The sequence below is a fragment of the Oreochromis niloticus genome, linkage group LG14 (genome assembly GCF_001858045.2).
Source record: "Oreochromis niloticus isolate F11D_XX linkage group LG14, O_niloticus_UMD_NMBU, whole genome shotgun sequence".
Taxonomy (NCBI): domain Eukaryota; kingdom Metazoa; phylum Chordata; class Actinopteri; order Cichliformes; family Cichlidae; genus Oreochromis; species Oreochromis niloticus.
This window is the reverse complement of record NC_031979.2, coordinates 36,355,209-36,639,672: the sequence shown is the minus strand read 5'-3', so window position 1 is coordinate 36,639,672 and position 284,464 is coordinate 36,355,209. Positions and strand designations below refer to the sequence as shown.

The window sequence follows — 284,464 nt, the reverse complement described above, 5'->3', positions numbered from 1 at the left end:
TTCTGTCCATAAAAATTATGAACAGAATCAGTGACAAAGGGCAGCCCTGGTGGAGCCTATCCCCCACCAGGAACGAGTCCGACTTATTGCCCACTGCTATGTGGACCAAGCTCTTGCAACGGTTTTATAAGGACTGAATGGCCCATAGCAATGGGTCAGACACCCCATATTCCCGGAGGACCCCCACAGGAGCCCCCGAGGGACATGGTCGAATGCCTTCTCCAAGTCCACAAAACACATGTAGACTGGTTGGGCAAACTCCCATGCACCCTCAGTATCCTTGAGAGGATAAAGAGCTGAGCCAGTGTTCCACGACCAGGACGAAAACCGCATTGTTCCTCCCTCCCAGGGAGGCTGAGGAGTTCTCCTGCAGTTGGAACACACCCACATGCGAATGCGAAGACATAGCTTCATCACATGAATTATTTATTTTGTATTATTTATAACTTAATTTATTTTTAGTGTTCTTCCTAGATTATGCATTGCATTCTTCTGGTCCCCTTTTTTAAAGATGGGAACCACCACCCCGGTCTGCCAATCAAGGGGTACTGCCCCTGATCTCCACGCAACATTGTAGAGGCGTGTCAACAAAGACAGCCCTACAAGATCCAGAGCCTTCAAGAACTCAGGGCGGACCTCATCCACCCCACGGGCTCTGCCACCAAGGAGTTGTTTAACCCTCTGGGGTCCAGGATATAATTGGCTGTTTTTGACTACTTTTAATTTTACCTCTATATTTCACCTTTAAAAACTGTTTATCTTGCCTTGTTTGGTATCATTATTTTCAGCACAACCTCAAATATCTGAAATTTGAGTTCTTTTTTCATTTTGACATACTATATTAGTACAATTGATCTAAATTCAGAAAAAAAATTCAAAATCCAACTAGAAAAAAGTTATATTTTTTACTGTAAAACCCACAAACATGTTTAACAAATCATTTTCACAACTTGAAATGCAAATAGAAATTGTACATTTTAAAAAAATTATGCACAAGTTTTGCAAACAACAAAGTTATATGGTACTATTTACCTAAAAATGCAGCCAAGGCCTCAGGCGTTTTTTATATAACCATTTAAAACTATTTACAGAACAATCAGGTGTTCTGCATCAAATAAGAAGGCACACAAATTATTTGTGCCAGTCTAAAAAAATAGTTTGTGTTCAGTATAAGACAGAGGAGAACACCACAGGCCTAAACCCTGCAGGTCTGACAACTGGAGGTGTATCAGTCCTGTTTTCCATGTGGAGACAGCGTTTACACTGGAATCTGCCTTTGGTGGCTTTTTTGGAGCAAATGTGACATTCAGCAGTAACTGAATGAGAAATGCATCTTAAAGCTGTTATATTAGCACTCGCTGTATTACTAACATAACCACATTAACATTATTGACACTCGCTGACTTTTAATAGTCATTCTATAAATGCTGTCCGTTTAAATGGTCTTACCTGTAACACTGGTGTATCCACCGGATTCCACCCAGAGTGGATTCTGGAGTCTTCCCACGCTCCTGTTAGTGATCCTCCGTCTGGATGGATGATAACAACCTTCTGAACAATCTAGCAGGTGGAGATGGCCCACATCTATGGGACTGATTTCTGCTTATAACGCCCATTGTATGCACTGATAACATCCGAAGCGGGTGAATAAAGTCACCCAGTGGCTACCTGTGACATTACCCAGCATACACCTCTCCCTCCATAAATGCAATAAACGATACAAAAGTAATAGCCTATAATTAATGTATCTGCTGTATCTGCTGTTTCTCAGGTAGTTGCTTACATTATATAATATATTGTGTTCAGTACACGTCACTACAATGTGATTTCGGAAATGTATAAATATACGGACAACAGGCTCTTCCGCGGAAATCTCTTGTCGTCAATAAACAACGTTTAGGGAGCGCTATAGTATTCAATAGGAGGACCCTGCACGTCAATTCTCGACGCGAGGGGGGTACCCTGCGCGTCGATAAGTGAAGCAGAGGGAGCCTGACCATGCGTCACACATTTGACGAGTTGGGAGTGAGAACGTGTTGGAGAGACTGAAGAAGTCACTTGGATGAGTGACGAAACGTTTCTCCCACAAAACGCTACGTCCAGATGAACAGAATCAACTTTTGGAGATTTACTTTCCTGGATGATTGAGAATGCATCAAGACATATCTAGCTTATAATTAAAATTGTGTGGAAAAAAACAACAGCCAGTTTCATAACAAAAACATTTCTGCTCTGAACTGGAAGAAAAAACCCTGAGTAGAAAGCTCACATCAAGACTCCTCAGTTCACAGTAGCATCACTCTGCTAACATGCTAACAGCACATTTCAGTTACTCACCCCCTCCCTTCCTGTGCTGAATCGTTGCGTAAGCGAATCACTCAATACTCACTCACCCCCTCCCTTCCTGTGCTGAATCACTCAGGACTCACTCACCCTGTCACTACCCGATCTGTCCCGGAAACCCGATCGGTACCCCGCTGCTCACAGCTTCTTCTTCTTCTTGGTTGGCAACCAATGTTGCAACCAAATGAGCATTACCGCCCCCTGGCACACAGCTCAGTGGACATTTAGATGAGAAAATATATATTTGACACATTTGAGGAAAATACTAATAAAATAAAATAAAAATAAATGTTCCCTTTAGAAATCTATTTTTTGCTCTATAAAAATAGTTGTTTTTCTTTTTCAATCACTCATCTTAGCAGTAGGATTTACATGAAAAGAGAAACAAATTAAGTTTGAGTCAAAATGTACATTTTTTGCACTCTCTGGTCAACTGACTCAGTGACTCAAATGACTCAAAAAAACTCGATTCACTTTGGTGAGTGACTCATTCAAACTTGATTCAGTAAAAAGAATCGAATTTACCATCACTACTCCAAATCAACACTAGCAAGACGAAGGAGATGGTCATAGTCTTCGGGAGGAAGTCACCCCCTACAACACTGGTGAATATCCAGGAAAAAGACATTGAGACAGTGGACTCCTACAAATAGCTGTGTGGTCGCAAATTTTGAAGCCATTCTGATAACCTTCTTCCACCAACGATGTGGAGACCCAAATCCAATTAAAACCAAGACACTAAAAAAGATGCTCTGGAAAAGAGTAGAATTCTTGGAACAGAGTTTAATACACTGAATCGTATGAACAGCAGGAAAAATACATACAGACATTTAGCAAGAGAGTTACATAGCAGAAAGCAAGCAAAGCAAAACCCCGGGGTGTACAGCCTTAAGCACAGACAGCAGAGCAACACGGAGACGGACAGGTAGCAGCAGCAGGAGGAAAAGAGCCCTGGGGGCGTCCTCTGGTCCCCTAATATAGGGACCAGTGTCGCCGCCCCCTGCTGCTGGGTAACTTTCCCACACGCCCAGCACAGCTGCTGGGGTCAGATAGCGGCCAGAGTTCACACCTGGCGCTGGCTGAGGGCCCGGTCCAAAGTGACACCAATAGGTTAACCCTTTGCTTTACCCTCTGACAATAGGTCACAACATGGTCAAAGGTCACACATTAATCCTAATTATTAAATCTTATACAGCAAGTGGCACAATCTTATAACATATAATACACAGGTTACATGCTTAAAAACACTTCAGTGTGGGTTCAGAGTGTGTGTGTGTGTGTGTGTGTGTGTGTGTGTGTGTATTTTGTATGATATTTTATCGTGATGTGTTCAGGATCTCTATTACAATGTTACTGTTTTGGTTGTGCTGCATTAAAGATGTTAAATTAATTAATTATTAAGTAGATTATTCAAGAGAACTCTCCCCCTACATTAACTGCCCTGTTACTGTACCAACTTAATAAACCTCGGTGAAGCAAAATGTCTTGTGCTTAAGACTCTACATGAAAGTTAAAATATATATGTTCAGTGCGCACAGATATATAGTGTATATAGTTACATAGTTATACATATCAAACAAAAATCCACCACAGCTGGGTGTTCACCTCAACAGCAAACTGGACTTTACTACAAACACAGACATCCTGTATAAGAAGGGCCAGAGTCTTTTTTTTCATAATCATAGCAAAACTGTGTGCTAATCCATAGTTTTTAGTCACGTGACCAACTCACTTCCCTGGTGGGCAAAACATCACTCTATCGTGACAGTCAATAGTGGATAGTTGGTAGTACTGCAAGACAAATCTGCTGGTTTTTTTCACCTCTCGAGTCAAGGTTACTTGGAAACGACATTTTAATCTCTAAAAGTGGCAACATCTCTCCAAGAGCTCCAGATTGGTCACACTACATGTCATAGAAAATCCCTCACCTTACCCTGCTGTCAGGGTGAGAGCTTTCAAAGTACGCACAGTTACATTTATTTTTAATTCTGAATGGGTAAATAATGCTATCGTATGAGATGAAAAACAAGAAATTCTGCATTGTGAAAGCAAAGGTAAGTACTATATAGCTATAGGGTTGCTGTGGAGGTGGGTTTGGGTGTGTCCCAGGACTCTGACATAGAATATAAATGGGCAGCAGTTTGACTGGAAACGAGTCTCTGAATGTGACATGTTTACTTTTACTTTTGACAAGTAAGAACAACAAGATTTTGGCATCTGGTTTTAAATAATTACACAAATAATTGCACTACAAAAGTAAGTAACGTCTTCATTCTTTGCTGATGAATATTATTTGCTCATTATTATTATTGCTCATATTTGCATGTAGCTTTCAGTATACTCTTTAGAATAATTTGGGGAATAAAAATCTGATTAAAAATGCAGCTTCAGAGTTATGGTTGCAATGGAGGATTATATTTTACATATACTTTTTTTGTGTATATATACAGTTGTACTCATAAGTTTACATACATAGGCAGAATTTATGATTTTTCATTTCTTTTCAGAGAATATGAATAATAACTTTACTTTCACTCATGGTCAGTGGTTTCGCCAAGCCATTTGTTGTCAAACAACTGTGTTCACTCTTTTTTAAATCCTAATCACTACACAAATTTTACGAAGGACCCTGATCAAAAGTTTACATACCCTGGTGATTTGGCCTGATAACATGCACACAACTTGACACAAAAGAGTTAGAATGGCTATTAAAGGTAACCATCTTCACCTATGATCTGTTTGCTTGTAATTAGTGGGTGTGAATAAAAGGTCAATAACTTTCTGGACTCCTGACAGACCCTTGCGTCTTTCATTCAGTGCTGCACTGATGTTTTTTGGATTCTACGTCATGGGGAAAGCAAAAGAATTATCAAAGGTTCAAAAGAAAAGGTACTTGAATGCTACAAAACAGGAAAGGGTTATAAGGTATTGAGAATGCCAAACAGCAGTGTTCAAACTGGAAAGAAGTGGAAATTAGGGGTTCTGTTGAAACCAAACCACAGTCAGGTAGACCAACTAAAAGACAGAACTAGGATCTGTAAACTTTTGATCAGGGTCTTTTGGGTAGTGATGTGTATGATTTAAAAAGAGTAAACACAGATTTTGTCATCGGGTTTTAAATAATTACAAAAATAATTGCACTACAAAAGTAAGTAACGTCTTCATTCTTTTATTGGTGAATATTATTTGCTCATTATTATTATTGCTCATATTTCCATGTACCTTTCACTCTTTAGAGTAATTCTGGTAATAACAACCTGGTTTTCTGGTTCCATAAAAATTGCCTGAGGATGAAATTACATTACAGGTTTTTCTAGTCATTCCTGCTTTTGCTGGCAATCATTGTGCTTTCATCCAAAGTGAAAATATTTACCACTGTCATGGTCTTGCATATGGTCCAGTGTTTTGAGTTTGTTTGGGTTCATGAAGCATTTTGTAGCCTGTTTTGTATTGTTTGGTCGTGCTCTTTCTTTATGGAGTTATTGTTATTCTTATGTTCAGTGTGATAGCTAGGTGCTAGTTCTTAGTGCACAGAGGGTTTTTTTCCCTTTTGTGGCATATTTTTCTTAGTCTGGTCTGTTTGTCTAAGGCTTCCTTAAATCGCCTCCAAGCGGTCCAAAATGCTGCAGCAAGGCTTTTAACCCACAGTAATAAATTCTCCTATATCACTCCCGTGTTAAAATCCTTGCACTGGTTTCTGGTTGGGTACAGATATAAGTTTAAAATCCTCACTTTTACATTTCTGTCTCTACGAGGTGAGGCCCCCACCTATATCAATGAGCTTCTCTAACCTTACTCTCCAAAGTGGATTCTTAGATCCACTGATAGTGGTCTTCTATCTAATCCACAGACCGGTTTGAAAACAAAAGGGGATCGCGCTTTTCAAACTCTAGCTCCAATACTGTGGAACATTTTGCCTCCCCTGCTATGCACCATCGACTCTGTGGCTTCTTTTAAAAAACAGCTTAAAACACATCTGTTTAGACAGGCATTTGGGTAATGTTCGTGTGTAATATGTCATTTTATTTGATATGCTTTTAAATTCTCATGTGAAGCACTTTGTAATAGCTTCTTGTCTTAAAAAGCGCTATAAAAATCAATTTTACTTACTTATTTACTTTTACTGGTCTCTGTCTCCTCCCTCTGTTCTCTGTATTAAGTCAGTCTGGCTCTCAGTGTGTGTTTCTCATTTCTTCTGCATTTATTTTGATAGTCACTGATTCTGTGTGCATTACATTCAGTTTTGCTTTTTCTCATCAGTTAGATTTTTTTCCAGCCATGTTCCCTACTTGTTTCCTCTCTGCCCTGATTCCCTCTCGTGTATATTTTGTCTGCAGCTCCCTTGTTGCTATCTCCCTCATCGTACGGCTGTGTGTTCCATCTGATTAGTGTTTCCCAGTTTTAGTTTTGTAGCCTGTAGATTCAGCAATAAAAGTGTGTTTTAAACTCAGTTCCGTCTCTGAGAGTCTTGTACTTTGGGTTCAGTCTTGCCTGCCTCACACAGTTTCATGATAGAATACTGCGGCCACACAATGGACCCAGCGGATCACATTAGAGATCGGAAATGAGCAATCATCTCCTACCTGAGTGAGTTAAAGAGGTACGAGTCTCGTCATGTGAGAGAACATGAGACTCATCTGGCCCGAAGAGGCCCGAAGAGCAGCTGACTCTCATCATCTGCTGCTAATGCCCCGCCTGATCCTCCACTGATGAGAGTGGGTGGTCTATATTTCACACCAGCCGCTCACTTTCCATCGTCTTTAAATTCCTCATCCATCTACTCATCTCCTCCATCACCAGCATCGTCGCTGCCAGCATCCCAGCCATATAGAAAGGGCTCCAGGCGACGAAAAAATTATTTTAATCCAGAGTACTCCAGCCTCACGCCACCGCAGGCATTCTACCGGATACTGGGAATTAATATCACATTTCTGCCAAATTATTACACCTAGACAACCCCCTCGTAGTTCTGCCTCAACAATGCCGCTCCGCTCACCAGAGGTTTCGGAGGTCACCTTGTAGGCGGCTCCTCAGCCATGTCACAGTCATCAGCTGCTACAGCCTCACCAGAGACAACATTTGCTATCTTTGCAACTCACTTGCGTCATAATCTAAGGCCCTGCTGAAGGTTGCTAGCACAGTGAGTAAAATGGACCCAAAGTCTAGTTATCTATTTAAAACTACAAAGTCAATTTCTAACGAACCATGTTGCACTTTTGAATCGTCAAGCAATGAACTCCTTTGTCATGTCTCCGAGCTGACAAATTTAAGAACTGATGTTCCTGTTCCTGAGCTGGACTGTAAAGAGACTATTTGTGTTCCTGGTTCTAAGACTGTTGTTGAAGCACAGAGAGAGTGGTCAATTCTAGTCTTTTGGGGGATGGCAATGATTGTGGAGGCCTTCAGACATGTGGGAATGATGGCATGAGTCAGGGAGAAGTTGAACAACCTAGTGAGGATCCCTGCCAGTTGGTCCATACAGGGTTGACCACAACTCCTGGGATGCCATCAGGGCTGGCCCCTCTCCTCCAGTTCATCCCTCTCAGACTCATTCTGACTGTCAACTGTGGGTCTGGAGGTCAGTATGAGACATGGACCCAAACACAGAGACAGACACGCCAAACTCAAGGGGGTTTGGCGTGTCTGCAGGAGGTAATCGAACTGCAAGCAGTAAGTATAAAAGATCCACTGGAAATACTAGGAGCACAAGGAGAACACAGGTAAGCAAGGCATGAAACTGCAAACATCGATAACCGAGGTGTCCTGTACTAACAGAGGTTAGCAGACGAACTGTGAAGGGCAGTTGACAACGCTGGTCTTACATACCACTGGCTGATTGCTTCAGATCGCAGACAGGTGAGGATGTCAGGTGAGCTGATGAGGAAACCACCCAGAGGTGGTGCCATAAAAAAGATGGAGAGACTCAGCTGGCCCATGACACTGACCTTGGGTTCATGGAGGGAGAGGGGGGTTGTGCTGGGTGAGGGGCAGGGGTGCAGGGTAGGAGTAGTCTCAAACTGAGCAAAGGAGTTGTTGAGGTCCTCTGTTACTGAGAGGCTGCTGTCAGGCATGAGGCTGGGGGGCTCTGGCCTTTGATATTGGTGAGGGCTTGGTTGCCTGTTCACACCCAGCGGGGGTTGTTGTCAGTGACGCAGCCCTCTATCCTCTATCCTGTAGACCTCCTTGGCCTGTTAGATCTCCCCCCTCAGGTTTGCTCTGGCAGTGCTGTAAGGAGCACTCATAACTCGCGCGAAGGCTGATGAAAGCCTGTACTTCATTCATCATCCAACGTTTTCTGTTAGCAAAAACATGGATGGTTTTGTTCACTGTCACATTCTCTACAGAGCACTTAGAAAAGGGCAGTCAAGGTCTCCAGGTCCAGCTGTTGAAAGATGTTGGCAGAATTTGAGGAGTACAGATTTCAAATGTGCCTTATTAAAGTGCCCAGCAACAACATGGACGCTCTCTGGGTGTTCTCTCTGCTGTTTGCTGATGACAAGTTGGAGGCGCTGAGCTAACGTTAGCATCGGAGGGCATGTAGACAATGGTAACTATGGGTACCTGTAGCTCGTGAGGTAGATAAAAGGTGAGGGATCTGGCATTGGTGAGAAAGATGGATGGAAGCGGGGATTTGTGTTGTTATCACAGCTCTGCATCTGTTTTTGTTCCCTTTCCCAGTAAAGTCTGAGTTCAGACTGAGGCCAATGTCTATCAGTTCCTGACCAACGAAAGTGATCAGTGCATTGCAGGCAGACGCAATGAAAAGGCATAAAAAACACAAAAACACTAAAAGGTGCACAGTAGTTGGAAGCGCTGTGCCACAGCATACATTCACACAAGCTGCTATCTTGAAGCCAAAAGTGTGTGAGTGTGGTTGTGTGCGTGTTATTCTATTTTAAATGTTTAATCCTTAATCCAAAAAAGTAGACCATTCTTTAACTTGGTAAGAAATTTTGATGTAATTTTTTTTGTTTTTCTTCAGCTATGTCACAGTCTTATTCTTTCAACATTGTTTTCTACAGATGCTCTTATTTGCTCAGTCTTCCTTTGCTCAGGATGTGCAGCAGCTTCTTGTATGAGTTAGACGAGTGAAAGCAAAAGTATCACAGATGCTGTTGACAAAAGATAAAAATCATTCACTTTCTTTTGCTTGTTCAGGTTTCACCATCTGGACTGAAAAGAAGCATCTGCGCTAAAACAAGCAATATCTCTGCGATGGGCCACAATCAGAAGATCAAATGGTTAATGTGCATCGCTTCTGTCATTACCTTCATCTATCTATTATATTGCACCTACGAGTGAGTGAAATTACCTGAAATTACAGGAGTTAGCAGGAGCATTAGCAGTGTGTGGGTCTTACTGGATCTACAGTATGTTGGTCGATTTAAAAAGTACTAACAGCAGCAATGAAAAAACAATGTCACCTAAATGTGTAGAAGCACACAAAACATATTAAAACCCTGTTAAGTTTTTGATTTAAGTGGTTTCCTTGTGTAAAAGCGTTATGAAAAATACACTCCTTACAGAAACCTCTGTCCAGAAACCCTAGAATCTGCTACAGCCACTCCTCCAGTTTCAGGATTTCAAATGTGATTGCTCTCATTACAATTGGGGAACACTTCTGGTCTTATCCTGTTCAGGATTGCAGAGGGGCTGGAGCCTCTGTCTTGTCTATGTATACACACACTGTGGATATCCTTCAACCACTTTAGACATGAGACAAAACGTGTGAATATATTCCACTTAACACTAATTCTTAACTTAGCACTTATAGTTATTTAGCTTTGGAGGTCTTTCTAAATCATTTTAATGCACCTGAGCAATGGGGGAAAAAAACACCTTCTATGTAGAAAAACAGGTTTCATAATCAGCCTCCTCCTTTGTTTTCTCTGGAATTTAAACTTGATGTCAACTACATGCCTGTTTCATGAGTGTATGTTACAGTCCAAACAAAATTGGTCCAGACCTGATCTAACAGACATTATAAAGTACTATAAAAGATCAAAACAACATTGTTGTAGCTGCTGTTACTCTGGGTGTCTCCATCAACACTGTCATTTTTGACCTCTGTAGGACAGGCAAAACCTTCCACCATTGGATCAAATACAATGAAGCAATAGCAAGTCCACCAATCGTATATGAACTACATGTGACTCCCAACAGTAGTCCAGAACATGCTGGTAAGCTAACTGTTACTGAATGCTATTACTGTTACTATGGAGAAAGCCCAATGTTCAGTTTAAGTCTACAGCTTTGCAGCTGCCGTTGAGAATACTCCCAATAACACTGTTAGGAAGATGACTTTGGTTGTGAAGCATCTTGACCTCAGTGTCGATATGTGTCAAAGTTGGGAGTGAGACCAGGCTGTGATATCATTTCAGACGAAGTTGTAACAGCCTTCTTTTTTTCACCAATGCAGTTCCTCTGGGACCATACACATCTCTGGCAGCAGTTAAAGGGACAAAGACTCTACTGATATCAGCATATCTCGAACATCGCACAGACGAAAAGCAGGTCAGTGAAGAGAGAAATGTTTTAATGTTGCAATATTTAAACTGCTGTGTCTATTTATTTGCCAGATGATCTGTCCCAAATGTTGAGGGGTGCGGGTGATTTTATATAAGATGTCCCCGTATGTTTAGGAAGGATGACAGTTCACTCTTGTAGTTTCTTTTTTAAATCTGTGAATAGATGGTAAATAGTTTTTTTTTTCTCCCTGTGGGTTTTTTTTCCTTCTCTCTGCTTTTCCCCATATGTGTAATTGTAATTGTATATAATGACTTTAAATGTGATTCCCTGTTTTCTTATTGTTTTATTATGTTTTCATGTTTGTGCTGATAATTAATAAAAACTTTTGAATCTGTAAAATTGAAAAAGAAACTGCTGTGTCTGTTGCAATAATACATGTAGAATAGTTCAGAAAATGCTAAAAGAGAATCTGACAGAAAAACTGCCAATAAAGCACTTTTTAAAGGGCTTATTAATATATTTTTAAATAAATAAATTTTTATTTGTGCAAATATTTAAAAAAAAATTGTAGACCTTATATAAATACATGTCAAGGAGAATTATATGATTCTTTATTTTGGAAAAACAGACAGAGGAACACAGGACACACAAGAAAAGGAAAACACTTTGATTTAAGCTAAGTGGACTGTAGGACAATTTAACAGACCAAAAGTGTTCTTGTCTTTATAACATCAATGGTTCCTGCTATTATGGAATTCACTGATTGTCCCACTAAAACTGTCATAATGTGTGACTGACTAGACTCACAAAGTAGACGCAACAAAGTAGATCATGAGAATGAATTGAATTTAGCAGTTTGATGTGTTAACTATGGCAGATTGAATCTTACTTGAAGGCAGAGCACGTGAGGAAAACTGAATTCAGCAGGTGAGTATCCTTGAGTAAAAAAAGCAGGAAAGGAAAGCAGGCAGTCAGGCTGTAAGTGGGTCACAGACATTTTGAGATCCAGGTGGTGACAAAGAGAAAAAAAAATTGTTACCACACTGCAAGTAATTTGATTCTTAGGCCAGCGAATTTCAAACACGGCTCTGAGGTGAGCAGCATAATGACGTTCTGGCTCAACCACTCTTGCTGGGGTGAGAGGACTAATGGTCCTGTTGCCCATTCCAGCCTCTACAATCTTGTCCCTGACATCCTTTGACAGGTCTTTGGGCTTGGTCATGGTGCTAGAGAGGTTTTAAAGGACTCGTGTTCTTTATACAAATAACAAATTGAGATCAGGGATATTTATTTTACTCAGTGGCATATAACGTTTATATAATGTGCTTTTGTTTTTGAATTTTTGTTTGATATTCTGCCACTCACCATTTAAATGGAACTACTATATAAATTACATTCCCTTTATTTGTTTGTAAGTGAGCAAAATTTCAAATTTAGCAGGGATCAGAACTACACTTACCCATCTTCACTTATGGGAACAAAGAGATTTTCTTGTTAATGCAAAGTTGAAACTTTTATGCACCTCAGCTATGTGAATGAATAAAACAACATGAGTGGCTTGTTCGAGACCAATACAGCTGTTGATTGGCACTTTGGTAGCAGCAGTTGAACTTCTGACATCTTTAGCATTTCAGGATACTCCCTAAGATTTATATTCACACTTTTGTGAGTAACATGGTTTCCTCTTGTAATTTCTTTGATGTTAAAACTTCCATTAACATCATGCTCCTTCTTGCCTCTTTCTTGTGCCAGGTTCGTGTCATTGCAGTGGTGCTGCGGCGTGAGAACGTAGCCTATCGCTGTCTCTTTCGTTGCCAGGAGAAGCAGCTTCTCTCTAATGGTTCTGCCAGCATCCACAGGGATCACTTCGGTTTTGCCTATGGGACAGCAGACATCATGTGCCCCCTCCCCTCAGGCTGTGAGACACCATCTTCGATTGCTGTGACCTCTGCTGCTGCCAATACTACAGGTACACGGCAGAATTCTAAGCTTGCTGTGGGGCATGTTATGCAGATGCCAGTCTGTTGGTCAGTTGGACCTTAGCTTTAATTTGAAATATTTCAGCAAATATTGAATCAGGAGATGTCCAAGAGATGAATCCAATGCCAAAATATAGATACAAAAAGTAAATACATATAAGGTCAAGAATTACTGACTTCATTTATTAATTTCAAGTAATAAACTTAAAATAAGTATTCTTGTTCAATACTTTAAAGTACTTCAGTAGTTTCTAAGTGAACTATTTGTTTACAGTGTTTACAGGTTTACAGTGTGTTGACATTCGTGATTTTCAAATTTTGCCTCAAATGCCTCCAACAAGTTCTGGTTCTCACTGGGAATCTCACTCCTTCTCACTGATGACTATCAATATCCAGTGGCGGTCCTAGCCTGTTTGGCGCCCCGGGCGAACTCTCCCTCTTGGTTATTAGATGCTGCTCCAGCCAGCCAGAGAATCCCCCGCCGCCCCGCCCTCTCCTCCCTGTGCCGCAAGCAGGCGCACCTCGCAAACGGAGGGCTCCCTTACTCCCAGCAAATGGGCGATAGAAAACCGATCGGTGCCTATGCCATTCCCAATATGCGCTGGCTGATGTCGGGGCAGCATGAGCACGAGCAACTTTTTTTTTTGCCAATGCCCGTGATGCTGCCCCCCACCACGATGCCGCCCCGGGCAACCGCCTGTGTCGCCCGTATCAAAAACCGCTACTGTCAATATCAATATCTAGTCAACAGCCAGTCAACAAATAGGATTCAGGCAGTAACTTTAGTGATGTCTGAAAAATGTCAGCATTTTTAAAAGTCAGTTTATCATGAACATAATCTAAACCAAAAATTATTACTAATTGGAGTTCAGTTACAAAAATAAGATGGTAAAAGTGTATGTTTGTGTGCTCGCTTAAGATGATCCCAACCAAGAGTTTTTAGAGGTGAAGAACCAGCAGGAGAAGACAGAATCTTTTCCTTACAACTTCACCGTCTGCATCTCCACCATGTTTGATTTTACCAACGTGCTCCAGGTACAGTCACATTTGCTTTCTTGCTTTCAGAAGACAGAAAAAATACATTTTAGAAACTTGTTTTCTAAAGTATGCAGACCTAGACAGGAAGAAATAAAAACAGAAAGTGTATATTTTTCCCAGTATTCCTTGCAGTAATAATACTACAGAAACAAGACTTTTCTGCCTGCCTTGCATATTAATACTTACAGTTTTCTGAAGCTTGTTGTTCAAATATCTGTGTTGGATTGTAGTTGGTACAGAGTCTTGAGATGCTGCAGTTACTGGGAGTGAACAGAGTGGTTGTCTATAAAACCAGCTGCAGTCCTGAAACACAAAGAATACTGGACTACTACACACACAAAGGTGGAGTATGGTATCATTTTATGTCTGAGTCTTTCCTTATGACCTCTGTGAGTTTTTTTATGAGAGAGAAGACAAATATGCTCCAAACATAGGTTTTCACAATTTATTATCAAAACAGTTAGAATTTTGAACTAGTTTTACGTGGCGCCATGGACCTCCTCTCTCTGGCTCAGAGACAAAAGGCTGCCGCACCCAGGAAGCAACAACACGTTCCGATCCCAACACGTAACATACAGATGCACATGACAAATCATTGGTATGTTACGCATTCAGAAGCACGAGAGCCGGTTGGAATGAATCTATACATGTAAATATGTTTTACGTTCTGATCATGAATCACTTTGGAAAACACTATGTGATAGAGTTAAGGTTAGGCCCATCTCCTTATTTGGAGACAGCACTTCATCCATCACCATGGCAATCACCTCTTACCCTCCATTCAGACCTGCATAAAGACATAAGCAGAAAGAGAGCTTCTCCATTCCCAGAAATTTACCTACAGGTACCTTCACTAGTGAGACAGACCCTCCCCCTCAAAATTCTTAGAGAAGGGGGCTTCTCTCTGTTTATGTCTGTTATCTGAGTATAGCAATCTACTTCTAATACTACTTTACAATGCTTAGCTGTGTGCAATAAAGTATAAAACACAAATATGCCATGCTAATTATGAGATATTAGCCTTACAGATAAAAATAAATCCCAACAGTCCTTCCTTCTACACCTTTCAAGGTCTAAATTAATAATCCAGCTGAAAGGCTCATGTCCCTCCTTGGTATCCTTCACAGGTGTGATATGCAATCAGAACGGTCTCTCTCTCTTAAATCTGTTTCCAGGGTGCCAAGAAAGCGAGAATACTCTGTCACTCTTCTAATAAAAGTTACTGGACCTATACAGGCCATTAGCCTAGCTCACCAAAGGAGTGCAACATGAGGCAGGGCTCTAGAGTGCGACCAATTTGGTCACAAATGTGACCTAATTTCTCAATGGTGCGACTAAAAAAATCCTAGGTCACACCGGTGCGACCAGCCATTTGAGTAAAAAAAAAAACAAAGTCTCCGCAACTCTGAAAGTCTCTGTGTGGCCAACAGCAGAAAACATTATGCCCATATCGTGGCCTAAACCAATCATGAAGGTGCTGCTTAGAGCAGCTGAACGCGCCGCTGAAGTGCCGCAGCACCGACTCCTTGCTACCTTAAAAATAAATCCCAACACCTCACATTACCAGCTAAAGGGATTTTCCCACAGTGAACACTGAGTGAAGCTGCCAAACACCCTGAACGTCCTTCCATTTAGCTCCTCATAATGATTTTTAAATGTTTCTAAAGTTATGTGATCAGGACAAAGCATACACTATTTTCCAATAATTTCCCCAAAAACTCACTCAGGTCTGTACTATGAATACTATACGCCAAAGTCTCAATTTTCATGTCACCACAAAGTGATATGAAGAAGAGAAGATTTTTTCTTCCCAGCTTTTAGTGCAGCCAAAACCTTAGAATGTTTTGATAAGGAGGTAAGTAAGTTTTTGCATGGGGTTGTTTTTCAGTCATGTCACTGTGGCTGGTCAACGTTGTTTATTACTCTGGTCTTATTCACTGAGACAAAAAAAAAACAAAAAAGCAAACAAAAAAAAAACAGGTCATGTTTTGTTTTCATGCGTCTGCTTCACCATAAAGTTCCAGAATGCATTTCACTGATTACAATTACTGCAACTCCGACCTCAAACTGTAATGTGCAGCTTTAATTACTGACATTCAACTGCTTCCAATGTTTTTTCTCAGGTTTAGTGGAGGTGATTCCTTGGTCTCTGTCCAGATATGTGAACGTGTCTCGTAGCTGGCTGCCTGAACATGGTCCTGGTGAACTCCACTACTTTGGTCAGATTCCTGCTCTCAATGACTGCCTTTACAGATACATGTACCAGTCCAGATATGTGGCTCTACATGATATAGATGAGCTCATACTGCCCCAGAAAGTCACCAGGTATGTGTGTGTATTTTGTTTTATTTTCAAGATGGAAAATATGTGCCATGATATACTAAAACATATGCTGCAAAGATATATTGAAATGGAAAATATAAGACAAAACAAGAACAGTTTGTACAATTTGAGGTTGGAAGGAATCATTCTCCAGGCTTGTTGAATGATATTCAAAGCGCTTCTTTGGATGTTGCCTGCCTTTCATTCTGTCCTCTGTCAAGATCGTCCTACAGTGCTTCAATGATCTTGAGGTCAAGGTCTCTGGAGGCCAATTAATGATAGCATTGTGAGTTTTCTACCCAGCAATGCTTTTACTACATTGGCCTAATTCGTTGGCCTAGTCTAGGACTTCTGGTATGATGATCTTTTTGTTTTGAGGTTAGTGGCTGCTGTAGTGCTTTTGTTTCTCCGGTGTGCTGTTTCGCTCTTCATGAGTGATGCATTAGTTCAAAGGTTTCCAAAGTGTGGGGCGCAGAGCCATTGCAGAGGGGTGCGGTATGAATTTGTTTTTTGTTTAAAAAAAAAAAAAAACACGCTTGGACATTGCTAGCATAATGGACAGGTGCGAAGATGTTCTTGTAAAACGAAGGGGGACCTAGCAAAAAAAGTTTGGGAACCACTGCATTAGTTTATGATCGACTGACAATGTTATCTATCAAAGCCTCAATGATGGGTCACACTACCTCATCCTCCTGTTTTGGCATTTCCATCTTGCTGCATCTTCGTCCTCAGCACTCCCCTCCTTGGTCCATGTAGACCACAGATATCATGAAGGAGAAGACAAGGTGTCCAGGTGAAACTTACTGTTTTAACTAGCTGTAAACAACATCCTTACCCCAGTAGAGTGCATTAAAGCTCTGGTTGTTTGGCCTTCAATTGATTAGTTGAATTTGTGAGGGTCATGGCTCAAATCCTCAGTTTTTATATCCTCTAACTTGCCCATTGCTGCTAATATTTGGACTTCTACTATGGCACCATTTAATCCCTTATTGCTGATTAATAAAATATATCATTGAATGATTTTGTACCAGTTAAAGAGCTGATTTTTTTCCATTTCTAACTGAAACCTGGCAGTGGGACTCTGCCTATTCATCCCTCATTAAGCTTTGCCTGGATGGTTATTCTTTCATCAGTCAACATTGAATGTCAAGTAGAGGCAGATATCTCCCTACTATGAGATCTGGTTATCATGACGTTCAGTGGAAGCTCCTTCTTTGAGGTTTGCTCTCTCTGTGGTAGAGTATCACTTCCTATTCCTGTCACAGTGTGCCAAAGCAGACCATGAATTGTGATTCGAAAATGCGTCTCATTAGAGAATTCCAGTGGTGATTTCAAGCAAAGTCTCCATTGAGAGTTTTCAGACTCTGTGTTGCTCTGAGAAGATTTGCCAAAACCCTGTAGGTCCCACAAAAATGATAGTGACTTTTTTTGAGAAAAAAAAAAAAAAAACAGCAAAAATACCTACGTTTTGATGTCTAATTTGTGGAGGTTAAGTGAAAATTGAGCATGTAACAAGAAGTTGTTTGGACATGAAGAAAAGATTGCGAAAGGTCCAGTGGCCCACTCTAAGTCAACTGCATAGCAACCATAACAGCGCATGCATTTTCTAAAGAATTTTTTTATTTTTTTATTTTTTCATTTTTTTTTTAAACCACAATGGTGCAACTTAAAACTTAAAGAGGGATAAGATTAAAACAGTAACAGATATTAAAAAAAGCTAAAGCATACATGAATAGCAAATTGAATTGTGGAAGTTTCCCATTAATTTCAGTTGGACAAAAGAAAAGGAGAAAAACTTTTAAAAATATTAAGCTTAATAGTTATAAGTAGCAAAAGATATAGCTGGAGTGAACAGAAATAGCAGAATATTGTGAAATTTGAATGGTGAAAATCGGACAAAAATTGTGGAAGTAGTTAAAGTCCAAAAAACGTTCGGAAGCAACCAGAATAATAAAGTTTAAAGAGTAAAGAGAAACAGGAACTCCGTGTGGATGCAAATTTAGATTATTTGCAGCTCTGGAGGCCAGGATCACTGAATTTGAGACTCGGATTTGCACCCTTGATGAACCCATAACTAGCCAGGCCCCACTTTAATCACATTCTAGATCTTGTTTTAACATAGAAACTGAACATTTAGCAGTGTTTCTTAAAAACCCTCTTTTGTCTCATCATCTCCTGATAACATTTAAATTTACAATAATTGATTACAAATGTGACCAAGTGGTCGGCGGGGTGGATAAAAACGACAACGCCACCTGGGGGAATTTCACCCCCAGGAAATATACATTTAAGAAAAATGGATAAAAGCAAATAAAAGAGGCTGCACAGATTCAAGGATGCACACCGAGGTAGGTTGGTTCCAATATTAATACAGTTTTATTTATAGTTAACAAAAATAAAGAGTAAAATATTAGAAAACGAAATGTAGCGTCGTTGGTGACAGTGTCCTAAAAGTACAATAAAACAATCATGGAACTTTGACTTCCCAGCAGCTGCGGACCCAAAAGAAAATCACACAAAAAGAAGATCACTACAGCCGGCACCCAGTGCTGTACAAAGGAAAGTGTGAAAACGACCCACCACCTGAGGTCCCAGGGCCACTGGCACGTCCTCTGTTCACTGAAATAAAACAAAGAATACGTTAAAAGAATAAAAGGACACTGAGCGTCAGGCTCGCTACATATCATAAAAACTAAAACTTCAATCTTTAATAAAAGAAATCAGACATGCACACACACCAAACTGGAAGGCTTACACCCCACGAGTCAAACTACAGCTTGTGCTGGTGGTAATTGTCCAGGCCTCGATCACAGACCGGTCTGGCTCCCCACAGACTGGGACCGACAACTGAATAATAATAATGGATTGGATTTATATAGCACTTTTCAAGGCACCCAAAGCGCTTTACAATGCCATTATTCATTCACGCACACACTCACACACTGGTGGAGGCAAGCTACAGTTGTAGCCACAGCTGCCCTGGGGCAGACTGACAGAAGCGAGGCTGCCATATCGCGCCATCGGCCCCTCTGGCCAACACCAGTAGGCGGTAGGGTAAAGTGTCTTGCCCAAGGACACAACGACCAGGACAGAAAGGCCGGGGATCGAACCGGCGACCTTCCGGTTACAGGTGCGCTGCTGCTTTTCGCCAAACGCACGGGAGGAATAATCCAGGAGAACACCGGCTTAACTTTATACGGACTGACGCCACCCTGCAATCAATATGCAGGTGGGTTCCCAATTAACCTAGTTGCATAGCCGAGAGCGAGTGCAGGAGAGAGCGAGCGAGGGAGAGAGAGAGAAAAAGAGAAAGAGTAGCCCATCCGGCTACACAAAGCAGTGGGGAATAGATTTTATGACAGCAGATGTCATGCTGAAAGTGCTGTAACTAAGTTTAAGAATATAATTCAACCGCTGTTATCATCTTTCCTCATCATGCCCTGTACCAATACAGAGCAGAGCAGGTACCTGAACGCTACTCCAACAGAGGTCGATTATCTTGTTAATAATTTTACCTCCTCACTACGTACGACTCTGGATACTGTAGGTCCTGTGAAAAATAAGGCCTGAAATTTAGAAGTATGCTGGAGGTTTCTTCCTGTTAAAAGGGAGTTTTTCCTTCCCACTGTTGCCAAAGTGCTTGCTCATACTTGGTCATATGATTGTTGGGTTTTTCTCTGTATTATTGTAGGGTCTACCTTACAATATAGAGCGCCTTGTTGTGATTTGGCACTGTAAAGACATGTTTTTGTAATCCATCCATCCATCCATCTTGATCCGCTTTATCCGAGGCCGGGTCGCGGGGGCAGCAGCCTAAGCAGAGAAGCCCAGACCTCCCTCTCCCCAGCCACCTCCTCCAGCTTATCCGGGGGAATACCAAGGCGTTCCCAGGCCAGCCGAGAGATATAATCTCTCCAGCGTGTCCTGGGTCTGCCCCGGGGCCTCCTCCCGGTGGGACATGCCCGGAACACCTCACCCAGGAGGCGCCCAGGAGGCGCCCAGGAGGCATCCTTGTCAGATGCCCGAACCACCTCAACTGGCTCCTTTCGATGCGGAGGAGCAGCGGCTCTACTCTGAGCCCCTCCCGGATGGCCGAACCTCTCACCCTATCTCTAAGGGAGAGGCCAGCCACCCTTCGGAGGAAGCTCATTTCTGCCGCTTGTATCCGCGATCTCGTTCTTTCGGTCACTACCCACAGCTCGTGGCCATAGGTGAGGGTAGGGACGTAGATCGACCGGTAAATTGAGAGCTTCGCTTTTACACTCAGCTCCCTCTTCAACACGACGGACCGGTGCAGCGTCCGCATCACTGCAGCCGCAGCACCAATCTGTCTGTCGATCTCCGGCTCCCTTCTCCCATCACTCGCGAACAAGACCCCGAGATACTTGAACTCCTCCACTTGGGGCAGGAACTCATCCCCGACCCGGAGTGGGCACTCCACCCTTTTCCGGCTGAGAACCATGGCCTCAGATTTGAAAGTGCTGATCCTCATTCCTGTTGCTTCACACTCGGCTGCGAACCGCTCCAGTGCGAGCTGGAGGCCTTCACCTGATGAAGCCAACAGAACCACATCATCCGCAAAAAGCAGAGATGAGATTCTGAGGCCACCGAAGTGAAAGCCCTCCGCCACTTGGCTGCGCCTAGAAATCCTGTCCATAAAAATTATGAACAGAACCGGTGACAAAGGGCAGCCCTGGCGGAGCCCATCACCCACCGGGAACGAGTCCGACTTATTGCCGGCAATGCGAACCAAACTCTTGCAACGGTTGTATAGGGATCGAATGGCCCGTAGCAATGGGCCAGACACCCCATACTCCCGCAACACCTCCCACAGGACACCCCGAGGGACACGGTCGAATGCCTTCTCCAAGTCCACAAAACACATGTAGACTGGTTGGGCAAACTCCCATGCACCCTCAAGTATCCTTGAGAGGATAAAGAGCTGGTCCAGTGTTCCGCGACCAGGACGAAAACCGCATTGTTCCTCCTGTATCCGAGGTTCGACTAACGGACGAACTCTCCTTTCCAGCACCCTGGCATAGACTTTCCCAGGGAGGCTGAGGAGTGTGATCCCCCTGTAGTTGGAACACACCCTCCGGTCTCCCTTCTTAAAGATGGGGACCACCACCCCGGTCTGCCAGTCCAGGGGTACTGCCCCTGATCTCCACGCAACATTGCAGAGGCGTGTCAACCAGGACAGCCCTACAACATCCAGAGCCTTCAGGAACTCGGGGCGGACCTCATCAACACCAGGGGCTCTGCCACCAAGGAGTTGTTTAACTGCCTCAGTGACCTCGCCCCCGGAAATTGGCGGGTCATTCCCCTCATCCCCAGACTCTGCTTCCTCCTCGGAAGACGTGTCAGTGGGATTAAGGAGGTCCTCGAAGTATTCCTTCCACCGCCTGACAATTTTCTCAGTCGACGTCAGTAGTGCTCCGCCAGCACTATACACAGTGCAGGTAGAGCACCGCTTTCCCCTCCCGAGACGCCTGACGGTTTGCCAGAATCTCTTCGAGGCAGTCCGAAAGTCTTTTTCCATGGCCTCTCCGAACTCCTCCCACACCCGAGTTTTTGCTTCAGCCACTGCCCGAGCCGCATTCCGCTTGGCCTGTCGATACCTGTCGGCTGCCTCCGGAGTCCCACAGGCTAACCAAGCCCGATAGGACTCCTTCTTCAGCTTGGTGGCTCCCTTCACCTCTGGTGTCCACCATTTGGTTCGGGGATTACCACCACGGCAGGCACCAACCACCTTGCGGCCGCAGCTCAATGCAGCAGCTTCGGCGATGGAGACGCTGAACATGGTCCATTCGGACTCAATGTCCCCAGTCTCCCTCGGAATGCTGTTGAAGCTCTGCCGGAGGTGTGAGTTGAAGATCTCGCAGACTGGGGCCTCTGCTAGACGTTCCCAGCACACCCTCACTACGCGTTTAGGTGCACCAGGTCTGTCCAGCGTCCTCCCCCGCCACCTGATCCAACTCACCACCAGGTGGTGATCAGTTGACAGCTCAGCCCCTCTCTTTACCCGAGTGTCCAGAACATATGGTCGCAGGTCTGGTGATACGATTACAAAATCGATCATCGACCTGCGGCCTAGAGCGTCCTGGTGCCACGTGCACTTATGGACACTCTTATGTTCGAACAAGGTGTTCGTTATTGCCAAACTGTGATTTGCACAGAAGTCCAATAACAAAACACCGCTCGGATTCAGATCAGGGAGGCCGTTCCTCCCAATCACGCCCCTCCAGGTCTCGCTGTTGTTACCCACGTGAGCATTGAAGTCTCCCAGCAGGACAACAGAGTCTCCCGGTGGGGCACCTTCCAGCACCCCCCCGAGGGACTCTAAGAAGGCTGGGTACTCTGAACTGCCACTCGGCGCATAAGCGCAGATGACAGTCAGGACCCTTTCCCCGACCCTAAGGCGCAGGGAACAAACCCTCTCATCCATCGGGAAAAACCCCAACGTACCGGCAGCAAGCCGAGGGGATATTAGAATACCCACCCCAGCCCGCCGCCTCTCACCAGGGGCAACTCCAGACTGAGACAGAGTCCAGCCCCTCTCTAGGAGACTGGTTCCAGAGCCCAAGCCATGCGTAGAGGTGAGCCCGACTATATCTAGCCGGTACCTCTCAACCTCACGCACTAACTCAGGCTCCTTCCCCACCAGAGAGGTGACATTCCATGTCCCTATTGCCAGTCTTGGCAGCCGGCGATCAGTCCGCCAGGGCCTCTGCTCCTGGCCGCCGCCCAGCACACAATGCACCCGACCCCTATGGCGCCTCCTGCAGGTGGTGGGCCTGCGGGAGGATGGGCCCATGTCAGATGTCAGATAATTTCAAATTCAATGTTTATATCAGCTCAACAAACAAAACAGACTGCTAATATTTCAAACAACCAACAAAGGTACAAAGATTGGACTGAAAATGAATCAGAATCCAGCCAGTGTCCAAACAAGAACTTTGCAAGTGCACTATTGGTCAAGAAAAAATAAAATTTTAAAAAATAAAAGAAACTCTGGCTCCTTGGAAGAAAAATACAGAAGATAAGTTATTGTTCAAACCCTTAAATCACATTCTTGAAAGTGTTTTTCAACTTTCCTCCCGTGATTAATCATCATTTGACTGCTTGTGTGCTGCTCAAGTGGTTTTACATGATATAACTGTCTTCTTATTCTGTTGCCAGCTGGGTAGAGTTGTTGCCGCTGTTGGAGAAGAAATATGGTGCCAACAAGTGCTACAGGTTTGAGAATCACGTGTTCCCCATCAATTTCACATTGTCTCCTCCGGCCTCCCAAAGTCTGCCACCACAAGCAGACTGGAAGAATGTTCCTGGTGTGAACATCTTGGCTCACCTCTACAAAGAGCCAGTTTTTATAGAGACTCGCAGTAACTTCAAGGTCATTGTCAATCCCCGAGTTGTGTTTTCCACATCTGTTCATGGGGTGCTGAAGTCACAGCATGGCTGCACCTGGATTGGCTGGAACATAGCACGGATGTACCACACAAGGTAAACTTGTGAAAGTAATGAAGCAATTCCTCCACATTAGTAGCTACAAAAAGAATAAAAATTGTGCCCAATCCCATGGCACTCTGTTTCCCTGTAATTCCTCTGTGCCTAACTGCATCAACTCATTATTAAATCTGTATGTTGATCCCACTAATATCTCTTTCACAACAGATTCATGTTTTTTGTTTCTGAGCAGTGACTTTTATTTTATTTGGGGAATTTCATGATTTAATGAAAATTTGCATGTATTTCCAGTCAAATTGCATTACAACTTGCAAAGTTTGCTGTATTTAACCAAATTGTAAAAAATAATAATAATTAATTCATCAATGTGCTTTTACCTGTAAGATATACAAATTCTCAAAAAATTTAATTCAGAAGTTTTTGTCTCTCTCTTATAATGTATCAAACAGGTACACCAGGCACTGTATGCACACTGTAACAGTTACTTTTATGTTTCTACTTTCCCTCTTTGTAGATCTCCTAGACAAATACACCTGACAAAAGAAAAGTTAATTTATGATGGGAGACTGCTGAACTACAGCACCCACTTCACACCAGCTGTGAACAAAGTGCTGAGAGAGACTGGACTCCTACCAAGCACAGACTCGCTGTGAGAAACTTTCTGCTTGAACAAATGTCAAGACTTTTCTGCCCAATACCTCTTTCAAGCTTTATCTCTGGAGTATGACTTTATTTTTGTGTCAAGAAAACAGAAAAATACATGAACGCTTCCATGTAAGCACTGGACAAGATGATGGGCCAAAGACAAGCCAATAATAATAAAAAAAAATCAACAGTTCACATACTGAGGAAGGCAATATTATATTTTTACTAGCCATTGAAACCTCAGATGAAGAAAATAGTAAATAATAAATTAAAGAAATAAAAACAATATAATAATACATATAATATATAATAATACCTGTTTTCAATGCTCAAAAAAGGTAGATTTTACTAATAATTAAAGTAAAGTAAAAGTTTTGGGGTTTTTTACTCAGGGAGAGCACCGACAGTCATCCCATTAGGATAGGTCCCATAATTATTTTATCAAATCATTATCTAAAAATTATATTATCAAATAATTTTTTGATCCCTTGCTGAATTTATAATTCTATTTACTGAGAAACTAACAGTCTCTAATTTTTAATGGTAGTTTAATTTTAATGGAGAGAAATAATTATCATCACTAAAGATAGAACTTTATTTAGAACATGCAAATATAACTGAAATAAGTGAAAAGAAGAAGAAAAAACAAATCTTAAAAAACATCAAGTTTTTATGTATATCTCTGTGTCTACATAATGTGTGTGCTCGAAAAGGAGTAGGATGAAGTTTACACCTTTCCTCTTCCTACCCCCTTATTTCAAATGTCATTACTTACAAATCAATATTCAGAATTCGACATTGTATGAAACATACGTATTTAATAGGGGTGCAACAATACTCGTATCGATATTGAACCGTTCGATACAGTGCTTTCGGTTCGGTACGCATATGTATCGAACAATACAAAATTTTTAATTTATTTTATCAACTTTTCTTCTGACGATGCTGTCTGTGTTGAGCGCTCAGTGGATCTGCGTTCGACTACTCCGCCTAGGCTGCACTGTCGAGTGCAGATCCACTGAGCGCAGCGCAAGCTAGCAAGACATAAGCTGTGTCCAAATTCATGGGCTGCATCCTCCTGAGGCCGCATTTGTAGGCCGATTACGTCACAGCGATGCGCCGAAGGCTGTCCAAATTTGTAGACTCCTCCGAATGCAGCCGACAAATGCGTCCTCCTTTTCCCCGAATATGAAGGATGGGTCGGGTGTGTAAACTTCAAATATCTGCTCGGTTTATCAAGATATCGCATATTTGCAAAAGTGCTTCGACGTTTTCAGAGACGTCTGTTACCCACCAGCTCGATAGCTAGCTGAGAGCTCGAGGGTCACTGAAGCCGCCGAGAACGGCACAACTCCCGGCACATCATGTTCAGATCACTGCGGACTTTCGCTACTCGGGTTAAACGTAATATATAAGTCACTTAGACAACCTAAAAATGTTATTGTTTGTCTTTTTTCAGTGTTTTATTTGTTCGTGAGTAAATCGGTTTGGCTGAAATTAAAGTTATTAGATTAGATTAGATAAAATAAAACTTTATTAATCCTCCGGGAGGGTTCCTCCTTGGTTTTCACACAGCTGAATAAACGTCAAACAGAAAACTGATTAAACAGAAGTGTGAGATGGTCGAGAATTTACACCAGTGTCCTGTTATATTTTAGATAGCAAGGAGCAGACGGCCGAGTTTATTAAACTCCACTGAGACAGCGGTAACGCTAATCTGAAGGCTAGACCATCCAATTTCACTGCCGTTTACTTCCGGCCTACCCGACCTCCTGAGGACCCGGCCCACGTAGACCGCGAAGGCCGGGTCCTCAGGAGGATACAGCCCATGAATTTGGACACAGCTATAAATTAAGCTCGTTGCAACATGGCAACTGCCTCAACGCTACCCGAAATTGAACCTCCCCCACCCTCATTCAGATCCGGCGTTTGGAACTATTTTGGCTTTCATGTGAAGCATGACCCTGATGGTAAGCGCTTCATGGACAAAAGTAAAACAGTATGTCGGATGTGCCACGCAATGCTCAATTACATTGGTGGGAACTAGTGCGTTAGCGCAGTTAGCTCGTTAACGTGTGCCGTCCAGCCTCACGCACGGGGCGATCCGCTGTAACTCGTTAACGGAGATTTGCCGCGTTATGGCGTTAGTGTCATTTTAAAGAGATTAACACTGACAGCACTAGTGGGAACACAACGAATATGCTGCTGAGAATATAGCCCAGAAGAAGCGTATAGTATAGCTTTTATTTTGGAAAGAGCCATTTCTCTGTAATAAACTCTTTTTTCCAAAGATGAGTGATTTCTCGATCTGATAGATTTATTTATTTTTTTATTATTTTGTTGTTTCAGCAACATTAAATTTAAAAACTGTACTTTTGAATTAAAATATATATTTATAATTTTAATAAATGACAAATTAAAAAGGCATGAACATTTTTTTGTATCGAAAAAATATCGAACCGTGACACCAAAGTATCGAACCAAACCGTGAATTTTCTGTATCGTTGCACCCCTAATATTTAACTATATACAAGTCTACACTCACACACAACAAATAAACATACACACATAAAACAATTTCAGCACGTAAACCAAAACAACAACAAACTACATTTTTACATAAACTAAGCACCCTGTGGTTAACACCTGCTTAATCTCTGAGCTTATTTTATATCTATGTGACAAAATACCTTAATGAACACTTTAAGCTTGGGTTTCTCTGGCCTTGATCTATAAGCTCAATCACTGAGAGGAAGATTTTCTATGTTCGTGCCATTTATTATTTTTAAACAATTGTGTGAATTTTTGTATTGATGTACTTTTCTTGATTTGATCTGTTCAGGTGTTCCACACACTAACTCCTCTGACTGTAATGCTGTGATATTCGACATTTGTCCTCACTACTGGCTTGCTGTACATAAAGATTCCTCTCAGGTCATGAGTATTTGGTCTTATTTGGAACAAGTTCTGAATGTTGTGAGGCAAAGATTTATTTGCTGCTTTGTACATTGCTTGTGCAGTTCTGAGGTCAACCAAGGATACTCTGTCTAAATCATTGTTATTTATTGTCAGTGTAGGGTAATTTCCAATAAACTAAGTTCAAAAAAGGGAGTCTATGGCTGACGCGTGTTCCTGGTTTCCAAAAGAAATGCTTCCAGTTGCATTTTGATTTGAAGACTGTTTATTTATTACAAACTGAGGATGTAACAATGAACTCCTTCCTAAAAAAGCATGAAAGTTCCAAAATATAGCAGTTATCCAGAAGTACCTGTGCACACGGACAGAAAACCGTGAGACTCCTAACCTCTCTGTCCATGCTCCTCCCCTTCCCTCTCACACAGGGTTTCATGCTACTATTGCACTTACATACTTAAAGTGAGAGGTACCCCCTTTTAGGTTCCAATCCCAAAACAGTAACTTAAAATTACTTTATGCAAACACATATATTTTCACATTTATTAATCCTGAAAAGATGACTTATGTAGTGAATCTATGAATTATAAAACAAACATGAACTCAATCATAAATAAAAATATAAAGCAGACGTCTGGCGCTTACAGTCAGTTTATAAATGGTAGAATATGTGCGATTTCCAAATATTATGAATTTTGTTTTACTCAGGTTCAATGTTAATTTATTATAGTCAAACCGGGTCTTCACATCATTTAATTCATTTCCTAGTTCATTCATTCATCATCTGCAAATAATATTATTTTCAAAGACTTTGAAATTTCACATATCTCATTAATGTACAATATTCAATTCAATTCAATTTTATTTACAGTCGCCTCAAGGCACTTTCTATTGTAAGGTAGGCCCTAAAATAATACATTCAGAGAAAAAAAAACAACAATCATATGACCCACTATGAGCAAGCACTTTGGCGACAGTGGGAAGGAAAAACTCCCTTTTAACAAGAAGAAACATCCAGCAGAACCAGTATGGGCAGAACTTTGTGCCATCATTGAATAAGTTAAATTCAAATTTGAATTGCTCGGATTGAATCTGAATTATAACTTGAATAAATGCTTTTTTAAAAGTGAATTTGAACTAGCCTAATTTAAAATTCAATTTATTGGTTTGAAAATGATCGTCACTAAATTGAAATTGAATTTTATATTTCGAAAATGAATTCATTTGCTTTGAAACTGTATTTTATCCTTTAAAAATGTAGCTCTCGAATAATTTCAGTTTCACTTGTCACCATTCAGTTTTAGTTCTACAATTCAATTTCAGTTCCAAAATCCAGTTTGTTGGGACTTACATCCAGTTCCGGTTCCAGAGTAATCGAGCACAGATTAATAGAACTGCGTTTTACAAGCGGACTGAAAGTGTTTCTGACAGGAATCTACAGCATCTTGAGCTGGATTAAGACTTCAGAAGTCATTCGTCATGGTGAATGACCAGCGGATAAATGCTCAGGTTGATAATAAATACATGTATAAGAACAAGCGTCATGTTACCAATTGATAGCCGTACAGTAACTTTTATGCTTATTGCAGCTGTTAGCTAAAAACGCTAATTTAGCATAGTTTGCACTGGGTTCAGCTTTGACAAACAGATATGATCGACTGTTTCTAGTAGAATTCCAAAGTTGTAATCTTGTACGCTCTCAGAGCCCTGTATGCTTGCAGAGACCCCTACAGTAGGGAAACATCCAAATGAATGTCCAAACCTTTGTATTTTAGGGCTATTTATGTCTTACACAGCATTCCAACTCTTTAGCTAACTTAATGACTTTAGCTAAAGTGAATGGTTAGTCTAATTCATTAGTGCAGCATTACTGGATCACCTCTGTTTGAAGTGATATGATATGTGACTATCACTGAAACAGCAAACTTTTTATGGCACAAAGTTCTGCCCATAAACCAGGCTCAGGGAGGGGCGGCTATCTGCTGCGACCGATTGGGGTGAGAGAAGGAAGACAGGATAAAGACATGCTGTGGAAGAGAGACAGAGATTAATAACAAGTACAATTCAATGCAGAGAGGTCTACTAACACATAGTGAGTGAGAAAGGTGACTGAAAAGGAAATACTCAGTGCATCATGGGAGTCACCCAGCAGTCTACACCTACTGCAGCATAACTAAGGGAGGATTCAGGGTCACCTGTTCCAGCCCTAACTATATACTTTAGCAAAAAGGAAAGTTTGAAGCCTAATCTTGAAAGTAGAGATAGTGTCTGTCTCCCGAATCCCTGAAAACTGAACGCTCTCCCTCCCATTCTACTTTTAAAGACTCTAGGAACAACAAGTAAGTCTGCAGTGCGAGAGCGAAGTGCTCTAATAGGGTATATGAAAAGAAGTGGCCCCAAAACTAATCCTTGGGAACACCACACATAACAGGTTTTAATTTTGATTTTATGACATTTATTTGAATAAATTGTTTACGGATTTAAGGTAACTGTTAACCCATGACCCCATATGTACATAGTTTGTTAAGTAAAAGGTTGTGATCGACTGATCAAATGCTTTTTTTAACTCTAAAAAAAACTCCAACAGCATATTCTTTGTTTTTAATCGCAGTTGTTACTGTATCAATAAACTCCAAAAAAATAGAGTTGCCTTACTCGAAGTGAGAATCTCCAGTATTTGAGTTTGTGCAGAATCAAAATGTCTCTCAAATGACATTATGTAAACACTGCAGTAACATTTTGTTTGTATCACGTGACCAACATTTGTTTACTTGTCTGTTATTATCATTTTTTTTCTGTATGCATCAATTTCATGGAGGGTTGATGAGTCCTGAATTTAAATGGGAGATAAAGAAAGTTCACAGTTTTTGGAAATTAGAGTAAATAATTAACCGAATTCTCGAGGAGTAGGTCTTCTACTTGGTCTTCTATTACATAAAGTGTGAGGATGAGCTACCACTGTGGTTTAGACCACTGAAACAACAATGTGTGAAGCTTTATCAGGAATATATGGATTAAATTTTAAAGAAGCATAAATATGTAAAGATTAGACTTTATTTTTATATAATTTTTAGATTTATTAAAATTATTATTATTTGAATTCACTGTCTGATCATGTTGCTGTAAATTATCAATACTAATTTTTAGATCATTTTTTTAGATAATTTTTTTTCTTAAACATAAAACCATACTGTATTAGATGTACATACTTGTACAGATTTTCAAGAACAAGGGTGATACAGTAACTACAGAGGGATAAAGGTGATGAAAATGTGGCAAAGAGTTGTTAAAGCTAGATTAAGTATAGTGCTGATGATTAGTGAAGAAGGGAAGTGTGGCTTCATGCTGAGAGAACACTCCACATGTAATCGAAGTATCGAAGTATCGAGAAAATCAAAAGCTGTTTCAGACACTGGTTCGCTATCTATCGCACAAAATCATCAAAACACAGCACAAATCCTGACAATGATTCAATTACTTATAAACCATTGAATATGGTACTGAAGCAGTGACATGCCGAATGAGGCTTCGGGTGTCATGGATCACGTGACTCTGTTCAGAAGAACCAAGCCTCTGCACAGTGTTTCTGAAGCAGTGTGTTGATTTTTTTGACGCATGCGCCGCAGTTTCATCTTCAAACGGGCCATCACTAGTAGATGGTGAGTTTCTTAAGATGTTTATGTATTCACTGATGAGAGGGTGAGGAGTTTGTGTTGATGTTTTATTTGGAAATATCTGCTGCAATTTTCAGATAAGTTCCCGCATGTTAACAGAGTAAAGAGACGAAGCATTAGCTCTTCAGCTACGGTTTGCTAGTAGTCTTTTCATATTAATTTTGTTCTATACGTACCTTGACCCAGGGATTGTGTAAAAGTGCCTTAATTACATGATTGCTTTTTAAACAATTTGTTTTCTTTGCTGCACTTCAGTATATTTCAATGTTTCAGCAACATGTTTATTGTAATTGCTTTCCACGGGCTTCCGGTTTCCTTGATCATATCCTCACTTTCCAGGTCCTCCAGAATACTCCAACTATGGTGTCGGAAGCTGTGTATTTAAGAATGAAATAGCAGAACACAATACCAAACACTGTACACTCACATCCCCTCTCCACCCGGAGCATGTCTAAGAGCTCCCTGCTCCATATTCAATTCAATTCAATTCAATTTTATTTATATAGCGCCAAATCACAACAAAAGTCGCCTCAAGGCGCTTTATATTGTACAGTAGATAGCACAATAATAAATACAGAGAAAAACCCAACAATCATATGACCCATACCACTCTCAGTGACGTGAAAACAAATTGTTCAAACAAACCTGCAATGGTATTTTCAGATCAAAATTATCAAATTTGACAGTAGATTTAATTGATGCTGTCCACCTTTTATTAAAAGTTACCCAACAGTATGAATTTAAACACATTTTAAATTTCATTAGGTAACACATGTTCATTAGACACACCTCTTAGTACTTCAATAACACCAATTTATACCAAAATCTTTATTGAATCAAGATCATAAATGAAAAAATAATCTTAACCACACATGTAACTGAGTTAGGCTTGACCAGTGTCCTATTAAATTCACTGGTAAAATTAATATTACCGGTTAATCATACAGGTTTCTGACCACGTCTGAGGCATGAAATCCAAGAGTCTTTTCCTTCAGAGAACCAAAATCGGTCAGCCCTGAAAATGCAGGATGCACATCACCTACCTCTGTGGAATTATATGAATTAGACATTAGGCTCCTTTGGTGTATAGACAGGTGGTGTGGTCATGCTGGATGCCACTGAGAACGAAGAACATAACAGTTAATACAGGTAAGGTTTATATGCAAAGTAATCATAGAGTTTAGAGTTTTGATTCTTTAGACATTGGAGTAGTGTTCAATTACAAATGCAAAGAAACAGCAAAAAAAACAAAAAACAAATACCAACCTTGAACTGCAATTATTCCAAATGAAAAACTGAAAAAGAAAATCTGAAACTGCTTTTCCATTGAGTCTTATTTTGTATATTAACTCTTCTTAGAATAATGAAAGACCATGTATTGTTGTGGGTTTTTTGTTTTAAGTTGACTATCATTGAAGTCCATCATTTTAATTCACTTGTGTTTTTCACAGTTTCTGTTACTAATGATCAAGGCTTTAAAATAAGGTATTAAATATTTAAATATGCGATCAAAATTAGGCTACAATTTTTATTCATTTATTTTTATAATTTCTTTCTATATCTCGATACTCTTGGACGTATTTCTTTTTAACCTTTACTTCTTGGTATAATTCAGATGAAGATCTGGCAAGTTTCTTCTCTTTGGCCTGAAAGGTTACATTTGCTCTCCTGCCAGAGTCTCTGTCCCAGTCAGGTTTCCTTTACGGCCACGTCAGCACAGTCATGCAGCTCATGTTTTTTGAAGGTTGTTCCAGCTGCCAAGTTGATCCTTTCTGTCCCATTGATGATGTATGGCTGCATCAAAATGCTGTTTTTTTCTTGAACATCGCAGTTTTTTCCATGTTGTCCCGTCTTTAAGTGTAGTTCATCGGTACATGTTGTCCTCCCTCCTTTTTGTGAAAAAGGACAGCAATTACAACACCTTTGTCAGAAACATCCAACCAAGATAATTCAGCATTACCAGGAGGAGCAAGAGCTGCAACTTGAGTTGGGGCTTGCTTTGTGGTTGTGAAGCGATCTTCTTCCTTTCAGGGAATTGTTTCCTCCCGTTGTGGTCCCACTCTAGGTTGTCCCATCCAGCGCTGGGTGCCTCTTTGTCCTCTTGGACACTCTCTCCACCAATGTCCTCTTCTTGGCATGCATTACAATTAATATACATCTTCTTTAAGGCTGAAGAGCTCCTTGATTTCTTTTTGGTCCGTATTCCTCACCATGATATTTGCTGTTGAGGCATGATGCGGTTGTTTAGAGGCTTTCCCCACATTGCTGGAGCTGCTGGGTTTGGCTGCTGTTGTGCTGCTAATGCTTCTGCTACTGCTTGTTGTATCTCTCTCTTCAAATCCATAGGTGTTGCCACCATTTGTCTGGCCTTCACCTGTGTTTTGTTGGCTTCCCTATCCTTTTCTGCCACCTGGTGTTTCAGCATTTTCTCTGTCAATTTTTCCATATTTTGACAATGTTGATCCTGTCTATGACACATCTGCAGTCTTTGGGTTGCTTCTTCTTCCAACTGTTCTTTCAATTGGTCAGTTTCCCTCTGTTTCACTACTAAAAACTCCTGGAATTGCTTCAATGTAGTTTCTTCATCTTTTCTCCTTGACTGGGGTGAGTTCATTAATACGAAGGAACCATAGGTGTGGCCTCTACAGCTGCTGGTCCAGTCTCAGTTGCTTTAACACTCATAATTCTGTCTCTTCCCTTTATCCATTGTCTCACACATCGTTGTTATTGTCACCAGGAGCTCTCTCCTTTTATCTGTGTCAGCTTTTTTCAGACTCCAAGCTTTTCTTCCTCTTTCTTCCCATGCTGCACGTGTCTTGTCATGTTCCTCTTTTGCTTTTTGATGAAGGACTTTTATTGTGTCATTGTTTGGGAGTTGTGCTCCTGGATATGTGGAGGCACATCTTTCTTTTCCCCACATCTTCCAGACGTAATCCAAATGTTTTTCCAATTTTGCCCTTTTCTTCTTCTCTGTTTCTCCTTCCAACATCTGGTTCTTTACAAAGTCCTTGAGCTGTCTCATATTACTGGGAGGCGCTGGTTATTCTTCTTTGAGTGTTAGACGGATATAGTTGCCATTGTAATTTCTTACTTATGTTTCACTCTTGTAGTTCAAATTTTCAACTTTTACGCTTATTTTCTTTTGTCTTGATGTTAAATCTAATTGCACATTGTTTGTTTTGTGACCTATTCATTTATTTCCTTCTTTTAATTGGTTGTTACTTATTTCAACTTCATCTGTTATTTTGTTATTATCATAATTTTCAGAAAGAGAAACTCAAATGAGAAGTACTTGACTCCCTGGTATAACTCTCAAACGTGCACTTTAAAATAGATAACTCGTAAGCTGGAGAGGAAATGGCGTGTCGCAAATTTAGAAGATCGTCATTTAGCCTGGAGAAATGGTTTTCTGCTTTATAAGAAGGCGCTCCGTAAAGCTAGAACATCTTACTATTCATCATTGAATGAAGAAAATAAAAACAACCCTTCAGCACTGTAGCCAGGTTGGCAAACAGTCAGAGTACTGCTGAGCCAACCATTCCTTTAATGTTAACTAGTAATGACTTCATAACTTCTTCAGTCACTTTTCTCACTCACTATGTGTTAATAGACCTCTCTGTATTGAATCGTACTTGTTATTAATCTCTGTCTCTCTTCCACAGCATGTCTTTATCCTGTCTTCCTTCTCTCACCCCAACCAATCACAGCAGATGGCCCCGCCCCTCCCTGAGCCTGGTTCTGCTGGAGTTTTCTTCCCGTTAAACGGGAGTTTTTCCTTCCCACTGTCGCCAAAGTGATTGCTCATAGGGGGGTCATATGATTGTTGGTTATGGTTTTCTGTTTTCTTTGTATTATAGTAGGGTCTTTAACTTACAATATAAAGTGCCTTGAGGAAACTGTTGTGATTTGGTGTTATATAAATAAAATTTAATTCAGTGATAATAAAGGCTTTCTATTCTATTCTGTTTTATTGTATTCTATTGCTACAGGGCTGAATAGACGTACACAGGAAATTGACCAGTTGTGTGCATGTGACACCACACAGTGTTCAGTCACAGTTCTGGTTAAGCTACAATGCTTTTGGCACCTTGCACTTTCTCTTTAGAAAGTTTTCCAGATATCTCCACACTCCACTGTCACTGAAAAGAAAAAAGAGTTCATCAGGCTGACTGCCTTCACCTGGACCTGAGCCTCACTGGCACTGCCCGCTGCACCACCCCTCCTCTGCAGTGGAGCCAAAGACCATGCCTTCCACCACAGTGCATTGTAACTCATCCCATGATGCTACTCAGCCAATCAAATTGTTTATTCAGGGCATGTGTGAAAACAGGAAACTGCAAGGACATGAGATGCAAGAAGAAAAGAAGGATAGAATCTGTGATGGTTTATGTGTGAAATGTAGTTAAGGAAAAAAGAAATGCTTAATCTCACACTATGCTTTTTTCACCTCATTTTATTTGAAACAATAAAAAACATTTTTATAATTATTATAAGAGAATCCTAGCCTCCAGTTCAGTTTGAAAATTAACAATAAACGTGAAAATATTGTTAAATTGTACTTTCTTTTTTTTTATTTGAAAGCCAGTTGTTGACTACACACAGCTATTACCACTTCAGAATACACTGCATTGAATTATAATGAATGTGGAAGTTTACGATATTCCTAAACTTTGGTTGAGAAAATGTTCTGACTGGACCTCCTTTGTTTTTAATTGAATACCCCTGCACTATATCACTAAAGGAAGAATGTTATCAGTGAGTGTATTTTGTCTTTTTGTCAAATGAAATAGAGTGTATCCACAGATCTCTTAAAGAATATTGCAGTTTTGTTTAAGATATTAAACGAGTTATTTAAAATATCCAAATTAGAAATGCTGAAATTTAAAACTAACTCAGTTAAAGTCTGCAAAGGTTAAATGTAGACCCTCAAAAACTCTACACCAGTCACACATGGACATACAAAACCAGAGTGACAGCGTGAGCTCGGACGTTCAAATGTCTCTTTTGATTCATCAAATCAAATATTTCATGATTTAACCTCGGCCAAGGTGTGTATTGTATACTAAATTTGGAATAATAAATAAAACTGAAAGAAAAATGAATCAAATTTTGCCCAGCAACATGACAAACTATACTAGTGGCGGGAAGGCTGCATGGCTTGGAATGCTGTCAGACCCTACAGTAAGTATTCTGTCGCTTGGTTTATTTCTGCAGTATGCTATAAGTTTGTTATAGGACGGGTCATAGTCATTCGTGCTGTAAGTAATTGAAGTGATATGTCAACAAACATGCTTACTCCTGGCCTGTTCATGGCAAAAGCCTGCCATCTAGTGGGTCAACAGCAGAAGCTCCTAGTAAGGGGAGAGGAGGAGTTTTTGCTCCTAGCACTCAGCAGGGAAGGGCCTGTGTTTCATGTCTCTGAAGATTCCTGCTTCTGTTACCCGTGAGACGGCATGAATTGATGACCTTTTTGTCATGTTTATGGAGTTTGCTATATTACTAGTGTAAGCTAGCTGTTCATTCTTTGTTTTGCCTGCATTGAAAAAACACACCAGTGTAAGGCATTCTATGTCCGTTTATTGTTAATGTTGTGATCTTGTATTGGCTGTTTACATATGGTAACAATATTGAATGTACCATTTATGTATCTACATGGAGACCAGATGCACCTTACTCTGGCTACCATGACCTGGATGACTGAGAATCTTCACAGACTTACTCTGTTTCTATTATTACAGTTTTACAAGAATGAAAGTATTATAAATGGCAGAATCAGTAAAAGCTCTAAGGAATGCGACACGATCTCCTGAGTGGTCACTGAAGCCATTTATGTTTAGCTTGCTGCATAAGCTGAATAGAAGCATTCATCTGAGGGAAGAAGAGTAAGCATCCCCTACTAGTTTAGTTTAATGTAATAACAGTATGTCAGCTTTCTGGGGGCATGTGAAGCTCGTTATATAAAGGGTTTTGAGTTAGAGCACACTTAAGTATTGCTAACTAGAAACCATTTGGCATCTTTGTGAAATACACTGCTTATCAAATGGAGAAAAAAATGAAAATTATATGCAGTCAATATGGCTGCCCAAGGACTTATCATAATTTTCATTAATTAATTTAAAAGCACCTATAGATATAGATACACCATTATCAACAGGCACTGTCTCAGTTCAGCCTGTTTACCAGAGAGACTAAACATCCCATTTCTGCTGTTTTGGAGATGCCCACTGATGCTGCACACTAGTAAAATTTTTCTTTCCCTCACTGTATGTCCAGAACTATAGAACTGGTAAGAGACCTTAGAAAGAGCCTTTTATATCCTGCTAGAGTCAATTAATGAGTTTACCTTCATGTTTGTAAGGATTCTGAAAGTCAAGTATTTTGAGGACCATTTTTATGCCTTTGCAGGACAAAGAACAAAAGAATGTGAACTAATTTCAATGGCTCAATCTTTTGACTTTCAGCATTTGGATATTATTACAAACTTTGAAACTAGTGAACTATATTTAAACCAAAGATACAAAGTTAGATAATATCAACAGTCAGAAAGTTAACCAGATATGAATTTTTGTGATTTGATGAGTCCCTCAAACAAATTGTTTTGACGTATGACCTGGTTAAAATTGAATTTAATACATTTTAATTTAGAAGATCTTGAAAAATGTTGTGTATTCAGGTGATACTAGTTGATGATATGCCGAGTCTAAATGTAATTTAATAAACTTACATTGACAAATTACATGTTTTTCTATTTTTTTTTCCTCAAAGATTTAAATTTACTTGTTTGCTCCGCTAGCTGTTCCCCGGCAGACTGTCCCAAGCAGCTGGGGAAACAGGATGGCTGGGTGATGGTGAGGCGGAAGCATAGTCCTAAACAGAAGCCCCAGGTACACCACCAACCTGTTCATGTGTCTAATCGTTTTTCCCCACTCGGCGACACACCCGCCGGTGGTCAAACTCTGGTAATTGGTGATTCTGTTCTCAGACATGTGAAGCTAGAGACACCGGCAACCATAGTCAATTGTCTTCCAGGGGCCAGAGCAGGCGGCGTTGAGGGAAATTTAAAACTGCTGGCTAAGGGTAAACGTAAATACAGTAAGATCATAATTCATGTCGGCAGTAATGACACCCGGTTACGCCAATCAGAGGTCACTAAAGTCAATATTGAATCGGTGTGTAACTTTGCCAAAACAATGTTGGACTCTGTAGTTTTCTCTGGTCCCCTCCCCAATCAGACCAGGAGTGACATGTTTAGCCGCATGTTCTCCGTAAAATTGCTGGCTGTCTGAGTGGTGTCCCAGAAACGATGTGGGCTTCATAGATAATTGGCAAACCTTCTGGAGGAAACCCGGTCTTGTTAGGAGAGACGGCATCCATCCCACTTTGGATGGAGCAGCTCTCATTTCTAGAAATATGGACCAATTTATTAACCCCCCAAAATATGACTATCCAGAGTGGGACCAGGAAGCAGAGTTGCAGTCTTACACGCCTCTCTGCAGCTTCCCTCCTCCCATTATCCCCCCAAACCCCATCACCTTACAGACTGTGTCAGCTCCCAAACAGACTAAAAACTGTCAAAAAAACATTTTAAACATAAAAAATCACAAAGAAAGAAAAATACAGTATCCACATTGTCAAAGGAGTTTGCGAAGAAAAGCGTCTGGACTTCTTTAAGTTGCTTGAAGACGTTTCACCTCTCATCCGAGAAGCTTCTTCAGTTCTAAGGGTCAAATGGTGGAGAGTCCCAGATTTAAACCCAGTGGGAGTTTCCCCCCAAAGAGGGACAAAGGACCCCCTGGTGATCCTCTAATCACATGAGCCAAGGTGTGAAAGCGGGTGTGGGACCTAATCAGCCAGGGTTTCGGGTGAGCTCATTGTGAAACCTGGCCCCACCTTGTTATGTGAATTCCTGAGGTCAGATGGCCCAGGATGTGAGTGGGCGTTAAGGCGTCTGGGGAGGGAACTCAAAACTGGATTATAGATGGCAGAAAGTTGGTGTCGTAAACCACCGCCTCTGTTCAAAGATGGTCGCTCACAGTGGACATAGATGGCCTCACAGACCTTCACAGACAATACAGTATCCACATCTGCACAAAGGAGTAAAACTGTGAAATGTGGATTATTAAATATTAGGTCTCTCTCCTCCAAGTCTCTGTTAGTACATGACTTAATAATTGATCAACAAATCGATTTGCTCTGCCTTACAGAAACCTGGTTGCAGCAGGATGATTATGTTAGTTTAAATGAATCAACACCCCCGAGTCATTCTAACTACCAGAAACCTCGAAGCACAGGCCGAGGGGGCGGTGTGGCAGCAATTTTTCACACCAGCCTATTAATCAACCAAAGACCAAGACAGACTTTTAATTCATTTGAAAGCCTGATGCTTAGCCTCGTCCACCCCAGCTGTAAAACTCAGAAACCAGTCTTACTTGTTATCATCTATCGTCCACCTGGGCCTTACACAGAGTTTCTCTCTGATTTCTCAGACTTTTTATCTGATTTAGTGCTCAGCTCAGATAAAATAATTATTATGGGTGATTTTAACATCCATGTAGATGCTAAAAATGACAGCCTTAACATTGCATTTAATCTGTTATTAGACTCAAGTGGCTTCTCTCAAAATGTAAAAGAACCCACCCACCACTTTAATCACACTCTAGATCTTGTTTTAACATATGGCATAGAAACTGAACATTTAACAGTGTTTCCTGAAAACCCTCTGCTGTCTGATCATTTCCTGATAACATTTACATTTACAATAATTGATTACACAGCAGTGGAGAGTAGACTTTATCACAGTAGATGTCTTTCTGAAAGTGCTGTAACTAAGTTTAAGAATATAATCCACCCACTGTTATCATCTTCAATGCCCTGTACCAACATAGAGCAGAGCAGCTATCTGAACGCTACTCCAACAGAGGTCGATTATCTTGTTAATAATTTTACCTCCTCACTACGTACGACTCTGGATACTGTAGCTCCTGTGAAAACTAAGGCCTCAAATCAGAAGTACCTGACTCCGTGGTATAATTCTCAAACACGTAGCCTAAAGCAGATAACCCGTAAGCTGGAGAGGAAATGGCGTGTCACAAATCTAGAAGATGATGATTTCGCCTGGAGAAATAGTTTGTTGCTTTATAAGAAAGCCCTCCGCAAAGCCAGAACATCTTACTATTTGTCAGATGTTGGAGAAAATAAGAACAACCCCAGGTTTCTCTTCAGCACTGTAGCCAGGGTGACAAACAGTCAGAGCTCTACTCAGCCAACAATCCCTTTAACGTTAACTAGTAATGACTTCATGAACTTCTTCACAAATAAAATTTTAATTTTTAGAGAAAAAATTACCCATAACCATCTCACAGATGTAATATTATCTACAGCTACTTTCAGTACCATTGATATTCAGTTAGACTCTTTTTCTCCAATTGATCTTTCTGAGTTAACTTCAATAATTAATTCCTCCAAACCATCAACGTGTCTTTTAGACCCCATTCCTACAAAACTGCTCAAAGAAGTCCTGCCATTAATTAATTCTTCAATCTTAAATCTGATCAACCTATCTCTAATAATCGGCTATGTACCACAGGCCTTCAAGCTGGCTGTAGTTAAACCTTTACTTAAAAAGCATCTCTAGACCCAGCTGTCTTAGCTAATTATAGGCCAATCTCCAACCTTCCTTTCATATCAAACATCCTTGAAAGAGTAGTTGTCAAACAGCTAACAGATCATCTGCAGAGGAATGGCTTATTTGAAGAGTTTCAGTCAGGTTTCAGAGCTCATCACAGCACAGAAACAGCTTTAGTGAAGGTTACAAATGATCTTCTTATGGCCTCTGACAGTGGACTCATCTCTGTGCTTGTCCTGCTAGACCTCAGTGCTGCGTTCGATACTGTTGACCATAATATCCTATTAGAGCGATTAGAACATGCTGTAGGTATTACAGGTACTGCACTGCAGTGGTTTGTATCATATCTATCTAATAGACTCCAATTTGTACATGTAAATGGAGAGTCCTCTTCACACACTAAGGTCAATTATGGTGTTCCACAGGGTTCAGTGCTGGGACCAATTCTGTTTACATTATACATGCTTCCCTTAGGTCAGGGGTGTCAAACTTAATTGCACAGGGGGCCAAAACTTAAGGGACACTTTAGGTCGCGGGCCAAACAAGATAAACATTTATTGAACACACTAAAACAATGTTTTTTAAATATGAAAAAAAACAGATGGGAATATTATTTCAGAATAAATAAACTTAGAAAAAATAAACTTTAACTTCAACTTTAAATATTTTGCTCTCCATAAAAATATATCCTGTCAAAATTATACTAGTTAGAAATATGAACATGCTGCCAAAAACCCCAGTAAAAATAAATGAAAATTATGCTTTTTTCCTTTTTTTTTAGCAACAAGTTCATTTAAGTTTGGTGTGAGGTCTTGTGTTGTAGAGATTCTCAGGATGGACTGCAGGTGTTCATCAGTGAGACGACTCCTGTGTGCTGTTTTGTTAATTGTTCTACCTTATTATTCTAGTTGCTCAGACCTTTGCTGGTTAACTACTCCCTCAGTTTTCAGCCGATTTTCACCAAACTTTAAACTGTTCTGCTCCTTCTGCTGATGCATGCTATATCTTTTGGTGCTCATAACTTTTATACTTTTTCAGATATTAAGCTTTTTATGCCATTTTTTGGCCCATTTTGCTGAATGGGACCACATTATCAGTGTGATCACCATTTTAGCTTGCCTGGCTGGGCCATGTTTTAGTTCAGTAAGATGAGCAGCCGTTCTCAGAGCGGGAGGCCGGGGTTCGAATCCCGCTTATGGCAATGTTTTTTTCAGTAAACAGTTCAACTTTTTTAACTCTTTTCAACACAAATTTCAGCTTCTTCACCTTTTTTCAGCAGAATTTTCAGTTTTTCAGCTCTTTTCAGCAGAAAGTCGAGCTTTTTCACTACTTTTCAATCCAAATTTCAGCTTCTTCACCCCTTTTCGGCACATAGTTCAAGTTTTTTACCTCTTTTTAGCACAAATTCCAGATTCTTCAGCTCTTTTCAGCAGAAAGTTTAGATTTTCACCTCTTTTCAGCACAATTTTCAGTTTCTTCATCTCTTTTTTGCTGAACATTCAGCTTTTTCACCTCTTTTCAGCAAATTTCAGCTTCTTCTCCACAGTGCACATTTTTTTTCTCATCATATCTCATCATGTCTTTGTTTGCTTCAGGAATGGAACAAAATACACATTCTCAAACACATTTCATACAGATTTTCAAAATACACAAAATACTTCTAAATTCAGAAAAAAACCCTGAAAATCTTAAAAAAAATATGGTATCTAAGCAGATTCTTACTCTGGATGGCTTTACCATGGCCTCCAGTAACACTGTGAGCCTTGGAGTCATTTCTAACCAGGATATGTCCTTCAGTGCACATATTAAACAAATATGTAGGACTGCTTTTTCTATTCTCTAAAATTAGAAATAGAAACTAGTTCATTTATAACTTCTAGGCTGAACTACTGTAATTTACTACTGTTCTGTGGTTTATCGTCCGTTAGGCCTAAATGGCTTATTTTTAAAGAAATTCAATGACTTATTATCTCTCTGCCAATTACCTGTTCAGACCAGAGGTGACAAGTAATGAAGTATAAATACTGTAACTCTATTATAAATATAAATATTGTGTCTCAGGGTTATGCTGAAAAACTAGTTCATGCATTTATTACTTCCAGGCTGGACGACTGTAATTCATTATTATCAGGATGTCCTAAAAACTCCCTGAAAAGCCTTCAGTTAATCCAAAATGCTGCAGCAAGAGTCCTGACAGGGACTAGAAAGAGAGAGCAGATTTCTCCTGTTTTGGCTTCCCTTCATTGGCTTCCTGTTAAATCCAGAATTCAAAATCCTGCTCCTCACATACAAGGTCTTAAATAATCAGGCCCCATCTTATCTTAATGACCTTGTAGTACCATATCACCCTATTAGAGCACTTCGCTCTCACACTGCAGGCCTACTTGTTGTTCCTAGAGTATTTAAAAGTAGAATTGGAGATAACATCCAAAACTGGTGTTTTACAACACTGGCCAACTCTTCCACATTTGTGTGGGGATTTTTTTTTTTCCTTCTGACCAAATAGCATCTTTTCAGTGTCCTTATAATTATCACTGCACTGTTTTTGTGCTGAAACAGAAATAATGTCCTTGTCACTAAAACCGACTCTGGAGTACAATTTCTCTAACTCAGATACACCAGGCGTTTTACAGACAGTATTGTAGCTGTGGCAGTTTGTCATGAAACAACAGCTGTAATCTCCACATTTCAACTTCTCAAACTGATCAATACTATGTTTTTCTTAATGTGACCCTAATACTCCGTGTAATGGAAAATTTCTGTTTGTCACAGTCCTGGTTCGGTGACCCAGTGTTTTGTGTTATTTATTATTAATAGTTTTTGCTTGTGTCTTATTTAGGCTACGTCTACACTAATCGCGATAAATTTGAAAATGGCATTTTCGTCTAAAAACGCTCTGTGTCCACACTATCATTTTCAATTGTTTCTGAAGAATTGTTCATCCACACTGAAAATGCTTACGTTCCTGTACTGCGCATGCGTGAAACGTAAGACGATTCGACATTTCCATCCGCCGTTTATTTACTTTCCGGCTCTTTGAAACGTTGCCGCAAAATGTCGAGGAAAAGTACCGAGTTTTTTAAATGGACTGACAGTGAGGTGGAGTTGTTGCTGCGAGTAACACAAGAGTACAAAGTTGCAAACGCAAGCGAGAATATGGACTGGGAGACGTGGCAAAATAAATATGCCGAAATATTGGACTCATAATTACAGCAAAATTAAAGGCTATAAGGTTTAAGTACAGACACGCGATAGACTCCGGAAAGAGAAGCGAGCATGGAAGAGTAGTACTCTGTACTTTGAACTCTGCGAAGAGATCTTGGGTGGTTGTTCAGCCGTCACCACCATTAACTGTGGCATCGAAACAAGCAACATAAACAACCACAGCAGCACCACCGATGACAGTTATCCACCGTCAGTCTGTCACGATAGCACTTCTCCTTCGCCCTTTAGTTCTGCTCCATCTCCTGCTACAGCCAGTCAGGACTCTGACACAGATGGTATGTCTACAGAGACTCAACAGAGACATGACAGGCTGAATGCAACACTATCATCATTAAAAAGAACCTTTTTTTGTTATTGTCGGTTTAACTCTAATGGTTTCATTCTTTCCTGTAGCCATGGCTACAACATTAGCCCTGTATTAAAGTTGTTTTATGGACTTTCATGGTAATGCTCTTTTTTTTATGTTGTTTTCTGACAGACACTTTAAGTTCACATAAAAGTGAAAAGCTACTTTTTGGACATTTTTAGTTTCAGCCGGTTCTGGTAAATTCATGCTGACAACGCCTAAAAGGGCGTGATTTCATTTTCACTCTTCTGTTTGACAGAGTGGATTTTTCAGCAGTAACACGTCAACAATTAGCATTTTTTTTCCTCTGCTGCATATGTTGATGTTCACAAAAACTTAATTACACAATAAATGATGAATGTTTATGAACAAAATACAGTTGATTTATTTATTCAGTGTATTGCTTTATACAGTCCTGATATGTTTGTTTAAATGCTGAATTAACACTTTCCAGTAGCATAACACTTTAGATATTGTTTCATGTTCACAGAAAAGTGTACATAAAACAATCTGAAAGTAAAGTTCATTCACACAAGCTCAATGTCATCCAAACTGGATTTTGCTAATTATTTGTTGACTTGACTACAGTGACTGTCACAATGTTTTTGCGTTAACACTTTACAGCCTAAGCACTTCAGACAATACATAACATTCACAATCTGAGACAAGCTTAGTCAAACAAGATTATTGTTAACTAAATTGAATTTTATCTCATTCATTAAGTCAAATCACATGACAATGGCAAACAACAGTAGGTGGCAAAATCTTCCAAAGTCTTCAAACAACGTAAGAGCATCAGTCAGGGGTCAAGAAAGTTGGTAAGCACATTTCTTACTCGTCTTCCCTCAGTTTCATTGCATTCTGTTCAGAAATGATGGTGCTGTGTTGATGCCTGGAAGTCTCTGTCATACTGGACAGCTGCAGCAACAGTTCGGTCTGGAATGAATTCTCTGCTAGCTTCACAAAAGTTATGCAAAACAAAACAGGCACTGATGGCGATCATCTGATCACTGATGGAAGATCATCCAGATTTATGTCCATTGCCCTCCAAATCGCGCTTTTAAATGTCCAAAGGAGCACTCGATCACCATTCTGCATTTTCACAATGACAACCCAAAGTACTGTCCCTGAGGAGTAGTACCTCCACTACCATACTCTTTCATAAAATAGAGCAGCAGGGGGAATGCCAGGTCCCTGAGGAGAAATACAGGAACAGGATCTTAACCCTCCATGATTACTTTTGGACAAGAAGAAATCTTTCCATCTCTCAAGTAGGCACTGTTGTTTGAATTAGCAAATATGCGGGCATCGTGAACACTACCAGGCCACTTAATAACAACGTCCATGATTGTGTATGTGTAATCACAGGTAGCCTGCACATTTAGCAAGAATTAGCTTTTCCTGTTAATGTAGTCAGTGGAGTTTGCTGAAACCTGTTTTATTTCGATATGTGTGCAGTCATTAGCTCCTAGACACTGCAGGATGCCGTGTTGCATAGAAGTTTGTGACAAGCGTCTGTACCTCTTGTTCTGTAAATGGAAGTGAAACATACTTGGGTCCCAGGTGAATTGTGATAGCCCTGCACACTTCTCTGATTATTTTAGACACAGTTTGTCGGGCTAATCCAAACACGTTCGCCATTTTCCGCAGTCTGCCTTTGTTACTTAAATAGTACAGCGTGCAGGTAACCTTTGTAACAGCGTCCACCGGTGATCTTAATCGTGTTGTCTGGCCTTGAATATAAGGTTGTAACAGTTCACTCAGATGATACAGAGAGTCTCTAAACATTCTAACGTTCTCGCGCCACTCCTCGGGCGCAACAGTTCCACACACAAAGTTATCCCACTACGCACAGCAGCTTCCAGATCTCACCCTAAAATCGCCGCTCCATATACGGTCTGAAACACAACTGTCGTCTAGTTCCGCTGCTGAACAACAGCTCTGAGTAAACATTTCGTCTTCTTTGAAGAAAAGCTATCTGGAGCATGTACAAACTGATATTAATGTTTAACAGGGCTGTCAAAATTGAGAGCAAACAAAACAACTGCTGTATAATGCCGTCCGCCATCTCAGTTGAACTGGTCACATGACTGCATCATATGACTAACATGCATCATCGTTTTAGAAAGACTCCATTTTCGCAGTCCACACTGCGATGCAAAAACAGCATTTTCAAATGTATCCACTTTGGAGAGCGTTTTCAAAAATCTCAGTTTTCCTTGACCAAAAACGCCATCTCAGTGTGGACGGAAGGCGAGAAGGAGAGAAAAAGATGCATTTTCAAAAGAAAACGTATTAGTGTTGACATGGCCTTAGAATCTCTAGTCTTTGGTTCCAGTGTTACTTAGAGCTCTGTCTCCCCTGTCACCTGTATCCCCTTGTCAAGTCCATGTCTCTGTGTTAGTCTCCCATTTTACTTTGACAGTGTGTGTCAAGAGATTTATTCTAAAGACACTTCTTCAGCTAAGAGTCTAAGGGTAGAAACACACAGATGCTGCAGCATTTACTTGTATACAAGGGCGGTCACAGAACGCTCACACCAGAGTGGGGGCCCTGTGATGCGCGCCCTGTTACCGCTCTGGTCTTTATTTATATACAAAGCAATACAACAGTGAATACTTCTATTCATAGGCAGAGGAATGTTAGTGCGTAGGGAGTGAAGATAAGAGTGGTTCAGGTGTATGTGTGTGTGTGGACGCGGCCCCTCTTCTTGTTAGAGAGCGCAGATAAAAGTGTCCAGCTCTCCTCTTCCTGCTTGTTCAGCTATTATCGCTGTGAGAAAGAATTTATAAAACCGTCTTGTAGTGGACAACAGTCTAAGTCATCAAAAGGTCAACATACAGTATTCTATCATATGCAAACTTATATCATTAAAAGCTTATACTGACTGCTAAGTACAATTTTCCATTGACAGTGTGTGTACTGTGTCAATGCTTCCTCCCTGTCTAATTATTCAGAGCTGTGTATCCCTCCTGTTTGCCATTTCCTCATTACCCTCTGTGTGTATGTAAATATATATATATATATATATATATATATATAGATATATATATATATCACTCCTGGTTTTCTACGTTCCTCATGTTCCTCAGGTTAGCTTCTCCCAGTTTAGGTTTTGTTAGTGTTTCCAGTTCATCCCTTCGTTCCTGTACACGTAGTGTTTTGTACAGCCACCTGTCATGGTCCCTGTGCCTCTTCGGCTGGCTCACTCCAGGCCACATGTTGTTTTTGTTTATGTTCCCTCGCTCTCTCCTTATTCTCCTCTCTGCCTGGGCAGAGCTCATTTTGGGCTCCCGCCTTTGGCCCACGCACCTGGCCTGATTACCAGCAGCTGCTGCTCATTGACCTGGTTTCCTGCCACTACTTGAGGTGATGGCTGTGAGCTTCTCGTCGCTGAATCATTGAACTGAGTTCGTGTTCCCGGCAAAATCCTACAGTTTGTTCTCAAGTCTCCGTTCGCTAGTGTTCCTGACCTGTTTTCTCTTTGTACATAGATATCCTGGACCTGTCCCTGAACCCGTTTGGAGTGTCTGGATGATGGAGTAGCATGGAGTGTGGAGAAGTGTCAGCATGAGTGGCAGATGAGGAGTGAGTGTGCGAGCAAGAAGAGGAGAAAGGAGAGCATGTGGATTTCCTTCCTTCCCCCCCTGGAGCCCAGAGATCCCCCTTTCCCTGCACCTGCACATATATTGCACCATGGACTTTATTCCCTTCCCCACCTACCCATCCTTGGAGCCTTTGCCCCTTTACCTTGTCTATATTCTGAAAATTGCTTATTTTAGATAAACTTTTGAACTCTCTTTCCGTGAAGCTTGGGTCTGCACCTAACTCCGTTCCATACGTCTTGACACCACCCAAAATAAAGTTTAAACCTCCATTTTGTCTGCGCTTGGGTCTGCTCTCTCTCATCTCCACATCATGACACCGTTATTCTCATTTTAGAATAGAATAGAATAGAATTCAACTTTATTGTTATTCCACATGCCACAAGTACAAGGCAACAAAATGCAGTTTGCATCCATCCAGAAAGTGCTTTAGCAATAATATAGATATATTACAGAATATGGAGCTATTATAGGTATGTTACAATGTACACGGTATGAAGGTATGTTATGAATATACTATAACTATAAGCATTTACAGGCTATAGCTGTTGTGAGTGTAAAAGCTATGTACAGGGTATGAACAGGTTATGCATATGGTTAAAAATATGAAAAGTCTACAGAAATATGAAATATGAAAAACTATAAAGATTGTAGATATACAGTTGTGAGTAATAATAAACAGTTGTAAAACTATAATTATTTAAGTGCTTATGCACATGCTCAGTTGTGGCACCATAATGGAAAATTCCACTGAACAATATAGAACTAGCTAAACTTCTTTTGACCTTGACAGTTGAAGAAAACTTTGTGTATGTTATGATATGCTTTGCTATAAAAAGTTTCAGACTCAGCTTAAATCAGGAACTGTGCTCTGCATGTGGGAGTGCAAGACAGTGTACAAGCTAAAATAGTTGATGAGGTTGTGCCTTAGATCTGTGTGTCCGAAGGTGAAGGAATTGCACTTGACCTAAAGAATGATACACTGCGACATCATGGTAATCCCCCAGTATCATGCTGGGGTGAAGACTGCAGAGCCTGAAAAGAGGAAGTAGCTCTTGTTAAGGGGAGATAAACAGGCGTGTTCACACCTCAAGACCTCAGAGCTCACATGAATGTGTTAACTGTATGTTTGCTCTCCCATGTGCATGGTAATAAGGTGCTGATTACAGCTAACCATGTCTGCAGACTTTGTTGAATCAAAATCCACATTTACATCCATCAAGACTGTATCGTCAGGACATGTTCTGTATACAAGAATACATCTTGCTTTACATGCAGACTGTTCATTTTTACAGTGAACAGAGCAGTTTATTTTTAAGTTTTTCATGTCAACACATATCAGTACACAAACCGATCAGATCTCTTTTGCTTGCTTTTTTCAGCAGTCCTCAAAAATCAACCTTTTTGCTTTTACAACCCAATGTAAAGTAGGCTAACAGCAGCAGTAAACTAGACTCAGCTATGTTTATATTTCAAAATATGAAATATTGACTGTACCTACAACCTGCTGAAAAAAAGTTAGTTTTTTTTGCTGGCGACGCACCTCTGCAGCCTGCTCCTGCTGGATAGCCGCCGTGTCAGCCATCTTCTGGGACAGCTCCTCCCTTCGCTGGCTCTGTTGTGGGCCCGTCGTGCCGCATTCTGGGTTTCGACACCAGTGTGGTGTGAATAAGGCACGGCGGGACCACAGATCTGTGTTTTGAGCCATCTTTATTCATTCTACATGCATCACACCACAACAACAATCTCAACCCTGCTTCCCTGTGATTTAACACCGCGGGCGTGATCTGCAGATGCCGTGCAGGTGAGTCCACACGGCACAACAGACCACGCCCCACCACAGTGCCATATGTCTTCAGCAGCTCAGTCATGTTGGGGAAAATCAGATGTGCATTGTTTTCTTTGACCACTGAAAGAATGGATGTCACACTGATTGATGAGTATGAAGCATGAAAGACCTTAAGTTCTGTCTGTAATTTGTCTTTCTCCTCAATGTTATAGAATTGGCAGAGTTTCTTCACAGCTTGGTGTGCCTCTGTTGAGATTATTGTTGTTTTCCAGTTCTCTGGGACATCCAGAAAAGATTTCACACTCTTGCATTTCTGTTAGGATGACACGTCTTACTGATGTCGCTAAAGCTTTGATTATGTCTTTCTGACTTCTGTTGTGAGAGGAGTGAGACAAGAGGTCTTTTTCCAGGTCCTTGTCTCTCTTTTATGGCATTAAGTGTAATTTAATTACACTCTCATACTTGGTGAACAACTAACTAAGAAATTTCCTCGATTTTTGGCTTGACAAGGTCTCATGATCTCCCCTTAAATGCATACTATGTCTTGCTTGGTAAAGAGTGATGGCTATCAAGCGAGACAAAATTTCTCTGTTTCTCTCTCTCTCTTTGTGTTTTGCAGCTTGTGACGCTTGGTCAGCTACTTCAGCTGTCTGTAACCCTTCCGTTTTCCAGGTTTTGTGACTTGTGTACTTTTCATCATTTAAGAAAAGACGGCAGCTGAAACAAAACATAGCATCAGCACTTGGAGAATACTCTAGCCATGGATTATTCTCATACCACTTCTTTTGAAATGATCGTCCCTCTTCATTCTTTGGATATAATGGCAGTTCCAATATTATCACACATTTGAATAAATGCTTCATCATACTCCAGCCATCCATCCATCTTCATCTGCTTTATCCGAGGCCGGGTCGCGGGGGCAGCAGCCTAAGCAGAGAAGCCCAGACCTCCCTCTCCCCAGCCACCTCCTCCAGCTTATCCGGGGGAACACCAAGGCGTTCCCAGGCCAGCCAAGAGATATAATCTCTCCAGCGTGTCCTGGGTCTGCCCCGGAGCCTCCTCCCGGTGGGACATGCCCGGAACACCTCACCCAGGACGCGCCCAGGAGGCATCCTTGTCAGATGCCCGAACCACCTCAACTGGCTCCTGAAGCGAGATCGATCAACTGCAGACCAGACAACAAACGACGGAGGCACCAGACAAGTGCAATCAAACGATGAGTTTATTAACACAGGAGAACAACCATCAGCATATGGCCTGTTTTGCTCTGACAAAAATACACTGGGTTCTGGTTTTATAGCATAGAGGATCACACCCCCACGTACACGTCAAATACAAGTCAAAAATACATTATGTCCAATCATTGTTTACAGACAAGGGTACATCTTGTACATCTCTAATAACTATAAACAGACATGTAACTTCTCTTTTCTATATCACGTGCCTTTTAAGGTAATAAACTTCAAGCTTCAGGGTCTCTGAGAGCTAATAATGGATCCTCGTCATCAATCACTAAGTAGACTAAATTGCAGCAGGTCTCAAAAAGAAGCAGAAGACACTGGGGCCTTCGCTCAGGCCTGCTACTAGATTAATATATGTATTGTAAGCATGCATGCAATTAACCTGCTATGTTCTCATCTTCCCTCAACATGTATCACCTGGACACTCTCACCAGTGAAGCTTAAAACCCTCTTGGATGGAACATCAACTCCAAATCAACATAGATATGCAATGTGTATAAAATGAACTAAACCTGTGAATAGAATGAATGTGATGACAAACATATTCAATGCAATATGAACCCTGTAAGAAATATTACTGATAAAATAATGCTGTAAAACATGTTCTTAATGCATTTATCATAAGGCAGGTTATATGGTAGCAATAAAAGAATCTCTAAATCCCAACACTCCTTTCGATGTGGAGGAGCAGCGGCTCTACTCTGAGCCCCTCCCGGATGGCCAAACTTCTCACCCTATCTCTAATGGAGAGGCCAGCCACCCTTCGGAGGAAGCTCATTTCTGCCGCTTGTATCCGCGATCTTGTTCTTTCGGTCACTACCCACAGCTCGTGGTCATAGGTGAGGGTAGGGACGTAGATCGACCGGTAAATTGAGAGCTTCGCTTTTACACTCAGCTCCCTCTTCACCACGACGGACCTGTCTGTCGATCTCCGGCTCCCTTCTCCCATCACTCGCGAACAAGACCCCGAGATACTTGAACTCCTCCACTTGGGGCAGGAACTCATCCCCGACCCGGAGTGGGCACTCCACCCTTTTCCAGCTGAGAACCATGGCCTCAGATTTGGAAGTGCTGATCCTCATTCCCGCTGCTTCACACTCGGCTGCGAACCGTTCCAGTGCGAGCTAGAGGCCTTCACCTGATGAAGCCAACAGAACCACATCATCCACAAAAAGCAGAGATGAGATTCTGAGGCCACCGAAGTGAAGGCCCTCCGCCACTTGGCTGCACCTAGAAATCCTGTCCATAAAAATTATGAACAGAACAGGTGACAAAGGGCAGCCCTGGCGGAGCCCATCACCCACCGGGAACGAGTCCCACTTATTGCCGGCAATGCGAACCAAACTCTTGCAACGGTTGTATAGGGATCGAATGGCCCGTAGCAATGGGCCAGACACCCCATACTCCCGCAACACCTCCCACAGGACACCCCGAGGGACACGGTCGAATGCCTTCTCCGCCGGAGTCCCACAGGCTAACCAAGCCCGATAGGACTCCTTCTTCAGCCTGGTGGCTCCCTTCACCTCTGGTGTCCACCATTTGGTTTGGGGATTACCACCACGGCAGGCACCAACCACCTTGCGGCCGCAGCTCAATGCAGCAGCTTCGGCGATGGAGACGCTGAACATGGTCCATTCAACTCAATGTCCCCAGTCTCCCTCGGAATGCTGTTGAAGCTCTGCCGGAGGTGTGCGTTAAAGATCTCGCGGACTGGGGCCTCTGCTAGACGTTCCCAGCACACCCTCACTACGCGTTTAGGTGCACCGGGTCTGTCCAACGTCCTCCCCCGCCACCTGATCCAACTCACCACCAGGTGGTGATCAGTTGACAGCTCAGCCTCTCTCTTTACCCGAGTGTCCAGAACATATGGTCGCAGGTCTGGTGATACGATTACAAAATCGATCATCGACCTGCGGCCTAGAGCGTCCTGGCGCCACGTGCACTTATGGATACTCTTATGTTTGAACAAGGTGTTCATTATGGCCAAACTGTGATTTGCACAGAAGTCCAATAACAAAACACCGCTCGGATTCAGATCAGGGAGGCCGTTCCTCCCAATCACGCCCCTCCAGGTCTCGCTGTTGTTACCCACCTGAGCATTGAAGTCTCCCAGCAGGACAACAGAGTCTCCAGGTGGGGCACCTTCCAGCACCCCACCCAGGGACTCTAAGAAGGCTGGGTACTCTGAACTGCCACTCGGCGCATAAGCGCAGATGACAGTCAGGACCCGTTCCCCGACCCCGAGGCGCAGGGAACAAACCCTCTCATCCACCGGGAAAAACCCCAACGTACCGGCAGCAAGCCGAGGGGATATTAGAATACCCACCCCAGCCCGCCGCCTCTCACCAGGGGCAACTCCAGACTGAGACAGAGTCCAGCCCCTCTCTAGGAGACTGGTTCCAGAGCCCAAGCCATGCGTAGAGGTGAGCCCAACTATATCTAGCCGGTACCTCTCAACCTCACGCACTAACTCAGGCTCCTTCCCCACCAGAGAGGTGACATTCCATGCTTCATCATACTGTATGTGGAATTGCATGAGATGGGCAGGATCAGTTGGGTGTGCAAGCCCAAGTAGGTTTGAGAATGTCCTCTCTATGGCTTCACTGGCTTCACTCTCCTCCTCTCTGGGCTCTGACTCACTCTCTGACTCTCTCACTCCAGTCTCTTTCTCCTGGCTTGGCTTTCCTCTACATTCTCTCTAGGCTCTGCCTGTGACTCAGTCTTTGCCTCACTTCCTCCTTCCATTTCCTCATCTGAGCTATCACGCTCCACTTGCTGTTCATCTGAGAACATGGCACAGTTTGCTATTGCATTAATCTATTATTTAATTATCCACACTTAACAACTTTTGCACCTAGTCCATGATAAAGTAATGATAGAAAATGTTATAGAACCCAAACATTGCAATTGTGTTTATTATTATTTTTATCCTTGAATACCTCGGCAATGCAACAACTGGTACATGTGTTATTGTTACCTGTGCTCTTTTTAATCCAGCTGGTGAGGGATCCACTGCCTCACACACCTCCTTTTGTAGCCGTTTCTTCCTCCTCTCCTTATGAGGCATTTCTGCACAATGTTATATCATGAGTAATAATTTTTAAAAATCTATACACATAAAACACACACACACGTAACGTGGTATGTTATACCTTCTCCAGAATACTGTATATACTATGGCCACAAGTGTGCATCATGGTGGTGATCCAGAACCCTTCCCTTATTATTTATTCCTAGTGCTATAAGAATAAAGTAATGAGAATTTTAAAAATGTAATATATGTAAAATAACATATTTATGAGGGTTCAATTTGTTTGACTATCCATTCTGTGCAGGCAAAAAGCTTTTTAAATGTTTAAACTGGACATAGACTAGAGATACAATAACTGTGCTGCTGTAAAATCAGCATTTTATCCATTTTATCGTATTTGAAATATAAATCTAATATAATCTGTTTATTAATATATTTTCTTTGAAATACGGTGTTTGTTTTTTTTGAATATCATAATTATAAAAATCCATAACTATGTGGATATGCATATAAGATCGATTTTAGAGAGAGAAAAGCCCTCCATAAATGCAGAGAAAAGCCCTGTAACTTAGTACTATATATGTTCCCTAAAACGGTGGACAGAGCAACAGACACCCTTGTGACACCCTTACCCAGTCAGCTAGCAGCTAATGACGACCACTACTTGTGCAGTTAATAAAAGGACAGGTAATTGTCATGGTTCTCAAGATCTGGAGAGGTCGTGGTGTGTGTTTTTGTCTTCACCTCTCCCACCAGGGTGGAACTGGACCTTGATTCCTCGCCTCTGAACCGGCCCTGAACACACACCTGTGGCTCATTCACACTGATGCTGGCAGACTACTTAAGATGGCAAGAGAGGCTGCTTCCTCGCTGGATCGTCACACTACCTAGCGTCAGTGTAGCCTAGCCTAGCCTTTTGAAGTATTCCTAGTGATCCCCTAGAGTTTCCTCCTAACATTGTTTTTCTCTGTGTACAGACCTTTTAGATTCCCCACCCGTCTTCCCTGCCGTCTGGATTTCTGTGGATGTGTGTGAGTGAGCGTGAGCATTTTGGAGTGGACTTTCTGAGTGAGTTGTGGATTAAGTTGAAGATGAGCGTGTGTATACCTGCCTTGGACCTTCCCTCCCCTTTGGACCCCCCCTTCCACTCCCTGGAGCCCCGTGCTAGCTGTCTCACTGTATATATGTATGTATCCTCACTTGGTGCCACATTGTAAATAAACCCTCACCTTCTCTCTAAACTTCAGAGTCCTGCAAGTGAGTCCTCTGCCTAATCATCTGTGACAGTAATGTTTGTCGCGCTGTTGCACACACAGCACCCTCATTTGTTTCAGTTCATCAGTTGTTATAGACTATAGCAGGGGTGGGTAACTCCAGGCCTCGAGTGCCGGTGTCCTGCAGGTTTTAGATCTCACCCTGGGTCAACACACCTGAATCAAATGATTAGTTCATTACCAGGCCTCTGGAGAACTTCAAGGCATGTTGAGGAGGTCATTTAGCCATTTAAATAAGCTGTGATGAATCAAAGACACATCTAAAACCTGCAGGACACTGGTCACTGTAGTGTGCGCTGTACACCCCACTTACTGGTTTTTGTTGCAGTCTGCACCTCCCAGTTAATTTGCCTGCTTCGCGTCAAGCTCAGCACCACCCAGCCTGCAGAAAATGTGCGTGCTCTTTGCACGCTCATTCCCAGCTCGTAACCAGCATTAACCAATGCTCAAGGGCGAGCATTGGTTAATGGTAGCCATGTGACTGATGCAAGCCAGATCCTTTTATTTAGCAAAATTGAGATTAATAGTTACATTTTATTGTTGAGGGGCACAGGCAGGACTCCATACGCACACACACATTTAAACATAAAAATAAAAAATTTTAAGTCCCTCAAGAAAAGGGCACTTGGGGCCCCAAGCCCCCTCTACTCCCCCCTTGCACGTGCCTACTCCTCACTACATATGAGACTGGATACTGTAGCTCCTGTGAAAAACAGAGCCTCAAATCAAAAGTACTTGACTCCATGGGCCCCATGGTAAATAAAGGGTTCAGAACAGTCTATTTGCACACATTTTGTGTTTTTTTAACCACTATAAAATAAATGTGTAAAAAAATCTATAAAAATAAGAGCAGAGCAGTTCTGTGTTACTGGTGGCTTCCGTTACGATAAGTAGCCTGTGTTACTTTTGTAAGGGATTACGTGTAATGGCCCTTTAGTAATCAGCCCTTAGTAAACAGTAAATGACAGACAATAAACCAGGAAACAATACACAACATAAGATGTACTGGCTGGTTTCCCAAAACATTTCTTGTAACTTTAACTGAAACCAGCTAATTGTTTTCTATTATTTTTCTGATGGAACAAAACGGTTACGCAGTCTAATGCAGGAGACTAACATCACAAACCCACAGATAACCTGAATCAACTCTCTTATTTGGTCACATTAAACGCCTTATAAACAAGAATTACACTCTAAACATGTTACTTTAACTAAGTATCAGCTTTACATAAATGTATGTAGTGCTCGTACAGCCTACTGCTCTCACCTGAAACACAGCACAACAGCAGTTCTGTGTCACTGACAGCTTACTAACTGGCCTGCATTACTTTTCACCCGTTTGTCTGAGCCGCCACTGCCACCTACTAACGAAACTAAATATCGCCATAACATCACATCAGGTGGGCGCAGATGAGCTTTTCGCTCTGTGCTATGATATAAACTATTGTCACTACAAAAGCTAAAAGAAGAAGTCAAACTAGAATTCTGAGATTTCTTTTTACCCTTAAAAGACTCAGTGTGTCACACCCCTCCTCCTTCCTTCCTGTATGCAGACTAAAATAACGAGCTAACGGACACGCACCCAACGGGAAGATAATGAAGCGAATTTTCTTCCATTTAAGAAAAAAACCCTAAAAAACGCATGTGCTGCGGCGGCAGCAGCTCTGTAGCAATCTGAGTGTGATCCGTTTACTTCTGATAAATGTCTCATGCTTAACCTGCTCAACAGGAAGATTTTTTTCATCGGATTTTAAATTATCGGCACTACAAAGGTAAGTAAGGTCTTCATTATTTCATTAATGATTAAGGAATATCATTTGTTTATTATGATTGCCCATATTTGCATGTTCAATATACTCTTTTGAATAATTCATGTATTAACCTGATTAATCCGATTAAACGATTGTAATGTAGGATCATTAATTTAAAAACATAATCGAACATATTGAAATAATCAAATAAATAAAATATACATGAAATATAATAAAGAAATGATCGTGAATAATGTTCACAACTGGGCTTGTGAATAATGAAAGTGAATAACTGATGTGGGGGTTTTTAGTAGCTTTTGGTTGGGCGGAAATAGCATTGTATGGTTAGAATGAGGATGTAGTTACGCCGGCACATATTTTTCTATCCATTCTTTTGCTGAATGCTAGACAAGTTCAGTACGACACTTTTTGAGTAACCTCACAAACTAATGAGAACTAAAGAGCACAAAAGATTGCCTTTCCTTCTGTTCTTAGGTCAATTAACTTTGCCGTTTTCGGTTCCTTTAATTTTCGCTTTATGGTTTTATGGGCTTCTCGTCTTTATCAGAAACTGAGAGATAAAGCCGCTGGTGGCAGTTGTAGCTGCACCTGTACTTATAGAAAGTGCACGGGCATTTGTAGACTTTTTAAAAGTACTTTGTTTTTATACAGCGCTTAAAAAAATGATTAGAGCACCATTCAAAGAAAATCTTTGCCACAGCTACCCTACATTAACACTTATAGTAATTGCCTACCATTACTGTTAACTGTGTTTGTATGCATATAAACCTAGCCTGAGAGTTTGCCCCCTTATTATAGTAGGTTAAAGCATTCTCTGCTCTGTCTTTAAGCTAGAGCTGTGTGATACACCAAAACGAAGTAATAATGTGACATATGCACACATATAGTGACATATATACACAGCACAATGGAAGATATTAGGAGCCTTCGGTCTATGGTTGAAATTACTGTAGCATGACACAGCTGCTTCACTCTCAAAATAAAACTAGTGTTTTATTTATCATAAGTTTCAGTTCTGAAGTTCAGCTAAATGTGGACCAGAACAAGGATTAAAACATGAATTAAACTTGGAGGTGCTGGTATAGCTCACTGAGATGAGCAGGAGACCCACATTCTGAAAGAAGATATTTTTTTTTGTTCCTCTGCTCAGGTCATACAGCAGAAGAGTTAGACAGACAGTTAGAGCAAAAGTATTAAAGAAGCAGTTGCTCAAGGACAAGATACAAATTGTTCACTCTCTTTTGCTTGTCCAGATTTCACGACCTGGACCAAAACGAATTTGAGCTAAAATGAAAAATGATGGGCCAAAATCATCAGAGGCCTTGTGTTCTGAAAATTAGACAGTTGATGTACATCACTTGTGTCATCATCATCATCTATCTACTGTTTTGGACCTACAGGTGAGTGAAATTACCTGAAATTACAGGACCCAACAGGAACTATAGCAGTATGCTGTTCTTACTGTATCATTTTGTGTTGTTTTGTAAAAACAGTTAACAGCAGAAATTAAAAAGCAAAGTCACCTAAATGTGTAGCTGCACACAAAACATTAAAACCCTGTGAAGTTTAAAGTACTTACCTGTTTTTGATTTGACTGGTTTCTACTGTCAAGAGCCCGAGATGATGGTGGATACAAAGTTTAGGACTCAAAAACGGACTATGAATCTGGTGCCTAGGGCCCATTCTTGTGCTGCCATTATCAAAACTTCTGTGCTGGGATTTAAGGAAGCTTTTTGTAGCCACTGATGACACTTTCTGATGTCAGCAAACTTTTCTTTCTGTCAGTGGCATGTCTCATGCAAGGGCTTGATAACCCATGATTGTTTCTCTTCCTGTTTCTCAGTGATGTTTATTATTACTGATTCTCACACACACACACACACACACACACACACATATATGTATATATGTATATATGTATGTGTATGTGTGTATCTCTGTAGGACTGACAAAACGTTCGCCCACTGGATCCTGTACTACAGAGGAGTCTCAAGTTCACCAATCTTAGATCAACTAAATGTGACTCAGAAGAGTAGTCAAGGACATGTTGGTAAGCTAAATTTTACTGAATACTGCTCAATGTTAAACTTGTTAGTTCATTTTCATTGTTATTTCAAATGGGGTTTACTGTTTCAATTTTGAAATGCCGCCAAGATTTTTTGCAGCCATGGTCAGCTGAGGGGAGGGAAAAAAGACAAAAGATCCAACAGCCAGGGATCAATAATAAATATTGGTGTACTGCAAAATGGTTTATAAACACACAGATCATGAAAACTGGTGAGTGAAGAAGTGCCTAGTGCATCATGGGAAACCCTAACAGCCTAGGCCTACTGTAGCATGATTAAGGGAAGAGGATCTAGCCCTTCTCCTACCTGAATGAGCAATTAAAGGCAATTCTCTTCTTCCCATTGTGGTTCACCATGTGATGTGGGATGAACCAGGACTCCACAGCTTTGTTCAGTTCTTCTTCAGACACTTTAACTGCATAACTATGCAGCTGCTCTTTGAGGGTCCCGCATCAGAAGGCGCTCTGTGTTGAGAAGATTGGTTAAAAATGCTTCTTTCGATGCCTGAAGCTCTGGCATGTTCTCCACACTAAGCAGGGGAGTTGCGTAGCGCACCATAGCGGTGTCACCACATGCAGTGTTAGGGGCTTCCATGAGATCCGCAATCTTCTGAGAGCTAGCTGGTGAGGTTGCCCATAGTGCTCTGTAACCCTCGCCATTGTATCAGTATAGGGTTGTGAGGAATTAGTGTATGAATCTGCAATAAGAAGCGTTTCCTCATATTGCAGATAATCTACTAAAATCTCGTAGTTGAAGCGCTCTGTAGCATCTTCAGGTAGCAAATTTTCCAGGGGACCTGAAGTCTGGCAAACTCTCTGGGGTCCCCTTTAGTGAATGCCAGGAGTGTGTGGGGTTTGGCCCACAGTACACAGTCTCATGGTGATGGGAGTGTAGAGGTCTGCTGGGCAGTGATTCACTGTGTTGTGAGAGGTAAGGGGCACAGTACTCTGGAATTTGTACTGGGAAGCAATATAAGGGGGCTGTCATTGGTCTGGTGTCAATCCTTTGCCTTTCAGCAAGGTTGTGAGCTCTGCCACTGATCCCTGCCAAGGGGGCAGCTGCCAGTCATTATCTCCTCCATAAGTCAGAGCGGGTTCACTATTTTGCATAAGTGTGGGGAATGATAGAGGTCAATGCACACTGTCATATTGCTTTGGAGGTTCCTGCTGTCTCAGATGTCGCTGATGAATAGGTGTTTGACCACAGGCACACTGTTGTTTCATTAAGTGGAGTGTGAGCATCAAACCTTCTGTGCATATCCATCACCTGTCACTGCAACCTACTATTATCCTCCATCGATTGATGGAGTACCTATTGGGAGACAGGCTGAGGTGAATATTTAGCTCCCGCTTCTTGTGGTGCATTCCAGTCTGCAACCCTGAGTGAAGGAGTGAGAGGAGTCATCCTGGACGTCTCCTGGGCTCTTACGCTGATCTCTTAAACATTTCCAGGCAATCCCACAGTAACTATGCTAATCTGACTCGAAGGACTAATGTTATTGTTGATTTAAGGTGTAGTGCTGCCAATTCATCAGAAAATGTGGCCACCAGGGGACATCAGGTAGAATGCAGATCCTTTATTGAATTAAGTGCAAATAACAATTTAGTTCTTGTTTCTCACTAGAAGGGTGTGGTTGGTTGTCTGTACGCATACATTCTTTACAAAGCAAGAAAAACACACTGCCAGCTCTGCGTATTAACTTTACCCCCCAGTCCTTTCACTCCAGTCCCTTTCCACACCCCTTTCACACCAACTACCAGCAGTCTCCTGATGTGTTTTGTGTTTTGATTGGCTGTCGCTTAACAGCCACTTTAGGCTATCGGAGAAGGCCGTCCTTCGTCACAGTGGTAGTATGAGGTGTGTGATGAGAAGTGTGTGATGAGAAGGATTTTAAATTTGATTCTGGATTTAACAGCTATTTACATTCTCATCACTGGCTCCAAGTGATGAGAATGTAAATAGAATTGGTCCTGGTGCAAAATCCTGTGGAACTCCATAATTAACCTTAGGGTATGAAGAAGACTCCCCATTTACATGTACAAATTGGAGTCTGTTAAATAGATATATTCCAATCACTGCAGCATGCTCTAATTTCTCCAATCAAATATTATGACCGTGACCCTGAAAAGGATAAGCCAAAGAGGATGGATGGAGTATTAAGGCCAGTCTGTGAAAATATTGTCTGACATTAAACCGGTCCGTGACACAAAAAAGGTTGGGGACCGATGGTCTACATGACCTTTACTGAGGTCTAGTAGGACACTGAGAGCAATCTACTCTCAGGAGCCATAAGAAAATTATTTGTAACTTTCACTAGTGGTAGTTTATGTACTATGATTAATTCTGAGTTGTATCAACATGAATTCTGAAACATATAAACATTTTGTAACTACTCATTCAAGACTTTTTTAAATGAAAGGAAGCATGCAGATTGTTGAGACTGCTTCACTCGTCTGCCTTCACTCGCATATGAACTTGAGTAATATCCCATTCTTAATCCCTGGGCTTTAATATGATATCCCCCAACACTTTGCAGTTATAACAGCATCAACACTTCTGGAAAGCTTTTCCACAAAGCTTATGAGTTTATTGGCATTTTTGACCATTCTTCCAGAATCACATTTGTGAGGTCAGGGACTAATGTTGGACGAGAAGGCCTGGCTCGAACTAATCCCAAAGATGTTCTATTGGGTTGAGGTCTGACCTGTCAAGTTCTTCCACACCAATCTCAGACCTATCCAGTGGATTGCCAGACTAAGAAATGTGATAATAAAAGCATCAAACATTTTGCATTACACTTGGTGATGTAAGGCTTGGACGCTGTTGCTTGGTTATGGAAACCCATTCCATGAAGATCTCTACGCACTTTCTTTGAGCTAATCTGAAGACCACATGAAGTTTGGAGGTCTGTAGTGACTGACTCTGAAGAAAGTTTGTGACATCTGCATACTATGCACTTCAGCATCCTCTAATCCCACTAGGTGATTTTATATGGCCCACAACGTGACTGTGTTGCTCTTGTTCCCCCGTTGTTTTAAACCACTAACTGACTGTGGAATATTTAGTAGTGAGGAAATTTCATGATTGCACTAGTGGCATTTTATCGCACCACCACACTGGAAGTCACTGAGCTCCTGAGAGCAACCCATTCCTTCACAATTGTTTGCAGAAGCAGTCTGCATGCATAGGTGCTAGATTTTATACACCTGTGGACAACAAAGTGATTGGAATTCAATTATTTGGATGGGTGAATGAATACTTTTGTTAATATCGTGTATTTTGGTAAAATTCTTATGAAAACAACTTTCTCTAATGGTTAAATTCTTTGTGATTAAATTCACAAAGTCATTACAATTTAAAGTTAAAGAAATTATTTCTTCAAAAGAGCTCTGGCTTTTGGTCAGCCTGGTTACAGCGCTGAAAAGAAACCTGGGGTTAATCTTGGTTTCCTCAGTCAGTGATAAATAGTAAAAATGTCCCAGCCTTATGGAGGGTTCTTGATGATGTTGCATCTGTGAAGGTTAAAACTATCTCTGGAAAACAAAAAGGATTCTGAAGAAGTGTAACAATAGTTAGAATTTAAAAGAGAACCTGTAGGAATGCTGACAATAAACGGAGAAAAGGAAGCTTCAGAGTAATTAATATTTTCTAAAACAGCAAGAAAAATGTTAAGATGTTTTTTGGAATGGCAAAAATAAATTGGTGAAATTAGGTTTGGTCAGCTACTTCTTCTTTTCTGTTCTTGTAATACAGTATCTGCATTTATTAACTGAAACCACATTGCATCAAACAAATTTTCACTACTGGTCACACTGGGATTATATAAAGAGCCAGATATTTATGATTTATTGAAATATTATCATAAAAGTAATAATAATCATAAAAGTATGGCCGATTCCTTTGTTTAAAAACATATAAATGCATTGTCTTTTAAAAAACTGGTGCACATGAAGGTCTCACATATTTAAGAAAAATGATTTGCCAGCTCTTACACAAGTTTTTTTTTAATACGTACATGTATATTAATTTGTTATTTAACTTTTATTTGATAAGGTTGATGTTTTTATACAGTAATTTAAATACAGAGCATGACACTGGTGTGCAGCAGAGCGAGATTATAGCTACTTCAAATTTCCAACAGTCCCTCATTCAGGTTTCAGATCCACAGTACACGAATAAAATAAATATAATAAAACTATTGTGATAAAGGCTACAGTAAATACAGATTAGCTGGAGTGGAATACAGAACTTAAATGAAATACACATAAGACTACATAAATTATCATAATCATTACCATGATTACCAAAAGTTATAGATTTATAGTGTAATTATAATTAAGTGTCTTTAGCTTTGCTTTGAGCTGGTCTGACATTTACTGTGAAATATTTAACATCTGTAATTTAAGTTGTTAGGGTGATCATTATGGAGAATGCCAAATGTTTGGTTTCACATTCACACTCCCATGATGCATTGCGTGTTTATTCTTCACTCACCTTTTTAGTCACTATGTTTATAAACCACTCTGCATTTATTCATTGCTTATTACTAATCCCTGGCTCTCTTCCTTAGTGTGTCTTTTGTCCTGTCTACCTCCCATCACCCCCAACTGGTCTGTCCTGATGTAGTGATTTAGCACTAGATAAATAAAACTGAATTAAATATCTACAGCTTTGCAACTGCCAAGCAGAATGGAGCATCAGAGACAACAATCCACCCAGAGCATTATGAAGGTTAAAGGCACAAAGACACTGCTGGTATCGGCTTATCTGGAACACCGCACAGACGAAAAACAGGTCAGTAAAGAGATAAAGGTTGTAGTGTTGCATTATTAAAACCTCTATATTGGTCCCAATAATACATGTCTGTTTGGTCACTAAACATTCTGACAATGCCAGACAAGGATTTGACAAGAAATTGAAAATAAAGACAGTGTTATGGTCTAAGTAATATTTTTTAAATAAATTAATTTTGAGTGGCAAATATAAATGGAATTTTCTTGTAGACATTATACAAATACATATTAAGGAGAATTTTATTGTAACTTCTTTTTGAGACACAGAGGGGAGCATAGGAAGCAAAAGAAGGGGAAAAATATGAAGTTATGCTATAATACAACAGGACATAGGCAATGAAGTGAGCAGCTTTGGAAAGGCAGAATTAATCATAGGTAGGATCACTGTGTTAACTTCAGAGGAGGGTAAGCCACTGATGAAATCTAGTGAAATGAGGGAACAGGGTTTGTTTGAAATGGGTTTTAACTGATGTAAACACTGGATTTCTGTGCAAGTGGTGGGACTGGTACATCATGAACCAACACCTGGAAAACTGCCGGAGCATTAGTCAGAATTTGAAGTCTTATATTTGTGTTTATGACTAAACACTAGATTAATTGCAAACACATCAGCTAAATATCAGTATGTTAATATGAGCATGACAAATGTTTTGAGCAGTTTTTCCAGCAAGTATTAATCCTGATGAAGTTCCTTTATTCATATGCTGAAAGTGTTGCTGGAAGAGGGGAGTTATGTAGAAACCGAAAAGCTGAGGGTGCTGATGTTGAGAATGGACTTGTATGACCTCAGATTTTACTGCAGCAAATCAATAATTACGTAAACATACGATGAGAGAAATTATTATTCTCATTATTATTATTATTATTATTGAATTCGAAAGATTGCCCCTTCACAAAGAAATGAACAGTCTCTATGTTTATGGTACTTTTGTGTTAAGGGGGAGCGACAGAATATCTACCAAAAATTGAGAGAAAACACAATAAATAAAAGTGATAAATTAATTGACATGTCATTGAGCAAAATAAGTATTTGATCCCCAAATAACACATTACTTAGTACTTAGTGGAGAAAACCTTGTTAGTAAGCACAGATATTTCTTGTTTTTGGTCACAAGGTTTGCACAAATCTCAAGAAAGATTTGGCCAGTTTGGCAACTTGAAGCTTCAGCTCCCTCCACAGATTTTCTGTAGGATTGAGATCTGGAGATTAAAGCTCTTTAGCCACTTCTTTGTTGCCTTACCTTCACTGTTCTGGCTGAGGGAAGGAAGTTCCCTTCCAATTGTACGGTACATGGCACTGTCCATTGGCTCATCAATGCGGTGAAGTCATCCCGTACTTAAGAAAAACAGCCCCAGAGCATATTGTTTCTATCTCTCTGCTTGAAAGTGGGGATAATATTATTTGGCTCTAAGGAACTTGAAAAGAAAGCAACTGGACTACTAAGTTTTTTGAAGATTTTTCACCTCTCAGCCGAAAGACTTCTTTTGCTCTAAAACCAAAAGGTGTAGAGGTACAAGTACTTAAACCTTAGTTGTCGCTTAGAAGTGTCATTGACCCACTATTAATCACCTCTGTGAGACCCTGCCTCATCCTATAATGCGAAGTACTGAGGTCACCTGACGCAAGATGCGAGTGACGGTTGAGTGAATAGAATAGAATAGAATAGAATAGAATAGAACAGAATAGAATAGAACAGAATAGAATAGAATAATCCTTTAATTGTCCCACAAGGGGAAATTTGGTTGTAACAGCAGCCAAAAAGACACATATACAAACAAACAGTACACAGGACACAGAACAGAAACATACACAATTTTTCTTACATATTTACATGAAGGACAATGGTTACTATATACAGAGAGTACTGTACAGTTATTAAATTAAATATAAATAACTACAGATAAGAGGCAAACCAGGTTGTAGTGCGAATCGGTTAATTAACTTATTGCAGTTACAGCGCAGATGTAAACATCTATGATTGTTGGGAGCAGTTCTGATTGTACAGTCTGTGAACACTGTGAACACTGGCATCCTCCAAAGAGACGCCTTTATCGTTTGTTGCAGATATACAGTGTTGTGGAAGTTTTCCACTTAAATAAAGCCTGCAGATGAGTGGTGAGCTGTAGCTAACATTCTTTAATCAAAGCACACAAAGAACAGACAACCAAGCTTGATGGAGAGCCTACATGACCGTGGGACAGACGGTCAGCAGAGTCTCCCTGAGCCTAGCATGGCTCTCAGTTAAATACCTTCTCCAGGAACAAAAGGCAGTACACAGCTGTTTCACACCTTAAGGTTCACACTCCCTTGCTACCTCCCAGAGTCCTCGAAGAGACAAAAGACTCTTCCTGTGGAGTGGTCTGCTTCCCCCCAACTTCCTTCTTACAGTATGGGTGTCAGACATGTTAAAATCCAGTGGCACCAAGGCATTATACAATAAAATAATGTGATTAGTACATAAGTAAAAGAAATTCCTTTACAACAGTTGAGTCTATGAGAGGTAAAATATCTACAAAACAATTACAGAAGTTCAGACACTTTCCTTCAAAGCTCCTTAGACTACCATGACCTGGATCACTGAGAACCTACACAGATGTTGTCACGGGGTGCCGAGGCAGGCCGTGTGTGGATTAGTAATGGACCCAAGATGCAGACTGCGTAGTAGTGAGCGAGCTTTATTAACAAAAGGGTGAAGTACAACACGAACGAAATGGGGGCCAGGAACAGAACTGAAAATACTCTAAATTGGGAAAACTAAAACTTAAACAACAAAACCAGAACATGAAAGAGGGTACCTTGCAGGGAGAATGACCAGGAAGACAGAGGAAAATAAACAGAGTGACGAAGGGAAATAACACAGCGTGACGAAGGGAAATAACACAGACGAACCAGCAACGAGGACAGGTGAACACACACTATAAATACACACTCCAGTAATCAGGGGATGGGAAACAGGAGGGAAACACACCTGGGAGACATAACAGCTGACGAGGCAGGGGAAACGTAAACAGAACACACTGACATAAGACAGAGACCTTCAATGTAAAACAGGAAACACATACAAGGACACAGAATAAGAAATGCAGACTAGACACAGGAAATACACGGGCAGAAAAGAATAAACACTAAACTGATGAAGAACAGAACCAAAATCACAATAATAGAAAACATAAAACGCTGGGTCAAAAGGACCCAGGATCATGACAGATGTATTATATGGCTCATATTAGGATTTCTCTTCCTGCAAACATGTTAGGTCTATGTCAAATCATCTAAACACAGTACTTTCTCCCACGTTTTGGTTGAATCTAAATGTATAGTTTGCCACTGAACATTTCCTTAGGGCAAAATTAAGACGAACCTGCTGGTCATGTCAAATTATTGTGCCATAGAGACCCAAGAGCAGTTGAGCTTTTGCCCTTATGGAAAAAAGGAGTTTGGGTTTGAGGAGAAGCTAAATGTTGAAAAATGTAAAGAGTTAGTGGGAAAAATAGAGGATAAAGCAGGCAAAGTAAGCACCAGTTAGAGTAATTTAGACATACACATGCAGTTGCTTGGTTGAAAGAAGCTGCAGCACCCCTGTTAACAACGGAGGAACACACAGCTCCTCCCCCATTGCATTTATTTCTTTCACGACAATCTCTATTGCTAGCAGTAAGCTGCTGCAGATCACGCGAAAACTACCCCTCAGTGTACATTACTTAATAATACAACTCTGGTTGATATTCTGTCTCTCTCCATTAAAATACTACTACCACAAAAATTAGATGCTCCTCATTTTTCTGTAAGTGTTGCAAATATCTTTAGCATTTCAGGATACTCTTGTAGACTTTAACTGCTGATTTTTTGATCATCGTGCTTGTCCTGTAATTTCTTGTATATTAAACCTTCCATTAACATCGTGCTCCTTCTTGCCTCTTTCTTGTGCCAGGTTTGTGTCATTGCAGTGGTGCTGCGGAGTGAGAACGTGGCCTATCGCTGTCTCTTTCGTTGCCAGGACAAGCAGCTCCTCTCTAATGGTGTGGCCAACATCCACAGGGATCACTTCGGTTTTGCCTATGGGACAGCAGACATCATGTGCCCCCTCCCCTCAGGCTGTGAGACACCATCTTCTATTGCCGTGACCTCCGCTGATACCAGCTCTACAAGTACAGTACATGGCAGAATTTTAACCTTGCTATGGGGCATGGTAACAGCAATGCCAGTCTGTGTGTCAATTGGGCGTTTGCTTTGAGTTGAAATATCTCAGCAAATAGTCTAAGGAGCTTGGAAAGAAAAGTGTCTGGACTTCTTTGAGTTTCTTGAAGACGTTTCACCTCTCATCCGAGGAGCTTCTTCAGTTCTAAGGGTCAATGGTGGGGAGTCCCAGATTTAAACCCAGTGGGAGTTTCCCCCCAAAGAGGGACAAAAGGACCCCCTGATGATCCTCTACCTAATCACATGAGTCAAGGTGTGAAAGCGGGTGTGGGTCCCAATCAGCCAGGGTTTCGGGTGAGCTCATTGTGAAACCTGGCCCCACCCTATCATGTGATTTCCTGAGGTCAGATGGCCCAGGATGTGAGTGGGCGTTAAACTCTGTTAAAATCTCCCAATTCTTTTAATCTTTGGGCTGAAGGAAGGACAATACTCGGTGTATAAATGCTCAATCAACAATTATTTATTCCATACAATTCAACACTTTATGAGCATAAACCATCATGATGGGGAGACCTGCATGCAGAGGGTCACAGCAAATCTCAAAATGGTGACGGGTTACTCAGCTTCTTATAGCCCCTAGTGGCCCCCACCTAGTCGTAAAAGCCTAAACATTCACATTCTTTCTCTCTTACGGCGCCTAAGTTATGACCTCGGCTCCTTGTTTTTCTGCTCTCTGTAAAGGTGGGGGTATGGAATGTGGTCTGTCTCTTCTATTATCGGCACAAGGCCTTCTGCACCCAACATTCTCTTCATGATTCAGCAGTATGAAATGTCAAGAAACAGTGTAACACATTCAACAGTGTCGAGTAATACAGGTCAATCCAATAGATCTAATGATTTTCACACTCTTTTAAGTCAGAAGTATAATGCAAACTAAAACTACATACTGATCACACACTCTATATTAAGGGGTATAATATGCTCTACAGCAGTATATTAATTCAACTACTTTGATTACAGATATAAGGTAACATATGATAACAGAATAATCTCACAATTCCCCCTTTTGATCTCTTAAAAAAGAGATCACTTATAACATACACTCCATCATTGCAAGGTCCAGTTCTTCTTGGTCCTGAGGCCCTCTGTCCCCCTTTATGGGTGGACCATGTGTAGAATGACCTCTGTGTTTGCACAGTTCAAATGCAAGAAAAACTATGATTACAACAACCAAGTACAGATGACACTCCCATCACTCTCCAGTTCTCCCACAGCTTTATTTTGGTGCTCCAGTTTCCCACCCCCATTTTGGTGCCACCTTATACCTTTCAAATGTACTCAGACTAGAACCTCTGTCTAAGGGACTTTTAACCTTTATTTTATTGCTGCAGCTACCAGTATCTTCCAGTTGGGTGATTCTCAGCTTCTTTCTTCGACCTCTGGGGTTAGACCACCCTTTAGTCGTTGCACAGATCAGGGGATTATTCTGCCCCGATTCCAAACAAAGATCTGTGTATCTGTGAAAACCAAAACACCTCTCTCCCTAGCCTTGATACTCTAATGTTGTTATCCATTGTCCTTCCGGTGATGCAAATTTGGTTTAAAATATCATGTTCAGGACTCTCTGACCAAGGAACTTATTCTAATCATAATCTATGTGTGTGTAAGAGAAATCAAAAATTAATGAACCATTTCTAAGTCTAACATATCATAAGTTTAAGTTTTACCATACCTAAATTATTAAACACACAAATAAAGTCATAAAGTGTTCATAAAACCATTGTTCGCTTTTCAGACTCAACTTCCCCCTTTTTGACACACTCCCATGTGTCGATCCATCGGAGCTAGAAAATTAAAAGAGAAGGTTAGTGACATCATATCTCAGAACTCAAAATTAGCATTAGCAACCAACGGGTTAAATCTGCAGTTCCACACTCTCATGTGAAGCTACCGTCTCCTCCTCCGGTCTCTCTTATACTCCTGCTCCTGCAAAAACAAAACAAAACAAAGCGAAGCATCCACCCTTCTCTTGCCGGCTGGGTGAATTGTTTGTTGGCATTTACTAATCCTAAAGTTGGTGCAGTCATTGTCTCAGTATTAAGTCAGTCAAAACTTTTAGTCCGTCCATCACAGTCCAGTCACATGCATTCATTCACACACATTCATACCGAATATTGCTGATATTAGAGTCTCACGCGCAACCTATTCGAGCATCCATCACCAGCAAGATGACATCATCATTTTAAAAGGAAAACAATTCCTTGGGTTTTTTTTGGAGTGGATTGACTCGCTGCAATCCTGTTAGACTCAGGACTTACCACGCAATCAGTGTCCCATATAAGTGAATTTCTCCCAAGCCAATTACAATCATGGAGAAGCACACTCTGCGACTGTTTACAGTAATAATATTTTATAGCGCTTTAAATTTCAATCTTTCAGGCCTGGTTTAAAGAGCTGATTGTTAAATCGTGAACTCACAAAATATCACCACCAGTGGATCACACCTCTCCGATTTTCTTATCTCAGTGCACTGTAACAAAAACGAAAACAGACGTAACCAACATAATACTAAAAATAACACATACTAGGGCCCGTTGCAGACATGTCCAAGCATAAAACCATCCCTCTCTCGCTTAGAGAAAGAACACAAGCCAAAGCTCACTGATAAAATCAAGCTAGCACTAAGCAAAACCCAAAAGTCAACCAGAAATTCACAGGAAAGTTTTGCTTCCTGCCGGGACAATATTGTGAAGGAATGAGAACCTCAGGTACCGTAGCACCTTTGTTCCTCCTTAAATTAAATGTCAATCACAGAAAATGCGGTACTCCGACCTAAAACTTACACTATTAGTTCATCATTTTCACTCTGTGCCACTGCTCCTCATCAGGGCTGTGTGAAGCACAGCAAAGGATTCAGTCAAGGCCTTGAGCCATAAACAGACATCACGCACAGACATTGTTTTCATAACCAAACCGTTTCAGACCTTACCCCTAAAATCTACATAAATGTCCTCTGGGTGACATAAAACACATTTTAAGTAATCAATGGTAATCAATGGCTCCTCATAAAAATTATGTATTGGATATTTGTGTGCAGCATTTTGCATATCAGCATAAGCATTTGTTAGCAAAGCATTCTTCATTGCATCAGCATGTGTGTGTGCATCACTCTTCACTGCACAAGCGTGTGCATGTGTATGTGTGTGGATCACTTCTCAGTGAATCAGCGTTTCAATGTGTGTGTGTGTGTGTGTGTGTGTGTGTGTGTGTGTGTGTGTTCATCACCTTCCTGTTCTGGTGTTCTGGGTAAACCACGGCCTGAAGCGTGCCCTGGGGTCCTGCCCTCCTCCTTTTCAGTCTGTTTGCGACCATTGCTGCTGCTGCTGCTCAAAGTTCTGTCCATCCTGGTTCTGACTCCAATTGGGGCAGTCCTTTCTCTAATGTCCATGCTCACCGTAGGTGAAACCTGCATCTTCTTCTGTGTTTTTGTCCATTCTGAGGTGCCTTTTGACCTCAGTTGGTCCTTCAATCTCGGTCACGCCTTTTCTCTGCTGCCCGATCATGCATGTTGGTCCATCGCTGTCCTGTACAGTGTTAATGCAGAGTTGTTAAGGTCAGCATTCCTTTGCTCGGCCTCACTTTTCATTCGGGCTTGGCGAGCGTCTCGTCACAGCTCTGTCAGCTGACGCAGTCTGGGAATTTTCCCCCGTGTAGTGAAACGAGCCTTAGGTTTAGTGCTCTCCACCTCTGCTGCATGAGATCGCATTCCTGCAGCACTGTTGACATTTTCAGGTTGTTGTTGTGGGTCCAGCTGTTGCAGCATTTGGTCAGGGTCACGTAGAGGGGAGAGCAGGAGTCCAGGTCAGCCTCGGCTTTCAGGGCCGGCAAAGCAGCCTGTAATTAATAAACATAAAGAGAAAAAACAAAAAACAAAACAAACCAAAAACAAACAAAAGTGTACGAACAGGAAAATGATGTTGTTTTGGCTGTGTTACAAAGAGAGGGGAGAAACACCGGGCCAGGCCCTGTGTCAGCCTTCTCTCCCCCTTTTTTTTTTTTTTTTTTGTCTCACGATATAATCAACTCATAACCCACCAAGTTGACAGGACAACATGCACATGTTCAAATTCTTAAGATCATGTTTAAACTCACAAAAGAGAAATTTTCTTTCCGTCAGTAATCACTTGTGTTGTTCAATCAGCAGAAAACATCTCATAATTTGACTCTTAACCACTAAATTTGTTGTTTCATCACTGGTTGGTCATACCAGTCTCTTTATTTTCTTTTTTCTTTGAAGCTAAATTGTTGTCCTGCAACCCAGAGGGTTTATTTGTTAGTAATGGATAAACTTCATCATTAAAAAAACAAAAAAAAACCAGGTGTATGTTAATTTTTGCTGCTTTAACCTTGCTGGAAAATCTTCACATGTTCATGAGTGTAAGCTGTTTTTTTCATTGCATGTGTGTGCATTTGTAGGCAGGTTAATTTTAACTTTTTCTCAAACTAGGCGTTACCTTAAAAGGAGCCTTTCTCTCACACTTCTCTGCCTGTGTTTGTTTTTGTTTCACCTTTTGTTGTGATGCTCCGGACGCCTTCCCAACCTCCACAAGTCTGTTGGCCCCAAATTTCAACCCAATTTTGTGTACTCTTACAGATTTAGTTTCTCCTCTAATTCTCTCCTCGCTGCTGTCTTTTCCACAGCGGTGTCCACACGGTGTGGTTCCCATTACTATCATTTTGCTTCGGCCGCTGTGCTTGTGGGGGCAGTTGGTCCAGGTCCATAACTTCCTGTATTAACACACTAAGAGATTTATTTAATATCATTGTCATCATTGTTAAACAGATAAGCAGGAAACACGCCCACCTTGACAGCGCAAACTGCACGCCAGTCTCCCAACACATTCCTCTCTCTGCTTCTCAATAATTCTCCACTACGCACCTCTTACTCTCTCTCTCTCCTTTTTTTATTATTTTTTATTACACCACAGAGTAATACACCCAATTATGCCCGTCTATCTCTATGTGGCTCCAAATTCCCTCTTTATTTAATTTCACACTCGTCAGGAGACAGGCACACAACAATTTCAACCACTGAATCGAGGAATTCAACCTTTTTCTTTTACTAATATAGAACTCAACCTTAGATGTCAAAGCATTTTCTTGTTCTATTCCAGAATAAATGTAAACCCGTGATTACACGGCCGTTCCAGTGTTATTCTGTAGCTATGCGGGAGTCCTCAGTTCCCAAGTCGCCACCTCGGCACCCAGACGACGCTGGACCGGCCTGTGCGTCCACAGACAGGGGGGTTGCCACACCTTGAACAAACTTAATTTCCACAGGTACACTAGGCGTCAACCTTTGATCTTAAAGCATTTTCTTCGCACTAATGTCCTCCTATTCACACATCAACCGTCACTGTCACTGTGTTCATGCTTCACACACAGAAACACACACACCGCGCGTTTCACCAGCAGTAAGACACACAGAAAGCGCCTTTCACCAGCGGAAGCTTGCACAGAAACCTCTGAGCTCAACTGTTAGAACTATTCCGAAGCACAACCGCACCATACATCAGGTACCCCTTTCACTGCGCTTATGGGTGCCACAACGGGGCAAAATCGCATCGTAAAACAGAAGTGATGCACACGTCCCCGAGGCTCAAAACTGCACCATAAACCAGCGTCTGCTTTACATTTATTTCATACTAAGTAAAAATTTTACTTGTTAACTTTATGACCGCATCCCTCGAGGCACAACCGCACCATAAACCACCGTCAAGCCTCTATTCAATGTGCTGAAACCAGCTACCACTCATACTGCACTTGTGGCCGCATCACCAGAACACGGCCGCATCATAAACCAAAACCTACGGAACGCGTTACTGGCGCTCAACCGCACCACAAGCCAGTATCTGCTTTACCTTAATTCTATACTAATTTTATGGCCGCATCAACGAGGGCTCAACCGACACCATAAACCAACTTCAAAACCTCTATTCAATGTACTGGACTTATGGCCGCATCTCCAAAAGAGATTCTAATGTATTATTGCTACAGAAGCCAGTCTTAGACAAAGTTAAATGTGGAAGGTAAAGTGGGCTGCAACTAAGCTCAACGTAGTGTATTATTAGTATCTTGGTAGAAGCAGTTTATCTGACACACTGGAATTCAGCCTCAACTTATGTTGTTAGTATCTTGCGCCAAAAACCAGACACCGACAAATTTAATGTGAGAATACGTGTAACTCAGCGAACAGATTAATTTGGAAAGCCCAATATGCACATTTGGTATTTATAATACAACAGGCTGTGCTTACCTTTCTGTTTAGGCCGGCCCTCTGTTCGCCTCGCCCCACGATCTCACCACAGGCCAAATCTGCACCTCCTCAGCACACCAAAGATCCGGGTCACCAGGCACCAAGTTGTTAAAATCTCCCAATTCTTTTAATCTTTGGGCTGAAGGAAGGACAATACTCGGTGTATAAATGCTCAATCAACAATTATTTATTCCATACAATTCAACACTTTATGAGCATAAGAACCATCATGATGGGGAGACCTGCCTGCAGAGGGTCACAGCAAATCTCAAAATGGTGACGGGTTACTCAGCTTCTTATAGCCTCTAGTGGCCCCCACCTAGTCGTAAAAGCCTAAACATTCACATTCTTTCTCTCTTACGGCGCCTAAGTTATGACCTCGGCTCCTTGTTTTTCTGCTCTCTGTAAAGGTGGGGGTATGGAATGTGGTCGTCTCTTCTATTATCGGCACAAGGTCTTCTGCACCCAACATTCTCTTCATGGTTCAGCAGTATGAAATGTCAAGAAACAGTGTAACACATTCAACAGTGTCGAGTAATACAGGTCAATCCAATAGATCTAATGATTTTCACACTCTTTTAAATCAGAAGTATAATGCAAACTAAAACTACATACTGATCACACACTCTATATTATGGGGTATAATATGATCTACAGCAGTATATTAATTCAACTACTTTGATTACAGATATAAGGTAACATATGATAACAGAATATTCTCACAACTCAAAGAAGTCCAGACGCTTTTCTTTCCAAGCTCCTTAGACTACAATGACCTGGATGACTGAGAACCTTCACAGACATTACTAATTGAGTTCAGTTACAAAAATAAGATGGTAAAAGTGTATGTTTGTGTGGTCTCTTAAGATGATCCCAACCAAGAGTTTTTAGAGGTGAAGAACCAGCAGGAGAAGACAGAATCTTTTCCTTACGACTTCACCGTCTGCATCTCCACCATGTTTGATTTTACCAACGTGTTGCAGGTACAGTAACATTTGCTTTCTTGCTTTCAGAAGACAGATATTTGAAACTCGTTCTCTAAAGTATGCAGACTAAGACAGGAAGAAATAAAACCAGAAAATTTATATTTTTCCCAGTATTCCTTACAGAAACAAGACTTTTTTGCCTGCTTTGCATATTAATACTTACAGTTTTCTGAAGCTTGTGGGCCATAAACAACCAGAGGAGTCTGTTCCTTGACTTTCTCCCAAAGTCAAGGACCAACAGACTTAAAAACTCCTTTGTCCCACACGCCATCAAACTGTTTAACTCCTCGCTGGAGGGGAGATGGAGGGGAAACAGGGGGACAAAGGAGGGCGGGAACAACTAATCTGTAGTGCCTTTTTCACTGTGCAATATTTCTCTATTTTTTCTTTTCTTTTTTTTCTTTTTAAAAAAAATGTCCAACGGTGCAATAGACTCGCAATAGTTGAAATGTGCAATTCCCTGGTATTCTTATTCCTATTTATTCTTATTTATCTCTGTTGTATACTCTGTATTTATATGTGTCTCTGTATTTATATATGTGTATATATGGTATATTTCTGCTTACTTTCTGCAACTTCTGTCGGTGCTGTGCTACTGAAAACAGAATTTCCCAGAGGAACCCACCCAAGGGATAAATAAAGTTTCATCTAATCTAATCTAAATTTAATCTAAATATCTGTGTTGGATTGTAGCTGGTACAGAGTTTTGAGATGCTGCAGTTACTGGGAGTGAACAGAGTGGTTGTCTATAAGACCAGCTGCAGTCCTGAAACACAACGAATACTGGACTACTACACACACAAAGGTGAAGTATGGTATAATTTTATGTTTGAGTGTGTCTTTCCTTATGACCTCATGCAAGTGAGTCTAGACAAGAAAAAGTTATTATCCTGTGTCTTTTGAATTTGCTATGTAGTACAGAGACCAGGTCACACGGAGCTATTTTGTGGCTTCAGTATTAAGACTTCATGAGTTCTCACAGGAAATCTTCAATGGTAAATGCTTATAAACTGAATTTATATTTGTGTGTAATGTGTTTCTCTGAACGTTTTGAAAGAAATCGGCACTTATTAAGACTGAGCAAAACCAAGTACTTAAAAGAACTGATACTTCTCTGTGGATTTATGTACAACAGAGCCTTTCACTTAGGCCTGCAGTTCAGTTCTAATAATGAAAACCTTTATGAAAAATAGCATTCATTCTTCGATTATGTTCCAGTCCATTTTTAAGTGAAGCCAAAAGATCAGAAATTGTTTTAATAAGGATGTTTTTCAGTCATGTCACTGTTGCTGCTTATGTTACTCTCTTCCTCTTAACTGAGACAAAAGAAACCAGGTCATGTTTGGTTTTCATGCGTCTGCTTCACCATAAAGATCCAGAATGTGTTTCATCGGTTCACTGATTTCAGTTTGAGGTCAGAGTTGCAGTAATTGTAATGTGCAGCTTTAATTACTGACATTCAACTGCTTCCAATGTTTTTTCTCAGGTTTAGTGGAGGTGATTCCTTGGTCTCTGTCCAGATATGTGAACGTGTCTCGTAGCTGGCTGCCTGAACATGGTCCCGGTGAACTCCACTACTTTGGTCAGATTCCTGCTCTCAATGACTGCCTTTACAGATACATGTACCAGTCCAGATATGTGGCTCTACATGATATAGATGAGCTCATACTGCCCCAGACTGTCACCAGGTATGTGTGTGTATTTTCATGCTTTATTTTGAAGATGGAAAATATGTGCAGTGACATACTAAAACATATGCTGCAAACATACATGTAAATATAAAATATAAGACATAACTAGAAAAGCTTGTATAATTTTAGTGAGGTTGAAAGTCAATATTTATCTTTTTTTAAGTAGTCTCAATGAATAATTCTTCAGGCTTCTTGAAAGATATTCCAAAGCTCTAATTTGGATGTTTTCTGCCTTTCATTCTGTTCTCTGTAAAGATGATCCCACAGTGCTTCAATGATCTTGAGGTCCAGGACTCGGGAGTCCAATTAGTGACTGGTAGCATTGTGTTTTTCTAGCTCGGTATGGTTTTACGACATTGGCCTAGTCTAGGACTTCTGGTATGATGGTCCTTGTTTTGGAAACCCCAGCGTTAGTGACTGCAGTTTGTTCTGTAGTGCTGTAGTGCTTTTGTATCTCTGGTCTGCTGTTTTTGCTCGTTATGAGTGATGTCTTAGCTGCATTAGTTTATTGTCAACTGGATACACGCAGACCACAGATGTCATGAAGGAGAAGACAAGGTGTTCAGGTGAAACTTAAGACTGTTTGAACTGGCTGGTAAGCAACATCAAGCGTTTCTGTGGAATTTTTCTTCCACATCTCCGCTTGGAAATGCAGGCCTTACCTCAGAAGGGTGCATCCAGGCTCTGGTTGTTTGGCCTTGAATACATTAGTGGGATATGTGAGGGTCATGGCTCAAACTTTCAGTTTTTATGTCCTCTAACTTGGCCCATTGCTGCTAATATTTGGACTTGGCAGTGTTTAATGCCTGATCAGTGAGTAATAAAAGATATCTCTTAGTGATTTTATACTCTCCAAAGAGCTGAATTTTTTTAGTTCTCACTGAAACCTGGCAGTGGGACTGACTATTCATCCCTCATTAAGCTTTGCCTCGATGGTGATTCTTTCATCAGTCATCATCGGCTGTCATACGAGAGGGATATCTCCACTGTGTCAGAACTGGTTCTACAAATTCAAATTTTATTTGTCACACACACAATTATACACAGTACGCCATGTACTGAAATGCTTATTGCTGTGCAATGCCCGACCATTAAACTACAGTAAAGAAATTTATAAAATTTACAAAATTTACACATTTTACATTTTAGAAGTTTACAGTAAAAAAAATACAGTTAGAAAAATTTACAAAGAAAAAGGTAATAAGAGTTCCATAATTTTTAAAAAAAAAAACCTCTAACAGATGTTAAGAATAAATTAAGAAATTAAGCTAAGAAGTAAAGACTAACTAAGGTAAATTATAAGATTAAAAAAGTAGAATGTGCGAATAAACAATTTAAGAAATAAATTATAAGAAGTGTGCAAATAAACAGAGTGCGTGCGGTGATGTGATATATGAGTGATGTATGAGAGTCCAGACTACCCCGAGTTCAGGGCCTGAATAGCCTGGGGGAAGAAGCTCCTCCTCATTCTCTCTGTTTTGACCTTAAGGGAGCAGAAGCGCTTCCCAGACCTCAACAGTGAGAAGAGTCCATTGTTGGGATGGGAGAGGTCCATCATAATCTTCCTGGCTTTGGTTTTACACGCTTAGTGTAGATGGACAGCAGGTCCGGAAGCTCAGAGCATATGATGTGTTCGGCTGAGGGCACCACTCTTTGATGATCTCGTCTGTCCTACTTGGTGCTGTTCCCATACCAGGTGCAGATGTTTCCCGTCAGGATGCTCTCACTGGTGCAGGAGTAGAAGTTCTTAAGCACCCTCAGCTGCAGATGGAAGTCTCTGTATCTTCTTTCTTCACCAGGGTGTTGATGTGACATTACCATGACATGTCCTGAGTGATGTGGACACCCAGGTATGGGAAGCTGTCCACTCTCTCCACTGGCGCGCCACTGATGATCAGGGGCTTGTAATTCCTCGCCTGCTTTGTAGTGAAGTCCACAATCAGCTCCTTAGTCTTGCTGGCGTTTAGGAGGTTGTTCTCCTGACACCAGTTCTCCAGGTTCATAATCTCCTCCAGGTAGGGCTTCTCGATGTTGTCAGAGATCAGGCCCAACACAACAGTGTCGTCGGCAAACTTGACAATAGAAGTGTTGTCTGATGTGGCTACACATTCGTAAGTATACTTCTTTTTCTTCCCGGACTGTCAAATAGACACAAGATTAGTTTCGCCCAGCTTGCCCTTCAGTTTGTCAGTTCACTTATTTGCCCCCGGGCTCACCACCTCCTAAACTCAGTTTGACTTGACACCTCCCACTCAATCTTCCCCTGGAAACACTGGGGAGATCGGCAACTTCAAAAGCAAACCGCAGTTTAATTCATCCCATTGAAGCATGACGCTGATGGCTTAGTTCCATTTTGCTCCCCCACAGGTAATAAAACAACTAGACGCCGGACGTCTCTATGAAGGATGGTAGCTCGAGTCACTGGAGTTGCTCCCTTTAAACCAGAGGCCGAATCCTTCGCTCTCAAGGTCTTAACCATAGAACCGTCGTAACTTGGGCATACGCGGATGTTGACGTCATTCACAATTCCTTTTTTGTCTGGATTAGTGCTGACAACTCTGCCCCGCTTGTAGTGTCCTCTTAGTGCATTCTGATCACTTAACCAGATGACATCTCCAACAGCGACATTTCTATGTGCAGTGTGCCACTTGCTCCTTACAAACAAATTAGGGCCAGCAAGTTGGCCCCAGGACCTCCAAAACTGGTTAACTTCTGCCTGAATTGCCTGGAGTCTCTTATAGGGGTTACTGAAAAAGTCAAAATTCTTGAAGTCCCCATTTTGAGATGCTCGAGTGTTGGGTATGATGTAATAAATACAGCCTTCCTGACTCTTCACTCTGGCATCAATTGGGCACTCATTTGCAAGGTTGGCTGCCACATGAAGAGCTGTCTGGAACTCACTATAACTAAGCCCAGACTCCCTTCCAAGATTCTGGAGTGCTCTCCTCACAATGCACACAGCAGCCTCAGCAGCCCCATTCCTATGTGGAGAATCAGCTGGATTAACTTTCCACATCCACTCAGTTCGATTCTTCGCTGCAGTCTCCTCCAAGACCAACTTGTTCTGACTTTCCAAGAATCTGTAAAGTTCCTCCAAGACAGACTTTGCTCCTATAAAATTGGGGTCTGACCAGAGCTTTCTTGGATGCCCTCTGATTGCTGTAAATCTCTGGTAAGCCAGAGATTTAGCCTGGCTTACCAGCCTTCAGCTGACAAGGAGTTTACTAATTCTGTGTGAATATCCCTGCTGGCCATACAACAGAACACCACTCCCCAAGCCTTTATCATGACTCTTTTATTAATGTCATCCTTCACTTGGTAGGGTCCAAAGAGATCTACTGTTGTGAATTCAAATGGTGAAGCAGGTTGAGTTCTTTCCGGAGGCAAGTTCCCCATTATTTGCTGGCGTCCCTTTTGCTTTTGCTTTACAGCAAACCACACTACCATCAAAAACCTTTTGGGCAATCCTTCTCACTCTTATGGCTCATGCTTTCCTCCTCATTCTGAGCAGAGTCACAGCAACTCCCTCATGACTCTCCGTGTGGACCTCCCGGGCTAACAGTGTAGACACCTGTTGGGTTTAAGTCAACCCTGCTGGTAAACAGAACCTGTTACTGAAAGCAATCACACAGGCACTAGTGTACATTTTACTTGCAAGGGGAGCGTTGGAGAGCATTGCTGCGACTCGCCTGTCCAAGCAACTCCAACTCCTCTGCGTCCGCCTCACTCTTTTATTGACAACAGAGGTTACACATAATTCAGTTAACCACGTGACAGCTTTAAGGCAAGCATGTGTGTGTGAGCAATGTATACGCCTGTCCCTGTGTGTGTGTGTGTGTGTGTGTGTGTGTGTGTGTGTGTGTGTGTGTGTGTGTGTTTCCAGCTATAACATACAGTGGGGCAAAAAAGTATTTAGTCAGCCACCGATTGTGCAAGTGCCCCCACCTAAAATGATGACAGAGGCCAGTAATTTGCACCAGAGGTACACGTCAACTGTGAGAGACAGAATGTGAAAAAAAAATCCATGAATACACATGGTAGGATTTGTAAAGAATTTATTCGTAAATCAGGGTGGCAAATAAGTATTTGGTCACCTCAAACATGGAAAATCTCTGGCTCCCACAGACCTGTAACGTCTTCTGTAAGACGCTTTTCTGTCCCCCACTCGTTACCTGTATGAATGGCACCTGTTCAAACTCATCATCTGTATAAAAGACACCTGTCCACAGCCTCAAACAGTCAGACTCCAAACTCCGCCATGGCCAAGACCAAAGAGCTCTCGAAGGACACCAGGAAAAGTATTGTAGACCTGCACCAGGCTGGGAAGAGTGAATCTACAATAGGCAAGCAGCTTGGTGTGAAAAAATCAACTGTGGGAGCAATCATCAGAAAATGGAAGACATACAAGACCACTGATAATCTCCCACGATCTGGGGCTCCACGCAAGATCTCATCCCGTGGGGTCAAAATGATCATGAGAACGGTGAGCAAAGATCCCAGAACCACACGGGGGGACCTGGTGAATGACCTGCAGAGAGCTGGGACCAAAGTAACAAAGGTCACCATCAGTAACACACTAAAACGGCAGGGAATCAGATCCCGCAGTGCCAGACGTGTTCCGCTGCTGAAGCCAGTGCATGTCCAGGCCCGTCTGAAGTTTGCCAGAGAGCACATGGATGATACAGCAGAGGATTGGGAGAATGTCATGTGGTCAGATGAAACCAAAGTAGAACTTTTTGGTATAAACTCAACTCGTCGTGTTTGGAGGACGAAGAATACTGAGTTGCATCCCAAGAACACCATACCTACTGTGAAGCATGGGGGTGGAAACATCATGCTATGGGGCTGTTTTTCTGCCAAGGGGACAGGACGACTGATCCGTGTTAAGGACAGAATGAATGGGGCCATGTATCGTGAGATTTTGAGCCAAAACCTCCTTCCATCAGTGAGAACTTTGAAGATGAAACGCGGCTGGGTCTTCCAACATGACAATGATCCAAAACACACCGCCCGGGCAACAAAGGAGTGGCTCCGTAAGAAGCATTTGAAAGTCCTGGAGTGGCCTAGCCAGTCTCCAGACCTCAACCCCATAGAAAATCTGTGGCGGGAGTTGAAAGTCCGTGTTGCTCGGCGACAGCCCCAAAACATCACTGCTCTGGAGAAGATCTGCATGGAGGAATGGGCCAAAATACCAGCTACTGTGTGTGCAAACCTGGTAAAGACCTATAGTAAACGTTTGACCTCTGTTATTGCCAACAAAGGTTATGTTACAAAGTATTGAGTTGTATTTTTGTTATTGACCAAATACTTATTTGCCACCCTGATTTACGAATAAATTCTTTACAAATCCTACCATGTGTATTCATGGATTTTTTTTTCACATTCTGTCTCTCACAGTTGACGTGTACCTCTGGTGCAAATTACTGGCCTCTGTCATCATTTTAGGTGGGGGCACTTGCACAATCGGTGGCTGACTATATACTTTTTTGCCCCACTGTACATAGACATACGACCTTTCAATGAACTTAAACTGTGTATATGAGGTATGCAGAAAAGCAGAAGTAAGCGTCTTGCTAAACTATACAAACAGGAACTTGCAATGGTCATATCTCAAATGAACATTTAAAGGTGTAAAGTCTTGCATCTGTAACACCTGCTTAGTATAGTAAGGTTAAGCTTATCGACTAGATTCGAGAGGAGTAAAATAAATTTGAGAGAATTGAGTGTTGAACAGCCGGCAGGTTTATTACAATGTTACAATGGTGCAATAAACCAATGTAAACAACAAGAAAATTATACTGAAGATCGACAGAGAAGAGCGCTCTTTTGAAAATAACAACAAAATAAAATAAAATAAAATAAGTAGTCTCTTTAGACCTGACTCCTGATGAACAGGATATTGTGAGTTCAATAGTTTCCAGAGAAACGATCCGTATGAAGTAAGCAGTTTTTGCTCTTGCTTATCTGAAATCCTGTGATCCGAAGTAAGTCAGGCTGTAGCTCTGCCCCTGCATCCAGAACAGCTGGCCACACTGCTTTTGGATTCGCCAAGAGTTTTCACAGGGTCTGGCTCGCCATCCATATCCAGAACCACTTCAGATCCAGGATCACAAAAAACCAGTCTGCACATACAGTACAGAGCAATAAACAAAATAGTTCTTAACAGTTTTTCTAAATAAAATGAGATCTCATAACGTTTTCAAAATCAAGTACACTGTTGTTTTAACATTGTTCTGTCTCTATGAATTCAATCTGTACTGCTTTACAGCACTACAATCAATTGTATTTATATACCCCTTTTTAAGGCATACTTAATCACATTTTTTATTTTATTTAACCTTTATTTAACCAGGAATGTCCCATTGAGATTAAAAACCTCTTTTTCAAGGGAGTCCTGGCCAAGAGGCAGCACATTTCCAAACAAATACATACAAACAAACAAGATTAAAAATTACACAAAACAATTACACATTATTGAGGCAGTCTGTAGGCCTTTGAGTTTAGTTTTAAAAACATTTAAAGACAACAATTCAGTCAGTTTCCAGTCTTTCTGTAACAGGTTCCATGAAAAAGGCGCAGAGTGGACAAAGGCTTTCTTACCCAACTCTGTGCGGACAAGGGGAACAGACAGCAGCAGCTGATCATTTGAACGCAAGGAGTAAGAACCACTATTTGTCCTTGTGACCAAAGTACAAATATAAGGAGGCAACAATCCAAGAATAGCTTTGTAAATAAAAGTGTACCAATGCCCCTGTCTTCTAATGGCCAAAGAAGGCCAATTTACTCTTAAGTACAAGTCACAATGATGGGTCAGATATCTACAATTGGTGATAAACCTCAAGGAAGCATGATACATCGTGTCCAACATTAGAAGACATGAAGAAGAAGCATTCATATACAGAATGTCACCATAATCTAACACAGATAAAAAGGTTGCAGTGACAAGACGTTTTTTTACTGCAAAAGAAAAACACTGTTTATTACGGGAAAAAAAACAAAGTTTTTTTTGTTTGCAACGTAACTAGTTTTAAATAACTTATTTACATGAATCAACCCATAACTGAAATGACAAAGTGCAGAAAAAGCACTGAACAACATTCATGGCTAAAAGAAAAGTGCATCCTGCATTAGTTTTGCGCATTTGTGAAGATGCCCAATCAAATAGGCAATAAAATAAAATACGACACCCCATTTCACACACAATTCAAGTACTCCGACTGGTTTTAGCTTTCTTAGACAAGACAGAATTCACACTGTTGCAGTATTTACCACATGTAAAATTAACATAGGTTTTCCTGCTAACTTATCACTTTTAGTAACTCACCGGAGTTCCCAAGAAACAAACACACGCTCTGCCTGGTTTTGGTCGAGAGTAAAACACATAAAGGCCTCTGAAAAGTACATAACTTGAAGTTAGAGACTGTTAAAAATACTTTATAACACTTATTTTATATCGAAAGACTCACTGTGTAGCTTCTTAATTGCTCTCGGGTGTCTTGCTCCGTTTTGCCTAATGCAGCAGCGTGCTTTTGTTGCATTCACTGAACTATGGAAAATCAAAGTGTGTTCAAAGGGTGTCGGAAATAATAATACAAGGTAAAAACAAAAAATATTAGTAACTAGAGCTGGGCGATATAAGATTTTTTCATATCACGATATGTTTTTTTCATTTCAGGCGATAACGATATATATCACGATATAAGCCAAATAACTAGATTTGTAAGATTTAAATGTGCCGTTGCTCACAAGTAAAATGTGAAATAATTAGCAGCTTGTTTTAATTAAAATATTTATTTCCCATAATAAGTTCAACAGGGCAGATGTACTTAAGGAACATGAGACTTCAGTTTCAGATAAATAAAGGCAAATATTGCAAACTACACAAAAGGCAGCCGCTAAAGCGTTTAAGTTTCAAAATAGAACAAACAAAACAGACAAAACTAAATTGTCAATTCCACTTAGAAACAAAATATTAATTCTAAAAACAAATCTTAGGTCGTTTTACAGAAGAACAGACAAAATTGACTAACTTTTGTCAATATCAAATAAACTGAGAACTAAAAGGAAATTCTCAATCTCTCCTTGTTGTATAGCTTAGCTTTTCAAACAGTTTTAACAGTTACTTTAGTCTGACAAAAGCCGAATGACGAATTAGCGCTTTCAGTCAGAGATTGAGCATGCACCGCTTTATTGTATTTCCAGACTTGCTTTCGGCACAATTTACAGTGCGCGCTACTCTGTTTTTTGTCAGACTTGAAATAGCCGAAATACCTTCACACTACGGAACTTCTGTGGCCCTTCCGTTCGACAGTCTCTCCGGCATTGGAACCATCATCTGTTTTTTCTTCGGTAACCTTCGCTCACGCTCTCGGTTGATTTTTCTCTAGTCGGCAAACTCCTTTCCTTCATTATCTGGGCTGCACGGCTGCAAAAACAAATACACATGTGCGCCTTGGCACTTGTGCTGTACGTAACAAGTCACGTGACGTGACGCTGCGGCTGTCACGTCAGAACAGCCAATCCAAATTAAGTAGCGCAGAGCCGAACCAATGTTCGGCTCTGCGCTACTTAATTTGGATTGGCTGTTCTTTTTTTTAAGAGGACAAGAGAGATGAGGCCTATCGCAATAGTTTAATTTTTCTATCGAGAAAAAGTTATTTCGCAATACATATCGTTATCGTTCTATCGCCCAGCTCTACTAGTAACCATGTCTATAGGGGTTACACACCTGTTACAAGTTCAAAATATTGGGGATGGATACAAGAGGAAAACCAAAATAACAACACTGGTCCGGCCGGGTCAAGTCAAACGATGATTTTAATGAACACACGTGTGGGAGATGAACACTGCACGCAGCATAAGATCTCTCACCAAAAACCACACAACAATAGTTTTTATGAAAATCAGGGTATTAGAACGCCCCCTCATGCGTAAAGTAGGTACAATACAATCAATGTTGACAACTTTTATCACATTAAAAGAACATCTTCTTCTTCCCGAGGCCAGATCCTTCCCAGTAATCTTCTAACTCTGCTTATCCCCTGGAACAAACCATCTCTCCTGCAAGCATAATCAAACAGCTACAAGGCCTTGCAAACTATTATTTAAATATTTGAACTCTCACCTACACATGAGTTTAACTACTGCTTGTGTGTGTGCGTGTGTGTGTGCCTCGACCTCAGCATTCGCTCTGTCTATAAGGACAGAGGCCAACTCTTCATGTGTGCAATAACCTAACTGAAACCATACATGTAAGATGTTGAATAAATGTTCTAATCAAATGCCACTACTCAAAGCTTAATAAAAAGAATATAAATGAATAAAGGATAATGATAACTGACATAGTATGTGTTTTGTAAGCGTGTTCCTTCCATAGCTCAAGATCTTTAACACAATAGATTGTCCGGCGCGAAGTTCGGACAAAGCTCCGACCCTCCACTAGTTGACCGAGCCCCCTCATTGGCAAGCACAAAAATACAATGCATGTATATCAAAATGATTATCACTGCACCTGTAATAGAAAATGTTAGTATGGGATCATGACAATACCTGTAATACAAGTTGTAACATAAGGCCGACAGCCTAAAGAAATTCTTCACTGAAACAATGATTAATGATGATATGACTAAATAAAATAATGATTAACTATTGCAAATGCACACTCCTTAAAGTGTAACAAAAGATACAATTGAATAAAAGATCATAAAGAATAACATGCCATAAGTGTTTCGTAAGCGTGTGCGGCCTTTTATGCTCTGAGCCACTTCACTCAATAGATCAGCCAGACATCCCGCTGACTGTAGCTTTTAACCCTTACTGACTTGAGCACAACTCCATAATAAGCACCAAGCGGCAATATGTATAAAGATGATCATGGTTACACCTACAATGAAAGATTATATGATTATACCAACACCTGTAAATAGAAGATTAACATGAGGTTATAACAATCACTATAATACAAACATTAATGTAATGTCAATAGCTTCAATAAATGCTTTAATGCAATGCTTATTATATGATTCTGATGCAATGATAAAATAACAGTAAAATATCTCTTCTCACACCTTAAAAGAACATGGTGCTTTCTAAATGTATAACATAGCTCTCTGCACTAAGCTGCATTCTAAATAAAGATAGCACATTTTGTCAGCACAGACGCAGATACTGGAAATGTTAGAAGGTTGAAAATAAATCCTCTGACTGTCTGGCTTTTTCTTCATAATGATAGCCATATTAGGACACATAAAGGCAGTGATTATATATCTACAGTTAAGCCCATAATTATTCATACCCCTGCCGAATTTTGACTTAAAGTTACTTTTGTTCAACCAGCAAGTTCTTTTTTGAGCAGAAATGACACAGGTGTCTCCCCAAAGATAATAAGACGATGTACAAGAGGCATCATTGTGGAAAAAAATATTTCTCAGGTTTTATTTATATTTTAGCAAAAAGTATCATGTCCAGAATTATTCATACCCTTCTCAATAATCAATAGAAAAAAGCCTTTATTGGCTATTACAGCAATCAAATGTTTCCTATAATTGCAGACCAGCTTTTTGCATGTCTCCACAGGCATTTTTGCCCATTCATCTTTAGCAATGAGCTCCAAATCTTTCAGGTTGGAGGGTCTTCTTGCCATCACCCTGATCTTTAGCTCCCTCCACAGATTCTCAATTGGATTCAAGTCAGGACTCTGGCTAGGCCACTGCAAAACATTAATGTTGTTGTCTGCTAACCATTTCTTCACCACGTTTGCTGTATGTTTTGGGTCATTGTCGTGCTGAAATGTCCACTGGTTCCCAAGGCCAAGTTTTTCTGCAGACTGCCTGATGTTGTTGTTGAGAATTTTCATGTATTGCTCTTTTTTCATGGTGCCGTTTACTGTGATTAGGTTCCCTGGTCCATTGGCTAAAAAACACCCCCAAAGCATTAGGTTCCCACCACCATGTTTGACAGTGGGGATGGTGTTCTTTGGGTTGAAGGCTTCTCCATTTTTATGCCAAATGAAGGCAACATCATTATGACCAAATAATTCAATTTTTGTTTCATCTGACCATAACACTGAAGACCAGAAACCTTCTTCTTTGTCCAGATGAGCATTTGCAAAGGCCAAATGAGCTTTGGCATGCCTTAGAAGTGCCTGGAGAAGGGGCGTTTTCCTTGGTCTGCATCCGTGGAACCCAACAGTGTCCGTTGGACTGTCTGCCTTGAGACATTGCCACCAGCAGAGCCCAGATTCACCAGAATGGCCTTGGTGGTGATCCTTGGATTCTTTTTCACCTCTCTCACTATTCTCCTGGCCAGCACAGGTTTCACTTTTGGCTTCCGACAACGTCCTCTGAGATTTTCCACAGTGCGGAACATCTTGTATTTTTTAATAATACTTTGCACTGTAGCCACTGGAACTTGAAAACATTTGGATATGGCCTTGCAGCCCATTCCTCACTTGTGAGCAGCCACAATGCACAGCTGCAGGTCCTCACTGAGTTCCTTTGTCTTAGCCATGAATGTCCACAGACCACCTGCAGAGAGCTGCTGTTTTTCACCTGTTGAGTTGATCAAAACAGCTATTTCCAATTAATCAGGGTAATTAGGATGCTTTAGAACAGCTTTGACTATTTGGAATGGTATGGAACTTTGGATTTTCCCAGAGACTGTGACAGTTTGTAAAGGGTATGAATAATTCTGGACATGATACTTTTTGCTCAAATGTAAATAAAAGCTGAGAAATATTTTTTTCCACAATGATGCGTCTTGTACATCATCTTATTATCTTTTGTGAGACGCCTGTGTCATTTCCAGTCAAAAAATAACTTGCTAGTTGAATAAAAGTAACTTTAAGTCAAAATTTGCCAGGGGTATGAATAATTATGGGCTTAACTGTATATATTTTAGCACAAATGACAATATAAAAAATATCATTTCCAACAACACCCAGGCATCATAACTCAAGATCGGAACACCAATTTAAAAGCTTGCACTTGACCACCACAAACAAAGAGCCCAGAGCCTGGGTCTCTGTATACTACCAGTCTATCTGTAGTAGTGCTTGGGGAGACTGTGCCTTCTTGTGCTGCATGGAAAATGTCTCTTAGGGCATCCTCACGTTCCTTCACTGAAATGACTCCTGTCAATGGGACTGCCATTGGGTCATTAGCAGCTTTATTTTCCCCAAGAAACTTTTTTGCTGCTCTCCAGGTCCAAGCAACTGATCTGACCAATCAAGCTAGGACACTGAACCGCTTGACATCTACAAGGTTCTTGGTGACTAACCCTGCAAGTGGTCTCCTCTGCTCTCTTTGGGCCTCAGCCTGACTTTGCTTTCCTTCTTGTCCTCTTATCTGGGCCTTTGTCAGGGCAGCGACAAATGGCTTTCTTTTCAGCTTTGCCAACTCTTCAGCTAACCTAACTGGCCACTCGCTCACAGGCAGACTCAAGAACTTTGGACAATTTTGTCATTCTGAGTTTTCATCTAGATCTCAGGACTAGCTCCTCTTGTGACTACATCAGCAATGTTCTGAGGGCTAGGGATCCCTGGCAAACGTTATCTACTAATTGGTCATGCTTATGTAATTGTAACTGATGCTGTAGGAGAGAGAAATAACATCGTGGAAGAGACATAAAGTGAGTAAAAAACATCCTAAACACATTTAGAACATATTTAGAACTACAAGTTAAATTACTTTTAGCAATTATTGTGTTTTTTTTAATGTCACAATTCCAACCCTGCTCCATTATCCGGGTTTGGGACCAGCAAAAGTGACCCGAAATGCGTGAGGACTATCCGCCACCTGTGAGTGCTTTGGCACGGCCGAGGTGCCCACGGCAGCACCCACTGCTTGTTGAGAGTAAGAGCGATACGTGCTTTCATGTCAAACAGTTGTCATAAGTCTCCAATAACATCAGCAAAAGTCACCAGATTTGTTGTTTGGCTTTTTTTTAGAAAAAAAGTTGCTAAGGGGTCTGAAAACTCACTAAATATAGCGACAAACTCGCTAAGTTGGCAACACTGATCCCGCGGCACAACGCTAATGCTACCTAAGCTAGAGGCAGCTGCAGTTCTTTAGCAACCTGTTTTAACCTGTCTTTTAGCTTAGCCAGCAACCACTTCTTTACTGGCTGCTTCCCTGGATTTTATAGACATATCAGTTCCACACAATCTCCCTGCAGGTGACCATTTATCGAAGGCATTATACTGTGGGGTTTTTCCCATAATGGAATGACAAGATTAGTTCAGCCCGGCTTGCCCTTCAGTCTGTCAATTAACTTATTTGCTTCAGGGCTCATCACCTCCTACACTCGGTTTGACTTGACAACTATACAACAGGAAAAATCATAAAAATCCATATAGAGTAAGTTTTATAAAAATATTTGTCCTCTCACTCCCAAAGTTTTTAAACAAATACCTGCACTTTCTACTCCTTACATTTTCAAAACAGACTTCTTGCTATAGGTTTAGCAGTATCAGTAGTAGAGTTTATACTCCCTGGAAGGCAGGTGTCCCGTTGTGTTTCCAGTCCTTCAGAATCTGGCTAGCTCTACAGAAGATAAGGAAGGATAAAGGGAGAGACGTTTTTGTAAGTGTCAGGTAATTTTTTTTATTCAATGGTTCTACCAGCTCAACAAACAAACAGACTGCTAATATTTCAAACAACCAATAAGGGTATAAGGACTGAACTGAAAATGTCCAAAGAAAAACTATTTAAGATCTTCAGCCTGGAGCACTATTGGTCAAGACTACTTTAAAAATAAAATAAAGTTTTACTCCTTGGAAGAAAAATACAGAAGAGAAGTTACTGTTCCAACGCACTCTTGAAAGTGTTTTAACCTTTCCTGCTATGATTAATCATTCAATTCAATTCAATTCAATTTTATTTATATAGCGCCAAATCACAACAAAAGTCGCCTCAAGGCGCTTTATATTGTACAGTAGATAGCACAATAATAAATACAGAGAAAAACCCAACAATCATATGACCCCTCTATGAGCAAGCACTTTGGCGACAGTGGGAAGGAAAAACTCCCTTTTAACAGGAAGAAACCTCCGGCAGAACCAGGCTCAGGGAGGGGCGGGGCCATCTGCTGTGACCGGTTGGGGTGAAAGAAGGAAAACAGGATAAAGACATGCTGTGGAAGAGAGACAGAGATTAATAACAGATATGATTCGATGCAGAGAGGTCTATTAACACATAGTGAGTGAGAAAGGTGCCTGGAAAGGAAAAACTCAATGCATCATGGGAATCCTCGGCAGCCTACGTCTATTGCAGCATAACTAAGGGAGGATTCAGGGTCACCTGGTCCAGCCCTAACTATATGCTTTAGCAAAAAGGAAAGTTTGAAGCCTAATCTTGAAAGTAGAGATAGTGTCTGTCTCCTGAATCCAAACTGGAAGCTGGTTCCACAGAAGAGGGGCCTGAAAACTGAAGGCTCTGCCTCCCATTCTACTTTTAAATACTCTAGGAACAACAAGTAAGCCTGCAGTGTGAGAGCGAAGTGCTCTAATGGGGTGATATGGTACTACAAGGTCATTAAGATAAGATGGGGCCTGATTATTTAAGACCTTGTATGTGAGGAGCAGGATTTTGAATTCAATTCTGGATTTAACAGGAAGCCAATGAAGGGAAGCCAAAACAGGAGAAATCTGCTCTCTCTTTCTAGTCCCTGTCAGTACCCTTGCTGCAGCATTTTGGATCAGCTGAAGGCTTCTCAGCGAGTTTTTAGGACATCCTGATAATAAAGAATTACAGTCGTCCAGCCTGGAAGTAATGAATGCATGAACTAGTTTTTCAGCATCACTCTGAGACAGGATATTTCTAATTTTAGAGATGTTGCGCAAATGGAAGAAAGCAGTCTTACATATTTGTTTAATATGTGCATTGAAGGACATGTCCTGGTCAAAAATGACTCCAAGGTTCCTCACAGCATTACTGGAGGCCAAGGTAATGCCATCCAGAGTAAGAATCTGCTTAGATACCATATTTCTAAGATTTTCAGGGCCGAGTACAATAACCTCAGTTTTATCTGAATTAAGAAGCAGAAAGTTAGCGGCCATCCAGGTCTTTATGTCTTTAAGACATTCCTGTAGTTTAACTAATTGGTGTGTGTTACCTGGCTTCATGGATAGATAGAGCTGCGTGTCATCTGCATAGCAGTGAAAATTTATGCTATGCCTTCTAATGATGCTGCCTAAGGGAAGCATGTATAATGTAAACAGAATTGGTCCCAGCACTGAACCCTGTGGAACACCATAATTGACCTTAGTGTCTGAAGAGGACTCTCCATTTACATGTACAAATTGGAGTCTATTAGATAGATATGATACAAACCACTGCAGTACAGTACCTGTAATACCTACAGCATGTTCTAATCGCTCTAATAGGATATTATGGTCAACAGTATCGAACGCAGCACTGAGGTCTAGCAGGACAAGCACAGAGATGAGTCCACTGTCAGAGGCCATAAGAAGATCATTTGTAACCTTCACTAAAGCTGTTTCTGTGCTGTGCTGAGCTCTGAAACCTGACTGAAACTCTTCAAATAAGCCATTCCTCTGCAGATGATCAGTTAGCTGTTTGACAACTACTCTTTCAAGGATGTTTGATATGAAAGGAAGGTTGGAGATTGGCCTATAATTAGCTAAGACAGCTGGGTCTAGAGATGGCTTTTTAAGTAAAGGTTTAACTACAGCCAGCTTGAAGGCCTGTGGTACATAGCCGATTATTAGAGATAGGTTGATCATATTTAAGATCGAAGAATTAATTAATGGCAGGACTTCTTTGAGCAGTTTTGTAGGAATGGGGTCTAAAAGACACGTTGATGGTTTGGAGGAATTAATTATTGAAGTTAACTCAGAAAGATCAATTGGAGAAAAAGAGTCTGAATATCAATGGTACTGAAAGTAGCTGTAGATAATATTACATCTGTGGGATGATTATTGGTAATTTTTTCTCTAATGATAAAAATTTTATTTATGAAGAAGTTCATGAAGTCATTACTAGTTAACGTTAAAGGGATTGTTGGCTCAGTAGAGCTCTGACTGTTTGTCAGCCTGGCTACAGTGCTGAAGAGAAACCTGGGGTTGTTCTTATTTTCTTCAATCAGTGACGAATAGTAAGATGTTCTGGCTTTGCGGAGGGCTTTCTTATAAAGCAGCAAACTATTTCTCCAGGCTAAATGATGATCCTCTAAATTTGTGACACGCCATTTCCTCTCCAGCTTACGAGTTATCTGCTTTAGGCTACGTGTTTGAGAATTATACCACGGAGTCAGGTACTTCTGATTTGAGGCCTTAGTTTTCACAGGAGCTACAGTATCCAGAGTCGTACGTAGTGAGGAGGTAAAATTATTAACAAGATAATCGACCTCTGTTGGAGTAGTGTTCAGATAGCTGCTCTGCTCTATGTTGGTACAGGGCATTGAAGATGATAACAGTGGGTGGATTATATTCTTAAACTTAGTTACAGCACTTTCAGAAAGACATCTACTGTGATAAAGTCTACTCTCCACTGCTGTGTAATCAATTATTGTAAATGTAAATGTTATCAGGAAATGATCAGACAGCAGAGGGTTTTCAGGAAACACTGTTAAATGTTCAGTTTCTATGCCATATGTTAAAACAAGATCTAGAGTGTGATTAAAGTGGTGGGTGGGTTCTTTTACATTTTGAGAGAAGCCAATTGAGTCTAATAACAGATTAAATGCCATGTTGAGGCTGTCATTTTTAGCATCTACATGGATGTTAAAATCACCCACAATAATTATTTTATCTGAGCTGAGCACTAAATCAGATAAAAAGTCTGAGAAATCAGAGAGAAACTCTGTGTAAGGCCCAGGTGGACGATAGATGATAACAAGTAAGACTGGTTTCTGAGTTTTACAGCTGGGGTGGACGAGGCTAAGCATCAGGCTTTCAAATGAATTAAAAGTCTGTCTTGGTCTTTCGTTAATTAATAGGCTGGTGTGAAAAATTGCTGCCACACCGCCCCCTCGGCCTGTGCTTCGAGGTTTCTGGTAGTTAGAATGACTCGGGGGTGTTGATTCATTTAAACTAACATAATCATCCTGCTGCAACCAGGTTTCTGTAAGGCAGAGTAAATCGATTTGTTGATCAATTATTAAGTCATGTACTAACAGAGACTTGGAGGAGAGAGACCTAATATTTAATAATCCACATTTCACTGTTTTACTCTTTGGTTCAGATGTGGATACTGTATTGTTCTTTCTTTGTGATTTTTTATGTTTAAGTTGTTTATTGCTGGTTTTTAGTTTGTTTTTTGTCTGTTTGGGAGCTGACACAGTCTCAATGGAGATGGGTTTTTGGGGGGGTAGCAGGAGGAGAGAAGCTGCAGAGAGGCGTGTAAGACTGCAACTCTGCTTCCTGGTCCCAACTCTGGATAGTCATATTTTGGGGGGTTTAATAAATTGGTCCATATTTCTAGAAATGAGAGCTGCTCCATCCAAAGTGGGATGGATGCCGTCTCTCCTAACAAGACCAGGTTTCCTCCAGAAGGTTTGCCAATTATCTATGAAGCCCACATCGTTTCTGGGACACCACTCAGACAGCCAGCAATTTAAGGAGAACATGCGGCTAAACATGTCACTCCTGGTCTGATTGGGGAGGGGACCAGAGAAAACTACAGAGTCCAACATTGTTTTGGCAAAGTTACACACCGATTCAATATTGATTTTAGTGACCTCCGATTGGCGTAACCGGGTGTCATTACTGCCGACGTGAATTATGATCTTACTGTATTTACGTTTACCCTTAGCCAGCAGTTTTAAATTTCCTTCAGTGTCACTGTGTGATGCTTAAGTGGTTTTACATGATGTAACTGTCTTCTTAATCTGTTGCCAGCTGGGTAGAGTTGTTGCCGCTGCTGGAGAAGAAATATGGTGCCAACAAGTGCTACAGGTTTGAGAATGACGTGTTCCCCATCAATTTCATGTCACCTCCTCCAGCCTCCCAAAGTCTGCCACCACAAGCAGACTGGAAGAATGTTCCTGGTGTGAACATCTTGGCTCACCTCTACAAAGAGCCAATCTTTTCTGAGACTTACAGTAACTTCAAGATCATTGTCAACCCTCGAGCAGTGTTTTCCACATCTGTTCACGGGGCGCTGAACGCACAGGATGGCTGGTCCTGGATTGACCGGAGCATAGCACGGATGTACCACACAAGGTAATTTAATGAAGCAATTCCTCCACATTAGTAGCTACAAAAACAAATAAAATTGTTCCCAATCCCATCATACTCTGTTTCTCACTTAATGCTATTTTATTCCTCCATGTCTCACTGTATCCACCCATGATTAAATCTAAACACTGATCACACTAAGGCTACGTTCACACTGCAGGTCTTAATGCTCAATTCCGATTTTTTGATCAAATCCGATTTTTTTGTCTGCTTGTTCACACTACAAATAAAATGCGACAGCAAACGCGCTCTAGTGTGAACGCTCAAAGCGGCCCGCATGCGCAAACACAACACGCTCTGTTTAGACCCAGACCAAACAATATTGTTTGACTGATGGTCCTTAATATAAAGACTTCAGACTTTACGTTTCCCAATTTTTGCTTTAAGTTATTTTGTTATTTACATAATAATGTAAATAACCTAATAATTATCCTTATTGCTGTTTTAGAGGAGCGGTGATTCAAAGGATAGTTGCAGATTTCTGTCAGAATCTGCAGATTATACAGTACAAATAAAATGTTCACGTTGTCTTCCCAACAGTTTCACTAACATCTACACTGGATGGCCAGGAAGCGTTCGCGATGTCTTCTCCGGCGCTGATAATTGGTGTCTGTCTTGTGTCAGTGACGTCAAAGACGGATTTAATGCGACATGACCGTTCAAACAGCAGTTGCTTTCTAAAACATCGGATATGTATCGGATTCAGTACCACATACGAAAGTGACCCAGATCGGATTTGAAAATATCGGATTTGTGCCGTTCACACTGTCATACCATGATCAGATATGGGTCGCAGGTCAAAAAAATCGGATTTGATGCGCTTTCGCCTGCAGTGTGAACGTAGCCTAATACGTCTTTTTCACTGTCTTTAACAACAGATTTATGTGTCTATTCCTGAGCAGTGACTTTTAATTTATTTATGGACTTTCATGTCCATAAATAAATAATTTGTATGAAAATTGTATATTATGTGTTTACAATCAAATCACATTACAACTTGGAAGGTTTGCTGTATTTAACCAAATTGTAAAAATATAATTATTATTTCATCAGTGTGCTTTTATCTGTAAGGTAAACTTCTACCACCATGTTTGCTGGTGCAAAATTCTCATTTTTATTTAGAAGTTTTTGTCTCTCTCTTTTAATGTAGGCACACTACAAACTCTATGCACACTTTAAGAGCTGCTTTTATGTTTCTGCTTTCTGTCTTTGCAGAAGTCCCATACAAAAAAGCCTGACAAAAGACAAGTTGATTTATGATGGGAGACTGCTGAGCTACAGCGCCCACTTCATACCAGCTGTGAACAAAGTGCTGAGAGAGACTGGATTCCTACCAAGCACACACTAGACTCACTGTGAAAAACCTGCTTGCAAGTTTTGAGACTTGTCTGCTCAATACCTCTTTTAAGCTTTATCTGAAGAGTATGACTTTATTTTTGTTTCAAGGATTCCCTTGTAAAAAAACAGAAAAATACATGAACGCTTCCACATGAGAACTGGAAAAGATATTGGGCCAAAGACAAGTCAACAATAAAATAAAAAACCAACAGTTCACACACTGACCAATCATATATTACTTAGCCATATTACTGTGCCAAGGAAACCTAAGATGAAGATAATAACAAATAATAAATTAAACAAATAAACACAATAAGACATAATGGAAGTTTTCAGTATACAAAAAACTCAGGTTTTACTAGTTGACTGACAAAAGTTTTGCCTTTTTTACTCAGGGAGAGGACCAACAGTCAACCAATTAGAATAAGTTCTATAATTATTTGATCAAATGATTATTTTATCTGTTGCTGAATTTATAAGTCTAGTTACAAAGAAATGTCAGTCTCTAACTTTTAATAGTGGTTTCATTTTAATAGAGAGAAATAAGTATCATGACTAAAGCTAACTAAGCAGTGTATGAAGTCTAAGGGGCTAGTCATTGAACAGACCAGCATCCTTAAAACACTATCTGGAGACTAAACTTTAGGAAGTGAGAGAAGTGACCTTGTTGCATGAATATGCATTACTATAAGTGAGAATCTCTGGTATTTGGCTTCATGTAGAATCAAAATGTCTCTCAAATGACAGTATATAAACACTGCAGTAACATTTAATGTTTGTGTCATGTAACCAACATTTGTTTACTTGTCTGTGTTATTATCATTTTTTGTAAAATGGGAGGTTTTTTAAGCCGAGACTTGAATTTAAATGGAAGATATTTAAGACATGATGAAGAAAGTTTACAGTTCTGGGAAAATGGGCGATTGTGGCTCAAAGAGTTGGCAGTTCATCTTGTAGTCGGAAGGTTGCCGGCTTGGACAGTCTCGGTCATTGTGTCCTTGGGCAAGACACTTCACCTACCGCCTACTGTTGATGGCCAGAGGGGCCGATGGTGCGATATGGCAGCCTCGCTTCTGTCAGTCTGCCTCAGGGCAGCTGTGGCTACAATGTAGCTTGCCTCCACCAGTGTGTGAATGTGAGAGTGAATGAATAGTGGAATTGTAAAGCGCTTTGAGGGTCTCGAAAAGCGTTATATAAATGCAATCCATTATTAAAATGGAGTAAATTAATGGATTCTAGAGGAGTAGGTCTTCTACTATATCTACTAATATATAAAGTGTGAGGATGAGCTACCACTTTGGTTTTGACTGAAACAATAATGTGTGACGTTTGATCACAGGCACATTAAAACACTTTCTTTTGAATTTCGGTCTGAAGTGAGCTCCATTTACTTTGATTCCTGCTCTCATTGATTGCCTTTACAGATACACACTGTTTAACAAAGTGTAGCACCTGCTGCTGATACAGAAAATGTGCACATTAACTGGTGACAGTCAATTTAACGTGGGCAGCTGCATGCATGGGATTATATTTATGTCATCCTTGTGGCTGTTCAACTTGTAGCCAAGCATGTCACTGATCAGTGCTGCCAACACACACTAAACATCACAGTTCAGAGTCATGCCAGCTCTGCCCTCGGGATGTCTCAGCTCCTCTTCTATCTTTTCTTCCTGATGGTGCTGTTATTCAGTATCATTATGTCTTTCACTACAAAAGTCTTCCTCTGCTTTTCCACCACTACCATGTCTGGTTGGTTAGCCATCACCAGCTTGTCAGTCTGTGTCTGGAAGTCCAACAGGATCTTAGCTCAGTCATTCTCAACCACCCAAGTAACAATAAAATAAATAAATGAAAAAAAAGATAAAAATTAATCAGTAAATATTAAAACACGAATAAAATAGACAATAAATAAAATGAACAAAGTACAGAAGATTAAGAGGAACCAAAAACTGACTACAAGCTGACTCTGGTACTACTCCTAAAACACCTTGGGGAAAAAGGGTTGTTTTTGTGTTTTTTAAGTGATTTGAAGATTTCAAGTGTTGGGACCAGCCTAATATGGAGAGGCAACTTATTCCATAATTTGGGGGCCACAACAGCAAAAGCTGCCTTGGGTGGTTGAGAATGACTGAGCTAAGATCCTGTTGGGCTTCCAGACACAGACTACACTGGAATGGTATTGAGGTGAAAAGGAAGGTGATTTGTCCCGTACTTCAGCTAGAATGAAAATAAGACTCAAAGCTGGAGTTATTCTGTCTTTACTCTTCTTCTCTCATTCTCTCCCCTCTCTCTCCTGTTGCTACTTCAATCATGAAACTGATCAATGATCAGCTGATTGGCTTTTCTCTCTTGTTTGTTTATCGCCCACTTTGCACCAGAAGCTCAATCAGCTGTTGTTAGAAATGATTTAATAGTCTCTCCTGTTGAAAAATTATTATTTTTAACAGACAAAGAGGTACCTGTGAAGATATTTTATAAGGCTTTATATTCTGTACCTTCAGTGATGTCACAGAGGCTTAAAGGCACATGGGAAAAGGAGTTAGGTATAGCAATTGATGATGAAGAGTGGAAAGATGTCTGGAGTTATGCCAAATCAATCTCAGTTTGTAATCTTACCAAAGCAATACAGTTAAAAATCATACACAGAATGCATATATCCATATTTCGCAGACATCAGTATAATTCTACCCTTTCACCCATGTGCCTCAAATGCAAGACAGAAATTGGTACCCTAACTCACAGCTTCTGGTCATGTTTGAAATTGAAAGAATATTGGTCTAATGTGTTATCTGAAATGGAGAAGATTTTCTGTTGTGAATTGAAGATGGACCCTATGTCTCTCATACTGGGCCTCCCCAGCCGGCGGTTAATATCCAAGAATAATAGGAGATTGTACTGTGTTCTCACCTATGTGGCGAGGAAGAATATACTACTCCAATGGATTAATGAAAAAGCACCAACTATTAAAGGTTGGCAAAGAGTAGTGTTGGATCTAGTCCCATTGGAATACCTTACATGTGTACTGCACTCAAAAACAGATCAATTCTTTAAGGTGTGGGAACCATACTTGAATTATGTGGAACCTGATGTTTCTAATATTATGTTACAAGGATTCTCTTGAGTGTTCAAACTGCAACGTATTGGGACTAATATTGTACTGTATTGTATTCTTTATTTATTTATTTTTTATTTTTTTAGATGGACCTGAGCTGGTGTTTTGTGCTTAGTTATCAGTCTGTTTATTTGTTTGTTTTTGTTCTGTTTTGTTTTAAAAAAGAAAAAAAAGAAATGATTTAATATTACTTTCTAGTATCAGCTGATGTTTGCTGGCGCCACAGCTGTAAAAGCTGCTGGTCATGATATCTGTTTGGATATGTGGTGAGAGGGAAACATGAAGATGAAACCAGGAGATGTCCTTACTGAATCATCAGAGCTGAACAGGTGATGGAGAAACAGGTTTACCTTTTAGGTGACATGAATGAGTTGAAGGGAAGTTATGAACTGTTTCTGAGAGACAAATAACACCAGCATCCTTTTCTACGTAGCTGACAGCTGGTAACTGTGCAGGGGCGGGTCTAGAAAAAAAGTTTTGCCAAGGGGGGCAGGTAGGGCATTAACAGGGAAAGGGGGGCACAAAGAAAAACTTTTCTTTCTTACTCTCATTTCAAAGCTTTTTAATAAATAATTATCTGAATCTTATAACCAAAGTGATCATCTGATGTAAAATGTATAGAAATCATACATATATACCAACAAGACAGTGTACATCACAGCATTTGTTTTCATTCAAAGGCTTTATGGCTTCTCCTATAATATCTGGTGGGCCAGTCTCTAGTCAAGATGCCCGGGCCGATTTTTTGTACCAGTCCAGCCCTGCCAAAACGCACTGGGAAACTGCTCCGTTACTCCCAGTTGACAGAGCCAAATATGATTTCAGTTTCACTAACAGCCCGCTGTGCTTACCCCGAAGTTTAAAGCACTTCTTCTTGTGAGGTGGGGTAGGGGTGTAGCCCAAGTAAGCCGGTGCTCCAGATAGTAGCGGAGGTGGAAAAAGGTCCTGTCCACCTGTCCTACTCCTAACCAGATTCTGTCTGTGGCAAGTCGAATATTTAAGAGAATTTCACGATCGTGGGTCAGTGGAGAGTCAGCAAAGTTCAATAAAAGTGACAAAAACAATATAAACAGAGTATAAATTGATCTGATAGCTGTGGGTGACGAGCCAAGCACGCTGCCGCCATCTTGGGCAATCAGTTCACATGTACAGCCATGTACAAGTACACCACGTAACTAATTGTTTCTCCGTAAGAGCGTCACACACATATCAGTTCCCAAGATAAAGTTGGAAGAAGTGTATAAATGAAACTCGCGGGATTGCCCCAGCAAGCACTCACACAGATGTTTATTGTGTATTCTTTTCCTTAATTTCTTTTCCTCCTCTGGACAGAGATGCCGGATGTTGTTCCTGGGATCTGCTGGACCCACTCGCTTAGCTTGGGGGTCACTGCACTCAGTGAATTTATCACTTTGCAAGATAAATTCATGAAACTTCATAGGTGGGTAGAAGATATCAAGTTTAGGTTTCAGAGATAACAAAGGGGTCGGCTGATTATGGAATCTATTCTACAGCTATAGAAGAACAGCTTTAAAAAAGCATGCGTTCAAACAAATTGCATAACTTCCCCCAAACTAAATGCTACATGATACTAAAATATTGTCTAAAGATTTAATTCAGTATCCTTGATGTCAAAACATTTTTTAATTAAGAAAATATAAATGCAAATGTGGAAAAAACAACCGGTCTATGTTTAAAGAAGATGCAGTGCATCACTGCAGTCACTGCATTTTGTATCAGATGAAGATGTAGGTGAAAGAAAAAAAATAAGGTCAAACCAAATGTTTTACTCTGTAATGTGCTGGTGGGCAAATGTGTTTCAAAGAAAGCAAAGGAATACAAACCACTTTCATGCTGCAGTTAACATGAATGATAAAACTTCTCAATGTACTTGAGTGTATTCAAGTTATTTACATCTGAAACTGAACATGCACTTTGCATACTCTTGCTGCCAGTTGCATTTCTTCATTGTTAAATCACCATTTTATCTGTTATCATCTTGTCATTTGCTTGTCTGTCACTGAAAGTGCACCACTACATTAAAAAGTCTCACACACCTTATAGTGGTTGTATTTTTTTAAAGAGAGCACATGAACCCCAGAAAACCACATACATGAACATAGAGATAAAATCTGCTCAGCAGCAAACAAAACCACTTCACTGGCGATGTGTTGATAAGATGCACTGAATGTCACAAAGTAGTTTACTAGGAAAGCATGATATAAATCTACAACCACAAAAAAATCCCCTGTATGTGACACTAATGTCAGTCTCTCATCCAACAGAAACACCTGATTTTACATGGTTCACCTCTCTGCTGTATCTAATAATACTGTCCATTATCTACTCTCCAGTGCAAAGTAAAGACACTACAGTCTTAGAGAGAGGAGGTTATCTTCCCCAGATCACTTGGAAGACTTTTTAAAATCCTAAAATCTATCTTGAGGCATAATAAAAGCCAAATCACACAATCCTTTAGTATGCTATTCTACAAAAAAGTAACAGAACAAGAACGGGTTCTGATATATATGTGACTGAAGTCACTGGTGTTGATTTTCATCCTTGCTGTTATTGTGACAAAAATTATTTCCAGTATGGTTTGCATCCTCCATCTCTGAGCCTCATCTTTACAAACCTGCTGTTCGTTTAATGGGTTTCAGGATATTTGAATCGGTGTCCTGTTGAAGGGGATCATAATGAAGTCATTTCAGTAATTTCACCCACCTGTGGATCGAGAGAAGCGAGACGATGGCAATGACAAAAGTGTGATACTTCTATCATCTGAAGTTCTTCAGAGCATGAGGCGTGTGATTGTGGCCCTGCACCAGTTCTACTGGTTTGGAGCTCAGACGTGTCTTGTTGACCCTGGACGAGGAACAAGAAAAAGTGGTGAGTGGTTTTTTTTTTCTGTCAGCTGCAGCCCCTATATTATTTCTTGAACTTTTACCTTGAAGCTGCTCAGTTTTGACTTTCTCTGAGCAGAAAAGTAATGAGGACCACCTTCAATAAAATGATGCTGAAAGAACAAGACTGAAACATCTGATTGTAACCGTGATTGTAGCTGGAAAATGAGAGTAAATGTTTTCTACAAACTTGTAAATTTTTCAGAAATACTTTGTACCTTTACTTTTTGTTTGATGTTAAAAGGTCCTTTAATTTAGAGTTGAAGTTTGACGACTCTATTTAATCTATCATAGAGAATTGAGTGTGAAGAAAAGGGCTCAACATCCAGTCTTACATTTGAGTTATAGGATTAAAGATAGAATCATAGTCTGATGAAAATATTGAGTTCTAATGTCTAGATTCTGTGTCGCTAGACATAATCCAGCTTCAATCTTTCATATTCATGCCTGGGTGTGACTGGAAAGATAAGAACTGTTTCACCGACCCATTATCATCATCATCATTGTGTTGCCACGATTAAACACAGAATTGTAGTTCATTAGAGATTGAGCTGACAGTTAATTATGTTTAATATTGATCAGAATATAATCCGGAAAATGTAATTATGTGTAAGTTTAATTAATAAGGATGGGAGTTAGACAACATAATGGTGATTCTAACAACTGGCCTTTCAGTGAAGTGTAGAAACGGTGTGTGTGCACTCTGATCTCTGAAAGTCTGACTTTAAAAATTTATGATTTTCTATATTATATTATAAATTCTATATTATAGATCACAGTAAAAAGGTTAAGCGGTGTAAGAATAGATTATCGTAGTATTAGGGATTTAGTTGTATTAACGATAGTAAAGCATTATATCCATTATTCATTTAAGTAGGTCATAGGTCAAGCTGCTAAACATTCACACATAGAGCACATAGAACTGGGAGAATAGGTCAGAGGTGTATGTGAGAAGCAGAGACGACAGAGCTGCCGTTAGTGGGATGAGGAGTTGGTAAGCTAAAGCAAGGAGAACATAGTGTGTGGAGAAGTGGGCAGCAAGGACACGAGATAGGGAGGCAGGAGAAAGAGGGGGACCAGCAGGCACTTAGATTGGAGAGACAAAGGTTGTTGATTTCTGTGTGTTAATGTGTGCTGCTGGAACTGCCCCAGGGGATTTTGATGTTGGATGCCGAGCTATGAAAATCCCCAAGCACATGTAATAAAATTAACTGATTGCTTATTTTGAGAAAAACAGGAATCGGATATTACACTGTTTGATGATGCATGCTGATTTATAAGAAATACTGTTTGCAGAGAATCATGGCCTTATTTCTCTGACCAGGGAGAACAAAACATACTGCACAGGAAGCCAAGATCATAACTGGCTCACTGAGAGAGAGAAAGAATTTGAATGTTTAGTTTGGAGGGGGGCCAAAGCTGTAAGAATGTGAGAAACGGTCAGACACTTCGAGATTTTGTAATGCTCTGAGTGTTGTATGGTATAAAGAGAATTGTATTGATTAAAGTGATTGTTGATTGAGCATTAAACACCGAGTGTTGTTCTTCCTTCAGCCCAAAGATCAAAGAATTGAGAGTATTTAACAGTAGATAAGTATAATTGATGTGATTTGATTATTATTGAGTGACTTGTTTAATTCTGCTTTTGTTTTTGTCCTGCTTAATTGCTTTAATAAAATTTGCTGCAATTAAAGCCTAAATTGTGGACATTCGCTTTTTGATCCTTTTTTGTGTGGAAAATTAAATTGTTTAACATCAGAGAAAGACTAGCAGGATAGTAGGAGACTGTCAGAACACTGACAATTTTTAATTATCTCTCCAAAAAGAAGCATCACTTTTGATAAGCAATTTAAAATGGTTGTGAATCTAAACCACTTACTATACTTGCAATGACAATCAGTTTCCCCACATGCAATGGATCTAGATCTCAGCAGATTTATTCACAAATATTATCCAAGAATGCATCTTTTAATATACATTATTTAAATTATATAATTATAGCATTTTTGTCATATGTCTTTTGTGGTAACCCAAGCTGCTATCATCTGGCTCTCTGCTCTGGTTTCCTTCTTAAAAACAAAGTTTCTAAGTTAATAAGTTAACCATTCTTGATGTGAACTGACAGGCATCACTTATTGTGCTTGTCCTATTTTTATATTAACAGCTAATGTAAATTCTTTGGGGAAACCGTCGAATGAAAGCACTTAAGTCACTTTTCATTACTCATTTCTCACATAAAAACGGCATAATATATAAAACAAGGTCAGAAATCCCTAAACATAAATAAAATAATTTACCACAGTCTTTGGGAGCAGGTCTTCTATTTCCCAGCTGTGACAGAACTACCTGACCATGATGGATCCAACAGCATTTCCTTTGACAATTTTTTAAAATTTAGCATTCGTGTCATCCACCTCCACAGACACAGGATTAACTCCTTGGGAAGAAAGCAGGAGAGGGAGTCTGTTTGCGCCACCTGCCTGGATTGCTTTGGCCAACGGAAAAAAAAATATCCTCCACTTCACATATTCCCCAACAGCTGGGGGCTCATGCGAGCCCAACATATCACCTCCTGTGTCAGCTAGGGGCTCAGGAAAGTCGTCCCAGCCTCCTTCCTTGTCAGTTGGGGACTCAGAGGAGCCCAACCCAAAATCCTCCACTGTCAGCTGGGGTCAGGGATGCCGGCTAAGGTAAACCTGACCGACGCTTGGAGAGAAGGGTCATCGGATCAGACAGGTGATTGCTGAGGTCGAGAAGACCTGTACAGAGATATATGTACATGTAATGATAAATGGTCTGAATTATAATATTTCTGACTGAGTCACAATTGGATTTAATCTAATCAGGGATTGAATCGCATTAGGACCATGTAAATCGGAATCAAATCGGTTACAGAAATCAGTGACGATCCTTAGCCCTATTCAGTGTGTTTAGTTCTGATTTATATATCCATGTTTAAAACTAAATCAACAAACACATCTGGTTTGTGGGAAATTGCTTTGGTAATAAACGTGCAAAATCATGCTCATCGCATCTGCTCAAAGAACTAAATTTCCATAAGCATGCCAAGGACCTGACGTCACTGAAGACAGCCTTTTGCTATAAATGAATTTCAGCGTACTCATGGGTCCTTTCCTGTCTACGGCCCATTGGAAGATGAGCAGTGTTTTAGCATCGAGTTAGCCCACTAAAAGTGTCAAACTCATTCATTAATTTTCTTTAGCTGTATTTTATAATCTGTGTGGTTTCTGAGCCACTACAACAAGTACTACACACATTCAGTGTGTAGTACTTGTTGCAGCATTTGGAGGATGCATTGGCAGTTAGTGTCTGAGTCAGTGCAGCCTGTGGATGCTGACAGAGTGTCTGCTTGGTGCTGGATGTTTGAGCGTGTGACATAAACATAAAGCTGACCTGTTCTCTCTCCACAGTTCGTCGCAGACGGTATCAAAAGGGCTGAGCTGAAAGAGTTCCTGACTCATGAGCTTTCTGTGGATGGTCGTGCCGGTTTGGAGGTGTGTGTGACTTTAATCAGGACTGAGATCATCATTCTGGCCACAAAGTGAGCAGTTGGCTAGGTTACCAAAAAAGTAACAAACAACTCAGAATTCAAGAAGTTGTTACATCTCCAGAAGATCTGATTGAGTGTTTAGAACCTAAACAAATATGGAAGCTTAAAATGATGCTCTGCTGTAAAGTGGATATGGCATTACTTGTCAGACACAGAGTGTGTGTTAACAGTGGTCTGTGCATTTGTTATTTTTGGCCATTTTTTAAAGACAAACATATTTTAAGCTTAACAAAATAAAAGCTTACATTAAAAGACATCCTAGAAATCAGTCCTGATCATTTCCCTTTGGTAGAAATGTTAGATGTTAGTTTTTAAACATGCCATTACATCTCCCTCCATGTAAACTCAGTGTGCTTATCAAAAGAAAAACTTCAACTGTGTAGCTCTATGTTGTCTCAGCTTTGTGTCTGTGTGGAAAAATCAATTTTTTGTCGGTTTTTTTTTTTTTTTTTTAACCCTAACCGTCTCACCATCTTTAGGATCAAGACTGTTCTTGAAAACAAGGGTCGTCGGATCAGACAGCTGATCGCTGAGGTCAACTGGAGGTTCCCCGAAGACAGCGTGGTGGTGGGAAACAGACAGATACAAATGATTCGTATTTTAAGCTCACGTGGCCGCACTTGCCAAGCCAAACCGCCCTCGCTGGCCTCGCGGTCGGCCCTTATAAGTGTTCCACCAGTACCGTCGACCTGATTTATATCGCCGTGTAAATTCCTTTGGTAATAAACATAAGAAACACGCAAACTTATGCTCATCGCATCTGCTCAAAGAACTACATTTCCCTGAGCATGCCAGGGACGGACCGTCACCGGAAGCCAGCCTTTAGCTATAAATCCATTTCCGCATCCTGTGCGGGTCCTTTCCTGTCTACGGCCCATTGGAAGATGGCGGTGCAAATCTCCAAGAAGAGGAAGGTTAGCCCCCGTTTTACTCACAAACACGTTGCATTTCTTTAAAAATGGACTCACGCTAGATTTGGTATGGTCATTTGGTGGCCGTCCTGGTATCAGATGTGCCCGCCCGGGTTCAGTCCTGAGCGGATGAATCCAGATGCTGTCTGCGCTGTGACCTCCTCATTTGGCTAGCTAACATGGCTCTGAGCACCGAGGCCGGGCACAGTTACAGACCGGTTGAAGTGTCTGGCTTAAGCGCGACTCTAATGCCCGCTTTAAATCCTAATATGCGAAAAGACTTAGCTGAACTCTCATTTAAAGGTTGTGTGTGAGTCCCTGTTTTCGGAGGCGTTAGCCTCACACCCGCCTTAATATAGAGCCAGAGACACAAACTGCCTCCTTAATGTTACTAATTCACTGAGAAATGTGGTTAATGAGACGTATGTACAGTTAGAACTGTTCGGGTTAAATGCGGAATCAGCACTGGGTTCATTTTAGTGAATGGTTAAAGGAAATATTAATTTCGAGTTGGGAGGAATTTCACAGTAAAGCATGAGACATGTGGCATCAAGCAGCCTGCGTTTAAGCACTCACTCTGAATGTGACGGTGCTCTCTGTGCAAGTGAATCCTGCTGTGGTTTGAATGCCACTCTTCACGGGTAGTTAAGAACTTTAAATTTTCCTTTACATGTTTTAAATAAGCGTGAGGAGTGTTTTATCTTCAAGTTACCCTTTAAAAGGGTCAAACCCAGTCATTCATTTTCTGTAGCTGTATTTTTTTTTTTTTTTATCTGTGTGGTTTCGGGGCCACAGCAGATGCATCAGTGTGTCGTACCTGTTGCAGCACTTGAAGGATGCATTGGCAGTTGGTGTGTGAGTCTGTGCAGCCTGTAGATGCTGGCAGAAAGTCTGCTTGGTGCTGGATGTTTGAAAGTGTCATAAACCTAAAGCTGACCTGTTCTCTCTCCACAGTTCGTCGCAGACGGTATCTTCAAGGCCGAGCTGAATGAGTTCCTGACTCGTGAGCTTGCTGAGGATGGTTACTCCGGTGTGGAGGTGCGCGTGACTCCAACCAGGACTGAGATCATCATCCTGGCCACAAGGTGAGCCGTTGGCTAGGTCGCTTGTCCATCGCCCCTTTTTCATGAGTACCTACTTGGGTCGACTCGCCACGGATCGACTGTTTGTTTGTTGGTTTTTAGTACCTTGTTTGTGTGCTTGCTGTCACAGCAATGCCTCTCAATGTACTGCAACGCAAATGTAACATGAACGCTACAGCAAAGGTGGATGTCGACGCGAATATATACCTGCTGCTCGGTTTGTTGCGTTTCGGCGTTGTTTTTGTAGCCATTTCTTTCGTTCCCAAGTTTTAAAAATGGCGGCTTTGATTTTCGTGAACAAGACGCTCTGATGCATCAGTTGATGCTGTTGATTAGCCAATTGGTGGCACACAGTCTGAGGACGTCACATTTTAGTTCCTGTTTGGAACCCCGGCCGAGCAGGTACTAAAAAAGTACCAGGTAGTATGAACCTAATGGAAAACCCTGCAAACTGCTAATGGAAAAGGGGCTGATGAGTCCCAATCCAAGAAGTTGTTACCGCTCCAGAAGATTTTGATTGTTTAGAAACTAAACAAGTATGGAAGCTTAAAATGAGTCTCTACTGTAAAGTGGATATGGCATTACTTTGGCAGTGCGCATTTGCATGTAAACGTTGTTGGTCCATTTGTAAGACACAGAGTGTTAACAGTGGTCTGTGCATTTGTTATTTTTGGCCATTTTTTAAAGACAAGCTTATTTTAAGCTTGAGAAAATAAAAGCTCACATTAAAAGACATCCTAGAAGTCAATCCTTAACATTTCGCTTGGGTAATGCAAATGTTAGTTTTTAAATATGTATTAAGATCCCTGCCATTACATTGGTAACATTACATCCAGTGTTAGGTTTGTTTATATAGCTCATCTTCCTTCCATGTAAACTCAGTGTGCTTAACAAAAGAGATAAAAACTTGAGCTGTGTAGCTCTATGTTGTCTCAGCTTTGTGCCGGTGTTTGTAAAGATCTAGATGTTTTGTTATTTTTACCCATGTAGTTTAACCCTAATCATCTCACCATCTTTAGGACCCAGAATGTTCTTGGAGAGAAGGGTCGTCGGATCAGAGAGCTGACCGCTGTGGTCCAGAAGAGGTTTGGCTTCCCCGAGGGCAGCGTGGAGGTAGGAAACCAAAAAATAAGACTAATAAGTGTTTTAAGCTCACTGTCGGATGTATTTTAGTTGGGAAATAATCCCTCAGTGGACACGTATCGGAACAAATATATAAAGGTTTTGAGTTTGGAAAAAATAATTGCTTGTTTGCCACAAAAATGTAAACATTTGGAATTTGAAAATGTTTTTTTTAAAGTCCTGTTTTTTTGTTTAAAATATTAATACTTTGCCAACATCACTTTACAATAATATCATCCTGGTAGGAACCCAGTGAGTAAAGTGCAAAGGCTTGTGATTTTAAACGGTTAGGTATTCCTCCAGTGATGATACGGTGATGAGACCCAGCAGCATTTCCTTTGACAGTATTTTTGAATTTGGCTTTCGACCAAGGATTCTTGGACTATTAACTGAAGGAGACAAAGTACTTTGTTATGGCCACGATCTCCACTTCCCCGCCAGCTGGGGACTCAGTCAAGAGCTCCCTGCGACTTCCACGCCGCTAGCTCCAGCCACGTGTCAGCCAGAGGACTTTGCGACATCTGGCCCTGCCAAGCCACGCCACCATCGCTGGCCTTGTGGTTGTCCCCCAGATTGTTTTGCCAGTTGCATCGACCTCCCCGTTGACCCCCTGAATTGTAGTTATTTTGCACTCTTGTGCTTATTTTTTGAAAATGAATATCTGCTCAGAGAACTACATTTCCATGAGCATGCCAGGGACGGTCCGTCACCGGAAGCCAGACTTTCACTATAAATGCGTAAGACTAATCGGTGTTTTAAGCTCATTGTTGGATGGTTTTTATTTTGGAAAGTAATTCCTCACTGGTGAGGTGTATCTGAACAAGTGTTTGAAGGTTTCAGAGTTAGAAAAATAAATACATTTGGCTGCAAAAATGTACAAATTTGGAATTTAAAACTGTTTTTTTGTTTGTTTGTTTACAATATTAACACTTTGCCAACAGCAGTTTACAGTAATATCATCCTGGTAGGAAACCCAGTGAGTAAAGTGCAAAGGCTTCTGATGTTAGACAGTCAGATTTCCCTTCAGTGATGATACGATGACGAGGCGGAGCAGGACTCAGTCTGGCTCTGCTGGTCGCTGGTTCAGATCCACGTTCTGTGGTTCTGCTCCAGCACCTCAGAGCAGGAAGTCCTTTCCATGTGAAGACACAGAGGCATTTGTCTGAGAAGGGTCAAGGCATCAGGACTGTGCTGTAGGCGGTGCAGGAAACCTGCAGTCCATTGTTACATGTGCTGGTTTTAGGTTTGATCCCGGTGTTTGTCTGTAAAACTGAAATGTCCTTCCTCTTTCTTTTAGCTGTATGCTGAGAAAGTTGCCACTCGTGGTCTGTGTGCCATCGCTCAGGCTGAGTCTCTGCGCTACAAACTGCTGGGAGGCCTGGCTGTGCGTAGGTAAGCATGTCTGGATTTCTATTTTCGGGAAAACTGTGAAATATTTATACATTTCAGGATTGGGTCATGTACAAAAATAAAATCTGACTGTCCAGTTTGTCCTTTAACTAAATTATTTTTATGTTACAAATTTCATCAGACATGTGTGATTTTAAACAGTCATTAATGGCTCTACAGGGTTAACTTCCACCTTATTAAATATTACACAATGGCAGAAAATATTTCTGTTTACACACATAGGCTCTTTACATCAACACAAACAAATCTTGTTCTTAATTAATGAATATTAACTTTAGTTTCAGCATCAATAATCGTCTTTGTGTATTGTGTTGTCCTTTAACACAAAAATATTTTATTAAACGTTTCTTAACGTTATGCGTCCTAACATGACATCTTAAGCTCTAAATACATCTCTGCACACAGTTTAATGTTTGGATGTTTTTCTCAAGTCAGTTATTTATCAGCGTATTCTGCTCATGGCACAGGTGGCGCATGATGGACCCAACCCAAAGTATGAAATTTGATCGTAATCTAGAAGAGTAAACATTAAAAATGCTGACAGAGGTTAAATTGTCAGTAGGAAACACCCTGTCATAAAAAGCCTCGTGTACTTTGAGGGTGAAGCGTGTGCTCTGTGTGTCGGTTTCTGTCCCTTCGGTGATGATACGATGACGAGTCGGAACAGGACTCATTCTGCTTCTGCTGGTCGCCGGTTCAGAATCACGTTCTGTGGTTCTGCTCTGGTTCCTCAGAGCAGGGGGTCCTTTCCAGGTGAAGACATTGAGGCATTTGTCTGAGAAGGGTCAAAGCACGCTTTAATGACGCTCACTGATGCAGGGGGCGTCTCCTCCTCATGGCATGTTTTACCGATTTAAAACCTGAATAAATTCACTCACACTTCCAACTGAACCCACCATGTAGGAAATGAGATGTTTTTTTTTTTATGAAGTCGACCAACCAGAATCATTTCAATCGCAGTGAAAGTTTCCTGAGAGAGAAGCTTGCAGTACTTTGGATCCACTGATCGATTAGCTGCTAACGCTGTTTTATCACTCTGCTTTTTCAGAGCTTGCTATGGTGTTCTGAGGTTCATCATGGAGAGTGGCGCCAAGGGCTGCGAAGTCGTCGTGTCCGGCAAGCTGAGGGGTCAGAGGGCCAAGTCCATGAAGTTTGTGGACGGTCTGATGATCCACAGCGGAGACCCCGTCAACTACTACGTCGACACAGCCGTCCGCCACGTCCTGCTGAGGCAGGGTGAGTGCAGCTCGACCAAATGCAACCAAATCAAACTGCCATCGCGTTGTTTTGGTGGCGCTGATGTGTGTTTATTTAATGCTCTCAGGTGTGCTGGGCATCAAGGTGAAGATCATGCTGCCCTGGGACCCCAGCGGTAAGATCGGCCCCAAGAAGCCCCTGCCCGACCATGTCAGCATTGTGGAGCCCAAGGAGGAGACCCTGCCCACCACACCAATGTCTGAGCAGAAGGGGGCCAAGCCAGAGGTGCCCGCCATGCCCCAGGGAGCACCTGTACCCACCGCATAAGAGGGTAAGAGACAGGAGGGTTTTACTTGACTGCTACCAACGATATATCCTGCCCTGCCGCTAACGTAAGAGAGAATATCAGGCAAAAATACAAAAAATAAATTTGTTTTTTTAGTTCTCCTGCAGTAAAATTAGAGGTTCCTGTGAATTCTGATAAGTAGATCAAACTGGTTCTGTTTTAGAACTCCATTAAAGTCTTGCAGGTGGAGCTTCGACGGGTTTCAATTATGACATTTTAGCCATTCGAGTCCGTTTGGGTGACACTGTTGCTGTCCCGATAATATATCGCAAAATAATCTGGAACCAGTGATTTAACACAGACTGTGGTGTTGTACAGTTTCACACGGCTCCCTTCGGTGATGATACGATGACGAGTCGGAACAGGACTCATTCTGGTTCTGCTGGTCGCCGGTTCAGAATCACGTTCTGTGGTTCTGCTCCGGTTCCTCAGAGCAGGGGGTCCTTTTCGGTTGAAGACATCGAGGCATTTGTCTGAGAAGGGTTTCAGCTCACAAACACAAACCGTGACGCTTTCGCAGGACACCAAAAACAGTCTTTTAGGAACTCGCTGAAACTGAGGTCAACAATTTGAGCTCAGGATTCAGTTTGCTAATTTCTGAAACTGAGTTTAATTCGTGTTTTTTGTCTCTTTGCAGGTTTTCAATCGTCACACCAGATGGAAGCAAGGCCCTTTGATTTTTGTGTACAAAAACAATAAAATTTGGAAAATACACTTAAAACAATGAGTGGATTTATTTAACTGCCTGTAGGTTTCACACTGAGTGGGAAAACTGAGGGAAAAGTTTACAAGTTTCTCAACCAGCTCATCTTCAAACCATGTCAAAGTGCTCAGAAGATTATGAGCCGATCTCTTAAACACAATGTAATTTTTTTTCCTTGTGTGTGGGATCAGTTGAGCCTGAACATCTTCGCCTTCATGTGGGAGCAGCAGGTTTGTTTCACAGCAGAATGCAGAGTCACTGCTAAAGTATAAAACCAGTGTTGGGCAAAAAATGAAGTATATCGTAGAGAAAAGTCAAAGTAATGTCCCCGTGGAGAGGACAGGATGTGAAGTCTAATATTCTATTTAAATTAGTGAAAATCTAAAGCTTGCTATGGCGCCCCCTGGTGGGTGGAAGCTGAAATTTACACCTAAAGTAGGCTTCAAAATTTGGACGTTGTACATGCAGTTTGTTGGTTTTAAAATATGTTTCAGCTTTTAGTTTTTCATTTAATGCACAGCTGGTTGTCAAACTGTGGGGCAGGCCTCGCGAGTGGGACACGAACCACCAAGAAATGTGAATTAAGGTGAAATCGATCCTCACCTTGAAAGTAAATCAGGATTTTTGTTGTGTGTCAGTGACTGATTAAAAATTGAGGAGCGTGAAAAGAAAACTTTAAATCTGCGTCAGTGTGGAAACCAACGAGTACAAGACTGATGCTCACAGCTTCACGAAGTGTTTGACGGAGGAAAGTGAGTCAGCTGAGTGTAATGTCTCTTTAGGGATGGCCTACGGTTACATCTGTGACGTCAGAAGGAAAGATGTGTCACTCTGCTCCATTTTCTGGTGCAACAAACGTGACGTGTGTGGCAGCCTACAGTAAACGTGAATATATCACGCCATCCATACAACTTTACACTGAATAAATATATTTTAGAAATATTCGAGTATAAACAAACGAATAGTTCTCAATCTGCCCACGCGCGTTTTGTCCGTTTCAGCGTAAATTAATAAAAAGTTTGAGAAGAAAGGGAATCGTGTTGCTGCCGAGTGATCCATCTTCTCGGCACTAAAGAAGGTCCGGGTTAGGCCACGCCCCCTGGTTGCTACCTGTAAAGAAATGTAACAGGTGAACTCCCAGCTCCCACCTGGACCACCGCTGAAGACAAGATGAGTCTGCCGGACCACAAATCAACAGAAAAACAGCCTTCGTACGCGGCTCCGGTAAGACTGCAGCCCTCGGTGCGATCGTTTGGAAGTTTGGTGGAGCTGAAGGAAATCCTCCACCTGCTCGGGGGCTGAACAGGTGGATGCAGGTGTAGCCAGACAACAAATTATAACTTTTTTAAAGTGAAACAGGGCAGATGTTTGCTGTGCTGCAGTTTCAGGGCATTTTAATCTGAAACAGTTTTTCGGAGACGCGTTAAAGGGCGCTCTGATTCACAGGAATCAAACTTCCAACTTCGAGGAAGTTTCGTCTCAAATTTTCCCAAAACCGAAGGAAAACCTTTCCTGCCATTTTAGGAGTAATGGGAAAACCCTTTAACTCCTCTGTGCATGTAAAGGTGGAGCCGATGCAGTGAGCGGTGGGATTTCACCGATTTACTGAAGTATTGGTGTACTTTCAGTTCAGCAGTTTATGTAGTACTTTACTTGACTCGCAGAAGGAAGCGTTGTCATTCATTGGCAGCTACGGTCGGTTCCTCTACGGGTAAATGAGCCGCTGATACAAAGCAGTGCACTGTTACAGACGCAGCTCGGTCATAAAACAGTTTAGAAGGCACTAATCATCAAATTATAGGCAATATTTGTGAATACTGCAGTCAGTAATGAGAATATTTACAGAGAATATTTTTAATTTAGATGCTTAACAGCATGAAATGTTGTCTCTGTGCATTGGTTTGGTTTTAAAGCTACTTTATAATATTTAAAGTGCAGTGCGCATGTTTCCTTCCCGTTTTTCTCAAATAAGAGTACAGTATCAGAGAAACGTACTGTAATATCACAGGTAAGAGCAGTAAAAAGTGACGCATCGCTGCGTAAGCAGCATTTTACAGCTGCTTGGGGTGAAGCTGTTTACACTCTGGGTATGTCCCGGCTCACAGCGGTGAGCCTGCAGGGGTGATCTAACATTTCTGCATGTATATGCATCTATTTTCTGCATTTTCCTGTCTTTTATGATCATGTGATAAACAAAAAGGTGTTTATTTGTACTCAAAGAGCTCCCACTAGGCGTAGTTTAGGGGAAAAATGTTTCCCCCAAAAGCTCACAAAACAAATCTAAGAAATTATAAATTTATATGAGAAAGACAAACAGAAACTTTTAACACATAGGCCCAAACAGGAAACAAGCATGCCAGTTTTTGTTTTTTCTGTCTTTTATTTGATTTATAAGAAGTCACGAGCCATTAAAAAACAAACAAACAAAAGAACTTTTTTCCCCACACATACTTACATGCAGGCTAAATGTCCGCCCTCGTGAACCACAGTATCATGGGCACAATTAAAATAATTTAAAGAAAACAAACAACAGCAAAATGTTAAGAGACAATGTTTTGGTATGTGGTGATTGTTTTTTGTAAAAAATGTTGAAATCTGAAATTTTTATATGTGAATCCTTCCTCTGAATGTAGTGACACCAGGTAAAAACTACAATATATTTCAAACATAAACTCTTTTCATTAATTTTAGATTTTTTTTTAAATGAATATGTAATAAATAAATAAACATGTGAAAGGCGTTACCCATAATTTTAACGTTAGTCCTGTGAGGCCGCCCTGACTGGCTGCTTCAGTGTTGACAGACTGTGAAGGAATGCGGTCTTATCTACCTGTGCAAATCATTAAGTAGGTGATTCATGCTGCCTGACAGCCCTGCTGAGCTACACAGTCTGTGCTTTCAGGTATTTATTTAGCTGTCTCCAAGTGCAGATCTGAAGAAATCACAGACAAAAATTCATTATGATTCTCCTTTTCTGGGCTCTGCTTCACTTCACCTTAAGCTCAAGTGAAAATCCTTGTTGTCAGGAATGATCAACGTTTAAACTGTATGTAAAGTACAATGAGCACGCTCCATCGAGACAAGAGGAGGAAAAATTACGAGAACATTTTGATAAAGATAAATATGGATCATCTCCAGGAGATGTCTTAGAACCCTCCTTCAAATACAAACACTTCTAATAAATATGATTTATTTTAAGGCTGTAATTAGTTGTTTTGCAGATTTTGCAAACTAAATCGATACTTTAAATTGATCTATTATTGGTTATGTAAGATTATGACTTTGACTCACAATAATAAAATAAAAGCTGCTTAAACTTTTGATTTATGATCATCTGTATTTGAGCATGCAGGCCGCACATAAGCCTGAAAATGATGCCCAGTGTTTAAATACTGTTCCTGCAGTCATTTGGTGGACTCTGCAGAAACCTAAATATCGTCTTTTTCCTCAGAACTTTCATGTTGTGCAGTTAAATGTCGGGGGTCACCTGTACACCACCACTCTGAGCACGCTCAGGAAGCACTCCGACTCCAAGCTGGCGGAGCTCTTCAGCGGACCGCCCAAACTACGCGCTGACACACAGGGACGCTACTTCATCGACCGCGATGGGTCACACTTTGGAGCCATCCTGGAGTTCCTGAGATCAGAACAGCTGCCCAAGGAGAACATCCCAGAGGTCTGACTTATCACAATGTAGCTCTGCTCATATAAAGCTCCATATTTTTACTTTCTGATTCTACTAGACTGACTTTGGATTATTCACAGTTCAAAATAATCCTTTTTTGTATTTACTGGGCTTTGGTGCCACTGCAGCTGGGTTAGGCTCCAGCTGCCTGCATCCCTGAATTGGAGAAGAGGATGGGTGGATGCTTGTATATAATGATGTCATTGTTTGGCCATGTTTAATATGAACAACCACCATAAGTTTACTTTGAAGAAGTTCTTAATAGTTTTCAAGTATTTAAGCCATGAATATAAAACCAGTTTAAAAAACAGCGGGTGTGTCCTGCTGCCAAAATGAATTTTAAGTTTGTAACTCGTGTTTCTGCAGGTTCATAAGGAGGCGGTCCACTACAACATCAAACCGCTGATCAAACGCTTGGAGGAGACTCCTCGGCTGTTTGGAGAGCTGGTGGGAAGGCAGCAGTTCCTCTCCAGAGTCCCACACTACAAGGAAAACATCGAGGTGAGCTGCACTCACGCCAGTAATCCACGACTGTTTGTAGTTTACATTCTAACTTTGGAATTGATGCAAATGTTAATAAGATAAGATAAGAGATAAGATAAAACTTTATTAATCCCTCGGGTGGGTTCCTCTGGGAAATTCGGTTTCCAAAAGCACAGCACCGACAGAAGTTACAGGACGTGAGCAGAATATTATATATATACACATATATAAATACAGAGACATATATAAATAAAATATACGAAAGGGATAAATAGAATAAATTGGAATAAGAATACAAGGGAAATGCATCATGTCTGCCCTTATTTAAGGAGCAGTCTCACGTCACGGTATGAGACCTATCACTAAAAGACAGACACATTCTTTCCTGGTGCATCACATTCATATTTCCACTTTTTGAATGATCGTTTTGAATTTGTCCTCCAGGTTCTGATTCGTATCGCCAGGGCCGAGGCCATCGCCGCACGCCACTCCACCATCATCATCTGCGTGCTGAGGACAGAGGAGGATTTGGGCTTCTATGATAATGCCATTAACAGCCTGGAGGCGGATAAGGAGTCGGTGGTGACGTTCGGGCCGTGGAAGGCCGCCCCGTTGGTCAAAGATCTGCTGGACTGTGTAAAGATGGACATCGAGAGCCAGGGCTACACTGTGAGCATCCAGCCTCACGCCGTGGAGAAGAGCTTCCTGTCCAGGAGTTACGACTACTTTTATGAACTCACGTTCACCTGGTGGTGATGAGACGGCTGAACAAAACTCGAAGCCGTACATACTCTTTCTTTAAAAAAAATTACAGACCGCACTTTTTTTCAAAAATGTTTTAAGATGTTTTTGTTATAGAGCCACACTAAAACAAAGGCTCAGTAAAGCATCTGTATATCATTAATTTCAAAGGTACTGACTTCCTGAAAGATGGAAAAAAGAGGGCTCGTAGCTTCTGCTTGTGTTAAGTGAAGTGCATTTTTCCTAGTAGCCAGCAGGGGGCGCCTTCTCAGGTTTCAGAAGTCCAGCTGACCTCAGGGGACACTTTAATGATGAGTTTGGGGTCTTACTCTCTAACTTCAAGTCTTGTTTACTAGAACATGATGATATGTTTTAATCATTGTCTCCGTTAGTGTCCAGAAGGACTTCAGGCCGGGCCAGCCTTGTGATTTTCATCTGCCGACCTGTGTTTCTCAGTCAGAGCCACGCCTCACCGTTTTTTCCTTTTCAAACTTGATATATTTTTTTTAAACACTAAACTGTTCAGCTCAAGGCTTCACAGCAGGACCTGAATAATCAGTGGGTGATATTGCATTATGGCTATGTCAATGTTTTATGTACAGTCTGTGGGTTTAAGCTAAAGTGACTGCTGCCAAGCAAAGATTTCTATCTTTTAATTCATTTCAGCTGCTACTAAATATAAATGTTGTTTCATGTTGAGTGCTGTGTTGAACAAACACTAACTACTCCATTATTAAATCTTCTTGTCCACCCACAGGTCTCAGTAGTAACTCGTTTAATTAGATGGCATCGTCCACACATATGAAACTGATCCCGTCGTTACTGTAGCACGTGCCATACAGCTTCTTGCATACGATTTGATGCAAATAATAAAAAGCAATTACAACATTTAGTCAAACATAATGCCTGAATTTAGTTTTTCACATATTTCCTAAATATTTGGAAATATGTGAAAACGATAACTCAGTGGTTGTGTGAAATTTGAATTTAAAGAAATGTAAATGTATCTTTAATGTATCTAAAAATTATACCTTTTGTCTTCTAGTGTGAACATAGATGCACACAAAAATAAAACTCAGTTTCTGTTGGTCAGATTTTTTTTTTTTCAGTTTTTCAATTAAAAATATGAACCTAAATATCACAGAGAGAAAAGTAGTGTGATCGAAAACAATCCAACACATTTTTTCTTTTTGCTGACCAAGTGTACCAAAAAGTTTCTTGTTTCTCCAATTTAATTGAGAAATCAGTGTTTTCTTTTAACCAAAATTGATCAAGGGGCCTAATTAAGGCTGGCAGAGTTTGGATTTGGTCACTTGGCCACATGATGTCATGCAAATCCACAGAGTGATGGTTTCTTTCATAAAAGGCAACGTGTGCTGTGATCCTTGCCGTTAACTGTCTGGTCATTCAGTCCTTAGCGTGTTGCTATGTTAGACTTTCTAACCAAAGGTTGGTCGTTTAGTATAAAATTTCATACACTGTAGCCGTGGAAGTCAAGTCAGTGACGAAAAAAAGAGCGTCACAAACACGACAACCAACCATTTCACAACCCAGTTTAAGAGAATTAAAAAGGTCATAAAAAAAGAACAAGCGTCCTGACAGAAAGCAGAGCAGTGTTCACCACAGAGCAGGGCACAGCATCCATCAGCTGTCTCACTTTCATGTCAGACCACATCCTTTGTGATCAGAGTGTGAGTAAACGGCAACAAACAGCGGTTACAGGGGCCGATTCTGCAGCTCGGAGGCCACAGATAAGAACAAATCTGGGGTCGTCTCCACCCATGAGTGCCCTGCTGGTGTGTCTTCCACAACATTAACCTAGATTTGTTAACATGATAAAATTACAGACAATCTTCAGTTTTCATCTAAAGGAAGTTCAGAAGAAAAACAAAACTAACAAGTAGCACTGCTGCACGCAGTGAGCGTGACGGGGAGCATTTAATAAAGGCGTTCGTTTAATCCCAACAGTTATAAATACCAAAGTTGGTCCACAAATATTTGGTGATTTGATGAGTGAATGTTGAACTGCTGAAAAGTCAGATGGCAGGATATCTTCTAAACATCAGAATGTTAGCAGTCAACAAGCTCTTCTTGAAGAATTTCTTTGAATTTTAGCTCAGGGTGGCGCGCAAAGAGAAAAGAGGTTTGCTGAGGTATTAGGTCAAAGCAAGTTTTCTTCCCTTGTTCAAAGAAAAAGGAGGGGTGGACACGCAGCATACAGTATTTTCACCACAATGACACAATTGCACTTCCTCACAAAAGCCCCTGAGGATGAAATATTGCACAAGATTTCACACCCTGCATCACATTATAAGAAAAGTGACGCTGCTAAGTGACGATTCAAAAAACTTTAATTTCAAAAAGTTTTTGTTTGTGTTTAACACGACAACTGCCGTTTCCCCAACACGTTACTCAGCTCTGAGCGTGAGGAGACATCTTTTCATTCTCTGTTTTTTCACAAAACGGTGACACCTGTCATCAGTCCAGTGATGCTATTTGAATGAATCATTTGAGCAAAGCGTAAGAGTGCAGTTAACAAGTCGCAGGGCGGGCACCCTCAGTGGGGCACAGGGTCACTGTAGGAGGTCTGTGGACCAGTAGCAGAAATAAACTGAGCAAATCTAAATTAAAAATAAATATCAATATAAATATTGATTATTCAGAGTTATGTTAATGTGTTGGCATTTATTTCACTAAAATTTTGGACGTCTAAACTGGAAAATATCAGAAGAAGTTTGAAAACCATTGACTGAAACCACACACTGTAAAAGAGATGAACACAGCCACTGTATCACCCACAGGTCTGGTCTGTGCATCTGAAGCTTCAGTGTTCGCATTTTGCCTACTGACATGTTAGTTTTTCAATGTTGAGATGGAAGCGTGGAGTGCAAAGACCCACCTGGGTTTTCAGTATAAGGATCCTTGTGCTCTTTTGCGTTCCTGCCTGTTTTTTGTGACCGCACAGACTCTGCAGAGAATTTAAGTTACAGTCCACCGTCCATCCACCTTTATTTATAAAGCACTTTAAAACAACTACAGCTGACACAAAGTGCTGTACATTGAAACTAAACAAAATAATAAAAATACGACATAATAAGATATAAATAAAACCATAAAAAAAGATTCAAGCAGACACAAACGTCTGGGATGATTTGTATCTCACGGGAAACCAAATTATGTGTCAGATAATTCTATTAAAATGCTCCAGAATGAACCAGCACCATAAACATGGTGGACAGGTCCAGTTTAGTGACACCAATCTGGCTCCTAGAAATTGGTTAGTGACCACCTAACAACCACCAGTCATTAGGGAAAAATGAGTATCCTAACTGGATATGACTGGTTGCTGGAGATTACTGTGACATCAGTTGCTAAAGCTTAATTCATGCAGGTCTGCAGACCAGTCAGTGACCCACCGGTAACCACCAGGTGGTCATTTAAGGCTGCTTGTTGTCATTGAGTAAAATTCCTTGCAAAACACTTTACTGTACGCTGCTGCACCAAAAGCCTTTTTGGAATAGCTTTGGTTACTAGCAGGTTTCTGCAGTCGCCCATAGTTCGTATGGAGGACACTGACTTGTCTGCAAATGCTCACTGACTACAGGCCACTCTGCAGTGAGTCTGTGACTGCAGCACAAACTGGAAACAGAGACCCTTGAATCATGTTGGTTTGGCAGTGAGACACAACTTTTAGTTTGAAGGTGTTTGTGGACAAATCTGCGTCTTCACTGCAAATACAAAGCTGCAACAATCTGTTACTAACTGAAGCAATCACAGGGAAGTTTTGGGTGTGGCTCCCTGTTTGTAACCGAGACAGTCACCAACCTCCAGCAACCACTCATCATTTTTCCCTGGTGACTGGAGATTACCAGGGAGTTGCTGTCCAGTCTAGGCCTGTGTCACTACAGCTGTATCCAGTGTATGTAACAGTATTTTAGATTTTATCCTCTTAAAAAACATGCAACATGCAATCCTTTCACATGTTATCTAAATATGTATGTTTACAGTTCGGAGTAAAATGCAGAAGCAGCATGGGTCTGATGGGCAGGGACAGCAGGAGCTTTGATGTGGTTTAAACAAATAGAAAAAGCTGCTGGTTATAAGCACAGAAAGGAGCTTTCACACATAAACGCATTTTACTCAATGTGTTTGGGATGAAAAACATTTAACACGTCGTGCTGAATACCTGTGAGGCTCATTGAGGCTGAAGGCTGATGTGAGCGTCCTGTTTAGTTTGGGTAACACAGGAAATGAAGGCAGTAGTCTAGAAAGAGCTGAGGCAGCAGCGACGAGAACAAAACCCACTGTGGTGTTGAAATCGCAAACATGATGAGAGTCCTGCTGCTCACCAGTCTTCTCCTAACAGGTAAAGATTATTTGGTGTTGGTTTGATTCCTAGCTACAGAGGTTTCTCCTTTTTTGAGATTTGTCTTATTTAAATCTCTTTTAAATGTAAATGATCACGTGTCTGATGAAGTCACACAGAAAGAATCTGCTTCACTTTAATTATTTTTACTTTTTTTATGTAATCTTTTTTAGGATACATTTATCCAATCATTTTAATATTCAGAACCGAATGATTAAATGTGACATCTGAAACACAGGCCTCACGAAGGCAAAGCTTTTATCTCCACACAGGTTTTGTGTGACCTGTTGGGTGTGTTCGATTGTTTGCAGGTTTACTCAAAAACTGATTTGCATGGAAAATTTACAGGAGGCGTAAAAGTTTAGAAGTGAGACATTGTCTTAATTTTCTCATGAAAATAAAATTAAAATTAAAAAATTAAAAAAGATCCAGAGACTCACTTGTGAAGGGAATTTTTAGTCTCTAACTTATTAATTAAAATTTGCATTTAAAAGATTTGAAATTTCATTTTATTCATTGTTATTTGTTACCTATTTATAACTCTGACTTTTATGTCTGTTCTTAATCTTTGATGCAGATCTGTAGTTCTGAACTGTAGCCGAGCAATTGATTGACTTTTTTTTTTACTTTTCCTTTGTTTTGTTTTTTTGTCGTATCATTTTTTTAAATGAAAATTACAGACTACAAAGTTGGACTGTACTGTAAGACCATATTAAAGAGCACAGATGTTTGAATATTACTGGATGCTAAATTGCTCCTTTTAGATCTTTCATGTCTGAGTATATGAAAGTTTAATCAGATTTATTTAAATAAAAAATCTCTCGGTGACAGGTGCGAGGTGCAAAAAGAATGTGTTTATGTACAGCACAGTTGGAGGAGACGCTCTTCTTCCATGCATGGCGTCCTCAGACTGCTCCGCCATCTCCTGGACCTTCTTTAACAAAGGCACGGACGTGCGGTTCGTCCACGAGGTGGTCAATGGGAAGGTGACGGCCGATTCAGACAAATCCAGCCGTATGACCTTCACATCCAACTGCTCCATCAGCCTCCGCAACCTCAGGGTGCGGGACGCTGGATCCTACGTCTGCCTGAAGAACGACCAGCCTGTCACTGACGTTTACCTCTCCCTCCTCACAATCTCGTCTTTCTCCACCTTCACCGACCTCCAGCCTGGAGGAATCCTCACCCTGACCTGCATCTTCTTCACTTATTATGACGCAGGGAGCTGCAAGTCATACTCAAAGAGCGTGTTCGGCCTGAGCTGGGTGGATGAGGATGGGAGAAAGCTGCCCAACAACAGCAGGTTGTTTTTTTAGGTCACTTTAACTTATTTCTGTTAATCATAAAGACTATTGCTATAAATAACCCATAACACATGTTGTGCTGTATTGCAATAAATCATCTTAACAGATAACAAAGATCAGCGCAAACATTTTTAGTTTAATCATTTAAAAACAGCTAATACCATTAAATATAAAATACGAGAAAAAGTAAAAAATCTATTTGTTCTTTATCTAAGGAAGAAAATATTTTCTGTTATTAAAAAATCTAAATTGTGAGAGTATCTGAGCAGTAATTAGGTAGACGATGATGTAATACAGACACGTATACACAGCAAAATACACAAAATGAGTATATGAGATAAAGACTGAATTAAAAAACAACCAGAATTATAAACTTATATTTTACATTATAAAAGAAAATGTAAGTCAAATTAAATTATTGTCTCAGACCAAAAATAAGAGCAGAAATGTTCAGGTGAACACTGGTGATGAACGACAGCTGTGTGATGTTTCTCTGTCCATTTCACCTCTGTGCAGGTACAACCTGAACGGCCACACTCGCTGCAACATCACTCTGGTGACAAAACTCCAGAAGGAAGACAACAACAGGAGGTGGAGGTGCCTGGTGAACACCACAGAAAGCAGCAGAGCCGTGTTTCTGGACTTCAGGTCTGCCTTTTTGTTCCAAAATAATGATGATGACAGCCTGAATCCTTCGGTCACGGCAATGTGTCAGGTGAAGCTGCCCATCAGCCGCATCGTGCTCTGTGTGGCCCTCCCGATCATGGTGACCATAGTGGCATTCTTCACGTGGAAGTCGGACCGCGAGAGGGCCAAAGCATCAGCAGAATCCTTCATGCTCCACGAGATCAACTGAGCGTCCATCACTGCAGGATTTTTGTACTATTTTAACTTCTCTGGCCCCTTTTCAATCATGACATCCTCATGGATCCAGTATGAGAATATTACTACAGTTATGTTGCAGTATTGTATTATTAATGGCATATTTTATTAATAATTTGTGAAAAATTTTAATGCAAAAAAAAGGTTCTTGTTTGCTTTTTAGTTCTTTGTTTGTTTGGTTTGTTAAATTTGTTTTTATTGCACTGTTTAAATGTGAAAAAGACGTTGCCTGGATGCGATGTGTTGCTATGTTACATTGTTTTAAAGCCTGTATAAATCTTTCAGCATTGATGGTACATTTGCAAGCTGTCCATTCCACAGGCACCAATGCATGCCCATGCAGTCAGAGATGCAGGTTTTTGAACTGTGCACTGGTAAGTCGGACCAGGGGCGTAATTTCCAGGGGGGGGGGTAGGAAATTATGCAAATTATGAAATTTGGGGGGTTATATGAATTATATGAAAATTATTAATTATCTTGCATAAATAGGCTGTTGATTTTCTTTACAGATTTCAGGTATTACCAGCAAAATCATCTGGGAATTTACCCAGATTTATTTATTTATTCAGACAGTGATCTTGACCCCCCCCCCCCCCCCCCCCAATGTTCAGCACAATGTTACGCCAATGAGTCGGACGGTCACTCGTCTCATTAGTCTGGAAGACTCTACAGTTATTTTTTTTTTAAAAAGTAATTTCAAATTTCAATTCGTCTGACCACAGAACAGTCTTCCACTTTGCCTCAGTCAATTTAAAATCTTTGAGCTTTGGTCCAAAGAAGACGTTGGTGTTTTTGGATCATGTACACTTTGCATGACAGAGCTTGAATCTGCGTTTGTAGCTGGCACGATGAGCTGTGCTCACAGACAGTGATTCCTCAGAGTTTTACTTGGAATGCCCATGCACTGATTTCTGTGGCAGAATCATGCTTGTCCCTTGCACACAGTAATTTCCCAGATTTTTGGACTCTTTTAATGATATTATGTTCTGTAGATGATGATATATTGAAAGTCTTTACAATTTTACAATGGTAAACATTATTTTGAAAAGTTTCCACAATTTGTAGACACAGTTTTTGGAGCTTGGTGAACCTCTGTCCATCATTACCTCTAAAGCGCTCTTTTTATACCTGGTCATGTTACTGACCTGTAGTTAATTAACACAATTAGCTGTGAAATGTCAGCTGATGCTTTTTAGTACCACTTACTTTTCCAGCCTTTGTTGTCCCAACTTTTCTCAGATGTGTTGCTGCCGTCAAATTCAAAATGAGCTAATGTTAATGTTTTGGTGTTGTATGTTGAATAAAATGTTGGTTTATGAGATCTGAAAATAATTGCATTGTGCTTTATTTACATTTTACACAGCATCCAAACTTTGTTGACATTGGGGTTGTAATTGTCTGAAATCGCTAAAAGTGTGCGAAGATGCAAGGTCATCGCTTCACTGCATTACACAGCTACAAAGTATTACAAAGCTAAAACAAATAATAGATCACCCAAACCTCATTACTCACATTTGCTTAAATAGAAAAATAGTAAATACGTGCAGTGATTCACTGAAATATGCATATATACCAAACAAATAGGAAAAAAAAAAGAGTACAATTCTAACAAGTTTGAAAAGTCCATATTTGGCATGATCACCTTTATTCATCAGCACAGCCTGAACTCTCTTTCACCGCTGTCTTGTAATTTCTTTAAGTGGTCTTCAGGAATAATCCTCCAGGCTTCTTTAAAGCTCTTCTTTGGATGTCTGCTGCCGTTTGTTCTGGTTTCTATCAAGATGATCTCACACTGCTACAGTGATGCTGAGTCTTTCCAGATTGTATTGGATTCCTAATCAGAATCTAAGTTTTAACAAGTTCCCCACCATCACAGGACCCAGACCACAACAGAGCCTCTTGTAGAGACCCTCTGCTGTACCTCTCTCTTGACCTCCATCTGTCAAATTTCCTCCAAATGTTAGAGACACACTGCACATTATGTTGAAATGTGCCTAATTGTAGCTAAGTGCCTAAAGTATCAACTTAAAAGAGCTTCTTCTGCTAAGTTGCCTGTTACGTGTAGACATAATATTAGTTTCTCCCTTGACTTAGAGGCTGTCTTATGCTTGAAAAGGTGAAAAGGTGTTTAGTGAAAAAGAAAGAAAATATTTTTGTATATTAAATCTGACATAAACCTATAAAAATAAACAAAATGAAAGTATATATAAATATTAATATCCAAAATAATAATTAAAAGATCGATGTAGCGGACATGGACAATATCAGGAAGTTACGGAAACTGTAAAGGGACAATTTATCCTGCTGCTGAATGGAAACGCTTAGCTAACTGTGTGTTCATAAACATGGCAGCACATCTGAAAAAGCGAGTTTATGAGGAATTTTCCAAAGTTGTACAGGTGAGCGCATTATAACCGTCTCGTCAGCTGTTGTAAACTTAGAGTTTAAAGGTTAAAAAAATCGCAAAATGTTACCATTCTGCGCCAAGTACCGTGTTAGCTAATGCTAAAATGTAGCCGCTCACAGTCACAACACAACATGGATCCTCTGAGAGTTTAGTGCAGAGGAAAAGCACTAAACTTGTATTCTGTTTAGTGTTTGTATTCTTAGATTTTATTTAATGCATTAAAAATTGAAGTTCTTCTGTAACAAAATGAACCCGAGAGCTAACAGCCTCAGACTGACTAAGAAAGCTGCTGTTAATTTCAAAAAGCCTTCATGACTTGACAGGATTTGAACTTTAAACATTTTATTTGAGCTGCTGTCTGTTGGTTTGCGGCATGTTGAGCACAGTATCCACTGACAGCGGCATTTTACGCTTTGAAAGCTCAAAAAGAAACCGACTTGTTTACATCCGATTTAGCATTAATGTCAATCATTCATCCGCTAACTGAGCTCATTCGCATGTTCTGCGTTTTTCCTGCACAGAGGAACATTTGGCTCCTCTCAGAGAGGATTTTTAGCCAAAGTAAGAGGAAACTGTGATAGCTGTTCGAAGCAGTGCTGTTATTAGCCGTTTATGCGTCATGTCATTCGTTTTTGTGGATCTTGTGGCTTCACTAAGCAACAACATCCAGCTCACAGTGGGGCAGTTTGTTGTTAGTGTGATGAGAGCTGGCACCTCCAGGTCCGAGGCCACGCGATGGTTTGAGCTTCTTACTGGGAAAGCTTTAGTACGCCTTCTGGGTGAGATGTTTCAGGCATGTATAACTTGGGGGAGACCCCTGGGAACACCCAGGCTTGGAAACACCTCAGTACCCCCCAGAAGACCTGGAGGAGGTGAAAGTAGAAAGAGGTCTGGGTATCCCAGCTTAGACTGCTGCCCCTGTGACCTGGATTAAAAGAACAAAAACAACAGAGGAGAACATGGATAAATGGACAGTAGCTCTTAGTATATATGATCAAAAAGAATAGATGATTATATATCAGGAGATTACAGATTAGATGCATTTTGTAGTTACAACTGTTTTTGCACTTACAGATTCCACATGAAGAAACTCCAGCCAAAAAGCTGCGTCTGTCCAAACCCAGTAAGTCTGCCGCTCTCCACATTGACCTCTGTAAAGCCACCAACTCCACCGATGCCCTGCAGTACCTGCTGCAGTTTGCACGCAAACCTGTGGAGGCAGAGAGCGTGGAGGGTGTGGTCAGGATCCTGCTGGAGCATTACTACAAGGTAAAGAGTTGTGGGTGGTAACCACGACCATAATAATAAAATACAGTACTTGATATTTTTTTCTCCTTTTTTTTAAAATAGAGTTGATAAAACCAGAATTTCTAGTGTCCTAAAAAAAAGTCAAACTTCTAATGATGATGATTCTTTCTTCCAGGAGACGGATAACTCTGTGAGGCTGAAGATTGCCTCTCTGCTCGGCCTGCTCTCTAAAACGCAGGGCTTCAGCCCCGACTGCATCGTTGACGATGCCATTAACACGCTCAGCAATGAGAGTACGACATATCTGAACATATCTAAGATTTATCTATCTCCAAAACTCAGAGAAACGTTCATAGTAAACTGTTTTGTTTCTTTGTGTGTTCAGAGTCCCATCAAGTTCTCGCCCAGCTGCTGGACACTCTGCTGGTCATTGGTACGCAGCTGCCCGAGAGTCCTGCACTCAGACTGAGGCTCGTAGAGGTGGCCTACAAGGTGACACAAACAAGCACTTATTCAGGGTCCATACACAGAAGTCGTCATTACAAACTCAACAGGACTTTCTTCACAAACCAGTAAATGTCCTCCTCATTTCTCTTCTCTCCTCTTAGCATCTCTCTGATACGTATTTTGGGGTGAGGAATAAGTGCCTACAGCTCCTGGGATGTCTCGGCATGGTGGACGCTCCTGTAGGAAAAGAAAACGAGGGCCCGGGCACATCCTTAGGTTTGTATACATAGTTATATATTTATTATATTTTCTCTAAAGCTTAAAATGTTGAAAATACAGAGAGGTAAATCCATCAATCCATCCTTCTGTATCTAAATTTGATGTCTTTAGTTTCATCCTCATATCGTATTTATGTGTCATTATTTATTGTGCTTTGTGTTGCTGTGTGATGGTTTTTATGGCGGCCTGCTATTTTACCTCCAGGAGGATTGAGGGATGTCCAAAGCATTATCAGCGACTACTTTGGAGACCAAGACCCCAGAGTCCGCACTGCAGCCCTCAAAGCCATGGTAGGAAAACCCTGCAACCCCCCCTGCACTGCAACCAGCACTACACTCATGTGTTTAGAAACCACGCACAGTGAGCTTTAAGGAAAACAACCCACTCTCTTTTCAAGTTTCAGTAACTCTGCTCGCTCTCTGTGCTGTTGTTTGTTTTCCAGCTGCAGCTACATGAGAGAGGGATGAAGATTCATCAGATTATTTATGATCAGGTACAAGCAGAATACGTCCTCACAGCTTATTGCACTCTCACTATAGCTTTGGATGTTTAATCCAACCTTCTGTATGTATTCATGTGTGTTTGCAGGCCTGCAGGCTGCTCACAGATGACTACGAGCAGGTCCGTTCTGCAGCAGTGCAGATGGTTTGGGTGCTCAGTCAGCTGTACCCAGAGAGGTGAGGAGACCCAGATTCTCATACTCCGTTTCAGTCAGTGTAGCTGTTGAGTTTGTTCCGCTCTCTGGATCAGAAACCACAACTGATGTGTGAAAAGACAAATCCTAACTGCTGTGTGTAAGAACTGTCTCTGCTGAAGTGCAGAAACCTTCATGAAACTTCCAGGTGTGACGACTTTATATTTAGCCCAAGGCTATGTATGTTCTCAAAAGAAGAAGTCTGAAAAAATAAAATAAAACGAAACAGAAAGCTGCCAGCTTTTCTGTTCAACAGATAATTCCAGCAGAGTGTTGTTAGGTCCAAACCATTTAAAAACATCATTTACAGCTAAAAGATGAATAATAAAGTAAAAGTCCCTTAACCTTCAGTATATGTGTTATTCTTTCCAGTGGTAGGTTTGGTTATGGTTTATCCAGTCAGAACATGTACTCTGACTTTTTCACGTAATGGCATTGTAGGAAAAACTGACGTTCATAAATGTTTGTTTGTTTTTTTATATTTTCATGTTCCTTCTGGATACAAACTTTGCTTGTAAGCAACATTTCTCCAGTTTTTCTGATTTGTAGCTTGTTGATATTTCTGTCCAATCAGCATCGTACCAATCCCATCGTCCAATGAGGAGATTCGGCTGGTTGACGATGCATTCGGTAAGATCAGTCACATGGTCAGCGATGGCTCCTGGATGGTTCGGGTGCAGGCCGCAAAAACATTGGTGAGTAAAAAGAAAGTCTTCTGTGAGAACAACATCATCACCAACAATTAAATCAGAGTTTGATATACGGGACACAAACCTAGAAGAAGTCCTCACATCCACAGGTGGACCCATGTGTCCTCATATCACCGTAGAAATGATGTAATGCATCACTGAGGATGGCTCACCCACCACTCAGGAATCTCACTTAATCCACATATATACAATGTTACTGAGTTTGTTCTCACTAAGTGGAAAAATCCCTGCAGATTAACGATGGGAAAGAATCATCATGCATCTGTGTGCTTCACACTGTCACAGCTCTACCCACAGCAGTGCGTGTGTACCTGTTTAGACAGTTTGTGGGGACCAAAAATTAGAATGTTACTCTACTTGTGGGGACCAACAGTCACTTAGGAGGACAAAAGTGCTCGTCCCCACGAGTTTGAGGGCATTTTTGAGACTCAAAATGTGGTTTTAGAGTCAGGGTTACAGTCAGGTTATGGTTGGGTTTAGGCTTAGTAGGTAGGTGCCTAGGGAAAGCATGATGTCAATTACTGTAGATGTCCTCACTAAGATATAAATATAAGAGCATGCATGCGTGTGTGTGTGTGTGTGTGTGTGCGTGCGTGTGTGTGTGTGACAAATGGTCTTAAGGTGAAACCTTTTCTCGTGTGTCAGGGTTCGATGCTGCAGGTCAGTCCTCACTTCCTGGAGCAAACTTTGGATAAGAAGTTGATGTCAGACCTCAGGGTGAGTTATTTTTTATCTGACAGCAAAGTGATATTGATCGCCACAGCTCCACTCACTCTCCTTTATTCCTCTTTTCCATCCAGAGGAAGCGCACAGCCCATGAACGAGCCAAGGAGCTCTTTGCTTCTGGAGAGTTCTCCTCTGGCAGGAAGTGGGCCGATGACGCCCCCAAGGAGAAACTGGATACGAATACAGTGAACCTCATCGCCTCGGGGGCTTGCGGCGCATTCGTCCACGGCCTGGAGGATGAGATGTTTGGTAAAGGAAACCCAGCAGAATTTTAAATGACATGTGCACCGAGTTCAGGCTGCTACAGCTAAGTGTTCTCATAAATGTCTCAGGAGGTTACAGAGAACTTTTAGATGTTTTTTTCATATAATTATCTGACAAATGATAAGATCTGCTGTGATGCACAGACCACTACATAGCAGGTAACTCTGCCTGTCTGTGCATTGCATCCATAGATTCCATAATTGTAGCTTGCTAACAACTTGCTACCATGTTTTAAACTTTGTTTCAGAGGTTCGTATTGCAGCGGTGGAGGCGTTGTGCCACCTCGCTCGGTCATCTCCGAGCTTCGCCGAGAAGTGTCTCGACTTCCTGGTCGACATGTTCAACGATGAGATTGAGGAAGTGAGGCTGCAGTCCATCCACGTGCTGAGAGAAATCTCCACCCACATCACGCTCAGAGAGGACCAGCTGGACACGGTGCTGGCCGTGCTGGAGGTATAAGAGCGGGGAAACGATCTGGAATCACAAACCCCGAGTGATGTTTTTGTGTCTGACTTTTCACTGTCTGTGCACAGGACTCATCTCGAGACATCAGAGAAGCTCTCCATGAATTACTGTGTTACACCAACGTCTCCACTAAAGAGTGCATCCAGCTGGCTCTGCTGGAGCTGCTCAAGAACCTGAACAAATATCCCACCGACCGCAACTCTGTCTGGAAGTAAGAGTCTACATCCCAGTCTATAAATAACTCGTTGCACTTCTGCAGAGTTAAGCTGATGGTTTATTTAATTATTTTTTTAATTCTCTACCTTCAGGTGTTTGAAGTTCCTGGGATCCCGCCATCCTACGCTGGTGTTACCGCTGGTTCCTGAACTGCTCAGCACACATCCATATTTCGACACGCCAGAGCCAGACATGGACGACCCGGCCTGTATCCTTCACACACCGAAAGATCTCAAACACACACAGCAGAGCAGGAACCTGAGTAACGCCACCCACTGAGGGGCTTCGCAGGTCATCCATTATGACCTGTTGTTGCGGTTTGGCTGCTTTGTCTCTCCTCTACTGCTGTGTGCTGCGTTTCCTCGTCCTTGACTGTGTTGATCTCAGACATCGCTGTCCTGGTGTTGGTGTTCAATGCTGCCAAGTCGTGCCCCACCATGCCAGCGCTGTTCTCCGACCACACCTTCAGACACTACGCCTACCTGAGGGACAGCCTCTCTCACCTCGTGCCGCCGCTAAGAGTGAGAACTGAAATACTGCATCACATTACAAACTACTGCGGTTGAGTGCATCAGGTTTATTGTGACATAGAAACAATACCAGCAGTGGTAATATTAACAGCTGCTTCACAGTCAGGATGCTTGATTTTTTTCCTCAATCACGCTTTTGAGAAAAATGTCCGTCAGACCTGGAAAACACGGTCCTTCCTGTCACTTTCTGTGTTTTAGTTGCCCGGCAGGAAGCAGGTGTACGGTCTCGACTCTGTGGACTCGGGTCCGGGTTCTGGTTCTGTGGAATCTGCTCAGCTCTTCCTTCAACAGAGTCTCAATAGAGTCAGCACCATCCAGAACCTGGAGGCATCTGGAGCCCAGGACCTGCTGGACTTGACCATAAGGTAAACGCACACAGGGAAGTGTGCACACGAAGCATGGAGGAAGGATTTGTGCTGTCACTTTTTGAACATGTTTTATGAATGAATGCCAGAAATCCCTCCAATATTTTTTTAACTGTAGGAATTTGATTGTTATTTGTGAGTAAACGAGTCGTTAACTGGTGTCTGCAGAGACCTGCAGCGGCTCGGGGAGCTGCAGACGGAGCTCGCCGGAGCTGCTGATTTCTGTGCTACATACCTGCGCTGCCAGCTGCTACTAATGAAGGTAGGAGCGTGTTTCTGCTGCGGTTCTGAGTGTCTGCAAACAGATCAGCAGTTCTTCACAATTGGAACTCTGTGCCTCATTTCTTCAGGCTCTGCAGGAGAAGTTGTGGAACATGGCCGTCCCTCTGTGCCTCAAACAAAACGTCACAGCCACAGCAGCGGCTCAGCAGGTCTCTCTCTCTCACACACACACACACACACACACACACACACACACACACACACCTGTAACAGCAACATCATGTGATGTGTGTGACTGTGTTTGTAGATCTTGGAGGAAACCTACAAGCTGGAGTTTCTGTACAGCGGCTTGGAGAGCAGACAGGTGGCCACCATACATCATGTTCGACTCCAGGCCAAAGCTCTGCAGCTCGTCCTGACTGCTCGCACCAGACAGGGGTAAACACACATGTGCACACGAGCACACACATACACACACACACACACACAGTCTGTACATACTTCCCAGCCTGTGTCTCTCCTCAGGTTGGATCTCCTCATCGGCAGCTGCGAGAGGTTTTTGCAGGATGTCGAGTCTTTTCAGAGGTATGTTTTTCATTCTTTGTTTCAGACAGTGAGAGTTAAACTCGGCTCAGTCCACATCATGAGCAGGAGCTTTATGTAATCTGTTGATGGTCTGTGTGTTATGGATGCAAAGGACAGCGTCCGGTGGGTTTTGTCGGCCCACACAGACTGTCCTGACTCACTGTCTGTCTTTCGTGCCTCCCTCAGGCTGTTTCTGACCGAGCTGCCACACCTCCAGGACAGTTTTGTGGATAAGCTCTTGGAGCTGATGCCGCGCCTGTCGTCCTGTAAGCCAGTGGAGCTGGTGAAAATCCTGCAGACGACCCTGAGACAGAGCGGCCTGCTGCAGCTCAGACTGCCCGAACAGGTGTGGTGAACACACGAGGCGGTGAAGGAGAGCCAAAGACACATTTAGTGTAGAGTACACTTTTACATCACAGCATGAGTTTCATGACTCAAATCCGTACAGCACTCATCTCTCCTTCAAGCTCGTCTCAGAGTGCTTCTGTTTAAGTGACTCTTTGGAAGTCTTTCTTAAACCAGTTATTACCTATTGCTCTTTATAAGGCGCTCTCAAGCATGCACATAACCAAGTGCTTACACGCATGATAGAATTGGTATAGTCAGAGGTCCCAGTGAGTTTCTTGTCCCGTGATGGACTCCTGACTCCACGTTCTTGGACAGCAGCTGGAGTTAGTAGTCCTGCTCGGTGAGCTCAGCAGCACACGAACCAGTTACCTGGTTGTGGTTAGTAGCTCGTGAGGAGAACAAGGACTCCTGTCACCAGCTGCAGGAGGAGATATTCTGTGTTGAAGCAGCAGATTATAACCAAGGACAACCACAACAGCAACCCGCCCACCCTGGAGCTGTGGCAGCAACTAAACTTTCAAAATAAGAGCAGCACTTTAGCTTGAGTTTAATTTTGGGTTATTTTAGTCATCTTGACCAAACTTTCTCACTGAGAAATCTCAAACATCAAAGCATAAATTATGAATTTGTCCAATTTACATCAGCATCCTTGTGGTTTCACTGCTGACCCGGAGACCCAGCTGTTATCTGCAGTTATAATCTCTCACATTCAAAGTTTATCTTTAAGTTTAAGTGATGAAATGATAAATGTGTAACAGGTCAGACCTAGACATGGAGCAATCTAAAAACAGCAGCACTCCAGATGGCACGATAAAATTACAGAAGTGAAACCTTTCAAAATAAAGGTCGATCAAAGTTGGAGCCACTCTATATTTGAAACTAGTCTTTGAGATCTAATTTGCATGAATGCATTTTTTAATTTAAATGAAGTTTTCTACCAAATATTTACATTTATAAATAAAAGAAGATTTCTGCATTTTTATGGATGGAGTTCCTGAACTTTGAGCTTCAGTGACTTTAGGACCATGAGAGAGGGAGATGGCAGCAGTGATGTGTGAGTTTTGTTTTTTAATTTACTGCTGCTCATCAGATCCATCGGGCGACGGCGACCATCATTGAGCCAACGGGTGAGTCTGACAACCCGCTGAGGTTCACGTCTGGCCTGGTGGTGGCGTTAGACATTGATGCAACGCTGGAGCATGTCCAGGACCCCCAGAACACGGTGAAAGTTCAGGTCAGTTTGATGTGATGCCAGAAAAAAATCACGTCATCTACTTGAATCCCTCCAAAAACTGCTGTCAAGTGCCAAACCAACATGTTGTGATCTGACTATAGAAATGTTGGCCTGCAAACAGCAAACAGTCTGTCAGCATTGAGATTATTTAACAGTGACAGGGGTCGTTCAGATGAATTTTTGTAATTGTTCATTTTTAGGCATTTGTCCTTGTTATTCAAATTATTTTTAATATATTCTTTTTGTTCCTCGACCACATTGTCGATCTCTGCCTTGACATGTAAGTGTTTGTGATTAGTGTTTAAAGACTATAGGTTGTGTGGGTAAGCTGTAAACATTTTGGATTAATAAAGTAATCCGAATCTGACAGAGGGAGATCAAGGCGCACACCTTTGACACTGCAAGACAAAAATCTTTTTCTAAATAGTCAGTCTCTCCTAAAACACTGTTTATGTGTGGATAAAAGACCAAAACAGAGCCCATCCACAACGGACTGTGTGGGTTTTAAGCTTTGAGGTATTTAACAAAAATATTGCTTTGCCTGTTTAAAACAATGGCCACGGTCTTCCATTCATCCACAAATCAATTGCTCTCACATTGCGGGTCTATTCTAGCGCTCCCAGCAGTTGTGGTTAAACATGCTTTTTTCCCCCCCTGATGTAAACAAGGCCTCGACTTTATTGGCACAAAGTTTATAAAAGTGTTTTAACATCTGTTAAAACACTTGGTTTGAAATGCAGAGCCGCTGACTCACTCAGGATCGGCTTACTTACAAACATGTCAGCGAGTGCAGAGTAAAACAGGCTGTGCCAGTTATCATCCAGCCTTATAAGCACTGATTTATTTGTATTTTACACCCAACATGAATATTTACTACTCGCTGCCTCTGCAGGTTCTGTATCCAGACGGCCAGAGTCACGTGATCCATCCTAAACCTGGAGACTTCAGAAAGCCCGGACCCCACAGACACCGACTCATCACGCAGGTTTACCTCTCACACACAGCGTGGACAGGTCAGTTTTTTTAATAACATGTTTTCTTGTGCTTTAAATATAAAATTATCAAATGAAACTGAATTAAACATTCAAACTAGTAAAAACTCTCGCTCATCATCACTTTGTTTCCTCCTCTCGTGTCTCTGCCTCAGAGCCGTCTCAGATCGAGGTGCGTCTCCTGCTGGCCTACAGCTCCTCCTCAACCTCCCTGACCTCCCCTTCCAAGCTGGGGTGGAGCGAGAGCTTGGAGAGCCTCCCGGCAGCAGAGGCTGCCGTCGAGGGAACCATTCCGTTTAGCAAAGCCGTTAAAGTCTTCATCATGCCCAAGCCCGCACGACGCTAACGCCTCACAGCTTAAACATGCAGGACTTTTCTTCTTCTTCTGTTCATTTCTAATTCGAACTGTACAGGACACCATCGTGTTTTCTCTTTGAGACACTTGAGATGTGGGAAACAGGAAGCACTGTTATTACGGTAAAGCTGTAGGAAGCACAAGACTGGGTTTTATGGAAAATGCGTTTTGTATTCAATTATAAAGAAAAAAGAGAAAGTCAGGTGATAATGTTTCAATCTGTACTTTTATTTTGTCACATGATGAATCAAACTGAACTCCTCCCTGTTTAGACAGCAGGTAACATCCATAGATTTCAGGGTTTATAACGTGTTGCTGCATCTAAAGTCAAATCTACAAAAGCTTTCTAAGATGCCACTAAGATTCTTTTCTGCCACCATCTTAAAAAAAACTTTTCATAGAGAGAAGGTGACTCGATTTGTGAATTCTGTTGTTTAAGATGTTTATTTACTTAAAGATTTGACTCTGTTAACCACAGTTTGGATGTGCAGGTCTCTCCACCTGATTTTAAAATGGCCACAGGTGTGAATGGACCCAGTTTCTGTGCTGTGATTGGCTCCTGCTTTGCCTGTAGATGGAGACTGAGCCATTAAACAGCTGCAGGCAAAGATCAACAATAGTTCCACACATTTACCTACAGAAACTCTGTTTCAACTGTTATCGGTGGCTCGTGTTGTTTGAAGGCTTCTTTCCTGCTGAATTCATCAGCAGTGAGTTTGGGCTTTTAAGGCAGGTAGGAAGTACACGGCTGTAAAGGAAAGAGTGCTCTCTAATGTGCAAAGCATGGAAAACTAATGAGCCCTGTAGCACAACTGAAAGCAGGAGAGTAATCATTCTATGCCCATTAACAGAATTTAGTTCCTTCAGCAGCTTGTTTGCATCTTCACAGTGAACGCAAAGCTTCAGCCCCACAGTGGGATCGTCTCTCTACAGTGAAAAAGCTTGTAGAGTCCTCCTCAGGTTGCCACGTCAGCAAGGTAAGGGTGACATCAGCAGGTGGAGTGGAAAACTCCACCCACCTTTGCACCCTGGCCAGCCAGTTTGTTGTATTCAGCGACAGCCTTCTCTGTCTGCAAGACTTTTACATCAACACCTTTCTGCTTCACAAAGTCCAGAGTGGAGGAGGGAACCTGAGAGGAGACAATGGTGTGAATACAGAGTCTGACAAACACAGCTCCTCAATCGATCCACAGGCAGCCCATCAGCGCTCCAACCACATCAACACACAGGAAATCACCTTCTAGCCTCCAAAGAACTACTGTATTAGCCAGATTATTTAAATGGATGAACCACTCAAGTGTGCAGTCTCATTGTTGTGTGATACTATATCTGAGCAGTTTGTGCAACATGACTCAGTCATACAGCAGCCGAGTGTGGGATCTGTCCATGTCTTATTACATCAAATTAACAGAAAGCAAAAACTCTTTAGAACAAAGGTTCTAAGGCTCCAACCAAACTACAGTTTATATTTTGGGTTTATTATGTTTAAAGGAATAAATTGGTCTGTTTTACCTGCAGAGCCTCGCTCATGCCTCTGCCAATTACCAGCAGGTCGATTCCCTTCTTCAGCACCTCGTCCAGGTCAGCAGGTTGTACTCCGGGGTAATGCTGAGAAGCAAAAAGCTCAACATCACAAATTTGCCTCCGAGCTAATTTACAGCAGTCCGTCCTCATTTGGATTCTGGTTCCACTTACATCAGTCCCGGTCTCTCTCCAGTCCCAGGCTCGGCTCCCTCCAGGCCAGACCTTACAGTCCTTGTAGGTGGAAGAGCATCCCTTCACCTTCATGTGGCCCCAGGAGAGGGAGGCGATCTCTGGAGAGGACATGTTTCTTTGAGGCTACCAGCTGTAAGACAAGATGAGCAGTTAGCACAGCTTCTGAAATACTGCGACAGGGTTCCAACAAGCCATGGAAATACTCTGTAAGGTCCAATTAATGCAACACAACACCACAACCAGCAGGAGCGATTTATGTGTTTAAGTGACTCTTTGGAAGTCTCTGTGTGCCCTTTATGCGATAAAATGTTCCCCTGCAGGTCAATGACAAAACTACCACTGACCACTGCAAGAACAAGAAGGCCTACATGAAACATGCTGTTGATAATCCAGTTACCACTTTAGGTCCAATGTTCTTTTACTTGCATTCAATCGAGTTTGACTCCTTAGGAGGTTTATATTGAACAGGTGTATAGCAACGCCTAACAGCAATAACTTATGTAAATACGACAATTCGATCAATCAGATCAAATTATTACATGCAAGCTACCCTGTACAAACCGTGTGCTTAGCACAGGCAAATTAGTTGCTTACCTTAGCACATATAGATTGCACAGGGTTAAACACACACACACACACACACACACTCAGTATTCGTCAGCAACTAAAATCCTTTTCCTGCCATTTCTGTAAGTCATGAGCTGACTGGGTCTATTTTTATACTTCTTACTTTTAACACTAAACCATAGATCACTTACTGCATCTATTCAAACCGTAACAGACAAAATAGTTTCACAAACTGGCTCAAATCCTTTTAAAGCAGTTTGTTAGGCTGTAACAGGAAAACATGAAGCTAAAGTCTGTGCTGCTGCTTACCCGTCTCGATGTCAACTCACTGAACACACCCCTCAAGTCGTTCTTCCTCCCGTAATTAAAGGGAAAGAAGCATTTACACACGGACTAACCTGCGAGCAGTAACAGTCAGTCTAATGATTCACACTCGCACTCTGGTCTGGGTGTAGATGTGTACGAAAGTACAGAAAGTAAAGGTTGTTTAATATCAAGGTGCTGGAGCTGAATCATCAGCCATAGTAATAAAGCATTCTGCACAGCTCACGCAACCCTGAGTTTACCTGTGGAGCTAGACTTGTGTTTGTTTCGTAGGTCTCAGTTCAGTTTCCTGTCTCCTCTCTTTAATAAAGCGGAACATTAGCTGAAACATTTTAAATATATAGTCAACAATGTGGAACTGTCCTCCTGTGTGATCTGTCTGCACCCTCTTGAAAACTAGTTTCTTAATTCACTAAGATACGTTAGTATTATGAACGTTAACATGAAAAATGTAAAGAAAGAAAAGCTTGCAACTGTGACTTTAACCCTTTATACAAAAACAATTATGATACCAGAAACTATTATTCATGAATTAAACGAGCATGGGCTCTTTCAGTAAAAACTACAAATACTACACTTTGAAATACTGCGCTGTGCATAAAAACACCCTACCAAACACAAAATCCAGTGAACTCACATTAAGCTCTGTTTAGGTGAAATTTACGATAGGATGCACCGTACCTTCACGATCCATACGAACACTACTAAGGCTACGTTCACACTGCAGGTCTTAATGCTCAATTCCGATTTTTTGATCAAATCCGATTTTTTTGTCTGCTTGTTCACACTACACATAAAATGCGACATCAAACGCTCTCCAGTGTGAACGCTCAAAGCGGCCCCCATGCGCAAAAGAAGATGTCACACACAACTCGCTCTGTTTAGACCCAGAGCAAACAATATTGTTTGACTGATTGCCCTTAATATAAAGACTTCGGACTTTATGTTTCCAGATTGTTGCTTTAAGTTATTTTGTTATTTACATAATAATGTAGATGACCTAATAATGATCCTTTTTGCTGTTTTAGAGGAGCGGTGCTTCAAAGGATAGTTGCAGATTTCTGTCAGAATCTGCAGAAAATACAGTAAAAATAAAATGTTCACATTTCTCCAACGTTGTCTTCCCAACAGTTTCACCGGATGGTAGGAAATCGTTCGCGATGTCCTATCGGGCGCTTCTCCGGCGCTGATAATTGGCGTCTGTCTTGTGTCAGTGACGTAAAAGACGGATTTAATGCGACTTGACCGTTCACACAGCAGTCGCTTTCTAAAACATCGGATTCAGTACCACATACGAAAGTGACCCAGATCGGATTTGTGCCGTTCACACTGTCATACCAAGATCGGATATGGGTCGCATAGGGGCGAAAAAATCGGATTTGATGCGCTTTCGCCTGCAGTGTGAACGTAGCCTAAGATACAGCTAGTTTAACTATCATTGTTTTTCCACATGTTCAGGGGGGTGCACCGTTCCTGGAAGTACTGCAATACCAGGTCGATGCGTGGAGTGGACGGAGCAAGCCCCTATTCCATCTCCCTGCTCCAAAAATCAATTTAATATATGGTCCCCGGGTAGGGGACGTATCAGATATTAAACTGATAAGAACAGATACTACACTTGATCTTAGCCAAAAGGCCGAGAAGCGATACCAGGAATATGTCGGAGCAGACGGAGTCACTCCCCGCACCGTCTCCCTTACTCACGGTTCGAAACCCAAAGTTAAAAATTCAACAGTAACGTTTACCGTACAGTTTATGAAATAAATACATAAACAGTAAACCGAAGTAGCAGAACGAGTCAAAGAATCGCTACAAAGTTATTTAAGAAATAATTACGTCTTCCGGGTTGCTTTCTGGTTACGTAGTCTGCAATTGTCCAATCACAAACCGAAGCAGAAGCAGAGCAGAAACGCTACGAAATTTAACATTAAATGCCGAATTTACTGATGTTAGCCCTAAAAAATGTCAATTAAGTATTACCGAGTCATTCGTGGGTGAAAAACACCCCGCCCGTGCTGAGATAAATTCACGTGAGTAGTCCGTGTTTCTGTTACGGGCTGCGAGCAGGCAGTGCTGCCGCCATTTTCAGTCCAGAGTAGCCGCGCCTCCTCAACTCGATTAATTTCATAGAAAACTCTAAACAAAATATCGTACTAAAATAAAGGAGCTTGTGTTGGTTAAAATATATCATGCGACACTTAAGTTGTAGTTCATTTAAATAATTCACTTTTAAAGAAAACACAAAAATGACACGTTTAAATCTGAAAAGTCACCAAAGAAATTAAACATTTGTAACGCGATTTTCCTTCACCTGAGCTAACTAAGCAGAGTACAGCAGCAATAGTTGCATCCGGTAATGACTGAAAAGAGGGGACGCTGATAATATAATCAAGTTTAAATACGTTTTATGTACGATAAATGGTCGCCTGTGAAATTCTACTTCATCTACAGGCCAAAGTTTTACTCTTTAAACCCGTAGCGGTGTCTGTGGGAGAACACTCGGGTCACAAACCTGCAAATATAACCGCTGTCGGTCTGCTCTGAAGAACAAATCGAGTTCCAGCAACCTCTGCAAGACACAAACCATCAAAAATAACAAGGACAGACAGTCTTCTGGTAGCAGAACTCGTTTCATGTTGTGTACTGTACAAAACACAAACACACACAACACTAATTTGTACTGAAATATTTCAAAATAAATCAAACAAACAAACAAACACCTAAAAGCCAGTTTCAGTTACATTAATTTTTATTTATATTACACCAAATCACAACAACAATCACACTTTATATTGTACGGTAAAGACTCAATAATAGAGAGAAAAGCCCAACAAGAATTTGGCTACAGTAGGAAGAAAAAACTCCCTTTTAACGGGAAGGAACCTCAGCCAGAGCCAGGGTCAAAGACGGGCAACCGTCTCAGAGACTGGTTGATGGGTGTGGGGAGGTCTTTGAACTGGTTTCCAGGAATCTTGAGCAAACATTAACAGAAAACCCATTAAACCATATGAAAAAAAAATGGATGACCTTAAAGGGGACTTGAAATGCTACACATATACAGGTTAATTTACACCACTGAGCCCTGCTCTCAGAAAGTGAGATAGATGTAACACTGTCTGAAGATGGATTTAAGAAATAAGTGCTTAAAGTTCAAGTCTTAAAAAAACATGTTTAGCTGTTTAGCTAGCTGCACTCAAACAGGAAAATTCAGCTGTTAACCGTAACGCTAACATAGGCCGTTTTCTAGACCTCTCAATTCTTTAGAAGAGCTGTGCCAGACAAAAAGCAGACTGTCAGTGGGTTTCCTCCATTGGATGAAGACATTGCTAGTAATGTAACTATTGGCCGGTCATCTGGAAATACAACAAATTCTCCCCCAAGTAACATTTCCCTCTCCACAGGAAATGACAAATACAAAATAAAGAGAAGGTGCTAGAGGGATCAATATTTCTCACCCTTTTCTCACAGATGTTCCTCAGCACGCAGCACCACCCCTTTATGTTACTCATTGATAAAGGAGAAGCTGGTAAAAAAAAAAACACAAACAAAAAACCCCAGAAACCACATAATCCTTCAGATACATGGCAGATTTTAAAATCATGACCATGAATGTCAGGGGATCACAAAACCCAACAAAGATAGCAGTAGTTTCTTCTTACCTGGCAACATTTGTTTTTGACATATGTTTGTTACAAGAAGTAGATTTAAAACATGGCAGTGATATAATACTAAAAAGTAAAAGAACAGTACAAATACCTAGATATTGAGAATGATGAAAAGCTTTCTTTTGAGCCAGCCGTCCCCAACCCCAGGCCGAGTCGTTTGGTACTGGGCTGCGAGAGTTGAGGCTCGGGTGTGAAATTTATGGTTTTCAGGGTTTTTATCGTTACTTTTTTATTGTTTTTATCGTTAACTCAGCTTACCTGGGTCTTTTCCCATGTGTTATGAGTAAATCTCTTTTTTTGTGGTACCAGTATTGGTTTTATTTTGTTGTATTTATCCACGGCACCTTAACCCTCTGGGGTCCAGGTGCCATTTGACTACCGTAGTTTTCGGGTCATAAGCCGCTACTTTTTTCCCACACTGTGAACACTGCGGCTTATACTGATGTGCGGCTAATGCATTTTTTTTTTCATGCGGCCAAAAACATTTTGCTTGGTAACAGTAGACCAATCAAAATGATAAGTAGTATATATACGGTATATATTTTTATTGGTTGTTAAGAGACGTTGTAATGTTGTTTGTGCACTGTTCCGTAAAAAAACCCATAAGCAACGTAATTTGTGTGTTACCGATACGTACGTATACTTAAAGCTAGCCGTGTTACAGGCGCTGTTCGAGGAAAGAAAGCATTTGCAGTATGTATTTTTGTATGTTACCACAATGTTTATGTTACCTTACGGATTAAATTAAACGTTAAAAATCCTCACGTGTAATATTTCTGTGTAAATATCTCATATTACAAGTGAAACGGCTTAAAATCCGGTGGGGCCTGTACAAGTACAAAATTGATTTTCTTTCTACAATTAGACCATGCAGCTTTTAATCAGGTGCGCTCTGTAGTCCGGGATTTACGGTACTTTTGATTTGACCTCTATATTTCACCTTTAAAAACTGTTCATCTTGCCTTGTTTGGTATCATTATTTTCAGCACAACCACAAATATCTGAATTTGGAGTTATTTTTTCATTTTGGCATACTGTATTAACAGAATTGATCTAAATTCAGACAAAAAAACATAAAATCCGAGTAGAAAAAAGTTTTTACTGTAAAAACCACAAACATGTTTAATGAATCATTTTCACAACTTGAAATGCAAATAGAAATTGTACATTTTTAAAAAATTATGCACAAGTTTTGCAAACAACAAAGTTATATAGTACTATTTACCTAAAAATGCAGCCAAGGTCTCAGGCATTTTTTAATATAACCATTTAAAACTATTTACAGAACAATCAGGTGTTCTGCATCAAATAAGAAGGCACACAAATTATTTGTGCAACGTCACTCCTAAAACTTCCCCCTCTTCCTTAACAACCAAATGCCACATGTTGCCATATAATTTTTTAATTGGTTGACATGGTACACTTTAACACCAATACGGAAGGAAAGGGTGTTTTTTCTTTTTTACTTGCAAGCGGAGTTTTGCTGTCTGTAGAAAACGCTGTTTTTACCGCTTCTTCCCTCTGTAAACGCCACTGTTTTATTCAGAAAAAACATAACGTTTATTTTTAATCATAACTCTGGTTTTACGTGGCCTATCAACATGATTTAAAAACTGGTATCTAGTTTGAAGTCCGCAATTTCGACACAAGGTGATACAAAAGCTCTGGGTCGCTGCATCTTGTTGCTGTGCCGTCTTAAATGGGTCATGTGATTTTGACGCGCAGGCGCGCCCGTCGACCACAGAGGGTTAAAGGCCGGTCCGTGAAAACATTGTCGGCCATAAACCAGTCTGTGGTGCAAAGAAGGTTGGGGTTGGCTGCTCTAAGCCAAACCCTGAACATCTATTAAAGAAACTGAGGCTAAAGTTGGGGTTCTTTTTCCAGAAACAGATCATGTTTCTCTTTCACAGCAAGGAAAAGGCTTGTTGGTGCCAATTTTTTTACCAGTCCTGGATTACAGTGACATAATTTGAATGCCCCTGCTCACTCTCTTCATCTGTTGGATCCTGTCTATCATGGGGCATTAAGATTTAGAACTGGCTGCAAGGCTTTAACACACTACTATACTCTATATTCTCTGGTTGACTGGCACCAACTGTCTCTCTCACAACCCTAGTCTTTGTGCATTCCCTTGCGGGTGTGTTTAACACAAAACCCACTGGCCTGGTTAAGCCCACCTAGAGTCTACAGCTTTTTGTCAGACTCAGGGGCCAAGATGATGTTTCTGTTCATCCATGATCCTCAGTGCCAGGTTTCAAAAATAGCGGCTTTGGGTTTTTGTGAGGCAGACGCTCCAAAGACTCATTGAGTGATGCCACTAACTAGCCAACAAATAAAGCATCTTGAGGCAACTACTGTTGTGATTTGGTGCTATATAAATAAAATTCAACTGAATAGAACTGAAGCACACCAAACCAATCGTGTGACTTGAACAGAGTTAGATTCAAGTCAGTTGAGTTGATGCAGGGTGTAGGAGGAACAGCTGGCAGTAGCACGTATGCTAATGTTTGGGCTGCTGCAGCTGTACACACCTTTATGCAGAGAGTGAGATAAAGACAAAATGACATTATAATGGAATCTTGAATGAACACAACACCTGAACCAACACAGGCTAAAGCTCCAAAGATGGGTCACTGTTGGCATGAAGGATCAGTGGAATTCAGCAGTGTGGAGAAATTTTGGCTATTTAAAGTCCAACAAAGAATCAAAGCAGCATACACTGTAAACTGTGCCAAAAGTCCCCAAAAGTTGATTCTGTTCATCTGGACATAGCGTTTTCAGTAGGAGAAACGTTTCGTCACTCATCCAAGTGACTTCTTCAGTCTCAGCTGACTACAGGTTTCCCCAACCTTATAAACAGTTCATTTGCACAATGACTGAAAATAGCTGTGTTTGGAAACACAACCCCCCAAAGATTGGTCCACCCCAAGGATCGGGTCCCCCGACACAAACAGAGTAATATAGTGTACGCTGTTAAGTGCCAGGACAATTGCCAGGATTTATACATCGGGGTAACCAAACACCCTCTGGCAAAGTAGATGGCACAACAAAGAAGAGCAACCTCATCAGACCAGGACTCTGCAGCCTATTTACACCTACAGGCCAGTGGACACTCTTTCAATGATGAGGATGTACACATCCTGGACAGGGAAGAACGCTGGTTTGAGCGCAGAGTCAAGGAGGCCATTTACGTGAAAAGGGAAAGACCATCTCTGAATCGAGGAGGGGGCCTAAGGGTACATCTGTCACCATCTTACAATGCTGTGATTGCAGCCATTCCCCATGGTACTCATGGCCATTGATCAGTGGTTGTTGTTAAATGGTCATGAGAATTTGCATAATCATGATAAAGGAACTGACCTCCCAGCCCATTGTTCCTTCAGTGGTGCTATCTTCAGTGATTATGCAAATGTACTGTTCATAAGGTTGGGGAAACCTGCAGTCAGCTGAGACTGAAGAAGTCACTTGGATGAGTGACGAAACGTTTCTCCCACTGAAAACGCTACGTCCAGATGAACAGATTCAACTTTTGGGTATTTACTTACCTGAATGATTGAGCATGCATCAAGAAGTGCCAAAAGTCCCCTTCACTGACATTACTGCACTTCTTATGCATCTTTTTAAATGGATTTTAGTTTTGTTTATATTCTCTGAATTTGTACTGAGGACATATTGGAGGTTGGCAACACCCCACAATACGATATTATCATAATACTATACTCACTCTAGGGCTGCTCGATTATGGCAAAAATGATAATCACGATTATTTTCACTGAAATTGAGATCTCGATTATTTGACGATATTTATTTAACAATAACAATGTATTGAATAATGGCTTTAAAGATTGTCAAAAAATAATATAAAATAGTGTGCAAATACTGATTACAGTGCAAATGTTTGCAATATAAAAAAATAATTGAAAAATGTAAACATCTATGTTTAGTGAACTTCAAAATACTGCATAATACTGGTTGTTCACTGTGTTAATTGAGCAGTGGTCTTTGGCGAGGAAAACGTTACCGCGTTTGTTATCTCCTTGTGTCTCTGGGAGCTGGTGGGATATTTAGTCGCGTTGTACAGGGTAGCGTGAATGGAGGTCTGTGAGGATGAAGCAGGTGTTGTTGAGTTTTTCTCTATGTTCCTTCATTGTTTGATCGTATGTCACTTTGTGAGCGGTCTTCAAATGATTGAATAAATTTGTAGTGTTGCTCTGTGGTGCAGCTACGACACCATAGCAAAGTTTCCACACTATGTCTACTTGATCTACGTCTGACTCCGCGAACCCATAATGTTTCCACACCACTGAAGTTGTTTTACCTCTCTTTTCAACCAACAGCATTCTTTCTTCAGCAGCCATTATCCTCTCCTCTCCAAATAACTTCTGCTTAGCTTTCCGAGCTTCCCTCGGCTCCTCTTAATTGTTGTGACACGTGTTCGAAACGCAGAAAGGTGCGCTCGATTTGCCACACGGAGCAGCGCGAGAGTAAAGCACGAGGGAGGTGCTAATAATCGGTTCAGTCATTTTTAATGATCGTTCAAAGCCCAGATCGTAATCTAGATTAAAATTCGATTAATTGAGCAGCCCTAACTCACTCCATCACAATATTGGGATTTCGTGCTTTCACTCTCTCCATCATGACACACTGTCAGTGCATGTAGCCTGCACATTTCATGTGTTTGTTGATTGGACAGGTTCTTTTTTTTTTTTTCTTCTTTTTTTAAAAATGGTAATTTTCATTCAACATGTTTTGGGGTTTTTTTTTAGCACAAAGCGTGAACACTTCCCTCCAAGAGAGGCTCTATTAGTATATAGAGCCTCTCTTTTCTTTAAACATGTGATCAGGGGAGAGCGCGAATGCAGTCCCCCACTACCAGAAATTATGCAGTCGAGATTCCCACATTTGGGGAATTCGCAGGGGTCAGCACAACCAGTTAGGAAACACAGCGTTTCACTAGCGGTCCCTGGTGGTGCGGAGGGTTAATTGCACTCTTCACACTCCAAATTAAACACCCAGCAAAGAAATTTGGAGGTTAAAACAACAGGTAATAGACGGCAAATCGGTCTGACTACAGATAATTTCTTACGTGTACAGTTTGTAAAATAAAGCAGAGTGAATTAATAACTAATGTGAGGTGTAGACCCTCCATAAAAGTGCCTACAGATTTAACAAAAACACGTGTTAGGGTTTTATTAACCTTAACTCAGCTCCACCACTCTCACACAGCTTGAAGCATGAACACAGTCTATCACTGACAGTAAAGTCCAGATAAAAAGCACTTACAAAAACCTCTGACACTTAATGAATATTCAGTGTATCTGTGTGTTTTGTGTTTCTTTCTTTTCCTTGAATATGTGACTAGGGAGAGCTTAGCTCAGGGGAAGTTAACTGGTGAGTCAGAACTGGGATTTTCAATTAGTTTGTCCTGAGCCAAAGCACACACTAGTGGAGATCAGAGGGAACTACAATTTTCAACTGTACTAGAAAAGTCTCGACTCCTATTTTCCTTAAATCATACAAAGACAAAAACCTCTGAGACTTGAAGAACACTTAATGTCAGTATCTGTGTGTTTGTGTATTCGTCTGTTTCCTTTGAACACGTGATCAGGGGAGAGCGCGAACGCAGTCCCCCACTACCAGAAATTATGCAGTCGAGATTCCCACATTTGGGGAATTCGCAGGGGTCAGCACAACCGGAGTGCAATGGCTGAGCCTCGCCCTGGGTGAACCACCTTCTTGATCATGGTATCTCCCCTGCCAGGTAAGTATGAGTTGTTCATCTCACACTTGGGGGACTCTTTCACATACAAACCCTGCACACTCACGGTGCTCACAATCCCACTATCAGCACAAACACAGCCTGCAGGAGGCTGGGACTACACACTATTTATATACACAGGAAGGAGCTTCCAACAAAGCCCCATTAGGTGGTTATTTAGTTTGAATAAAATACTGGGAGTCTTTCCCATCATGCATTGCTGCATCTGTACAGTAAAAGCTAACTGAAAGATCACAATTTATTATCCATTTAACCTCCTTAAATCCACCAACAAACCAACAGGAAGTTCAAATAACTCCAAGTGAAATCAAACTGCAGCTGAAAACTGTTTGATTCACGTCTCATGGTCAGAAAAAAAGAAAAGACGCATAAAGCACACACGTTTTCTGCTAACAGCACAACTGCTTCCTGTTCCTTTGTTCTCTGCTGCTGAATAGTTCACTGTCCTCCTGCTGCTGCCCCCTACTGTCCCGGAGCAGGAACAACACTGTTTATTGCACACATTTATTCTAAGCGCTTCGTTGTCTGTAAACAACAGCAAGAAGCAGTGAGATGATGTTAAAATCTCCCAGTTCTTTTAATCTTTGGGCTGAAGGAAGGACAATACTCGGTGTATAAATGCTCAATCAACAATATTTTATTTCCATATAATTCAACACTTCAGAGCATAAAAACGTCCGGACGGGAGACCTGCCTGCAGAGGGTCACAGCATGTCTCAAAATGGTGACGGGTTACTCAGCCTTTTATAGCCCCTAGTGGCCCCCACCTAGTCATAAAAGCCTAAACATTCACATTCTTTCTCTCACACGGCGCCTAAGTTATGACCTCGGCTCCCTGTCTTTCTGCTCTCTGTAAAGGTGGGGGCATGGAATGTGGTCTTTTCTCTTCTATTATAGGCACAAGGTCTCCTGCACACAACATTCTCTTCATGATTCAGCAGTATGAAATGTCAAGAAACAGTGTAACACATTCAACAGTGTCGAGTAATACAGGTCAATCAAATAGATCTAATGATTTTCACACTCTTTTAAGTCAGAAGTATAATGCAAACTAAAACTACATACTGACCACACACTCTATATTAAGGGGTATAATACGATCTACAGCAGTATCATAATTCAACTACTTTGATTACAGATATAAGGTAACATATGATAACAGAATAATCTCACATTCTGTCTTAATCAGTCTGAACTGCCACTCTATCGTCTAAATTTCGCTGCCTGCAAAGCTCTTTTTCAGTTTTCAAAAACATCTGCACACATTAGAGAATGGTGGCATGTAAGGCTACCACTGCCATGAAGTATTATATGAGGGACAAGCCCACAAAGCGGGAACACAAACGGTTTGTTCGAGCTGATTGGGCACCGGGTTACACATGACAGTTTTTTGTTTACACACGGAATAGTGAGTTCGACATAAGTTATGGTCTGAGCTGCTCATCTGTCATAGATCTTTAAACCTTTTTCTTTGCTTGGTGGTGACTACACTTTGGGTAACTGTTATACCAGCCCTGTCCTCTTCCACAATCTGCATAACACACACGCTGGCTGCTGTGGAACCATTAGAGGAAAGAAAAGAGACAAAAAACAGGCTGTCTTTCTGCACATGGACAAAAATGACTTTCCTAACACGACTGAGATGGACGAGCTGCCCTGGATTAGAAAAGAAGCTGCTGTTTGTTGAGTGGATTAACACTCTTGAGACAAACTTCAGTGAAAAGACTGTGCAGCACAAAGCTTTCACTAATATCTTCCTCAAAAAACACAATAACAGATTTCTGAGGCTTAATAAACACCAGGACACTGCCTCAGTATCTGCTTCCTCTGTTTTCTTTGAACATGTGATCAGGGGAGAGCGCGAACGCAGTCCCCCACTACCAGAAATTATGCAGTCGAGATTCCCACATTTGGGGAATTCGCAGGGGTCAGCACAACCGGAGTGCAATGGCTGAGCCTCGCCCTGGGTGAACCACCTTCTTGATCATGGTATCTCCCCTGCCAGGTAAGTATGAGTTGTTCATCTCACACTTGGGGGACTCTTTCACATACAAACCCTGCACACTCACGGTGCTCACAATCCCACTATCAGCACAAACACAGCCTGCAGGAGGCTGGGACTACACACTATTTATATACACAGGAAGGAGCTTCCAACAAAGCCCCATTAGGTGGTTATTTAGTTTGAATAAAATACTGGGAGTCTTTCCCATCATGCATTGCTGCATCTGTACAGTAAAAGCTAACTGAAAGATCACAATTTATTATCCATTTAACCTCCTTAAATCCACCAACAAACCAACAGGAAGTTCAAATAACTCCAAGTGAAATCAAACTGCAGCTGAAAACTGTTTGATTCACGTCTCATGTTCAGAAAAAAAAGAAAAGACGCATAAAGCACACGTTTTCTGCTAACAGCACAACCACTTCCTGTTCCTTTGTTCTCTGCTGCTGAATAGTTCACTGTCCTCCTGCTGCTGCCCCCTACTGTCCCGGAGCAGGAACAACACTGTTTATTGCACACATTTATTCTAAGCGCTTCGTTGTCTGTAAACAACAGCAAGAAGCAGTGAGATGATTTTCTGTCTTAATCAGTCTGAACTGCCACTCTATCGTCTAAATTTCGCTGCCTGCAAAGCTCTTTTCCAGTTTTCAAAAACATCTGCACACATTAGAGAATGGTGGCATGTAAGGCTACCACTGCCATGAAGTATTATATGAGGGACAAGCCCACAAAGCGGGAACACAAACGGTTTGTTCGAGCTGATTGGGCACCGGGTTACACATGACAGTTTTTTGTTTACACACGGAATAGTGAGTTCGACATAAGTTATGGTCTGAGCTGCTCGTCTGTCATAGATCTTTAAACCTTTTTCTTTGCTTGGTGGTGACTACACTTTGGGTAACTGTTATACCAGCCCTGTCCTCTTCCACAATCTGCATAACACACACGCTGGCTGCTGTGGAACCATTAGAGGAAAGAAAAGAGACAAAAAACAGGCTGTCTTTCTGCACATGGACAAAAATGATTTTCCTAACACGACTGTCCTGGATTAAATAAGAAACTGTTGTTTGTTAAGTGGATTAACACTCTGGAGGTGACAATGTGCTCTGCAGTGCACAAAGGACTTCAGTGAAAAGACACAAAGCTTTCACTAATATCAGGGTTCGTACGCTTTTTTCAGGGGCAAATTCAAGCACTTTTTAAGCACTTTCAAGGTCCCTTTTTAAGCTTTTCCAGCACACAGTTGCAGCAACTGTGACGTTCACTAGTAGAACTGACACACAAAACAAAACGACTACACTACACACTAACTACACAAGACAACACACTAACCTGAGACTCCAAACATGATAAACATCACAAATCTCTCACGTATCAAAACTCTCTCTCTTTTTCGCTCACTCGCTCTCTCTCTCTTCCCAACAACCAAATACCACATGTTGCCGTATCATTTTTTGATTGGTCGACATGGTACATTTTTCCACCAATAGGGAAGGAGTGTTTTTTCTTTTTTCACTCACAAGCAAAGCGTGTTTGCTAGCGCTCTCCATAAAAAACGCCATTTTTACCGTTTCTTCCTGGAGTAAACGCCACTGTTTTATTCAGAAACCCCCCAAAAACATCGGTTTTACGTGCCCTATCAACACAATTTAAAAACTGGTATATAATTCGAAGTCCGCACGTTAGACCCAAGTTGAAATGGAGGCTCTGGGTCCGTCGACCCCAGAGGGTTAATCAGAAAGCCTTAAGTTAGCTAGTTACGTATCGGGCTAATGTTTAAAGCTTTCACTTGAGTAAATTAACTCATATTACTGCTAAGTAATGTTAGCTAAGTTCACAGCATATTCCGTAATAGCGCTGCCATACTGCATCACACTCAGTGCATTTCAATCATTTCTCCAGCGAGTTTGATAGCTAGCAAAATAATAACCATAATTTAAAAAAATAGCATGTGTAACGTACACGTACTGGAAAATTATTTACTAGGACTCACCTATCATGCGACTGGAGAACGCAAACTCCGCCATTGTTGTTTTCCATCAAACACTCATTAAAACAGCAACCTACAGGTATGTTAGCGCACTCATCCCCGACTGTCCGAGGGAGGGGCGGGGTCACATATTGAAACAGACGCAAGGCAGCCCAGGCGGGGAAATTTTGCTTTTGCGTCTCATTTTATTTCTCTATCTGATAAGAAAACAATTCAATCAGATAGCTATTTATTGTGAATGAAATACAGTTACATTTTCAAGCACTTTTAAGCACCACATCTGAAATTCAAGCACTTTTCAAACCTTGAAAAGACGACATTAGAATTCAAGCATTTTCAAGGATTTCAAGCACCCGTACGAACCCTGTAATATCTTCCTCAAATAACTCAGAGATTTTCTGAGGCTTAATAAACACCAAGTATCTGTTTCTCTGAACATGTGATCAGGGGAGAGCGCGAACGCAGTCCCCCACTACCAGAAATTATGCAGTCGAGATTCCCACATTTGGGGAATTCGCAGGGGTCAGCACAACCGGAGTGCAATGGCTGAGCCTCGCCCTGGGTGAACCACCTTCTTGATCATGGTATCTCCCCTGCCAGGTAAGTATGAGTTGTTCATCTCGCACTTGGGGGACTCTTTCACACACAAACCCTGCACACTCACGGTGCTCACAATCCCACTATCAGCACAAACACAGCCTGCAGGAGGCTGGGACTACACACTATTTATATACACACGAAGCAGCTTCCAACAGAGCCACATCAGGTTATTTAGTTTAAAACACACCAAGAAACCTTCCCATCATGCATTGCTGCATCTGCACAACAAAAGCTAACTGAAAGATCACAATTTTTCATCTATTTAAGCACCTTAAATCCACCAACAAACCAACGGGAAGCTCAAGTAACTCCAAGTTAAAGTAAACTGCAGCTGAAAACTGTTTGAATTACATCTGATGTTTACACAAAAAACAAAAACCACATAAAGCATAAAGCACATTTTCTGCTAACAGTACAACCACTTCCTGCTCTTTTGACCCCTCCTGCTGGACAGCTGACTCTCCTACTCCTGCTGCCCCCTACTGTCCTGGAGCGGGAACGCTCACTTTTATGATGGGATTTTAATCACACTGTAGGTCCTACAGTGTAGGAGATGAACACTACAGGCAATGAAGGGAGACGTAAAGTGTGTTGGAAACATCACCTTCACACTGTGCTCAACTCCTTCAGGAGGAGGATGTAGCTTTTGAAATTTTTTAGACATAAAGGTTCCACCAGATATTTTTTTTTTTTAAAAAAGGCTTAGAAACTAATATTACTTTACATGACCTGTTCCTTTCTTCGAAATCTACTAAAGACAGAAAAGTACCAGCGAGAGATGGATTAACAAAGGAATTATGACTTTTTGGGTCTAGGTATGATTTGTTGGAGGCTGTTAATGAGAATTACAAATCTGACACAATGAGCATAGTAAGCAGGTAGGTGGGATCTACCCAAAGAGATCAAATTTGTGACTTTACTTGATGTACCGGTCCTATGAAAGTTTTGGGTATCTCCTTTGGAAACCCCGAAGGTGATGCCTTATATAATCTGTAAAAAAAAAAAAAAAAAAAAGACTAGTGTTGTTAAATATGAAATTGGGGGTAAGGAAAACCTGAAATCCTTCATTTGTGGGCAAAGTATTGTTGATACTGCCCACTCTGCTACATTTGGCATATTTACTCATTCCCTATGCATAAATCAGTTAGGAAACAAATGACAAGGTGTTTGTTTAGTTTCTTTTGGGGGGAATTATTAATTTTTTACACAAGAAAATCCTTCATCAATGCACCGAGGGCAGTGGTAAAAGTATCCCATATGTCCCATTAAAGTTGGGTCTAATTTATTAGAGTAATTTGTGCATTTTATTGTCTGAAAGACATATGCACAAATACCCGGTGTTTCTTAAATTCTGGCTCACCATTCTACTTCATTTCTCAATTAAATGAGATAACAATGAGATAACAGCTCACCCACGGCTGAAATATGCCAAAAATATGAAGAATACGAAGTAAAAAAAATGTAAAGATATAAAAATCCTAATGAAATGTGAGATGTATACAATTTGATCAAGAAGTTAAAAGTGCCTTTACTGACCATAACATCTGACATTTGAACTACGGTACAGATGAAGATTTGGATAGCAGGTGAAAAGCATTTAATTGGGTTATATTGCATAAAAGACTTACGGTAAAATCAACATTACATACCCACAGGCTAACATTAAACAAATATTGTCCAAGAGAATACAGTTTTTAAGATAAGAGAATCCATCATCAAGCCATCATTTATGAGATTGCCCCCTATGCTAGATGTCTTTGGACTCTGTTGAAAGCACAATTTAATTTTCTCATTTTGGTCAGCTACGAAGATATTCTAACGTATGTTTGTATAGTAATTTTTAATATCTTTGATAAAAGTTAAACTTTGGTACGCAAGACAAGCTACAATTAAGGAATCCTGTAACTGGACAGAATATGAACTCTTTAGGGTGAATTGAGATTAAAAAAAAGAAAAAAAAGTTCTGAAATGAAAAAATGGGGGCTGGGATGCAATTAAGGACAGATGGAAAGCTATATTACCAGAAATGAAGGACAAGGCAACCAGTTATCACTTCACTTAGTGATAGAGTAACCGTGTACCATGTGACATTAACTTGTTGGCCATTATAGACATGTAATAATCCTGAAATGTAGTGAAAAACCTACTAAACATTATGAAGTGAGGTAAACTATGGCAACTATGTCCCAAAAGGTTGATTCTGTTCTCATCTGAACGTAGCGTTTTCAATGGGAGAAACGTTCCGTCACTCAACCAAGTGACTTCTTCAGTCTCCTGGCAACTATGAGTACACAAACTCTCTCAGAGAAACGAAAACACTTTCATGACAAGCATCTTGCCCATTATTTGGAGAAACTGGGAAAGGGAGGGCTGGAGATGGGTGTTTACTTACGCCCTCCCGCGGTTGTTTACTGATGCTGTGAAGTATAACCCTGGCATTCTTCCTCACACATGCCACACAGTTCATATCATTATAATATCAACAACCCCTCAAATTATATTGGGAGAGATATGAAGGCCTACAAAAGTTTGCACTTATCAGGATTTGTGTCAAGATGGGTCACAAACCCCAGTATCTGGAATCTGCATGGAACTGTAGTCACTGGATCAAGTGGACCACGGTCACTGCTCAGGTATTTCCCTGATTTCTAATATATTTTAATATTGACAGATCTCTGTCCTTACATTGTCAATGAGTCACTGTAGCTCATTTCTGATTAATGACAGTGATAATGAGGTGAACTGCTGGGGATATCTGTAATTCTCTGTCATATAATGTTGATCTCACTGGAAGTCTTTTATGTAGTATAAGCCAGTTAAAGTCTTTTAGCCCATTATCCAAACCTTTCAACTGTGCCCTAGTCCAAATGTCTGATGTTATAGTCAGCAAGGGCTTTTTGAACTTCTCAACAAATTTCCTGTACAATATCTTACGCTTCTTTATAATATTTGTATCTTTACATTCTTGGTGTTTTTTCATCCATTTAATTATATACTTGAAGTGTTTTCAGGGGTATCTTCAGCCAAAGGTGAGTAATTAAAAAATTCAGAGGAACAGAAAATCTAAATCTGAGAAACAACTTTTAAGGGATATGTGGAATACTACTAATACAGCAGCTTGATAGTATTGTGGTAGGATTACACACCTTTGGAGCGGTAGTTGCAAGTTTGATTCCCACCTGCCTAGAATGGTGTGGCTACGTCTGCAGCTCGAACCCAAGCATTTCATTACTGTGTATATGACAAATAATATTTTAATTTAAAACTTTTACTGTCATTCTCTATAGACCAGGGGTAGGCATCTCCAGGCCTCGAGGGCCGGTGTCCTGCAGGTTTTAGATGTGTCCTTGATCCAACACAGCTGATTCAAATGGCTAAAATTACCCCCTCAACATGACTTGACATTCTCCTTGTAATGAACTAATCCTTTGATTCAGGTGTGTTGACCCTAAAACCTGCAGGACACCGGCCCTCGAGGCCTGGAAGTTCACTACCCCTGCTACTGATAAAAAGTTTCCAGTTTAATATATTCATAACCACCCCAAAAGAAACTAAACATGGACTTTAGGGCAGGGCAATATGGCCAAAAATATTTATCACGATATATACTTGAAAATTTGCAATAACGATATAATTGACGTGAGACAAGATACTTTACAACTCCGCAACTTTATTCGTGCAAAAACAAAAAAAACCCATCAATGTATTTTCACTTAAACAAGCAGCTGTTTTTTTATGCAAATTCCTTGCTGACAGTTTAACTAAAAGGCATTTACGGTGGAAATGGGCTGACATATCCTGAGCATAACCATGTATAATATCCACAAAACTTAAAAAGAGGTTATACACACACAATACGGTAATATTATGTTGAAGCACAGTAAGTATCACTCCGCCAGGCTCCTGACTACGGTAGCAGTAATGCTCCGACATTCCATCAAGCGGTGCGGGTTCGTAGCTTATCAGAGTTGTACTAAAACATTTTTTGACAGATTTTCGAGTGCCGTGTACCACATAAAATCCGTTTGAGGTCAGTAAGCACAACCAGAATTCATACATAAGGCGCACCGGATTATAAGGGGCACTGTCAATTTTTCAGAAAATCAAAGGATTTTAAGAGCGACTTATTTTCCGAAAAACACGGTAATAACGACGGCCCGCTTGCATGCTCTAACAAAAATTGTGCTTTGGTGTGTATCTGATGGACGAAAGCCAAACCAGTTCCACAGTTCCACGCCACTGAAGTTCCACCATTTTTACAAACCAATTCTGGTTCATCTGTCATTCAACGATCCGCTTTCACCCTTCTCATTCTACATCGCTGCCATGCTCTGTCGACCCCAGAGAGTTAATCAGAAAGCCTTAAGTTAGCTAGTTATGTATCGGGCTAATGTTTAAAGCTTTCACTTGAGTAAATTAACTGCTAAGTAATGTTAGCTAAGTTCACAGCATATTCCGTAATAGCGCTGCCATACTGCATCACACTCAGTGCATTTCAATCATTTCTCCAGCGAGTTTGATAGCTAGCAAAATAATAACCATAATTTAAAAAAAATTGAATGAATCCGATACATATCCGATGTTTTAGAAAGCGACTGCTGTTTGAACGGTCATGTCGCATTAAATCCGTCTTTTACGTCACTGACACAAGACAGACGCCAATTATCAGCACCGGAGAAGCGCCCAAGAAGACATCGCGAACGCTTCCTGGCCATCCAGTGTAGATGTTAGTGAAACTGTTGGGAAGACAACGTGAACATTTTATTTATACTGTATAATCTGCAGATTCTGACAGAAATCTGCAACTATCCTTTGAAGCACTGTTCCTCTAAAACAGCAATAAGGATCATTTTTAATGTATTTACATTATTATGTACATTATGTACATTACATTATTATGTAAATAACAAAATAACTTAAAGCAAAAATTGGGAAACGTAAAGTCCGAAGTCTTTATATTAAGGGCCATCAGTCAAACAATACTGTTTGGTCTGGGTTTAAACAGAGTGCGTTGTGTGTGACATCTTCTTTTGCGCATGCGGGCCGCTTTGAGCGTTCACACTAGAGCGCATTTGCTGTCGAATTTTATTTGTAGTGTGAACAAGCAGACAAAAAAATCGGATTTGATCAAAAAATCGGAACTGAGCATTAAGACCTGCAGTGTGAACATAGCCATATTGAAACAGACGCAAGGCAGCCCAGGCGGGGAAATTTTGCGTCTCATTTTATTTCTCTATCTGATAAGAAAACAATTCAATCAGATAGCTATTTATTGTGAATGAAATACAGTTACATTTTCAAGCACTTTTAAGCACCACATCTGAAATTCAAGCACTTTTCAAACCTTGAAAAGACGACATTAGAATTCAAGCATTTTCAAGGATTTCAAGCACCCGTACGAACCCTGGATATGGCCCAGCTCTAATTGATTTTACCATTTCTTTTCTAACTAATTCGAGCATGGCAAATATGTAAGCCGGTTGTAGCAGAGTAGATAGTATATCCATTCTCATCACCTGTATTTTATCACAAATAATTATGACTGATTTCAAATACTGCTGCTTTAGCCTACACGTTCAGCATTTATTACTTTCCACATGTTTAGGGGGGGGGTGCACCGTTCCTGGAAATACTGCAATACCAGGTCGATGCGTGGAGTGGACGGAGCAAGCCCCTATTCCATCTCCCTGTTCCAAAAATCAATTTAATATATGGTCCCCGGGTAGGGGACGTATCAGATATTAAACTGATAAGAACAGATACTACACTTGATCTTAGCCAAAAGGCCGAGAAGCGATACCAGGAATACGTCGGAGCAGACGGAGTCACTCCCCGCACAGACTCCCTCACTCACGGTTCGGAAACTAAACCGCTCACCATTTCTGGCCATCATATAAAATAGCAGTCATGAGACCACCAGATAACGTATAACCAGTGTAATGTCGATGTATGTTATTTAAATCTGCTAGCGTTAGCAAATAAACATTCTTCTGTCTTCCTAGACACGTGGTACGCTTTAGTCCAATAATAAGCAGAAAAGCAAAAAACAAGAAATAAACCTAATTTAATTTACATTCATGTCAACACTCAAACTTATTACGCTAAATATGAGTTTTATTTTTACCTTCATTAAACGGAATAACTCTTTCTGGTAATGTTTTTACGTTTCCAGTTAAGAAAAAACGTACTTCACTAGCGGTCTCTGGTGGCGCGGAGGTCTAACTGCACCTTTCATGTTACATCTTCCGCTATTTAGAACAAATTAGCCACTCGGTGACAAACCGCAAATATTAACGCAAATCTTTTTCTTTTTTTTCTGGCTCGAGTTTTTCTTGTAGAACACCGTCAACATGAGCACCAACAGTAGCAGACACCAGTCAAAGTCTGACAACATCCTAACCGCTAACATGCGACAAAGTAAAGTTAGCGCATACTTTGAGTCAAAAAACTTAATAAAAGTCTCCCGTAAATCCATCTGTCTGAGAATTAAACATACTAAAAACATTCTGAAGGCAGTGATAAACGCGCCTGGTGTGAGGAAGAAGTCATTATCACCAAAATGGCGACTGCAGTTTAGACCTCTTCACCCCCACATATCCACGAAGACCCGCGAGTCAGTCAACATGAACAAACTTTTTAAAAACTACTCGAAAAACTGAAAGGGCGTTTTTCATCGACACAGTGGTCTCAACATGAACTAATACTTATAAATTATAAAGTTATTAGGTAGAAATTGACTTACTAAAAGTCTCCTCCAACCTGCTAATTGATGCTCAGGTAGCGTCAAGCTAACCTGGCTTTGAGCATGCGCACTAGTCCTGATTTTGACTTTGCAAACTGGACATCAGTCGTTACGTTACGCTTAATCTATACAGTGGTCCCTCGTTTATCACGGGAGTTCTAAAAATAACCCGCTATAGATGAAATCCGCTAAGTAGCCAACTTTATTTTTTACAATTATCATAGATGTTTTAAGGCTGTAAAAACCCCTCGCTACACCCTTTATACACTTATCTCAAACAGGCATGAACATTTTCACACTTTTCTCTCTTGTTTAAACACCCTCAGAGTTCAGTACAGTACAGGACTTCAGACTCACACTGCTAGCGATCGAAGATTTATGTAAATTTGAGAAGTTAAACGCATTCTGTACTGTACAGGAGACAGGAGACGATCGATTGGCAATTGTCTACAGCCAATCAGGACACAGAACACAATGCGCTGTAAATATTTAAAAAAAAAACACACATCAAACAACAACAGCGAGGCCGTGAAAGGTGGGCCGCGTTATAACGAGGGACCACCGTATATGTTATATAAAATATCATCGGTTCTTACATATAAGCAATACTAGCTGTTAGTATGTCTGTCATGTAAACAGTTTATTCATAAATTAAAAAAAAAAAAAAGCAAAAGAAAAGACTGCATATGGATGCTTAATGAAGCCTCTTCACAAGTAATGCTCGGCTGCTCTAAATTTATTAGATATTAATGTCAGAAATTCTGAACAATAAATAAATCTTAGGTTTTCACTTCTACGACGACTATCTTAACGGTTGCTCGAGTAGCTATATTCTACTCTTTGCACTGTTCACTCACTTTATCAGTATTAAAATAAAATAAAAAAGAAAAATAAAAACTCATACTCATTAGTGCAATACTGGACTCATTGCCACTTTTCAATCTTGCACTGTTCAAATTTGTACTGCTGTACTGTACTGTTTTTTTACACTGCTGAGAGGCTTGCGTTCTGCTTGTCAAACACATTTCACTGCAATGTTGACCCTCTTGACCCTGTGCTTACTTGCAGAGTCACTACTGAGAGACTTCACCATTATTGTGATGGATTATAAGAAATTAATTAATTAAATAATTTTATCCACGATTTTCATCCAAAAGAGCCTCAATTGACCTAAAAGCTTTGTTTCATTAGCCATAACACTCCTGCTCCCCGCCTTGAATTAAGGTATTTGGTTTAGGTTTAAAGCACTGGGATAAAGGGGTGTATTCAGCCAACACAGTTCTTGAATAGCTCAGATGGCAGCATCAGCCTTTTAATATGATGGTCCAGGGTTCAAGTCCCCATTTAGGTGAAAATGTAAAAAATCGCTAATGGTGTTCTAACAAGCAACACGTGTGCTGAATTTTAAAGTGGTGGCATTCTGGCTAAAGTCTGTAGTGAGACTAGGGAGCCATTGAAAGAGAGTAGAAGAAAGACAGATTACATGTGTTTGAATGAGATGGAGACAGGTGGGTAGGTGAAGATCAAAGGAGCAGAGATTATAAGGGGGATGAGTCTAAATACCTGGGCAGGAGACAGGGTGGAGACAATGGCAATGAAAAAGAAACAGGTCGAGCTGAAGATGGACAGGAAGATAATTCAATCAGAGAAATTATGTAACCACATGGGGTTAATAAAGTATTATGATTTTGAGAGAGGCAAGGCTGAGAAGATTTGGACTTGTGTAGGGAAGGAAGAGTGGATATACTGGACAAAGGGATGTTGAAGATGGAGCTGCCAGGCAGGAGGGAAAGAGAAAGGATCCTAAAAAGGCATCTGATTTGCTGCAGCGGCTCCTTTAGAGAGCAGTAAGGAGAAGTTTCCTCCACTGTACTTGTCATGTCAAATTACACCCTGAAATTTAAAGTCAAAACTAGAAAAACCATGAAGTTCATGTAGTAGTTTCAGTTTCAAACAGTAAAAGTCTTTTTCTCTTGTCTGGTGATCACTGATGTTGATGGGTGGTTTTCTGTTGTTGTTTTTAAAATGTGTTAATTATTTATTTTTTTAGATAACGTTTCAAATAAGAGGCTGCTGAGTGCCGATACCAGCTTTACTAAAAACCAGCTTTAATTTTTGCTACAACATCCATCGGACACAGACTAAAGATACGTTTTTGAAACATTTACGGAGATTATAATGGGAAAAAAGTCGCGGAAAGACTTTCCACTGGGCTTTGCTCCGGCATTGCCGCCAGCGTACCGGTCCGTCGACACTTCCGGTCCGACCTTTTTCTCCCTCCGCCCCGGTGCCTTTCTACTTTGCGGCCCACGTGCGGCGTTAATTCGGGTTTTTAGCTAAAAAAAATTCAGTTGAAAGTTTGGACCAGATGGCGTCGTCTATCGAGCAGATGAGGGCGAACGTGGGGAAGCTTCTCAGAGGAATCGACAGGTACGAAGAACAACAGCGGACCGAGCTTAGCCTGGTTGCTAATATCGCGAGCTAACGTTTGGTGCAGTGAGTCAGTGGTGGCTAGCCCATCCACGGAAGCTTGATGCCTCATTAAACGAGTGTTATTGTTGGTTAACTACATCAACATGGTATTAATGAAATGATAAGTCAGTGTTACTAGATATTGGATAACATGTGTTTAATGTTGGTGTGGGATTTTTACAGCAGCTAGCAGTAGCCGGGTTTGTTCCATTGAACTACAAACAGTTTGTATTGGTCATAGAATAAGAATCTGGCTTCTGTGGCTTATTGTTGTTTACTGATTTTCATTAGATGGAGATTTGTTCAGGTAAAAAGCAGCGATTAAAGGTCTTTCTTTCTTTCTTTCTTTTTTTTTCTTTTTTTTTTACAAAGGAAGTCATTTACTGAACGATTGTTTTCATCAGATCAGGGTTTATTTTCTGTTTTCACACAGAAAATGAACATAGCTGTTGTCACCTGAAGCTCAACTGGTGGACCTTTCCACCGTCTGTGATTTGGAATGACCACTAATTAGTAAGCAGAATACTTGACTAACCGAGGGAAATTGCCTTGTTGTAGAGGCTCAGTTAGGATATAAAAAACAAAGCAAAAAAACAAAAAGTAATGTGGAAAGACGATATGTCGATTTTAGAAAGTCCAGATGTCATAAGGAGAAGTTGTAAAGTTTGATGGCCACAGGTGGGAATGATTTCTGCATTGTCTTTTGCTGAACGTTCTCCTGTTGCTGTCCAGCTTGAACAGAGGACCAGTGAAGATTTGTCCAATAGTGTCTGGCCATGCTGTCTGGCACACACTCTGTGGTCTGCTAGTCAGGTAGTCAACTATCCAGATCACCAGGGAGGCATCCACCTGAGTCCCAGTTAGTTTGATACCAAGTACAGTTGGTTTGATGATGTGGAGACGTCTTGAGATTAATATCTCCAGAGTCTTCACGGATACAATATCAGGGCCACTGGGATGGCAAGTAGAATCAGGGTTATCCTGAAGATGTAGTGCAACACTTCACAAACATATGTTAAGCTTATAAAGCATATAAATGAAAAAAAAAAACAGCACTGAAACATCTGCTTTTATTTATGGATAATAATCTCATCTCTCCTCATAGGTACAACCCAGAAAACCTCGCGACGCTAGAGCGCTACGTGGAGACACAAGCAAGAGAAAATGCCTACGACCTGGAAGCAAACCTCGCTGTGCTCAAGCTGTAAGTTACATAAGGATTTTTACTATAAATAAAGTGAAAAAATTAAAATCTTAGGAAAAAAAGTAGGTGGAGGAAGTTTTATCCAGTAGGGGAGTCAAGCCCTGACTATGGCGTGATTCTGACCATAAAACAAAGGCAACCCAGTCTCTGCCTCTACTGAGAATAGAATAGAATAGTTCTGCTGGATGTCGGCTCGAGGAAGCAGCAGACTTGCCTTCAGGAGCAAAGAAAGCGACTTTTAGACACTGCTGAAAGTATTACCGACTCTAAACAATCTACCAGAACAGTGATTGGCTATTTAGTTGTGTCTTTATTTTATTTACCTGTTGGATACGTTGATGTTTGAGTGGTGATGACTCTAATCTTGACATCTGTGCAGGTATCAGTTTAATCCAGCATACTTCCAGACTCACGTGACCTCACAGATTCTGCTGAAGGCTCTGACCAACCTGCCACACACCGACTTCACACTCTGCAAGTGCATGATCGACCAGACACACGTATCCTTTTGGTGCTTTCTCTCTGAGCGTTGCATTCTGGGTTCTCTAAAGTTTCCAAAAATCTGTGTGCTGATAGGAGTCATGGAAACTTTAAGAAGTTGATTAGAAGTTCATACTTCTGTCGCACTTTGGACAGACATCTTTATTTTATTTTGCTGAGTATGAATAATAATCCTTTTACACTGCTGTAGTAGAAATGTCCCCATTGTGGCTAATGGAGGTCCACCTCTTGTTATACCCAATGTAATCCTCGGTGAATTGAGTTAAACAGCTAAAATAATTATTTCCCCCCATTCTAGACAAAAAAGAAATAGTATCGATATTTTGTCTGAATTGCACATTCATGCAGGTCATTAAACTCCTTCATGGGGCCCTGTTCATTGTGGAGTGTATTGAGAGCCCTCCCAGTGGAATAGGAAGTCTGTCGAGTGGGTGTTCTTAATTATGTCAGAAATTCTCTGATTAAAGCCGTGTCGGTGGTGTTAGAGAATCTTTGTGCAAGGCTGTGTATAAACAGATCAGGGTGGTGCTGGTGGTGGAGGTGGGCTCTGTGTTGGGGTCGGGGGGCATTTCCTTGACTACTGTGTCGCAGCAGGAGGAGCGACCCATCAGACAGATCCTCTACCTGGGGAACCTGCTGGAGACGTGCCACTTCCAGAGCTTCTGGGTATGAAACTCACACTGTGAACCACATGCACACAAATCTCTGCATCCGTGTAAGAGAAACACAATAAAACCTCAACAACGCCATCAGCTGAAGGGCTGTGCTGAGAGCACATGATTTCCAGAAACTATTAGTGATAGTGTGGCCTTTTTTCTCAAGAAACGTGGGAACAAAGTAGCTTATAGAATTCAGCTTTTAGGCTCTCTTGTGCTTTTCTTTCTTTCTTTTTTGCTTCTTCTTTCTCAGCAGGAGCAGCAGAGGTCAAAGGGCAAGTTGAAGTGATTGGTCCAGACGCTTGCATGCGTTGATTGGTTGACCATAGAAACAAGTTCTCAATGCACGGCGTCATCAGTGCTTATCTTTCCCTCAAACCTCGCCTGCTGCTGTTCCCTTTGTTTTAGTATGAACTGAATGAATGAGTTGTGTCCTAATGTTTCTTGAATAGTTTGTTTTGGGCCCTAACATCCAAGTTGCTCTTTGAACAAAGTATTCTTCTTCTATTTGTCAAAATGCTTTCGAAGCACCTTTAAAACAGTTTTTATTATCATTTTAATCCTAATTGCGATTCATCCCTGAGTGCTTTTCAGGACATTCCTGATTTCTGTGATGCGGGATTTCTGGTTCTCTCGAGCTGATGTTTGTTTCCTCTCCTCTCTTTCCCGTCCCGGACAGACGAGTCTAGAGGAGAACAGAGAGCTCATCGATGGCATTACTGGTTTTGAGGACTCGGTGCGCAAGTGTGAGTATCGTCCTCTGACTCAGCATGGTGGGCAGCGGGCCATGACACTGAACACAAACAGGTGGTTTTATCGAACAACCTGTGGAAAATTACCAGGGCAGACATGCCCACACAGTGCAGTGATGCAAATTCTCAGAATAAACCACATGACACTGTCTGAACATGATAAAAACTCGAATGTTTTCTTTTTAGTTATCTGCCATGTTGTGGGCATCACCTACCAGACCATCGATCGCCGCTTACTGGCCGAGATGCTCGGAGACCCGCTGGGTAAGACCTTTGACACACACACGTGTAAAAACCTGGCAAATGTCTCAGAGAAATCAACCTTTGATATTTAAAGACTATAAGTTGCTGCCATGTTTTGACTGTGTGACATGTGATGACGCGTATCTGTTAAATCAGCAGCTGCAGAAGCTTCTAATGGGCACCGCTCAGTATAAATCAGCCACCTTTAAAGGAAAGCGGACGATTGGACTCGATGTTGGTGGTGAACCTGTGTGAACCTCTGTTTTCTGTGTGTGCAGACACGCAGGTGAAGGTGTGGATGAACAAATACGGCTGGACGGAGAACGAGGACGGACAAATCTTCATCTACAACCAGGAGGAGAGCGTCAAGCCCAAGAACATCGTGGAGAAGATCGACTTTGAGAGTGAGTGAAAAGTCACAGCTAATCGTTCAAAAAGCCCACCGAGAATCAAACCACTTGAACGCCACATCGTTGTAACTGCTTGTGTTGTTTTACAAAAGGGAAATCACCGGGGTTCTGATTTAAAAAAATGTTTTTTAAAATGGGATCTCATTTGTATCAGCATAAAATCCATTGGTTTATCCTGTTAAGTAAGACTCATTACTGTAAGTAAATGCACCCCCTCATAGACCCATTTTTGAGCCATGACAAACTCGGGTCCTTGCTGGTCTTTTGTGTGTGTTATTTGTTTCACTGTGACTGGAAGTGAAGTCAGAGATTTAATATTCATACCTCATTTCCTCCTCTTTTCCCCGCTCTCCCTTTGTTTTCTTTGTACAGGTGTATCCAGCATCATGGCCACATCTCAGTGATGAAAACACACACAGAGACACACACACACACACACACGCAGCAGTTATGATGGAGTCAGCCAGGTCATTAGTCTCATAATCACACGTTTCTCAATAAACGTAATTTATCATTTCCAGCCTGTGTGTGTCTGCGTTTGCTTCTTGATTGATTGATTATTGATCTCAGTTCTCCTAAACGGTATCAGGGCGTTGGCTGGGAGCTGTTGGGAAGCCTTAAGGAGGATTAAAGCTGCTGCTTAGTCATCCTGTGGTGATGGTGTTGTAATTTTAAGTTTGCTGCATGTTGAGTGTGTAATGATGTAAGAGGAAGTTGGGTGACTTCTCGTAGTTCACCTGCTCAGCAGCTTTACGCTCTACTCAGAGGTTTCTTCATCAGTACTAAAATCTCAAATTCGTGTGTGAGAAATGTTTTAGATTTTATGATTAAAACTAGATAATATTTCTGGGGTTGTTTGTTAGTGTAAAGTTAGAGTACATCAAGGACCATTGATAACATGACTGTATGTAAAAGATGTCCGAGTCACCTGCTGCTTTGTAAAGTTCCCGTTATAAAGCCGTGAGCGGGTGTTATTGGCCTCACCATCTTAACATGAGTCAGTTAGTAATATTTGCAAGGAGTAAATGGCCCGTAAAGATATCTGGAAAGTGTTAACTAAGGTCAAAGGTTAAGTGAGCACAATTCCATATTTTCTGTAGATATCTGAACCGTCTTATTTTTGAACTTTCAGGAGGCGCCCCCTGCTGGTAGCTAAAGTGTAAGGCACTTAAGTTTTAACTTCAGGGTCTGTGGATGTAACTCTGCACATTTACTCCACTGTAAGAAAACAAAGGTTTTCTCAATATTCAGTGTTGGGAAGGATACTTTTAAAATGTATTCCACTACAGAGTACAGAATACATGCCCCAAAATGTATTTTGTAACGTATTCCGTTACGTTACTCAATGAGAATAACGTATTCTGAATACTTTGGACTACTTAATATATTATTATGCTTTTTACAACTGCATGAATGTACAGAATGTGTGCTGTGTGATTTATTACTCTTACTGAAGGTTACTCGCCATACCAATACCAACTAGATTTTTAAATCTTAATATAAATGAGTAACAGTAGGTGGACATGAGGTAAGGCTGCACTTTTTGCAGCGATCTCATATAGAAAACTATTCCGCGCGAATATAAAACAGGTCCGCGGCTCCGAACCGTAAAGGCATAAAACAGGACCTCTGGCTAATACGTCCGGTTAGTGTCGGGCTTGTAGCCGAAAACTAGCTTTACTTTGTTGTCTGGGTCAACTTTGTATATATATATTATATATTTACATGCTTCCATCTCCCGTTTCTGGTCGGTGACATCTCTTACTTTTCGACTCTTTTTCTCCCTCCCTCGCTCGTTTAGCTGTTTTCCACTTTTTCTTTGGTCATTTTAGCCTTTTTGGCCAGGGTGAAGGAGTATCTGCCATCAAACAAGAAGACAGCCGCATGTAACTACGACGGTGTTTGCTAGTTCACCTTACATGCATTAATGTAATAATGTGGTTAGCGTACTCAACGTTAATTACACACGAACAACATGAAGCTACTCACGCAGAAGAGAACGGCTGCTGCTGCCATCATCATCCGTCATCATTTCTGCTACGCTGACAGGGCTAGGGGCCAGGACTCTACTCTTCGGGTTTTTGGGGGATGTTGCTAACTCCGGGTCCGATAACAGGCACCACACCCGCAGTAGATGTGCTCGGTGTGATGTCTCGCAGCAAGCTATCAAACACGGCGCATTTCTCGGCTTTAAAAAAAAACGCTATGCGTCGCCAGGTGTTTCATCAGATTTGAGGTGTTACCTCCTTTGACAGTATCACAGTATCAGCTTAAAGCACTTGTTGCAGGCTGCTGAGTTTGCAGCTTTTCCTGTGAAGTACAGCCAGACTTTTGATAGCTTTGCCTTGGGCATTTTTAATCTGTAGCTCTGCTCTAAAAGAACGTGCGTACCTGGCCCCGCCTACTATCCTCGGAAACGTAAAACGATTGGCTAGAATTGGCTCAGGAAAAGAAAGCACCGAAATAAAGCACGGAAATGTGTGCTGCTTTTCGGTCTGGTTACTACCGTTTATGTCAGGACCGGACACCGGTACCCATCCCTACCTGTAACACTCTGCCTATTGCCTTCATATTAAATCATTTTTGTGAATAATTTTTTAAAATATTTCTTCACGTCATTATGCGGCCGCAAGTACCTGTAGGTGACACGGGCCGCGAGATTGAGACACAGACATGAGAGCCTCTTAATGCGTGTTTTGTTTGGGTTTCCACCGGCGTGGACACCAAAAATATAGAGTTCATAGCCTCATGAAACAGAAAAATACCGCCGTGTAATCCATTCATTTCAACAAAGTAACTGTATTCTGAATACCACCTTTTAAAACGGTAACTGTAACGGAATACAGTTACTCATATTTTGTATTTTAAATAGGTAACGGCGGTGCATGTATTCCGTTACTCCCCAACATTGTCAATATTATTGTAGTCTTTACCTCACAATATAGAGGTCCTTGAGGCAACTGTTGTTGTGATTTGGCGCTATATAAATACAATTTAATTTATTTCTTTTAAAGCTTTAGTTGCTTGTTATTTTACAGATTCTAAAATATAACGCTATTAATAAGTAATGCTGCATTATTACAGACAGATCTGTGTATGTAAACAGTAATTAAGCAAATATTTAAAATAGCCTCCAACGTCAGCATTGAAGTTATATACACATGTATGAATCCTGAATATGATTTTGCAGAAAGAGTACTTTTACTTTGGGTACTTAAAGTATATCTTGATGGTAAAACTTGTAAGAATTCTGACAGTTGCTGGAATCGGACACTGGTTTTTCACAAACTTGTGTATTAGTGATGCTCCTGTGGCTTCTCCACTGAGGAAATCTTGGAAACCTTCAGCGGGTTTTCCGTCTTTACTTACTGAACACATCTGCGACTGACTCACGCAACGCGATGAAAACCCTCTGGGACTGTTTTTCCCGCCCAGGTGAGCATCTACCTGTGCGGATTTCTCAGAGGGCGTGGCTTATCCGCGCACGTTATAAACAGGAAAGAGCACTGGAAGTCGGTCATATTCCTCATGAGAAAGTCTGTGAGTGTATCGTCTGCGGGCTCCCTGCCGCCGCTGGAGGACGATGTGGACTCGGTGTGCTCCGACGAGCTGCTGGGCTCGCAGTCCCGCCGCTGGCTGGCGGACATTCTGAGCGGGGGCATGCCGCCGGAAAGCGGAGACGTGACCCCGGTGGGCCGGGACGGGCTGTTCGTGGACTTTCACTTCCCCGTGGGAGAGCTGGAGATGCAGCCCGGGGTGAAGTGGAAGCGACCAAAGGTAAATACAAAAGGGAGAATAAACCCGTAACACGTGCGTAACGTGACATAAAAACCAGTAAATACTGCAGTATCGATGCCTCTTCATTTACATATCACATATACATGTAAACATATGTATGTACATTCTTCTTCAGCACATTTAAAAAACTCCACAGCAGATTACAGATGTTGCACAGACACAGTGACGCTATGCTGCCGGGCAGTAAAAGACCAGTACACGTAGCTTAAGTTGCTCCAATAAAGTAGTAACACATTTCAAATAATAGATTTGAACACAGGCCAGTTGTGCACTGCCCGAATCCTTTCAGGTGTCATGCAGTGTGTACACAACAACAACAGTACACGATGCAGTTTTGAAGTGCTTTACCTGAGTACTTCAATTTCATGCCACCTACAATGAAGTATTAGTTCACCCATGTAGCTGATTATTCAGTTCTTTAAAACCAGCAGCTCTCTTCTTCCTCCTGTAATAATGTTGTAATCTCTTACTCACAGTGTATGTCTGCACTTGAAGTTCTTTGGTAGTAAAACCCCGTTTTTCCTGCCACCACAGAGAAACAGACGGCCTGTTGTAAGAAGAAAGAAATGCAACATTCTGTTTTGAAATTTCACATCATTCTGCACATTTTAACTTTACAGTTTCATATCTGGGATCTTCACGTGTTTTGCATGTGAATTTGTATCTGTTGTGCTGCACCACAAAAGTTTTACTTATTAACTTTTAGATATGTAAATGTATACATAAGTTAACAAGAAACGAAAGGTATATTGGGAGAGCTTTCCTTCTTTGGAGTGGATGAAAAAGTTGAATGTAGTGATTTATTCTTTTTCTTCTAGACAGGCCTCCATGGATTAAGTTACTATAATTATCATTACAGAGTAACAGTCACATTTACACAATAATATACTGATTAAAAATACTTTTAAGAACAGCTGAGGTCACTTTGAGAACACCTGGAAGCTTTTTTAAATACCAGGTGAAGGCTGATGGAGAATAACTAACACCACACGTTAGGCTCCCTGTTACGTTTTCACACGTATAACAGGAAGATTCCACTCATTGGGTTGAACTACGGTTTCAAATTAAATTTCATTTAATTCTGTATTTAAGTCATTACGTTGTTTCTCTGAGTCTTTGTAGTTTTTTCACCTTTCACATTAAAAACTCACCTGTAAAAAATTTAAATTCCAGCTGGTGTGAAACACCAGCCTTCTGCCAGATGTGAACCAGTGGTTCTTTTGCCCTGTGGTGTCCCGAGCTGGTCGACTGGAGAGTTACATTCAGTGTGAGTCAGATTTGCATGGGTGTGTTTCAGAAAGCTTCCACAGAGATAAAATGAAGGCAAACCAAACCCTGCAGGGCAACAGGAGGGAAACAAAGACAGTGCTCAGTGTTGTCCTTCAGTTCTGTATTATCCTGTATCCGCTCTTGTCTCGTCTCTTCTTTCTAACATGAGGGCTGGGCAGGATGCAGGGTGGGTGAGATCAAATCTGCTAAACACGACCTGTGTTGGCTAAATATGAGAAATGTCCAACAAAGGCATCTGGACAGGAAACAAAAGACAGCAGCCTTTCTCTTCACTTGTTTTAATGTAATATAATGTATATAGTTTAACAGATTTGTCTTATATTTGCCTCCACATGTACTGTGCTTTTCAGAGCCTGGATAGCTCAGTCGGTAGAGCATCAGACTTTTAATCTGAGGGTCCAGGGTTCAAGTCCCTGTTCAGGCGAGTAGTGTTTTAACTACCCTGTTGGGAATAAACAGCTTGTCCAATACAATAAGCTGCAGCACTTTAAGTGTATATAACACTGACGAAGTGGGAAGCAGTTTTGAGCGAGGGAACTTTGAAAGTTAAAAGTTAAGAAAACGTTAAAACTGACTTCCTGTTATGGCAGAAGTTACAACATAGATCTGAGGCAGTATGGAATCACACCAACCTTTCCCGGCACATTGAAGCTTGTTTACTTTAAAACATTCCCTTTGACCAGTTTCAGGGTGTATTCCAGGCCTTTAAATAGATTTTATTTAGGTTTTTATCATTATAGCAGCGTACTATTCATGACAATTGAGTCATTTCCTATAGATCATGGAGTCTGCACTGACTGTTATTGTAAAAACTGTATTTACACAAGACTTACTGCCTGAATGGAGCATGCAGGGTGCAGTGGGCACAAACTTGCTTTCTGTAAATTCCCTCACATGGAATCAGAGGCAGAACTTCCTGGTGCTGCTGACTCAAAAGACTTCAGATGCCAGTAAAAACAAATTGTCAGAGATTGTTTGTCTTTTTGTTTGTCTGTTGCTGAGAAAGCAGGAAGAGCGGGAAGCACCACAGAGGTAAAAGGACAGAGTTTTAAAGTCTGATCCAGTGTTTGCAAAAATAAAGATGAAAACAAACCTGAACCCATAAATGTTGAATAGTTAAAATAGGACATAAGCTTATCTTTTCCTTCAGGTATTACTCATCTTCGTATTCTATGTTTGCACTTCACTGAGTGCGTCATCCACAGCGGCAACATCTCTCTTCCATTTTTGTTGGTGTTTAATAGTTTCATTTATCGCTCTTTGCATCTAAATACCAAGAAAACTGTGTTCAGCAGTTTGAAGTTTGATGTGTCTGTTTAAAAAAAATCCTATAACCTGTTTAGACCGATGCAAACAAAAGAACACAGTTAAAGGCAGACATTTCTGACTTGCCAGGCTGTGCATTAGTATAACACACGCTGACTTCAGAACAACGACACACATGTCACAAGAACACCATTACAATGATAATTCGCCTTCTGCTTGCCCCACATAAAGCCAGTGTTGACAGAGTGACGCCATAAGTCCCTCCTAAATTGAACCTCCGGTAATTACCTCAGAGATGTTTGTGACTCCTGTGTTCAGCTTTGTAATTTGACACCTCGCTGTCCAAGCGAGCCGTAGAAATCCTGTTTAGCTGGTACTGTGGACTCTTTCCCACAGACATGTACATTAGACACATAATGTATACACATAATATCACTTAAACAAGTCAAGTATACTTTTATAGCTTGTTTTATATGATTTCCATGATGCAAAAAGTAAGTCCATCTAAGATTAGAAGAAAACACTCTGTGGTAGTGAGAGTAGTGGGCAGTCGTAAGAGGGCGCGGAGAGATGGAGGTAAGCTCCCGAGGGAAGAAAAATGCAAATCAGTAGAAGCAAAGTGTGTGTGTGAATAAGAGGGCGACAGGTGTAAGAGTGAAGGTGCAAAGAGCGTCAGTTTAAATACATGGGGTCAGCTATCCAAAGCAATGCATACAGCACAAGAAGAGAGTGCAGACAGGGTGGAGTGGGTGAAGATGAGTGTCAGGGGTGATTTGTAACAGTAGGATAGCAGCAAGAGTGAAAGAAACGGTTTCAAAGATGGCAGTGAGACGTGGTGTGACGAATGGTTTGAAGACGGTGACACTCATGAAATGGGACTGAGAGTGAGCAGGAATAGAAATGAATACATTATCCACACTTATCTCACATTGTTAGCTCTTGATATCAAACTCTTTTGGCCAACGTGTAGTTACACTAACAGCTAATAAGTTACTGCTAATATCCACATGTTTAGGTAAAAAGTCGCTGTTCATCCTTCTGGGTTTCCGAGAATGTGAAGTATAGTTTCTTTGCTGTGCTCTATAGCTTTCATCCATATGAAAGTACACACCAATTCTTATTCACTGATTCCACCAAGTGTCATAATCAGGAGGGCTTTGCTCATATCATGTTAAATATGTGCAACCTAGATGAGTGTAAAGGAAGAAGGCCTGAAGCGGTACACTGTGTTAAGGCTGCACAGACTGTTTGTACTGATAACAAGTCATAAATGAGAGGAATTCTTCAGTATCTCCTTTTCAACTCTGTGCAGTCTGAGGTAACCACAAAAACCCACCGTTGATACATCAAGATCACACAGAGGAGGAGCCATTTGCGGATGCTTACGGTGTTTATTTTAAATGCAGAAATGAAGCTGCATCATAGGTTGATGCAGAAATGGAGGCGTGTGTGCTTTTAAATGAGCTACAGAGAGGAAAATTGTAAAGCCGTGCGTTTCTGTTGTGTCTATGGGGACTGGCTCTAGTGGCCACTAAAGGAACTGCAGTTTTTGGGTCTTGGTAGATCTCGGGTTATAACAAAAGTTGTTTCTTATCACATCTCAGCTATTTTTGTAGTGTGACATGAGATTAACATTATTTATTCATTTTAAAAATATCTTAATTGCGCACCTACAAAAATATATAATTAACCCCGAACATAATGAAACTAATGTCAGTCTTCCTGTCTGACTCGGAGTCACACATCATGCATTGTGCCAAGTTTGTGCCACATTGTTCTGACAGATGAAATTTAATAGTTATCTGCCTCTCCCTTTGGCTCTGCAGACAAGTCACATCAAGTTTATTTGTGTTCATCTTCCTGTTCTCTCAGTCTTCGCTCCAACCAATCATCTCTCTGTTTCCAGGAACTCTGTCCATCACCTCAGTTCATAGTAGATGGAGCAACGAGGCTGGATGTTCACCAGGGGAAACTCAGTAAGTAGACAGGTCCTGTACTACTCGGTCGTATTTTTACTCAAGGACTGAATCAAGCACAAATTTGAAGTGAGTTACTTGAGTCTGTTTTTGTAGCCATAGCTGAGTTTATTAAGAGTAGATTTGACCCCAGAAGTGCACAGGATAAAAGCTGGGACATGTTCTGGCTCTGATGTGGCCACCGGAGCTGACCCCGCCCACTCAACTAGTGCTTGCGATTCTAGGAAATGCCCTGCGGCGTGTTCTTCAGGCCTCCTAGAAATGCTAAGTCTGTTTTTGACAGAAGTGAGGGCAGGAATCAGATAAAGACACAGCACAGAAGATTCAGTCAAAATAAACGACCTCGTGTTGATTGATCCTCCCGGGATCATTTGACTCAATTTGGTTTTATTTATAACAGTCGCCTCAAAGCGCTTTATATTGTAAGGTAGACCTTAAAATAATACAACAGAGAAAAACCCAACAATCAAATGACCCCTTATAAGCAAGCACTTTGGCGACAGTGGGAAGGAAAAACTCACTTTTTACAGGAAGAAACCTCTGACAGAACCAGGCTCAGGGAGGGGCGGGGCCATCTGCTGCGACCCGTTGGGGTGAGAGAAGGAAGACAGGATCAAGACATGCTGTGGAAGAGAGACAGAGATTAATAACAAGTAGGATTCAATGCAGAGAGGTCTGTTAACACATAGTGAGTGAAGAAGAAACACCCAATGCATCATGGGAATCCCCCAGCAGCCTACACCTACTGCAGCATAACTAAGGGAGGATTCAGGGTCACCTGGTCCAGCCCTAACTATATGCTTTAGCAAAAAGGAAAGTTTGAAGCCTAATCTTGAAAGTAGAGATAGTGTCTGTCTCCTGGATCCAAACTGGAAGCTGGTTCCACAGAAGAGGGGCCTGAAAACTGAAGGCTCTGCCTCCCATTCTACTTTTAAATACTCTAGGAACAACAAGTAGGCCTGCAGTGTGAGAGCGAAGTGCTCTAATAGGGTGATATGGTACTACAAGGTCATTAAGATGGGGCCTGATTATTTAAGACCTTGTATGTGAGGAGCAGGATTTTGAATTCTGGATTTAACAGGGAGCCAATGAAGGGAAGCCAATACTGGAGAAATCTGCTCTCTCTTCTGGAAGAAATAAAACTTTAATAACCTCTGCTCAGTCAAACCATTAACATATAGAGTCATACTATAGCATTGTCACAAAGCATGTTTCAGATATCAGCATCTGTCAGGTATGAGTGTGTTTGACAATCAGCACTTCTGACTTTTCAAAACAATATAATAGAATCGGCTAAACGATAGATCAACTGCTCAAACATACAAATCCATCCATTATCTGTATAATCCTATCCTGTGGAGGGTCAAAGAGGTGTTAGAGCCTCCTCCAGCTGACACTGGGTCAGCTGGGAGGGTGGGAAGGATGCACCCTGGAAAGAATTCAGGGCCGTTGAAATAGCATCAGAAGTGGAAACTTGTTGGACTACTTGCACTGGTGACTGGGTCAAATTAACAGCAAAGCCGGCTGGCTGCAGCAGATCCAGCTCTGTTTGTGCAAGTGTCAAGGTTTACCAAGGTTACTGCTTAGCGATCACTTTTTTAAATCATAGACTTCTGTGTAATCCGACTTATTTTTGCAGCCAAAGCAGTCACCCTCTGATGACTGGAGAACTGTAGAATTTCTGAAAATCTTCACCGCCAATTCAGTTAAATTCAGTGTTGTTTATGTACTGCCAAATCACAACAAGGGGGCAGAATTTTACCAGAGGGTGTGCTGAGATATTTAACTTTTGATATTTCCTCAAGAGGCTTTGCTTTTTACCCGAGCCTCTGTTTTAATAAGAATATATTGGTATATGACTTCCTTGGTTAATTACAAGCTACCTTGACGTGCTGCACCATCTTTTGGTAAAAATTGGTATTACACAAAAGTACAGCCCGTTGTTAGTTCAGCTCCAGTTGATATCTTGTTAGCACCCTTCAGAGAACTTTCTTTCTTGATTTCTTACACGGACCGTGCACAAAATCCATTAATCACATAGAAAGGAAAAATAAACCAGATTTAGCTACTAGCTCATTTCTATCTGTTTTCTCTGGGCAGCTAAAAACAGTTTTTTTTTCATCACATTCTGTTGGTGGTTTTAGGAAGGTTTTAACTACTTTTAATGCAGGGACTTACAGTAAGTAGTTTTAAAGACCACTGGATGGCTTCACTTTTCAGACTCAGGGGCTTTACATCCAAATACTGATACAGTCTATAACATCTGTAGCTGCACCAGATTCACACACAGGTGGGTCTGTGTCACACCCTGAAGACCAGGTTAAACATGTTCTTCCTTCATCAAATACAACAGTGCAAACATCTCTCTGTATATATGCTCAACTCACTGCAACCTGTATTGAATCTGCCATTGGCCAATGTATTCAAGTAATATTTCATGTCTGTAAGCACTACACATCAGCCGCCCGGTACATAAAGTTTCCATGGCGACTGTAGGTAAAGACGATGCACCACTTATGTCGCACTGTGGTTGAAGAGGAGCCTTTAAAATGCAAACAGGACCATCCAACACTGTGCACTGAAGTTTTAAATGATGTCATGACCTACTTCCTCCTTTCCAGGTGACTGCTGGTTACTTTCGGCTATAGCGTCTCTCTCCATGTATCAATCGCTCCTCAAGAAGGTTGTGCCTCTGAGCCAGAGCTTCCAGGACGGATACAATGGTTGCTTCACCTTCAGGGTACAGAAACACTGTTTAAGATGCAGTTATCTTCTTCAAGTGAATTCTCAGCCTAAAGCAGTTTATATTCAACTGCAAATGAAGTGGAAATAATCTGTTATATTTTTATTGTTGTCCCCTTTGTTTGTGCTAAAGTTGCGTACAAAGCTGTAGCTTTCATCTTTATGAGACATTTCAATTACCTTTACAAGGCTGGTGAAAGAAAAGCATCAGCAGCACTGTAATGGAAAAAGAGCCATCCACATCTCCCTGTCTCTCTCACCGTGTAGTTCTGGCAGTACGGTCAGTGGGAGGACGTACAGATCGATGACCTGCTGCCCACTGTGGACAACAATCTGATCTTCCTCAGCTCCCCAGAAAAACAAGAGTTCTGGAGCGCCCTGCTGGAGAAAGCCTACGCCAAGTGAGTCCCAGCCGGCCCCTGTCTCTGTGTTCATAGGCTAAATAATAACTGACATCCAGTGTCTGTGTTTTAAAAGACAGTCGGGCAGGAAATTTTACCATCCATCATCTCTTCTCCACACTTTAAGAATAAGTAGTTGATAACTGAGTGAAAACATGGACATAATAGTAATGACAATAATAATATCTCAAAAATTAAATGTCCCAATGTTCAAACCTTTCCTGCGCAGATTTTTCAGTCAAAGTTCGGTAAGAAAGACAAACTCAGGAGGTCTTTAGAGATCCGTTTGTCACCTCCTATATTTCCCTGTCTGTCCCAGGTTGAAGGGTGGCTACCGAGCTTTGGACATGGGCTTCCCTCATGAGGCCATGGTGGATATGACGGGCGGGGTGACGGAGGTTTTACAGGTGGCCTCACTTCCCAGAGACCTGCCGACCTTCCTGAGACACCTGCTGGTTAGAGGAGCACTCATCAACTGTGCCAACTGCCAGGTACAGTGAGGACCTGTGAGGGATGATTTAGATCTGAACCTGCTGGGAAACACTGAGGCGTTCCTGCACTCATTTATGAGTCATGTTGTTTTTTTCCCTGCTGTTCTCACTGTGGGTGGATGTTTTTTTCCCCCTCTAGGGTCCTCTGGAACGGAGGAATGAACTGGGGATCATGTTTAGACATGCCTATGCTCTGACTGCAGTGGAAAAGGTACCTGTCACTGAACACGGTCAAGAAATGTTCACGTTTATTTCTCCTCATGAATTAAAAATAGTTCTCATATGTCTTCATTAAACATAAATATACACGTAAAACAGCAAAAGCAGAAAAAAATTAAAAGGAGTGTTTCTGTATCTTAGGTAGAAATCTAAATGACTCATAGCTGCTCTTCACTGCACTCTCACCTGTTTTACCGCCTCTCCTGCCAGGTGAGGACGACACACGGCACAGAATATTTGGTGCGAATCCTCAATCCTTGGGGCAACACAGAGTGGGAGGGGCCCTGGAGTGACTTCAAAGGGTATGAAGATGATCTCATGAGCAGTGCTGAATAAAACTGCAGTAAATTTAAATGCTTTCAGTCAACTCAAAAAACGGCAGCAGAAGAAGTAGCTGGTAATGCATAGGAGGAAATGAGGGTACTGAATAGGCTACTCGCAGTAATCGTGGGCCACCCGGACGTGACGTATAATGACATTTCACACAAAAGCATAGATCACAGTTTCTTGTTGTTCTTCAAATGTTAGATTGAACCTGAGAGTCTCATGAACAAAGCAGACATTGAAAATAAGGCAGAAAGTACAATAACAATATTTTAAGGCTGTGGCAAGATCTGAAAAAATAATTTATATAATCAATGCGTTTGCGCTGATCTCACACCTCAGTTTGCTACCTCTTTGATCTGAATCCATGAGGTCACATAATAACCAAAATGTCGCATTACTTACTCACATTCTTGAGTACATACTTCACACATTTACAGCATGTTTACACACCTCTGTGTTTGCAGTTCAGAGTGGAACACGGTGAGCGTCGAGGAGCAGAAACGACTCGGCAGAGTCAGACAGGAGGACGGAGAGTTCTGGTGAGTTTATCGTAACGTCATACTGAGACAGTGACAGTGATGATTAAAACTGCACCAACAGATCCAAACAGAGCAGATGAGATGATTGCAATAAGGAAACTAAATGCAAATGTCTTTGTTTTTGAATGTGGGCATGCCAAAGGCATTCAGACACATGAATGAAATCTGTTTCTCTCTCTCTGTCAGGATGTCGGTGTCAGACTTCCGACAGAACTTCGAGGTGATGGAGGTTTGTCACCTGACCGAGGCTCTCGGTGAACCAGGCTCCAGCATGCAGCTGTGGAGCTGCATTATGCATCATGGCAACTGGGTGCCGAATATCACAGCAGGAGGCTCTCCTCAAGGCGGTAAGACGGGTGATGACACCTGACTAATTATTTGTGTGTGACTGTAAACTCTGAACCTCACAACTGCAGCAGCTGGTTTTAAAAATGGAGGTAAAGCTACGTTATTTAAACCTAGACAGAAGTCCACCTCAGCTATTAAGACAAGGGGGGAATTTGGCAATCAATTCACCAGACCCTGTTAGCCTTATTCTTTGAGCTTGCTGGCAGTGATAAGAGAGCATCTGTCTTTAAAAGAGCCACGCCTGAACAGGGACTTGAACCCTGGACCCTCAGATTAAAAGTCTGATGCTCTACCGACTGAGCTATCCAGGCTCTGAGGGTGCCTCCTGCTGCCTGTGAACAGACACCCAAGGGATCTTCCAGAAATGGCGACACTCCCAGAGTTAAACCTGAAGTTTCCCCTCTAATCCCTCTGTGCAGCACAGGTCTCTGACACGTCGGTCTGTCTGTTCCCAGATGCAGTTTTCTTTTCTTTAATTTTATGTGAGAGTCTTTGTGTCACTTGTACATTATGTGATATATTACATTTGAGGCGCAGCACTCAGAAATAATTCTTGTGCTTTTGTTTATGAAGCATTCTGTAACTCTCAGCAAGCTGAGACCAGCTTATTTGCACAGTAACAGTGCCGCAGTGATGCCACGGTGCAGTGACTTTCAGCACTTCAGTGGAGGTGTGGTGTCACTCATTTTGTCCAAATCTTCTCAGACTTGCTGACCTCGTTGTGTTAGGATCTCAGTACACCATCTAAGTGATAAACAGGCAGCACATCACTCAAGAGCCAAAAACCACAGTACCGATGCTGAAGTTGGAGTGTTCAGATTCACAAGGTCATCAAGAGCTGCAGTTTTATAGGTAGACTAAGATATGATATTAGACACTGTCAGGTAAACAGGTAGGAATATAGTCACGCAGAGATCACACCCAGGGAGTCCGGTTTTGGGTAACTGGTGTAGAAACATTTGGAGGCAGTTAAACCATGGCCAGCTCTGAACATGAAAAGAAATGTTAAAGGTTATATGTATAGTAAAACTAACAGGGTGTGTTTGTATGTCTCCAGGTTGGTTCTATCAGAACCCGCAGTTCTACTTTGTTCTGTCGAAGGCGGACCAAAACCCCGACAGCGCTCAGAAGACCTGCTCCTTCGTTTTGGCTCTGATGCAGAAGCACCAGAGACGAAGAGGCATTAATCTAGCCATCGCCCTTCACGTATACCCGGTATAGACACACACACAGGGGCTGGGTCTAGTTTAAATGAAAGGTATAAATTTGATAAAAGTCTGACTTCCTGAACACAGATATCTGCTCGGCGCAGTAGCTGCTGTTGTTATTATTATATGAAGATATGGTTTACTTCAGCTTGAAGCTGCCATTTTTAATAGGAGAACATTTATGCATTTGCATTAAGACAGAGAGCTTGTGCAGAAAGAGCACGGAGTAGAAAGTAGTCTAACTTGTAAATCATGAAAGTTTTATTCCTCTGAAATTTCAATCGATGTGCTGTTTATTCATCTTATTTTGCTTCTCTGGAGAATTATTACAGACTGTGAGGACGGGGAGGAGGACTGTTTGTAATAAACATTGATGATTTAAAGCTGAGGTCGTCATGCTTTAGATGCGTTAAAATAAAAAATATAGTGTTGTCGATATGAAGTCGCAATCACATATATTAAGGAAATGCATGAAGTGCAAGTGCTTTCTTAGTTTGTGATCAGATTTGAGAAAACACATCTGATGTCTCAGAGCCTGGATAGCTCAGTCGGTAGAGCATCAGACTTTTAATCTGAGGGTCCAGGGTTCAAGTCCCTGTTCAGGCGTTGTGGCTTTTAAGCTGCTGAAACACCATCTGAGTGTATGTGAAGAGTCGTGAGCGGAGAAGCTATGAAGACAGCTAAACAAGTGCAACAATTAACTAAAGGAAAAACTAGCAAAATAACTGACAGAAAGCGTATAAAACTATCATAGTCTTCCTATCCCGTATGTGGAGCAGTAACTGTGGATGAAATGAAACCAAATGTAATTTTGTGTAAAAATAAACAATACGCTCAAATTAGTCCAGGACCAGTTCAGACTGAACATAAACTGAGTGATGAAGGAAGCCGCTGGCGTACATGAGTGTGTGCTGTCTCTCCAGGCTCATCCTAAGAATACGTACCTGTCCCGCGAGGACCTGAGCGCGAGCCGCCCAGTCCTCTACAGCCCCCAGTACGTCACACGGCGGGAGATTGTTCTTCGCGGCTCCCTCCCACCGGGTTCCTACATCATCATCCCATCCACCGCAGAGACCAATCAGCAGGGAGCCTTCCTCCTGCGGGTGCTGATGGAGCAGGGCAACAATGCCACGTGAGTCATGGAGTTCTGTTACCGTCTTGTTGTGTGAAACTGAAAGTGATGAGCGAGGGGCGGAGCAGACTGTGGAAGCATTCATGAACGACCTGTGATCGACAAGTCGTTAGTAAATGAGCACACCACGAATAATCCTCCTTTCTGAAACACAGAACCTAGAAATTTAACTTCATTTAATGTGAAATCTCTTTAAATGTAAAATTAAGTATTTATACTGAGGTCACAGAGGACTGAGGGCTGTTTCCACAACGTGGCCTTTTTGAATGAAAGTCACCACAACAAAAGCAGGTTTAAGCACTATGACGTCTATATTTGGATTTTTAGGAATTTTTTTGTGGTTGTGAAATGTTATATTGGTTTTTCTTACAGACCAGCTCAAAAACCAGTAACAGAAGACATTGCATCAGTAACAGAGGTAAGCAAATCAGCTGTTAATTTAATACACGACTAAATGATTCACCTCATAAAGTAGACTCGACTCAAACCAGTGCAGATGTGAACTCTGATGGGAGTGTGTCTCTAGAGCCTTAAATATTTTGGAAGCTAAATTTTATCCAGTGAGGTTATGAAACAGAGGAGCACATAATTGCACACCTTGGAATAAGCAAAAAAAAAAAAGAAGGAAAAAAACAAATATTTGTATTAAATTCTGAAAAATGTTTGAATAAATCCATCTAGAAGTAACTTAGCAGCTGTCTGGGCGTGCATTTTGAAGTCTACCCAAATGTGGAGAGTGCAGAAACTATTTTTTAGTGCTCATCAGGACAAAAATGCTTCAGCAGAGCAAATCTGATAAAAAATAAAATGAGTATAAAGATTGGCAGCTTTGTAGAAAAATGCCAGGCCAGTGTTTTCAGTACTCAGGTTGTGTGCCAGGTTTTAACTTCATGTGCTGCTTTTAGTTATAGTAGACTGAAAACCACTGCGTTCAGTACAGAAGATGTCCTGCATGTTTGTTTTAAAACTAATCCCGCCTGGACAGGGACTTGAACCCTGGACCCTCAGATTAAAAGTCTGATGCTCTACCGACTGAGCTATCCAGGCTTTTCTCTCAGCTGTGTGACATCTGTTTGAAGTTTCTGTGGTTTTCTGTTGTGTAGTAAAGGTTTTTGAACTTTATCTAAAGTATTGGCAATTTACAAGGATGGAAAATTATGATGAAGGAGAATAAATAATGAGATTTACAGCGTGTTCATTTGCTCTGTGTTTCTCCTGCCAGCTTTCGTTTCCTCACCAAGCTGCCCTTCCTTCACCTCAGGCCATCAGACAGCTTTTTAAGAAACACTGCAACAAGGTGAGATTGAAGCACACGGCTGCCTGTTCTCGTCCTGCCTTTACTGGTTGATAAAAGAGGTTTTAACAGAAGAAGTGAAACACTGACCCCTCTGTGTCTTTCTTGTGTCATAAGAAGGAACTTTGCAAACCACTGCACCTCTACAACCTTCTGACTGAGGCCATTCAGGGAGGAGGTCAGTAACCCCGCTGTTCATCCTGCAACTTTCAACAGACGATTGTTTGAAACTTTAATGATCTGAACCGCTTCGATCCGACCTGTGACGTCCAAAAAAGAAAACCAAATAGGAACAATAAGCTAGCATTATGCTAATTAGCCTGCAGGTTAGGTGATATGTCTGTACATCAGAGGCTGTTAAAAGCATAGACTGTACGTAAAAGATGGACATAGCAACTTTTGGAACTGCATTTCAAAGTCCCGATGTTAGTTTTTTGGGTCCGTGGTGGCCTGGCTGAGCGTTACATCCTGATATAAAGGCCGTGGATGTATAGAAACAATGGTGACTCAGGAGCTGAGGGAGTCAGAGTTCTTCTGTGTGCACACCACAACAGCACAGCTCCTGCAAAAAACAAGATGTTTGGGGATGTTTGCATTTTTCAGAACTGCTGCGCATCCACTTTAGAGTTTTCTCACCAAAGAGACTCGCCTACAGAGCCCCACACCCACTGCTACTGAACTGCCTGTTTAGGGTTCATTAACATAACAATATCAGCATTAACGCCACTGATTGGAGCGACACTTAAACATCTGTTGGTATTTACAGTGAAGAAAAACACCCAGGCTTTGGCCTTTTTATATCAGATCTGTATGTGTGTGTTAAATGTTCCCTCTGCTGTGTTCAGTGCTGGCAGGAAGTGAGAAGTACTTGGCTTTGGAGCACTGCAAGAGCCTGGTGGTCCTCATGGATGTATCCTTAAAAAGCACACGAGTGTGTGACACAGAGAGACGAACTGTGTGATGAGAGCGTCTGCAGTTGTAGATAATGTGTCATAACCAGTTTTTCTCTTTGTGAACATTTCCAAATGATTCCAAATTAGTTTTCATAGTTAAAAATGAGGATAAATCATTTACATTTGGCAGGTAAAAGCAAAAGTAAATTTGATTTTTTTTTTTTTAAAAGAAAGGGAGACGGAGAGACAGCAATGGTTTTTTTCCTCCTCCAATAAAATAATGGAGGGAGCAGCTGTTCAAGCTCTGTAACAGCAGATTTTTGATCAAATTAAAGTGTTTTTGATCTTTTAAAAAGGCTATTGTAGTACAGAAAGGCTGCATCTCGACTCTTGGTGTGCATTTGGAGTTCATGAGCTGGTTTTACACTTCAGCTCTAACAAACAAAGTTATTTAGGCCGGGACATCGTGCAGAGTTTATCTGTCGTACAGTTAGCACACAACAGGAGTGCTTTCTGTACAACATGCTTTCAGCTTTAAATTTTAGTAAGTTATTTGACATAAACTACAGCTGTAGCTCTTTATTAAGACAGTGTGGTTCTGTTAACATGTAAAACTCCGCCTGAACAGGGACTTGAACCCTGGACCCTCAGATTAAAAGTCTGATGCTCTACCGACTGAGCTATCCAGGCTCTGAAGAGCATGGTGCATGTGTGTGTTATAGCCAAGGAAGCCAGTGAGGCTGCAGTGAAAAGCCTGGTATGTGTAATTAAACGACGTGTATAGAGCCATAGCGCTTACTCACACTCACAGCCAGACCTGTAGGAAGAAAAGTGTCAGGTATTAATATAAAACCAAGATCATCACAATATTAAAGCAAAACATTTTATTATCGTGCGCAGGAATCTAATCTGTGAGAGATCTGAAGTTCTTTGCTGATAAGTCCTTACACTTCACACATCTGTTAGCAGCTGACTCTCAGCAGCCTGTCAGCTCAGTGTCCTCCGAGGCCTGTTGGGATATTTTTGGTTTGATTTCTTTGACCTGAGACTTTTCTCCAGAGCCAAGGCATCGCTCAGCTAAACTGGCCCGAGTTCCAGAGTCTGTGGGACAAGATCAGGAGGTGGACGGTAAGACCAGCAGCATTGCTAACACTGTGGCTGTAGCGGAGTGCAGCTGGAGATCTCACTACACACACACACAGTCCTGGTTTTTAAGTCTTGTTAAATATATAATAAATACAAGCATGAATATGTCTGAAAAAAGTTACAGAACACGTTTTCATTTGTTCTGTGTGAATTGCACAAAAATATAGAAGCAAATAGAAAAATGCTGCAAACACACACAAAACACAACAGAAGCATTTAAAATGAAGAAAAAGCTAAAAAAAAAAAATGTATTAAATAAGTTTTAAAAAAGGTGGAAAAAAAGGAAAGCGATTTTTGGGAGAAAATAACGCGACAGAAACAGAAACATGACACATTCTTTGGTGCTGTGAGTCAATATAATGCGTTTACACCACATATCACTGCCAGTCAGACCAGTGAGGCCACAGTGATCACCACTGAGGCACAATCAGGCGACGCCACATGTTCAGATTTATTGTAGATTTAAACAGGATTATAAAACAAGCACCAGTAAACTAAAAATAAACATTTAAAGCATTAAAAACTGATTAAAACAGAAAAACTCAGTCTGGAAACCAACTGAATAAAAAAAACACTGAAAATATAATAAAAATAACATCTGTCAAACGTTTCTAGCTCTGATTCTAGACAAGTTCACTTTGGTATCTGCATCATAAAGTTATGTGTGGGATTAGTAAAACACAAAGTGTGTGTTTGTGAGAATGCAGATTAGACCATGGACGCTCGCTGCTGTCGCAGTTTTAGTGTGAACATACAGAAAAAAGCAGATTGTAACAGAATGTTTGTGTATTTGCAGCTTTATTCATTTTTACTGTGTTTAATCTCTCCTCAGGATATCTTCCTCATGCATGACAAGAACAAAACTCAGCGCCTCGAGTATCAGGAGGTCATGCCCTCGCTGAAAGCAGCAGGTAGCATTCACAACACCTTTTCATCCTGTGTTGTTTGACCACTGAGGGTCTCTATCGTGCAGGAAAAATCCGACCAGCAGAGGGAGACAAACACCTTTTCTTCTGTTTTTTTACTTGCATGATTCTAAAAGGTGGACTTGTGGTCACACGTGTAACTAAAATCCTGTTTTCCAAGTCGTCACATTATTCATACATTTTTGCATCATTAAATCAAATTAATTAACGAAGTAAAGGCTGAAATTTCCACAACAGTTTTGCTTACGTGAAATGAGCCGACAGTGGCTGATGGATACAGATGGGTGGTGTCAAAGTGGAGAACTTTCTCATACAGTCAGACTGGAGCTGCTTCTTTAAGCTTAATGGACTGGCTGGGATCAGAGAATATATGTCACCTGTGCACATGTGAAATTTATTGCAATAAAAACAGAATATCCGTCCCACTGCTTCTGCACCCGCGTTTTACCCCCACCTCTGTTCCATTTGTCCCTGCTGCAGGCATCAGGGTGGACGAGTTGGTGATGCAGCTGGTTGGACTGAGATACACGGAGCCGGACATGACCATCAGTTACCCCGGCTTCCTGTACCTGCTGATGAAACTGGAGAGCATGATCCGTAAGAGCGGGTGACGTGGGGAGAGATGGGGGTGCAAGCATTGTCACAGCTTTCTGCCTTTCAGAGGAGATGAACATTACAAATTAGAAACAGTGAGTGGTTTTAATCATCACACCACAAGGCCACAGGAGAAAGAAGCAGAGGATGACAGAGGAGAGAGAGAGCGGATGAGGTGACAGAGGAGGCGTGGGAAAAAAGGGAGGAGAAACAAGAGGAAGGGAGACGACAAGGAGAGATGTTTTCATAAGTCAGAACAGAAAACAGCTGAGATGACACAAAGATCGGATTCTTTTCATTACTGAGCAGGAAAACAGTTCAAGCCTGTTGTATTAACAATTTGATCAATTTAAAAAAAAAATTAAATAAATTTTCTTCATTTAAAAAAAAACAACCAAATTTTTATGTTTAGTTTAAGCTGAACACAATAACCCAATAATACACAAGCTTGTTTTGCTTAGAATCAGTCATGTGAGGTTTAAGTATGTTTTTGAGGATATTCACTTCCTGTCAGCTCTTCATCAGAAATAAAACAAAGAGCTCTAAAGGCTGCTCTTGTCCTTCAAAGATGAACGAAAGATTAGATCATAGGATTAATCTCCAACAGTCAGACCATCCCTGTGAGCAGGACTCGTGACACTGAGAAGAGGAAGAAACCTCCGGCAGAACCAGGCTCAGAGCGGGGCAGCTATCTGCTGGGACTAGTTGGGGTTGAGGGGGAAGTCTATGTCATTAAACTTTGTGCCAGAAGGAAAATTTCAAAGTACAAAAAAGTGATTAAACAAGTGAGCACTAACCCAGGAAAATAACTGTGCCATGAATGTGGCATCACGGGAACGTACTGGCCTAAAAGAGTTACTAACTGAACCTGACAGTAACTGGAAATGTAAAGTATCCTTAAAAATGAAGATATATTTATAGCAGGGGTGGAGGAAGGGTCGGTGTCCTGCAGGTTTTAGATGTCTCAACATGTCTCGAAGTTCTCCAGAGGCCTGGTAATGAACTAATCATTTGATTCAGGTGCTGACCCAGGGTTGTATCTAAAGCCTGCAGGACACCAGCCCTAGAGGCCTGGAGTTCCCCCCACCCCTGATTTATAGGCTTACCTGTGATATGAAAAACTTGACTTATAGTTTCTTTTTTCGTGATTCTCTGAACTGTTGTGATGCAAACATTACGTGCGCCTGAATATCGTCTTTTCATCCTCTTGCAGACAAATTTCAAGCGTACGACATGATGGGAATGGGAACGGTAACCATCAGCTACAGACAGGTATGAACATACAGTAGCGTTGGAGCTTGTGCACACAGGGGTGCATATGTTGGTGATTTTTGAAGAGAACTCAGTGATCCTTTAAACGTGAGAGTCTTGTCACTTCATGTCCCACGACTGTAAAAGCAGAACAAAATGAAACAGGAATGGTGGGACGTGCAGCCGTTTTGTGAGGCCGAAACTCACTTGTTAGGACTTGTACAGTGGGTGAGAGGTTGTTCTCATGAAATGTCATCTGGTAAAGTGTGACTCTTCAAATATTCTTATAACCTGAGGCATCTTTAAGTAACTGATCGAGGCTAAGCGATGCATGCAGAGGCTATGAGTGCGTGTAAAACTGCTCCCAGCTTTGCACTCAAAGATAAACAGCTGCATAACTGCAGAGAAGCTGCAGGAAGCTTTTCTAGCAGTGGATTAATGACATCCCGATTAATTGTGAGGTAGTTTCTATAAGAAGGAAGGATGAGAAGGAAACCCTTCTGCAAAACCTGAATTTCAGTCTAAGTCAACAGAAATGAGCAGCATTTGATCCAAAAAACACTTCATCCACTCTTAAACATGAAGCTGTAAATGTTCAGCTCTGGGAATGTGTGAGAGTGACAGCCTGCAAATCAGAAATGCAAACCTGACAATTAAACAGTAAAGAAAGTGAAAGGAGGCGAGCTGAACTTAAATGGGCTGCTTGTAGAAGGCAGAGTAAAGGTTTGGGTTTGTGCTTCTGTAACTGATGCTTTTCAATGGACACAATAGAGAGTGCACAGTTAGCATAATCTTTGCTTTAATGTAAATAATAACATATAACTTTTTCTGCCCTCTGATTGGTTCCAGTGGCTCCACATGACCATGTACAACTGAACTGAACCGCTCTACCCAGACACCCTCGCCTGCATCACGTCAGCTTTTTTTCATGATTGTAAAGTTTTGTGTTATTTTGTGCCAAATGCATTAAAGTCAATGATTATTGCACAAATAGAAAAATATCACAAACAGAAAAGAGAATATTTCTGAAGCTGTTTTTCTTTCCTCACACACTCAAACAATGGCGATGGAAACGACCTTAAGAACTCTCTTGAGTCACGCAAACAGCCCGGGTCAAAGGTCAAGGCAGGATGTGCTGCTGTGAGGAAGTTTATGATGAAACTTCAGTGACTTCACCTTCATTGTCCTCTCAGTCTGACATCATTTCTCTCCTGCCTCTAAATTAGAGCCAATAAACACAGAGCCCCGCTGGTTTTAACAGACTTTTAATTTGTTCAGTACCAAAGAAGACTGTGCAGGCGTCCTGCAGGAGTGTGTGTCCTAACCCCGATCATCATACGCAGAATAATCAATAAAGTATACTGTCCTCCTGATCAACATGTATTCTATTTCTGATTTATTTAATTTACACTCAAAATCTAAGTGTGTGTGTGTGTGTGTATGTTTGTAAACTTGACTTTTGCGTTTGATTGCAAACCAACAGGTTTTCAGGTTTTTATCTTCTAAGATAAAAGTACATTGTACAGTTTGAGTGTATTGATGTGTGTGTGTAGAATATTTTATATAAAATTGCAAGTGTCACAATTTATGTGGAGTAAACAAACGTTTTGGTAAAGATTAGACAAAAAAATCTGTTAAAACATTTGAGTGTGTTGTAATTCAGTTCAGTTCAGTTTTATTTCACACCAGTTGACTCAAGGTGCTAATTCACGTAGTTTCCAAGGAAACCAGTCTCCTCCACCTCCTCTGAGCTGCATTTTTAGCCCATGATAGCTGACTTTGGTTAGGTGGGCCTTTTTAGGCAAAAAAAAGACAACATTAATAAGATGCAGTTGTGACATGTAAGTACATGAGGAGTTAAGGAGAAATACTGAGTGTATCACTATGCCGCAGCAGCCTATGGCAGCATAACTATGGGAAGGTTCAGGGTCACCTGGTCCAGCCCTAACTACAAGCTTTAAGACAGAGAGAGAGAGAGGATACTCTTAATATGGTCTCAGGCACACAGCCGTTCAAATGTGTTGTTCACAATGGGCAGCCAATCAGAGCAAAGCTATTTTAAATGAATAGAAGCATGCAAAGCATCTACTGGTGTCTTTTAATTTTCTGTGAGTCATTTCCTGCTGTCAGACCAGACGTGAAGCTTTAAGCTGATCACTTATCTCCTTGCCGCCTGGTTACGTGAATGTGTGTGCCGTACGGAGTCTTCCCCACGCTGACCGAAGCCACGGGGGATCTTCTGAGAAACGACCCTCTGTCCTCTGCTCATGGCTGGAATGTGTAAATATCCGTCTTCCAGCATCATTCCTCAAAGTGAGAGCAGTCAGAGATGCACATACCAGCAGGTCTGTGTGTGTGTGTGTGTGTGTGTGTGTGTGTGTGTGTGTGTGTGTGCTTCCTGCATTTTTAGAACTACATGTCACACTCGTAGATCCACGCCCTTCAGTGGAAGCTGCTCAAATGAATATTTTTATGTCTTTCTCTTGCCTGATTTCACAGCAACATATTTATATGAAAATAAAAGCCATCGTCAGTTCAACATATTACAAGCTGCGTTTGTTCCCCGTGTTTGTTTTTACATAAAACACCACACACATCCTGAGGAAACAACATGAACACTACATGCTTAAAAGGTTCAGGTTTTTCAGTTGTTATTACACTCTGAAATCAGAGAGTAGAAGTAATAAAGTTTAGGTTTTTTGAAGAAATGATGTCTTTCTGTTTCAGCTCAATGTGGTTTCCAGTTTCTGGCTCTTTCCTTCTGATGTTTTTTGGGTGATTCTCCTGCTGTAGGATGAACCCCTGACCAACCAGTCTGTCCTACTCTGGGTTTTTTTCCCCCCACTGATATAAATTACGGCTTCCTGCATGAGAAAAGTTTGAATGCTTGAACCTTTCCCAACGGAGAGAAATGACCCTGACGTATCTGCATCCATAATAAGAGCCAGTGGAATTTAGCACTCCCTTTATTACCTCATCAAGCAATAAGGACAATAAACCACTGAAGACAAGTGTCATCCTGTAATTCTAACAGATTTTTTAAGCAGATGCTCTGTTCTGCAATATTACACAGCTGCATTAAAATGTATAAAAAACGTTGTTATGATTTTGGTGCTCAGTGAATAAAGATTAAAAACATCAAAATGAACTTATAGCTGAACATACCATCAAGTCACAGGAAGGCAGGATGTAGTCTGGATCAACCCTTCAGGAGGAGGAGAGAGAGCGAGTATGTTTGTCTTCTATTGTTGTATGTTGGGGGTTATTTTTTTATTGCTGCTTCTATTTATTTTATTCCTGCTCGTTTTGCTGCTGTAATGCTGTGAATTTCCCAATCATGGGACTGATAAGGGCTATCTTATCTTATCGTTACATTTCCAACCTAATGAAAGGACATTTCCCATCTGCTGTTCTCTTTATATGACCTGCATGAAGCAACATGGTAAAACCCTTTTTGTTGTAGTCCATCCTCAGGTCACTCATTATTAAACTGCCCTTCATGCCTTTTGTTGACCTCGTGATTTTTTCTGCTGAGGTCAGGAAAAGACAAAAGAGGTTTTTTTTTTAATTATTTGACCACAGTTGTGGTTTTCAGGGTTTTTTTTAAAGTTATTTCCCGTTTTATTTTGTAATTTCTGTTCTCTTTATTCCTCTGCTGGTTTCACTTCCTGTCTTTTTCAGTTTTCCCTCTTGATATTGTGACATTTCCCTCATGATCTAAGAGAACAAGCTGGCGAATTTTCTCAACCGATAAAGGAAACATTTAATGCTTTATCCTTCAGAAACATTCACATTCAAAACATTGTGTGATTTAATTCTCTGGACAGGAGTGCTATTATGGAATATTACTGTTAAATATAAGCAGCAATTAAAGCTGTCAGACAAATGCAGTGAAGTGCAATATAATAGATGTAGAAAGTGACAGGTACAAGTTTATATCTTCATTAATCACTGAAGTTGTCAGGAGCCTTAAGTGTACTTAAATAAGGAGTGCATTCTCAGTCTTGGCTCAGCTTCCCAAGATGCATCTCTGTGGAAAAGATGGAGGAAAAACAAATGAATTTTATTTTTATACACGTCATGTTTGATAGTTGGCATCTGGATGGTTTCACTGAGATTTTCATGGAGAATTTTGTAATTATTTGTACATTTAGGTGAAAAAAGAATTATTATTGGAAGATATACAAGCAGGAAATGTGCAGGGAATTACATCATCAGCTCATCTGACAACCTCACTGGCTATCCGGGACTTCATAAGTGCTGATGATGACTGAAGATGCAGACTGTACTTAGAACTCTGAGCTGTTGCGACCAATCACAGAGCTCTTAGCAGCACCATAATGCCCCACAACATCAGAGCTGGAGTATTGTCCCGCTGCAGTCTCTGCTGTACTTGCTGCTCCGGGCCGCTGTGACGCTAATCAAGCAGGACAGCCTGAGCATGACCTACTTCTGTAGGTGGCTCCTGCAGGCAGGACAGTCACCCTGAAAACAGCCTGAGCCGCCTTCTGCCAGATGGAGGCGATGATACCGCAGCTCAGGCTTTCCTGCTTTATGATGCCAGTCCTCTGGGTCAGTGCTTCTCAGATGGGTCAGATCATGACCACTTTATGATCACGAGCTGCACATGAATCAGCAGCGAAAGATTTGCTTTAATTTTCTTAGCTGTTTCTTTATCAGACCAAGCCGTGACATCTGTCATTGCCTAATAATTTACTACATCTATAAGCAATAAAAGGGGAATTTTTATGTTCATTTCCAGGTCCATATTATCAGACTTGGACTCTAGAGGTGGCTTTGCATGGTTCATAATAATCCTTGTTTAATGACCATGTTGGGAAATCCCCGCTCCCTGGCATCACACAGATCAAAAGTAGAAAAAACTGCCCGAAATATGACAGACAATGAGGACAATTAATAATAGGCCCCTTTTTATTTGTATAGCAGTATTCCTTCTGGTCTCCAGGTAAGAATCTTCTGCCCAGGCAGCATCATGTTGTCTGTCCATGTTATTCATTTAACAGATTATTACAGCTTGTTTGAGTCTACTCTATCTTCCTGCTGCACAACAAGTGTGAGCTCTCCAAAATACAAGGGCCACCTATGAATGAATGAACCATCAGGCGCTGATGAATATTCCGGTGATTAGGCCAGCTGGCTGTCATTCCCCAGCAGTGATCCTTAATAACCGTTCCAACGTGTCCATCCCAGACAGCTCGTTCCTGTTTTTTTGCTTTCAGCCAGACTGAAAATGAGCTTTTTGGAAGCTGCAGGAAGCTTACACCAGCTGACCTGACAGCCAGTGTTTTGTCTGTGACTCCACATTTCCTTGAATCTGAACAATGAAGGTGAAAAGTGCAAAGATAGCACAGAGACACACAGACTCGTGTGCCATGTTGAAACTAATCAGGATCATATTTTGAGTGAGGCTTTTTTGTGGATCTTTGCCCACCTCAGAGTCACAGGATTTCTTCAATGCAAGTTCATTCCAGCACCTAAATCTGATGCAGTTCTGCATCAGCTGCAATCACAGCAGCGACTTCAGAACACAAACACTGTTTTCAGCATCACTGCCGTCACCTGAGACCTTTAATATCTGTCCGCTGAGCAGGCACACTGATTAGATCAAGCCGGACACTTTAGAGGCCAAATATGTGGATCAGAATTTTAGGACTAAAATGAAATGTTTATTTTTTTAATGGATCAAATTATGGACTTATAACAATAATATAATAGTGTAACATACTTTCTCCTGTGTGGGACAGTTGCAGTCGTCAGTGTCATCAGTGTTCTCATCAGTCATGCTAATTACTTCTGTTACTAAGAATACCCAAAGTTACTCCTAACAGTATCATTACACAGAGCCTGGTTGTGATTTGAATGATGTATTGCCAGGACAATATGACTTATTTGAATTACAGTTGTAAAGTCAGTTGAAGTCACCTGAGGGGCCGCTGTGATAGCCCTGGACCCCCAGTGGTGCCCATAGCCCCAGTATGCCCCCGGTATGATTGTGAAATGATGGATTCTGTATCATGAGTTTGGCTTCTAAATAAAACAAATTAAATGAAATTACCTGACTGTGGTGACCCTGTTGATTCTGATTGTGTGAGCCAAATACAATCACACATTTTTCCTGCTCTTAAAAAAACAAAAACACCCCAAAACCCAATAATTTGAAATGTCTGAATTTATATTGCGAATCCCAAATGTAGGCAAAGCATGACCGTCAGTTAAACAACCATAGGAGGGATCTTTGTTTAGCAATCGCTTGTAAATGCTTCGGATATTTTAAATCTATAAAGCTTCATTGTTTCAGCAGCTCACGTTCAAATGCTGTATTGAATATGCATGAAAGTTGTCTTGGCTATTGGAGGACAAGTGTGTCAGGTCTCTGCAGCTTCATAGCGGAAAACCGGAGATCGTACTTTCAAAATAAAATCAAACAGCTACAGAAAGATCACAAAACATGCTGGCTTTTGGAATTTATTTAGATTACATTTCAATTAATCTCTAGCTGTAAAAGTTTGAATGGACAATGGAGGGTTTTTCTACCTGCTTTAACAGGATTGCATATAAGTAATATTTCACTACCAGTGGAAAGCAGGTGAGACTTTTTTGCTGTTTAACTACTTTTGGTAAGTTTTCACAGTTACGCACAGTTCACATGGTTTGGGGTTTTATTGACATATACTATTTAAAAAATTGAATTTAAACCTGTTGGAAAACAAAATTGAGAGTTTGTAACAGCATAAATGTAAAGCCAAATGAAACTTAATTTGAAATATAAACATTTCTGGCTTCTGTGCTGATTTAGCGTTTGTTAACAACAAAACTTGACTTACCTGCTTGAATAAAGGTCACACTGACCTTCTGCACTCGTGGTGGTATCAATTGGTATTACACTAAAGTGTAGCTTAGCTTATACCAATTTCAGTTAATATCTCTTAAACACAAAACAAAGATGTTTATGAAATAAAGTCATATCAGTTGTTTCTTCACATTATCTTAATAGCTTGAGTTAATCTTGAAAGGTTTTTAAGTCATTTTAAACACAGCAAATAGATTAAGCACCCTTAAGGCCCAAAGTGGCATGAGACGTTTTTCAGAAAAGAAAATGTCAAGAATTTACAAGATCGTAGAATCTTCAAGTAACACATTCATTACTTTCGACTGACCCAAAACTTTAAAAATGACTTAAATATATGTGTTTTAAATTTACAACCGAAATAGTTTAGAGCAAGTTACACAGTCAAAGTGAATTCTTACTAAAAGTAGGAGAAAAAAATTGTTTCGGTTAACTGGAATAATCTAAGGACCTTGGAAAGAAAAGTGACTGGACTTCAATAGCGGGTCAACGACTCTCTTAAGAGACAACTCCCACTAGGGCTTAAATAGCTGGGACTCTTCACCATTTGGTCTTAGAACTGATGAAGCTTCTGAGATGAGAGGTGAAACGAAAATAATCTTAAAGAAGTCCAGTCACTCTTCTTTCCAAACTTCTCAGATTACCAAGACCTGGATGACTGAGAACCTTCACTGACTGAAGAGACTAACATCTTAAAAAGAATAACTAGACTTTTAGGGAAAGAGGAAATCTACTTAGTGCACTTAAACCACTAAATGAAAAAAAATGAGAAAACCGATTACTTTCAGTCTTTAATTCAGTGAAAAAGCATATAAAGTGCTTTTAAATACAGGGATTTGGAGGTGGAAGTTTGGGTGGGGTCACTAAAAATATCAAGGTGGCGCAGGACAGGAAATTGTGAGGGACATACAAAGTGACACAATACAAATGACAGAAATTGCAGGATTAATAACAAGGTAATGTTTCAACTCAGGGTGTCGTCCTCTCTCTTTATTAAAATTATTACCAACATAGAGCGGTCTTGTGGGGAGGCCAGTGACCCCACTCGTCCCCCCTTGGTGGTTCCCCTGATTTGCAATCAGTGCTTTAAATAAAACTTTTTAAAATGTTGAATATTAAACTGACTACAACTATAACAAAACTTGGAAATAGTAATCAGGAAATAGTAATAATGTATAATAAATTTTAAAGAAAGTAATCAGAGGAACGGTGACGAGCAGCTGATTTATTTTGAAAGGCGTCACCGGAAGTGCGTCTCCTCGGTGGGTCGTGCTTGCCGGTGTCGGTGTGTAGGAGCGGCCGGTTCCTCCCAGCAGCCACACCGTTCAGAGGCAGAGCTTTTCTTCACACTGCTGCAGCGGCACACACCGGATATTCATCTCATTAAAAACACTCACGGCTGGAAGCGGCGAGAGAAGAAGGACTCTTTCCTGGCTCTGTTATCCCTCCCCGTCCCGCCTCTCTGATTTGGGTCGTCTTTGCTCTTTTTCCCCCCATTTTTATTTTTTATTTTTGTACATTTTTTGCCTGTGACAGTTTCTCCGTGGCGCACTCAGGTTTCTTTTGCTGACATGGTAGATTATCACGCTGCCAATAACCAGTCGAGCGTCGGCGGGCCGCAGACCTACATGGAGCAGGAGAACGACTGGGACCGAGACCTGCTGCTGGACCCGGCCTGGGAGAAGCAGCAGAGGAAGGTAAGGCAGCCGAAGTCTCGGGGCCCAGCTGGGCCGAGTGGAGCCGGGCTCGGGGGAGGAGGAGGAGGAGGCGGCGGGCAGAAAGAAAATGGCAGTGGAGGAAGGATGGGATGGGGAGGTCAGAGACCGAGTGCGGGCCTCGCTTTAGCTTCACAAACCCCGCATCTACTCCCTGTGCTACTCACTTTCTCTCTCCTCAGCCTGGGGGTCCTCCGAGCTCTACTCCTCGGTGCAAAGCTCCACTACTCCGCCCCAATAAGCTGGTTTCCTCCTCTCTAATTCACTGAATGAAAAGTCCTGAGTGTGTGTGTGAGATGTTAGCTGCAGCTTTCACTCCTTCAGAGGTGATTTTTTTTCCCCCTCTGAGTGGAAACAAGGCGCCACATTGTTGCAGAAAAATCCACGCTGTGATTGTGCAGACAGCTCAGCCTCACCATAACCGCACAGCGGACTTTCTGAAGGCTCCGTGCAGGCGGCTCGCCTCCCTGGCTCGCCTGCTTGTGTGGTTGGTGGCAGGCCGATAAAATTGTTGGAAGATCTGACCGATACTGTGGCGTTAAAGGCCGATATTCAGAGAATTTCACGTTGAGGATTCTTTGCGTTTCGAGAGATGCTTCGGGTGATATTCGGGGCAACTGAAATTCTTTCGCGGTTAACTTTTTTCTCTTCTATCCTTCAGAGTGCTTTAGTCATTGCAGCTATTCTGAGATCTGTTATAAATGATTACATAGTGATTTGCAGATCCCGTGATGATCGAGGTTATTTAATCCCAAGCCACAGTGCCAAGGTGTTAAAATGAAATAAAGCTGAGCTGTCAGCACGAATGCTGTAGGAGCAGGGCACTTCTCTCTGGTGTGACAGTGGTTCTTCTCTCAGCTCTGGACGCCCACTTCCTGAGCTGCAGATTTGAACCAGCTTCAGGATTATTCAGCAAAAATGTGAAGAAGCCAAATAACATGAAACCACTCAGTTGGCACCATGTGTGTGTGCATCTGGCTATTCAGCCTCACGCTTCAGATCACCAACACTCTGATCCCAATAAGAACATTTGGATTCTTTTCAATAATCTGAAGCATGGTCCCATTCCTTCATTTTCCTCTGCTCTGTTCACTTCTTCCTCCTGCTGTCAGAGCAAAGGCTGAGCTAGCTTTTTTTATCCTTGAACCGCTTGATATTCTGCAAAGTCAATGTAAATGATGTTACATTAGAGCTGCTTGATTATGGAAAAACTACTTATTATTTTGGTTATGTAACATGATTACTCCTAAACTCAGACTCTTATACTTATTTAGGATTGGTTCCCCCTCAAACTGGAATATAATTGAGATGAAAAGGTGTTGGGGGTGACGGCTGCTGCTGGGTCCAGACTAGCAGATGTGGTTGAGCCTAAGCGGCGAGTGAGTGCTGTGAAAATGCAGTGGATGAACTGGATGTGTAACACAACACCAAATTAGGTCTTTGTAGGGAAGAAGAATGCGGACAAACTAATCACTTTATACTTTCCGATTAATTACCCAGCCCTGTGATGCACCCACGCTCTTACCACATCACTAAACCGCTCCCACATCAAATGTTTTACCTTCTAAATCCTCAGAAGGGAGCGGCGAGGCGGTCTAATGGAAGATAATTTGAAGTGAGGAATGATTAAGAGTATCTCTTTCATTGACTGGCTGGATGACTGACATACTTTTTGGTGGTGTGACGGCATGCCGAGCCTCGACTCCTGCATTGCTGTTAGGCCGCTCAGCATTTTAGTCATCGCCGACATCACACTCCCTCCACCTGACGTTAGGCGTCTGCGTGTTTGCCCACACATCGCACGGGTCAAAGTTTCTTGTAAAGGAAAAGCTCTCCTACCAATCATTAACAGAGCGGGAGGCCTGCAATACAGACCTGTGCTGAGGTCGGGTCCTGCAGTGGAGGCCGATGGGTGTTTGGTTGATTGGGGACACGTCCCCTTGCCAAACATTTAGCTAGAGTGATGGAGGTAGGGAGGGGTGCAAGGGCAAATTCCTGCAGTGTATTCATTCAAACTCACTGTGCCAGTTACTACGCAAAAATGTAGATATGCCTCCCGCAAGCATATCGAGACAATTGGCTATAATGAGTGTGGGAATGGCTTGTCCTCCCTGTGTGTGTGAGGGGTGAGTCTGAAAGGTCAAAAACAGGAGCGGTGTGTCACAAGCAACATTTTCCATCATGCTGACTGCAGCCTATTGACAGTGTTGAGTGATATAAGAGTGGAAAATCAGCTGGGTTTTTATTAGTTTGGCCTTTTTATTTTGGGGACACAGAGCAGCCCCACCTATGGAGTCACGAGGACACTCAAACACTGAAACTTTTCAGTAATCCAGAAAACAAAAACAAATGCAGGAGGTGCTTGAAAAGAAGACGTTTGGCTTTATGCTGCACCAGAATAACTTGTTTCAGGACTCTCCTGTGAGAGTTATTTCAGCTCTTTGGCAGAAGCAGCGTTTGTCCTTGTAGTTGTCCATTTTGTACATTTCTCAACACCCCAGAGTAGCTGGACCGAGCCCACGCGAGTCCAGTAAATTGCAGTTTGTTACAGACGAAGCTCCTCGCCTGACAAACATGCAATTAAGTCTTTCTCGCTGCTCGGTCGCACGTCCAAACACGCCAAAGTACGCTGTGACGCCACCGAAGGCTTTTTCTTTGTAACTGTTGCCGCTGTGGCAGACTGCTCATGCAAATCCAGCTCCTCAGCGACAGTTTGAGGCTGTGCATACTTTTTCGTGTCATGTGGCAGTGAGGAGGCAGGGCCAGGTGGGTGGATGAGCTAACGAGGTAAGTAGTAAAGTACACACAAGCTAAAGGGCCCCGGGTGCTTGGCATCACCAGAGAGGGGTTGTTCTTATTAGTCAAAGTGATACTACTTTGAGATTAATTGCCCCACCAGTAGCTTTAGGATGGTTCACACAAAAAGGACAACGGCAGCTGATAAATATGTTTTTCAAGTGAAAGATCCCAGGTGAAGATTTCTTCTTTGCAAAGAGACAAAAATAAAAAACCTACATGCCAGAGTTTTCTTTTCTTCCCTCATCTCCTGTCAGGAGCTCGGAGCAGTGATTGGGAAATGTTTCCTCTCGTAAATCAACTGTGGTCACCGACTCTGATGGTTATCAGAGCTTATTTTCCTACACTGACAGCCGTTTCAATCCCGCAGCCTGGTTGTACTGAACTGATTGTGATATGGATGCAGACATTGTAACTGACTGAAGGGTTGTGGGTGGTAGACGGGGTATAATTTCCATTTTACACTACCTGTCAGGTGGCTCGTTGGGGCGATTTATACCTGTGTTAATTACGCTTCTTATTTCTCAGACAAACAATCCTTTACAATCTGAGTTGATGTGTTTCAGTGCAGATGTGTTCTGCAGTGTGATTTGTTTGCAGTGAGCCGTCCCCCCCTCCCCACACACACACACACACACACACACACACACACACACACACACACACACACACACGTGCTCAGATTAACACACAAAACACACACTGATTTTTCTTCCATTGCTGGCAAGGTGGGCAGCTGGGCACAATGATAGTTTGTTCTTTTGCCGCCCACTTTCGCATGCTTTCTGTGGAGACTGTGTGGCTGGAAGAAGGAGAAGAAAGTTCAGATGGCCCGGTTTGGCTCAGGATGAACTGTGAGTGGCATTTTTGTCAGGACAAATGGACCGAACAATGCATCCTGCACCACACTGCATGCAAAGGCTGCCAGGCTGCTTTTTTTCCCCCCTCTCCCAGCCTGCCTTCCTGCTCCAAAACAACATTTAAAGGAATGAAGGGAGCTGAAAATGTCTGAAGGAGTTTGGCTAAAAAGCCTGTTTGTTAAACAGCCTTGGTCACTGCTCAGTATGGAGACAATAAAAGGAACCATCGGCCTGGGGTGTGGCGGATATAAGAGGAAGCTCGTGTGTTGAAGGAGAGATCAATAAAAGCTGTTTTATAAGATATCAGAACCAAAAATCAGTGTTTTTAATGTTTATGGTTGTTAGAGTAAATAAAGTGCATATAAGATCCAATTTCCAAAAGTATTCTGATCTGAAGTTAAACCATGAGTAGCTCTTCTGTTTGAAGGAATTTTGGGAGGCTATCCTCCAACTAGCTGCTGAATTTATGCTCTAAAAATTAAAATGCAGTAAAAACTAAACCAAAACAAAGAGACTGTACTGTGTTGTCTCTGGTACTATGTTGGAGTTAGGCAGCTGGTTACACAGTGAGCCAATCAGAAGCAGAGGAGGAGTACCGGTAGGTATGATGGAATATCTTATCTGACACAAATGCACTGTAGCTGTACGTGTGGTATCAGGGAAGTTGATTTTATTGCCCAGTCCGAGTCCTCTTGGACATCGAGTCAAAGTTTTTGGACACTGGGTGCAATTATGTCTCTTACATGGAAGATTTGATTGAATTATAGCTGCGGGATATTGGCAGAAAACATAATAAATATGGACAGTGTTCATAGCTGTTCGTATTGGTCATTTGTTAAAGCTTTTATTTGATCAGGAAGTCCCTTGAGAATAATCCTGTATTTTTTATTTTTTTGGCCAAGAATGGAAACTATTAAAAAGTTCCAGAGATTACAAATAACGAGAAAAACAAAGAAGGTCCAGTCGAGGCTTGGATGTTAGTTCTCGTATTTGCTCACAGTAAATGTAGAAAAAAATCATTTCTTTTGCGTGTAAAGAAGCTGATACAATAGTTTGCTGCCTGTTTTATGAATCTACAACTTTAAATTTGAGTGGATGATCTTGCTGGACATGATGAGACAGGTTAGTGAGGTTACTCGTCTCTTGTGGCACAAAACCTTTTTCTTCTTTTTTTTTGGTCTCTAGTTAAAACGTCGCTGTTCCACTCCCCAGCGCCTGAGAGAACTTCAGTTTTTGTTGGAATTTCATTACAAACATAACACATGGATGAAATCTTTAAACTAGGCAACATGTTCTCTTTGCAGAAAGAGGCAGATCCAAACTGTCCTTTGGCATCAGGGTCTTCACATATCACTGCGTTGCTTTTGGACCAGAGAGATGATGGTGGTCATGGACTCTCCTGTAGGTGGATCAGGAGAGTCCATGTTCATGTCCCAGTTGGAAAGTTGTTGTTTACAACTTTATTTTGGTTTGCTTTCACATTCACTTCCAGTCACCCAGAAAGTTTAGGGACTAAAAGTTTCCTGGTTAACTTTTATTATTATTATCGTCATCATTAACCCTAAATGTTAAAATGTGCACTTACTCACTATATGAGTGGGTAACCTTCGTGCCCTTTATAAGCGTCCTTTTATGACAGTTTGCGTCATGGCACCAAAGGCTACTCTGTGCTTATCAGGGGAAAAGCAGCAGGTTTCACAAAATGTCAGGATTCGACGCCCTGTGAATGAGAGCAGGCTGGAGTTTGCTGCCATTCACGTTATAATATTTAAAGAGATTATGAGCTCTGGGAACTTGTAAAGGGCGCTTTTATCTTTTTCTTTTTTTTTTTTTTTGATATTTAAAGCGTAAACAGTCATTGACCTGTAAAAGTAATCAGCACTTAAGGTGGGTAGCAATAAAATAATGATTAGTGAGGCGTCATTGTGATGGTCCTGGTGTATTTTCTGTGCTCTGCCTGCTTGAAGCAGATGGGTTAGTTGAGGTTGTAAATTTGTGCCCTCGTGTTTTAATCGTACATCCAGTTGGCTTTTTTGATGGGAGATGATGGAAATGCAGTTTTCAGTTATTCCCTTGCTAGCAGCTGCTTCCAGGTCAGCTGTGGGAAAGCCCTGTGCCACAGCTGACCGTGATCCAGAATCAGCTCGTGAACCTAAACAACAAACCAGTCAGTCACGCAGACAGTCGGAGCGAGCAGCGAGGAATGTACCCCTCTCTGTTTCCCCCTTTGTCTTCCTCTCTGTTCTGCCATTGGCGGCGGTGAGAGAGCACGCAGGGGGAAACATTCCTTTGGTGGCCTGTTATAGCCTGTTAGACCAGTGGGAGGGGGTTTTGGACTAAAGGGGGGCGGGGTGGCCTGTTTTTGCCTGAGATGGGGGGGGGGGTTTGCAGGATTGCAGATGTGGTCGGTGTGGTGGAAAAGAGAACTTTCCTTGGGGGCAAAGGGTACTTGCTTGGGGGGTGGGGTGCAGTGGGGCGGGGTTAAAGGCAGTTACAATGTGGCGGAAGTTGTGGCACCAAAAACATTTTTTGTAGAAGCGGTTTTAACTCCATTGGCTGCACTTTGGAACCATTTAGTTTCTTTCTAAAGCAGCAGTCAAGTTCAAAGTGCAGATCAGTCGTTGGCCGTCACATCATCCAATCAGCTGTGAGATCATAGTGCCCGTGAAGCCCAGGGCTGATGTTGGTCAGCTGTAGGCCTGTGTGTAGAGGCGGCGGAGCCTAATGTGTCTGTCTTACAAAGAGGTCTCTTTACGGTCGGTTTCCCTCCCACTGTCTTTGTGTTTCGGGACTCGAGTTTGTCTGAATGTCGTGGAGACCACAAATCCCCGGGTTCACTTTCTGGCTGACATAACCTCGGCTCTCTTACTAATTGTGGCTGTTCACAAGCTTGCTTCTTGGCTATTGCGCATAGTTATGAGGATTAGTAAATAGCATTTCCCAGTGATGAATTGAAATTGGCAACAATGGAGACTAAGAATTTCCGTTTGGTTTCCTGCCAGTTTGCATGTTGATAGTCTTTAACTCTGAGCTCAGATCCCCTTAAGTGCATCCTTCACAATGGGATTTGAGGGGAATGCACTGGTTCTTTTACCCTCTTTCTGTTGTGTTAAGCTGTGAGCAGTTCAAGGTCCAGTATTTCTATTGACCTCTAATCTAATCTAATGATTTGGATCATGTTAAGGTATTCTTTACACTACATTCTGGTGGCTACGAGGTGCTGTTTAACCACTTATCAAGAGCACATGGAAAACCTCTGCAGATTTCAGCCTTGCTATTTCAGTTCTGTATTTGACGACACCCCCTCAGCTTTCGATGCTAGTATCGTTTTCTTCCTTTTTAAATGAATCAGTTAATGGAAACTTCAGGCTGCGATCTGGGTGTGACTTTCTGAAACCCAAACCAAATGTGTGCTAGAAATGTCAACTGTCTTGCGACGTGACCTGTGCTCATTTAGCTTCTGACAGTTGGTGTCTAATTAAGACACTCTAAACGTTTCATTTTGCAAGACTAACATTCATTTAAGTAAAGAGTGGAACTGAAAAGCCTCAGAGTGGTGGAGTTCACTGAGCTCGTGGGCATGTAAATGGGTGAATTATTAAATACTACCCAGTTTCCCAGTTGGAACATTTGTTTTGGGGAAGTACTTTGATTAGCTGTGGATTTAATTGAATTTTTAATTTACATTTTATTAGTGAACCAAACTGTTGAAGATAATCGATCTCAAGTCTCCAGCCCTGTGGATGAACTCAGACTGCACCATCTTGGACCACAGCTGCTGGTGGTGGTCCTCCTTTTGCTCTGCAGTCTGATGAACTTGATGTAGATGCACATAACCCACTTAATTTAATCATCTACAGTCAATGATGATGATTTGAGAGTGGGACAGAGCTAAATGAATTTTATTCTCTTTGCACAAAAAACAGTTCTGCAACGATTAATTGATGATTTTTGATGAATGGGGTTCATGTGGAGCTGATCCCTGGTTTAGGGTCGTCACTCCTCATGTCAGAGGTTTCATAAGTTTTGCACAGAGTAACTGTGGATGTGCCTTTCCTCTGTTTCACTGTGTGTGTTCTAATGCAGACCCGGGGGGGTTATTTGGAGGAAAACAGCAGAAGAAAGAGATGTGTGTGTGTGAAGGGTGGGGGCATCATTATATTGTGGGTCTTGGTGCACGGGGTTGGGAGCAGTTAAAAAGTGAGGTCCCCCCCATTACCAGCAGAGCCCCATAGCTGTGGGCTTGTCTGTTTGAGGCTGCTGGTAAACACTGCACAGTTAAACACTGGTTCCTGATGTGCCCGCCCCCACTGCACAGCGGCGTTTAAGTCGCTCTGCGTCGTCCATGGTGCGTTCAGGAACCAAGGGCACGAACTGAGGAACAAACTGAGAACAGTGTGGTGTTGGAAAAAGTTCCTCAAACACTGCATCTGTGTTGAAGACCACAGTAATCTTAGCATGCATCGCCTCTGAATGCGCCTCATTGAGATTTGGCATCAGACCAAAATCTGCATTCAAACCAGCAGTTCATAATAAAAACAAAACAAAACATGCATCACCAAAACAGCAGCAGGATAAAGTTAGTTGGTGCTGGGTGACCCTGAAAATGTATCTTCCAATACCTGCGCTTTCTCCTGCGTCTCTCGCCTGTCTCCATGGCTGCAGAGTGCAGAAAGCAGTCATACGCTGCCGTATCTGCGAGGCTGCACAGCGCTCTGCAGGCTCTTTATTTTTGGAAACACCACTTCAGAGCTCTGCCATCATCCTGCGCCGGTGAAGGGGGAGAGAGTCGGAATTCAATGAAAATTTGATCAGAGAAATTGAAGAACATGAAGCAAAACCTTGTTCTCACTGTTGCTATTTCAGACCGCTTCAGCAGCCACGAAGCGGCCGACACGTGGTTTTGTTTCTTACATTGGAGGCTATAGTTGGATGTGTCTTAAGCGGCACTTTTAAGGTGCTGTTTTCAGTGTGAAACAATGCATGTGTATACGGTTGGTGTTGCTTTGTCAGTGCAAAGGATTGCAGAACTAAACTAATATGCTTGAAAAGCTTCCTCCTTTCTCTTCCTATTAGTTTATTTCAGCAAACCTGACATCGCAGGGACTCTACAGATGTGTCATCTGTTAAAAAACAGCCTTATTTTTATTTGTTGAACTCCCCCCGTCTGTTTATGGGTGAGCTCTGTCGCTCACCTGCCTGTGGCTCAAATTAGCAGGTTGTTTTTAAAGAGCAGGTGTGATTCTTGTGAAATGGGGGATATTTCGGTGCAGATCAGACCTCAGCATGTCAGCACTTGCAGACATAAGTGTTGGCTGAAGCAGTTTTCACACTTGCACTGCAGCTCTGAACTTTTCTACACATTTCCCGACTGAGGTGCCCGTGGGAGTGCAAATATCAGAGCAGAGGTTAGCTCCTAGTGCAGAAAGTCAACGACTGGGTGCCTTCCTTCGTATTCTTTCCAAGCATCCACTCACCTCAGCTGGGTGGAGAGTTTCCAGTAATGTGACTGTTTAAAGCAGATTATTTCCTGCTGTTCACTGCATGTGAGAAGGGAAAACTATGCAGAGTATGCGAGCCAGATTCTCCTGAAATTGTCCACAATGTTTGTATGAAAATGGGTTAAATTTGTATTTTTTAGGTCGTCCCCTGGAGGCTGGTGTGGTTGTACGGCAACATCTGTTTGCAGCTGCTGCTGCCTGCTCAGAGATTACATCCCAGCTCCGATGACAAGCTTATACCCAAATCTGACAGATACGTGGGGAGAGGGATTAATGGGCACATGATAGTCCTGATTGGCTGTGAATGAGGAAAACGGGTTGAACATATGAACGAGGGCATTTTAAATGAGAGAGAACGCCAGCAAAAAAGTTTTAAACTGCTCCAATCACCTTTGTTTACGCTCAGATGGATTTCATGGGGACTTGAACTATAGCAGCAGTGCACAGCTGATCATCTTGGCTGAGTTCAGGTCATAACCTTAAAGAGAAAGCAGGGCTTCTAATAATATTTTTGTTCTGTAGAATAATACCTGATGGAGAGCTGAATGTTTAGCCACACCTAAACAGGTTATTCTCCCTCCGGTCTGGGTGTGTGAGCGAGATAAGAAAACACACACACATAGTACTAGTGTAGTAACAGAAGGCGAGCTGGGATGGTAAAGCCTCATGCTACATCTGGGTCTTAGACACACATCTGGATAGCATGTTTAGCTGTGTTTGGGGTTTACACTGCCTCACATTCTGACGGCTGCAGAGCTCTGACACAATTAGACCAGCTTTAAAGAAACAGCTGCAGTCACCTGGAAATGAATGACAATAAAGCATCCAGAGATTTGCCTAAACTAATCACAGTTCAGCTGGATAAGACGCGCAGCTGGAAAATTTTGGTTACTTTGATTTAAACCTTTGTTGTCCTCGCCAAAATCTGTCAGTGCTGCTCGGCTACCTGAGAGATCGTGGGCTAGAGTGCCTTGATCTCCTTGTTGATCTTGGTGACACGGCACACCTGCGCCACGCTCTGTTAGAGTTCCATTATGGAAGGACAAGGAAGGAAGGCTCGGCACTAGCCTGGTTACTTGTAGCGAGTAGATTGTCAAATATGAAAAACTGAAATGTTAAAAAAGTTACATTGGTAAATATTTTATCTGAGTCATTAATACACCTGAGGCATCCTAATCGGTGATGAGTGAACTGAATCATGGATGGTTTTCTTGTATTTGTTTCCTTTTTTTTGCGTGGAACCAAACTCGACCCTGATGGGGAATCACCCGATGAAGCTCTGCAGACATCGGTTAGTCTTTGTTGTGGTGTCGAGATCGGTGCCTCGATCTATGACGGTGACTTTAGAAACCCGGTAAGAGGAGTGATGAGGCAAACGGAGCATGATTCAAACTCATTGTGGATGAGTGTGTTTGTTTCCTGCGCGCCTGTCTCGGATTTCCTCCGAGCTCCTGTTGTTTTATTTAACAGCTTTCAAACTGGGGCACTGGGCGAAGAGGTGAAGAGGAGAACCCTGCAGGGACACACACACACACACACACACACACACACACACACACACACGGACACACACACACAAAGAAGTGTAATGCTTTCCAAGAAATGTACAAAGAGTTGGCTCTGCTGGGATCAGTGTCATTTTTCTGCTGCTAATTCTGACAAACTGCCATGCCAGTCCACCCAGACTCACGTGAAGCATCCATATAGCATTTTTAATTTCTCATTGTAGCGAATGCATAGCGATTAGAAAGGCACATCGAAATGACTGTCAGGCTTTTGTTATGCTTGGTGCAGAATTTTAAGGTAAATTTGGGACTGCTTGGACACCTGAAGCAGAAACCTTTCAGCGGGGTATCAGTGGAGCCTGTGTTGGTTTCAGGGCACATAAGAGACGCATTAAATATTTACTGATTGTGCCTGGCCTTCAGGTTGTGGTGCGCTCATTTAAAGCGAGGGTGCTCGGTTCCCCTGATAATCCCACGCAGCACTTTTCCTCTGCACTGTGAATCTCAGAATTTATTTCTTTGTTTCCCCTTCTGTCTTAGCCAGTGTCGTTAAGGCAACAGAATCAGACAAAAGGAGAGACGTTGCTGCTATTTTTCGGCCTTTTGGCCAATGGCTGCTCCAAACGCGTTATTTTGCATCTATGTGATTGTGGCAGTGGGCAGTGCAGGGGTAAGCTTTCTCAGGCATCTTCAAGAGCAGCCTGGGGCCTGATCATAGCTTCAGCCTGTCCATGAGGAGGGTCTCTGAGACTCCAAGCCTGAAGCTTTGGATGAATGGAGTGAACAAAGGTGGGCTGTGCAGTAGGGTTTACATGAAATGAAGACTTTAAATTGGTTCCTGATTATTCTACAGAGAACAGAAGCAGAAATGAAGGATTATGTCAGCCTGTTAGTGTGAGACTGGATTTAGGCTTGCAGGCAGCGAAATGCAGAGCGCTGAAGACAGATGGCTGATAAACATCTACTGCAGGTTCATTGTCAGTTTATGCAGCTGAGAAGTCGAGGCTCCAAACATGCTGCTGCTCTGGGCCTCGGGGCCTGAACTGAAAAGTGGAAAACAGTTGAAATCTTCTTTTTGCTTTACTTTTTCTGCTGCAACTTCATAAAGACTATTTTTGGAAAGGAATATACATTTTTTTCAGTCAGGTATGACCCAACCTGTGCTCAGAAATGGTCTTTTTCATCAGTTTCTACTGTTTCTGCAGTGACGATGCTCGTATTAAATAGTGAGACTTCAGTTAGTTTCATCTGATGTCACAGACTGCAGAAAATCCTTATATGGTCATCTCAGGCTGTCTTAAAGCCCCACCCACCTGCTGTTTAAACCTTTTTATGACGGACAGCCAATCATAAGGAAGCCTGCTTGAAAGACAAGGAGTTAAGATGCCTTGTTTCAGACTGGAGTTCTAAATGAGGATTATTTTGATTCTGTGAATCATGCAAAGCTACTCTAGAGAAAGTCAAAGTCCCCCTTTAATAGCATAAGAATGGAGAAATAATCTGTTCACCGAACTTGAAAATGCATTTATCAATGTAAAGGCCTCAGCTGTAAAGAGCAGACCAAAAGTCACACAGAAGAGGAGAAAAGATGATGGAACTGCAGCTCCGGGTTCACCTCTCGAGTAGTAGTAGTGAATAAAGGGGAAGGAAGGCTCTGAGGTTTGTGTGGCTTTTCTGCTCCGTCCCTGTTTCAAATATAAAGTCACCGCACACGCAAACAGTCAGGCGAGTCCTCTGAGTCAGGCTGGAGAGACAGACAGACAGATACTGTGTCTGTGTGTCACCTCTGCGTTAATGGACCAGATGGCGGGCAAAGAGTGGAGGGAATGCCTGCAGATCAGGCCGACTGTACGCTGAATGAAGGCACACAACAGGGAATAATTGGGCTCCAGTTTTTATCTGAGCTGTCACATTCACAAACGTTTTAACGCTGCTAATAACGCACGCTTGTCTTCATGCATGCTTACAATTATTGCATACAGAAAACAGAAGCAATTAAGTAGTTAGAGCGACGCTAAATCAGCAGGGGCCCGTCTTTTTCTCATCACTTTCTGTTCTTAAAGTATTTTCAGCTGCTTTTTGTAAGTCGGTTAACATTTGAATCCAGCTGCTGCAGTGCACCGTCACGCCACTCTGCCGCTGGTCTCAATGTGGGTCAGGGAAGTCCTCAGCGCCATCGGCCACGAGCTTACTATCCTGTCTGATCCAATCAAAGCTGGCCTGCAGGGGATTATTTAGCTACCGTTCCCCCAGTTAACAAAGATCCCTCTGTTGGCTCTCCTCTGAGTCACAGTGCTGTGGGAGCACACAGCAGCATGCACGTGCAGTTAACACACATCAGGATACTCTGGAGTAGCTTCATAGTGGCATAGCTTTATATCTGGTGTGTGTGTGAGAGCTGTGGAGACACGAGGGCTCGATTCTTAAGCCGCAGCATTTCCTGTTGAACTCACGACCGCAGTATCACAGCTTCTCTGCTGACATTTTAGCGCCTTTCTGAAGCTGAAGCGTTATTTTTGCTTTCAGTCTGGCAGCCATGCAAACACGGAGCAGATTCCAGATGTGCTGCTTTGTAAAAAGGCAGGAGGACCGAAGTGCAGATATTTAAAGAGCAGAATAGTTTTTCTTTGGACATCAGGTCCTGAGATGCGTTTTAAACATTCTAAAAATAAGATGCTGTACTCTGTTGCTTAGCAACAGCCCTTAAGCAGAGCTGTGGTGCTAATATGGCGACCGTGGTAAACTGCATGACCAAAGTATGTATCAGGATTTCCTTATTGAATTTTAGAAATGGTTTTTAAAAAACTAGCTTATCAGCAGCTGTGATGCCACTTAGTCTGCACCAGCAGCATCTCACTCTCAAAGGGGGCACGAAGGCTAAAAAAAGCTCGAGTATAAAAATCTTACATCATCTTACAAACAGCTTTCTCACCTTCAGCCTCCCACACACTCAGACTTCAGCACTGTACAAGTAAAAATGTTGGAGACCTAAATAATCCATGAAATATGGCAACATTAAAAGTAAATTATATTTTCAGCTGCAGCCGCCCATAGAGCCATTCATCCACGCAGCATCGATGAGTTCTGTACGGACACTTTAAAGAACAGCTGCATGGAGATAAACGCGCCCGAGTACAAAAACTTAAATGTGATTATTTTGATCTGTGTCAAAGGTCGTTCAAATCTGAGAAGCCACAGATGCGAAGCTTAATTCTACAAGTGAAGCGGAGGAAACCAGATAAACGCTAACACAGCTGAGGTGCGAACGTTCAGGAGGAAGTTCAGCATCTGGCTCTTCTAGCGTTTCCATCCCAGGCAGCTTCGACGTGCAGCACCATCGAAGCATCCTGCTTGGAGCTTTGATATGAACGCCACGATACCAGAAAATGCATTTTAAATACCGTGTTCCCTGCAGGGTAAAGAGATGTTGCAGTTTGATTGTGAGTGTAACTGAGGGATCTGGCCATGGAGGCTATATGAAAGATGGGCGTAGTCGTTGGTTTGAACTGTGATTTGGGGTTTTTTATATTATATATTTTTAATGCTGTGATTTTCAGCAGCTAATTTGTGCTGCATAAAATTACAATAATAGAACTTCAGTCACCAAATCAGGAGCAGCAACTTCGTTGCATGTTTCTGAAGGCTCCAGCGCCACAAACACAGCCCAGAGCTCCAGTTCAGCACTTTTAAGTGGCCGAGATGAAGCCTAGCAGATGTCCAGCAGCCTTATCAGCACCACCTCTCAGTTAAGCAACTACACCCATAATAATCTTTTAGCTTTAATTCTAGTTAAACAGGTGACTGTTGTTATGAAGATGGTCTCCATAGAGACCAAACCTGGTTGTTGTAGCAGGCTGTAAATGTTTGTTTTCACTGTAAAGTTTGAATGCGGGAGCCTGTGGGGACTGACTCACTTGAAGAGCCAGCCTCAAGTGGACAGTAGAGGAACTGCAGTTTCTGGCTCATCATTCATTTTTCAGAAGGTTGTTGCTCGTGTCCGGCTCAGTAGAATAATCCACTGTTAGCAGATTTGACTCGATTGCGTTTTCTAAAGACTGAGTTTGTTTCAAGAGACTTAGGCGGTTGATTTTTGCATGCAACATAATCCTAATTTAAATGAGTGAGTGTTGATTTTGGACACAGTTCTAATCAAGCAGCTTTTGTTTGCAGACAGAAAGTGGTCGAGAGGATCAGACTGTCACTGATTCACTGTCTGCACATCCTGGGCTGCTCCATAGCTGCAGGACAAGTGGGGGGATGCTGTAATATGAAAGTCATTTTAAAGGGATTACATTGATTTTTTTCTAACCCCCCCCCCCCGCTCTCTCCCAAAGACCGGACCTGCACACAGTGGTAGCTGCCTTGACTGAGCCCTGCACCCTGAGGGGCTCGGAGGGGGTGGTGCGTCTACTGTGCTGGTGTGTTTTTTAAGAGCTCAGCCTCACGAGTGTATCTGGGGCATGAGGATCACTGCATTAAATCAACTTAAGGTTTTAGGTTAGTGTGGGAGGAATGTGTGTGGATTCATGATCACCACCGTGCAACCATTTTGGGTTTACAAGATGTTGAACTGGGTAAAGACATAAATCCAGAGTAGGAGGAGCCGAACCTGCCCTCACGGTAGTTTCTAGATTTAAATGAATCGGTTAATACAGATAATTATCAAGTTAACTGCTGGTTGCACACAGAGTTGTCTCTTAACCTGCCTCTGTGTCTGACGTGGAAACTGATTGAATTAAATTGTGTGTATAGTTTTATTTCTATAGCAAAAATCAAACCCTAGGATAACTGTGGGATGTTTCGGGTCACCTCATGAAGGAGCCTCATCGTTCAGGACTTTGTATCCGAGGATACGGAGAGCACTGTGGAAGCAATATGGCCGCTCCTTCTAGTCCCTGTTAGCACCTTTGCCGATCAGCTGAAGGCTTTTCTGGGAGCTGTTACAGCAGCCGAGCCCAGAAGCAACAGATGCACAGACTCATTTTCAGCATCACTCGGAGGCCGATGAATGAAGGCAGACTGACATATTTGTTTTATGTCCAAGTTAAAGCACATGTTCCTGGTCAAACGCTCCTTACAGTAATGTCCATTTACATGCTGATTTGCCTCAGGATCAGCTTAGTGTGTGTGTGTGTCTCAGTGTGTGTGTGTGTGTGTGTGTGTGTGTGTGTCTCAGTGTGTGTGTGTGTGTGTCAGAGTAATGCTGGTGATTCACAAAGCTATAAAGGGCAGGGTGAGCTGAGGAATGTGTGACTGAGCGGGACCGTGTGTGTGTGTGTGTGTGTGTGTGGTGGGGGGGTTGTAGGGTCATCAACAAGCGGAAACTCAAAGGAACAAACAATGTGCTGCTCTGGGTGCAGAGTCTGGACCCTCTGAGCTCAGCATCAGGAAGTTCCTACAGTCTGTCATTAAAAATAACTCATTTGAACATTTTGAGATCAGATTTTATTTAACACTCTCTTTCTGAATTTATTAAAATGAATTTCCTGTTTTATTTTCTTTTTTCTTACAGAACAACCACCCAAATCTACATTTCCGTTCTTCGTCTCTTTTATAGAACGCTGACTTTAATAACTTTGAGCTGTGCTGTTTGGTTTCAGTTTGGTCAGAGTTCAGTTTATTATATCACCTCACATAAACACTAAAATGTCTATTACGACAAATGATCCACGTGTTGGTTTCAGCTCCAGTACTTGTGGCATCTTTGGTAACGTCACTTCCTTTGTTAGTGCTAAAGTTATTAAGTTATCTGTAGCTGTCACATCCATTTTCCTCCCTGCTGCAGTAACACAGCTGAACTCCATCAATCTCAGTGAGATGGCGTTAGTGATTTCACCAAACCAGAGCTTCGACTCGGTGCCGCTGTAGAAAGAAGTCATGAAGAGAAAGAACTGTCATTGATTAGAGTGATGTTGGTCACTGACTGACTGGATGTCATAGATTAAATGTTCGTGGGCTGTGTTAAAATTTGCAATCAGCCACCACGCATCATCACATTTCCCACAGGTGTGTGAACATCAGCCTCCAAAGAAACAAGGCCGCCGCTGCTAGCGGTGCTAATGATTCCACACACACTGTAACGTTAGCTTTGATGAACAGAGCCAGATGTTTGTAAGGACAGAGTTTAATCTCTTCCTGTAGATTGTGCTCAGGTTTGACAGTGTGAGTGCGTTTCCTGTTTTGTTAACAAATATTCAGCTTTTTCTTTTGTTCAGTTGACTGCCATATTAGTCAGAAATCTCCTTTGTAAGCTGAGTGTTTCTTCATGATGAGGTTTTATTGAAACTAACAGAGCAGCAAAAAAGTGAACAAGAAGTTAAATATTAAACTCGGCCTCGACTCCCATGAACGTTCCTATTTAAGGACATGTGTGCACTCCCTTAGCCACCCATGCTCGTTGACCCCGGTCTGCTGTCGCTGGTAGGATGTTGGGAGCAAACTTTTTAACGTCTCCACTGAAACTTGTTCTCCTCCCGCTGCTTTAAGCGGCCGTCTTTCTGCTCGTTATCTTCTGTTTGTTTCTGTTGCTTCTTAGGAAGCAAAGGGAGGAGGCAAGAAGGTGGACTGTGGCTCCATGTTTCACATTCCTGCAGTCGAGTACACACACACACACACACACACACACACACACACACACACACACACACACACACACACACAGGTAGCTGCAAACAGAAAGTGCACGCCTGTGTGTGTCATCATTTATTTTAAATCTCTTCATGCAGGTCCATTCTTTGTGTGCGAGTGTCGGTGGGGGGTGCACCTTGCTGCCCTCTTACATCACCATTGTCGTGGTGACAGGCAGTTAAATGTGTTTCCTTATAAGGTAAAAGCACGCAGCGTGTAGCGAGGAGGAGGGGCAGGAAGAGCATTTTTAGTGTGACAATGCTGTCTGCTGCCGGGCAACTGGGCTGGCCTGAAACTCCTGTTTGGCCACATTCTCACACACTCTCTCTCACTCACACACACACACACACACACACACACACACACACACACACACACACACACATTCCTTTATTCTTCCTTCATCTCTCTCGAGCCACATGATTCACATATTTAATATTTTCTTCTGTTGCTAGAAGAAATATTTGCTTTTCTATTCGTTGCCCGTCTGTCTGAGGTGTGTTTGTGTGTGTTTAGGTGAAGCCTGTTGTCACAGAGTTGTCTTTGGATGAGATCAGCAGCACACGAGCAACATAAAAACGCTAACTATGAAGATTTATAGGTGTGGAAATGCCATGTTTCTCATACCACACATGCACAGATTACACTCTGACATCAAGCGTCTGCAGACTTTCCTCACACACCATCGTTTCCCTTCTTTGCTCATCGCTCTGCTCCTCGTTTGCTCAACGGTTCGGGCAGTGGCGGTTATCCTGCCACGACCTCGGCTTTTTTGCTCGATTTCCTGATTGTAGCTGATGGAGAGAGCTGACTGCTTTGTAGTTTTTTCTCCATTAATGCTTAAAATAACCCAGCACAGTAACTGTCTTGTCACAGAGTTTACTGCTTACTCATTTTTTTTTTTTTTTTTTGTGAAATAAAACAGAAGTGTGAGATAAAACTGTGATGGCATAATTGTGGTTTTTATTTTTGGATGCTGATGTTCATTACCAAGAAAACTAAGAGCAGGAAAGAGAAGTTTGGTTCTCACAAATATTACTTCTCTTCTCTCACCAATAACTTCCTCTAACAGGCTTCAGCTGGTTTCAGGTTGTCTTTTTTCATTGTTAGAATTACACTCTGCAAGTTCTGTGGTGTGAAGAGAAAAACAGAAATGATTGCATGCTCGTTAATGCAACCAATGTTGGTCAACGTTTTTTAAGTGAGAAATAAGCTGTTGGTTACTCAGTGTTTCCCCACACACAGCTCCTCAGATGAGTTGCTGAGGTATTTTAACAGCTAACTAAATATATTTTGAGACTCTTAAGATGATTTTTAAACTTATCAGTGATTCTTGAATGTCATTCAGCAGCTCTGCACACTGTTTCTCGTCCACCGCCGTGGACTCCACCTGTCAAGCCGGTTTATGTCGCGACCTACAATTCATCGGTGTAGCTGGAGCCAGTCTACGAGATGAGGAACTGCCTGGAAAGGCAGCTGATGATTGTTCCATGTATATACCATATTTATATGCACTGTTGCTGCACAGCAAGAAGGTCCTGGGTTTGAATCCACCTGGGACTGTTCTCCCTGCATGAGCTTCCTGTGTCTGTTATTTCCTCTCACAGTTCTGAGACATGCAGACATGCAGCCGCCCCCACCCTAAACTGGATAAGAGGAGGTGGATGGATAAATAAATATTATCAATAATTCAAACACTGGGCCTCAAATCGTGCACTCCCTAACTTTTGCTTCTGAGTGCTTTACGTGCCTCTTAGGTAATGAAGGTGTTTGCACTCACGATGGTCATAGTCATTGTCGTTGCTGTCTTTAGCTACATAGCGGAAAGGGGCGGGCTGCCAACCAATTGTTCGGCTAATCGGAGGAAGAGTGTTGATGTATGAGGAAAAATTTGGTGTTATGTGTGGTCAGAGGTGTGACGAGTTCCAAAAGATTGCAAAATATAGTTGCTAGTGTGATAGACACACAGACAAATGTTGCAAACTTTGACCAGTGAATGCACAGCTTTCAATAAAGAGCACTGCATGCAGAACAGTGCCTGGCTGCACGTGCATGTGGGAAAACTCCTTATGTGGCCGTCCGAGCTGCTCTGGCTGGTTGTAAAAATGTAAATGCTGCTATATGAACCGGCAGATCATCATTCCCTATCACTGCTGTAAGAGCGGGCACGTTATAGTTACTCACAGATTTATAGGTACACACCTGGTATTATGGGCTATTAGTCAGCTTCTCTTGTAGATATACACAATAAATGACTTCCATGTGTTCCTAGACATTCAGCTTTTAGGCAGTAAGATCCAGCAGGCGATAAACATATCATCACATTAGTAAAAACCCAAATGAGTTTTCCCAATCATTAAAATTATTTGGTATTTGCTGATGATTTGATCCAGACTGACTCAGTGTGGATGAGATGTGTGGTCTCCTGCACTTCACACCACCACCATCAGCAGACGCCTCTGTCATAAACATGATATTTCTTTCTTTAACAGACAAAGAGCCTTCAAATCGTCCCTCAGCAGCAGTGTGGTGTTCAGTGCTTGCCTAATGGATGACCTGCTCTACTTCCTGAGCCACAGCTGCAGATAGATTTTCAGAAAATGCTTTTTCTTTGCTTTGAAGACATTTTTAACCATTAGCCTGATTAATTTTCTTGTTTCCGTCTTCCAAACCTATAAATGTGGAGAAACTGACACCCGAGTAAGTTTGGCTGTGCATTGTGCTTTCTAACAAAGCCAGGTTTGGTGGACCGATTCAGTTTCCTCCTGCCTGAACTGATCAACAACAGAACCGCAGAACTGTCACAGGGGCTCTGGAAAGATTCAGCCAGCGGTTTTAATAAAAGGCCGACACAAACAGCTGACGCTTCGCCCTGCCAACTGCTGTCAGGCCTGCCAAACCCCTGATTTTGGACTGTGTAAAAACACCCAGACACACAAAGAGAAAAGTGGGTGTGTAATAATAATGACCTCAGCTCATTCAGTGATTAGAGCACTCGGGTTTTGTAATGGTGAACGAAGGGGAACACCACTTTGGCTACCGGCTGTGCCTCTGGCAGCTCAAACCAGCTCCTGCAGAACAGCTGGACCTGTGGAAAAAGGCGGGGCGAGCACCCACAGGTTTACGTTACAAGACAAAAAAAATCAACTCCAAGGTCAAAGGAGACTTTTGTTAAACAGTTACAGGCCTGAGTGCTTTCTTCTTTCCCTTCCCTTCTGTTGACTTGTGATAATTTAAGTTGATCCTCGGCCAAGTTGAGCAGCGTGTTGCTGTACAAGGGTCATTATTTGTCTTGAAACTTGAAGGAGGAACATATAATAAGGTGTCAGATTTAGTGGAAAGAAAAGGTTAAGTTACTTTCACCTCACTTGAGCATGAAAGTGTTTAAACTCCTCTCGGTCGTCTTTCCACGAGGTTCCAGTTGAACGTGTGGAGGTACGACAGATTTCAGGTGTATCCACAAACCCCGTCTTGGTCTGAGCAGGCGCCCGAATGGGATCCGTATCTACTACAGGATAAGAAAGCAGCTCTCATTGAGTCTGTTGTGCTTGTTTTCAGCTCTGTATATTTAGTCCTGAAGATACTGAAACTATAGCAACTTTGGCCAAGGTGTTTGCTGGATGTGTCACGCTTCTGAAATGTTTCCTGACATCATAAAGTCAAACTTCCTCAGGTCATGCACTGCAGTATAAAGAGGTTGGCTGAGTCATTCAGTGGCAGCTCTTGGGCGTCTTTTAATGCCCCTGATTGTAAAATGATGTCAGTCGTTGCAACACCTGCCGTTACTGCACAGCATTATAGCGCACCTGAGGTGTGGCCTCCCAAAAGTGAAGAATGGTGTTCAGTGAGAGGCAGAGAGTGTCTCCTGCTTTTTGGAAATCACCTAATATGACAACTTTAATTCGGATCTATCTACAGCGTTTGCTCGCGTTGATTCATTTGGACACGTGAGAATTTAGTTTTCAGCCTGTGAGGTTTCGCACACAGTCAACTTTCTTGAACGGGATTCTGGGATTCAGTGTCCCAGAGATCTGTTGAATGCATCCCAGTCGCCTCTTTCTCAGTGACCTCACTCTCTAAGTGAGCCGGGCCGCTCCTTTTGACTCATCGCGGCCTTTACAACTTCCCGAGCGTCCTTCTCATCGAGCTCACCCTCCTTCAGATGCGTCAGTGGGCAGAAGGATGCGACTTCAGATGCTTGATTTGATGAGCTCTCGAGTTAATGTTTTACATTTGCACGCTTGGATTCTTTTGCTGCATTCCTGGAGAATTAGCATGGACATCCTCCGCCCCCACCGTTTCCTGTGCTGCGCCTCTAAAGACAGGAAGTGGATTAGCTGGCTGCTGATTGGCTGAGGAGAAAAAGAAGTGATGGTGTGATATGAGAAAAACAGACACACACAATCAGGGGGAAATACTGATGCCAAGTAAGGCTGAGTCGCTCCTCTGTGAATCTGATTGTTGTCTCATGCCATTTATCTTCCCTCAGCGCTTCTGTGAGCTGATCACGCACGTCCATGTTTTTCCTTTCAGCTGCAGAAAACCTCTGACTCATTGTGTGTGTGTGTGTGTGTGTGTGGGGCACTGTGGTCATTGTGCTTGCTGCTCTGTGCCAGATTCAGCGCAGATGCTCTAATTTTGTTGTGGCAGCTCTGAAGTTCCTCTGAAATCAGTGTAAACATGCTCAATGTTTCAGGATGATGATCATCTTCTGCACACTCGGGTTTATGCCACGTTTATCCTTTTTATGAAATCCACAGTTTAGTTTCATGTCTTAATTTTCTGTAAGAATGGATGAATACCCCAAAATGTTTTTATTGCTGGCCTGATCTTTAATCATGACAACATTAATAAAAGAAACTTGTTACTTTTTTTTTAATTGTTACTTTTTGCCTTGGTCAAGGCACACCTTACAAACTATGTTTTCCATTCATGAGTTTCTGTTAACTTATTTGTGAAGAGTGTTTGGATTTGTTTGCTTGCTGGAGAGATCCTTCACTTCTAATGGTTTGTACTTGTGCATTCTGAAGATAATTACAGGAACGTAAAGAAACCGCAGCCCCAGCTCCACTTTGTGATCATCTCGGCCTTTTACCAGATATCACTGACTCTCTGTTTGGACTGAACTGTTTATGTGATCATGTTTAATAGCCCACTTTTATGTCCTCATTTAAATCTGAGCGATGCTGCGTTGCCAAACAGCTACTTGCACAACCGAGATTTCTTAAGGATGCATTACAAGAGCTTTTCTCACTGTCAAGTGATTTGTGTGTACAGGAACAAGCTGACATGAACCAGAATGATGGTGAAAGGAGGAAAGAGAGAAGGAGAGAGTGAAGATTTGTTAGAAAGGGAGTTTGAGGGAGGAAGAACATAGCAGGCATTCCTGACATCTGTCGTGTGCAGCAGAGTTGACGGTCGCCTTTGATTCGGTTTGCCTCTCTCAGCCCGCTCCTTACCTTTACCCGTCATCCTGTCACCACTCTGCATTCTCAGGCATGAAAAAAGAAGCAAATTTGCAGAGATGCTTGTGGTTTGTTTTGCCAGCTGAAGAGGGTGGAGTCGGTGGAGCGAGTGCCGCAAAGTTGAGACAACAAAAATGTATTTTTTTTTTTTCCCTCCTCCCTCTCCTATCTGGATAATTTTATCTCCTGCTGCAAACAGGGGGGAAAAAGTCAGACACATCTGGAAAGCAATAATGCACAACATTTGGTGCAAATAAATCTGTTTGCTTTCTTTGTGTGCTCAGTTGCTATAAAACACTCGTGCTTTGTGTGCTTGGTTCACCCAGTTTGGTAGGTGTCCTGTTCTGGAGAGCGGATCAAAGCCTGCTCTCGGAGCCTTTTGTCTCTCATCGCCGCTCTTCCCTTCATTTAAACCCAGGAAGAGCCTCATTAAATGTCGCCCCGCTCGGCCGCCTCCTGCTATGAGCTGTCACCAAAGAATTAAAGTCTGTGACACAAACTGGTTTATTTGAACAAACACAACATGATTCTTTGCTCGCTCGTCTTCAGCTCGTCTCCGTTGACACTCCTCATGTGGGATGAACTTGGAAAAATCTTATGTGGTGGAACTTAACAATGTGTAACTTTCTGGACCGGATGGAAGTTGGATAGTAATTGAATAGTTTTCCATTTTTCCGTTAATCATTGATGCCATCTATTGTTAACATACTGGGTGGTGTTTACCCTCGACTACTCCACCAGCTTATTGCTTCACTGCAAGTTACTCAGTGGTTTCCGTCTAAGGACCAGTAGTTGTTTTTTCTTCCTAGGTGTAGCCTTTTAAGAGCTACAGGGATGTGGATACTTTGGCTCATTCGTTTTGAATTTAGAATCCAAGAGCATCAAAAGATTCTCTAAAAAAAAACTAATTGCTGTCTTTTTAAGAAGCTGTTTTTATTTAATTTTTTTGCATTAAACTTCTGCTTTTGTGCATTTACACTGTCAGTACGATCACTAACGTAACAGCCTGCTAACTGTTGAGGGTTTAGTGTTTCTTGTGGGTTTGATGTTGACAGCAGAGTTTGAGCCAGAACAGTAGTTAAACCCAGCTCTGTGACGGGTTCAAATTTAATGTTCGCTCCACCCGCTGTAACGGTATTGCGATAATTGTGTGGCCCAGGTGGAGCAGCTACAGGTTGGTGTGGACTTTGGCTTGACATCAGTTTTTACATCATAGGAAAGTTGAGTCAAAGTGATGCGTTTCCTCTGATGCTTATGGACTTCAGTAGATCTACTTGTTACTTACACAGCTGATGTTGATGAATGCTAACTGAAAGTGTTTTAATATCTGGATTTGTGCTCCTAAATGTTACCTCAGATTAATAAACTGGTACTCGGCCATCAAGTCTGCAGCATCCGATTTCGACCCATGTGCCGGAGTGTACCTGTCCTAAAGTAGGAACTGAAATGGTGCCCAAAAACCAGGTTCCAAGGCAGTTCATAGTTCCTGCAGTGTGGGCGGAACAAAAAGGAGGGCGTTCCTCAAAGAATTGCAGGAAGTTTGGAGAAAGTCCACATGGCTTGAAAGCATTTTTAAGACCCCAAACTTTTATATGGCGGACTAATGCGTCAGCCAAAGCCCCGAAACGTAAATGCCGACCACATCAGCCCCATATTCTCTTTGCAATCCGCTGCTATGTCACCATGTAGTTGTGCAACGATGGCCTGTGTGATTCGTTGCCCAAGTCACCAGTAGTCTTTATTGACACACAGCTGGACAACATTGCCTCATATAATGTGTAAATATGCAGACGGAGTGTGTAAGAGACCATTAAAATGGGAGTTTGGTATTATGTCATGTGTGTGCCGAGTGATACGATGGTTCAAGTTGGAATGACTGCAAATAAAAATTCCGGATTGATCAACTTTTCCGTCTGTCAGCGAGCCACGGCAGAAATAAAACCAACATGTTTCACAACATGGAGTCAGAGACCAGCTGGAAAATCCTGAGCAACAGTTATTTACTGCATGAATATTTTAATGTTGTTCCTATCACACAGTCATTGTGTGTATAAAAATGGGGCCTTTTAATGTAAGGGGACCTAACTGATCCTAAAATAGGTCGGGGAGGCTGTGTGTGAGTGCAACCGGACCCGTGGAAGGACTCTGAGTAACAAAGACAGGAAGAGACGTAATAAATGAATAAATAACCACATCGCTTGACACTTTGCCCCCTTCCCTCCCTTTTTCTTCCTTATTTCCTGTCTCCTTTCCTTTCTCTTTACCTTGAAAGTTTCCTCTCATAAAACAGCAGCAGAACACTGAAAGCCTCCACGCAGCTGCTGGAAACCTTCCTGCTGCAGATAAATGAACATCAGGCATGTCGTCATTTATCAGGAAACCTTTTTTTTTATTGGCTGTCAGTTTTTAAAAAACTGGAATTGTAGTTTGGATCAGAGTGACGTGAAGTCCCTCCTTTACTGTAAAAGAAACTGTTGCATAACAGAAAGTCAGATGATGCATACTCAGAAGCTTGACTGCACCCTGCTATATGTTACGCTGTATGCAACATGTGTAGTTTAAGTTTGCATTGCAGCCAAGCATAAGGTGTGTTACTCATCATTGTTTGCAAAGCTGCAAAGAAGTGACATTTACATCTAGTTTGTTTTTGTTGGGGGGAAAATGTTATTTGCAGGGCAGCTTGGACACAAGCAGCATCTTACTCTTTTCTCTCACGCTCTTGTTGGAGCATGCATGGAGCCATCTGTGGATCTCGGGACTCCACTTAGCATTTCAGGTGCATTTCAGTTGCCCAGATGTTGGTTATTTGGACCACTGACTGCATTTGGACCAGAAAGTTATCTTACTAGCTAGAAGATGTAAAACACCTGCTAATCAATGCAGATTGGCTGATAAATAGTAATAAAATAATAGAATTTCATTCAAAAAAACTGTAGCACAGACTGTAGCTGTGACAACAGGTCATATTATTGTCAAATGATTCCATAAATGTTCCAAACAGCACAAACCGAAGAGGAGACGACCTGCTCCTGTGACTTGAATTAGTGAAAGCGAGCTGAGCCAGACGGCTAACATTATCCAGTCACACACAGACCCTGCAGAGTTGTTATGAATCGAGTTATGTGGCACCTTTGCAGAAACGAATTCAACAATTGAAAATCCTTTGAAAAAGCATCCAATAATAATTCCTCATTGTTAATTTTTATTATTGTGTTTTATTCCACAAGGGTAACCTGTGTCCAGACTTCCAGCCAATCAGACTAAGTGGTCATTAATAATGCAGCGTGTTTTTAAGTGGACAGATTCCTGCACAGCTTGCTGGAGGACTGAGGGGAATCTGGGCTGTAAATCGAAGACGTCGTCTGGTGTAAAACAAAATTCGCACACGTTAGAAGTAGATTGTTTCTTGGCGTGCATGGCTCATCTGATTGTTTCAGGGAAACGTGCTCGTTCCATGTAAGAGATTAAAACTGTAAGTGTGCATTTCCCTGCGGAGGGAGAGTCTCCTCAGTCTGCTGCGGTTGGTTAATGAGGATGATCTCAGGTCCACGAAGGCCCGGTCGGGACTTTTGTGCTTCCTAACGAGGAGGGGGAAACTTTAAATTAAACATTTTATTCATTTCTTATTTTTGCTTTTCTTGCATCCTTTAATTTTCCATTCATTTGTTTCTCATAAATATCTGTTGATCATCCTCCTCCACAGCTTTCATCCCACCCGATTGCTTTTTTTTTTTTTTTTTTTTTTTTAAACCTTTTATCCCACATTCACCCATCTGTGACCCTCATTTAGCTTCTCACTGTAATGGTAAAGTTACTTTACTTTTTAATGAAGGGTGTTTTTTATCCGGGCATAGATGGGATAAAGTGCACGGCACCATCTGAAGCTCCGAGTTTGTTTTGTTTCAGCCTCTTGTGGGCAAAATCAGATAAAAAATTGACAACATTTTTCCATCTTTTCCCACATTTTTATCACCCCTTCATTCCTTCTCCCATTCTTGATCTTCTCCTGCACCCCCCTCCTTTCCATTTCCTCTGCCCTCCCCTCCTAACCTCCTCTCCTTAATCCTCCCTTTCCTTTGTTTCTGTTAGCTGCTATATTAAGGCCCCTCCAGAGAGTCTGTGTGCCTGACTGGATGCAAGCGATGGTGCTTGTTGAAAACAGTTGGCGTTGAGCTGTTGACTCACATAATGGCATATCTGAGGGGGCATTAGGCCAGCCAAGAAGCGCACGGCAATTACATGTTTGTCGTCTCCCTCTGGGAGGTGTGTGTGCGCGCCGTGGTGAAAGGTTGTCCTTACGTTACTGACGACCTGTCAGCACATGAAGCACGAGGGAGGCTCCCTCAGTCTGTGTGTGTTTGTGTGTGTGCACACACATGTTAATGATCACCTGTCCAGACTTGAGAGGATAATGAGACCAGAGGAACCTCTGCAGCAGGGCTCCGCTCGGTCGTCCTCCTTCTGTTCTTTCTCTGCTTCGCTGTCACGATTAGCAGAAGTCCGGTGACCGCGCGTATTCGGGAACATCTTGGACGGCTTTCCTTCTGTCTGTAGAAGCATTACGGCCGGCTTTGGCACTGCCTCCCACTTTATCTTTATCATTTGTTGTTTCACAGTCGGAGATGCTGCCAGTTGTGTCTGAACGTTTCCATCAGCCTCAGGAAAGTGTTGATCTGCAAACAGCTGTTCACTCGTTTAGCTTCAGGCTGGTTCCTCCTTCTCACTTCTCTTAGTTGTCAAACTAGGAACACTCCCAGGTTCCACCGACCGTGGCTCCTGTGGGACGGTTTCCCACTCAGATTGCAGCACAGGCTGTCCTGATGTTCTTAAATGAAGGCTTTGTTGTTACTGGTCTGTATGCGTTGACAGGAGAATAAACATGTACATTCAGATTGTTTGCCTGTTGAGTTCACACACAAAGCAAACTGTCACACGGACAAAGTGGAGGAAAAGTGTGTGTGCAGCAGTAGCAGCACTGCTGTGTCACACGCCACAGCCCTTTTTTAATTGGTGTGCATCTAAGAATAGGAGGCCTTGTGTCAGGCCAGGCCAGACTAGTTACTGAGCTTTATTCACAGGGCCAGGCCAGCATGGTTTTGGCCCGGCAGAGTCTGGTACAGCCGGTTCAGTCTTCTATGGGGCCGTCCAAGTTCCTTGAGGTCGTACCTCCTGCCAGCAGGTCCACGTATAACTCCTTTAAAGTGGACCTATTCTGCTCGTTTCTCTTTATTTTTATTCTTGGACTCTGCTGAGTACTTTGCATGATTCGCAGTTAAAAAATAAGCGCCATTGGTCTCACACTGGGCCTTTGGGCAGCCCCTCGATTCAGCTGCCGTCTGGATGAGCTGAACGGTTTGGAAGAAAACATCTAGAGCAGCCCTGAAGCCTGAGCTTGTGGCTCACGAGGATACTCGTACATACGCCGACCCCATTACTTAAACCTTTGTTCCATATTTCAGATCCGCAGTTGTTGCAGTGTCTACATGACTCAGGGTAAAGATGCTATTCCTTAATTTCTAACTATCGTTGTAAACCGGGTGCAACAGCATGCAGTATTTTAGCACTTCTCACTCTGACACAGCTGATCGCTGTACTGCTGTGTCACTTGTTCTCCTGAGTCACTTTCTCATCTCTCCAAGTCGTGCTGGCTTTTTTTTTTTTTTTTTTTTTCCCATTTCCTCTTTTCAGGGTTTTAATGAACAGAGTTGCTGATGCAGAAATGAGTACTGAGCAATTACATTTTCATCTTAGTTACAATTTTAGCTTCCATCTATACTGAAACGAGAATTATTGATATTATTTATTTGACTTTTAGGTAGCAAACACAGGCTTAACGGTCCAAACCATCACTGGGCTTTAGCAGGTTTTAAATTCAGCCCCTTTTAAAAAAATTTAAAAAACCCACTTGGATTCCAAAGTTTATTTTGTATTGTATGAAATCAGTGAGTTAAATAATAATGATTTTTGATTTGGGGCATAGATGTGTGCAGGAGAAACGGTGAAGCAGGTGAACGCCGCTGCTGCAAAAGGTGTAAAATTATCTGTGAAGTCACGGAAAGCAAAGAACCATCTGTTGATGGTTGAGCCTCACACTTCAACGGATGCTTGACTGTAGACGTAACAGTCGTGTTATTGAATGCTTAACTGCACATCAGTTCAGCGTTTCTGCCACCAAACAGCTCCGTTTCCTCCTCTGAGCTCACCTCACTGCGTGTCCATACCTGCCCGGCTGGAAACCTGTTTTACTCGCTGACTGCTGCCGGGACAGGAGGAGGGTGTGAGAAAATCTAACTGACATGGAGTGTGTGTGGTTTCACCACCTCTGCACAGGCTCTCCGTGTATATTTATAAACTGTGTGTGTTTCGAGAGGAGGTGTCTTAATCATGAGTGTGTGAGATGTGCTAAAATACATGAATCATGAGACCTCTGCAGGTACGAGAGCCTGTGTGTGTGTGTGTGTGTGTGTGTGTGTGTGTGCGCGCTTTAATAGTGAGCTCATCAGTTTTGGGAAGAAAAAGGGTGTGTGATATAGAAAAAACACGCACACTGCTGACGTCACACAGAGAATGTAAGGCCGTTGTGCAATAACGGTGTTAAACCCAGCGCTTTCTTTCAATTGGAGGAGGACACACCCCTTAAGTGTGTGTTTGTGTGTACAATTAAGGTATGCAGTCAGAAGGTTGCACATGCATTAGGAAAAGGGTGTGGAGATAATTGGTGTGTGTGTGTGTATGTGTGCACGCTTGAAGTTGAGTTGAAGTCGGCAGCAAAACTGGAATTTTTGTGTGTGTAGGTGATGTAGCTGGATATTGAATTCTGGTCTCTTAAAAACATTCCTGTCCAAGGAGTGGTGCATGTAAAGAGGGTGATGAACAGCATCACTCTGCACAGCTTGCATGCTTTCACTTGTCTCGCATGCATGAATTTCTGCTTTGTCCTCTGACCCTGTAGCCTCAGTCAGAGATCACACATGAAAGACTGTTGAGGGTTACACTGATGACTCGGCCACACACACATACACACATCCATCAAACAGCTGACCCTTTAGGTGCTAAAGCTGTATATCTGCTTGAAATGTTGGACAACTTAACCATCTCCAGACACTCGCAGTCACATTTTCTTCTTGACGCAAACAGCCAAACGGCTGCGCTGCCAGCGAAGATTGATGGATGATGAGGATGTATGTTAACAGAAATGAAAGGAATCCATGGAAAGACATTGTTTTTGTGTAGATTGCGGGCTCTTTGGTTTGGTTACAAGTCAAAGTACTCCCTCATACCTCCAAAATTAGACACTGGAGTTGTTGGTTCAGGAAAATAGAGTGGAGACTCCGTGGGGTCGATGAATCCCTGCAGCTGATGGCAGTGCCCAGTATTTGTCTGCAAGGTCCCATCAGTTTTAATTAAATGAATAAAGAAAATAGTGTTCATTAAAGATGGTGTGGTAGTAGAATAAAAGACTGATAGTGACACTCGCTAACGGATATTTTTGTTTCTGGGCTGAAATGCGGAATAAATGGGAGGAAGAAAAATCTATATTGTTACATAGTTTCATAGTTCTGTTACTCTGGTAACATGTAAAGGTGAGAGTGGCAGTAAGCCAACACATACTGCTACAGTTATGTAATAGATGGTAGAGGATAAGAGCCCTCATGCCTTAGAAGTAAACAGTCTTAGCTTGGAGATCCAGCGTTACTCATCTCAGACCTACACGGTTATCTGTGTCCTCGGCTCGGGTCAGAAATCCTCTGATCTGATCCGCTGTGTGTGGCAACACGTGGACAGGTTTAACAGGCTTTGCTGACACTACCTTTGAATTCAGTCAGTCCTTCAAGTACGCTACACCCAGCTCTGCTGCCATGAAAGATGCCTAACTGTGGGGATAAAAGACGCAAATGTTCAAGCTGCTTTTGACATTTTGCATTTTAAACACTTATTTAAATGTCAGCCAAGAGTTAGATGATACATGTTTGGTTAAGTTCAGTGGACTTTCATCAGCCTGCTGGATAAGGCTGGTGAATGGACAGAGCTCTTGTAGCTGCTTTTTCTTGCACAGTGTCCTCTCAGCATGGTTCACATCGGCCTGTATGATCCTCTCAGCAGCTCCACTCTTTGCTGTCAATGAAAGGCCAGAGGCAGGCTTTGTGTGTCCACTATAAAAAAACAAAAACTGAACTATGACAGACACGCAACAGCCTGATGGACCAGCCTGCAGGGCTGTTTTAAATTCAGATAAAAGCAGGCTGAAGTGTCCTTTAATGCATTGTTGAGGTCTGACCTTTGACCCTGGAGGAAGGCCACGAATGCTGCTTTGCCAGTAGAGTGCTTGCTGTCACAAGAATGACGACATCAGCAAAGTAGACTTTACTGTCAGTGGAGCTCTTCTATTTTTTTAATATATATATTTATAGAGGAGAAGACCATCACTGCATTTCACTTTGCTTCAATGCAGACGCCATTTTTCTCCACCTGCCCAGGTGCATCTGACACATGCTAACCAATGAAAAACGAGAATCGGTCGTCCCCGGTTACCGTTTCTCAACTCACTGATCCAAACTAGAGATGGAAGTCATTTGTAACAGGAAACCAAAGACGATTAAAACAAATGAAACGTAAGCATGACCAGATGTGTTTGAGAAACTCATTAGACAGTCATGAACTTTAGAAACGTCTGATCGTTTTTGTTCGGCTCTTATTTTTATTATTTTCAACTTCTTTCAAAAACCTTTTTCCGGTTTAAAACTCTGTTTAAGCTCAGATTCGGGTTTCGCTAAGGCACTGAGAATAGAGAGTACATTCATGTAAAATGTCTTCACAAAATCAGCCGTGTGCGTGTCTCAGCTGGTGGGTTTGGTGTTTTTATTTCTTTTAAATTTAAAATAAGAAAGATCATTTAGTTTCTTTTATGGGTTTCCTGGTTTCTTTTTAGTACAAACTAATTTCGGTGTTGCTTTCATGTACCTTTTCACTGCTATTGTAGGTGCTGTTTGTCAGAACATAGAGCAGTTATTTCAGTACAAACACGTCTCAGATGGTCACAAGAAACATACACAGCAGCTCGATTTCTGTTATTTCTAAAGTCTAGTTTTAGTTTTGGTTTCTAAGATGTTAACTATAAAATCTTTGGTGTGCATATATGCCCCTTACTTTACAGAGTGGAGCTCGTGGCCTCAAACACAGCACTGCACTTACTCGGGTGCCCAGAAGTACATTTGTTAAGTTTAAGGTGGACTGAACATTTGTAGAGAGAGCTGAAAATGGAGACTCTCCTTTTTTTTTCTTTTTTCTTTTACTGGCCTGTAAATGTGCCCGATTAGCACATTAGACTCTAGACTCCTTTGCAAAGCACAGCTGGGTGCTTGTAGATGTTGTGTGCACCACTTGGATTCTGTAAGGAATGCCAGACATCAGCCCTGTATGAATGATGGGAAATGGGTTTTGCAGGGTGCATTGTGTGAAGTATTTTCAAACCGTGAAACGTTGAGTGAGTGCCAGGTGAAATGCACACTCAAGCTGGAATGTGTTGCAGAGAAAAGTTAGAAAATAAGTAAACTGTTGATATGTTAGGATGACGACAGTTTGCCGGCTTTGTGGCTCCGGTGCGGCGTCGTGGTGACAGCTGACAGCCATGTCCAGTGATGAATGCATCTTTGGTCTGATTGTCTGCTCTGTGCTAAACAGAGCTGTAACTTCCTGTCGTTGCAGTGCCACTTCCTCCTGCATTGTGTGTTAGCGAGGGCATTGTCTTTTGTCACTCTTCCCCCTCCTGCCCACCAACCTTGTTTGTATGTCCGTTTGTTTATGTGAAATGTATCTCCCCCTCCTCCTTCCTTTCTGTTCTGGACTCATTCTGTGTAATTGTGTGTGTCGGGTGGAGGGGGTTGGTATCGGGTGGTCTGGGGGAGGGTCAGGGAGAGGCAGAGGGAGCGGGCTGAGGGAGTGTACGGGGGGCTGAAGGGTGCCATTATCCAAGAGGCTCAATGGGTGCTTTGTGCCGGTATCCACAGTGGGATAGCGGGTAAAGGGGCAGTGCGGCGAGCAGCACCCTGTCATAATGTTTATGAACACACAGCTCAGGAGACGTGGACTAAAGGAGGTGTGGGTGGGTAAAGTGGGCTGATAGACTTTGAAATATAAACTGTTAACTCTGGTGGAGGCTCATTAAATGTGACCACAGATTGAAAATTGATGTCACCATTTGTTGACGTAATCCTTGTGAGCTGAGCTGCTGTTTAAACCCTCTTTGTACGAGGGGCAGCCAATCAGATGAAAGCTGGCTCCTCAGACGGGAGGAGCTTAACAGCACATTTCAGAAAGAGTGCAAGATGATCTGAGACAAATAAGAAAGAGTTTGTGCTGTGAATCATGCAAAGCTACTGTAGACAAGGCTGAAAATACAGACATACTGGAAATGAGCAGAAGTCCCTTTTTAAAGCTGGGAAGTTATCCAAGTTGTGTCCGTTGTGTGTCCCATTTAAGTCTCAGTTTACATTCTGGATTTTGTGCTTCCTTCCCAGTGCGCTGATGCACATACTTGGATTACACTACTTCATGCTTAGATCTGTAGGTTATTTAGTTTTTAAACAAACATGTGCACCAGTTATTTCTCTGAGCTCTGGGACATTTTCATCATATTACAAAAATAAACTTCCCAATATTTCTCATTTAATGAGCACTTTCCATATTAATTATCTTGCACATAGATATAAACACTGCTAGACTGATGGGTGCTCATACTAAACATGGCCCGTCTTGGCTTTTGCTTTGTAAAGGGGGCTAACTCCTGTAGGTCATCTGGGCACACAACTCTGACTGTGAGCATCGAAGCTCCGCCCACTTTAAAAACCTCCTGTTTGCATGTGTCAGCCAATCAGAAGGTCTGAGTCAGTATGAGTGAAGTGAGGCCTGTTCTTGTGGACTGCAGTGGAGATGGATCCACTTTAAGAAGCTGCATTCAGTTATTTTTGTTGTTAAACTTTATTCAGCACTAACATACAAGTTGTTGCTGTACTTCCTTTAGTTTTACGTTATTTATTTTCAAACTGTTCCTGCTGGAAAGTCTTTCCTGTCACCTTCACTTCTCATACTGGACAGTTCCTCGTAAAGCTACATTTCATCTCCAGTACTTTCATATTGCTTAAAACTGCCTCTTTAATCTCTCAAGTACATAAATTACATTTTTTCTGTCTTGAACAATAACAAAAAATACTGACCTGAATCTCTGCTTGCACCATTGCTGAAAGTGTGCATGCTCGACCTCCATGTATTTCAGTCTCTTGGCATCTTTAGGCACTTTCCCCAACTTGCATAACAAGTCATGTAACAAATGAATGCCTCCAAGTGTGTTAGACAGTCTGATTGATGGTGTGCTGCAATTGAGATATTTGGAGAGTGGCGTGACAAAATTTTGTTAAAAAAAAAAAAAGTGAGGCAGGCTGTCCACAGTCCCATGCCTACCTCAGTGCCACGAGCACCTTTCAAGATGAAATGATTAAAAACACATTAGTAAAGAATGCCGGCTAACCAGAAGAACCAATGCATGGTTTCCAAGCAGCGGTGGATGTGCATGATGTGCTGATTTACTCAGATGTCTGTCTGGTTGCGTTGTGTGCTGACCTTTTAATGACAGCACCATCAGACACTGAGAGCCAAGATGGGGCTGGGTTGGTTAGATTTCTGTCTTTTTAGCTTAAATTACTTTGAAGTGTAACTATGCATGAAGTGTTTTGCTACTGAAATGCCAACTCCACATTTTCCTGTGTGACATGTAGTTAAACTTTCACGTCGTGTTTCTCTCTGCACTTCCTGTCTTATCAAAGCTTCTCCCTGACCTCCCTTCCTGCCCATTGAATTTCATTTTCTTTCATTCACTATTCAAAGTGGTTTATTATCATAAAAGCTACACAAATATTTTGACCCGGGCTGCAAATAACCCCAATTGTCTTTTTTTTCCCCTTTGCTCTCGCGCAGACGTTCACGGCGTGGTGCAACTCCCACCTGCGGAAGGCCGGCACGCAGATCGAAAACATCGAGGAGGACTTCAGGGATGGGCTCAAACTCATGCTGCTGCTCGAGGTCATCTCCGGTGAGTCACCGTCCGACCTCAGAGAGCTGGAGTCGTCAGAAAATTAGGGCGGGTGTAAAAAATTTTAATTAAACGTCTGCAATAATGAAGTTTTTCTGGAGTGAGCCACACAGAAGCCGCAGAAAAACTTGTGGGTGCCAATGAGAGGGAAAAATATTTTCAGATGTTGACGATGCACAGCATCTCTGGGGTGTTGTCGCCCAGTTTCCGACATCAGTATTAATCGCAGGCATTTAAAGGCACAGTAGGTTTTGTAGCAGTGGAGCTGTTTGTGTTAGCGCTGCTGTCATTCCCTCATGACATCTGGGCTCAGATGTGGCTTCGTTTTCAAACTCACTCCAGTTTCGAGTGAAGCCAGTGTCGGTGCTGTAACTTGAACCTCCCTGAATGTGGAAACATGCTCAACCTCAGCTAAGTGGCTCTTTTCTCTGTTCGTGTGTGTTTGTGTGTTTGCAGGCGAACGGTTACCCAAACCTGAAAGAGGCAAGATGAGGGTCCACAAGATCAACAATGTAAACAAAGCCCTGGACTTCATCGCCAGCAAGGGAGTCAAGCTGGTGTCTATTGGAGCAGAGGGTAAGCCTTCATTCACATTACTGCCGGCATGAGTGTGAAGTTAAAACTCTCACTAACTGCAGATCTAATCGGAGCGGTTTGCTTAAATGTTTGAAACCGTGGCTGAAAGGGAACATTCATGGTGATTTTATACTTAGTGGTGAGCTTCGGATCATTAATGGTCCTCAAATGGGAGCCACTAATTGCAGCTGTAATGTGAGTGAAAGCGATTCAAAGCAGGAAGACGTTAAAACTAATAAGGCCTTTTAATGTAGACACAGATTTTCCTTTTTTCCGTGTTTTCTATCAAAGCTGTGCTCACTGCGCTGTAGTATGCAGCAGTGTCAGGAAGCTCCAGACAAACGGGGCTCAGACTGTGAAGTGGAGGTACGGTTTGTTTCCTCCTGTTTGTAGTCACGCTCAAAACGTTCCCTCAATCCAAAGTGTTGAGTTAAAGACGCTGCAGTTTCTATGGAGGGCCAGGTGTGTCAAAATGAATTAAATATGCCATTAAATCATTTATTAAATTTATTAAATGAATGAGCATTTAATTAATTTAAATAATTTTAATCAATGAAACATTTAATTACCGTAGTTTTCGGGTCATAAGCCGCTACTTTTTTCCCACACTGTGAACACTGCGGCTTATACTGACGTGCGGCTAATGCATATTTTTTTTTATGCGGCCAAAAACATTTTGCCTGGTAACAGTAGACCAATAAAATTGATAAGTAGTATATATACGGTATATATTTTTACCAGTTGTTAAGAGACGTTGTAATGTTGTTTGTGCACTGTTCCGTTAAAAAAAAAAACCCCATAAGCAACGTAATTTGTGTGTTACCGATACGTACGTATACTTAGAGGTAGCCGTGTTACAGGCGCTGTTCGAGGGAAAAAAGCATTTGCAGTATGTATTTTTGTATGTTACCATAACGTTTATGTTACCATGTTTATGTTACCTTACGGATTAAATTACATGTTAAAAATCCTCACGTGTAATATTTCTGTGTAAATATCTTATATTACAAGTGAAACGCATACGGCTTAAAATCCGGTGGGGCCTGTACAAGTACAAAATTGATTTTCTTTCTACAATTAGAGCATGCGGCTTTTAATCAGGTGCGCTCTGTAGTCCGGGATTTACGGTAATAATTTAATGGTGTATTTAATTAATTCATTTTGTCACTCCTGGCTCTCCATAATTTCCCTGATAAGACGTTTCCCTGATAAGTCATTCCATAACAGGTGAGGTGGTCAGGTGGGAACCTGATGATGTGATTGATTTGATGCACAGTGACACTTTTACAAAGTCCTCGCAGAAGCAGGTCTTTCCACTCAGCAGCCATCTTGGTGACACCACCTGGCAGTTGTTTGGTCTGCTAAATTGGGGGAGGGGCTTGAAGGCTGGCCTCAGTGGTCATGTCTTTCCCCGTAAATGCTAATTCCACAAAGTGCTGACAACATGCTTCGGTTCACAGCTGAAGTTATGAGTGTCGGCACGATAGCACTACAGGGTCACTTCACACACACTGCATTGTGTCAGCTCCTTCTCACTACATGTACCTGATTCCTTTACACGCTTTTCTAATGAGATGTTTCATCGTTAAGCTTCTGTTGATAGAACGTCTGCTAAGAATAACATCAGAGTTTGAGGGAGAAACTCTGGTAAGACACGTGTCCGTCAAACCGATCTTCATCCTGCTGACTGAGGGCGGTGTAGAGGTGGACACTATGACAACTGTGTGTGTGTGTGTGTGTCGGCTGCAGGACGCTGACCTTTCTCCTACTATCAGGGCAACCATGACATTCCTGTAGCATGACGCTGCTGATACTGGTGACCACTGAACACAAAGTGTGGCGCACACACTACGTGCTGTAAACACACTCCGGCCTTCTGTGAAAGCAGCAGCCCGTTAAAGGTCGTCGGCTGGAAACTGAGAGGAAAATGCAAACGTAGCAGATGGAAGAGGGAAAAACCCTCTGTCAGGATGCTCGTTCCACACTTTCCCTGGTCAGATTCTTCAAATGGAAATGTTGTTTCCCAGGGTTTTAAACTTGAAGCACGTCATTTTCTAGCTAGCTGCTGCTGCTGCTACAAGATTAGCTGAAACTCTCAGAGTGCACCTGGTGTCCCTGATCACATCAGGATCGGACTGATGCCCTCTCCTCTGAATGTTTTCACCGCTGCGGTTTGTTTTGCACCTGAGCAGCCAAACGAATCACAACCAGCCAAGTGTGATTTACCTGGACCTGAAGTGCAGGTGTGAATACTCTTTCAAAGTTTATTGTAAGAAGGGAAAAGACCAGAGTTGGTTTGGTCTGTGGGCGGAGCCTCGTAGCTTTAATTGTAATTTACAATTTAAATCTGCTGAGAGCTGAAGGTTGATATGAAATTAACCACAAAGAATGTGAACCTACAATAAAAGCACAAATTCCAGTTGAGTGTGTGTCTGTGAGAAAGCATGACAGGATTGGTAAAACCTCTCAGAATGTCTCGGAACAAAGAGTGGAATCTGCTCATTAACGTAACCGTCATCGTCCTCTTCACCTGCCAAACTCTGATAACCGTACTGGAAGATGTTCCAGTTTCGATGCTGCCAGGATTTACATTTATTCACATTAACAATGAATTTATTTGTTACATGAAGTTCTGCTGTTAAATTATCCACACAATACTGACATAATCTGCCCTCCTCATCGATTTAATCCTCCTGTTTAACCTGCACGACACGTTAAACAGTCATTATGCGCCTTTGCCAGTAAAAAGTCATCTTTCCCCAGATTTCACTGATTTTTATGAAAGAAATCTTTGTTCGAGCATCACACTTTCCCTGGAATTAGCGGAGACTCAGCAGCCGTTAGCCATTAAGTGTAGTTGTGAGTGGGTGTGTTGGCATTATTAAACGGAACAGCAGATGTAGGATTGTAAAAACAGCAGTGATAGACAAGAACTACGGTTCTGGGGGTGTAACAAAGAAACATGGTGATTGATTAAGTTGTGTGTGTCTGTGTGTCATAGAAATCGTGGATGGGAACGCCAAGATGACCCTGGGAATGATCTGGACCATCATCCTCCGCTTCGCCATCCAGGACATCTCTGTAGAAGGTGCAGCTTCCTGTTATTCATATCCATGAAAACTGTCGCACCTCGCTCTCTTCTTTCTCCATTTTTTTGTCCATCACTTAAATAAAAACCAAAAAACCAAACTCTGCCTCTAAACTCAGCTCCCAGCCAGGTTTTTAAGGCCAGCTGACTGACAGAGACCTGCAGCAGACTTTTATAGACTACTTCGAAAAGATGCACTTTCTTGTGGCTGCAGCCAGAAATGCAGATAACTGACAACTGGGGCTACAAGTTACCTACAAATAAGTAGAGCACTGACATCTTGGATAGCCTGGGTGCATTAAACCTGCAGCAGTTTATATTTACCAGATAATTTCATCGTTTTAATTCTCAAAAAGGCACCAACATCCAAAATCAGGGTCCAGAGCTCTAATTTAGGGACTTCATTGGCAAGCTGAGGCCTAGCCTAAGGTAGTGTAGCTCCTTTGTTGGCCTTCACCTGTGACTCAGAGCTTTAATACAATAGAAACACTTTTAGAATGAGTAGTTTAAAAGTTCACCCGCTGTGCATCTGTTTTTAAGGGGAGACTGGGCTAAAGAGCACAGAAGTGTTTTTGTAGCAGGCTGTAAAAATGTTATTTTCATGGCTGGACTCGAGCATCATGGGAGTCTGTGGATCGACTCGTTTTCAGAGCCAACCTAAAGTTAGAGGAACTGCAGATTTTGGCACTTCTGCACTGGCTTCATTTTTAAGCCCTGAAGGTTGCTGCAGTTACAGATGTACAGGCCTGATATGCATGTAGGAAGTGGAAGTACAAATACATACACACACACACACACACACACACACACACACACACACACACACACACACACACACACACACACACACACACACACACACACACACACACAGTGGGCTGAGCAGTGATGAAATAAAGCCAAGATAAAACAGGTGTGCTTGAAACAAGACCGATCACGTTAAACTACATACTGCTAGCAGCACAGTTATAACTGCCTGGTTATATGCTGCTTAATGGTTTACATGTTATCAGAGCAGGTTGGGAAGTAAATAGTTTAAATATTGATGAGTTAATTATTCGAGTGTAGTCCCACAGAGTCGACCCAACAGCCCGAAGTCACCAGAGAATCCGTCCCAATGAACTTTCTGACAGTAAAACCTGCCGATGACTCACTTATGTATTAACGTGTGCGTTAGCTTTGTCTTGATAAATGTGGAGGTGAGGTTCATTTCTCCTCTCTGAGCACAACTGACTCTGCAGGCTAATTAAAAGAGTCTGAGTTGAATTAACTGCGGTGGGTGTGGGCTGCTACAAGTCATACGAGTAATTCTCCATATTAGTGGCGGATATTTTGTCGGTGTTTGTGGAGGAACCTAAAGCAAACACAAACATCCTCATATTTTCAATTCTGCTCATGAGCACCGAGGCCGTTTATATTTAGCACGCTGAAAACAGCCCGCTGTATTTCTCGGCCTGCTTGCACAAGGCTAATCGACTCAAACGGTTAAAGCAGCTAAATGAATGTGATGCAGAGACATTTCCCCCCCGTGTGCTCACGTCTCTTTTCTCCTGTTTTCTCCTCTCCTGAACGTTCTCTCTGCAGAGACCTCTGCTAAAGAGGGTCTACTCTTGTGGTGCCAGAGGAAGACGGCTCCCTACAAGAATGTCAATGTGCAGAACTTCCACATTAGGTAACGTACACACAGAGCTTTAAGGTGGGCTCGTTTTTAAAGGGTTCTATTGTTAGATGAAAGCAGTTTACACACGGTAATATTGCATTTTAAAGACCAACAAAACCTTGAGAGAATCCAGTTGAGAAATCCTGCGGATATAGCGAAACTCTCCAGTGGCACTGATGAAATGTGTTTGTGGTTAAGTGTGGTATGTGAGGAGCTGTCCAGTATTTTTTCCCCCTTTATATGAAAAATACTGATCTGAGAGTTTTTTAAACTCGCAGCATAAAAGTTGAGTTGGCGCGCACACAGGAGCGCGCAGATACTTCCCTGAACCTTTCTGGATTCAGCTCAGGTGTTCAACACTTACATGAAGCCTCAAATCTGTTCCTGTTGTGTAGAAAGGGCGCCCCCTGATGGAGAGAGTGCAACATGGTACAGCAGAGCATCTTATCAGTGCTATAAATAGAAAAATGTGATCATTTTCGCTGTATTTCAATATGAAAACGTGTCAGATACCTGAGGAAGGAATTCAGAAGCAGCTGATGACGATGTACTACATGCAACAAGTCCAAATAAAATCAATCAAACCATCTTTCACCCAAATTCAACTCGAAAATAATTAGAATGTGAAAAAAGTTCATTTAGTTTCAGATCAGTTCATAAATTAAATTCAGTGTCACAGTGGAAATGTGGATCTTGGTCCCGGTTGCAGATTGGAACAGTTTTTGTTAACGGAGGCGATGATGGTGACTTGTAAGGCAGCAAACGTGTGAGTGTCACCTCCACCCTCACCCTGAACTCGTCTTTTCTCTCCAACAGCTGGAAGGACGGTCTCGCCTTCAACGCTCTGATCCACAGACACAGACCTGATCTCATCGACTACGACAGCCTCAGAAAGGTGAACAGCTTCACGCGCAGTCCACCACTATCTTCAAATATTTCACATTTTTTGGGTCGAACACGGTGAATCGAAATGCTTTCATTTATTTTAAGTTGCGTTACAAATGCCTTGTCACTGAAGCGACTCACTGGCTTCTTTGCCGTCTGTGATTTGCGGTTTAGGATGATCCCGTAACCAACCTGAACAACGCCTTTGAGGTGGCTGAGAAGCACCTGGACATCCCCAAGATGTTGGATGCAGAAGGTAGGAAGTCGGCTGTTGATCTGTGTGTCTGCTGAATCTGTCACTGTGTGTTAAAACATCACGGGCTGTGTTTACGTGTACAGAACAAAGTGACTGTTCATAACGTAAGATGTGGAAGTGTTGTGAAAAAAGTGAACTATTATCCAGGTGTTCTTTTTTTAAAATAATGACACTGTTTGTAATTTCTGACCAGTCTGAAAACATCAAATAGGAGTTTACGTGACTTTTCCTGGGAGTCCGTCTTTGCAGCACTTACATGTGACTGTAGCTCCACGCTGACCTGCACGCTCATTATGCAGCAGGCCGTTTGTCGCCGCGTTGTGTGCATGTAAATGTGCCCCGATCTCCAAAGCATGTTTGGGTTCTCTGTGATAGGACATGAGAGGCATCTTCAGGATCGACGTTGCTCCTCCTCCTGTGTTCATCTGTGTGTGTGACGATGTTGAACATCCACGTTTCCTTCACAGGACCCATTCTTGTCATAACATGCCAGTTTTTTTTTTTTCCTTCAAACTCTACAGGAAAAAATCCAAGTTGATACTAACTGTACCTGAGCTGTGTGTGTCTACGTGTGTGTCGTTGTATTTGTTGTGTTTGCATGTCTGGCTGTTGGCAGCTACAGCAGCTTGTTGAATGAGTTTATGTTTGTGTCTTGTTGTTTTTGTGTAATCACTTGTCCTGTGTCTTGCCTGTATGTGTGCGTCTTCATAACCATGGTCTCCCCCTGACTTGTAGACATTGTGAACACTGCTCGCCCAGATGAGAAAGCCATAATGACTTATGTGTCCAGTTTCTACCATGCCTTCTCTGGAGCACAGAAGGTACCCTCTGAGCCAACTTCAACCTTTAACCTCCTTTTACTAACAAGGTGCTGCTTCCTGTCCGGCATGGCCACGCTCTGTCTCAACAGCGAGGATGCTGGGTTTGTTGGGACACAAACACGCAAACGATTTAAACATTAGCATGCTGGTGAAAGCAGTAAATGCTGTGACGTACAGAAACGAGTCTGTGGACTAAAGCTGCGTTTTTAAAGTTTTATTTTTAGCTAAAATCTGTCAGATGGAACATTTCCCATGGATAATTTTTAATTTTTTGAACAGTTGTGGTGGAAAAAAAACTAAAAAATCAAAAAAAAAAAATGAACAGAAACCTCTGATTCAACATGTGGAAGTCCCCATCCTTTAAAATAAAATCCTTCCAGGAAACAAAAGAACAAGGCCAGCAAACAAAATGCTGAAACGAACCATCGCCGTCAGGACGTTTGTTTTCTCCCACCACTAAAAGCATCCAAGTCTGAGGCGCTCTCCTCAGAGACCGATAATCTCACTGCTTTCACTTCCCGGTAAAGGAGACCCTGTTAGCTTTTTAGCATGTATCATACTGAGGGTCATCAGGGTTCATCATTTTCTTCTGCCACTCTGACCATGATCCAAAAACTTTGAATCTTTCTCCACAGACACAGAGGGAACAGTTCCCTCAGCCTCGGAACAAAAATGAAACCCAAACTCAAAAATGAGAATATTCAGTTATGCACCAGCGACGTTGCTTTAATTTGAGCTGTGTATTCGCTGAGTTTGAACTCCAGCACGAGCTGATTTCCAATCCTCGGCCGAGATTTGAGTTTCCAAACTTTCGTTCACTTTTGTGTGTAAAGTGAAATCTGTGGGGCTTGAAATGGATTGTAAAACTCTGAAATCTCTTTCCTAAAAGATCCTTCAGAGGCCCAAACTTGAAGCATATTAGGATCTATGCAACATCTTCTCTTATGCCAAATTTTAAACGTATTTAACATCAGACTGCTTTTGGCAGTTTTTCACTGTTGGGAGGAAGTTAGACGGAACCTTTACATCCACAAAGCGTCTAAATGCAGAAGTACAACTTCATTCTTATTTGTTGTTCATTATAACTGTTTGCAGATTTTTTCCCACATCATGTATATGTAGGAAGAAAAGGTAGTTCCAGTTCATGTTGGCTGCTATTGTTAAGATTTGGCTTGAAAAACTGTCACTTCCTAATATTCAGAGAACATTGCATGCAAAGAAGTGAACCCGCCCCATTAAACGATGGAGTTCCTCCTTTTTAGAGCAGCTCTCGGGCTTTTTGGCCCGTCTGGCACTGCAGGTTGTGACCTTATCGAACTGTTATTTGAAAAGCTTCAGATGCATATTACTTTCTGCTTTACCTTTAACACATCTGTACAATAGTACGCCAAAATTGGAGTACTGTCCTGCAGAGTCTGGGCTAAAAGAAAGGCAGGAACTAATAACAATAACACAGACAGAATAAAATCTGTATTATGTGCAGAATGAAATTTACAATATGTACCGAGATAAAAATGTATGTGGAAAAATTAAAGGAGCTAGTCGGATGATATCAGTCGATAAACTTTAGATGTCACAGGAAGGCTCACGAGCTCAGTCTTTCATTACAAACACAAAGAAATCATCCTCGAAGGCCAGAAACCGCTTTACACTTTCATAAGCTGCTAAATTCAAAATTCCTGCAGCACAAAGTGAAATTTAGACATTTAACATAATGTGCACAAGACAAATCCTTTGACTGTAAGTAAAAACTTATTCTGGAGAAAGTTTGGTTTCAAATCATGCATGTCTTTAATAAAGTCAAGTAAATATAGTATTAAAGATTCATCCCATAATGGGTCTGTCATAAATTTTATTAAATCATCTTCGTCCCTGTCCTCTCATTACCCTCTTGTTTTTCTCCTCCTTCACCCTCCCCTCCCCTCTCCCTGTGGGCCCGTGACAGGAAGCCAATCGATGCGTCTCTTGTTTTGCTCGTCTTCCTCTAATTAATTTTCTGGCTCATTCAGAACTTGTTTGTTCCTCTGCAGTCTCACGAGGTGTGTGTGTGTGTGTGTGTGTGTGTGTGTGTGTGTGTGTGTGTGTGTGTGAGATGAGCAGAAATGGGCACGAGTTCAGGTTTTGCTTTTAGCTCGTGAGTTATTTGCGTTAGCTCTCTGACCGCTGCGAGCGTTTGTGCCAAACACAAACTCTGAAACGTCCACATTTACTGCTTTTGCCAGCATCGTAATTTATTCAGCGACGTCACACAAATCGCACACGCTCCAGTTCACATGAAGCGTTTTCATTCACCAGTCACTGTGCCGGGTTCTCATTTGGTTATTTGAGAATATTTTTCCACCTGTGGTTGATGAAGACGCTGTAGTTGAGAATAAAACTCTGAAGATGAAGAAGAATTAGTAAGTCAGTGTGCTGACGTCATTGACCTGCTGAGTGAACCCAGTGACCTCCATCAGAAGGTGTGAGGTCACTGGGCTTTGAGTGACTGGATTAAGCAGTTCATGCCTGTTTGTGTCCCACACTTGAACTTGTGGTCCCACGATTCCCTTCCAGAGGACTCCTCTGGTGACCCTCTCTTCCTGGTGATAGGAGGCGCTCCAAGCTGTGGCACTAACGAGGGGGGCGCTCACCGTCGCCCCCACCTGACTCACCTTTCTCTCACATCCTGCAGGGGGCGATCAAAGTGTAGCTTTGGGTAGCTTTGGCTTCACTCTGTCTCTCTCTCTCCCTCTGTTCTGCTGGGTGCTGGGTGATGCGTAGACATCGTGGGTACGCTGAGGCCGGATGAGAAGGCCATAATGACCTATGTTTCCTGCTTCTATCACGCCTTCTCTGGCGCACAGAAGGTGAGCTCCTCACCCGTCAGACTCACATTAACACTCAGCGCTGCGAAGAAAAACCCTGAAATGCACCAAAGTTTCCATCGTTGGCAAAACATATTTGTGATGTAAAGTTTTTAGTGCAGAGTGTGAAAAGACGGGGACCAGAGGTGAAATCACAGGAACATGCTGGAATTCCAGCCCAGCGTTTATTAGATGGAAGTTTGAGCTGCTTTGTGTTTCTCCTCGCTCGATCCAACAGTTGGAGAGTTCAGCTGCACTTGTGTTTTTATACAAATTCAGTCAAATATTATCTGTAGAACAGGAAACTGAGCAGGAGCATGATGGGAACTCTTGGTGCTTCTGTCTCGGCTCTTTGGACATCAGCTGTTTCCCTCAAAATGCTCCAGACTTTATGGGCTGGACTTAAACTCGGCGCTCACCTGCACTGATTGCATTCCATGCATGCTTCTGTGGGTGATTTTTGGCATTTAAATTTCTTAGTTTCCACTGAGATCATCCACAGTTTTTGATATTTGGATATCTCAGCTGGAGCATGAAACACTTTATATTGACGAGGATTCGTCCTCCGAGAAAGCTGCAAACCAAATGCTGCTGATGTGGTTTAGAGAAACCAGACCGGTCTGGATTCATTACTGTGGGAAACATTAGCTGATGTCTCAAGTTTCTTTTCAGCTATTAACACTTTTCAAACTTCTATATTATGTTTTATATGATATGACTTGTCTTATATTCTGGTGAAAGCAAAGCCCGTAAGCTTATTGGACGAGCAGCATAAACGCAGATGTTTTGTTGTACAGTAGGTATGACCTTGAATCAGCTTATCAAATTCTGTGCTGTGTTTTATATTTCAGTGGTACAGTAGTGTAATGTCCTAGGCAGACGCACTGATGTGGACTGCAGCGCTACATGAACTGTAACTAGAAGCACTGATTCCCAGGTTTTGAAGGGAGATGCATGAAGTTTTAAATACACACAGAATGATTCTGGCACATTGAACTAACCATGAAGAGCTGGAGCATGGTTGTAGCAGTCATATAAAGCCCTGGTTTGACTTACATTGGAGTTTGTGCATTATTTTAAATAACACGTGCCTAAACTTGGCTCGACATACCTCCCTCACTGCCTGCGTGTGGAGTGTGCGCACAGATTTGAAAAGCAGAAATGTGTTTGTCACAGCTGTAATGAAAGGCCAGGCTGAGGTACTAATAAGCAGCGGTAGACACTTATTTTTAAGCTCAGTTTAGTGACTTTATTATGAAGCTTTGAGCTTAGAGAGTAGACTCTGATCGAGTTTTATCCAGTCACGTCCAGCTCCACTCATCACTCTTCTTCCTAATAGGCTGAGACAGCCGCAAATCGAATCTGCAAAGTGCTGGCTGTCAACCAGGAGAACGAGCAAATGATGGAGGACTACGAGAAACTGGCCAGTGATGTGAGTATCGAAACATGCCATCTTTTCCTTGCACGGCAGATTTTGGAGAAAGGAAGACGACCCTTTGTCTGTCCTGTTTTCACCACGCTGTCCTCTCTGCCTCCAGCTCCTGGAGTGGATCCGTCGGACCATCCCCTGGCTGGAGAACCGAACCCAAGAGAAGACTGTAAATGACATGCAGGTGAAACAGGAGGACTTCAGAGACTACCGCTGTGTGCACAAACCACCCAAGGTATAGAAAACCTCTCGTGAACTGTTCTTCTTCTAAACAAAGGAAAAAAGACTCACAAACTGCTGTGATCGCCGGCCAGACCCAAATCTTTGTAGCGGAAAGTTTAATCTCATTAATCTTACTCAGTGTTCAATATTTGTTTTCTTCCCAAATAGTATTATTATCTTCTTGACATTTAAAATCTGTGTTTTTTAAACTTATTCATGGTGCAGCTTCTGCAGAGTGGTTGCTTGTGTCCCTGGGGTCCACTGAGGTTCACCAGTGTTTGTTCATTTTTGTTATAATTGTGTCCCTCTGGAGAGGAAACGAGGAGAAATGGATCAGAGTCTGCTGGAAAATGTTTTTGCAAATATTTCTCACATGTTACTCTGACCTCTTCCCAAAATGTTTGAATCCCTCTGCACAGAGCTTCTTCAGCCTTTCATTATAAGCATTTAAACTGAGTAAGAGTTGCATACTGTGCATTCACATTAACCAGTTATTATAGTGTGTTAATCTGAGTCTGCGTGGCAAAGCAATGATTTTATGTCCGAGTCTGAAAATGCACAAGTTCTTTAAACCTGCATTCTTTCCAGTGACCAGCAGGGGTCGTCTCGTCTGGTTACAGATGAAGAGCTCTTCGGCTTCTTTGCTCTGACTTCAGTAAACATTTTGAAGAGTTTATGCTCTTAATCGCTGGAATTTTTGTGTCTGTCCTCGTGGCATCACCATATAAGAGCACTGTGGACTCTCACATACATATGTTGGTTTTCCTCTGCTGAATGTGTTCAGTGACACTGAGATGTTTCTGTCTGCAGGTCCAAGAGAAATGCCAGCTGGAGATCAGCTTCAACACTCTGCAGACTAAACTGAGACTCAGCAACAGACCTGCCTTCATGCCGTCAGAAGGACGCATGGTGTCGGTATGAAACTCACACACGGTCCATCTCTGCAGACGTTTGACAATAACGGGAAAAGTTACACCACAGTTGAAGCTGCGCGACACAACTTCATTATTAACAGTCGCAAAGCAGCCTGTCGCACGCTAACAGAGGACTTCTAAGGATTGGTGAAAAAACTGATTCAGTTATAGCTTAGTGAATTTAACAGACTCAGTATTAAGTTACTTTTCTGTGATATGGTTAACAAACAATCCAGCTTTAAGTTCCTTTGTAAATATTACAGCAGTTTCACACGTCCTCATTCACACTTTTCTGCACGTATGAGATGGTTTACTGTGTTTGGAGTTTTTACTCCACAGTAATTCCTGCTGTTTGCTCTCAGGACATCAACAAAGCGTGGCACAATCTGGAAGGAGCAGAGAAAGGCTACGAGGAGTGGATCCTCAGCGAGATCAGGCGTCTGGAGAGACTGGAGCATCTGGCCGTCAAGTTCCACCAGAAGTGCGCCATCCATGAATCCTGGACCGACGGTATGTAAATTCCATTGCGGCGAAACAAACGCCTTCACAACGGCAGAATGCTCTTCTCTGAATAAGTGAGGCTTTTGTTCGTGCAGGTAAGGAGGCCATGCTTACCCAGAAAGACTATGAGACGTGCACCCTGTCAGAAGTCAAGGCGCTGCTCCGGAAACACGAGGCCTTTGAGAGCGACCTGGCGGCCCACCAGGACAGAGTGGAGCAGATCGCCGCCATCGCGCAGGAACTCAAGTAAGAATGGAGCTGCTAACATCTCTGACTTCAGTAGCATTGGTCCCTTTGGTGTTACCTGAATGTTCCCCGTGGCTTCTTTCATGCATAAACACACAAAGCAGGTCAGGCTGTTCTCACCTTGGCAGCTCTATTTTTCATAGTTTGTGATAATTCTTTCTTTTTGGTTTGTGATCAGACGGCAATTAAACTGTAGCATAGTACCTGCGGCTCGCTGTGAGGTGAAACACACAGCATCATTTGCTGCTAGCTCCTGATGGCTCTCGTCTCCACGTCAGGGTTCATTTATTCCAAGTAATGAAGTTGCTAAATATGCACAACTCTCACTTTGGAAACTTACTGATGGTTTGTGCTGCTGCCCGAAGCTGCTGGTGTGTAATAATCTGTTCCAGCAGATCGTTTTTCACAATTGATTTGAGTATTATTCGTTTTGTTCTCACAGCATTTGCATTCTTAGATGTACCGCCCGCGGGGCAAATGACTTAACTTCAGTTCTTCCTTCTTTTTTTTTTTCTTCCAACACTCACATTATTTTCATAACTTTAACATTGTCTCGAGTTGCATTAAATTCACATTTGAGTCAGAAATGGACAGAAAACTACAGAGCAAAGTGGGTGAAGAAGAGCTTTGGTGTTCTTTGGAGAGACGTCTGTATTTTTTCAGAATAAAGAAGCAGCTTTGAGGCTTTTGTCACGTCACTTTGGTTTGATTGACACAGACTCGCCTGATGCCTTTCCCCCCTCAAAATTTTAATTCAGACTTAACATCCAAAATCTGACCTCACAGTCAGATGTTGTCAGATTAACAGAAACAAGTTCGTCTGAGGAGTGGAAAGGAAAACCCTTTTTCCTTTTCTTTCTTTTCCAGTGAACTGGACTACTACGACGCCGCCAGTGTCAACGCTCGCTGTCAGAAGATCTGCGATCAGTGGGACGTCCTGGGAGAACTCACCCACAAACGCAAAGAGTCACTGGAGGTACGATTCAGCCTGTTTGTGCAGCACCTTTTGAACTTTAAATAGATGGTGATAAACCGATCTAAACAGGTTAGTCGTGATAATATGAAGTGCATCTTTCTCTTTCGTGATGCTTTGTGGAAGCGAACAGCATGCAGCTGGACCTGTTTGTTTGTGCTAAGGTAGCGTGTAGATGTGTCACAAGCCTTTACTGTTGTTCAGACCAAATAATTCCCTCCTGATCTCATCGATCTAATATGCATATTTAAATCTTCAATTCAAGCAAATTTCTTAGAGCTCAGATAGAAACACAAAGATTCACTGCATTTCTGCCCTCTAACAGCTGTGAATGCTGTGAGCAGTTTCTCCTCATTATGTCAGTGAAGTGTATTTTAATAAGGCTGTTTTCCTGCCAACAGAGGACAGAGAAGCAGCTCGAGTCGATAGATGAGCTGTACCTGGAGTACGCCAAGAGAGCGGCACCTTTCAACAACTGGATGGAGGGAGCTATGGAGGACCTGCAGGACATGTTCATCGTCCACAATATTGAGGAGATCCAGGTATCTGGGAACTGGGAAGTCAAGTGGTGAATAAATAAGTGCAGCATATGAAACATACAGCTGCATTTATCCCACAAAAAACAGGAAACCCAGCAAACGTGTTTCTTTCCTCCTCCTCTCAGGGTCTGATCACAGCCCACGAGCAGTTCAAGTCCACCCTGCCCGAGGCCAACAAGGAGCGCGAGGCCATCCAGTCCATCCAGTCCGAGGTGCAGAAGATCGCCCAGAGCAACGGCATCAAGCTGAGCGGAGGAAACCCGTACACCTCCATCACACCTGAGAGCATCAACAGCAAGTGGGAACAGGTGAGCTGCTGCCTCAGCTCTCTAATGTTCAGAAGGTTTCACTCCTGAAGTTTGCTTTATGAAGTGAGACGGAGTACTCGGCACTTAACTGTTTAACAAAGGCTGACGTTAATAATGTTATGGTAATAAACTTGTAGCTCATTCATGGCAGAGCAGTAAACTATTAAAGCTGTCTGCTACTTTAATGACGCAGCTCAGATTTGTCCTCTTAAATGAAGAAGAACCTTTTTGTCCAGTGTGTTAAAAATGCTGCCCTCCACAGGCTGAGTGACTGAATGTTATTATGCAGCTGGTGCTTCATGTGGGTGTTTGTGTGCAGTTGTTTCTAATTCCTCTTTGTGTGCATTTGAAGGCGATGGCTATGGTGCCACTGCGTGACAACGCCCTGCAGGAAGAGCTGAACAAGCAGAACTCGAATGATACTCTGAGAGCCACATTCGCCACTCAGGCCAACGCAGTCGGTGCTTACATCCAGGCCAAAATGGAGGTAACGGACCAGCCCACACAGTCACAACGTGCTCAGCATTATGTCGAGGTTTTCATGTTTGCTCAGCTGTGTGCAGTTTGTCACTTTGCAGACAGACTTTGTAAAACACGAACTCACAGAGCAGATGTAAGACAGGGTGGAGATTTACCCACAGCCTGAAGAGCTCTTCAGTTTCTAGATGCTGTATCCATGAGCTTTGTGTTTAGATTAGATCGATGCTGTGCATGCACACTGCATTACTGAGAGCAGGAGGAATGAAATGTACTTCATCTATTCATAGAAAGCGTTAATGGCAAATCTTCAGCATCCTTACAGAAAAAAATATCTTACAGCCATTTGAAAAGTTTATTTAGAAGAATTTTGTCATTGTCACATTAGATATTACAGTAGAAGCCCACCCGATAGTTAGATTTAGACGTGATAAAAGTAGAAATGTTTCTCTTGTTTTTATAAATATGTTCGCGTGTCAGCATTTCAGGTGTTTGTGTTTGTGTTGGCAGGAAATTGGCAGGATATCCATTGAAATGAACGGCACCCTGGAGGACCAGCTGACCAACCTGAAGGAGTACCAGAAGAGCATCATGTCATACACGCCCGAAATTAACAAGCTGGAGGGATACCACCAACACATCCAGGAGGCGCTCATCTTCGACAACCAGTACACTTCCTACACGATGGAGGTAACGCAAACACGCACAAGACCTTCAGCAATGAATGCGTTCAATGACAAAGATAAAACTCTGTTTCACTTCCCAAATGAAAATGTTTGAAATCCAGTAGAGTCCTTTAACGTAGGACAGCTGTGTGACATAAGGTGTGCATGAAGCTCTGTTACAAAATGAGCTCATGCTTTGTGTTAACCTTTGAGGACACTGTAGAATCTGTGTGCTCTCTCGCATCTCAGTTCTTAACCTCTCCTGTCAACCCCGTCCCATCACTGCAGCACCTCCGGGTGGGCTGGGAGCAGCTGCTCACCACCATCGCCAGAACCATCAACGAGGTCGAGAACCAGATCCTGACGCGTGACGCCAAGGGCATCAGCCAGGAGCAGCTGTACGAGTACCGCGCCTCCTTCAACCACTTCGACAAGGTCAGGGCCCGAGCGCTGCGCTCGCGGGTTATTTATTACACCTGTTCTGTTATCCTGTTATTAAACCTCACAGTATTACAGAGAATCAGTGTCAGTATTAGGCGTTTAGGTTGGCAGTGAAACCTGAGGAGAAACCCTGTTTTTGTTTCATATGTTGATCTAAAAACTAGAAACATGAAACTTTTAATCACAACTTTTACACCACCATGATTATTACCATTTCATATATAATACATGATGGTGTAGACCAGCTATGACACACCAAACATCTTAACTTATGTATTTATGTGTCTATTTAGAGTATAGTCATTAGCAGTGGGTTAGATGTGGTTAATTGGATGCCATGAACAGTTTTCAGTGTGAGGGTTTGGCCTGTGTTTTTCCTTTTTGTTTATAACATGACTGACCGGATGTTTAGACCTTAGATGGGGGTGAGAGAGGAGCCAGACGCGTAAGTACTCATCCTGATGTTTCATTCGCGAGCACAGGCGGTGTTGGTGAAATTTTTAAAAAGGCACGGATGGTGACTGGCTTTTACCGGGAGGGTGAAGAGTGAGGAAACACCCAGTTAGCAAAAGGCTACTTGTTTTAAAATCAGCTAAGAAATGCTACATTTGGTTTGAAATATGTTATTTTGGGGTTGCACTTGGTCTTTTCCCCTCACTGGACATGCAAACCCTTTGGAACGCTGTTTTCTGCATTTAAAAAAACAAAACAAAATCTACCAGATGTCATTTTTTGTGTTTTGTGGTGGTTAAACGTGATGATTGAAAGCTCTCAGCTGTCAGAGAGGAGGACGACACCGCCATCATTCACCATCTCACACCGCTCTGTGTGTGTCACTCATTCATGCCACTATCTGACACGGTGGTCACTCACCCATCAGTCTTTTTGTTCGTCACATCAGTGTGTTTATTTCTTTACGACACAACACTGGAACTATTCTTTGCACTCAGTACAAAGAAAGCACTTGTAGCAACCCGCTGACCCCATTTCAGTCTTTGCATGGATACTTGTCTCTAAATTTGGGAACATTGTCTCAGTTTTCAATAAAAACTGAATGCAGCAATTTGCAAATTATTTAAATCCTGAACTATATACATTTAAAAATGCTGCAGAGACAACACAACTTTTGAGGTTTGTTCTGCCTTAAATATAGTTTATTTTTTAAATTTCTGAGGCCTTAACATGTTTTATAATTTAATGCATAAAAATAAACCTAAAAAAAGTAACAACTGCATTAAAACTTTGGATCTGTAAGTGAAAGTCATTTCTGAAACCACCACAGCTCATTGCTGTGTCCACGAATGCAAACTGCTCTGGACTGAAGAGGACGGGGATCATTTGTCTTTGTTATTCATTCACGCTCGTGATTGGTGGAGATTTGACAAAAAAAAAAAAAGTGACAGTTCATGAGCATCACAGCTCTTGAGTGGGTGTGGGGGTTTGTGTGTGTGCCAACATTGTCTAAACATCCATAAATGTGTGTCCCTTCGTCCTCCATGTTTTCATCGTCTCCCTGCATGCTGTGGATCTCATGGTCACTGTCCTCCACCGCCACCATCCCTGTGTTGCGATTGGTTCATCCTCACGATGCGGTGCTCTGTCATTGGGTGTTTGGCCGATCTCAGGACCACAGCGGTGCCCTGATGGCTGAGGAGTTCAAGGCCTGTTTGATCAGTCTGGGCTACGATGTGGAGAAGGACAAGCAGGTAGGAGCTCAAAGACTGGACGGAGGGAGAGCCGGCGTCATCGGGCCTCTGAGCAGGAGAACAGGGCGGAGATCACTGCCAGCCACATTCAGCCAATCACAATCAGTGTTTCTTTTACTGATTTTATACACTGACACATAGAAGTCAGACATTTCAGCATCTAGCAAAATTTGTAGCATAATTGACTTTTTTTTTTCCACACAGGCTACAACTGGTTGCTGTTTTGAAGACATTACAAATAAAAAAGTAACCAGAAACAGCCTAAAATAGACAAAAAATGAAACTATTTCGCTCGACATAATTGCATAAAATTAAATTGGTAAGCATTTCAATACAGGCTGAACAAATTCAAACCGTATTAATAATTAGGTAAACTAAATTAGGTTTCTATTTTTAATACTCTGCGGCGTGATGAAGTGAAGCTGGTCAGTGATCAGTCGGTGCTCCTGCTCGGAGCCTGCCGCCGTGCTCTGGATTCAGGCAGGGTTCAGTCCACCGGCATGGAGGTTCACGGAGGTGTTGCGTCCCTGTTTGTCCACCGGGGGTCTCTGTTGCTTTGTGCTGCTTCAGCTCCTTGGGCTCCCTCTCACTCTGAATGGACCCCACCCCTCAGCTGTCTGTCTGTCTGCCCGTCAGGTTTTTACTTTGCTGCGAGACTTTCTCTGTTAACTGTTTGTGCTTTTTATGGGTTTTTTTACTCACTCACTGTTTGATCTCGATATTTCTGTCCATCCTTCACTCTGCTGCTCTCTCTCTGTCCCTCGTATCTCTCTGACTCCGTCTTTGTCTACTCACCAACTCCTCCCTCCGACCTTTGCTGTGCTGTTCCGGCCTGCAGAAGCGATCGGGACAGATGGTGTCAGATGATTTCCGGGCTCTACTCATTTCTACAGGAAACAGCCTGGTACTGCTGCTGGCATGAAGCTCTTTCAGGGTGTCTGCAGGTCCAGAAATATCCTAATGCAGTTTAATTAGTCACAAGCTTTGAATCACCCAAAAGAAGCAATTAAGGAAGCTCTCTGTTTTTGCTTTTACCTGAATCAGAGGGACAGGATATAGATATGGAAGCCATAACTTTTTGATTTACTTTTTCTATTATATTCTCATCCAAGTCGGGCTTTTTCCCCTCTTTATGTTGAGGAAATCTGGGAAGTTTAGCCTCTGACAAAATCAGTCCTGTTGATATTTTTATAACATTTAAACCAGGAAGTGAAACTCTTAATTCAGACAGACGGACCCAGGCAGGCAAATTATTGCTCAGTATTTCTAATTATTACTAATATTTTCTGTTTGGATATTTTCTGGATTTGCATGTGACCTGATGCCTGCAGACACCCTGCGCTCTCTCCCTCATTCTCTCGCTTCTTGTCCTTTTACATCACATGTGTCACTTTAACATCCTTGATGATTATTACTAACTGAAGGAAGCTGATATTTTTCATGTAGACCATATAAATTATTCTTCACTGTGTTCTCTCCGTGTCGTCATCTGTCTGTTTTCCCTCCATCCCAACCACTGACGATGTACGTGCATGTGTCAGTTTGAAATAGAAAATATTGGGACTGCTGTTAGGACTTTAATGTTAGTCCTGATATTTTACATGCTTACAAACTGCAGGGTTTTTAGTACTTCTCCTGATTCCCATACAATTCCAAACAGTGAGGCTGTCCCCTCATTTGACAGAAATCTATAACCTTTCCTGTCCTTTTTGGCCATTTGAATAAAAACTGACTTAAATATGAAATAAAATGACCACAGACTAAACCTCTTCAATTAGCTCTTGAATCCCTCTGTGCAGGAACAACCCTGTAAATGTCGATCTGTTCCCTTTGAGTTCAAAGCGCCGTCTCTTCTGGGTTAACCTGTAATTTGTCGATGCCAGGGCGAAGCCGAATTTAATCGCATCATGGGCATAGTGGACCCCAACGGCAGCGGCGCCGTCACCTTCCAGGCCTTCATCGACTTCATGTCCACGGAAACGACCGACAGGGACACCGCGGATCAGGTCATCGCCTCCTTCAAGATCCTGGCTGCTGATAAGGTGAGTGCAGAACGACATCAGTGCTCATTTTTGATTGGACAAGAAAAATACTGGAGAAAGAAATGTGCAGCAGGAAGCTGACCACCAGCAGAGGGAGTTTTTGTGTTCAGGCCTACAAGTCAACACAAGCTTGAGGTTGAAGCTGTGCAGAAGATTCCTTTTTGTTAAAGACTCCTCACAGGTTGATGTTAGGATTTATAATAAAAATAATCAAGAATAATAAGCATGAGCACTTTGGCTTTAAGCTGCATCCAGCCCAGATTGTCTGTGTTCTGGTTCATTTAAGCACTGGCCTCTAAAACACTGAGCGATTAAAGCTTTGGAAAATCTTAGTGACTTCTATGACATCAGCTCCTCAGGCACACACAGCCTGACATTTGGAGGTTTTATAGGACTTCAGCTCCATCTTGGACCTGCACGGTGCTTTAAAGCAGTGGTCCTCAAAGTGGGCTGTGCAGCCCTGAGGCAAAGTGTCCTCTTAGCTGTCTGCTGTGAGAGTGTGTGTCCTCAGGAAACATGGACGAGTAACTGGGGCACACAGGTCCAAACTTACTCGGTTTAAAGATTCCCAGATATTCAAACTCCAGACTTGAACTTGTGATTTGAAATGATCCATCAAACACGAGTTTGGAACTAAATAACGATATTCAGCCAATTATACGATCATCTGTTCTCTTAGAAGATCAATAACATAACTGTTTTTGATCTCTATTAAGCCATATGTCATTTATTGTGCATTAGCAGTGAACTCTTTGCCTTTTCTGTTTCCACCAGAACTACATCACAGCTGATGAGCTGAGGCGGGAGCTCCCTCCAGACCAGGCGGAGTACTGCATCGCCCGCATGGCACCCTACACAGGGCCCGACGCTGTCCCCGGAGCCCTCGACTACATGTCCTTCTCCACCGCCCTGTACGGAGAGAGCGACCTGTAGAGGAGGCGAGACGAGGAGGAGGAGGGCTGGACAGATGAGGGGAGGGAGAGGGAGGTAGAGGAGACGCCGTGAGTCGAGCGCCGGGAGGAATTTTGAGTGGTGGTCACGATGTGCCCCTGAGAGTGCCGGTTTAGAAATCATTAAGAGCTTGCTGATTGAGCTGTAGTTCTCGTGGTTCGGCCTCCAGCCCCACTGTCACAAATGGATGTTCACCATCAGTTTCTCATAAAGGTTTATTTGAACGGGCACATCTGGGGGCGTCTGCAGGACGGGGGGCAGAGTTGCTCTGTAGTGCGGGTCCTTAGCTTCACCCTCTCTGCCTTTGTGGGGTTTAAACAGGGGGAGGGATGGGGGGTTAGGAATATGGGGGGCACAAGCTAATCTGATACTTATGCTAATTTTTGTTTATTTTATTATAATTTTTCTTCTTCTTGCCAGGCGGGGGTCCAGGGCGTGTGGGGGGTGGGGTTTGATGTGGCGACTGGCAAGTTTGTGTATTAGATCCTAGAGAGATTTATGCTGCGGGGTCAGGGGTCAGAAGGGTGGGAGGGAGGGGTGAGGGAGTTGACCAACCAGAGATAAAATGACCTATTTACCCATAATTCCCACGTTGCTGGATAAGGTGACCTGTCTAACCTCAGCTCTTTTCCTCTTCCTGTCTGCGTTTCTTTTTTTTTTTCTCCTTTTTCTTTCTTTCTCAATCGTTTTCTGGACCAGGTGGGTGGTGGGAGGTGGGGGTGGGCGGGGCTTAGCGCTGTACATACTTATTTTTTCAGTCTGAAGAATGACACACAGAGTCCCAGCCGTTGAGAGTAATCAACCGCAGGCCTTTCAGTAGGGCAAAGTAGAGTGGCATTTATTATTAAAAAGATAATAAAATAAAGAAAATGAAACGAGAAAACAGAGAAATTTAAAAGCAGTTTCACCAGTGGATAGGTTTGAGCTTCCAGAAGTCTTTTCTTCAGCTTTTACTTTTTAATTTTGGCCAAACTAACCATGGAAAAGTCGACCTAAAGGCCTCCTGTATAAAATCCATGATGAGCAACCGCATAATAATTACAAATATCTGCTTCTGTGAAATTATTCCTCTGTTAAGCATCAGGCGCTTGTTTAAGTACGAAAACCACACATTTATATAAAAGTTTAGACCGTATTACTCAATAATAGTCGAGTTTCATCTAGCTGACATACATATGCGGCATGTCACGGATCCGTTTGATTGGCTGAATGAAGGTTTGTGAGAGGGAAGGTGAAAGTATTTAATAGATAAATGTGCCTGTTGGTGGCTACAGCCCTGTTCCCTCCTCTGTCTCTCTCCCCCTCACTTTCTCCCCCCTCCTTCCCCTCATTTATCTCTGTAGAGAAGGGAAAAAATCACTGCTAAGGAAGGAGGGAGGGGAACGTTTGGGGAGTCTCTGTGTAAACATTCCATGTACGCAAAATAAAAACCTTTTTAAAAAAAGGAAAATTGTTATGTAAAAGAACTATGCAATCATATTGTGCTCAATATCTGGGGAAAGCTGTGGTCATCAAACCAGGCCCCGCCTGAGTTTCCTGTCAAAATTAAACTGAGGACAAGTGATTTCTCCCGTCGTCGTGGGAGAGGAGGGGGAGCAGACGGGGAAGGAAGCGGGAAGAGAAGACTCGGACCAAAAGCTTGTTTCTCTTTTTCATTCTCTTTTTTTCCCTGCGAGGTTGTAAAGAAATGAACTCTGGAATTGTGATTTTCTTTTTTTTTTTTTTTTTTTCCCTTTTTTGTACTCTTTAATATCAAACCTTATCTGCTGTACTGGAAACTGCAACGCCTTCTGTCTCTAATGATAAGTGAGTTTCACAAAGCACACATAAAAAGTTTCCTTACAAAAATACCTGCGACTGTCTTCACGTCTCGTTCTTGTGCGTGTCTGTGTTTTTAAACTTGAGATACAAAAGACCAGATTTTCTCTTTAACTGTTAAAAGGAAAAAAAATCTCCAGTTTTGAACTTTGTGATAATCTTTGGTTTACTGTAGCGTTACAAAAGTCATTTAGGCAACTATAAACACATTAAAATGGGTCTTCAGTAACATCTTTGAGTAAAGCATGCTGAGGTTACTGCAGCAGTCTTTTTGTTTGCCGACTGCTCTGAAGGATTCATCATCATCATCCAGCAAAATTTGGCTTATCCAGGTGACTTTGGGGAATTTCTTTAAGTCCACAGGAAATGTGTACCCACTTAACCCTCAAAATGACAGTGATAAGTTAGCAAGTGGGGTCGTTTATGAGCGTTCATGAGTTACTGAGAACCTGGGGTCAATGCAAAAGATTGCAGAGGTGGAATATTAAATGACATTAAAGCTTGTAATTACAAAATATAAACCCTGAATTTCACATGTACATTAACTTCCCATTATCCTTGGCAAGAGGCCAGTAAAAATACAAACCTCTGAAAAGTTGAAGACTAAAACATTCATGATAGTAAACAGTTTAATACTTTACCGGTGAAGGTCATAAAGGTCTCATAAATGCATTACTCTGACTCAGCAGAGAGAATATTTAATGAGAGCTGATATGAAAGTAACAGAGCCACACTGCTAGGTGGTGAGAATTACAATAAAATACAACTTATAGTCGTGTGTACAGTTTAGTAGACATGAAGTGTTATTACATGATTTCCAGCACATTCAGCCAAGCAGCCAGTAAGGCTTTCTTATATAAATACTGAGCTGATACCCTTTGAGTCATGCTCAGGTTGCGCAGGGATTTTTGTGAGCTAAAGGAAATACTGGTACACTTCATCCTCTGTGCCAGAAGCACTCACTGAGTGGAGACAAATGAAAGGAAAAGCAAACCTGCAGCACAGAGGCATGGAGCTGCATTCTTCCAAAACACCACTAACTTGGTGTTTTGGGTGCTGAGAGCACCATTTAACATGTCGGTGCACAATCTATCATAGGTGTTCAGAACCGATCATAGGATAAAGGAGATCACTCAAACTGATTTTATATAGTTGTTTCATGAAACAATGTCCAGTGTTTGTTTGTTTGACCTGCTGAAAGTTTGAAGATCCATGATTGTGTTACTGTTTTTAACATTTTCACTTATGGAAGTTTTTTTTTTTTTCTCTGCTTGTGATATTTTTCCATTTAGTGAATTCCTCTAAGTTCAAATTCATAACTATTTTTATACTTAATGTTAGAAGTGCAAATCTTTTTAACACCTCCAAAAGATGAAAATCTGACAAAGTAAAAAAAAAAAGAAGTACTAAAATCTGTTATTTTAAAGTAGTACCAATCACAAGCTATTTGTTTATTTTAAATAAACACATTCACGCAGCGTCTCCATATTTGTTCCAATCAGTGCACTCAAACATGGACGTGTGCAGAGGGGGAAACGGGCTGACATCTGCCCTTTCCCATGAGTATGTTTCCTTTCAATACTTTAAGTATATATTGATGGTAAATCTTTTGTACCAGGAGGATACTTATACAGGATTATAAGTTTACTTTGGTAGAAATACTTCTTTCACCACTTTGTAGATCACTCTACCATTTCAATAATACATCTGTATGTGGGCACAGGGCTGCACAATCACACATAGCACAAAAGTTTCTAATAAAATCTTTTGATCTAATTAAAAATTTAATTCATTTATTTTAAATGCTGAAATCCTGGAAATACCCCTGATCCCATCACTTTAGAGGGGTTTTGGGTTTTTCTTTTAATTTGTCAGTCCTTCGTAAACACAGATGCTCATGCAGTTGTAAAAATAAACAGAATTTTCTTTTGTTTATTTGAGTTTAGATTGCTTTCTGTGTGGCTCCAGGTGTTGCGAGAGAGACGAGAACTGGATTTACAAGCGTGTAAGTTTAAGAGAGCTTTGCGCTTCACCCTTTGGACTGCGTTAGCTTTTTTGGCACGAGGAGAGCGGAAATGGGCAGTACACTTTGGGGAGCACAGGTTCTGATATGCGCGTGCTGAGCCACACTCCTTGGAGGAGCTCGCGACCACTTCGGAGGAGCTCGCGACCACTTCGCAGCAGCATGAGGACGTGAGCAGGTCGGAAGGAGCGGCTCCTGGGTCCCGACGTGCCTCCTCTCTTCCTCCTCGGTCACGCCTGCGCGCTCAAACTGTGGCCGGCCTCAGCTCTGAAATCTCGGCACATCAGAGAGCCAGGGGCGCGCGGCCGCTCCGCGTGTGCTCCTCCGTGGCAGCAATGATGCTCACGCTCACCTTCACCTGCCGCGCGCTGCTCCTCTTCCTGCTCTCGGAGTCGGTTCAGACCGACAAGACGGCGGTAAGACCCGAACTCTCATTTCTCAAGCAGAGGTGCAGGCGCAAACATGTCTGGAAAAATAAGGTTTCACTTTATCAGAGCGCGTTCACAGGTCACGCTAACGTTCCTGATTGGACACAGAGCGGTTAATGCGTTACTGGACTAATGAAAGTCGAAGCAGAACAGAACAACACATTAATATAACTGTGGTCACAGTTATATTAATGTGGTGTTCTGTTCTGCTTCGACTTTCCTGTACATGTCTGCCTTGTCTTCGTTCCTCAAACTAGTAATTGTAACTTAGTTAACTAAACTAACCCACTAATTCTAAACTTTGTTGAACTTTTACACATTTGGACAAAAACAGAATTTTGCGTAAATATAAAAAAAATCTAAAGGTGTGTTTTTGAGAAAAATAAACTAAAACTGCAATAACGTAATATGTCTAATATCTAAGAGCTACCAAAGTGAGTTGTATCACATAAACAACACATGTTAAAGATGAAAAGTGAACAAAACTAACTGCACAGCAGGATTTCATGTGATGTTATGATACAGTCAGACCGCACAGATTTTAAATAGGATCTAAAAATGAAAATGTATGAATTTATAATTGATGCACATTTAAGCAGCTCACGTGCACCATACAAAACTCACAAAGTAGCCTTATATTAGACATCAGCTCTTCACAGGTGAACACAAAGGCCAGAAAACCGATCAAGTGCAGTCATATAAATATCTTGCGACCATAATCGGTGAAAAACTCAATTTTGATGAGAATTGCAAATCAGTCTGCAAAAAGGTCACCGTGCCTTTACTGCCTCAGCAAACTTGATCATTTCCACACTGACTGAGCAATTTTATCTTTGTTTTATCGTTCTTATATTCAGTCTGTCTTTTTGCTTGGTGGCATTGTTCAGTCAGACCCGAATCAGATAGTGAGATGGTCCAGTCGTCTGATAGGTGAGTCACAGCCCTGTTTAGCCTCCCTGTACTCTAAACAGGTACAACTGATGGCTTTATCAAGTCTGAATAATGGTTCCCATCTTTTACGGGGTGAATTTTTCTTTTTAAACTTAAAATAAATTAAAAAAACAGTTTCTTTTATCTTGTCTACTTACCAAATATGTGTCTATCAGGTTTAAATAGGCGTGTGTGTTTAGTGAAGGGATGCCAAATGCTATCATATTTCTGTAAAGCAGATACAGGTATAAATACTGTAACCTTGAAGGGGGGCAGGACAGCACATCATGTCCATGATGCATAATTTATTAGCTACACCAGGCTAGTACTGGGTTTGGTCCATATTGACATGATAGCATCACACGGTTGCTGCAGATTTATCGGCTGCACATCCACGATGCGACTTTCCCAAAGGTTCTGTGTTGGATCACGATCTGGTGACTCTGACTGTGGAGTCTGAGCACAGTGAGCTCGTTGTCATGTTCAAGAAACCTGTGTTTTATGGTATGGTGTGTTATCCTGAAGTAGGTGTCAGAAGATTTTACCTTGTGGTCATAAATGGATGGAAATGGTCTGCAGCAACACTCAGGTAGTACTAAGGACCCTGAAGTGTGCCGCTAAAACATCCCCCACACCATATCACCATTGCCACCAGCCTGAACTGTTGATACGAAGCAGCTTTGTGTTGTTTATTGTTGACCCTACCATCTGAATGTTGCAGTAGAATCGAGACCCAACAGATCACATGACTTTTTTCCAGTCTTCTGTTCTTCTGGAGAGTTTTCTGCTCTTAGCTGGCAGGAGTGACGTCTGCTGCTTTGAGGTTTGATGTGGTGTGTCTTCAGAGATGCTCTTCTGCACACCTTGATTGTAACGACTGAGCTTCCTATCAGCTCAGAGCACTCTGGTCATTCTCCTCAAACATCTTTCTTCAAAAAATTGCATCACTGGATGTTTTCTCTTTTTTGAATCATTCTTGTTCATGTTTGTTCCTTTTGTGAAAGGTCTGTGAAATTAATTCATCATCAGGTGGAAGAAAAAGTCATTATTTCAGATATTTTTGTGAGGTAGTTACTCAGTATCTAACCCGGACTCTGGCCTAAAAACCTTTAATACCCAGATATAAAGTCAAAAGTTTATCAAGGTAATAGGTACAAGCCATTTTTAAAAGCGTGCATTTATGAGGCATTTAATAGGCCATTACATTTGATATTAAAGAGGATTGACTCTGTTCCATAAGTTGTTGCCCAGCTTCTTGGAAAATTGCAGGTCTTAGGTGGAGCAATGGTATTAAAGACTTTTATTGCTTTTGAACTACTAGCCTTTAATTTTATCCCATTTGTACATGTTTCATACAGATACAGACAAACCTAAGATTTAGTTTGATTTGTTGGACTTTAACTGAAAATATCTGCATGTGTACTCACAAATTAGCTGCTTTTGTGAAAAAGTATAATTCCTCTAAAGTGCAAAGGTTAGTTTTCTCAAATGAAAGCAAACCAAAGTCGACCCCTTTACACCAAAATCCTTCTACACAGACTTAAATCTTCCAGGCGGACCAAGTTAAAAAAGAGCTGCAGAGGCAACAGCACTTTTAGTGAGGGTAAGAAAAAAAATCTTGCAGCTGGTAAACGGTAAAAAGTGTTTTATCTGTGTAATTGAGTATTACTGTTCAGGGACCTGGCCACTAACAGCAACGCCACAGTGGGTCTAAACTGTCTGGTTTTATCATCTTCATAATCGCTTTAGTGAAAGCGAGCAGTCGTGACACGGCCTCAGAGGAGCGTTTGTATTATTCTCTTTATTCTGGCCCACATGATGTTTATATTCAGCATAAAGAGATTCATTAATCGGGTTGATTTAGTAGTTGTCCCTGGTTTGTGAGAGCTCCCTGGAGGACAGGAGGGTAGCGCCAGCCAGCAAGACCACACCATACACACACACACACACACACACACACACACACACACACACACACACACACACACAGCGCTGCCAGGCAAATATTTAAGCTGCTACTCATGGGAGATAGACAGGTGTGTGTGTGTGTGTGTGTGAGAAAGAGAATGAAAAACAGCCCCAGTAATCCTGTCATATATTTTACAGTGTGCTAGACAAATATCAGCTATACACTGTGAGTGCGTGTATAAATATTATAGAACATGAAATATGGCACACTGACTAAAGTCACTGCACGCTGCCAGAGGCACTCTGAATAGAAATACTTCAGTGCTAACATGGGGGGATAAAAAAACACAGAGCAACAGTGTTAGGTTTTAAAAAACTACTATTTGGCTGATATAATAAAGAAATAATGCAAGAGACCAGCTGGAAGTGTACCTGAAAATACCATTTCAGTGTTTCTCACCACTGGTATTCCAATTCAACTCAGTATAATTCAATTTTACTTATATTGACTCACATACCAGTCATTTTAATACACTGGTATTGGAGAGAGAACCTCAGGAGATGATCTCCAATGAGAAGCACTTTTCTGTTTCAACTGGTTGAGAGCAGAGATAGAAAAGAAGTGCAGAGAGAGATTATAAACGACAAACGGCTTTGTTTTCAGGAGTGAAATAAAAAACAGATCGGCCCCTTTCCAGATGTGCAAACAGCCAGTTCCATGCTCGCCTTTTAAACCAAGCACTGATAACGAGCCAGATGATCCTTCTTCTCTTTAGGCCAGAGGACACAGTGTCCATGTTTCAAAAGAAAACAAAAAACTGTTCAATTATTCTGACCACAGAACAGTTTTCCACTTTGCCTGAGTCCATTTTAAATGAGCTTTGGCCCAGCAGTGTTTCTGGATCATGTTCACATACGGCTTCTTTGCACGGCACAGCGTTACCCTGCATGTGTGGATGGGGAGGTGCACTGCAGATGATAAATTTTCAAGTCTTCATAGTTTTACGTTGAGAAGCAATTTTCTGAAATTGTTCCTCAATTTGAAGATGTGTTTTTTGTCGACTGGTCAATCTCTGTCCATCTTTGTGTCTGAGAAACCCTGCCTCTCTATGATGCTCTCTTTGTAACCAGTAATCCTGCTGACAGGTTCATAATTAACCTAATTAGTTACAAAATGTCTCAGTTTAAAGATTTGATATGCTTTTTATTTTTAATCATGCTTATGAGATTTGTAGATCATTACATTTACATTTTACAAAGCGTCCAAACTCTTTTGGAATTGGGTTGTGATGTCACAATAAATCAAAAATGTATCTTCCAGTTATCAAGAATTAAAACTAGATTTCTAATAACAGCATCAATAAAATAACTTTTAACATTGTATATTGTTTTCGGTTTCCCACTGGTGCCCAAATGCATCGTCATAATAGATTTTTAAAAAATATCTCTGTATTTGTAATGCTTCTGTCTTCTTTCTGCTCGGTGTTTCCTGCTGGACTGGATAGAAGACTGTACGATAAAAACCCTGACAGTGTTTGACAGCAGCCTGGCCTCTCAGTGAGCCCCTGGCATGCTGTGAAAGCCTGACAGAGGCTGTAGTTGTAGTTGGTGAATGATGACAAGAAGTGATGTCCTTGCAGCTCAGGCTGGAAGATGCTGAACTTGACCCACATCATCTCCTGTGGGAGTCCATCTGTCCCGTATCTCTTTCTCTGTTTTTTTTCTAAGACATTATGTCCCTTTCTACTAGGGACATAATATCTTTATAAATAAGGTCCCCTCTTTGTTGAGATAATGTGTTTGGAATAAAGTATTAGGGCCATAACCAGATACAAAAGTTCACAAAGACATCAGAGGAAATTCGTACATAAACTAAATGGTCAAAGGTCTTTCACTTCTTAACGAGATGTCCTACACGATTGGGGAGGGAGAGAATATGTGCAAGAAAAAAATGAAAGATTCTCCATTTTGGAATCAGTTTTATTAAAGTCTGCAGGACGTCCTCCGTGCAGAACTGTAATGAAAATGTATTATGTTGCTTGACTAAACGTAATAAAACCTAGACCAGTTTCTGTGTTAAGTTTTTGTGGACCAGACTGTACGAGAAAGCTGTGTAGGGCATTTAAAGCCAATAAATGATACACAGCTGGACGGTGATGTTAGTCTCATCTCCCCGTGCGGCCGTGAGTCTGGAAACCGTAAAATAGTGAATGAGAATTTGGCTGGTGCTACAAATGCAGAGGCGTGTGGATATTCTGGACTCTGGTTGCTTTAATTCCCCCACCAGAATCAGTCATTCATGTCCTCTGCTCTCACTGGTAGTTGCTTTAGTTGCTTGCCTCAAAAATGAAGCAACTATTCCTCCTCACTGAAAGGAGCCAGTTGAGGTGGTTCGGGCGTGCCTCCTGGATGCCTGGGGAGATTTTTCAGGCAACTCTAATTGGGAGGAGATCCCAGGATGGACCCACGACACGCTGGAGGGATTACATCTCTAAACTGGCTCAGTGTCCAGCCAGAAGAGCTAGAGGAGGTGACGGGGAGAAGGTGGTGTCACACCTGATAAACAGCAGAAACTGGATGGATGGTTTGAAATATACAAGAGAGCTGGTCTCCTCCAGTCGCACTATACGTACCTGTAGCAGTGTGATGGTTTGTGTCTTCTCGGAGAATAGATGAAGAAAACACGGTGATGTTTGTGTACACACACATCTGAACCTGAGATGTAAACATGTCATCATCATTCATCTGTGTGTGTTTGCCCCTTAATGACCTGCTGCATAAATTAAATTCAGATTTTTTTTAAAAAAAGCTAAGAGTGATTCCCCACGACACAAGGCAGGTTGTTCTGACGCTAAATCCCAGCTCGGGGTGTTAACGGGCCTTTCGTCAGCATCAGCTGCTCTCTCACGCCAAACATCACACGGCACAGCTCAGGAGATGGGTTTTTCTGTTTTCCTACAGCGCCCACTCTGAGGAATCTGGAAGGTGCGAGCCACGAGGAGACAGTGGCAGCTTGTTCTCACTTTCTCTGCTGCTCGCACACACTCGGGCTCGAGTTTTACAAGGCCAGAAACATTGATGCTAATCATTTTAACACTAAGGAGTCGTTGGTGTAGTTGTGCCTGACAGACAGGAAACCAGCTACACTCCTGCTCCACCCCTCCTCTTGCACCTCCTTCTAGTCTTCTTTTTCACTAATAAGTTTTCATTTCCTCTCTGCCCTCAAATTAATTCTTTTATCCCTTTCATAATTAAAAAAAACATATTTTTTATTCTCTATTTATTCACTTGGCAGTGTTTTATTAATTTATTATTTTTTTCTTAACTGCCTTTCCTCTCTTTCTCTTCCAGGATGCCTTCCTCTCATTCTTCCTTTTGTCCTCTGTGTAAAATCCATGACTCACTCTGACCTCTTCTGAATCAGCTGATTGAGTTTGTAGCTTTCAATTTTTGCAATCTTTTACCTTCATTTCTGAGTCACAGGCTCTTGAATTACTCAGGGACGATGCAAACATCACAAAGTACATTGTGGGTAAATGTTCAAGGCTCATATCACCATGTGGAATAGGAGGCTGGCCTAAACATGTTATATCATAACGTGGGTGAACTAATGCTCCACAAATCTCAATGAACTGAAGCGACACTAACGACGTGTGGACCCCTAATACCTAAATTATTACATTTTCAAAGCCATAACAGTCTGCATAAAACTGCAAATGATTGGCATGTTTGCTTACTAAAATAACTTAATTGGTCGTGTTTGCTGTTGTGTCTGAGAGCAGCAGCAAAGCTTTATTTGTTCGCTCTGTTTGTGTGTCTTGATTTGTTCACATTAATCTCTACAGTCACTACATTAATTAATGTCCTGGCATTAAGGCACAGAGGGCTCATTCACCACTAAATTATGTCAACAATGTTTGACACACCATAGCAAATTTACCCGTGTGTCTCAGAGTGTGTGTGTTAGTGTGTGTGAGGAGAGAGGGGAGGCCAGCTGACAAAGAGGCTCTGATGAAGAGTGAGAGGGTGGAGCAGCCAAGTCTGTATGTACTGTATGGGCGTGAGCTGAATGTGCACCACCTTGTATGTTTGGGGAGTTTTCGGTGCGTCTGCGAGGCGGTGTGAGGAATCTGTGTGTATTTAAATAGAGACGTGTGTGATTGTGACTTGAGAGTGCGCTTTCAGGCTCATGTGGGAGTAATTTAGGTCATCACGCTCACCAGATTCTCCATGAATCAATGCCTCTTCTCCTCCTTTTTCTTCTCTCTTTGTTACAAGTTTCCATGTTTTGCATTCCCAATATCTTTGGAAGAATTTGCTGTTATATCTGATCATGCACAACAAAATTCTCAAGAAGTTTTCTTCTGTGGCCTTTCTGATCCCCAGTATCTCAAATGTACCTCTTCTGGGATATTTGAGTGGTGCCCAGTAAAATGCAGTAGCAGTATTAGTCCTGTAAAGTGTATTTGCATGGCAGTGTTAAGACTTCAAAATTATTTTGGAAGCAATTTGGTGAATTGTGAAAGATTAGCATAAATTGGACGGCTCAGAAAAGAGGAAATTGTGGTGTGGAGTCTAAATAGCTTTTGGCCATGTTTCACTGCCTTCTTAGAGGTTTTAATGAGAATTCTTCCTAAATATTATGCTGCTTGTCACAGACTCATTTTTCATTCATTATATTTACCTTGAAAATTAAAAAAAAATAAAGAACACTTCATGCACATTAAAGTCTCCCCTTTAGGCACAGAGCCAATCGGAGCTCCCAAAAGAAATGGAGACACTGTGCAGGAATAATGTTGCCATTCCCTCAGTTAATAAAGATTATCCACTCAGTTTGCAAAGCTGGAGCCAGTTTACAGGTAAAACTCCAGGTGTGAGAAAGACACGCTCCGTAACGGCCTTCCCTGACACATTTATGAGGCCGTTTATTCTCTTTTTGCTCACTTGTTTTCTTTTAAGGAGTTAACTTTTTTAAGGAGTGACTTTCATAGTCAGACAAAGTTCTGGTCAGTTTATCCTTCACAGCTGTAGCGTGACGATCTACCAAAAGCAGACAGCGACTATAAATACACAGAGAGAGACGACACACTTGGAAGACACAGCTAAACTAAATCAGGATAAGACGACGCAAGTAAAGCTAAAACATGCACCAGACACAGTCATTTGAGACTATCAAAATAAAGCAGGATGTAACAAGACAGAAAAACGCCAAGCACAGAGACTAAGACTTTGTAACAGGCAGGGGCGGATCTAGAGAAATTTTCTTAGGGTGGCATGAGGGTGGCAAAGAAATCAAATGGGGTGGCAAAATCAAAGCCTTTTTTCCCCCCAAACACATATGCAGGTGGTTACATATGGTTAAAATGATTCAAATGCAGTAAGTATACACGTTTTTCATATAAATATAGTCTATAACTTAATTATTGTCTGTAGCCCACATAATTACACACTTTAGTTACATAAAACATGTGAGTTTTGATCTTATGTACTGTATAACCTGTATAATAAATAAATATGTGGCCCAATAAGTATAAAATCCAGAAAGCTACACAACATGGGGCGGTTCATTTACAAACACAAGTCTAACTTAAGTTTCACTGTTTTTTGTTAGAAAACAATCACATTGTTACAGCTTAAATTACACAAAATATCAGAAATCTGCACTGTCATGAACATAAATTTAAACCTAATTTTTCATGATTTGTTGGATTAACCCACTGAGGTCTGAAATACAACCGGCCATTTTTGACTCCTTTTGAGTTTACGTTTGTATTTCCCCCTCAAATTGTTTCATTTTATTTTTTTCCTCCTTGCCTTGTTTGGTATCATTCTTTTCAGCTCAACTGAATTTAGTTGTTTTTTCACTGACATACTGCATTAGTATTACTGATCTGAAATCGCACAAAGAACTTAAAATGCTAGTAGTATTTTTTACCGTAAAAAATCCCACAGACATGTTGAGTAAATTTTTATAACTTGAAATGCAAATATAAATTGTACATTTTGTAAACATATACAACTATTTCTCTAAAAATGCAGCCAATACACCTGCCGTTTTTTTTTACTTTGTACAACCATTTAAAAATATTACTAAAACTAAAATGAGAGAACAATCAGGTGTCGCAATAAGAGGCCCCACAAATGGTGTGTGCCAGTAAAAAAAAAAATTTGTCCACCAAAAGACAGAGGAGAGCAGCACAGGGATAAACCTGCAGGCCTGACAACAGCAGGTGTATCACTCCGCTGGTTTTCTACTTAGTGACACTGTTTACATTTCAAATGTGCCTTTGTGGCATTCATTAGTGCCCTCACTGACACACAAAACAAAACGACTACACAACAGAACAACTACACAAGACAACACAACACACTAAGTAAACACTCCACACTAAACGTCACAAATCTCCCACATCTAAAAACTCTCTCACTCTCGCTCGCTCGCTCTGTCTCGCTGCCGTTACCGTCACTCCCAAAACTCTCCCCTCTTCCTAAACAACCAAATCCCACGTGTTGACTTTTTTTTTTAATTGGTCGACATGGTGCATTTTTCCACCGATAGGAAAGAGGTGGCTTTTTTTCTTTCTTTACTGTTTTCGCGCTGTCCTTAGAAAACGCTTAAAACACACACACACAAAAACGTGACGACAGTATTTAGTAAAAAGCGTGGCTTATATATATTATCATAACTCTGGATTTACTGGCCTGTAATTAAAATTTAAAAACTTTGAACTCCGAACTTTCAATATGGGCTGAAACAGAGACTCAGCGTGGCTGCAGCTTGTTGCTGTGTCAGCTTAAAACAGTCATGTGATTTGGAGGTGCAGCGTGTCCGTGGACCCCACAGGGTTAATAACACTCACCTTCCTTCCATTTCCAGAGTGTAACATCCAACCAAATGTGTAAAATCCGAAATTCCCATGGTGTTGTTCAAAATGTGCTCTGGCACAATCATAAGCATCGCTTGCTACTGAAAACAAGAAAAAAGCCGGTCCTGCTATAGGCTGAACCATTTGTTAATGGTGGAGGGGGGGAACACTATGCAATATATTCAGTTTTAGCAATTATATTCACTGTTGACTGTAACTATGCTCAAACTGTTAATGCTATCTTATTTTAATAAACAACGCTGTCATATGCAAAACTGGGGTGGCACTTGGGGTGGCAAGGGATCATTTTAGGGTGGCAGTTGCCACCCCATGCCACCCTTCTAGATCCGCCCCTGGTAACAGGATACAAAGAACACAGGAGAGAGAAACTGAAAACTCAAGGACTTAAATATGAACAAACTATAACCCTGAGCAGGATTCCACCACCACCTCCTCACAGACAGCCGACAGTGTCGAAGCTTTAAAACCTCTTTTTACTGTCTTTTCTCTTTATAGTGTGTTCATAACTGACATGACAATCAACATACACTCTGTTTCCTGTTTGCAGCCCTTCCTGATCACAGAGAACATGTGGCCTCGTGGTTGTGTGCTGGACTGCCAGAGGGGGCGCCACAGACCTGTGTGTGGCAGCAATGGCAGGCTGTATAAATCGCTGTGTGCCTTTCAGAGGGCACAGTGCATCAACACACAGCTCCGCCACGTTGCACGGGGACACTGCACAGGTACAGGGCTTTACAGCGGCATCATATGGTGGTGTGTTTACTGGCTTAAAAAATCTGAACTAAAATGAAATTGTCTCGTGTTTCTATCTGAATTTGAGCTGCTTTATATCACAAGTACAAAAAGACACCTGTTATTGATTAGCTGTAGTTTCCTGCCACCTCTGCCTGCTCTTAATGATTGTTTTAATCTAAAACCAGGAGCATAAATAAACGGATACCACTGTGCTCCTGTCCTTCGTTCAATCAGCTTAAAATGTTCTTTCCAAGTGAATCAACTCAGTCAGTAGAACCATTCTTCTCAAATTAACAATGACTACTTTTTATTGGTCGACAGAGCAACGGTATGCACATCTGTATCATCAGGATTCAAATTTTCCACTCTTCCCATCTATAGCAGCACATGTGGATACTAATTTCCTCTGTTTTAGATCCGTTACAGACTAAATGCCAGCTGGCCCAAGCTCAGGGCCTTGAGGCCAGAGCCCGCAGCCGCGGTAGTCCTGCAGCTGCAGTTTTTGTGCCTGCGTGCAGTCCCGAAGGTCACTTCATGCCCATGCAGTGCCACAACCAGACCGGATATTGCTGGTGCTCCACGCCCGATGGCAAACCTGTCAGTGGTACCACGGTCCTCCGTGTGGTCCCCAACTGCACTGGTCAGTCATGCTTTATTCAAAATATTGCAGATTGTTGGCAAATTAAAAAACAATAATACTTAACTGTGAAGGCCTTTAAAATAGCATTTTTATGTATTTTATAAAAATGCTATTCTAATGCATGTATTTAATGTATTTTGGTAAGCTCACATGTCATGTATGGAAGCACTGATTTAATTTGTATTCATGGTTTTCTTTGATTCTGAATGTCTTTTATTAAACTTCTTTACTTTGAAATGAAACTCGAGTGTTTTTGTTTGCATGGACTGCTTTACCAGCACACATGTTGCCACCTGCAGCAGAGAATGAAGGAGTAATTTTCTTAAGCTCTTTTCATACATAAATGACAGTTTTCCACAGTTTCTCACATGTATCAGACAACAGGAAATAGTCTACACTGATAGAGCACTAACAGTCTGTGCGTGGAGTTGGTTGTGAAGTCTTCTGGTTTCATGCATTTCAGTAAAAGTAGCGATTGTTCAGTATTTATCAGCTCCAAGTGTAACAACAATGGCTCGGTTTCACTGTTGATGTCAGAGAAATACAGATACACCAGCACTCTAATTCCTCCGAATGAATGTTGAACTTTAGTGTGTTATCCACTCTGAGCTGTGCCTGTTATTCTGAACAGATCACCTCGCCGAGCTCGTTCAAATCACCGATACAGATGCAACTCCAATCAAAGGTAAGAAGATGCTTTATTTAAATCGCACAAAGGCAGCACTGTCTATGCTTTAAAATAACTGTGAAGCACAGTGTGCACACATTCATATGTTTCATTCACTACAGGTTAGATGTGTGTGTGTATGTTTCTCATTTGTCCTTCGTTCTGCCTTTTCCTGGCATGACACGCTGCTTGTTTCTCTGCCAGACACATCTGCAGGGACTTAATAATTCACAGAGCACTTCACATGCCAAGACTCTAAAAATGCCTCTTTGTCTGATTTTCCCCTCTACTCTCATTCTTTTTTGGGTCCTTTTTTTTTTACTTCTTTACATTATAAAACATAAAAATAGTACAAAAAAAACCCTCAACCAAGAGGAAAACAAACCTAATGCTCCATAACGTCTCCAAGATATTCCACTCCAAGTCAGAAAAGGTTGCCAGGTTTGGTCTGCTCTAATTTAAAGGTTATTTACTCTGACATCCAGATTTTCTAAAGCAGCAGATTTAAGCCACTCTTGTCCACTCTGGCATACGTAGGCTCTCCTGATAGAATAAGTCTATGTGCTGCAGTAAAATCTTATACTGGCAGCATAAGTGTAGTTTTAGTGAGCCTGTCCACTAACAGATGCAACTGAGGATTTTTGGTGAAGGTTGTTTGAGCTGCTCTTCAGTGTCATGTAGAAATGTAGCACCTCCTCCAGGTTTCTTGTTAAATTTAAAGTATTTATTGTCTTGTGTTTGTGTTTTAAGTTTCTAGATTGTAAACTAATATTTATGGACATCATCTTCGCCGTATAAATCTCAAGATGGAACATAGCTATTTGATGATTTCCTTTCTCTGCTTTTCACATGCTTTCCTCCATCTGTCGAAACTATTCCCTCGTCTTCTTCTTCCATTCACTCTGTTTTCTTTTATTTCAGATGGAGACGTTGGACCTGGACCTACAATGGACCCTAGAAAACCTGCAGGTGAGAAAATAAAAACCTCCTCTACTAAAGATATTTTAATGCACATGTGGGCAGAACATAGCTGCTATGACTCTCCACTGTGAAGCACACTACATGTAATTTATATACCAGCATGTCAGTTTCAATTAAAGACATTTTTGTGCAATTTATCACTCAAGGTTTGTTCATCTTAAACAAACAAAACCATATAACACACTGATGATGTAAAGGTCTCAAATATGGCACAGCAGGGGTTACGTCTTTTCTGTTTGAACCCTCCTTAACATTTTTAACTTTCCAAACTTTCCCTTTTTTTAATAACAACAACAATGTGACAGTGCTTCTCATTACTTTTTCACAGCATCAGATATAACATAATATAATATAATATATAATATATAACATGGCACTGGTTCTTGAGAAAAAGGTCTTTCAAAAACTCCACATAATATTACTTAGAAGCAAACAACATGGTGAAGATAAGGGAGGATTGAGCCGCTACAGAGAAGTCCTCGTGAGTTTAAAGTAACACAGTGGATGTGTGTGTATGTGGAGGACAGAAAGCAAATGTCGACTTATAAGCCGATGACCCATCAGTGGGTGTTTGCAGCTTGTTCCCTTTTGTGGCCCCAAAATTTGCTTTCGGTTTACGTTAAGATATATTTCGGTCAGCCCTGTTTAACAGCAGAGATGCTTTGATGAAGGGAAAAGCTCTCTGTTCCTCACAGTGTACTTGAAATATAATATAATATGCATATAACACATACATATACTGGATGCAGTTTTTTTCATGTCACGTTGTGTTATTGTAGCATATATTCAACTGAACAACATATAAGGAAAAGGGAAATACTCTAAAAACTTCTTTGAAAGCTGTTTTTATTCTCATTCAGAGCTGACGGCGCCTCCATTCTGGGTGACCATCCTGATGAACTCTGAGCCACGAGGAAACCGCTCACTCAGACGACCTCCTGGTAAGAGTCGGTATATGTATATCAATGTTTGATATATAGAATGTTTATATAGAATAAGTCTGTGTGTGTGTGTGTACAGACAATCCTCAGACTTGTCAGCGTGAGCGAGCGTCTCTGCTCTCTCAGACTCGCCAAGCCCGGGAGGATGAGCGTTTCATCCCAGAATGCACTGCAGATGGGCGTTACAGCCCTGTGCAGTGCCACAAGGCTACAGGTTACTGCTGGTGTGTCAGAGTGGACACTGGGAGGCCACGACCAGGCACCTCAGCACGGTAATAACTCTGTTTGTTGGTTATTTAGCTCATTAGTGTGTTGGAAACTTGACTATCTTTCCTTTTAAAAACTTTCTCTTTTCTTTTTTTCGCTCCTCTTATCCCCTGTCCTCCCTTCCAGTCGTCAGATTTGACTGGTTTTGCAGTCACGGAAGCATTTCATGTTAATCATACAATTTTACACCAATTACTGTCACTGCTCCCTAGGTGGGTTTGCCTTAAAGGAAAGACACAGAGCAAATCAGAATAAATTAAAGTCGGACTTTTCTGTTCTCGAGGGGCTTTATCAGCGTTGTTGCTGCACAGCTGCTTTCAAACTCCTGGGAGCAAACTGGTGGATGTTTTCTTGTGATGGTTTTGGTTCACTGATGTGAGAATAAACTCCCTTAGGCCTAATGCATTTTTTTTAATTCTTCCTTCTAATGTCTAAGCACTTTATGTGGTTGGACTTCTAATTCCCGTAAATAGAAATCACTGTCAGCCAGTTAAATCAAACAGTTGTTTCCCCCTTTAGCACACAAAAACAAATCAAACCATCAGATTTGTGTACATGAGAAGAAGTGCCAGTCATAATTCAAATTCTACTGCTCACTTCCTCTATGACCTCAGTAAACCAGGAGTTTACAGTCTCAGCTGCTGGTTTCAGTCTGGTTTCAAAGCACCGAGACGACAGCGGTCACAATACTCGGGCTGGGGCTTCGTCGCATTAATAAACAATAAAAAGCTAAAAATAAATCATGAAGTGAGGTGAGCCATAACTGGCACAGTGAATAGCACTAAATGGCTTCTGTTGAACTAGACTATGAGGGTTTTCTTTTAATGTGTAGGTCCATGAAAATGCGATCAGTGGCTCCCAACAAAACCCTGTTTTTTCCATTAAGTCCATTTTAATGTTATTTTTTTCAGATTTTTCCGATTCGGTTGACTTTATATGTAATGATCCAGTGTGTGTGTGTGTGTGTGTGTGTGTGTTTGTGTGTGTGCGCTCGCAGGAATCAAATTCCAGACTGCACTAGGGCAGAGGCGGCATCACTGGAGAAACCTCTTCCTGGTAAATATGACAGTTTCTGATTGGTGGAAAAACAAAAATATACTGAGATTTAAAACATCCTGTAAACATCTCACATATTTTCCATATTCAGCCAAAATAACTGAAAAGCAATTTGCCCAGATGTGAATTTCTCATCCTGTTTGCTATATATAGGCCATTTGTTATGTGTCTGCTGTCATGTGGAGGCCGATGATGGTTCATATCATTCAGGTTACAGTCTTTACTCTGATCCCACAGGGTGTCCTGGAGCTCGTAAGAAGAAGTTCCTTCAGAGTCTGGTCAGAGCGCTGCAGGTGGAAGCACAGCATGCTGGGAGTCTGAGTCCCTACCAGTAAGTCTGGATACCGTACATCACAGCAGTGCAGCAGTGATTAATGATCTTCTGTGAAACTCACAGTAGCATCTCAGGCTGTGTCTGAAATTGTTATTTACTCACTTCTTCATCATCTGCACGCACTCTCATGTCCCTCAGAATCTCTAAATAGAAATGAAAAACATATCTGTAGCAGGTCGAGTTTCTGAGAGTCCCAAAGTGTCTACATGTGAAAGTTTGTCTTAGTGCCTGAAATTTCAATATACCTCTCTCTGTAGAGAGAAAACTGACTAATGTGCAAGTATATTTGAGTAAGCAGACTCTGATTTAGGAAATACATTGTGGAAACAGTCAATATCACAGTTATCTCAGATAAAAATCATTTCTCAATAAGCAGACATCCGTTTAGAAGACCCCTACTAAATAAGCAGGCTGTGTTTGTATTATTTAAATATGTTTTGTTTTTGTGAAATAGAACAGGCTTCAGACTGACACCATAAATTTGCATTATGTCCGCTCTGTGCCTGCGTGCATGCTCGTACAACAAAAAACTGAAGCAGTACGGAAACCTGTCGATCTGCTTTAAATCAAGAGAAATTCTTCCGTCTCAGGTGTGTAAAGTGCCACCTGTTGCACAGCAGTAGCTGATAGCGATTCCTCCGGTGTGTTGTAGTGCTGAGGTGGTACGCAGAATCGAAAATGAAAACCAGTTTCACACATCGGTGAACAGTGCAGATTGGATCAAGCACCTGATAAACTGCAGGAAGAACAGAACGGAATATTTCCATCTGTTTTCCCTCGTTCGCCAATCAGTGCTTCGGCACTTACCTCATTCTTTCCATCTGCTCCTCTGTCTCAGTTTACAAACATGTTGTTGGCTCATTTCTTGCTTTTCATGCATCTGTGTCCCATCCTTCACCCGCTTTATTATTCCCCACCAAAAATACACAGATTTTCAACTCCAGCATATTTCTTCACAATAACTTTGGCTTTGCTGTTTCATTCATTCCAGACTTGTTTGCGGTTTGTGTCTGACATAAATTTGAAACTTCAGTTGCTCAGCTTGCTTTATAACTGATAAGAGGGAACCGAGAAATCCATCTGGTGATTGTGTTTGTCAGCAGGCTCCCTTGTCCTTTTGAAATGGGATATTTATTGAGTTCTGCTGGAGCGTTGTGAATAGTGCTGCTGGGTTTTATATGATCAGTGTGTGAACATTGAGAAACAGTGTCAAATCTGAGTACAGATGTGTGAAGATGCCGGCTGCTCCTTCTCTTATTCCATGCCCTCTGTCATGCTAACAGCGCTTGCATTAATTAGAATTGAAATCCTGAATTTAGGTTTGAGTGACTTAAACCTTAAGTATTGGTTTTCAAATTTAAGTTTTTCACTCCGTCGTCACACAGAACTGTTTCTTTAAATGGGTTTTCTGTGAGAAGTGATTTGGAAAAAAGAACCTGAATGACGTGGCATCCTTTACTCCGGCAGTGTCTCATCTCTTGGGTTATTGTGCCACTTCTTTCCATCAGAGACTCAAACACAGATCCCTCCAGTGCTCCTTCGCCCACTTCAAACCCTCCACCCTCTGTCGCGCCTTCATCTTCTTCCTCCTCTCTGGATAATGCCCCCACTAATGCTGCAGAGTCTTCTAGGCCAGAGGTGGTGCTGCAGTGGCACTTTAGTCAGCTGGACGTGGACTCCGACGGGTGGCTCAGTGAGCGTGAGGCTCGACCCCTCCGTCAGTTCCTGCGGCGCAGACTGAAGCCGCGACGCTGTGCTAAGAAGTTTGCCCAGTACTGTGACAGCGATGGAGACCGAAGCCTGACGTTAGGGGAGCTGAGGGTGTGTCTGGCTCTCTGAGGAGGCTTACCGTCAGGTATGTGTGTGTCGCCCAAATGACTGCAGTATAAACCCAGTGGTTAAACTAATCATTTCTAATTTTTTCTAACTAAAAATAAGGAGCCGTTATTTAAATCTAAAATATCTAATACATCTGGCTTTTTTACTCATTGCATGTTTCTTGTTTGCCACAGATTTGAATGTAAACAGATTTTCCCCTTATTAAGATAATGACAGCGAAGAAGAGAAGAAATTCAGGGAAAGGCAGCTCTACGCGCCCTAACGCCTCGGTTAAAGAGGCACCCCGACGTACTGCACATGCTTAACCACCATCGAGCTGACGCTAACCTTCACACTGCTGCCCATAAAAACAGAATATAATCAAAGTTTACTTAGACCATGACACAGTTCAATAAAACCAGCTCAGCCTGTTTCAAAATAACACGTTGAGCTCGCCTGTGCAGTCTAGCAGAGAGTAGAGCACACGCTGTGAATGTACCAATTCTTCTGAGCCGTTGAACCGATCGGCCTGATTAAGGACAGGTGCACCAGCTGGCATAACGACAGGGAGCAGAGTCTCTTTTCTCACTCCAGCTGCTGCTCAGAGTGAACCCGCTCATGCTGTATGAAGCTCATTTGATACGTTTCTCCACCCGGGTTGATGAAGATTCTTTTTGTTAACACGTTTTGGAAGTCCCATCGGATTGTTTTTAGAGATGTAGGGTTTGTATGGCAGCTAGTTTACATCTCTGATTGTTGCTTTATAATTTAAAATTTCCTCTTTTTTCTTATTTCCAGTCTTTTGTCTACTTTAGTCATCCCGAGTGAAACTAAGCGGCTCATGTTGGTCTGGGAGCTGATCAATGTCGAGCTAATACACAGATTATCAGAGCTATGAAAATAAGAAAACATGTCTGCATAGGCAGAATATGAGCTGTGCATTAGAAAAGGAACAAACAGGATACAATTACATCTTATTAATTCAGTTTCATTGTTTCCTCTGCTGATCGTTTCCTCTTGCAGCTTCTTATTACTGCTAAGAAGCTGCAACTTGTAGTTATTTTGGGAAAGCAAATCCATCCATGAAACAGCCTACACCATGGCTGTGGCATAATCACAGTAGTATAACTCCAGTTTCAGTAGTACTGAGCAGTTAGTGGTAGCAGTATTTGGATAAGTAAAAGCAGAAGCAGCATACTATACATACATCCAAAGTACTGCCACTGCTTCAACTTAAAGAGTCATCGTCAGAGTTACTGACATTAATACATAAGCAGTGCTTTAATGTTGTATCTGTCTGCAAAGGAGGAACTCTTAAATGCTTTTTATCGAGTTTTATAAACTGATTAGAAGTGAAAGAAATGATGAGGGTGATATTTCAGCAGCAGTGGGATAACGCAGAGTTGTTCTCGTCTCAGTTTTCACAGCTGTCTCTCTCTCTCACACGGCTGTTAACGGGCCTCCTCATTGGTCTGCCGGCTGAGGTAAAAGCGTCTTTTCTCTCCCTTTCAGGCTGTTGATCTAAGGGGAGCTGAGCAGTTTGGGCTGGCAGTCAGACAAATTACACCCACCGACGTCTGAGTGTTTATGTACCTTCGTAAAACGAAAACAAACGTGGGTCGAGGTGAAAAGGCCCGTTTGTCAGGGGGCTATCAGTCACAGCTCGGCAGTGACAGCGATTCACTAATCAGCCCGCCACAGACAGCGGTGACAGCTCGACCAGTGTGTGTGTTTTTTCAGTTATAGCAACACGAGTCTGGGATTTATTATAAGTTTGTAAGGGTCATAAGCTCGATATTCTGTCTTTCTCTGCCTGAATTTGTCTGTCAGTTCTGTTGATGTAAACAAAACAAAATATCTGGTTAATACAGAGATCTTAAGTCATGATACTGATTCCACCGACTAGCATGAAAAACACGATTACTCAGTGAAGGACGGATGACAGAGAACAGCAGCATTTTGTCACTGTATCTGCAAACATCCTGTAGATCATTATATATATATATATATATATATATGTTGTGTAAACTGAAAACTTCAGTTTATTTTTCCAAGACTCACTGGCAGAGTTATTAAAGTACCGTATTATTTAGAAATAATGGATGGATGGATAAGCTTTATTTGATGCCAATGTACACGGTGGTCATGGACGCTGCGACCTCATCGCACCTCCAGCTGAGCCGCTGTCTCCATCGGGTGGGAGGTAAGCATGGGCGGAGGCGTTTGATCCAGGGAAGGGAGGGTGGTGGTACAGTATCAGTGTACATGTGTGTGTGTATCCTGTGTTCAGCTGAGAGAAAGCGTCACCACGCCCGGTTAAGCGAAGGTCAGCAGTCACCAGTGGACCCAGGTGGCCTTGAAGGAGGGACAAAGAGTTCTGACAATGTTGAAAACAGAAGATTAGAGCAGCTACAGTGATACCATTCTGAGTCTAGTCTGACATCGTCAGTCACACGTCAGCTGACCTGATATTTCCAGTTGGTAACAGGAATTTTGTCACTTACCTTCTTTGTGTTTTGCTTTCAAACTTTTCAGTCAGCTTTTTTTTTGTATATTATATTATATGTATATTAAAATTTTAATTAATATAAGCATTCTTTAAGAAGGGGAACCAACTATAGGAGGATCCCACTCCTCAGCCTCCCTGGAAGAGAGTCCGTCCATTAGTCGGACCTCGGATACAAGAGGAACAATGCAGTTTTCGTCCTGGTCGTACCCTCCCAGTGATACTTGAGGGTGCATGGAAGTTTGCCCAACCAGTCTACATGTGTTTTGTGGTATTCAATCGTGTCCCTCGGAATATCCGTTCGGAGGTGCTTCAGGAGTATTGGGTGTCTGGCCCATTACGGGCCATTTGATCCTTATACAACCATTGCAAGAGCTTGGTCTGCATAGCAATAAGTCGGACCTGTTCCCAGTTGGTGAACAACCGGAAAAGGGTGAAGTGCCCACTCCGGGTCAGGGACGAGTTACTGCCCCGACGTGGAGGAGTTTAAGTCTCTCGGGGTCTTGTTCACAAGTGACGGGAGAAGGGAGTCGGAGATCGACAGATGGATTGGTGCTGCGGCTGCAGTGATGCGGTCGCTGTATCGGTCCGTCATGGTGAAGAGAGAGCTGAGTGTAAGAGCGAAGCTCTCAATTTACCGGTCTAACTACGTCTCTGCCCTCACCTATGGTCACGAGCTGTGGGTAGTGACCGAAACAACGAGATCGCAGATACAAGCGGCAGAAATGAGCTTCCTTCCTAGGGTGGCTGGCCTCTCCCTTAGAGATAGGGTGAGAAGTACGACCATCGAGGAGGGGCTCAGAGAAGAGCCGCTGCTCCTCCACATCGAAAGGAGCCAGATGAGGTGGTTCGGGCATCTGACATGCCTTATGTCTTTTTTTTCATGTATGGGCTATTCCATACTAAACATGAACGAAGGTTCACATAGTGAGGTCAGTTTTTCAATATGTAATCCCTACGAACCAAAGCAGACAGTTATTTTTCCAGAAAAAATAGATTCCTTCTCATTTTTGGGACAGCCTTGTGTTACTCACTGCAAACCGCCGAGGACACACTCCTTTTAGTTATGAGTTGTTTGTAAACAGTGTCTTTTTGTTTTCATTTCAGTCAGCTATAAGATAAATGTAAATACATTCCTGTCCACGTGCATTACTTTGTATTCAGTAAGGAATTTTAGTTGAGTTTTACTATTAGTATTTTTTCCAGGACCTTGCAAAAAAATATTGATCTCATAAGACAAAAGATGCTTTGTACCAAATGTAGCTACTAGCTGATTTGCATCTGTAGTTATTTGGTAGTCTTTTAGCTTTTTGGCAATTCATTGAGTTAAGAAGAGAAAAGGTTTTGTGAATGAAACCTTGATGACGTGAAGCAGCTTCAAAAGCTCAAATAAAGACTTCAGATTCTGGCTGATGTTGGATGGAACAGAGCAGAGAGATGATTAAACTCCAGCTGAAACTCGCTGATCATACCAGGGGAGGAGGTGATGGAGAGGAGGGTTGCATAATACTACAGTTCACTGGGGGAAAAATAGTGGTTGGATGAAGATGAAGTTATTGCAGCCGTGTGCAATTAACCTCTGATTTTGTTGCCTTTGAAATGGTTGCTTCAAAGATGGGGACCAGATCTGCAACTACTCACAATGAATTGGTGTCTTCAAAGCAGTTTTGGTGCATGGAGACCGCAGTATGACTGAGTCAGTCTGCTATCAGTTTGCAGTTAAGGTGGTAAATTGTCGAGTCCCCCATTGCAAGGAGTCACGCTGCAGGCGAGTTGCAATTATCCACACAGACTAACTCAGACTGCAGATTCTAACATGTTGACAGTCTGTCTACACTTATAAATTAGAAGGTAATTATTTGCAAACCTTCACCGATCTGTATGAAAGTGACTGCAGTCAGTCTGAGTCAGACTGGGTTTGTTTGGTGACAGGTTGCCCCACACCAGGTGATCTGTGCAGTCTCCTTGGAATTGAAAGTAGTTCCCAAGAGGCTGAGGGTGGCAACGACTGATTATTCTTAGTTGCAGTGAGGTTGTTGTCCTATGTTTACCCGAGCGTGACTCAGCCATAATAGTTAGACTGAATGACACAAGTGTAATGTCATTTAAGGAACAGCAGTCAGAAAGATCTGTGTGCAGCCCCGGTGTCAATGAAGTGTGAATGTAGAAATTTTATAGCATTAGAAAGCAGCAGTGCCTGAAAAGATGCAAGAGCAGGAATATAGGTTGGATACAAGGAAACAGGCCTCAAGTCTGGATGACCTAAAAGTCTTGCTTTATGAACAGGAGGACACACTGGTGAAATTAGGTTCTGCACAAAGGCAACAACAGGGACAGGAAGGGCAGTAAGAATCACAGCAGAAACTATGAAAAGTGAAAGTCAGCAAGAGGACGAGCAGAGCAGCAAGGTGAAGTGCAAAGATAAGAACTGGAAGGTGGCAGACAGAGGCGAGTGGACTGAGGAGCAGCTGCTAATTCAGAGATGAAGAGAAAGACAGGATAAAGAGAGGCACATGGGGCATTGAACTAACATGTGTCTGGGAGAGATAGCAGTGACCTCCAGTAGTGATGGAGGAGCCGACTCCCCAGACACGCTGCAGCAATCAGTGGACCCATGTTGCTCTGCTGAGCTCGGGTAAAACAGGCTAGAGTTGAAAAACAGTTTCCATTGATGTGATTCTAATGTCTTTATTTTCCTACCCTTCATTTCTCTTTCCCATTTTTTTGGTTCTCTTTCAGAGTCAAAGCGACCGAGAGCAACGAGACAAATCAGCTGACATCAAAAGGCAGCTCGTTTTAGTGATTAAGTCATAGAAGCGCCATCGTTGGGGTTGGAAGATCTGTTCTGTCCCCCAGTTGTTCCCACATGGTCGCAAATTCCTGAAACCATCGCTGTGGGGTGGAGCAGGGGGAGGTTTTAATGTGCACCCTCCACCCACTCCTCTACTGACTCATTACTTTCGTTTCTGACTCTCACATGGCTCACTTGTCTTTTTTTATGGTGTCGTCCTCACACAGTGAGTCTGGCTGTGTGAATCTCTCACTCTCACACACACACACACACACACACACACACCAGGAGAGTGTCAGCTTCATGCAGGGATGCCAACGTGAAACCATAACGAGGCAAGTTTAATTTCATATGACTCTGAGAGTATGATGATAATATTGATTTAATGGGAAAACAATTCTGATCATCATCCATCAGCACCGTTCGCTGGCTTAACTTTCCCTGGTGTAGGACTGCAGGTCACAGGTATCTACCATTAAGAAGGATGTAAAACTGATGAGGATTCAGGGCTGGGGCTCAGATACAATCAGCACTCCAGACAACCACTACAGTAATCTGATCGCTTCTCAACCAGTTGCAGCTCAGTGTCCTCTGCTATATCACACCCTGCAGAGCCATCCAGGGGTTCAGGTTTGATTCTTTTTGGCTGACTTTTGCTCGTGATTCCAGACCAAACACAACAACAAACCTTAATTTATTCAGTTACTGCTTTCCTTTTTCTCCTTTCATTAATCTTTTGTGTCTTTTCCTTTCCAAGCCTGCATCTCTTCTTCTCTGTACATACTTTGTTACAACACATACTGACAGTATATATTAAGTCATGTATACATAAGTATATGTACTTTTGTAATTTGTTCGATAATTTGTATTTTCAGACCACATCATTGACTCACAGCATTTTCTACTAAGTAATTGTGATTGAAAAAAGGAAAAAACAGGTCTGATGGATGGATGTCCAAGTAACTTCATGTTTTTGCTGTTTGTAAATTTCAATAAAACAAATTTGTCGTCTCATTTTTATTCATCTCAGCAGTCATACGTGTAAACGCTGTCTCGGCATCTCAGACTCGGTGGTTATCAATGGAGCCGCCGTGTCCTTCGTTAGGTCTAACAGGAGGCCCGTTGGTTTCCACAGCAACAGCTGCCCGAGTTGTTGTCCCCCAATAAACTAATCAACAGATAAACAGGAAACAACAGAGGAATAGCATCTTTCATAACAGTCAAGTAAACCTTATTTCCCATCCTGCATTAGTGCCCGTCTCAGGTCATCACTGAGGCTAAATGTAATTGGACGGGAGATTAACAAGGTCCCGCAGCTTCCTAGCAGCCGGAGCAAATGATGTGCTTTCCTGTGTGACTTTGGGGCGCTTTCACAAACATACCTTAGACTGGAAATGCTGGAAACATACAAGAACGAGGACGCCGTCCACCATTTTTGTTTAAGGATCTTATCCTGAAAGAAGCGCTGAGCCATGCCACATCAAGACGACACTGCATGCAAGCTCTGCGCGATTGTTCTGCTCGAGGTCAGGCATCGAGATGTCAATCTGAATTTCACAATTTTATGTTTCTAAGCCACATTCAAAGGTGTGACCTAACTTCTCACCATCATGGATACCAACTGGGACAGCGTGTGGTGCTTTAGTAAGGGTTGAAACTCTGGCACGTCCTGTTACATGCAATCGAACATTTGAATGTCAAATGGATTCAAATAAGTGATATTTAGAGTTTCTCCAGGACAACAAAGTGTGACTTTTTAATCATAAAGCTCACTTCAGTAGAGAAAGCTATTCACTGCAAGTTTTCAGTGCAGAGAAACTTTTTTTTAATACACAAAATCTTATTCAGAGTCATCTAAAAGAAGAAGAAGTGATGCTTTCTGCTTGAGAAATTGCGTCGTACATCGTAATTTTTCCTCTGAGGAACTAAAGGTAAAGATAAAGTGAAGGTTTCGTGGCACTGATTCAAATTAGACATCCTATAATATGAAGTACAATCCTTAAAGTAACAGCTTTGAATCCTTTTTCTTTGTAGCTCCTTAAAAATCATTGAAGTGATGCTGACTCATAACACTGACAAAGCCTGAGGATGTGAACTATAATGTGTTTCACAAAAGGAATTATATGATGAAAGTCAGGATAATGTCATTTTGTAGTGCAGATTACAGCCTCGATTGTCTCGCTCATCCTTCATAAGATTAATCTGATGGTCCTCTGGCCCATCAGATTTATCTTATGATCTCTTGGAGGTGATCTGACTTCCATAATGGGAACCACAGCCTGGGGACACCTGGACAACTCTTGAAAGCTCTTATTAATCTTTCACTTCACATTTTGAATCCAGCTTCTGCTGACCACACCTCGGGCTCTTTCGTTTTATTTATTTGACCAGCAGATGGCGCTCTGGCTCTAGGGCAGCTTTACGAGCAGCACCTCCGGCAGGAGAGGAAACCTCCTGCAGTCTTGCTCCAAGGACACACCCTAATAATCCCAACACTGCACGATTCCATAAAAACACAGGCATAGATTTTATTATTAATACAAACTGCTCACGAGATGGAAACGAGCATTGCCCCCAGCATCAGAGGGGACCTTGATATAGATTGTTTGCATGATATGGTATTGATATGAATTATAGATGAGCTGCTGCATTTAAATGTATAGGGCTTTATTTGATAGAGTGGGATCTTGCAGAGGGTGTGTGTATGCTCCTCCCAAGGTTACACACTGAGAGCAGAGTGCTCCACCGAGCCCATGACTAACAACAAGAGCCTGCAGGTCACACACAGGCATCAATCTGCCAAGAAATTCAGCACACACACACACACACACAGCAGTGCCCTACATGTTTACATGCTGAGATCAATCTATAATTCATCCAAGTAAAATCCATATCTGCCACCCCATCAAAATTCAGTTCCTAATAATAAAAGACTTGCTGACTGGAGCACTAAGTGTTAAGACAAACACACAATCATGCAATCAAGTGCACATATATATATTATTAGCTGAGGGAATCAAGTTGCATGACTGATTTTTATGGAAGCACAGTTGACTCATGATTGCAACTTTGATATGTGAAAAAAAATCCACACACAACTATGCAGAACACAGACATTTGCACAGCAACCAGGATGCAAAGAGTGTGTGGTCCTGATGCTGGCAATGACAACAACATGTAGGCATTGTGGGCCATCACACAATGCAGAACTGTAACATGCTTTTATATAATATTAACTGTGACTACAATTTAAATTAAATCTGATACAATATTGCACAATAAGCGATGACTGCAAGAAAGCATATGTTTGGAAATGTCTTATTACAACTGCTCATCTTAAAATGATTCAGAATGAGACACTACAGAAGTCCAACAACATCCCAGCAAATATTCAAATCATCCTTGTTTCCTGTTGTAACCCCAGCGTCTGGTCTTTTGTGGACCTCCGTCTGCATCGTGTTCGCTGTGTGCATAGTTTGTTCTTTGTTTGATTCCCATTTAATTTTCCAGTTTAGTTCCTCATGTGGATTTCTGTGTTTTTACTTCCCTCCTTTGTTCCCTCTGTTCTTGTCTAAATTGAGTTCACCTGTCTTTTGTTAGCCCTCTGCCTCGTGCGTATTCTCCTTAGTCTTTATCTGGTTCTCTAATAAAAAATTAACATAATCCACAAACAGGGATCCACCAGGCAAAAACAACCAGGGAGACACAAGAACCAGAGTTTATCTCATTATGTCTGTGTACTGGGTGCACTTGTAAACATTTCGAGACGAGCAGGAGAATGTAAGCTCCCACTGGATGTTCGTTAACCATTTGTTGGAGTGCTGTGTCTCTGACTCATCCCTGATGAAAGCGTTCTTGCTCTCCTTGGACTGGTGTAAATGATTATCAGCAAAACTGCAGTGCAGCACGCCGCCCCGCCTCTGTGGTCAGACGGTTTGGCTCAGTTTGTAGCTGCAGTAATATATTTACAATCTTTTAATGCTGACCAAAAGTAATGGTAGTAAACTAATCAGCAAGTACTGGTATTCAGCATTTATGAGAAAATCAATAGCAGGAGGGTCACAAAGTACAGGAGCATGCTGAGAAAATATTGTGGGAATAATTGGCTACTTCAGTGCGCTGCTGTTTTCTCTGACCTCGGAAAGTTCCCGTGGGAATTGCTGTGGCTTCAGTATGAAGCACAGTCTTATTATAAATTGACTGAATCATGTGGTAACATGCCTGTGATTGATTGTGATTTGATGAGGAGATTTCAGAGGATTTCCACACCTGAATTTATTCATCTCTCACTCTTTCGTAGCTGAAATGTGAAAATGATCTTCTTTCCCTGCTGAACCATGCAGGTTTACATCATTGTACGGAGGTCAGTAGACGAAACTAACAGACAGGAAGAAGCTATCAAAGTAGCTTGCCTCCACCAGTGTGTGAGTGTGAGAGTGAATGAATAGTGGAATTGTAAAGCGCTTTGGGTGCCTAGAAAAGTGCTGTATAAATGCAATCCATTATTATTATTATCCCTAATTAGAACTAGATCACGGTTTTTATGGATCTGAAAACCTGCATCCTTTCCATCCTCATACGCATATGCATTACTGCAGTGGTGCCCAACTGGAGTGATGTCAGGCAAATCCAGGTATGCTGTGGGATTTTGTGACAACCGTACAGTATTATTGCAGTAATAATGATAACTGCATTGCATAACTGCATGAGTGTTTACCGTATCTGAAGTTGTATTTATTTCTCGTAATAAAACTTCTGTTAAAGAGAAACTAGGTCGATCATACGTGCATTTGTTGACATCAGAGGATGTGACTGATAGTGACAAGGTTAGTCAGGGATATTCCTCTGCCCGAGTGTCAACTTTATAAGAAGTTGGCTAAAGGTAGCGCACTTCCAAACAGGCTAATCCAGAGGTACTTTGAGACCAAACATGTCTTCTGAGAAAAATGAGGCGTGCTTAAAATGAACACTGGAACAGAACCACAGGAAGCCAGAGCGCTGTGTAAAATGTCTGATAAGGTGTCGGAGATAATTCTCTACACTGCTGCAAAAATGTGGAAATTTTTATGCTAGTTCCAGATGTTACAACTGGGCAGATGCCATAGAAGCTATAGA

At 41.7% G+C, this 284,464-nt stretch overlaps 11 protein-coding genes, 3 long non-coding RNA genes, 13 other non-coding genes and 1 pseudogene across 47 annotated transcripts; 16 read left to right on the top strand and 12 right to left on the bottom strand.

The window, feature by feature from the left end:
• Positions 1-4,248: 4,248 nt before the first annotated feature.
• Positions 4,249-24,568, top strand: LOC106098495 (uncharacterized). Of its 4 annotated transcripts, none has more exons than XM_019345398.2 (10): positions 4,249-4,397; positions 9,502-9,584; positions 10,417-10,523; positions 10,763-10,857; positions 12,565-12,781; positions 13,711-13,826; positions 14,060-14,171; positions 15,953-16,154; positions 23,331-23,654; positions 24,133-24,568. In XM_019345398.2, the coding sequence occupies exons 1-10, from the start codon at positions 4,347-4,349 to the stop codon at positions 24,269-24,271; spliced, it is 1,446 nt and encodes a 481-aa protein (XP_019200943.1). In that variant the 5' UTR covers positions 4,249-4,346; the 3' UTR covers positions 24,272-24,568. The 4 variants fall into 4 exon arrangements, with proteins under 4 accessions (XP_019200943.1, XP_019200942.1, XP_025754262.1 ...); XM_019345397.2 differs by having other exon boundaries at positions 9,502-9,641; XM_025898477.1 differs by lacking the exon at positions 4,249-4,397 and adding an exon at positions 4,486-4,599.
• A 22,527-nt stretch (positions 24,569-47,095) lies between these two features.
• LOC112842190 (uncharacterized) lies at positions 47,096-48,005 on the top strand. Its single transcript, XR_003213904.1, has 2 exons — positions 47,096-47,456; positions 47,541-48,005. It is a non-coding gene; the product is annotated as an uncharacterized LOC112842190 (long non-coding RNA).
• An 8,367-nt stretch (positions 48,006-56,372) lies between these two features.
• Positions 56,373-96,498, top strand: si:zfos-464b6.2 (uncharacterized). 2 transcript variants are annotated; one of them, XM_005474865.4, is made up of 10 exons: positions 56,373-56,758; positions 58,012-58,158; positions 58,702-58,808; positions 63,494-63,618; positions 67,550-67,766; positions 74,939-75,054; positions 75,751-75,862; positions 76,544-76,745; positions 94,606-94,929; positions 96,160-96,498. In XM_005474865.4, the coding sequence occupies exons 2-10, from the start codon at positions 58,055-58,057 to the stop codon at positions 96,290-96,292; spliced, it is 1,440 nt and encodes a 479-aa protein (XP_005474922.1). In that variant the 5' UTR covers positions 56,373-56,758; positions 58,012-58,054; the 3' UTR covers positions 96,293-96,498. The 2 variants fall into 2 exon arrangements, with proteins under 2 accessions (XP_005474922.1, XP_025753903.1); XM_025898118.1 differs by lacking the exon at positions 58,012-58,158 and having other exon boundaries at positions 56,374-56,758.
• Positions 96,499-100,570: 4,072 nt separating this feature from the next.
• LOC102082742 (uncharacterized) lies at positions 100,571-106,491 on the bottom strand. The gene is made up of 4 exons (XR_269857.4): positions 106,339-106,491; positions 105,712-105,871; positions 104,595-105,056; positions 100,571-102,259 (listed from the first exon to the last, which is right to left on the bottom strand). It is a non-coding gene; the product is annotated as an uncharacterized LOC102082742 (long non-coding RNA).
• Positions 106,492-106,625: 134 nt separating this feature from the next.
• rps3 (ribosomal protein S3) lies at positions 106,626-112,657 on the top strand. Its single transcript, XM_003448951.4, has 7 exons — positions 106,626-106,782; positions 107,734-107,864; positions 108,881-108,974; positions 110,281-110,375; positions 111,442-111,629; positions 111,718-111,921; positions 112,574-112,657. Exons 1-6 carry the CDS (start codon positions 106,657-106,659, stop codon positions 111,915-111,917), a joined length of 834 nt encoding a protein of 277 aa, XP_003448999.4. The 5' UTR covers positions 106,626-106,656; the 3' UTR covers positions 111,918-111,921; positions 112,574-112,657.
• Positions 110,005-110,154, top strand: LOC112842294 (small nucleolar RNA SNORD15). The gene has a single exon (XR_003214023.1). It is a non-coding gene; the product is annotated as a small nucleolar RNA SNORD15 (small nucleolar RNA).
• Positions 111,028-111,177, top strand: LOC112842292 (small nucleolar RNA SNORD15). Its single transcript, XR_003214022.1, has one exon. It is a non-coding gene; the product is annotated as a small nucleolar RNA SNORD15 (small nucleolar RNA).
• Positions 112,269-112,418, top strand: LOC112842291 (small nucleolar RNA SNORD15). Its single transcript, XR_003214021.1, has one exon. It is a non-coding gene; the product is annotated as a small nucleolar RNA SNORD15 (small nucleolar RNA).
• Positions 112,658-113,702: 1,045 nt separating the features above from the next.
• Positions 113,703-118,304, top strand: kctd14 (potassium channel tetramerization domain containing 14). Its single transcript, XM_003448990.5, has 4 exons — positions 113,703-113,863; positions 116,091-116,315; positions 116,691-116,825; positions 117,252-118,304. The coding sequence occupies exons 1-4, from the start codon at positions 113,810-113,812 to the stop codon at positions 117,561-117,563; spliced, it is 726 nt and encodes a 241-aa protein (XP_003449038.1). The 5' UTR covers positions 113,703-113,809; the 3' UTR covers positions 117,564-118,304.
• A 3,480-nt stretch (positions 118,305-121,784) lies between these two features.
• Positions 121,785-124,676, top strand: LOC102082482 (uncharacterized). The gene is made up of 3 exons (XM_005474864.4): positions 121,785-121,914; positions 122,746-123,217; positions 123,735-124,676. Exons 1-3 carry the CDS (start codon positions 121,875-121,877, stop codon positions 124,072-124,074), a joined length of 852 nt encoding a protein of 283 aa, XP_005474921.1. The 5' UTR covers positions 121,785-121,874; the 3' UTR covers positions 124,075-124,676.
• A 1,680-nt stretch (positions 124,677-126,356) lies between these two features.
• On the top strand, positions 126,357-136,589 carry ints4 (integrator complex subunit 4). Its single transcript, XM_005474858.4, has 24 exons — positions 126,357-126,499; positions 127,582-127,776; positions 127,931-128,048; positions 128,141-128,247; positions 128,364-128,478; positions 128,686-128,771; positions 128,924-128,974; positions 129,070-129,158; positions 129,750-129,870; positions 130,531-130,602; positions 130,686-130,860; positions 131,123-131,328; positions 131,409-131,551; positions 131,649-131,764; positions 131,944-132,077; positions 132,285-132,451; positions 132,620-132,713; positions 132,802-132,882; positions 132,981-133,111; positions 133,199-133,258; positions 133,445-133,604; positions 134,697-134,840; positions 135,733-135,853; positions 135,988-136,589. The coding sequence occupies exons 1-24, from the start codon at positions 126,446-126,448 to the stop codon at positions 136,176-136,178; spliced, it is 2,931 nt and encodes a 976-aa protein (XP_005474915.1). The 5' UTR covers positions 126,357-126,445; the 3' UTR covers positions 136,179-136,589.
• aamdc (adipogenesis associated, Mth938 domain containing) lies at positions 136,395-159,646 on the bottom strand. 6 transcript variants are annotated; one of them, XM_003448954.3, is made up of 5 exons: positions 159,576-159,619; positions 141,307-141,363; positions 137,883-138,033; positions 137,700-137,795; positions 136,395-137,317 (listed from the first exon to the last, which is right to left on the bottom strand). In XM_003448954.3, exons 3-5 carry the CDS (start codon positions 138,012-138,014, stop codon positions 137,177-137,179), a joined length of 369 nt encoding a protein of 122 aa, XP_003449002.1. In that variant the 5' UTR covers positions 138,015-138,033; positions 141,307-141,363; positions 159,576-159,619; the 3' UTR covers positions 136,395-137,176. The 6 variants fall into 6 exon arrangements, with proteins under 6 accessions (XP_003449002.1, XP_005474917.1, XP_005474919.1 ...); XM_005474860.3 differs by lacking the exon at positions 141,307-141,363 and having other exon boundaries at positions 159,576-159,646; XM_005474862.4 differs by lacking the exons at positions 141,307-141,363; positions 159,576-159,619 and adding an exon at positions 140,775-140,918.
• LOC112842301 (U2 spliceosomal RNA) lies at positions 140,252-140,442 on the bottom strand. Its single transcript, XR_003214029.1, has one exon. It is a non-coding gene; the product is annotated as a U2 spliceosomal RNA (small nuclear RNA).
• On the bottom strand, positions 147,301-147,487 carry LOC112842300 (uncharacterized; annotated as a pseudogene).
• LOC112842249 (U1 spliceosomal RNA) lies at positions 148,065-148,228 on the bottom strand. The gene has a single exon (XR_003213983.1). It is a non-coding gene; the product is annotated as a U1 spliceosomal RNA (small nuclear RNA).
• On the bottom strand, positions 150,088-150,251 carry LOC112842238 (U1 spliceosomal RNA). The gene has a single exon (XR_003213973.1). It is a non-coding gene; the product is annotated as a U1 spliceosomal RNA (small nuclear RNA).
• Positions 152,678-152,841, bottom strand: LOC112842227 (U1 spliceosomal RNA). Its single transcript, XR_003213968.1, has one exon. It is a non-coding gene; the product is annotated as a U1 spliceosomal RNA (small nuclear RNA).
• On the bottom strand, positions 158,441-158,631 carry LOC112842305 (U2 spliceosomal RNA). Its single transcript, XR_003214032.1, has one exon. It is a non-coding gene; the product is annotated as a U2 spliceosomal RNA (small nuclear RNA).
• A 2,177-nt stretch (positions 159,647-161,823) lies between the features above and the next one.
• On the top strand, positions 161,824-166,333 carry eif3k (eukaryotic translation initiation factor 3, subunit K). 2 transcript variants are annotated; one of them, XM_003448955.5, is made up of 8 exons: positions 161,824-162,005; positions 163,153-163,251; positions 163,631-163,751; positions 164,344-164,418; positions 165,088-165,154; positions 165,347-165,424; positions 165,682-165,807; positions 166,186-166,333. In XM_003448955.5, the coding sequence occupies exons 1-8, from the start codon at positions 161,944-161,946 to the stop codon at positions 166,215-166,217; spliced, it is 660 nt and encodes a 219-aa protein (XP_003449003.1). In that variant the 5' UTR covers positions 161,824-161,943; the 3' UTR covers positions 166,218-166,333. The 2 variants fall into 2 exon arrangements, with proteins under 2 accessions (XP_003449003.1, XP_005474914.1); XM_005474857.4 differs by having other exon boundaries at positions 164,341-164,418.
• Positions 166,334-169,304: 2,971 nt separating this feature from the next.
• zgc:85932 (calpain-9) lies at positions 169,305-189,031 on the top strand. 2 transcript variants are annotated; one of them, XM_013273598.3, is made up of 20 exons: positions 169,305-169,590; positions 174,074-174,143; positions 176,765-176,883; positions 177,153-177,286; positions 177,606-177,777; positions 177,917-177,988; positions 178,207-178,298; positions 178,788-178,862; positions 179,049-179,209; positions 180,268-180,425; positions 181,342-181,550; positions 181,923-181,968; positions 182,773-182,847; positions 182,965-183,022; positions 183,690-183,754; positions 184,797-184,865; positions 185,716-185,794; positions 186,290-186,406; positions 187,617-187,675; positions 188,504-189,031. In XM_013273598.3, the coding sequence occupies exons 1-20, from the start codon at positions 169,342-169,344 to the stop codon at positions 188,528-188,530; spliced, it is 2,106 nt and encodes a 701-aa protein (XP_013129052.1). In that variant the 5' UTR covers positions 169,305-169,341; the 3' UTR covers positions 188,531-189,031. The 2 variants fall into 2 exon arrangements, with proteins under 2 accessions (XP_013129052.1, XP_013129051.1); XM_013273597.3 differs by having other exon boundaries at positions 169,306-169,590; positions 182,962-183,022.
• On the top strand, positions 171,253-171,325 carry trnak-uuu (transfer RNA lysine (anticodon UUU)). The gene has a single exon. It is a non-coding gene; the product is annotated as a tRNA-Lys (tRNA).
• trnak-uuu (transfer RNA lysine (anticodon UUU)) lies at positions 179,449-179,521 on the bottom strand. Its single transcript has one exon. It is a non-coding gene; the product is annotated as a tRNA-Lys (tRNA).
• On the top strand, positions 180,952-181,024 carry trnak-uuu (transfer RNA lysine (anticodon UUU)). The gene has a single exon. It is a non-coding gene; the product is annotated as a tRNA-Lys (tRNA).
• Positions 182,525-182,597, bottom strand: trnak-uuu (transfer RNA lysine (anticodon UUU)). The gene has a single exon. It is a non-coding gene; the product is annotated as a tRNA-Lys (tRNA).
• trnak-uuu (transfer RNA lysine (anticodon UUU)) lies at positions 184,355-184,427 on the bottom strand. The gene has a single exon. It is a non-coding gene; the product is annotated as a tRNA-Lys (tRNA).
• LOC112842189 (uncharacterized) lies at positions 184,607-191,028 on the bottom strand. 2 transcript variants are annotated; one of them, XR_003213901.1, is made up of 4 exons: positions 190,820-191,028; positions 186,264-186,390; positions 186,057-186,162; positions 184,607-184,838 (listed from the first exon to the last, which is right to left on the bottom strand). It is a non-coding gene; the product is annotated as an uncharacterized LOC112842189 (long non-coding RNA). The 2 variants fall into 2 exon arrangements; XR_003213902.1 differs by having other exon boundaries at positions 184,607-184,923; positions 186,057-186,390.
• Positions 191,029-195,798: 4,770 nt separating this feature from the next.
• Positions 195,799-254,469, top strand: actn4 (actinin, alpha 4). 7 transcript variants are annotated; one of them, XM_025897832.1, is made up of 23 exons: positions 195,799-196,219; positions 230,962-231,076; positions 231,533-231,652; positions 234,654-234,740; positions 236,325-236,412; positions 237,217-237,295; positions 237,460-237,541; positions 238,277-238,362; positions 242,545-242,637; positions 242,744-242,869; positions 243,667-243,771; positions 244,133-244,280; positions 244,367-244,517; positions 245,385-245,493; positions 245,892-246,032; positions 246,155-246,337; positions 246,690-246,824; positions 247,325-247,504; positions 247,768-247,914; positions 249,546-249,626; positions 250,465-250,530; positions 251,510-251,668; positions 252,443-254,469. In XM_025897832.1, the coding sequence occupies exons 1-23, from the start codon at positions 196,094-196,096 to the stop codon at positions 252,599-252,601; spliced, it is 2,766 nt and encodes a 921-aa protein (XP_025753617.1). In that variant the 5' UTR covers positions 195,799-196,093; the 3' UTR covers positions 252,602-254,469. The 7 variants fall into 7 exon arrangements, with proteins under 7 accessions (XP_025753617.1, XP_005474908.1, XP_005474909.1 ...); XM_005474851.4 differs by lacking the exons at positions 238,277-238,362; positions 250,465-250,530 and adding exons at positions 241,123-241,208; positions 248,333-248,365 and having other exon boundaries at positions 195,800-196,219; XM_005474852.4 differs by lacking the exon at positions 250,465-250,530 and adding an exon at positions 248,333-248,365 and having other exon boundaries at positions 195,800-196,219.
• A 1,902-nt stretch (positions 254,470-256,371) lies between these two features.
• Positions 256,372-280,369, top strand: LOC102080994 (SPARC-related modular calcium-binding protein 1). 3 transcript variants are annotated; one of them, XR_002056471.2, is made up of 14 exons: positions 256,372-256,876; positions 267,161-267,335; positions 267,764-267,988; positions 268,620-268,673; positions 269,577-269,624; positions 270,497-270,577; positions 270,657-270,849; positions 271,842-271,900; positions 272,138-272,231; positions 273,743-274,089; positions 274,247-274,775; positions 276,146-276,255; positions 276,343-276,533; positions 279,298-280,369. XR_002056471.2 is itself a non-coding variant. In XM_005474850.4 (11 exons), exons 1-10 carry the CDS (start codon positions 256,796-256,798, stop codon positions 274,071-274,073), a joined length of 1,341 nt encoding a protein of 446 aa, XP_005474907.1. In that variant the 5' UTR covers positions 256,376-256,795; the 3' UTR covers positions 274,074-274,089; positions 279,298-280,369. The 3 variants fall into 3 exon arrangements, 1 of the variants encoding a protein (XP_005474907.1); XR_002056472.2 differs by lacking the exon at positions 274,247-274,775; XM_005474850.4 differs by lacking the exons at positions 274,247-274,775; positions 276,146-276,255; positions 276,343-276,533 and having other exon boundaries at positions 256,376-256,876.
• Positions 280,370-284,464: the final 4,095 nt, after the last annotated feature.

What these genes read in the sequence shown, in the direction of transcription:
- LOC106098495 (XM_019345397.2), top strand. Translation starts at nt 4,347, where the DNA reads ATGCTATCGTATGAGATGAAAAACAAGAAATTCTGCATTGTGAAAGCA. An exon ending in ATCGCACAGACGAAAAGCAG is followed by an intron (nt 10,858 to 12,564) that starts GTCAGTGAAGAG and finishes TTCTTGTGCCAG; the next exon opens with GTTCGTGTCATTGCAGTGGT. An exon ending in TGCTGCTGCCAATACTACAG is followed by an intron (nt 12,782 to 13,710) that starts GTACACGGCAGA and finishes TGCTCGCTTAAG; the next exon opens with ATGATCCCAACCAAGAGTTT.
- kctd14 (XM_003448990.5), top strand. Translation starts at nt 113,810, where the DNA reads ATGAGTCTGCCGGACCACAAATCAACAGAAAAACAGCCTTCGTACGCG. An exon ending in AGCCTTCGTACGCGGCTCCG is followed by an intron (nt 113,864 to 116,090) that starts GTAAGACTGCAG and finishes CTTTTTCCTCAG; the next exon opens with AACTTTCATGTTGTGCAGTT. An exon ending in CCAAGGAGAACATCCCAGAG is followed by an intron (nt 116,316 to 116,690) that starts GTCTGACTTATC and finishes GTGTTTCTGCAG; the next exon opens with GTTCATAAGGAGGCGGTCCA.
- LOC102082482 (XM_005474864.4), top strand. Translation starts at nt 121,875, where the DNA reads ATGATGAGAGTCCTGCTGCTCACCAGTCTTCTCCTAACAG. An exon ending in CACCAGTCTTCTCCTAACAG is followed by an intron (nt 121,915 to 122,745) that starts GTAAAGATTATT and finishes TCTCGGTGACAG; the next exon opens with GTGCGAGGTGCAAAAAGAAT. An exon ending in AAGCTGCCCAACAACAGCAG is followed by an intron (nt 123,218 to 123,734) that starts GTTGTTTTTTTA and finishes ACCTCTGTGCAG; the next exon opens with GTACAACCTGAACGGCCACA.
- zgc:85932 (XM_013273597.3), top strand. Translation starts at nt 169,342, where the DNA reads ATGAGAAAGTCTGTGAGTGTATCGTCTGCGGGCTCCCTGCCGCCGCTG. An exon ending in TGAGGCCATTCAGGGAGGAG is followed by an intron (nt 183,023 to 183,689) that starts GTCAGTAACCCC and finishes TGCTGTGTTCAG; the next exon opens with TGCTGGCAGGAAGTGAGAAG. An exon ending in GAAACTGGAGAGCATGATCC is followed by an intron (nt 186,407 to 187,616) that starts GTAAGAGCGGGT and finishes ATCCTCTTGCAG; the next exon opens with ACAAATTTCAAGCGTACGAC.
- LOC102080994 (XM_005474850.4), top strand. Translation starts at nt 256,796, where the DNA reads ATGATGCTCACGCTCACCTTCACCTGCCGCGCGCTGCTCCTCTTCCTG. An exon ending in TGCACGGGGACACTGCACAG is followed by an intron (nt 267,336 to 267,763) that starts GTACAGGGCTTT and finishes CCTCTGTTTTAG; the next exon opens with ATCCGTTACAGACTAAATGC. An exon ending in GGGAGTCTGAGTCCCTACCA is followed by an intron (nt 272,232 to 273,742) that starts GTAAGTCTGGAT and finishes TCTTTCCATCAG; the next exon opens with AGACTCAAACACAGATCCCT.
- si:zfos-464b6.2 (XM_005474865.4), top strand. Translation starts at nt 58,055, where the DNA reads ATGATGGGCCAAAATCATCAGAGGCCTTGTGTTCTGAAAATTAGACAG. An exon ending in CGCTGATACCAGCTCTACAA is followed by an intron (nt 67,767 to 74,938) that starts GTACAGTACATG and finishes TGGTCTCTTAAG; the next exon opens with ATGATCCCAACCAAGAGTTT. An exon ending in GCACGGATGTACCACACAAG is followed by an intron (nt 94,930 to 96,159) that starts GTAATTTAATGA and finishes CTGTCTTTGCAG; the next exon opens with AAGTCCCATACAAAAAAGCC.
- aamdc (XM_005474860.3), bottom strand. Translation starts at nt 138,014, where the DNA reads ATGTCCTCTCCAGAGATCGCCTCCCTCTCCTGGGGCCACATGAAGGTG. An exon ending in GGAGAGAGACCGGGACTGAT is followed by an intron (nt 137,796 to 137,882) that starts GTAAGTGGAACC and finishes TTTGCTTCTCAG; the next exon opens with CATTACCCCGGAGTACAACC. An exon ending in GCATGAGCGAGGCTCTGCAG is followed by an intron (nt 137,318 to 137,699) that starts GTAAAACAGACC and finishes GTCTCCTCTCAG; the next exon opens with GTTCCCTCCTCCACTCTGGA.
- rps3 (XM_003448951.4), top strand. Translation starts at nt 106,657, where the DNA reads ATGCCAGGGACGGACCGTCACCGGAAGCCAGCCTTTAGCTATAAATCC. An exon ending in TCCCCGAGGGCAGCGTGGAG is followed by an intron (nt 108,975 to 110,280) that starts GTAGGAAACCAA and finishes TCTTTCTTTTAG; the next exon opens with CTGTATGCTGAGAAAGTTGC. An exon ending in CCACGTCCTGCTGAGGCAGG is followed by an intron (nt 111,630 to 111,717) that starts GTGAGTGCAGCT and finishes TAATGCTCTCAG; the next exon opens with GTGTGCTGGGCATCAAGGTG.
- eif3k (XM_005474857.4), top strand. Translation starts at nt 161,944, where the DNA reads ATGGCGTCGTCTATCGAGCAGATGAGGGCGAACGTGGGGAAGCTTCTC. An exon ending in TGAGGACTCGGTGCGCAAGT is followed by an intron (nt 165,155 to 165,346) that starts GTGAGTATCGTC and finishes TTTTCTTTTTAG; the next exon opens with TTATCTGCCATGTTGTGGGC. An exon ending in GATGCTCGGAGACCCGCTGG is followed by an intron (nt 165,425 to 165,681) that starts GTAAGACCTTTG and finishes CTGTGTGTGCAG; the next exon opens with ACACGCAGGTGAAGGTGTGG.
- ints4 (XM_005474858.4), top strand. Translation starts at nt 126,446, where the DNA reads ATGGCAGCACATCTGAAAAAGCGAGTTTATGAGGAATTTTCCAAAGTT. An exon ending in CCACAGCAGCGGCTCAGCAG is followed by an intron (nt 132,883 to 132,980) that starts GTCTCTCTCTCT and finishes CTGTGTTTGTAG; the next exon opens with ATCTTGGAGGAAACCTACAA. An exon ending in CTCACACACAGCGTGGACAG is followed by an intron (nt 135,854 to 135,987) that starts GTCAGTTTTTTT and finishes TCTCTGCCTCAG; the next exon opens with AGCCGTCTCAGATCGAGGTG.
- actn4 (XM_025897832.1), top strand. Translation starts at nt 196,094, where the DNA reads ATGGTAGATTATCACGCTGCCAATAACCAGTCGAGCGTCGGCGGGCCG. An exon ending in ATGTGGAGAAGGACAAGCAG is followed by an intron (nt 249,627 to 250,464) that starts GTAGGAGCTCAA and finishes TCCGGCCTGCAG; the next exon opens with AAGCGATCGGGACAGATGGT. An exon ending in AGATCCTGGCTGCTGATAAG is followed by an intron (nt 251,669 to 252,442) that starts GTGAGTGCAGAA and finishes TGTTTCCACCAG; the next exon opens with AACTACATCACAGCTGATGA.